This window comes from Melospiza melodia, chromosome 18, assembly GCF_035770615.1.
Source record: "Melospiza melodia melodia isolate bMelMel2 chromosome 18, bMelMel2.pri, whole genome shotgun sequence".
In the NCBI taxonomy this organism is placed as follows: domain Eukaryota; kingdom Metazoa; phylum Chordata; class Aves; order Passeriformes; family Passerellidae; genus Melospiza; species Melospiza melodia.
In genome coordinates, this window is record NC_086211.1 from 6,865,806 (window position 1) to 7,069,864 (window position 204,059).

General features: G+C 40.7%; 10 protein-coding genes and 1 long non-coding RNA gene across 17 annotated transcripts; 7 read left to right on the forward strand and 4 right to left on the reverse strand.

Moving 5' to 3' along the window:
- Positions 1-29,538: 29,538 nt before the first annotated feature.
- LOC134426655 (parvalbumin, thymic-like) lies at positions 29,539-34,597 on the forward strand. Its single transcript, XM_063171854.1, is given in 7 exon segments — positions 29,539-29,582; positions 29,584-29,629; positions 29,631-29,665; positions 31,345-31,412; positions 32,193-32,325; positions 32,547-32,656; positions 33,927-34,597. Coding segments are annotated over 7 exon segments (447 nt in total). The 5' UTR covers positions 29,539-29,553; the 3' UTR covers positions 33,953-34,597.
- Positions 34,598-39,895: 5,298 nt separating this feature from the next.
- LOC134426405 (parvalbumin beta-like) lies at positions 39,896-43,712 on the forward strand. The gene is made up of 5 exons (XM_063171418.1): positions 39,896-39,941; positions 40,277-40,347; positions 40,960-41,092; positions 41,825-41,934; positions 42,415-43,712. Exons 2-5 carry the CDS (start codon positions 40,287-40,289, stop codon positions 42,438-42,440), a joined length of 330 nt encoding a protein of 109 aa, XP_063027488.1. The 5' UTR covers positions 39,896-39,941; positions 40,277-40,286; the 3' UTR covers positions 42,441-43,712.
- Positions 43,713-50,246: 6,534 nt separating this feature from the next.
- LOC134426406 (parvalbumin, thymic CPV3) lies at positions 50,247-52,826 on the forward strand. The gene is made up of 4 exons (XM_063171419.1): positions 50,247-50,307; positions 50,675-50,807; positions 51,205-51,314; positions 52,801-52,826. The coding sequence occupies exons 1-4, from the start codon at positions 50,247-50,249 to the stop codon at positions 52,824-52,826; spliced, it is 330 nt and encodes a 109-aa protein (XP_063027489.1).
- A 5,925-nt stretch (positions 52,827-58,751) lies between these two features.
- CCZ1 (CCZ1 homolog, vacuolar protein trafficking and biogenesis associated) lies at positions 58,752-70,669 on the forward strand. The gene is made up of 15 exons (XM_063171859.1): positions 58,752-58,907; positions 60,495-60,592; positions 60,716-60,809; positions 60,907-60,981; positions 61,998-62,045; positions 62,310-62,393; positions 63,964-64,139; positions 64,366-64,447; positions 64,602-64,663; positions 65,166-65,277; positions 65,862-65,895; positions 66,250-66,367; positions 67,878-68,036; positions 69,089-69,216; positions 70,321-70,669. Exons 1-15 carry the CDS (start codon positions 58,809-58,811, stop codon positions 70,374-70,376), a joined length of 1,425 nt encoding a protein of 474 aa, XP_063027929.1. The 5' UTR covers positions 58,752-58,808; the 3' UTR covers positions 70,377-70,669.
- LOC134426656 (radial spoke head 10 homolog B-like) lies at positions 70,663-84,921 on the reverse strand. Of its 3 annotated transcripts, none has more exons than XM_063171857.1 (20): positions 84,838-84,921; positions 83,556-83,854; positions 82,755-82,830; positions 82,467-82,535; positions 82,089-82,262; positions 81,480-81,565; positions 80,776-80,890; positions 79,912-80,088; positions 79,101-79,242; positions 78,523-78,644; positions 77,871-78,057; positions 77,068-77,176; positions 76,904-76,983; positions 76,659-76,807; positions 75,762-75,869; positions 74,690-74,863; positions 73,437-73,488; positions 72,824-72,931; positions 71,570-71,765; positions 70,663-71,144 (listed from the first exon to the last, which is right to left on the reverse strand). In XM_063171857.1, exons 2-20 carry the CDS (start codon positions 83,822-83,824, stop codon positions 70,898-70,900), a joined length of 2,640 nt encoding a protein of 879 aa, XP_063027927.1. In that variant the 5' UTR covers positions 83,825-83,854; positions 84,838-84,921; the 3' UTR covers positions 70,663-70,897. The 3 variants fall into 3 exon arrangements, with proteins under 3 accessions (XP_063027927.1, XP_063027926.1, XP_063027928.1); XM_063171856.1 differs by having other exon boundaries at positions 80,776-80,896; XM_063171858.1 differs by lacking the exons at positions 82,755-82,830; positions 84,838-84,921 and having other exon boundaries at positions 80,776-80,896; positions 83,556-83,672.
- A 782-nt stretch (positions 84,922-85,703) lies between these two features.
- PMS2 (PMS1 homolog 2, mismatch repair system component) lies at positions 85,704-97,325 on the reverse strand. Its single transcript, XM_063171860.1, has 15 exons — positions 97,259-97,325; positions 96,895-97,034; positions 96,208-96,294; positions 95,059-95,161; positions 94,216-94,399; positions 93,575-93,742; positions 92,190-92,287; positions 91,189-91,288; positions 90,850-90,934; positions 90,303-90,455; positions 88,409-89,303; positions 87,447-87,614; positions 86,885-86,985; positions 86,520-86,689; positions 85,704-86,134 (listed from the first exon to the last, which is right to left on the reverse strand). The coding sequence occupies exons 1-15, from the start codon at positions 97,276-97,278 to the stop codon at positions 85,991-85,993; spliced, it is 2,616 nt and encodes an 871-aa protein (XP_063027930.1). The 5' UTR covers positions 97,279-97,325; the 3' UTR covers positions 85,704-85,990.
- A 229-nt stretch (positions 97,326-97,554) lies between these two features.
- Positions 97,555-100,981, forward strand: AIMP2 (aminoacyl tRNA synthetase complex interacting multifunctional protein 2). Its single transcript, XM_063171862.1, has 4 exons — positions 97,555-97,709; positions 99,220-99,426; positions 99,745-99,976; positions 100,460-100,981. The coding sequence occupies exons 1-4, from the start codon at positions 97,587-97,589 to the stop codon at positions 100,843-100,845; spliced, it is 948 nt and encodes a 315-aa protein (XP_063027932.1). The 5' UTR covers positions 97,555-97,586; the 3' UTR covers positions 100,846-100,981.
- A 171-nt stretch (positions 100,982-101,152) lies between these two features.
- Positions 101,153-114,430, reverse strand: EIF2AK1 (eukaryotic translation initiation factor 2 alpha kinase 1). Its single transcript, XM_063171861.1, is given in 17 exon segments — positions 101,153-101,352; positions 101,826-102,059; positions 102,435-102,514; positions 102,629-102,749; positions 104,419-104,525; positions 105,978-106,089; positions 107,162-107,549; positions 107,834-107,884; positions 109,506-109,606; positions 109,973-110,053; positions 110,715-110,814; positions 111,276-111,307; positions 111,941-112,077; positions 113,291-113,449; positions 113,880-113,964; positions 113,967-114,376; positions 114,379-114,430. Coding segments are annotated over 17 exon segments (2,373 nt in total). The 3' UTR covers positions 101,153-101,229.
- Positions 114,431-114,465: 35 nt separating this feature from the next.
- USP42 (ubiquitin specific peptidase 42) lies at positions 114,466-133,148 on the forward strand. 3 transcript variants are annotated; one of them, XM_063171865.1, is made up of 17 exons: positions 114,466-114,532; positions 118,099-118,336; positions 119,103-119,303; positions 120,384-120,494; positions 120,659-120,761; positions 120,927-120,994; positions 121,158-121,228; positions 121,771-121,853; positions 123,147-123,258; positions 123,638-123,778; positions 123,986-124,086; positions 124,506-124,644; positions 125,284-126,012; positions 126,381-126,466; positions 127,099-128,595; positions 129,070-129,362; positions 131,575-133,148. In XM_063171865.1, exons 2-17 carry the CDS (start codon positions 118,108-118,110, stop codon positions 131,613-131,615), a joined length of 4,005 nt encoding a protein of 1,334 aa, XP_063027935.1. In that variant the 5' UTR covers positions 114,466-114,532; positions 118,099-118,107; the 3' UTR covers positions 131,616-133,148. The 3 variants fall into 3 exon arrangements, with proteins under 3 accessions (XP_063027935.1, XP_063027936.1, XP_063027934.1); XM_063171866.1 differs by lacking the exon at positions 114,466-114,532 and adding an exon at positions 115,222-115,259; XM_063171864.1 differs by lacking the exon at positions 114,466-114,532 and adding an exon at positions 115,879-116,876.
- Positions 133,149-133,718: 570 nt separating this feature from the next.
- On the reverse strand, positions 133,719-182,397 carry CYTH3 (cytohesin 3). 2 transcript variants are annotated; one of them, XM_063171868.1, is made up of 13 exons: positions 182,167-182,397; positions 157,550-157,632; positions 156,918-156,982; positions 156,439-156,505; positions 152,257-152,375; positions 149,646-149,726; positions 147,483-147,595; positions 146,276-146,424; positions 145,397-145,508; positions 138,235-138,311; positions 138,082-138,153; positions 137,794-137,948; positions 133,719-137,166 (listed from the first exon to the last, which is right to left on the reverse strand). In XM_063171868.1, the coding sequence occupies exons 1-13, from the start codon at positions 182,195-182,197 to the stop codon at positions 137,094-137,096; spliced, it is 1,197 nt and encodes a 398-aa protein (XP_063027938.1). In that variant the 5' UTR covers positions 182,198-182,397; the 3' UTR covers positions 133,719-137,093. The 2 variants fall into 2 exon arrangements, with proteins under 2 accessions (XP_063027938.1, XP_063027937.1); XM_063171867.1 differs by lacking the exon at positions 182,167-182,397 and having other exon boundaries at positions 157,550-157,666.
- Positions 182,398-182,657: 260 nt separating this feature from the next.
- LOC134426664 (uncharacterized) lies at positions 182,658-203,038 on the forward strand. Of its 2 annotated transcripts, none has more exons than XR_010030019.1 (3): positions 182,658-182,899; positions 183,132-183,233; positions 201,660-203,038. It is a non-coding gene; the product is annotated as an uncharacterized LOC134426664 (long non-coding RNA). The 2 variants fall into 2 exon arrangements; XR_010030018.1 differs by having other exon boundaries at positions 182,658-182,855.
- Positions 203,039-204,059: the final 1,021 nt, after the last annotated feature.

Genomic DNA, 204,059 nt, shown 5'->3' on the forward strand with positions numbered 1-204,059 from the left:
GTAAAACTTTCTCAGCTACATTAGAAATTCCTTCCACCCTCTCCTATTTATTTTTAGCAAATATTAAACTCTGTGGACTATTACATTTTGCTCCAGATGCAGCAAAGCAGGACTGAATAGAGTGAGAAACCATTTAACCAAATGAATGCCTAATGCAGTCCTGATCTAAATATACATTGTATGTGTGTCAAGGGAAAAAAAAGCAAAGCAGAAAGAATATTCTCACAAACAGCCCAAGTAAGAAGCAGGAGATCAAACAAGGAGGTTGCAGTTCAGCATCTCCTCATGCAATCCTTCCATGAAGGCAAGAGCTGGGGAAGGTGCTCAGCAGCTCTCAGGAACTTGTCCTGTCTGAGCTGGCTCAGAAAAGCAAATGTCACCTCGTGGGGCTCGGGGTGTTCTTACACTGGAGGTGTAGGTGACAACAACAGCACTTCTGCAAAGGAACAGCTCAGCAGCACTTCTGCCTCAGTGTAAGGGTTTAGTAAAGCTGCCCACAAGGTACAGAAGCAGGCAGTGCCTCTGAGGAGCAAACCATCCCCAGGCTGCAGTGCTCCTGTAATTAGCCATGTTCAACTAAGTATTTGCTGATGTAAACTCTGCTTACAAAATGCCAAAAAAGCATTGTCTGCTTCTAGACCTCTTGAACAGCAGGAATCTCTTAATCACAAATCCTTTCAATGAAGGAAGACAAACTTTTGAGTGCAAGATAAAACATGATTTGCATGTCTGTCTAAATAGGAATTCTCCTACTAAATTTTGATCAGTGTTATATGTCACCACTTGAATGTGTCACCTACTGAAAGCCAAGAATTGTTTGGAGTCCTACCAAACAGGGAATTCTTGATCAGCCTGTCTATTAAGGTAGTCTTTTCCATTTCCATACCACTTTGTACCTAACTATAGAAAACAATCAAGAAAAAGTCTCATACAAGTACTAGTTCTCATTAACATTGAGCAAGCTGAAATTCACTGAAGATTAAAGGACTTTTTTTACATATGCAGGACTCACTTTTCATTTTCAATAGCCTTAATAACTCAATCCTATGCAAGTGCTCTAAAATTAAAACAGAAATTACCTTAGAGCACTTGCATTTCATTTCAACAGTCTCTCACTGGCTTCCACACTCAGTTTTAGTGAAAGCACAAGCAAAGAGTTCAGGCTGAGGACCCCCTGTGGATGGGGGGGAAGCTCATCCCAGTTCGAAAATCATTTGTAATACTGACAAAAGGAATTTTTAACAGAAGCACTTGGATGTGGAGGGCAGATCCAGAAAAGGATAAAAGAACAGAGCAAGGAAGCTGCTAACAGAGACAACTCTCAATGCCTTCAGCTGGAGTGCTCACCTGCAAGAAAAGCACAAGGATCCAGGATTTAAAGGAAGGTGCAGCTCATTGCTGCACTGCAAGGGAAGGATGTACCTTGTACTGAAATTTTATGCTTTCTTATGTATTTTTCTTATATTAATGAATGTTGTCTTCCACAGCACTGACATTTCAACATGAACAATTACACAGAGAATTGAGTGAATCAAGACAACTTAAACAGGATCAGGAAGAATCTTGTAAATTGAGGAAGGAGCACAAATCAATGATCCTGCACATGTAAACTGGAAAACAAAATTTTCAATATTTTCATTATTTTTAATAATTATTGGTTCAAAAGATCACATTCAGAACAAGAACCATTTACAGAAGGTAACAATTGTTTATAAATGTCTGTGCTATTTGTTAATCAGAAGAAAAAGAGGTATAAAATACTTCAGTGCAAATTTATTAGAGAAAGCAATAAAAGCTAACAAGCAAAGCTTATGCCACCAACAAGGAACAACTCACTAAAATCAAATATCAGATGCATTTTAAAAAAACCTTGGCCATTTTAAGAACAGCACCTTAGTTTAAAAGTTGACTTATTAACTGGTTACTTACAAAAACAAACCTGAAATATTTAGCTCATTTTCCTTATCCTTGCAGTCTGAGAGTCCAAAGATCATCCAAGAACCAAAGCCCTTCTATCTTCCACAATCCCTTTATCTTTTTAATAAAGCTAATTCAACAGAAACAGGTTTACAAAATTATTTACATTTTGTAGTCTTACAGATGAAGTTGCTTTTCAAAGCTTTGACCAAAGTGAAAAGGTCTAATCTTATTCATTAAATGTCAATTTAACAATTTTGCTCTCTGGTCCCAGAAAAGAAAAATTGGTCCAGATAAAAAAGTGCATTTATCTTCACAGGGAGCTGGGGTTTCCCTTTGATATCAAAGCAATGTAAAAACCAACAAATATACCTTAGTGGGGTGTTTGTGGTGTGCCAGAAAATACGGAATCTAAATGACTTCTGAAGAGTAGAAAGGGGTTTGATGACAATTTGCTGACAATATATGAATCTCTAATATACACTCTATATACACTGAGTAATCAGCAATCAATGGTAGCTGGAAAATGCATTTTATTCTTCATATATTCAAATGTAAATTCTTGAACATGAAGGAAATTCAATCTAAAGGTCTAAAGCTAATCAAAGCCCAGGGGCTGTAGAATGTTCAGCAGGAGGATCTCTTTCATATCTGTACACAATACAAAAGGGATGTGGAGTTTTGGTGCTGTGAACTCCAGAGGGTACAGTGACTACCACTGAAAATTGAGAAAAAATATTGTAAGAGATTAAACTACATATGAAAACAGTTATCAGCACCTTTGCCAAAGGTTTAATTCCTCTGCAAGTGTGTGCTACCATGGCTAAGCAATTTTGACCACACAAATATTTTAGAACATGGGAGGTGACATACCTGCTCCAAGATGTTAGGAATGCTCATGACACATCTGCTTGGAACTTCCTTTAATGCCAAAGCAGACTGGGAATTTTAAAGATAACAAAACCCCCACAACTTTATGTCATGATGTACCATATAAACATGAGGAATTATTTCCTCTTGGATTATGGGCATGTGCCATCAGCACACTGCTGGAAAACTGCCTAACAAGCTGACAGCTTCTGAATTCCCCTTGTGTGAGCACAGCTCAGGTTATCTATTTATAAAGTCCTACCACAGGTGTTGCCTACGGTGGCACATTACAATAAGCAGCAGTTAAAGAGCTTTTCTCATTTTGATGTGACCCAGGTGCTCGGTTGTGTCCTGTCGTTCTTTCTAGTCAGTGCTCTCAATTAGAAATTTGGAGAGCCTGGCATCTGGCACAGGAACACAACAGAAATGAACATTACCATTTCCCAGGGGTCATGGATTAAACATGGCTTGCACCTGCTCTGCTTACTGCTGAGCTGGTAAAAGCAAGATTATCACTTTTATCCTTTCATTGGTTAAATTTTACAGCTTAACTACCCACCAAAGTATAGACCACTTTTTATTTGACCCAAATATAATCTTCATTCCATGCAAACCACTAGATATATTTATTTTTCTTAAAGACATGTCTCAAAAAGCTGATTCTCTGAACGTAGGTATAGAAAATATTATTTCTATCCAGCAAATTAACACAAGTCATAATAAATTCCTACACATTAAATACTCCTGTTGTACTAGAAAATATTGCAATGCTCTCTGTGCATAAACAGTAACATCAGTGTGTGATATCTGATTTTTCCTCTGCCTGGATTTGCTTATATTTGTTGGGGATCAGGACAGTTACAAGAGCTTTGCTTCTCACTGGCTGGTCCCACCACTGGCAAAGGGCTTGGACACACATCCCTGCTGCATTGTGCTTTTCTCCAGCTGGCAAACACGAGCCTGGCAGCCATCTGTTAACATTCTCCATGCTGATCTAGATTCCCTGCCTGGGCAGACCCACTGCAGAGGAAATCCACTCTGGGATTCCTGGTCTCATGTACTGTGAGCCTTATCCTGCAGACAAGGTGCTAATGGGAGAGAAAGGGGAGAAGTGTGCTGGTTTGGCTGGGATAGAGTTAATTTTCATCACAGTAGCTGGTCTGGGGCTGTGTTTTGTGTTTGTTCTGGAAACAGTCTTGATAGCACGAGATGTTTTTGTTACTGCAGAGCAGAGCTCACACAGAGTCAGTGCCTTTGCTGCTCCTCTCCCCACACACCTGCCAGGAGAATGGGGGTGCATGAGGAGCTGGGAGGGGACACGGCCAGGACAGGTGACCCCACTGACCCAAGGGATGTCCCAGCCCACAAGGCTCCGTGTTCCATGTCTAAAGCTGGTGGAAGAATAGACAAGGGGGAACTTTCAGAGTGGTGTCATTTGCTTTCCCAAGTCACTGTTACATGAGATGGAGCTCTGCTTTCCTGGGGTGGCTGAACCTGACTGCCCATGGGAAGTGGTGAATGAATTCCTTGTTCTGCTTTGCTTGTGTGTGTGAATTTTCTTTACCCATTAAACTGCCTTTATATCAACTCATGAGTTTCCTCAATTTCACCCTTTCAATTCTCTCCCCATCCCACCAGGCAGACACCAGTGAGTAGCTGCATGGGGCTGAGTTTCCATCTGGGGTCAAACCACAATGAGAAGGAAGGTCTGTAGAACATCAAGCTGATCACTGCAAGGCAGCAGATCCTGAATGTGCCCCACCATCACCTGCCAATGACTCCCAGAGAGATCTGGACAGCACCAGCTCCAGCCTGAGCCCAGGCTCACCTCTGCTCTGGTGCTGTGACACTCATGCAGGTGGCTCAATTCTTGCACACAGCTCTCCTTAGAGAGCAAACTCTGAGTGAGAAACACTCAGGAGCTCTGCCACAGGTTGGTTTAATGTCCAAAGAGCTCACCAAGGAATATTGTTTCCCATATGTGCTCTAAATTCTTTTCTGCTCTGTCTTTCCTGTCCTTGTCTGGAATGCACTTTGTCCACTACTGAGAAATTCAGTGCTCTCCAGATGGCTCTGGCCATTTTCTTCCCTTAAGCAGAGTTTTGTGCTGCTGTATAGAACTGCATGACATTACAGAATATGAGGGAAAGTGTGTTTAGTGCTGTGCAATGAAAACACAATGCTCCCAGTTAGAGGCAAAAATCTAAATAAGACATAGATACAAAAGTCACCATTTGGAAGACAGCTTGTAGATAATAACTTACAGATTTTCTGATTATATGATGAAGGAATCTTGCATTTAATGATTTTTAGACATATATAGATCATTCACATAGAGAAAGAATATTCATTGGTTCAGAGGACCAATAAATCAGTTGTTATACACTGAAAATGGCTTGACAGCAAGCACTAACCCAGTTATGTTTTATTTTATTGCTACTGCACAACAAGCAATTAGCATAAGCACTTGTGATAATTACAAATTAAAATATGCAATTGGTCATGCATTTTGTGTATGTAATTTTGAGTCTAATTCATCATCTGGCCTGGGAACAGCTATCATATATAGCCACATTTATTTACAGAAAGAGACTCTTACACTGCAACTGATTGTTTTGTGCAGTAATTTCAGCATAAAGGAGACACAGTCAAATGTCAAATGGATGTGAAATAGAACAGTCATTCCTGTGTTCTCTGTCTACTGCATTATTATTGATATGCTTTTGCTTTTGCTTCACAGAACTATATTTGGCAGAAGAACTCAGACTGCTGCCTGATCTTAAAAAAAAATTAAAATTCCTGAGGAAGGATGGCACAGATAGATTTGCACAGGATAGACATACACGTGTAAGAATGCATTCAAAATCCCAATGAAGCAATGTCTACATTAGTGCTACAAGTTCTGTAAGCCTTTAAGCTGCCAGAAGAATCCCTCGTTGATTGTGCCCTTTGTTTAGTGCTGCAGACTCCACAGCAGTTCTGGCCATTCACACAGGGAAGGGTCAGCCCTGAGACTGATAAGATGCTGCAGAGATTACTGAAAGGAAGAAATACACCCACTTAAAAGAACATGGAAGAAAACAGTGCCTTTCAAATGGAACTACAAGGAGCAGGAATCAGAATCTCTGGCTATGTTTAGAAGCACAATATGATCCTATTTATGCAAGGGCCTCAACCCAAATAAGTTGAGGAAATTCCCATTCCCAAAATTAGGAAAAGAAAATGTAACTTGCATTCACTTAAGACTCCTTTCAGATTTGCTCATCTTTCCTCATACAGTTTTGTAGATAATTAGCTCCTAACTGAGAAATTAAAGATGAAGCACACTAAGAGTGAAATAAACACAGTATGGGAATGAGATGAGAACCTAAGGAAAATTTCATATCACGTTTCCTGAAAGTGAGCTTCTGTCAGAAAGATGATCATGACTGCATTAACAAGCCCCCTAGTTATTCCCAGCAACATGACTTTCAACAGCCTTTGATACACATAATGACAGCTTTGCAGCATTAAAGCTTAATTTGGGGTGAATAGAATTCCTCCTTGATTTTTCTCTCCACAAAATCTGATGCAAATAATTCCTCTGACACTGCTGCTATTAAAACCAGGTAGGTCAAATTAAAGCAGTTAATAACAAATATATGTGGACCAGAAGGTTTTTTTCCCCCTGACTGCAGTATCCTGTACATAATTTTACATAGAATCAATTGACTCTTGTTAAAAATACTACATGGTTCATGTATTAAGAGGTTGGAACTCTTGATTCTACATAAATATACATTAACAGCCTTAAGAAGAAAATTGCTGTGGAAAAAAAGTCAGAACTTATGTATCTTTCAGACATGAGAACTGGATCTAGGTCAAAACTGAAGCTTTAAATAAATACCATAAATAAATAGAAGTCTAGACTGTCTAGTTCTGTAAACAGGAAAGATTATTCTGTATTTTCTGTGACATGTAGTTCACATTACAATACAGTTTGGAACAAAGAAGTGTGTGATCACTCATAAAGCATTTTCCCTAAATGCTAATGAACCTGTGGTGAGCTAAAAAACAGGCAAAGATGCTGGGACCTTCCTTTCTGCTTAATCCTCAAGCAATCATCCCCTGGAAACTCACATTGTGCATCTTCAGGTTACAGAATGAGATGTGAGATATTGAATAAGGCTTCTCTCTCCTACAAGCCAAATAAGTCTTTGCACTTTGATTCTGCAGGCAGGACTTGAACCCAATGCTGACTCATGTGCATCTCACAGGGTCACAGCCCTGATTTGCTAATACTGCCTGGCAGTCAGAACAAGAGTTTCCATTGCAAAGTTCATTTTATCAAAAAAAACAATGTGAATATAATGCCTTGAAAAGAGCTGGATTGATGCTGCAGACTACAAGCTGAAGTAGTAATTGCCTTGACTGTAGAGGCACCAAAACAACATGCTTTTCTAAACCAATCAGTCACCCTGAATTGGACCTGGGACATATATTGGCAGTTAGGTACTATTAAAATACTGCTGGTATTAATTACAGTGTCATTAATACTGTTGTATCCTTGCCATCTCTATTAAGCTGTCACACATACTGCTGCATGTGCAAAACTCCCCCTGAGCTGGAGCTGAAGGATGATCAGAAACAGAGCACACATTTGCCCAATTTTCAGTTCTGGTAGTATTTGCAGTGACACTCTGCCTAGGAGCTGAAATCATGGACAAAATTCTCTCTACCCAATGGGGGTTCCAGTCTAGGTAGCATTATACAGACTGCACAGAATTCCTGCATGGAATTGCTGCTATGAATCCCACAAGCTGGACTGTTTGACCAGCTTTAGGTAAGACTCCTGCTCACTTTCCATCCTAAAACTGCAGACACAAGATCAAGTGTTTATTTCAGCAGCCACTTCCCACGTGCAATTCTTCCTCCAGGTGAAACAACTTCCCATCTCAGCCACCTTTCCACACAGGCAAGCAAAAAGAACTCTTAGAGATGCGGGTGCCTTGCCAAGACAAGAAATTTCAGATAGTTTCCTGACATTCTGCTGATGGGAAGAATGCCTGTACACTTTGTTACCAGTAGGCCAAAAATTCTTTGCCAACCATTCTATCTTAGAAACTACTGCACTGGTGGTGTGACTTTAAACCATATTGTCCTTTTGCAGTAATCAATCCCCAAACTCCTCTAAAGAAGTGCCTCTGACCAAATATCTCTTTAAAAAATATTCTGAGCATCAAACAGCCCACAGAAATACCAATGGGACATTTCAAAACAGAAATTGCTGTTCCTATCCTCTCTATTGAGAAATTACCCCTCTAATACCCTCTGAGAACTACTAATTAAGAGCTACTAAATTCTTTTGCAGATACAATATGCCAGGTAAATGCCAATCCTTTCTGTAACATACTACAATGGAATGGCATGATAACAGCAATAAGGAAACATAGTCAGAAAATGTTACCAGACAACAGGAGAGCTATTGTATCTGAATTAATAATGTTGCAGTTAAAGAACTGTTCTTGCTACATGGAGAAAGGCAGAAGTTCTGACCAGAGCTGCTCAGCTGTGAACACTGTGGAGCTGCTGGCACTTTGAAGAGACCCGGGCTACTTTTGCTCTGATGGAATGATTTGAAGATGAATCCGATACAAACTTATTACTCTTCCTCCAATTCACCGAACCTTTTACTGCTTTCCTCCTGTCTAATTTAATTTTACATCTCTGAAAAATTAGGCATGATGCATTGCAGCCACTGGTAATGGCTGAAAGGGAGAGCATTCCTTGAGCTGCACAGCTCAAGTCTCATCCTCCCGTAGGAGACAAGAATTGCTCTTCACTTGCTGCTATGCTTTGCCTCCAGGCTCCAGCCACAAGGCGTGCTGCCCTTAGCTATTATCTAATCTAGAAATGCACAATATTTACTTTCTGAAAACAGTTGCTCCTGAGCCTATCATGGCAATTCTTCATTGTGCAAACATTTGGAAAATGCTTTGCATCACCCAGCTCTGTCTGGAGGCACTCCCAGCCACAGCAGCTGGGTGTGTGCAGACACAAGTGACTGGGCCAAAAGAACTCCAGCAATGGCATTTCTCAACAAGTCCTTTATTTTTTGTTTGATCTTGCAGTCAGTGCCAAGAAGCAAATCTCTGATGGATTCAGGAGATCAAGTATGTAGGAGCATATTTGTCCCCTGGCTCTGCTGAAATTTATAACCTCAGTGAATGGCTTTGTGACGGCTCCTCTCTCCATAGGAGGTGCTCTGACTATTCTCATTGGCTGTGAATGCCAGAAAAATACTGGAAATATGACATCCACAGGGGAACAAATCTATAAGCAGAAAAATCAGTGTGTCTGTACTCTTTCCTCATATTAATACTTCTCTATGACAATCCTGAGGGTGTAGTCAGGGCCTGAGGGCCTGTGGAGTCAGGGGGTTCACACAGGCAGCTAAGCTATCAAATGTCTATTTTCAGGTCATCTTTGGTTGTGAAAAGGGTTTGGTTATCATCTGGGCATGGCAGGGCACAGCCTCCCCCTGGGCCTCCCACAGGACATGCCCTGTCTCCCTTGGAAGTTGTCTTGCGAGACAGAATGGCAATGCCAAAGGCAAGGTGAGGTATCAGGAGCTCATCAGTAACTCTGCTGGAGCATGGAGAGGTCTTCTACATTTCTGCTGAGAACAAAAAATTCCCACTAATGCAGTATGTAGAGAGTTTATTAAGGAAGACAGAAATGAGAGGAGAGGGAGGCTGTCACTGAATGTTGAGGAAATGACAGAGTATTAAAGAAATCTGTGATCACACTGACCAAACAAATTCTGTTTGGTGGAAATAACTCAGACTAGGGATGACAAAAACTGCCCCAGCAGGACTGTGCTGGGGATCTTTTACAGCCTCTTTATTCAAACTTGAATATAAATTATAAGAGAGGTAAAATTACAGGAAAGTAAGAACTGCAACTCCTTGTTTAAGGAACACTTTCACTTCCCAGACCTAAAGCAGAAAATTAATGCCACCAGTGATAGCAGAGCTCCATCAAAGACACAGAGATGGTATAAAGTGGTTTTCTTAAATAATAAATCAGCAAACAAGAGATGGTGTTTCTTGAGAATAAGCAATGATCCTTTGCTTTGACATTAGGCTAATAACAGATGGGATTGACATATAAAGGAAGCAGTAGTCTAACAGAAATTACAAGTCTTAGGAAAAATAGAGTATATTTCTTCATGCAAAAAGCTATTGAGGAATACATACAATCTCCTCCCTAGCATACTGAAATGACTGGTATATGAATTTACAAGTAAAAGCAACCAGTGTTTAATGAATTTCAATGAAAGCTTGCCTAGGACTTCAGCATAGCAAATGCAATGTTTATATTTCTGAAGTGTATTTTTAGAAAGTATACATATTCTAAAATGTATTTTAAAAATTCAGTATAATGCCAAGTCTTAGAACAAATTAATTGTAGGGAGGCAAACAGAATGTGAGAAAACATACATGGTTTACCAGAGCAGAGGATATCAGACTGAGCTGCTGTATCATGAGTAAGATAATTGTCTCTCTGGAATGAAATAATGCAGTGAACTCAGTCTATTGAAGTTCAAACAGATCATTTGATACAGTGCTCTGCAGGAATTCATTACTGAAAGTGGAGGTGATAGGGATTAATATAAAAACAATGTGAAGAAGGAGCAACAGGTTATAATGAAAAAGGAGTTACAAGAATGGAGCAAATTACCCAACAGATTCGTTAGGGATCACTCTTTGGAGCAATACCATACAATCCACATTTCCATGAACTAGGAACATCATCAGGCCCAGCCTCAAAAACTGCCACGTGATAAAAAGCTGGAGGGTATTGCCAGTCCTGAGGAGGACCAGATCACCACACTGGAATTAGATGACCTTCTTGCCTGCAGTGATAGAAATTTAATAATGTGAACTGCAAAGTCATGTTCTTGGGATTCATCAGCTGGAAGCGACAGAGAAGGAAAAAGATCTGAGTGTTCTGATAGACTGACAGTGTGCCAAATCTGCCAGCACAACACAGCTGTGGAAACAAATAATGTAGTGTTCAGATGGGTTAGGTGAGATTTTTAGCAGAGAAGGAAATATTGGCACTTTTAGACGAGGCACTGGTAAGATTTTGTGTGAAATATTTATACAGTTCCTGTCAACAGTGTTGAAAAAGATTAGCTTGAACTGGAATCAGTGCAGACTGGCTATTTAAGCAATTACAGAATTGGCAGTCTTAGGGAGAGATAAAAAGAACATGAACTTCTTCAGTGTGACAGTGGAGGAACAATATGCAAGTCTTTTATAAATAGATCTTATGATAAATAGAGTGGGAAAAGAACTAAGTTAAAGGTTAACATGACTGTGAGATAAAATTGTTATAATCTGATCAACAAAATGTTTAGACTGAAAACTACAGAAAACTCCTTTAGCTATTGAAGGAGAGCACACTCTTGCATGGTGTTTCAAAGACAGAATAAGGGCAAAGAACCTAAGCAATCTTAATATGGAACTTGGTAATCTGACAGAAGAGTTTCATGACTAAGAAAATGAGTCTGTGGGCAATCAATGTTTGGGAAATACCAACAGAGGCTTGAAACAAGGCTTGATCTCTCTTGTTCTGTATTTCTTGCGTGTGGATCCCATGCTTCATCACAGAGTTTTCTGATTCCCAAAGTGTTTCACCAGCAGGGGACCAGCAGGCTCCTCCCAGCACATCCTCATTGCTGCACAAGTTAGTTTCTGGGATTTTTTCACATACTGGGCCTTTGCCAGTTATTCAACTTCACCTCCAAAAAATTACATCTGCCTGGGAAGTGCAGAGTACATTGGATGACACATAGCCAAATGATGCATTTCTCCTCCCAGGCAGCTGGGATTTGCACCTGGCTGCACTGATGTGCAGAAGGATTTGGGTGGGTGTGTAGATAGACCAACTCCTCCTCTCCAGACCCCTTCTGCAGCACTGGAGCACCTGCTAGTGCAGTGTGGCTCTCCCTTTTCCAGCATAATGCACTCTGTTCCATGGCCCAAACTAATCATTGGATGACATTTTATTCTGTACAATCTTATTGCTGAATTTTCATTTCTCAGGTGTCTGTTTTTTGCATTCTCGCTTATATTGGTATAAATCTGGAGTAACTTTCCTGTAGGCTGGCCCCTGCTAACTGAAATTAAACACAGGATTAAATACTCTTTACCTCCTAAGACTTCTATTCAGCATCAGCTGCCCAGTCCCCATTCCCTGAGTTATTGATTCTGCTCTTTTATCACAGTATGGAATGTGATAAAGCTGTGATGCTGCGGAAGTTCAAGGACACATTTCTGCACCTGCCAAGGGTGATTCCCTAAAATACTGCAGGGTGTATGTCTGCATTTTTCCTTTCTCTACAGTTATCATCTTCCCCACCCTGTGTTATGAGGAAAGCCAGAGTAGTTACATAACGTTCTCAAGAGGAAGCCAAATAATTGCTAATGCGTGTTTGTTTTATTTGTTTCCATGTCAAACTGAAAAAAAGCTCATATCCCACTGTGAGCTACCTGGCCAAATGTAATTCTTTCTTTTATGTCTGAGAAATACTACAACATCTCAAACATTTGGGGAAAGAGTATTAGTAACAGCAGCAACAACACGTGCCATGGTTTGATCTCACTCTGTTATGTTGCTTTTCAGCCCTTTCCCAATGATATCATAATCTGAATCTGGGGCTCTCACACAGTCTGCCTGGGTTTTCCACCACATTAAATAATTTCTTATTTTTCTGGAGTTTTGAACATGAAATTGGTATGAATAATTCTGATTTAATCACAAAATCCTGTGTAAGTTGTAGCCTGTCAGGGTAAGGGGATTTTTTTCTCTTAGAATAAGCATAATTCCAATAAGCCCTGCCTGTGCACTTAGACACTCCTGTGTCCCAGTGGATATGACACTGCAGGATATTTCAAATCCCCAAGAACTGCTTTGTTTGAAATTGGGTTCTTCATTCATTTGAGGATCCAATGTTTGTCTACATAATAGAAGGCATCTACATAAGGTTTAGCATGGGTGATATGAGTCAGGTACTGATGCCAATGGCAGCTTTTCACAGCTTGATGAGAGAACCAGGACCTTAGGGAAAAATCTTTCTGGAAAGCTGAACCTCCACTGCAGAGGAATGCACCAGAAAAGATCACAGTGGGATGGAGGATCATGTACAAGACACTCTGGCAGGATGGAGAGGGTCTGGGTTATGTCACAGCAGCTCTGTGCTCACCTGAGGGAGCCAGAGGAGTCACAGACAGAGGGGACACAAAACAGCACAGCAGCTGGAAGGGCAGCCCTAGAAGCTTCCTTGACCTTGCTGCTGATATTTTGTCCCTCGTTTTTTGCGCTGCAGAGCAGCATTTAGTGTCCTACCAATAAATCCTCATATCCATCCTCCTGGCTGACTCAGCAGTGTAAGAGGGGCAGCTTTTTCCATAAAATATTTTCAAATAATTTTAGAAGCTCAATTTTTTTTACCTGATTACGACCTCAGCTGCTCTGTGCCGCTCGCACGCAGAGCCCGGCGGCTGCCGAGAGTTCTGCGGGAAGGCAGAGCCCAGCACCTGATCCCGCTGCCTGATCCCGCTGCTTCCCGGCCCCGAGGGACCCCCCGGCCACCCTCCCTTCCCAAAATCCCCGCGGCCACGGCCCCGGCACGGCAGGCACGAGGTGGCGCTCAGCAGCCTCCCTGCGCAGGGAGCGGGGCACTCCGACTGCGGGAACGCTGTGTTCCCGGCCGCGGGATGGGAGCTGGGCATTCCCAAAGGCGGGATGGGAGCTGGGCATTCCCAATGGCGGGATGGGAGCTGGGCATTCCCAATGGCGGGATGGGAGCTGGGCATTCCCAAAGGCGGGATGGGAGCTGGGCATTCCCAGCATCAGGATGGGAGCTGGGCATTCCCAGCACCGGGATGGGAGCTGGGAATTCACAGCACCGGGATGGGAGATGGGCATTCCCAAAGGCGGGATGGGAGCTGGGCATTCACAGCACCGGGATGGGAGCTGGGCATTCCAACACCGGGATGGGAGATGGGCATTCACAGCACCGGGATGGGAGCTGGGCATTCCAACACCGGGATGGGAGATGGGCATTCCCAAAGGCGGGATGGGAGCTGGGCATTCCCAATGGCGGGATGGGAGATGGGCATTCCCAGCATCAGGATGGGAGATGGGCATTCCCAGCACCGGGATGGGAGATGGGCATTCCCAATGGCAGGATGGGAGCTGGGCATTCACAGCACCGGGATGGGAGATGGGCATTCCCAACACCGGGATGGGAGCTGGGAATTCCCAATGGCAGGATGGGAGCTGGGAATTCACAGCACCGGGATGGGAGCTCGGCATTCCCAACGGTGGGATGGGAGTTGAGCATTCCCAGCACTGGGATGTGGAACTGGGCATTCCCAATGGCAGGATGGGAGCTGAGCATTCCCAGCACTGGGATGTGGAACTGGGCATTCCCAATGGCAGGATGGGAGCTGAGCATTCCCAGCACTGGGATGTGGAACTGGGCATTCCCAATGGCAGGATGGGAGCTGAGCATTCCCAGCACTGGGATGTGGAACTGGGCATTCCCAATGGCAGGATGCAGGGCTGGCCATTCCAAAGCGATGCAGAACTAGGCTGGGGACAGGCCAGAGGCCAGGAGCCAAGCTGGGTAAGCCCTTGAACAAGTGTTTCCTACATCAATGCAAATCCTCCACGACTAAAGGCTTTAGGTTTTAAAAAGTTTTGTGAAGTGTAGCAAACATATTAAGGAAACACAGTAAGAGAAGGAAAATTGAAGCAGGCAAGAGACATCTTAACACACTGATGTCAATCCTGCCAGAGCCTGTAAGTCAGTGTTTGCAGGCTACCAGCCTTGTCCTGTTCTTCCTGCCAGCCTCAGACAACAGCAGCTGAAAGGAGAAAGACAAAATCACCTCCAATATGTACTACAGGACAACACCTTTTCACTCTCATTATTTTTCTGTCTTTTGGTCATTCTCCGCTCCCTGCCTATTTATTTCTCTTCAGTCTCCCTTCTCTGCTTTGGCTGTTTTGTCTCTGAGAAAGCACAAGGAAAGAGGACTCAACAAGCCAAGCCCTGACTGACAAGTCCAATACTTTCATCTCCCCATCTTTGCAGCAGAGCCCACTTCTGACTGCAGTTCATGGGTCACCTGTCCTTCCCTGCCTGAAAGCCTGAAAAGCAGCCTTTTTTTGAAGGAGCCTGATCACAGTGAAACATTCTCCCAGAACAGTTCTTTATTATGATCACCCCTCTGTTACTTCTCTTTGTCCTGTACAAGCAGGTCAGGCCATGTGTGTTTCAGTCACACACTCATGTCCACATGCATCACATGCAACACGTGCTACCTGTGCTGGTACCAGCTGGGCAAGATGAGGTATCTGTATTTATTTAAATTGTACTTCATCTTTGAACAGGTGGTCTCTCTGATTTCTTGGCATCACCAGCATGTGTGAGGCCCATTCTTTCATGCACTGACGTTTATGGCTGCTATAGATGTATGACTTATCCCTGGGTAATGCCAACTAAATCAAAATTATGTTTATGCATAAGAACTGCTTTATTTTTTCAGGCATCCAGCTTTAGTGCAAGCAGTTCAAAAATGCTTTCCCATCTTTTCTCCTTAATACCTTGTCAAAATTTGATTAGTGCATTATCCCTTCTATTCTAGCAGGACCAGCCTTTAAGCAACAGAATTCACTCTTCTTATCCATCCTATTCTTATGAAATTTCCTCTTAGGCAAATCTTGCCTGCTCCAAAAAAAATAATCTAATCTGCAAGGACTGCCTGTCAAGTAGGTGCAGAATTCAATGAGTTTACACACAGTTAGCACAGATGAGTTCCATGCTTGTTGACTGCTGCATACTGAGAATGTGTTATGGAGTGCAAGGTGCTTATTTGGGATTAATAATAATGCACTGCTCTGCATCACCCTCCAGGAGCACCACAGCAGCACCAAAGCCATTACAAAGCCTTGGATGGCACTGTGCCCCTCAGCCTTGATGACAAGTTTTAGCCACTGCTCAATAGCTCAGCTGAGCTGGAGGAGACAGTGTGTACCCTTCTGCTTTGGTTTTAGTTAGAGCAATTGCCCAGCTTGATCCCTCTACTGCTCCATCAATGACTTCCAACATACAGCACTCCTTGGACCATTGTAAGAGCAGAATACTCCACAGCTGACTGCTCCAAGAGCCCAGTTTAAGTTACACCTCATTCAAAAGTGAAATACTATGCATCTAAAAATCAAAAAAAAAAAAAGCTGGAAGACCTCAGCTCCCACCCTGCTGCTTCAGTCACTTGGGAATAAATCATGAACCTTCAAACACCATTCAGAGATCACAGACATGAACTCCCACATTCATGATGACTTACCATCTTTTGAGTTGTCCTTCTGTCAATCCAAACAATCCAAGTGATTAATAAATCCCAGCAGTTTCACAAAGGCCTGCTGAACTCTCAAAGGTCAGAGCTGTCTCTCACAGTGGGGAAGATGTGCTCGCTCTGCCACTGCTAATTCAGCCTTGGGAGGTGTGTAAGCCAGCCACAAACAGCTACTGCTAATTACAATTAAGCTCCAGATCTTCACCTACCACAGATAAATCTGCAATGTGTTTGTATGTTTGTGTCTTATTTAAAAGAGTCACAGTGTGAAAAACCAAAGTGCAGAGTTGCTGACTGGCTGATTAGCAACAAATCTGCATGATCTTTACCCACATTTTTACACCAGCTTAGTCTGCAACATTAGTTAAAGCATTCCCCACTCCTGGCACTAATCTGACTTATTTACATACTTATTCTTGCACTGCCTCAAATCCTGCTACAAGATCTACCTCCCAGAAACTGGATGTGGATTTGGAAAAAACAATATAAACCCAAAACCAAACAGGAGTTTCATTCTAGAATTGAACCTCCCCCTCCACCTTTCACACAAATATTATTATTCTATGCCATATAAAAGTAGCTGTTGAGGTGCTGTGTGAAAACCAGGACGCTTTAAATTTCTTACTTGTCTTTAAAAAGGCAAAACAGAGAAATTATTCTTTGATTACTCTGTCTGATGCTTGATAGTTATTTTGAAGGTAATTTATTTATTAAAAAATGTCATTTCCTTTAAACACTACAGGCTTTTTTTAATGAGTCTTTCCTGTTACATAGTTCACAGAAAGTCACATATCAGGTTTTTCTGGTGAAACAGGCTGAAAGAACAAAATCAATACCACAGGTAGAGATTTTAAAAATAATTGTTGATCCTGTAACAACCAATATATTTGATTAGCAGCAGAAAAGCAATGACTGGCCTTTTCTTTAAAAAGGCAGCACCTTGTCCCATCTCCTGTACAGAAGGTGGCTGGCCAGGATGTTGGGTTTTGCAGCCAGACCACCCCAGGCAGTCACACAGTGAAGTTCCAGGGGAGAGGATCTGGTGTGCAGGGCTGTGACAAGAGGGTAGCAGAGTTCAGACCTAACCCTGGCTCTAACCCTGGCTCCAGTAAGGATTTGTGAGCTGGAATTTTGAGCTGTATCCCCACCCAAGAAGCCTCTCCCCCAGCCTTGCCCACAGTTTCCCTGTGCCCTGCTGGGGTCACACCAGTGCAGGCACAGGATGGAGGGTTAATGAAGCCCAGTGTCAGCACCAGGATCTGGTGTCTGCACCCAAGAATGAGTCATTTTAAAAGAATGTAGGTATCAAAATGCAGGCACTTCTCCAGCTACATACAAGTTAGACTATCTGTTTCTTGCTGATACAAATTTTCACACACTAGGGGGGAAAAGTGCTGGTTTCATGCATCACTTTGCACTGGATTGTGTCCAGTTGCTTTACTTATCATTATGCAACTGAACCCAGGGCAATTCAACACCCAAGACAAAATTAGAAATACATAAACATATTTTCTGCTCTTTGCTCTTCATAACAATATTTGTTTCTCTCCCCAGCCCAAGATGAACTGCACAGAACAAAATGAAGTAGAGAAAAATTTATTTTATTTTTCTGAATTGAGTACTTTGCCATTTATTACTGGCTTGCAGAGCAGATCAGATGGAACTATTTCAGTTTAAAATAAAATACCATCTTGATAGCTGGGAAAATTCATGCATGGACCAAATCTACCATAAGGCAGCCCTTAATCAGGCAGAAGCTGAAACTTTATCAATATAGGGATAAGCAAAGACTCATGACCAATGTAACTCAAATTCCATTTCTACTAAACTAAAGAACTTAGAGAAAAGCTAAAAGATAAACCAAACCAAACCAACCCCACCCTGACAACAAAACCAACTAACCTGTATTCCAGTACAATTTTTAATTTCCAGAAATCATTGACAGTAACTGTGGAGTTCACACAAATCTTTCAGCCATTAAAGATATTAGCCAAGTTTTGCTTATGGGGAAACATCATCTTTGTGATGCATTTACACTGAGTAGGATCTGATTCCTGGAATCATCTGTCTTGCAATTGAGCAGTTTGTAGCATAAGAATCTGTTCAACATACACTGAGATAGTATCAACAATTTTCCCTTTCAGCTTTGACCTCTTCCTTTGACCCTTTTTTAAAGACAAAGCCTGTCACTTAAATGCCTGTGGCAAACTGGCACAAAGCACACAATAAATATCAGCTGTCCAGGGCCACAGGGAAGCTCAACATCCACCTCAGAATTAGAATTCAGATAGTGCATCCAGGGTTTTGCATTTCTCTCTCTGAAAAGCATAAACAATTTCCATACACAGGCAGGTGATCCCTGGAGGCAGAACTGCAGAGGTGCAGGAGTGGGGCCCAGTCCTGCTGGTCCTGCCAGGGCAGGTCCTTGCTCCTGAACTCAGCCATGAGAACAACTCAGCCAAATGCCTGCTGCCATTCCTGGGCATCCTGCAGCCATTGCTGCCTGAGGAGGGGCTGGTTCCTCCTTCTACTGACAATTACCATCTTTCTTTGAAATGTTGAAATGTTCCTCTTTTGACTGGGAAGTAAATTTAGGAATATGGCTGAAAATGACCACATCACCTTAAGAGAAACTTCTATGTGTTTTGACAATGGTCACAAAGTATACTAAAATGGCTTTAACCATGATGAGGTACAGGATGAAAAAATTACAGATCTTGGTAAAAACAAGGACACTACTTAATTTTCAGTAGCTGAGAAACAAATCTCTCAATTTCAATTCATTCTAATGGCCCACTTCTTCTGTAGCTATCACATCCACCTTGTGAAGCAATTTCCAAATGTTAATTATAACATAATTTTGATGGGAACATGGCTTATTGTGGTCCAGATCATGTTGGCACTCAAATAAATGGGAATTTTTCCATTGACCTCAATGGAAACAGGAAGTCTCATACAGTAGGCATTTATAAATTTCAGATATTTGTCCCTATAATTTATAAATTATGATGTTGCTTTCAAGAATAAATCTTACTCCAGTCCCAGTAGAAACCCATGGAATTTCTTTCTTTTGGACTCAGGAACACTGTGTTTTCTGTGTATTGTATTTATTTCTGTCAGGGAACGTTAATTTCATTCTGCAATCTGTTCTCCAGACAGCAGAGGAATGGCAGCTGCAGCCTCTGAGAGAGCTGTGTCCACCCTCACCAGCCGCAGGGACTGTGACTGTGCTGGGTGAGGAGAAGGACACAGGGACAGGGCTGGGCCCACACAGACTGTGGGGCTACCCAGGGTCACATGTGCTGAGATTTCTACTTGATTCATTTTCCCAGAAAATCTCCTTATCAGAGAGACTCCTCAATGCAGAATAAAACCACCAGAGCAATTCTCTGAGTATCCTCTTCTTATAAAGCTATAAATACAAAAATCATAAAGTAAAGTCTGACATGACACACACACACAGAGCCTGTCTTCCCATGCACAGGGAAAAAATTATCTTTATTTGCTTTTCATTCTTATAAAACCTTTGAGTTTCTCAGCATTGGGATTGTGGCCTCTTAACTTTTTATTTGTATTTAAATCCTCCCAGCTGAAGAACTTAGAGAGAAACAATCTTTTGTATTTGAAAGGTTTTATAAGAATGAAAAGCAAAAGAAAGTAATATAAATAGGAGCACATAATAAATTTCAGTGTTGTCATATTTAGTGGTGCAATAAAAACCCCTATTATACATGCACTTTACCCTAATCAAAACACATTGAGAGATTGATTCCACAATCTGTATTCATTAAATTCCCAATCACTCCCTACCAGAGCTTTATTTAGGTATTTGCCAAGACTCGTTTCCTACAACTTCACAGGTGTAAAATTTACAATCCAATTCACCACTAAGAAAATGTTGCCTGCAGAAATGTCAGATAATACAAAATATCTCAGAAAGATCAGGAAAGTGCTCTGTGCTCCCCAGAACAAAAATAGCCTTTACCACCAAGGAAAGATTCCTGTCACGTATGATTCAAAGAAATGGACTTTATAATATTAATTGCAAATATTTAGAAGTCAATAAAATACAGGCAGTATATTTGTGTGGGGAGGGAAGCTAATTATCAGTGTTAAGAAGAGTCATTTTGCCCAGGTTTCCCACTGTACCAGGAGTTCTACTATGATATTTACAGACAGATTTGTAAAACTCAGCATTTGGTCTGCAGCTCCTTCCTAACTCCAGAGGTCTGATGTTATCAGCTGTGAGATAAAGGCAGAAATAGCTCTGTGCACAGATGTGCTCTAGGCAACATCAGAAAATATGTCCCTTCTCTCAAGCTTGTCAAGACTGCACGTTTTCCCTTGCATGAAAAGGAAATCCAAGGCTGCATTTTTAGCAGCACTATAGAGAAATGACACTAAGTCCTTGAGAGTTAAAAATTGGATGCATTTTAAAAACCCATCTTCCATGTATTTACCTCAAAAACATATCTCTTTCCCTAAACAAGCACAATCTGATAAAATTTGAAACCAGTGTGTGGGATGTGATCAACAGAAGCTAGAGAGAATTTGGATTCTGGGGACTCTTTTGAGTATGGAGGCTGAGTGTATTCCCCAAACACAGAACTCAGTGTTTTTGTTAAATATAGCCCTAAACTCTCACTGTGCTTGAAAATATGTGTCAGCTTTATCTGCATTGACCAGGCTGTAATTTTACACCCTGTCAGTGATCTGAAAAAACAGTCTTAACACAAACTAGGCTGAGAGCCTGTGCTTTTAGAAAACCCTGGGGCTAGAGTAAAATTCGTGGTCTTTTTCAATTTTGTACTGTTGCTTTTGTGCCAAGATCACACCACGAGGCTTGTGAGCAGCAGCACAAGCACAAGTTCTTGCTGCAGGATTATTCAGCTTTGCTCAGTTATGAGCACAGTGGGAGGAACAGACATGAACCTTAGAAACTAGAATTTAGGGGGAAAAAAGCATTTAAGGGTCATATTACATATACTTCATGATTTTGGTGGACTTTCCCACCAAGAATGAACTATTAAGCTTCTTTTTTCTTTTGTTTTCTACTGAATAGTTATTAATGAATTGCACTACTAGCAGCAAAAACAAAGAATATTCAATACATCATCCTTTACTTCTGAGTTTTCTAATACTGATGCCGATATCCTTTAATCTAACTGCTCTGCCATATTCAGGTAATCAAGTCTCTTATTCACTAAGTCTGCAAGGTTCTCTTAAGAATGGTGCTAAAACCGTCATGGGGATCTTGGGTCACCTGAGACACAGGATATCTGATCTAGCAGCTCCTTAGTTGGAATTTTCTTAGTAGCTGAAACAGTAGAGGACAAGCTGAATTATCAGATTCATCAGACAACTTAAAATGTTCTAAATTAAATGATGGTTAAACACATTGATTTTCCTTTGCTAGGCTGGAGTGAATAGAAACAAAGATCATTTTGAAAAGTATTGTTTGAGTTGAATTAATTTGATTGTGAATGCAATTAACAATAACTTTTGTATGTCAAGCCTTTTTCACCTAAACACCCTTCAAAATAATCAGGAAAGAGACTACAGAGAAACCTCATGTTTGTTGCTTTAATTGTTAACATTTCTCATCTATAATTCTATGGTTTTTTAATCTCTTCCATCTGCTCCGCATGTGCTCAGCATTCCCTGGACACAAACAATTTAGTAACTATATCAGCTCCATTCTGTATTTCTCACATCAGGCCATGTCATGCCAAGCAAGCATGGGATACTCAGCCCTGCTCCTGCTGCTTGTGGCAGGGTTGTAAATCTGTTGTAGGAACAGACCCACGGGCACTGCTCACACTTGGGACGATGTCAGATCCCCTCAGGGGAACAAATGGCTGCTCTATTGCAGTGGGGCTCACCCAGATTACTTTAAATAAGCCAGGAAAATCTTGAGCTTTGTCCAGTCATGAGACAGTGCCTCCAGACAGGTTATGCTCTCTTGGGAAATCTGAATTTCAGGCTGTTTTCCTCCCCAGAGGCTCAGCTGAGTGTGCTGTGCAGTGCTGGCTGCTCACTGCCCAGGGACAGCTGAGACCTCCCTGAGCCATGGCCTGAACTGGGCTTCCTGGAGAACCTGAGCTAACAAGAACCAAAGCACCATGGCCTCATTCCCAGGTCTGTCCTCTCAAATCCCACCTCTCTGGCAATATCCCTACACAGGTGATACCCCACAGACTGCAGTCTCCAGGAGGTTTATAGATATTTTTTAACCTCTAAAGATTGCACCTTTATTTTCCATTTTACTAATTGTGTTTGTTTCTCTAAGAGCAGCCTTGCTATTTTTGCCATTGTTGTTGTTTATGCAGTTTTCCTTGAAAAACTCTAGGGGGTTGCTACAGAACTGGCAGAATGAGGACACCAAGATACAAGTGCTGCCTGATTATCAGATTGTGTTTTTTATGCTTCTAGTTTTAAAACTGGGTGAAATCCAATTCCACTCAATCAAAGGAAATCCTCCTCTTGGAAGATGACCTGCTGGCCATTTCAGCAGAAAAGAAGTTTACATGTTTTCCTTTTGTTAATAACACTGAGCTTGGGGTTTTCCTTTTGTTAATAACACTGTCCATATGCTTGGGGTCTAAATAGAAATGTACTCTGCAAATAAATATAATTCAGATTATAGAAGATGTCCCAGCAAACGTCCCAGAGGAATGGGTCACACTGAGTCACTGCCCTCAGACCCAGCAGAGTCACTGCCCAGAAACTCCCAGGACTGCTTCCATCAAAATGGAATAAATTGACAAAGACCAGGCTGGTCATTTCAGTTGTTTGTATCCATAAAGGCTTTTAGAGATTTTATAGAGAACTGCTTATAGAGATTTTAAGAGTGGTGGCCTTATGCATCAATTTCAACAAGAACAACTTTCAAACCTTATCCAATGGATGCTTCTCTATCCATTTTGTAATACCTACATCTTTAATAGAAAAATCTGCTTGTTCACCAAATATTCATGAATGTTAAACCATGCCTAACTTTGTACTTTTCTCCAAAGCATGACTTGAATTCTTCTACCAGTTCTAATAATGCATACTCTTTAATTCCTATGCCAAAAAAATCCATCATTCATAACCAGAAGCATTCATAATTTAAATGACTGTCTCTGCTGTTGATGGCACCATCAATTACAGGCTTAGGTGATGGGGAAGATCTGCACTGATTAACATGCATTTTTCAACATCACTGCTCAGGAAGGTTTTATATAGCTGCAACTTTCAGGAAGTAGCTGGGATCTGGTATTCTGAAATTACCTTGCCATGGTATTCTGAGATAACAGCTTTGGAGCATTTCTTAGTAAAGGCTTCACATTTCATTTAAGAATAAAATTTCAGTAACATCACATTGGCCATAGAAGTAATTAACTTTCCAGAAAAAATTCTACGTGACAAATTTTGCCCAGAACTACAGCTTGTACAGCCCAGCTCAGCATAGTGTAGGACACAGAATACATTTGCAAAATGTTCTTACTTCTCAAATTCAGCAAAGTTCTTAGGCATTTATTGTCCTTATCAGCTTCTTTCATCCACCCCTACTCAGAAAAGGACAAGCCAAGATGGAGAATTTGGGAATCAGCAAGACACCTTCTGCTCTCACCATCTGGATTTTTAAATATGGATGTTGCTGTATGGTATACCAAATGCAAAAGTCAAATAAAATAATAAGTGAAATCCTTCAAAAATTGTGAGTTCTCTCAGAGAATCAATAGTGCATCAAGCACCTCCCCATTTACCTCCTCCTGTTGAGCAGGAGCTCAAGCTCAATTCCTCTGCAGTTCAAGGGCATTTTCTGCTGTAACAATGAACCAGGCACAGCCAGGCTGAATTCCTGTTCCAAGGGAGACAGGCCTCCTGCTCTAGAGATTCACCTGGCCTTTTCTAGCCTTTTTCTCATTAAGCTTCCTGTTTAGTCAAATTCCTTTTTAAATGTATCCTTTTTAGCAAGGTGCAGTCATTACTATAATTCAGCCCAGATGAAAGCCATTACAATTCAAGGAAAGACTGTTAAGTGAATTTATAACTTGAATACAATAAATTTAATTTTTCATTCAGAGCAAGACACTTGAAGTAATTTACTTTACACCTGACTGCAGCAATTTGCCAATGAAATCCACAGTGAATATAATGTGGTTTGTTCATAAATGGAAACGAAGAACTTACATTTTCTGTATGGGTAGTCCTATGCTATACAATAACGCTTGAATTCACTGGATTATCTGGACACTGATATCACTCAGGAGCTACAGCACAAATGCAGCACTGTATGGGAAGAACAATGCCTGCTTCTGTCTTTTCATCCCACTGATCCTTCAAATATTTGAACAGTGGAATCACTTCACTGATGCACCATTTGATTAAACCAGGCTTAGCTCTCAAATGCTCAATGGATTCTTGTTTGTAAAGACTTGATGCTTTCATATCCAATGCTGTTATGTCTCTAGTACCCATTTCCATGTTCATTCAGCTTACTTCTCTATAGTCCTCATTCTAATTATTGTCAGTGTTGTTGGCAACGTCTAATGAGGGATGAAGGAATGTTTCTGAGCTCCTAGGTCCGGGTGTTGTGCCCTGGAGACATGAACTCCACATTTGGACAACACCCAAACACACACCAGCCCCTTATCATGCTCTAGTTTGCATAGAAAAGCAGCCCAGCACCCCAGACAAGTCCTGACCATTTCCCAATCTCAGCAAATGGAGGAGAAGGGAATTAAGTCACACCTCGTTGGGCACCTTTAAGTCAGATTGGAGCTCAGCTTTATGCACAGAGAAAACATCTCTGAGTCAGCATCTGGGACTTTTGAAACCTGTGTGTCCTTGGAATATATATATATACACACCTCCTTGAAAAGCAATTCTGCCAAAAGAATCAAAGGCCCTGCTTTATTCAGCACTATGGATACCAGATCAGCAAAGCACAGATAGTGACCCAGTTTGACTCAGTTTTTACTTGGTGCTCCTGCAGTTACACAAGCCAAGGAGCTGTTTCTGTTTATAGTGGGACCTGTTGTTTACACACTGGGATAAGGACTCTACAAGAACATACAGACAGGCTGAAAAACATCTGAGTTCATTTCAAACACATCTATATTTGAGAGCTTGCTGCAACTGAGGATTATTTATAGTGCTTATAAACCACAGTCATGGAGCAGGACTGCACCAGGCTACGTAGTGTAAACACACAGAGTAAAGTTACAACTCCTGTAACAAGGATGGGGAGGGATTTTACCACACGGGATTTGAAGAACACAGCTCACAACAGAATATGGTAGATGAAATATTGAATAGAAGTTCTGTTTTCAGCATATGTCTTTGCTTCCAGCTTAGCTAGAGAAGATTGCCTTGGCAGAATTGATTTTATTTTCCACACAAAAACCATTATATTCCTACACACACCTTGTTATTGCCATTTCTGTTTGGACACTTTCAAAAATAATAAGCTTTTTGCTTCAGAATTAAGGCAAGAATATTTATTCTATTTTTTTTACACTTACTGCAGGTAATTTAAACCTAGGAATGGAGTCATCTGGAGGTTCAAGTGTCTTGTCTGTTTATGAATGATTGTATCAGATTTAACAGACCCAAAACTCTACCATTTCAGAAATCAGACTATGAGAATTTCTTACTTTAAAAAAAGGCCTTTTTCTTTCTGTACCACTGAATGAACATTTTTAGAAAGAAACAGAAATGGAAGTGAACTGGAAAGGTTAAATTCAGGAATAAAAGTTTTGAACTACAGCTTCAGAAATCACATAGAATTTACATCTGGCCCATATTCCTTTCAAATGTTGGAATCAGGATTGAAATTCCCATTTCAGACATGGAGGACCACAAATTGTCTGATTTATGTAAACAATCTACTTGGCTTAAAAATTATGTTTTCTGCACGTAGGAAAAATATGACTGAAAAAGTTTTGTACATTAACATCTTACAGGGCACCAGGAATTGAAAAGCTGCATTGTAAATTTTTAGCACCTCTGAAAATCTACCTCAGAGGTTGAACCCATATGACATTAGAATGATAGCTGGTGAAAAATAAATTACTTAAAGTTTGTGATTCATTCAAGTTTGCAAGAATAAACCAGATGTTATTTGGTGTATTTCCCACATACAGCCTCCTCCCCTCATAGCAATCCTTCCAGCATTTTTCTTTATTCAGTATTTTACTGGGGGGGGGAGTAGTTATGAGGCGTCTATCGACAGTAGGTTAAGTAGTAAAACCTAAAACCCCTCACAGATATTCCCAGATCTCTCCAGGACTTACATTCCTCAAATGACTGGAGCATGATGCATTAATATAATTACACTAAATTACATCTACACAGCTTCTTTCATCTCATAGATTCCCAAAGCAAATTACAAGCTGAATGAATATTCCACTCTCACTGCTCACAAGCCATTTAACAATAGGTTACACACATTTTGTCAGGTGATTCCTGTTCCCTGACTCGTGACCATGGATACCCCTATCAGAGGCATTCATCTCATCCATCTGAAAATGATCTCAGGCATGTAAGAGGCACTAAATCACACTTATTTAAATTAAAGCAGGCACTCACACAACTCTTGTTGCTCTCTTGCACGTAATTCATATTAGCACTCAAAGTAGAATGACAGGAATAGATTATAGAGCAATCACAGAACTTAGGAAGACCTAAAATACAGCTTTTCAACCTGGGAAGGTAGCTTCAGCTTCAGATGCTAAAAGAATTAAGGTTAAAAATGGGAAGAATAAAACAACTCCATGCTTCCAGAAAGAAGAGCCTTGAGCAAAGAGAAATGCTCAAGCCCAAGGGTTTAAAACTGCTTTTAGTGGCAGCCTGACAGGCTGAAAGGAATATCTTTTCCTTACTTTTTCATAATTCCTCAGATCTTCCCCTGTGAAGTTGGATGGCAGCTGCAAAGTTCCTAACAGTATTTGATTTAGACAGATGTTTATGCAATCTCTAATGTAGGGCTTGAAAAGAAAATGGTTGTTGGACACTGGTTGTAAATAGTTACATGATCCCCGTGCATTTCATCAGTGCACATGTTCTGGGTCTCTAGTGCCTCCAATCTTACTGCAAAAGTGACTCCAAAACTTGCTGGAGTCTGAATACAGCTGAACAGACCAGAACCATAAATCATTTGACTGCATGCTTTACCCTTAAAATCGTAGGGCACAAAAGAAATTACCTTGTCAAAACCTCTTAGAAAACAGAGCACACTTTTAAAGACTGCATCCTTATGTGCTTCACATAAAGTTCAAACTAATGGCAACAGCCCACAGGCATTAAGAGAAATAACAGCAATCAATGCTATTTTTAAAGGGAAGAGTGGGGGCGAGGGGTTAACATATGTGGAATTAGCTCTGGGCAAAATGAGAAGCCATTGCATCTAAAATCAAATGCATTCTCTGAAATAGACACCAGGGACCAAATTCCCATGCAGACTCCTGCAGTCCAAGAGTTTCAGCAGAATTTGGCCTTCCTCTTAACTTAGCTTCATTAGGTCATTTCATGCCATCAGTTTTTATGTTGGACACCCTACGTACTGCACATCAGTTGTTGGCACTATGTAAACAATTTTCCAAATTGGAGGGGGAGGAAAGGGTGGTGTGTGTAAAAGGGAGAGGAATTTTTGCCCATTTAGAATAAAAGTAATTTCTCATAAGAGTTTCAGGGGGAAAGTGGTATTTGTACCCCTTCTACCAGATGTCACCACTGACAACAAGAGCCAGTATTAAATATCTCTCCATCAAATTCTTCTTGAAATTTTTCAGCGCCAGCTGGTCAAGAACCCATTCAAAAAAATAGGGAAAGCTGAAATCTTCATCAGCCATTCCTAGCCAACAAAAGAATTATCTTCTCTGCAAAACAATTATCTGTGGAGGACAGACTTGCAGAATTTTTAATAAGAAAAAAAAAAACTTGTAGCCGTAATTTTTCTTACATTTATATACTGCAAATGAAATAGCACCTCCTCCACAGAGAGGATCTTTTCCAATGGTCTTTTGTTGCCTTTTGATCAGCTGCTGCCATTGCTGGATGCACTAAGGTTCAGTAGGTACTCTCCATTTGTCACTTTTCTGTCTGGCACCCTGATTTATTAGTGACTGGCTTCAGTGACTGATTGAGTTTGTCTTCCATCTTAGAGGGAAATGCTTTGGAAAAAAGATGCCTTGATGCTCTCTCTGACATTAGGACAGTCTCTGCACCATCACCTCTTACTGTGCCACCACCTCAAGCTGTGATGCCCCTTGCACTGTCATCCCTTGCCACCCCTTAATCCTGGCCATAATGACACCTTGTGCTGTCATCCATGTGACTTGTCTTTCACTGTCCTGCTACCTCAAGGCACAAGTGAGATCCAAGCTGACAGGCTCCTCACCCAGCGAGGCTACAACGTTCATGGAAGAAAATTGAGATGATCAGATAATATCCATGAAAAAAGTAACTAGCACCAAGGAACACTGGGCAACAGCACTGGCCAAACAACTCTAGAAAATAATCACTCTGCTGAAAGGGATTCTAGACAGGCTGAAAAGGGAAAAGACACTCTTCAGAAATTGCTACAGCCATGATGTTGCTATTGAAATTTTCCTCTCTATTCTGAAAGCAAAGATCCATCTTTCATGTAGGGCTCAGGGGCTTTTGTCTCAGAGACAGCTGGGCAGATCACAACCCCTTTGCTTCATACATACCCAACTAAACAGGTTGTCAGAATCTTGCAGAATTGTAAGATTTTCTCTGGAAACAGAGCAGATGAAATACCCTCCCCCAACCAACTGTTCTGATGGATTGACATAATATTATTTTACCTCCTATAGCAACAAATTCACTGTGTGGTTTTTTTTTCCAAACAACAACAGATCAGATATTCTGGAGATAACATGGCTATTATTTTCCCTGATTGGTTTGCTATGCAAACAATACCTGAACAGTTAAAAGGATACTTTTAATTTTTTTTTCTTTTTGTTTAGTGCTCCAATGATGAAATTCTATCACGGAGAGTGTCTACAGGTAAGATAACAAGTTATTGCTTTTAAACAGTCATTAAAGACACTTCTTCAGAAGTTATTGTGCTTCATTTCATCTGACTCTTCAGATCAAGCATATCAGATAGTGGGGACTTTTGTCTTGCCCTACATCACATGAAGAAGCTGGTGTTTTCTGCTTAAATCAGAGGAAATTTGGCATGACTCTGTTCTTTTTGCCTATCTGGCCACTTATCTTGTTTCGTTTGCAAATATCATATGTATTCTCTTGAGATAAAAATAGTGCAAGATGATTAGTTAGGCAAGTTCACTTGACACCATTCCCCCTTCGTGACGCTGAAATCTAAAATCTGTATATGGTATACAACTTAAAGTATATATATGCAAGCTCAGCTCTGCTGGAGACACACTGCAAGTACCTTCCTCCCAACCTGACTGCTTCCTTACCCAGTCAAGAAGACCACAAAGGTAAGCTGATTGCATCTTCTGCTTTCAAAGAAACACAAAAGCAAAATTAAAGTATCTATTCTTATCTCAGCTTCCAGGATGCTGTATTTTTACAAGCTAACATAGAATAGAATCAGAATTTGGATTAGAGGATGGAACAGACAGGAATGATGTCCCTTGTCAAAAATGCTGTGATTTTTAGGTTTTCCTTCAATTCTTCCCCTTTTTAATCCTGTCAGCAGTGAGAATTAGGTGAACGGATGAGCTCAAAGTTACACTGCCTAATGCTGAGAGGGGGAAGTATTTTGCACAAGAACCCACTGGGACAAAATAATTCAGCAGTAAAAGAAAAGTAACCCAGCTGCCTGAGCTGGGGAAGGATCCATTGCCATCAGTGGGAACGTGTGCCATCGCTTTCTTAACCATTTCAGAGATATTCAGAAAGGAACTAAAATGATTGACAATTTCTTCTGCTGCAAACCAACAGGTACAGAGACAGCCATTTCATATTTTAGAGAAAGTTTAAACCTGTGTTTAGGTCTCAAACCAGTGCACAGACTATAAATGGGTATCACTAGTTGATTCCTTCTCAGTCTGTGCTTAGACAGGAAGAATGATGTTGCTGAAGACCAGTTAGGGATTAATGAAAATATATTTCTATTCTCTTCTGGCTTTCAAGAATAACTTTTCTATGCCTTAGTCCCCTTCCTTCACTAACATGAATTAAGAGTAACGTTGCAAGTTTTAAACTGTAACCTGTCTGCACTGGTGTGTACAGTTAACCAAACTGTAACTGCATCAATTCACTAAAAATTGATTAGAAATTCAAGCATTATAGCATTTTGTTACGTGATACACATTGCACTGGCAAACTATTGCAGCTGTTGGTGGCTGAATGGGACAGAGTATTTTTCTCACATGAAAAGCCGCTGTGTCAGAAAAAAACACCTCCTCCACTTTACTAAGAATGAATATTAAGTCATGATACTTCTGTTCTAAAGACAACAATCTACTGAAATGCCAAAATCTGGGCAAAAATGAGGTTTATTATAACTTATATGGAATGCAAAAAGAAAAAGACCTCAGTAAATACTGACAAAAACATTTTTACAAAGCTCTCATGAAATGTAATATTTCACTGGTGCAGTAGCCCAGCAAGACACATTTACCATTGTAACTAAACAGGAGAGGAACTTACTCTCCAAATTTACATGAGTAAAATTACTATTACTAATTCTACACTAATATTTTCATTCTTTGTGAAGATCACTACATCTATTGATAATAACACTAGATTTTTCACATTCCATTTACTCCAGGTACAGGTCTAGGGGACACACCAGCCCTATCTCTCATGTGTGCTGTAAATACACTCTGGGTTTTACTGAGTAATAATCCACCTCCAGGAAAACCCACACAGAAGCCATGAAGTTGTGTGGTGCTGGACACCCTGGATGTGCTCTCCCAGTGCAGCAGATCCTCCGAAGCCCCACGCTCCCGCGTGCAGAATTCCTCCCTCATTCCCAGCTTTCAGTGGAGGCACCTGCTCCAGACATCTGTTACAGCCTGCTCCACTTGCCATCAGATGAATAATGTCTCCCCTATCACACACTGTCACTGCTGAACTTCAAATAGAGCCATGAAAGTAGGAGAGAAGTCATTTTAATGACTAAGTAGCTCACATTTAATTTATTTTACAGTTCAACAATGGCCATCACTGACATCCTCTCTGCTAAAGATATTGAATCTGCTCTCTCCAGCTGCCAGGGTAAGGAATGGTTGCTCTGCAGACAGAAGATGCATATCATTTTTATGTCTTAAGATGACATGCCTATCATTTTCCCCTCAGATTCCTTCCCTGTGAGATCTCTTTCTAAGCTGCATTACAGTATAGTCCCTTAAATTCAAAAGGTCTCACAAGTGGTGAACAGCAATTAAATGACCACCATTTTAGTTAGGGCTGCCTTCACACTAAGCTGTCAGTGTCTAAACCTGTTAAAGACTTAAATTTAAAGTTGGCCTTGTCCTTCAAAATTTCAGAGAAAGCCTCAGCTCGCAGAATGAGAGTGTAATTTGTGAAGCAATTATCAGTCTCACTTCTCTTAAGAACTGTTCAGTAAGACCAAGCCAATTTTCCAAATACTCAAAGATCTGCTTTGCCTGTGAATTATTTACTCTTCTATCAAATTCTTCACCTAAGTAAGAACTCTGTGAAAATTAATGAAGAATTACAGGAGTTGTTTGTAAGTCACAGCAGCACCTTCTCAATATTTATTATTAATTGCATGTGACACGTTGCATAAATCCTGATTTAGCGGAATGTGCATTGTAGCAGAAAACTTCAAACTGGCTGAAAGGAAACATGACCACAGGCACAGAGTGATTAAAAAGGGAAATTATTATCCACTGTATCTTCTCTTTTGCTACACCAGGGAACAAGAGAAAGAGAGCAGGCTGATGCTTTAAAAAAGACATACATATTCACAAGGAATACACACAGTAGTAGCAACTTCAAAGGAGAATATTTAACAACTTCTGTTTCTTCCAGCTGATGATTCCTTCAACTACAAGTCTTTCTTCTCCATGGTTGGTTTATCCAGCAAAACTCCTGATCAGATAAAGAAAGTTTTTGGAATCCTTGATCAGGACAAGAGTGGTTTCATTGAAGAGGAGGAGCTGCAGTAAGTACTGTTCAGCTGCTCTATTTCTTTAAACAACAAACAAAAACCTTAGAACTTGTTTGGTGTCCTTGAAGAAACTCTTGATGTTATTTTAAAAATAAAACACAAATTCTGGTAGTTTCTTGAATCTGTGTGGATTCCCTCAGATAATAAGAGCATACATTACCTTATGGGACCTGTCAGAGAGGAAAACTCAAGCACAGCACCCTGTTATATTTCAGGCTGTTCCTGAAGAATTTCTCCTCAAACGCCAGAGCCCTCACCTCGGCAGAGACCAAGGCTTTCCTGGCTGCAGGGGACACCGATGGTGATGGCAAAATTGGAGTTGAAGGTAAGACTGGAAAATTGAAAAATTTTGTGGTTTAAAATGCACACATTTCAGGCTGCATTTAAACTGGGGCATGAAGAATACACACGAGTACTTTGGCCTGATACTTTCTGCCACAATTTTTGTATGAGCAAATATTCTTTTATTTTCACAGCTTTATTCTTTTTGAGATCAAACAGATTTAAGCCCAGTGTAAAGTCTGGTCTTCCAATCAATGATAACAGCTTTAGGGTTAATTCTGCAGTGTTTCTGACCCATAGACTCAACGTGTCAGATTCTTAAAAGATTCAGAACACCTGAAAGTCTCAGATTTTCTATTACAGCAGTAGATGTTCTGCACTTCTGGCCATACAACAGTTCCATTTTTAAACACATGTCTGACTAAACAAACTTATTTCTTTGTCTCCTATCAAACACTGGCCACTATTACTGGGTGCTTAATGCACTAATGTAAAATATGACTGGTATTGTTTCTCAAGGCTGCAACTGCAGCAGTGCAACTGCAGCAGGATTTTCTGCTGGAAAATTATCTGATATGTTAACATGTCACTGGACAGTTTCCTCTGAGAAACTCAATCAAATTCCTGAAGAAAACCTCAAAGGGATGATGTGAACTAGTCAGGATATTTCTTTTAGAAACTGCAGCACAGAAAAATAGGACATTATGCATCATGTATTAGAGATGAAGTCACTGAAAACAGGGCTGTCTCAGCTGAACTAGGACAGGTGGCAATAACTCCAACAGACACACGTGCTAATCTTAGCCAGATTTGGGAGGAGAGAGAGATACACTGTTGGAGGAATTTGCTTTAGCAGCAGCTTTAGCAGCTTCTGTTTATGAGCCCCAAATAGGGCATTGTATTTTGCAGATCTTGGCCCTTAACCATTGAATCTCCCATTCTGGAATTACTTCACTACAGATATTTTCTATTTGGAATAACAAAAACTCTCACTGAGAGCTACAGGCTCCTCTTCCTTGGCTATTATCAGAGTCTGTAATGGGGTAAAGATAGTTTACCTTTAAGTCAGGATTTCCCACAAATACAAATTTACAGACACACTCCTCCTCCCTGCACTTACTCTTTTTAAGGAGTGAAAAATCTGTTACGCCCCCAGAATCTCAGTTTAGCAGTAGCTTGTGCAGTGTTATAATAACTTTGGGAGCCCTCCATGCCTAGGAGTTTTAGTCATTTTTATCTATCTTTTTAAAGATGTCAAAGAACTACTTTCAACAAGTTTTATTCCCTGCTTTTTTCACTTTCTTCCTTGACAGAATTCCAGTCTCTGGTGAAGGCATAAACAGCATTAGACCAAAGGCAACCTTGGACTGACTCTGCCAATTACCTCGTCCAGCAAGCACTTCGCACTCAGCATGTGTTTGTACATTTTTATATTGTTCCAGGCATTAACAGTTCCCCACACATGAAGTTCACACACCTGATTGCTGAGAAACCTTGCAATGTTTTGGTCACATGGCATTGTTACATTTCCATTGTAAAGAAGGCACTTTGTGATTTTCCACCACTGATAATGTTGAAATTGTGGCTGGGAGAGGGGAGAAGACAATTAAAAAATCAACTAAACAAAAAGACCTTCGGGAGAAAAAGCTGCTTTTAAAAATTTTATTTAGGTTCTCCATCCTCACACTTGAGCATGCTGACTCACCAGACAAAGTTTTGATGATCTTAAATCCTATCATATCTTCTCAGGCTTAATTGTACTGATTTAATTGAGGTTTTATTCTGATTAATTCTCTGAAACTTGAGGAAAAGCAATGCTGAAAAGATAGCTAAAAATAATTCATATTAAGTCCCAACCCTGAGAATACAAGAAAAAATTGAGACGTTTCAGAGGAGTTCACACCTAGCTCAAAGCACAGAATAAGTTTGTGGGTAATTTTCCAAAATAAAGTAGTAGACCACAGCGTAATCGTATCACCAGAAAGTGTTTATGGCCTAAAATGTGTCTCTCCCTTAAGAAGATTTATCTTTCATGAAATCTAAGGCAGCTGTGAGATAGAGGAGAAGGGTCTAATCCTACTCTGACACTGTCACAAGTCATGGTCCCCTGACAATCTGGGCCACAGGCCTGGAGGTTTTTCCATGAATCATGACCCTGTTGCTTATTGTCTCTTAACATGTACAAAACAATAATATTTGCCTCATCTGTGAATTTCTGCATTTCCTGTGGATGAAACTACAGCCAATCTTGCTGTTTGGTTATCCTAAAGCTCTTACATTGTTAAATAATGGCCATTTCTCAAGTCTTTCATTTATTATATGAATTATTATCTATATGTTCCATAATATCAGCAGTTTTCTTCAGTCTGAAAACTAAGGACTAGTCTTCCCTTTGAGAAGTGTCTTACAGGATTTAGAGTTGATTATAGCATTGTCTTCATCAATGGACAAAGAAAATAATGTTCTAAATGCAGACATCAGCAGGCTGAGTAGATGTGCATGTCTGGCTGAGTGGGTCAGAAATTTCCCCACCCTGATTTAGCTGTTTCCTTCCCCATGTCCCATGCTGTGGCTCCAGCTCACAAGCAGACTGTAGTTTTATTGCTCTTCACTAAAACTGAATGATAATTATGATTTGGCAGCTGTTTTGAAGAAGAGCAGAAACAAAGTCTTTGGAACTTTTATGTAACAGCCAGTGTTGGCATTTCCATGAATTGCAAGATGATTATGTGAGGCAAGCACAGCTCCCTCATTCCCAGGCATGTAAGAGAGTCGGTCGACCGATTTAAGATGGTAAATGCAAAAGAGGAATTCTAGCAATCAGACTCACTGAAGCCTTGGCAGAATTATAATGAATATAAATCCTAATTCTATCCCCACTGCCTTTGATGTTAAATCTGGGCTTAAATTATAGCTGCTGTTAATTGCAGCACTGAAATATTTTGCATAATGATGAGACTGGCTCCTTTTACCTTAATTATTTCCCTGTTGAAGAAAAAACCTGGGGCAACCTAGATGTGCAGCAATACCCAGATGTAATATATACATTGGCTCTCCACACTGCTGATCACTAAACTATCCTTCACTGTATGAGCAGATGGCACACACAGTAGCAGAAGTGACAGACCTGACACTGCATTCCTTGCACCTCTGAGACTCTCATGTGGAATGCAAGAAATGCAAGACTGCTCAGTGGCCCATCCTGTATTTCAGAGATGCTGAACAACTGCACATCACTGCCTGGTGCTGCCACAGGGGAATGAAACACTCTCAAGGAAATCCTTGTGTGTGCTGCAACTTCACCTATGCTTATAAGAAAATCCAATCTTTTTAAATAGTGGCAAGAAGATGTGTTTTAAATCTTATTAAAATTATCCAGCCATTTCATTTGAAGGAATTATAATAAAAATCCAAGAAGTCCCCAATTAAAAAAAAAAAACCTGTAGGCTTCAGCAAAAATACCACCTACTCTCTATTAAGGTTTCTTTTGGCATTAGGATCCACATTTTAGATCTACATTTTAACCAAATTAGAAAAGAGCATTTTTCAACTAAAGGAAACAAATTCAAAAAATGTGATGTTTTCTGGCAAGGCTCATTTTAATTAACTTAAGTCAGTGGCAGCTTTCAGTTTTTTATGGAACATCATGGAGTGTTCTGTGAATTTGACAATGCAATCATGCTAGAGAAAAACTTCAATTGCAGGATGTCTATGTGAATGCCAACTGAAGTACCAAAGAGAGACATGGTTGGTATCACAGCATTACCATAATTAAGGTACAGAACCAGAGAGTAATTCCTGATGGAAAGGTCTGGAGGTCTCTGGTCCAGTCACTCCCTCAGAAGGGAGGGATGGAAGGACTAAGATGAGTTTGAGTATCATCAGGGATACAGGTTCTATAACCTCCCTGGTCAATCTGATAAATAAGGATTAAATCCTCTGCATCAAGCTGCTATGAATGAATTAAATAAATAAAATACTGCTGAGTACACAGTTAAAAACTAAAATTCTGTTAGAAATGGTTTATGCTACATCAAATCAGAAAGAATCTAGCAACCCCTGTTATTTTCACATTGATCACCTGCTCTCATGTTCAGAGTAGGACCATCCTACTCACTATAACAATACTCAGTATAAAACTGCTTCACAGTTCCCAGCATAAAGGAAACGTGGTTTGTGTGTTTTACCTTCACTTAAGGCAATTAAAGAGCAACCCAAATTGTGAGTGGTAGATCTGAACTCCACTAGGACTGTGAGTTCTCAGACATTTCTGTCCCTTGCTCATCCTGTGGGAAGACTTTAATCTCTAATCCTCCCTATACTTCTTCTGAAATAAAGATGTGCCATGATCCCTTTAAGCAGGAGCAAAGCACAAAGAAATCTACAGTCCTACATGAGCTCCTGGAAAAAGGATACAGAGGGCCAGGGTCACGATCCCAAACCCACCCTAGTGCTCCAGCCACTGAATTCACCATCTCTCTTAAACCAAAATTTTGGGTTGCCCTGAAAGAGGAGCAGAACCATGCATGAGATAAAACCTCCTGGTGTTTAGTGGAAGCTGGCTGCCCCCTAACTTCATGTTCCTTTGGAAATCCCAATCCAAAAGCCATTTGTAAACCTGAGATTCAATTTCAGCTCTCCAACTGCTTGAAATTTCAGTCATCTTCTAACAAGTAGAGAGCACAGAAAGGGCAAGGGGATGTCAGAACATTCATTGCACACATAGGCTGGTACAGTTTCTTCTTTGAGTTAGCAGCCAGCCCATGTGGAAAATCTTTGATGCAGCATCATCAGAGGTGCCTGGAACTCTTCACACAAACAGTGTGGGCAGAGGGGGCCAAGGCTGGATTAATTTCCAGGAATGAGTTACTGAAATAGACACATCTTGATTAAATCCCTGAACAGACACATACCTAAAATTTTCATGCTCAATTTTTCACATATTATAAAACATTTTAATAAGTGGATACTGGGGAGCATGACCTAAAGTGTTCACATTTTATGAAACCAAATTTCCCCATTAGTTTTGATCATAAGCACAGAAAGATACCATTATATTGGTCTGGCCTTTGTGGTAAACTTTCTGCAGCAAAGATCTGAAGAGCACATCAGCAGCTGAGATATGGCTATTCCAGAACTTTTGTTTGTCAGCATGGCAACAACTCGTGAAAACAAGAAAATCAGTCTTATTTATCAAGATTCAGATGAGAAAAACAGATCACCATTCCAGTTACAATAGAAAAAGAAGATACCCTTGGAAAATGCCTTTCCCTGCAGTTACAAATTATTGACCCTAAATTCAAAGGGAACTTCTGTCCAAGTAGAATATACAAATATTTGACTCAACAGGAATCACATCAGTTCCATCACAATGATGCATTGATCAGCTGTATTTCCTAGACACTTACTTCCTGCTTTAACTGCCAAGCTTCCAGAACAAATTTATTTTATATTTGTAATGATATCCATAATGGACAGTAAAATTTAGCCAACATAAAAATAAACAGTAAACCCTGATTTTGTTAGGCAGATGAAGTAACACATTCTTCTAAATCATCATGAAGGGAGAATCCTCAGGAATTATTTCGGATTTATCAGTCTAGTCTGTTTATATTCCTGTTCTTTCAAGTGATTTCCTAGGCTAGATTTTTTTCTTATAAATACCTGTTCCCTCTTCTCTCTCCCTCTGATGAACACTCTCCTGTTACCCTGTTCTCATCCTGGTCCTCGGTTTTTCCTCACCCTCAGTTCCATAGAGCTGTCAGGGCTGGACTTGCCTGTCTTTGGTGCCACCTTCGGGCAAGTGCTGGTTTGCCACAGAAATACTCCAAAACTCTTCATAATAAATGCTTTGTAATCTCAGTATGGGCTCCTCAAAAGGATTACTCATTAATTAATTCCCATACAATTATCAGATTTTCTCTGATCCCTGGCCATGCTCTTGATTATTTCCTAGGTACCCAACCCAAAGGCACAGCTAGATTCCCAATGGGAAAATTGAATTATTTAATTTATATTTCCACCCGTTCAGGATAAAATGCCTTTAAAAGTAACTTGTTCAGTTGATCTTATATCAAAAAGTTAGTTTTCACAATTTTCAATTTACCACACTGCATGAGTTTGGAATTAACATGGTCAATGTTTCTCTTAAAAATTCCTCTCTGGAAGAAATCAAGGGGAACTGAGGTAGATGAGGTTTTGTATTTATTTTCATGTACTTAATTTTTGAAAGACAGCAGCTTTATGTTATAGTGATTAGAGAACAGGCTTTGTTTTAAATTTTCTTGTCACTCAAATGTTATTTAAACCTAAGCAATACTCCAGCCATGCTTATGTATGTGTGAGTGTGAAATGTTCTCTCAATGGCTTTTTACACCCCTGGTCTATTTTAATTATTCTCAAGGCCGTTAAGTCCCAATAAATTCCATGAGTTAACTGACTGGGAGTTCCAATTCATATCCAGAAAGAGAAAAGCTGCAGTTTGAGCTTAGTTGCTGTTTGAGACCTTACAGAAGTTTGTCTTTTCAATGCAGCAAAGAAGAAGCAAATATTGATTTCACTGCTCTGCTTCCCTCCTGGCCATAACTGATCCACTCTCCTGTGTCCTGCAGAGCAGCTGACAACCTTCATTTTGTAAATGGTCACAGTTACTAGGATGATTTTAAATGTGCACCATGCAATTAATTACTGCTGAGCAAATGCTGTCAAGATGAGACTTTTATAGCTAACTAAAGCTTATATAACAACTTATTAAAAGTAATTTGGGTTGAAGAAGTTCTGTCTTTGAGCTTGTACTTGTATATCAGATATATCCATTACAAATGTATCAGTAATAGTATGTTTTGAAGACTACTAGGGCAACTGCAGGGTAGTGTTTCATAGATAATTCATATCAGGATTGGGCCCTGAAAAGTCAAAGTCTACTTTGAAGATGTCAATTTCTAGCTATCGTTAAACAATTAAAAATATATTTATTTTTTCATTTATACAATAAAAAATTCATTTCACTAAAATATGATCAAGCTGAGAGGATTTAATTAGTATGGCACTAAACCTTCCATATTGTCTAAAGCACCATGCACATTCCTTTGGGATATAAATATCAATCTGATTAGCTAGCAGGTCTTGTCAGCCACAGTAACTTATCCCCTGGGGTATCTGAGCCATCACGTGCCTCCAGGACTTCTCTAAAAGGTCAAGAGGACTTAACTAAGTTCTATATAAGTCCTTCTCTATGTCATTTGAAAAAGAATTAAGTCAACAGGACTCTGCTGAGTTTTTACCTGACAATATTTTCTGTTCTTGGTTGGGGAAAACTAAGTGGCCAGGTGAGTTCAATGTTTCCTCTGGAACTTAAGAAGACATCACAATAATTCACACAAAAAATGCATGGAAATAACCGAAGATGCCCAAATGCCAGGAAGTTCTATAAATACATTTGGCTCTGTCCTCAGCTTGTACACCTGAAGATTTAACTGGAAATACCAGTGACTCAGATGCACAATGTGTGTCTGAAATGAGGATGGAGCAGCTGGCACCTGCAGGGCAGCTCATCTGCTCTGCCCTGGGACCTGGGCTCACCTCAGGGCACCTGCACAGCTCAGAGACCCAGAGCAGTGGCAATTCTACCCAATTCTACCCAACAGTATTTTTCATTTTGCAGTATCCTTGGCATGGCTCTTTCCAGTATCCTGACAGAAGCTGAAATTGCTGCTGGTCTGCAGAGCTGTCAAGGTAATATCTATGTTTTAAGTTTAGCTATCAAATTCCTTTGTCCTTGCTACCCCAAAGTCCCAATCCCAATAGAAACAGAAAATTCTCTCTTACTAAAACCAAAAAAAGGACTCAAGGTAATGAAACAGATGCAAGCTTTAATCTTGGCCAAGCAAGCTACAGATACCCACAATCATTTGTGCATTGCAGCAATTTTAAGGATGAAAAAATCCAAAGGCTGAATTCTGCATCAGAAATCCTGTTTTTTTCAAATAATAATAATAAAACTACTGCTGATTTCAATACAAGCCCAATATTTATTACCAAGTTCTACAAACATGTCTTTCAATGAAGTATCTATTTACAAGGGTATGTTACAAGGGTCTTCTCTTGCATGCTGAAGACCACAGTCATTATTTCATTACCTTCCTAGTTGTGAGACATCGTTGATGGAAAAATCCCATTTATCTGATATAAACTCAGGAAAATCAAAGACTGTTACTTGGTATTTGTAATTACCCTCACTGTACTGCAGAATAGTTTGCTGCTTTTTGATCAAAAAGCTATTTTTTTTTGTTCCAGATTTCTGACTACTTTTTTTCATCTCTCCTTGTTTCCATCTGCTTATTTCAGCTGCTGATTCATTTGATTACAAAACCTTTTTTGTCAAAGTGGGTCTCAACTCCAAGTCCAAAGACGAAGTTGCCAAAGTCTTTGGAATTCTTGACCAGGACAGGAGTGGCTTTATTGAGGAAGAGGAACTGAAGTAAGTAAATAAAAAAGTTACCAACAGGGTTGTGGTTTATCACTAAAAATGCATGATAAAATCAGAAATATTCCCTTTCCTCCTTCCCCTTTGGATGGAAGACAATCATGTGTTTGTGCACCCGTGTGTGAGTGCTGGTGCTGGAGGAGCTGCAAGGCAAATAACAAAGGCAAGGCTGGATCACAATGGAGAAACTCTGACAGCACTGAAAATTCTTGTTTCATGTAGCAATAACTGACAGGCTGTGAAGATAAAAATAGTAGTTCTGCTATAGCTGCTTTTTATTATTGTAAGATTTTTTTACCAGACTGAATTCAAAGGGCCATTTTTCTCTCATCTTTCTTCTGTCACATGAATTCTACCTTCCAGATCACATTCATCAGACTTTGAAGTTAAAAGTAAGCTTAGAGAAACTCCTGCTAAGACTCTGCATCTTAGGAGAAAGAAGGAAGATAACAAGGGAGGGAAGATGAATCCTGCCACTACAGACATTTATTTAATTTTGTCTTTTTAATTCAATTCAACCAAGATGTCATCAAGGATTTTTTTTAGGCTGTGAAGCAGCATCCTCTTACTTCCTTACCCTCACTCTCAACGAAGTTAGAGGAAGTTTTACCATTGAAATAGTTCTCAAGAACTGAATCATGCTTGAAATTTTGCAGCTATTACCAACCCAAACCCTGAACACTTTCAATACAATGTCTCTCTCATTTGCTCTCTCACTTTTACCAGACTTTTCCTGAAGAATTTCTCAGCCAGTGCCAGAGCTTTGACTGATGCTGAGACCAGGGCATTCCTGGCAGCAGGGGACAGTGATGGAGATGGTAAAATTGGAGTGGATGGTAAGAGTGCCCTTGTCAAAATGATAATAACTGCCTCTGAGACTTCCTAAAGGCAGCTCCAGGCACCTGCCCTGCTCCATGTACTGCGTGTTGTGGATCTGATGCTGAGGGGCTCAGATCTGCTGTGCTACAGAGAGGATCTGACATAGAAACAGCTCTCTACTCTGCCCCTGGCTAAAGTGCTCAGTCCCTTTTCTCATCTATGGAGATTTTTTCAGGAATGGAAGTAAATTCAGTTTATAATTTCACTGCTTTTTGCTAGTGAACTGTGATACAATGGGACACTTAAATGCAACACTTCCTTTGCCTTAAATATCTATCTGTGTCAGGAATACCCAATGTGCTGCCTTTAAGGAATTTTTATCAGGGGAAGCAGTGTTAGTTTCCCATTTGAACTCCAAAAATTAGGAGAGAAAATTTTGGGCTGTGTGATTACAAACAGAGGTCCCACTGTATTACTCTTTTTTTCTTCTTTTACAGAGTTTCAAGCACTGGTCAAATCATAGTCAACAGTCAAGTAAAGACCAAGACCTATGTGCCATAAACAATCTTCCCTATTGCAAACCTACCATTTATTTACACATTTTGTACCCTGAAAGGTCATGAACAATTGTTGGCAAGTGGTTTCATATTGCTGGAAAACATCTGAAGTGGTAAAAGCACTACTTAAGCCACACTGCCAGGTGTTTTAAGCAGGTGTATGCCACTGAGGGACTGAACTGGAATCCACTCTTCACATCTGAATTTAGGGCATTAAAGCTATAAGCATAAATATTAAGAGAAGAAATAGAAAACATCTCTGTGGGCCATTGAATTTTCAATATTTGCATAAATAGCTAGCATATGTTGTAATAAAAACCAGAAATAATAACATGTCCAGGTGTAAAACCTGTTTCTGGTAACCAGTAGCAGTGGTATTCAATCAAGAGGTATTTTAATATTCCATATGTTTTTCTGTGATTCTTTATGCACGTGATTGTGTTTCAGAGACTAAGTATATTGCAGAAGCTTGCACTAATTAAGTCATCAATTTAAGATCAACTGGATCCAGGATTAATTTAGATTTCTGAAACAGCAGTACATTCAAAATTCCCCAAGGAATCCCTCACCTTCATGCCCACCCGATGGCACTATTGTTCCACTGCTGAGAAGCTAAAACAGTGCTCTGTGTGCTCGAATGAATTCCACAACACTCCCGTGTCCCACCTGCCACTTCTGCAAAAAGCACTTGAAAAACACCAGTCCCAGTGCTCCATAAGAGCAAATGGGGGAATGTTGCCTAAATAATCAACATTCTGCTGCTTTTCTTCTCAGCACTGAGAATAACACAATGCCCACATCTCACAGGGGTATAAAATGCATCAATGTTTGTAAGGAAAGTATCATAAAAGGAAAAGTGCCGTAAAAAATTGCTATAAAAATTGCTAAGAAAATAATAATTCTTTTCTTTACAGACAGATTGAAATAGCTAAACAGACATAAGGAATGGGGAGAATGAAAAATTCTGAGTAGTTTCTCACTAACTGAAGTTCATTTTGTGCCCTAGGTTAGGGTTCTGGTTGAAAAGTGCGGGTGTGATGATGTCACCACAACTTTGTCATAGTATAAACACACAGAGCAATCAAACTGGGCTACAAAAATGAACTCATTGCTAATAGTGTCTAATGAAACACCACAGTGTATCAGGGTTTTGTCTTAGACATGTGACCAAAATAAACACATAGCCAAACAGCCTTTTTAAAAATCTAGATGGCTTTAACCATCCCAAACATTAGACTTCCAACACTACAGTTGCTCCTACATACTCATGGAAAAAAATTTGGAGCTCTTGAAAAGTCATTCTTGGATAATAAACTTGCAAAAACTGACATGACTGTCTCACAATGCATTTGTTGGAGGTATTCAAGAAGATATTTCAATATCTGCAAATCAAAAACCTTAATTTCAAAATTGCCTGCTGGTGTTATTGTGGTTCTGATGCACAACATATTTATGATGAGACATTATGGAAAAGGAAGGAAATATCAATACAATATTGGGGAAATCATCATATTACACAAAGTTAAAGCAGTCTACCAGACTTTAATGAATACTCAATAATGTGTTCATGCTCCATACATTAGCCAAAAATATATTTCCATTAAGTCTAATGAATGAATCAGGTCCTAATATTGTAGAATTTTCTGTAAGAGTGAAAAAAGAATCATCCATCAAGCAAATTGACATTCATTATTTCAATGTCATCTCAGAAGAGCAATTAAAAAAGGGAATTTTGCAGAATTAATAACTGCAGCCTGACTGCAGGGCTAAAAGCTCTCATTATTGTCAGAAAATGCTTTGTTTCTCAGCAGATATCATGTTTTATGTTTCCATTGTGCAATATGGGTCACCCAGACTTTTTCAAGCATTGTACCAACATTAATTGCTAAATAAGAGAGAAGGGCACAGACAGCTCAGATAACTTCTGAGATAGCAGGCAGCTCCTTTATTTAACCACACTTACTTCCACCCTGATTAGCCTGCTAGGCCTACAAATCTAAGACAATTTCACCACTTACCATTCCATTAAGAACAGTAAAAAATTCATGACAAGGTAAGTCTGGTATCAGCTTCAGTGATCACTCCAGAAAGTTAAGAAGAGCTTGTGACTAGAGAGGTTTTTAGACCTCTCCTTCTTCCAGCATTGCCACTAACAGATCAGAGGAGAAAAATGCTGCTTTCTCTGCACAAGAATATACTCACTCAATTTCTTTTCCTCTCTTCCTCACGTGGGCTGTCAGGTACTGTGAAATTTCTGTTACTACTTACCATGGGATTTAACAAAGCTCTTCAAATTGTGCCTCAGCTGGAAATAATGCTGCCTGGTCACAAGCACAGAGTCCCAAACAGCTCCCTTAGAGGGAACAACTCTGCTGGAGTCAGACATTTGGAGGTCTGAGACCTTAAATATGGGACTGCCTCTTGTCAATGGAATTTTGTCACATGCTTGGTGCATGTGTTTTAACAGTTTGTCTGAACCTCCTTTCTTTAGCCCATTTCTGCTAAACAAATTACTTTTGATGATTATTTACAATAAAGTTAGCTCTAATTACAGGGTAATTTTACTTCAGGCCTCACTAAGGGTTACACATCCTCCTACTGCTGAAATGAATGGCTGAAATCCACCTGAAATCAATGAGAACAGGCAGTGAATACAGAAGAGGTTGGAATTGGGTTTATTTCACCATGGTTCCTCACACTGTGGGGCACAGTGAAATGCAGCCATGTGCAAAGAGCCTTTGGTAACAGTAGAGTAGAACTGTACTTATCTTTTTATCTTTTACATGGCACAATAGCAGCATCCAGATTTTTTAACAGCCTTCAACATTAAGGCACAGTTATTACTAAAATGGAAAGAAACCCTGAACAATGTAGATTTTTAAAGGTGCCTCCATCTGACACTGTCTATAATGCTGACAGCAGACAGAAACATGTTAGACAATTACCTTTAGGGTCAGAGACAGAAAATTGCATTACTGAGTCTCAGAAGAACTTCCAAATGCTTTTAAAGACAAACACAAATCAAATGCTGTCAGAGATCTTCCAGGACAGCTTTTTAAGTGAAAAAATATGTTTATCAGACCAGACTCTTTGAACTAGTGACACTATTACTCAGCTATGTTAGTCTACTCTGCCGTCATTTTAAAACAGAAATTAAATTCACTCCCACAGACTGATAAGAACATAATTTGAACTGAGGAAAGTTCACATGGGATTCCCCTAACGTGAGAGAAGTACCTGTTTTCCTTTAGCTCCAGACCCACTGTGCTGCAGAATCTATCTTGAATCTTGGGTTCTCTAGTCCAGATCTCTGCTCAGTGCTCTGGGTAATGTCCTGTACCTGCTGCAGGGAAAGAAAGCTTTGTCACTGGGGCCTGGTCTTCCTCCTTCATTGTAGCAAAAAAAGTCAAATACTACAGCACGTGCTCAGACCTCTCTGTTAGAAATGGCCAAGCAGCAACTCAAATTAAATGCTGTAATGATTTCTTTATTTCTCTAGGACTAAAGCATCTGCCCTAAGAGACAGCTTGAAGTGGCAGGATTTAATTAATTTTGTTGTCAAGGTCCTTTTCAATGATTATGGCTGGGAACACACTAAGATTCTCTGCTGTCACCACTGAGACATCAACACTACTATCAACCACAGGGGTTACTGAGTATCTATTTTAGTTACTTCCAAACTCATTACAAAGGCAGAATCTGTTATCCAGGATCATGATACCATTGGCCCTGACACAAGCAGGGCTGAAAGATGGACTTGTGTGGGTTTGAGAATAGCTGCTGCAGCATCTCTTTACACTCTTGTAGCTGGTCTCAGGTTAACACCTCTCCTCTGATCTCACCTGAGACAACTGCTGATGTTTCTTCTGCATCTGCCACAGCTTTGCTTGATTGCCACTGCTCATTAACTCTGTACTTTATGCAAACCAGAACACAGAGGGTACAAGACCAGTCCACAACCTGTCAATGCTTTACCAAAACACAGCTTTCCTCTACACTTAGAGAAGTAAATAGCACTTGATTTGAAGACAATTGTCTCATATGTTTAGATTCCTAAAGAACCTAGAACCTTAGCAAGAACTTATCAATATGAATATTCTGTATTTTTCAGAGTAACACCGTCAGGTTTAATTTTGGTAGTCTGACAAAAAAGAGGCTTTAATACTATTTAATAAAGACACCTCAGGTGAAAACAACACTAGGTAAGCAAGTACATAAATATTCAGATGATCAACCCAACAGAACTTTTAGATGTCTCCCGTAGAGCAAAATTAAAAAAAAAAACCCAAAGCAACCAAACAAAAACTAATTTTTTTTCTTTAATTTCATAGGAATGAGTGTTAAACATTCTTGAAAACTGTGCAATACTAAGATTCTGTGTCAGATTTTGAGCTATTGTTAACTGCTCATTACTTAGCAGCTGTTGTTCTGGTTGATTTATTGAGGATTTTCATTATAGTGTCACATTGTTTGCATAGCATCTTTAAAAAAAACCACTTCCATAGATCTCTAGTTTTTGAATGCATAAAGTAATTACAACCACCTAAGTTAACACATAACCAAGAAAGAAGTAAAACAGGCAGATAATTTACATGTAAAATAAATTATCTCATTAAAATATCCCTTAATATACTAACCCCTGATTATTGCATTCTAATTGTAGTGGAGGGAAACCTGTACTTCAGATGAGGTGTCATTAATAAATAAATAAAACCCAGTAACCCTAGATTCCCACCTGTATCAATGTACAGTGACATCAACTTGATTCTGAAATTCAGCTCTTTTAGGCTTTTGTAGACCATCTTTCAGCCAGGATTAGCATCACTTTTGTTGCCAGCATTGAATTTCAAACATTAAAAGATCTCTTCAAAAGCAATCATAGCAAATATCTCCCTTTTATTTGAGATCATATTTTAATATAATACTAATTCTGGCTATTCTACCACTGTTGAATACACATAAAACCAGCTCAGCACTCTGCTATGCCAGAGTCATTCTTTGAACATTTGGTGTTTATATTTTTTAACAATGTCCAAATTGCAGATCTATTTTGAGCTTGAGCATTATGTGCTCACCTTGATCTTGTCATTTTTCTCCATTTCAGTTCCCTTGTTCTCATTAACTGTCAATAATCAGTGTTGCATGGCAAGTCAAACACTTAGACAAAGAGAGCAATTCCATGAGTACTGTGTAGGAGCCAGCAGAAACAAAGGAAGTTTCCTGTAAAGGAACATCCATGGCACTGTCCCAGAGGGCTGAAAACACCTTTTTCTCTAGAAACATTGTGGCAGTAAGAAAAGAACCCTTCTGCTCAAACTCATATTAACTTGAGATGACCATAAAGGAGAAAATACAACAGAGTGTAAAAAGGTACCTAAGAGAATGAAAATTATTTCAGGATAGTTCTGGAGAAAGCACAGAAAGAACTTCATCCCTACAGCCACTGCCATGGAAATCTCAGGCAGAAAGCAAAATGAATATATGGCACTGAATGCAAAACATAAATGGAAAGGACACCTAAAGATCTGTGATCAGAGCTTCAGCTTGTACAAGTCAGCACTGTTTAATTTGTTTTAATCACAAAATGCTAATTTACAGCAGTCCAGGGTTCTTAGGTTCACCAGTAAAGTGTTCTTCCACGTCACTATAACAAATTTTCCTACTGGAAGCAATAGAACAAGTGCCTGGTTGTTCCTGGCCAGCTGCATTTGGGACCAAAGGTAAGTCTGAATATTTGTGATTTATGCCATTTTCCTTCACATACAAAATAGGTAACAAGAAAGTTAAAAGTATCATTAAATTATGTCTGCATTTTGTGTTTCCTATACCTTGCATTTCTCTATCCCAATTCAAACAGAGCTATGGAACATTTGCTATGATTTACACTTTTCTCACTGTCATGAAACCAAGCAGGGTAAACCCACTGTAGTCCATTAATTTACATCAAGGCTCAGTTATATTTATTACTCTGCTCCACAGTATAATTAGTAACTGTTGCTACTAGAAAAATATTACATCTTTGGCATCCATGCTATTTCCATTTGTTTAAAAATGAAACAATGTTCATGGAGTAAGAGAACATCAGTTTAGATGCCACAATTGACTACTACAGAATAAATACTAACCAAAATACATGTGAGTTTTATTGGTCTCCATCCTAGAATTTTGCCCATTTAAACCCCCTTAAAGATGGAAAGAGATTTTTGTCTGAGAAGGAAAACTTCCCATCTGCTGTTATCAATTTTCTTAAGGTTTTTTGTTCCAAAAGTAGTACTCCTGAAATATATAATAAACTCTCATTTATTTATGCCTAGAATTAAAATTTTGTTATTAATGAAATAGATTGTGCAAGTGTATTATAAAATGTATATACAACTATTTCCACACTAATAAAATCTGATTTCTACAACCTGTACAACTTGCTACAACTAGTAAGCCTATTATTGATTTCATGTAATTCAAAACATTCAAAATGGATTAATAAGCAGGCCAACTGATTATATACAATCTTCCAAGGAATACTGATGACAAGATCAGTTTATTCAGCATTATCTAGCTCATAGTTTTCTCTCACTGAATACACTGGTTTCTGTTTCTGTAATTCAGAAAATGGTCAGGAAATACAAAATGAACCTTACTGCAGAAAGATCATCCAAATTAGAAATGCTTTCCCCGACCCTGGTGACAAGTTATCTTTGTCAGAATGACACATTGGCACCTCTGATCTGTCATCTCCAACCTCCTTCATACATTCCAAAGGATCAACAGAGCCAGGGAACAAACAAATTCATTTCTTTTCACGAGGATTTGACTGCTGGAGTCATCTTCCAAAGAGTGACTCTCAGGTGCAGAGGTTACCTGTGAACATACTTGGAGCTGAAAGGCTGCTTTGATGGCAGAGTTGTACTTAATTAAGCACTAGTGGATTTATTTTTTAAAAACTGTTCTTTAATATCCATATTATCTTAGGATATAAATAGAAAGAAAAGTTTAATTAGTTAAGGAAGAAATTTGAGCCAAGTCTCAATTCAAACATTTGATCCATGGAAGTGTAACCCAAGCAGTGGTTATTGTCACCTTTTGAATCCTTTATAAGACAGAGTGGCAAGCCAGAGCCAACATTACTATTTTGCCTGGTATCTCCTCAGCTATTTTTCCTTTACCTAGCTGAGAAAACTCTAAAGGTGAGCAGCGACTTGAGATTAATTAAATAAAATTACTGTGCAGAGCTGCATCATTAGTAAGTACAACAACCATTGTTCTAAGGTTTTTATTTTAATTGCTGGAATTACATATGGATGGGCTTTACATAGATAAGTATCAGTTTTCTTTTTATTCTTCAGAGCTGTTGGGGGAGAAAATAGAAGTAAACTTTCTTACCTTTTGTTTTTCAACTGCATGTATTGTTATTTGTGTTGCCAGATTCTGTGCATTCCAGTAGACTATTTGTTAGATGAATGGTTACATAGAGTTTAAATATGTGCTGTATTTATACAGGTTGCAGGTAAATGATAAAATATTGATCATCAGCTCACAACATGGCTAATGTAATCCATCTCATCAACAACTATTATTTCTGAACTGCCATTTTTAAGGATGTACTAAAACTTGTAATTCGTTAAGGAATACCAGAGATGTCACTGATCAACGAGATTCATCTACTCTTGTTGACCTTATAGTAATCTTCAAAACACAGAAAAACCCAATTTGTTGTAAGATGCATTTGTATTTCAAAACTCTGTTTGCAATATTCTATTTTGCACAGGTTTAAAATGAGCCTTACAGACATTCTAAGCCCTTCTGACATCGCTGCTGCTCTGCGGGACTGCCAAGGTGAGAAAACAATTCAAAATCTCAAAGTCTCTTATTTTGTGTAACCTGGGGCAAGTTTCACTCAGTCCCAAAGGAATACTGAACAAGTGCATACTTTAAACAGATTTCTGTAATCTCTTTACTCAGCTGTCACAGTATGTTTGTTCATTACTGGTTTATATAGTCAATTTGGAGCTCATTCTCACATGATTTTGTTGGATGTTTAGTAGGGTATGGGGCAGTATTGCAAATTCATTCATTCTTTGACAGGCTTCACCTACTGATCATGTTTAGAACAATGAAATTGTAACAAAGTATCATCCTCAGACCGTTTAGGAACACTGAATGCAGTGGTCTGGGGTTAATTTCTTTATTAATTTATTTTCAGCTCCAGATTCCTTTAGTCCCAAAAAATTCTTTCAGATCAGTGGGATGTCTAAAAAGACAAGCAGCCAGCTCAAGGAGATCTTCCGGATTCTCGACAACGACCAAAGCGGCTTTATTGAGGAAGATGAGCTCAAGTAAGGATTTTGTTAACTACTTGGAGGATATTATAAAAATAAACACTTTTGCCATTCCAGAGCTTTCAGTAAATGTGAACACAATTTATGCTAAAGATATATTTAAATAGATCATTCAGAAAATAGCAGGTTAGTAATACCTGCCTTTTATGCTCAGTATAGAACAAAAGAGCACCCTGGGGCTGGATTTTCATAGTGGACAGAATCAATTCAACCAGGGTTGCACTTATAAAGCAGAAATACAAACAAATAAGATTTAGCTTGTCAAAAAAAAAGCAGTGTTTTAAGGACTTGGCTATTGTGGTAAATTATTTGGAGGTGGTTATCTCTTTGATTGTACAACAACCATAAAAATACTGTGGTGTGAAAATCTGAATCCAAGTTGTTTCCTCCCAAGGTATTTCCTTCAGAGGTTTGAGTGTGGAGCCAGAGTGTTAACTGCCTCAGAAACCAAGACCTTCCTGGCAGCTGCAGACCATGATGGGGATGGTAAAATCGGGGCTGAAGGTATTGACTGCTTTAAGTACAGAATGAGGAGTGATGTGGGATTCTCTTTTATGTTGATGGTACATTAATGTACTCCCAGGGATTTTACTGAAAGCCTGTTTAAGGGTGGAAATGGTCCCTGATCTTACGGGTTCATCTCTGCAACTCCTTTTCCTGAGCAAGTAAAAAACCTTAAGGAACTTTCCTGATGCCACTGACTCCCATATTTCAAGGTATTCTGAAAGGAACTGCCCCTTATTTCTCCTCCCACTCGCTCTAATGTAAGGCAGCACTGGCATCACTTGGAACACACAAATGTAAAATCAAGGACAAATGAACCAGCTGTACAGGAGAACAAACAGCTCATAATCAGCTCATTTCCAGCAGCTCCTGCCCCACAGAAATGCCACTGGGCACTGAAATCATTCTCAACATGAAGCATGGAGCTCTGTATTTGCTCTGCATGTAAGGATAACAGAATGATCGAGTGCCACAACCCCAGTAAGAGATGCCAGAGCAGGATCTGTGCAGGGATGGCTGCTCTTTATCTCCAGGGGCAGGTTAAGATCCAGATAGGAAGGAGCAGCTGTTTAAGGAAGGAGCAAACTGCACTCACCATGTGCAAACACTGGTGTGATTTAATGGCTGCACGGTGCAGAAACCTCCTGATCTCCTAATTCCATATTTCTGTGCCCTGTTTTGGAGACAAAGCACACACACAAAGGCCTGCAGCTAATGGCAGCCTGCCCCATGAGAGCAGCATGAAAGGGGCTCAGGGAATAGCATGCAGGGAATGTGCCAGCGTGCAGATTCCCCAGCTCACTGCACCAGCAGGACAGAACCCCTCTGTTTCTTTCTTTGGAAGGAATGAAATCCAGTTCCTTAGGAACTATGCCAGAATAAACACACGTGATTTATGAAGCAATCTGTATATTAATACAGATACATAATCACTCAGGGGTGGGACTGATCAGATACTCTAATTCATGGAAGCCAAACATTTAAAAGATCTTTAAAATAACAGTATCTTATTGCACAACTCCACAGGATCATACCACATGGAACTGCACAGTGTTTTTAGCTGAGGCTGTGCTTGAAATCAACACTTCTCAATGTCTGAAGCATTACAAACAGCTAGTATAACACATGGACTTGCTTTTCATATTTTTACTTGAGCTCTTAACTACTTCTTACTTAAATTCCATGTAAGCCATTCCATTATTTTTGCCTAAGATCAGTATTATGCAGAGAGAAGAACAAAACTACCCTGAAGATTTAATTATGCCCTGTAAGTCAGCAAAACAAACTGCCTGTCCATGTGTTGTTTAGAAGGAGATGTCTAGGCAATGCCTCTTGTCCACACATTTCTTCCCTGGTCATCATCATCAGTTAGAAAACATTTTATGTTCATTCCTATTCTAAATCTCTTGATAAGCTACTAATTCTTTACTCCTAATCCTTTCATGTTAATATTTCTTTCATTTAAATTTTCTCTCCTCTTTCACAGAATTCCAGGAAATGGTGCAGGCTTAGAGGTTCAAAAGGACCAAACCAGAGAGAATTGGGATGAATCTGCAGGAGACACTCCCAGACCTTGAAAATCAGGAGTCCCTTATTTATCTTGACAGTGTCTGATATTTTTTCACTGCCTTAGCAACATAATGAAACACTGATTACTGATTTTTTCATTGTGTGGACTATTTACCATGTTTTAACCTCTACTTTAGCAGACACTTCCCTTAAAAATATCCAATAAAAATTAATCATATACTGTAGTCTGTGTCTATTTTTTTGACTCCTTTATTGAGAATTCTTAAACCAAAACTGTTAATCCCTCCAAGATCTTAAATTTATCAGATCTTCATATATGGAATATCTTTTGCAATTTTTGGGAGTTCTGTTTACAATAGCCCTTCTGGATTAAGCTCAAGTTCTCAGAACACTCAGATCTTCATTGAAGACTAGGAGCTCTGATACAATAATTTGACATACAAGTTGTTTGTAAGCTGGCAGACTCAGTACATTTAATATGATCATCACAATTTTTCCTCTTATTGTACAAAAATAATATAAACTGATAAAAAATAAATATTGGATTTTGATACTACTTCTTAACATTATGAAACATCCTCTAGAATATAAATCTCTAGAGCATCAGTGACTTAAACAGAGCTCTTCAGATTTACCCAAGCTGAGGGTCTGACCCATGAACTGAGCATGGCCATTCTCAGAACACAAGATGGATGTCACAGGACAGTCACAAGAAATAAAGTGTGTCCTTGGCAGTGAAACCACTCTGATGACAGAAGGGTCTTTGAGTAGTTCACATGTAAGTAACAAACAAACTGCTCTCCATTTCACTGACAATTAAGTGTCCTGACCTTGACTAATCATGTTACATCAGGCAGGCAAATGTCTGTAAAATAAAGAATTTTCCAGGTGCTGCTGCACTCTGCTCCTTTCAAAGTCTCAGCCTTTGCACTGTGGACCTCAACAAAGAAACCCAGAGGCCAAGTACAAATTCTGTTATTCTCCACCAAGATGCAAGCAGGATGCTGGAGCAGGTCACCAAACAGAGAAATACACTTGCCCTACTCAAGATATTCTGAGATCTCTCAAACATCCAAGGCATTGCAGTTAAAGAATCTTTCCATGCTTTCCATCAGGAAAAAGTGTCTTAAAAACCCATCAGAACAGCACCCACCCCAGCAGATTCAAGTAAGGGAAAACTTGTTGACTTGTAGCAAGAAACATTTAAAATTAAAACATCTTATCACTTCCCCAGGATCCTTGAAACATTAAATCATACTTTTGAATGCTCTTATAAAACATGTGATGGTAATAACTCAAACTGAATTTATTCACTGACAAAGATACTGGTCTGCTCCCTAGCCTAAAACAAAACATCACCAGTAAAGCTCCTAGAGACATGGTATGTAGAATTCCCACTGCTTCAGGCAGGCCCCTGTCATTGAGAAAACTCCTGGGCAGGATTTTACTGACTGACAAGGCAGGAAAAACTAAATATACTGACCATTGTTAACCCCCATTTAACACATGGGTATGGGTGCTCACTGTAAGTATATATTTAACAAACAGGATGGAAACAATAATCAATCTGCATTCACCACAATTTGACATGAAAGCAGCAGTCAGAAATCAGCCATCACTGGCAGTCATGCTTACAGATTGCAATAGAAGTTGCACCTGGTTTTCAGAATTGCCAGTTGTACATTGCACACAATGGACACAACTACTATAAAAATACATTTTTAGAAAGCACTAGAATACTTATGATTCCCTTAAAATACAGGTCTCAAGAGTGCTATTACATGTTCACATTAAGTACACACCTTGTGCCAGTGTACTGTATTTGTGAACAGTTAAAATTAAGATATAAAAACTCATTAGCTTTATTCAACCTCTAAGCAGAAAAATGCCATGCCTTAAATGTGTCAAACTGTGACATCATTCTTAATATAATTCTCATTTTTTGCAGTGCTCAGAATGGAAATAATTAACTTATTAATACAATCCATCCTCAGAGCTGAAATCCTTTTAACTGCCTAGCCCCTTCCTCATCTTCTCTTCCCAGCTTTTCTTCAGGTGCAAGCTAGTAACATTAAACAAGCAAAACAATTTCAATATCTCAAGTTTTCCCTGAAAGCAGTTCCTCAATAATTGCTACTCAGTAACTTTGTATCCTTAATCATAACCCAAGCCAGTGTGAAGTCACTGCCTTCCTTTATGAATCTGTGGTCCTGCAAAGCAAATGCATCCATTATTAAACCATTACTCACCAGGACAGCCCCAGTGCTGCTCACACTCCCTGACATCACCCAGAGGAAGCCTGGGGGATGTGAGGGCTGTCTCAGCAGGAGCCCAGCTCCAGCTGCACTCCTGTGTTTTCCCACACAGCTCCACTGGCCTGTTGCAGTGCTAACAAAGCCTGCAGCCCAGGGATACACAGGCATTGTGCTTTTTGCTGGGTCACAGCATTATTTTGTAATTTATTTGCTAAACTAATCCCAAAGTGCTGAGTCCACACATTTGTTAACACATTTAGACCACATACTGTCAATGGAGCAGCTATTTGAGCTGTCAGCTGTATTTATTTAAAGCTGTCAGCTCTAACACCCAGAGTGATTTATAGCACACCTTTTTGTGAAGTCTGCTACTACACAGCTGATGGAAGTGCTCAAAATAGTATCCAGAAATAGGCTCCACAAACCAAAACATATGTCTACACAGTACTATTTCTTACTTCTATGTACTTTTAAAAACAAATTGGAAAGCACTCATAAAGCTGTTAATTGTTTGTCCCTTGATGCAGGGGTTGTCCTGCAAATTCCCAATGTACTTATGCAGCAGTTTAATTTTACATAATCATGGGCTGGGAATCACATTTCAAACTCGGGGTGATCTGATGCCACTTTGCAAATGTCAAGGTGTGGTGTTACTGCACATACAATTAAGAAGATGGGATGAAATTGGAACCACAATTGAAGTTTCTTCATGCCCTGTTAATGTGCACATTAGAAATGTAATAATTTAATTGAATTTGTTATCACTTGCTCATTGTAGATTCTCAAAAGTACTTCCACCAAAAGCAATGTCAGGTTGCAGATGAGGTTGCACTGAGCAGAATTATATGTTAGCAATCACTACACATACATGAATTCCCTTCCCAGGGAAAGCTGGACATGCAAACACCTTCCTCAGCAATCCCCCTTTACAGTCAGTACCCAATGGAGCTCCATGTACCCCCAGTATCTCCCTGCAGCAGTGTTGGTATTGCAGCAGCAAACAGGCACAGCCCAGGGTGTTCATCCTGCCAAATCCTGAACAAACACAGCTAAACATTTCAACCAGCACAAGCAAAAATCTACAGTCACTGCTGGTTTTTAGTTTCTTTGGTGAGAAATTATTAAACTTGATAATCAATACCACCAATTTTCATAATTTCTTTTTTATGCAGAGTAGTATAACAAATTAACTTCCCCTCTGGCCTGATCAACACCTCATCCCTGCCTGCAGAGGAACACAAGCAAGGAGGGGAATTTGGCTCCTTTTGTTTGATGCATTCAACCCTGACTGGATGTTCCCAGAAATTGTCTCAAGTGTGCTGCACCCTTCAAATGGACAGACCTCAATGAAAGAGCCATTCTGCACACACTGCTGAATTTTAACTCAGAGCTGTAGGGGAGGAAATGAGATCTACTGAATGTGGATATCTCATCCTGACACACTTGGCCTGATCCTTCCTCAGACCCTGCTCAGGGAAATGCTGGGGAGCTCAGCACAGCAGGGTCTTCCTGGCAAGGAAAAGGAGTTATCCTCTGCTGTGACCTTTCTGAAAACACCACAAAACGATCATGCAGATTCCCTCTGCAGCTTTGAAAACATTTCCTACAGCTCTTCTGCGCTGGACTATCTGGAAATGCTCTGCCTGTCCTGTCCTGTCACTCCTGCCTGTCCAGGAGGAGCTGCTCACTCTTGAGCAGTTTGGGTTAAAATTACCTGTGCAGGCAGGAAAGGTGGTGGGGATCTCTGCACCCAGGGAAAGGAGCCTGAACTCACACCCAGGAACCCACATATCCAAACTGCAAGCTGAGCCATGGCACAAGGCAGGAGGGAAGGGACGGAGCTGACTCCAGAGGGATTTGCTGCCATGGCACAAAGAAGTAGGGATGGGATGAGATGGAGCTGACTGCAGCAGCCCTGGGGGAAACAGTGGTCATCCCTCTCCGGCTAACACCGTTCACTTTTTGAGTGCACACATTAAATATTAAATTGCTGCAGTCTTAGAGCATCTCTATTCCACACAGTGCTCCTACTGCACTGGGTTGGAATCTCAAGGAATACACCAGCTGCTGAGGCTGAGGAAGACTACATAGATGATACTACTGGCAATGAAAGTAAATATAAACTAAGAGTGATGATAGGAACTGAAACAATAACAGAAGGGAAAAAAATTACAAATTCAAGAAATACTGCCTTGTTTCAGATTTAATTTGGCACAACTTTAAGAGTTTACTAGTACATTTTTCTAAATGACTTGGTGGAATAAGATATTCAATTTTATCTTTTATACCTTACCCACGTGTTTATTGAAGCAACTATGTAACCTTAGTTTACTCAGATTCCTAAATTTCACACTCCTGCGGAGAAGAAAATGATACATCTCACCATGTAGCCATTTTTACTTCTAGTTTAGCTCACACTGAATTTTATTATAACAGGAATTGAAAAGTAATAGAAAAGCTTATTTTATTAGTTAAATTCCACTATCTTAAATGCACCAGACAGAAAATGGAAAAATAATCAGAATAGACATAATATTTCTACTTATGGCAAAAGGATTACCTGAACTAAGTGATGCTGCATGCCAATTCCTTCAATTTGTTCAAACTTGATTTCATCTTTCAAATCTCGGATTCTACCTCTAAAAACAAAGCACTTCTACATTTTGCAGCTGCCGGGCAGCTCCGAACGAGCCTGAGGAGTGAACCGCTCGTGGTTTCGTGCTTCGAACAGGGCGCAATGGCCGGGGCACCGCGGAACCCCCGTGCCCACCGGCCGGAGCCCTCTGCCTGCGAGCGGCTGCCGGGCGGGGCTGAGCGGGACCCCAGCGGGAATCGCGGTCCTGACCGGGCACAGCCCCCGGCTGAGCGAACACGGGGCACGGCCCCGGGCTGAGGGAACAGCGGGCACAGACAGGCTCCGGCTGAGGGAACGCCGGGCACGGCCTCTACCTGAGGGAAGGCCAAGCACAGGCTCCGGCTGAGGGAATGCCGGGCACAGGCAGGCTCCGGCTGAGGGAACGCCGGGCACAGGCAGGCTCCGGCTGAGGGAACGCCGGGCACAGGCAGGCTCTGGCTGAGGGAACGCCGGGCACGGCCTCTACCTGAGGGAACGCCGGGCACAGGCTCCGGCTGAGGGACGCCGGGCACAGGCAGGCTCCGGCTGAGGGAACGCCGGGCACAGGCTCCGGCTGAGGGAACGCCGGGCACAGGCAGGCTCCGGCTGAGGGAACGCCGGGCACAGGCTCCGGCTGAGGGACGCCGGGCACAGGCTCCGGCTGAGGGAACGCCGGGCACAGGCAGGCTCCGGCTGAGGGAACGCCGGGCACAGGCTCCGGCTGAGGGAACGCCGGGCACAGGCTCCGGCTGAGGGAACGCCGGGCACAGGCTCCGGCTGAGGGAACGCCGGGCACAGGCTCCGGCTGAGGGAACGCCGGGTACAGGCTCCGGCTGAGGGAACGCCGGGCACAGGCAGGCTCCTGCTGAGGGAACGCCGGGCACGAGCTCCCTCTCCCGCCGTTCCCGCGGCCGCCGTTGGGGGCGCTGCGGGGCTCCCGGGCCGGGCGCGCTTCCCGGCCGCCGCTGCGCTTCCGGGGCGCGGAGGCGGAACCGCGGCCGGGCCGGGGCCGCTGGAAGCGCGGCGGGGCCGGTGCCGCGGCGGCCTCGGGCCGATCCCCGATGGTGTCTGGCGGCTGCTGGCCCCAGGCTCAGGATGGCGGCGGCGGGGGCGGCCGGCCAGGAGAAGCAGCTCGCTCCGACCCTTCTCAGTTTCTTCATCTACAACCCCAAGCTGGGGCCCAAAGAGGGAGAGGTACCCGGGGGATGTTGCGCCCGGGGATGCGGGGAAGGCGCGGCGGTCCCTCCGTGCCCGAGGCCGGGCCGCAGCGTGTGCGGGCTCGGCGCTGTCCCTGCGGAGCGGCCCCGCACAAAGGCGGTCGCAGCTGCGGCTTTCCCGGCCCGCGGCCGCCGCATCCGTACCGGGCATTTGGGTACCCGCGGGGCTGGGTACGACTGCCGCCCCCATTGGGGTCTGGCACTGCCTCACACCGAAAAGAAACAGTAACCAGAGGTGTTGTCAGCAGCCCGGCGTATGTTGTAAATGGGGAGCTGGACAGTCAGCAACTGTTTTGCTGATGCTTTAACTTTGTCTAAAAATCTTTCTCGACGTAGCTACAATATGGTAGAAAGGTTACTGTTTAACTTAGTTACAGTGAAGTTACTGCTAGTGTTTATTCGCCAGTGTGTCCCTTAGTAAGGAGAGTCAGGAAGCTCTGGTCTCTCGCTTTAGGTGACAGCGTGTTGTGTGGTTCAGCTTTAATAGTTCCTGAACAGAGCAGTACTTACGCAGAGCAGTGACAGGCTGAGGAGGCTGAGCCTGCCCCCAGCACTCTCCGGGTGACTCCGGCCCGGGGGAAGCTGTTTGTTCCGCTGGAGGATGAGGCGCTGTCCCGAGGGAGCCCAGCGAGCTGGGGACGGGGCCGGCAGGAACCTCTGGAGCTCAGCACAGCCCCGTGTGTGGGGTGGAATGATCTGGCTCACCGAGGCAGGTCGGGTGGACTGGCTGGGAGCAGCTCTGCAAAACAGGATCAGTCTGTGAACAACAGGTCCTACGTGAATCAGCAGTGAGCGCTTGTGGCTGTGGGAGGGAGGGAGGGTGGCTCAGCAGGTCCAGCCAAGCCAATGCTTCCCCTCTGGCCAGCACAGTGGCTGCTGTGCTCTTCCAGGGATTCCCAGAGTAGGAAAAATACTGGCAAACTGAAATAGCCTAGTGGAGAAGCCCTGAGTGAGTGAGTCAGTCAGGGGGTGCAGTCTGTGGGGTACCAGAGGAGCCTTTGATAACTGCATTTGTGCATTCTGGAGGAGAGACAGTGTGGAAAGGGGGCAGAGGGCAGTCTCTGCCTCAAGGAAAGCAGTAGATGATGGAGTTTGGTTCTTGAAGTGAAAGAATGAGGATGGATGGAGGGAAATTCTGATGAGATAGAAAAAAAAATTCTTCAAGGTGAAGTTGAGAGCAGAGCTGGAAAGTTGTGGGATTCCCATCTCTGGAGGTATTGAACACATGACTGGACAAGGCCTGGGGCAATCTGAGCTCCCTTTGAAGCTTGTCATGCTTTGAGCTGGCTTTGAAGCTTGCCTTGCTTTGAACAGGCCCAGAAGTAACTGGGGCCTGTGATATCAATAGCCTTCAATTTACAAAGCCCTTTGACATATCATGGGATGTTTGACTGCTTAAGTGTGCTTAATATATCTTTTATCCATTATTACAGAAATCCATTTTGGTACAAAATAAAATTCTGCCTATGTTATTAAGGGATTAAAAAAACAAACAAACCATGAACTCAATATTCTTTGATTTTGTTAAAATGCATTTGCTTGGCTTCTTTTTTTCAAATTTTAGGAAGAAAAGAAGATTCTCTTCTATCATCCAAATGAAGTAGAAAAGAATGAAAAAATTAGAAATGTGGGGCTGTGTGAAGCTATAGTACAGTTCACAAGGTAGGAAGTCTGATGGCATGGGTGATTGTTTTGGCACAAGCACTGTATTTTAAATATCTCAGTTATATGTCTTCTTGTGAGTGTGTATAAATATCTATATCTACTTATATGTTTTCTTTCCAGGACCTTTAGCCCAACAAAACCTGCAAAATCCCTACATACCCAGAAGAACAGACAGTTTTTCCATGAACCTGAAGAAAACTTCTGGATGGTCATGGTACTTATGCACGTGATATGCATATTCCTAAAGCACCATCCTGCAAGGTTCTCAAGGCATTCTGCATTGTCTCATACCAGCCTGTTCCACTTCCTAGGTTGTACGGAATCCCATCATAGAGAAACACAAAGATGGAAAGCCAGTCTATGAATATCAGGAAGAAGAATTGCTGGTAATAATGAATTTTCCTTTTTTTTAATGAGTTATGTTGTATTTTTGAGAGTACTTCCATCCAGAAATATCTTAGTTTAATTCTTCTTGAACTGCTGTTAAATTGATTTTTATATATCTATATCTATCTTCATAAATGGAAAAAGGGCAAAGTACTTTTCAGTGAAGTTTAAAGAAGAGGACAAAATAGAGAATTATCCAGAGAACAGTTCAAGATCATTCAATAAACACTGGTGAAATATTCAGCTGAGACTTTTAGCTTGAAATAGGTGAATATTTCTTAGGATCTGTTTGTTTAATTAAGTTCTTAAATCTCTGTATTTTTATTAGGTGCCAGTATACATGTCATTACTTTCTTAAGACTGCTAGTAATATTTACTAGTCTGGAAAACCAAAAAAGCTCATAACTGTGATGGGATTTCTTGTCCAAGCTGCAGAATCATTATGTCTGTTGAATTGTATACAGGAAGGGTATTTGGCAGGGTGGGATAATAATTAAAAAGCTGGTTGGTCATCCTGCCCCTGTTCATTACAGTGTGCATTACTTTTGTTCCTCTCTGTGTCCTAAGAAAAGGATTGGAGTCCTAGGGACTCTATTTTGCCAGATAAAATGATCTCTTTTTGTTCTGGGTTAAGATCTCAGCCCCATAAAACCTGCTGTAGTGTCCCACATTCTTCAGCCTTTGATTTGGATGAAGAGGATCATCAGAAAGAGGATCATTTTCACTGACCACTGGCCTCAGGGAAGGGCACTGTTTGTAATCCTTGGCATGAGTTCTGAAGGTGCTTTTGGTACTAAATGTGATGGAGGAAGGGACTCCCTTTATTGAAATCATACTTTATAAATACAGAGACATTTCTAGATGCTGAGTGACAATGCCATTTAGCTTTTCAGAGCTTGATTTCTCTGATTTGTGTCTTTGCTGGCTCTTTGCAAACACGTGTTATGTGTAGCTCAGCCAAAATACTTGTAATTCTGCCTCTGCTCCTACTGATGTGCTGCTCTCTTTCCTGCAGGACAAGGTTTATAGTTCAGTCCTCCAGCAGTGCTACAGCATGTACAAGGTAGGGCTAACTCTGGGGGCTCAAGGCCTTTTACAGACAAGAGCATGAGATACTTCAATCACACAAAAATTCTTGCTTCTGCTGCCATTAATACCTGGACTCTGCAAATCTAAGTGTTTTTTCAGTAAAGAAGGGATACATTTGAATTGATTTGGAGTATGTTAAGGAATGGGAGTTATGTTGTAATCCATATTCATAACCAAGTTAAAAGAAATTTCTATGAACGATTACCCAATTAACTGATTATTTTCTCTTTAAACTTAGCTTTTCAATGGCACATTCCTGAGAGCCATGGAAGATGGGGGTGTGAAAGTGCTAAAGGAGAGACTAGAGAAATTCTTCCATCGGGTAAGACCTCATTTTTCAGGCACATACTGTGATTCTGCACTGGAAATAAAACCCAAAAAAAGAAAAAGTGGCAGCAATGTGACTATAAAACACAGGCAGTGGAAAAGATGTAGAGTCAACACAAAGTGTGTGGTTACTCACTTTGTCAAATACTTCCTGCTTTTTCTGACAGAGTGGGGTTCTTTCAGTGGAGTTGAACCACAAGCGTGGTTATGACTTGATGGAACAACTTAACTGTTGGATCTTTTTTTCTGATGGAATTGTGTTCCTTCTTTCAAAGTTCTGCTTTAATGTTTGAATTGGTTACTGTGATAACAGTTTGTACAGACCTATTTGAGTGACTGTTGAAGATTCATTGAGCTTAGAAGGAATTTGGGGAGGTCATCCAGTTCAGCCTCCTACTCAAGGGTAACACTGAATTTAAACTCTCCTGCCCAGTGCTTTGGGTGGTTGAGACCTGAAAACATCCAGGGGTGGAGATTCCACAACCTGCATGCTTAAAGTCCTTTCATACTGTGAAATAGTAAATAGATGAATTTTTTAACTCCTCCACTCTACTCCACCCACTATGTGGAATTAGTAGCCAATCCTAAGAAGGCTTCAGGAAATATTGCATGCATTGTAAGTAGTCTTCAGAATGTTATTTAATAGCTGATGTTTTAGTGAAAGGATAAAAGGCAAAACCTATTTTTCACATAAAGTAACTGACTGAGTAGTCTCATCTGGCACAATTTTGAGTTCCTACATGAGAAGTTTCATCACACTTGAAAAGTGCCTGCTCCCATTTTTCTTGTTTGCAAGACACCCTGTTGGTCTGTATTTCTTGTGGGCATTCAATAATGTGAAGTGACTGTAGAGGGAGCCATTGGATAAAGCATCTTCCACAGACCACTTGACAGAGCATTTGAAATCTCTTGCTAAAGATTACAGTCTATCAAGAAAGTGAATAATGGAAATTATTTATTCCATTACACATTGAAAGCATCTGTGCCTATTTCTACAACTGGATCTGAAATTAAATATCAGTAAGATAGGCTTTGCTTGCTTATACTCTCAAAAGATCTTGAACTTTCCTTAAAAGCTGTTCTCATAATGATTAAATAAAAGCAAAGTGATGCCTGGAATCCCATTCATGCACTCACACATGGAATCACAGAGTGGTGTGGGTTGGAAGGTACCCCTAAAGGTCATCTAGGCCAGCCCCCTGCTATGAGCAGACATCTTCAACCAGATCAGGTTACTCAGAGCTTTGTCCAGCCTGGCTGTGAATGTTTCCAGGGATGGGGCAGTCACCACCTCTCTGGGCAAGCTGTGCCAGTGTGTGAGCACCCTCATTGTAAAACACTTTCTCATGTCTAACCTAAATTGAGCTTCCTTCAGTCCAAATACAAACCTTTATAAAAAGTCTGTCCCGACATGAACGAGTGTGTCAGACAAATAGCACTGGAAGGAGTGGATTTTTCTTTGATTTTTAGTCCAGATTGTTGGGGATTAGACTCAAATTTGTCCTTTAAATCTACACCTTGGCAGTTTTCTGAATTCTAAAAGCCAACTGTCGTTGTTCTCTCAGTACTTGCAGACACTGCACTTACAGTCTTGTGATCTGCTGGATGTGTTTTGTGGAATCAGCTTCTTTCCACTGGATAAAATGACTTACTTGAAAATCCAGTCATTTATAAACAGGATGGAAGAAAGCCTGAATATAGTCAAGTACACTGCATTTCTCTACAATGACCAGCTTATCTGGTAGGTACTTCAGTTATTCTTTTGTGTTTCTTCAATTTCTAGTCCTATGAGTAAGTGCCATTATAGGGAAGCTTTTAAATTAGTGACAGAGTTGATGAAAATGAGAAAACATGAGTCAGGCTGCCATTCAGTAAGAATGGCATTGGTCTGAGCTAGTTAGAGGAAAATGTGTGATCTGAACTGCAGCACAAACATAATTTGCTTCTTTTTCCCCACCATGTTCTAGGAGTGGACTGGAGCAAGATGACATGAGAATTTTGTACAAATATCTCACGACATCTCTGTTTCCAAGGCACATGGAGCCTGAGGTAGCTGGGCTGGGGGTTTTGAGGGGCAAGGTAGTTGGGTGGTTTTGGTATTTTGTTCCTGTTTATCTGGTACTAAAGGCTAAAATACCGAAGAGAAATCTCTCTTCTCTCTGTCTCTAAGCTGTTTTTCCCTGTATGTTCTTTTCCCCCTCAGTTAGCAGGAAGAGATTCTCCAATACGTGCTGAAATGCCAGGGAATCTCCAACACTATGGAAGGTAGGTCTTGTTTTACTGCCACCATCTACTGCTTCTTCCCCCCAGGCAAAGCATTTGGGAGGAGTGTGTGTGTTTTGAGTATATATTCCACACACAGTTCATTCCTGAGGGTGACACAATTGTTGCTGCAATGTAAAACTTCACCCTTGGAAAAAAGAGAAAATGCTTCATTAACAGTACTGCAGATTTATTTTTCTTCCCATTGTTCTTAATGCACTGTGTGACAAATTTGGGAATTGTTCCAGTAATTTCTTTTCAGTCAAGCTCTCCAGCCAAAGGTGTAGTTTAATCTAGGATTTATCTATTTGTTCTTCTTCTGCACTCTGCATGTCAGTGAGGAATTCTGTACTTAACCAAGTGGGCAACATTATTTTGCATAATTGTGGGTTTGGACATCCTTAATCATGAGAACTCCTAATTGCAAGTTTGGAGAACATCTGTTAAATTCAAAAATCTGAAATACAAGTATTCATCACATCTGACCTGTTGAATTATTTTCTAGGTTTCTTACTGGACCTTTAAATCTGAATGATCCAGAAACAAAATGCCGTTTCCCCAAAATATTTGTTAACACTGATGACACCTACGAAGAGCTTCACTTAATTGTTTATAAGGTATTACAATTTCCTCTGCAATTACTCCTCAGAATTAGGAATCATTGTGCAGTGAAGGTGACAATGATGTGAAATATTTAGGAATTGTATAGAAAGGTGTACTATAAGAGACAGAAAACTGGCATTTCTAGCAACAAGCTTTAAAGCTTGAATCCTCTTCTCCCCTCTCCTGTACCCTGTACAAAACAAACAATTATTTTGTTTTATTCAAACAAAATACCAGCCTTTAGTTGCTTTAGGTGATTTCATGCCTTGCTTTATATGGGATTAATCAATAAAACAAAAAATTTTTTGTTCTTACCTTAAATGGGAGATTCTTGCAGGTATCTTTGTATAAAGTGCATTTTTACCAAGTTTTATCTTTCCCCTACAACTTAAGCAGTTAATTGAATTTTAAAATCATAGCTGAATTTTAAAATCATAGCTAACCTGTGTTGTGCAGGACTGCAAAAAGGTTATCCTATTGAAGTGTTACCTTTAAAAAGGATTTTAAAATCTCTTCTCACCTGTGTGCGACCTCTCTGAAGTATTGTCATTTATTTGACTCTGTTGTAAATGGCTTTTTTGCTTTTGTTTTGTTCCAGGCAATGAGTGCTGCTGTCTGCTTTATGATTGATGGCAAGTACCTATTAGCATCAATTATTTGCCAAGACTTTTCTATGTAAAATACTTTGACATGCAGCTTGTTTTACTCTTAAAAAATACACATATTAATTTGTTATTTGAGTCCCTTTTTTGTGAGTGCTTTTATCAGTCTTTTATCTTTGTTCCAGTGGTTCAAGTAACTCATTTTACACAATAAAATGACTAAACACTGCTTCACTTAGCCATATTCAAATTCACCTCTGAGGTTTGAATTGTGGGAGAAATTTGTCCTTGGACTCTCACTGATGTTTTAAGAAAACAACTGCAGAAAGTGTACCTTCAGCTGTGGGAAGAGAATCTCACCTCTGCCTTTTCTCTGCCTGGCAGCTTCAATTCCACCCACACTGGAGTTCTGCAGAAAACTGGACAGCATTGTTGGGCCTCAGCTCACGGTGTTGGCATCAGACATATGTGAACAATACAACATCAACAAGAGAATATCAGGGTTTGTACCACACTTCTTTTCCTCATTAGTTGGTGAAATTTAGATTAAATGAACCCCTTAAATAATGAGCCCAAATTTTGAAAGCGTTAATGGTGTACTTAAAGCAATGCTTGTCTACTTTTCTGCATCTTAAGTGTTTATAAATGCATGTTATTGCATATCTGGGTCTCCCTGAAGTAACAATAGGTGTTACTAATTTAGGAACAAATGTTTATTGTCTGGCTGAAATGGCAATTTTAGTGAGTAAGTTATTGGGTTGCAGTGGAAGCTTTACTGTTGAGGACTTTTCCAGAATTACTGCTTCTTGAAGTGTTGCCATGTATAGTAGGTGAGGAAGAAAGGTCTTTTATTTTCCTATTTTGCAGGACTAAGGTAATTACTTGAGGGGCAAAAAACAGTCAAAAGAAAAAGGATGCTAACGCTTTAGAAAATATCCTTCACTTAGAACTAGAGCTGACTTGCAATAAAATTGCATTTATTTTTTGATAGATTTATTAGTTAGGAAGCAAGAGCAGTATCCCATATGGCAATATAAAAGGATTCAGCCAAAGATAGGTGTGTGAGTGAACTCAGTCAGTGGTACCATCCCAAATCAGCAAAACTGCACAGGATAGAATAGGGTGTGCTTGAAATTGTGCCAATCTACTAAATCATTAAACTTGGGGTTTTTAGATGTCATCTGGGACTGGCTTTGGCAGCTTTAACTCTTTAAAAGTTTAATGCCACGGTGTCCTGGAAACATGATACAGTTCCTTGACACTAATGCATGTGGGTGACAGAGAGCAGGGGTATCTGGTTGTTTGCTAAGGTGAGCAGTGTCATCACAGTATCTTCTGCTTCTAAATAATGCATTGCCTCAAGTACCAGTTGCTGCAGCCAGTTTTTGGTCAGTCTGAATGTGTTGTGACTTCTACAAAAAATTACAGCTCTAGGTTTTTAATATTAACTTCATAAAAGAGGAAATGGAGGGAGACTGCCAAGGCAGGAGTTTGAAAATAGTCTCTTGCTTGGCCCACACAAATGATGTGGGGGTAAATCTAATTGCCTGGATCAAGAAAGAGTTTGTTCTCTTGGTTGTAATAAGTAACAAAAACATGAATAGAAGATGACTTACTGCTCAAATTAAAGACCCAGGATCCATTCAAATCAGCTTTGACTGGCATAAGGGAGAGCAGCAGGAACAAAATGGGGCCAGGAAAAAACAGCTCATTAGAAAAATGCAAATTAATTACTATTCTGAAGTGGGGCAAGGCCTTCAGACTCCCCTGTGTGTGTTTGCTGGCAGCCTGAGTGGCAGAAGGGGAAATACTGGCTGGTTCTGCAGGCTTGGTTGTCTTCTGTTTTTTTAAACTGTGTTAAAATGAACTTCAATCCCACAAGTCTCTTCAGTGTGAAGAGAAGTCCAGGCTGTGTAAGTTCTGCACTGGCTCACTACCCATTCTCTGGGAAGCCTGTGCTTAAAGAGCATCTTGGTATTCACAAATCACTTTTTCTTTTTAAATCTTCCTAGGGCTGAGAAGGAACCTCAGTTTAAGTTTATCTATTTCAATCACATGAACCTGGCAGAGAAAAGCACCATTCACATGAGGAAAACCCCCAGTGTATCACTTGCATCTGTTCACCCTGACCTCATGAAGATTCTGGGTGACATCAACAGTGACTTCTCCAGGTAATGCCTGACTGTTAAATAGTCTGAAACTCCTCCTGTCAAGCAGATTTTTTTTCTTTGCAAAGGAGTGGCCCTTTCCAGTCTTTTTGTTGATGGCTGGCTATTCATGTTTGGTATTTTGTGCTGCTTAGAAGTAGTCCATGTTAAAAAAAAATAACAAACTTCTAGTGTCCTTTTAAACAAAAAATTAAAAAAGGGCCAGGGCCTCTATCAAAGAAAGTATCTCATCTATTGGAGGCTTCAGAGTAGTCATAGAAAATGGGATGGGAAGCACAAGAGTCTGTCTAATCTGGGAAAGCAGTGTAAAGGACAGGGACACCTGCTTCTGCATGTGTCACCTGCCCTGACACAGCTGGTGGCTTCTAGGGGTGAGACAAAGGATGAAATGCAAACCTTGCAGTTACTGCAGCCCTGCTGACAGAGAAGATAATGCCTTTAGTCAGTGGGTGTCATGCTGCAAGGTAGGAGAGACCCTCTGTCAGTACAAAAGTTAAAGAACATGACAGTGCTGAATGATTGGGATGCCCCTAACTCCAATTAGAACAAGCTGTTTCCCCACTATGCTTAAGGACAAGGTTTCCATTTTTCTATAAATGAAGAAAGTGTGTTTTATGATATTATGGAAGTACTGGGTTGTGACAGCTTTATAGCAGATATCCAGTTGTTGAGCACAGTTTAGGTCTAGGTGTAACAGTTCTGGGAAAGCTTAGTATCACCAACCATCTCCAGCTTTCAGTGTTTGGTCCCTGTGCAGCAAATCCTCATTCTGTGAAGTGTGTCCTTACCAGAAGGGAGGGGAGGTGCTTTCTTCAGTGTTTTCACTGCAGTGCTTGGCTAATGAAAAAAATTACTGATTGACACATTTGGGCACGTCCTGAGCAGCCATTTCTGAAGCCTTCAACCTGGACTGAATGATGGCCAAGGTAGAACTGGTGTTTTCTTTGATACTGCACAACCACAATTTCTGACATTGAGCTGTCCTAACAATTGCAGATAAAGTTGTTGAAGATGATCTTGCTGCCACCTTCTTTACTTTTTACAAATTCTTTCAGAGTTGATGAAGACGAGGAAATTATTGTGAAGGCAATGAGTGATTACTGGGTAGTTGGGAAAAAGTCTGACCAGCGAGAACTCTATGTTATTTTGAATCAAAAAAATGTAAATCTGATTGAAGTTAATGGTAAGGATTGTTTCTTATTACCTTTAAATACAGTTACTCCTAAAATGTGTCCCTAGAGAAGTAATACAGCCCATCTCATGAGGAGTCTAGAGAGGGACTGATCTTTGATGGAGCTGCTGAGTTTGCCTAAGGTTTTAGTCTGCCTACTCCCAGCTGTGAAAGGACAGCATAAATATTCAGCAGGCATTTTTAATTATTAATCAGTCATTCTTCCTCCTTCAAATAATAGAGAGCAGCACTGTGAGCTTAGTTTAGGCATAATTTTAAAAGTGTATTACAGCTGAGAGATGAATTTATTTACATCTGTTTGTCAGTGATGCAGGGTTAGTTACTCACACATCGTGGCTGTCCTGTCAGTGATCCCCATCCATCACTCTCTTGTTTCTAACGTGGTTTTGAGAATGATTTACTGGGACTAAGAGGGAGAATTAACATTAAGATGCAATAGGCATTTACATTGCTATTTCTGTAAAAATCTGTTTGAATCTTGCAGCAATGCTAGGGCTCTCCATTCTAACAGGAGGCAATGTGCTCCTGTTAGCACATCCTTCCCTTAGACAATGGGAAAGAATTCCTACCTTGCAGGACCAAAGCCCAGCAGCATTTTAAAAAGAGGAATGAGCTGTGTAACTTGGCAATCTCTCTGTAACTGTATTTCAGCATCAAACCTACCACAGAGAAACAGTGAGTGAGTGTTTCTGTGCCTGATAAACCTAGGAAGTTTATCAGTCTACCAAATAACACAAAGCAAAAGTTTTGCAGACTTGATTTACTGTAACAGAATATCCTAATTCCTCCTTTCTCTGAAAAAGGGGTTATCATATACTTCCCTTAACTTCATGTTAAGCCAAGTCTGCTGCTGTTGCAGTGTTTGATGAGAGGCCCAGCATTTACACTTAAACCACTTTCAGCCAGTGGGAGACATCAGACTTGACTTTCTCCTACTGAAGAGAGAGTAATATTAAGTGTGTTTCTAAATTAGAAACTTCCAGGACTTTTTCTGTTTGAGTTTTATATTCTCCATGACAATCCCCAGGGCTTTTCTTGAGGAGGTTTCTGTAAAATACAAGACTGATGGGGCTTTTTTTGGTTTTTTTTTAACAGAAGAAGTGAAGAAACTTTGTGCAACACAGTTTAATAATATTTTCTTCTTGGATTGATCTGCAAAGGGCTGATTTATTGAAGATGTCAATGTCAGGCACTTGTTCAACATGAGAAGTTATTAGTCATATTATTGACTGGAATAATGACAATAGTAAAGCAATACTTGCTTTGTAAGAATCAAAATTTCTACTAAAATCTGTAAACTCTGACCATAAAATTTTTAAATTTTAAAAATGTTTATGTCCAAACTAATTAAAAACCAGTCTGAACTCATCTGTACCATTCCATTCTGATATGTTATGTGAATATTTTGCTGAAAAATAAAACTAATAATTGTTACACTTTAGAAGCATCTGTGTTCATTTGCATTGTGTAATTTCCTGCTAGTTTACCCAAAACTGGTGTAAAAGGCTGCTCCTCTGAAAGCAGCAAGTCTTGTGCACACAGTTGAGCCATTCTTACAGCTTCCTACAACTGTGGGTCTTCTGGGGCTGTTTTGGTTTGGTTTTGTTTTTTTTTTTTTTTTCCTTATTGGAAGAGGACTTGCTTGAAGCTTCAGCAGTTCCCAGCAGAGGATTTATTTCTTTTTCTTTCTGTCAGCAGTTGCCTTGGTAGCTGTGGGTGCTGCCTTAGCCTCACTGCCTCGTGAGCTTTTTGTTGGTGAGGGTTCTCTCTTGGAGACCTCTTTTTTCAGCTGGAGATTTCTCCAGTAGAGCAGTGTCTCCCAAGATGATGAGGCTTCTTCACTGAGCCTGACACTCTCCTGTAAAGCAATTGCTTCTTGCTTTCTTGCCTCTTCTTCTTCTTCTTTTTCAGCAATAAGTCTGCATGAACAAAATTTGAATTTAAGGTACTGTAAGAGAAGGGACAAAGGTTTCCACTGGCTAAACAACTGCAGCTCTAGTCAGAGTATGAGCAGCATAAACTGCCACAGTGTAGAGAAGCAGAAAGTCTCTAATAACCCCCTCAAGTCCAAATATGTCTTAACTGCCTTTGCACAGAGCAAGAACCAAGTGCCAGGAAATACCAGAGCTAAGTTTGTAACTTGAAAGCAGCCTGGATTTGTTACCCCAGCCAGGGGCAGAAAGCACATGAGTTACATTCTGTATGTTACCAATGAAACCTGTGTGAGTCTGTTTGCCAGCTACAGTAAGCTATATTACTTTCTTGAACACACTTCTCATTTTCAATTATTTTGCTAGTGGAAAAGAAAGGATAACAGTACTGCCAGACAAGATTCAACACTCACCTTTTCAGCTCCTCAGCCTGGATCTTTCTCAGCTCAGCTAATTCAGCATCTTGGGGTTTTTTTTCTTTTATTTTATCTCTCAGCACTATTTCACGCTCAAAAGCAGGGAACAACTTAGTTGTGAAAAAGATTTCCACCTGACACATCCAGAAACTGCACAGCTCCTTTTGTTCATCTTTATCTTCTTTTGGTTCATCTGCAAGATGTAAATTAAACATGTTTATTTAGCAGGGCACTTCTATTTCAAATGTGTTTTGGACTACAATATTTCAGCTCTGACACTGCAAAGGGAAGGTCTGGCCTCTGCATGGCACAGAGGATGAAAGGTGTGAGACACTTGGAACTGAATGGGGGGGGCTTCAGTGACCTGGCCCTGGGAATGGCACAAAAAGACAATGAACTCTCCCCTTTAATCCTGTGCTAAGAGTCTGCTGCAGTAACCTGATGACAGTTCAGTATCTGTGCCTCCTGTGCACGGGGGAAGGGATGGACAAACATGAGCAGCTGAAAGAACAGAGGGTGTGCCAGTGTCCCTTGTCATGTCAGGGAACAGGCCAGGCCCAGCTGATGGGCCCTGAACAGAACTCAGCCGTGTAACATTTCACCAATCAGATTTCAGCTAAAGAGCTGATGACTGCACAAAGATCCTTGTCTACCTCTGTCCTTGGATTTGAGTTCTGTAGCAGCAGAAAACATTAAACAAATACAAAAACCAACCCAGATGAGATCTGCTAATGAGCTGGAAGGAAGATGGTACAGAAAACTACAACCCTCAACGTTTCAAAGTGCTCTTACTGAACATCTCTCCTGCCTGAACGTTGGCCTGTCCTAACATAAGGCATCTTATCCCAGCTAGTGGTGGTGCACCATTAATAATTCTTATTTTAAGTAGAAGCAGCAGGACATGGCAGTAATACATTTTATTTGTCCAAGACACTCCACAGACAGGCTTGCATCTTGAGCTTCTCATAGAGTAAATACAAATTACAGCTTATAGATGTCCTGCAAATAAAATGTAGCATTTTGAAACTGGGGAAACTTTGTGAGCCAGTACTTAAATATCTTATTTAATTTTGAAGTTTTATTTTATTTTTTAAAATATTTTAAATATTTTTAAAATCTTCCTCCAGAATTAATGCTCATTTACTGCCCTCTTGTGACAAGCTGAAATCTGCCTATACAAATAAAACTTCACAATTCAAGAGCTACAAGAGATTTATGTGTCTAAGTCCTAAAACAGTAGGATTGTTTTACCTATCAATTCCTTTTCTGGATAGGAATCTTCTTCTTTTACATCCTTGTTTGGCATTGACCCATCATCTTTGCTTTCTCCAGGAGTTACAGGAAATGAAAGAAGAGTTTCTGATATTGCAAAGAAAGAAAATTAAAATTTCTCAACCTTTAATCCTGTGCATGAAATTCCAAGTTTGATCTTCAGCACAAACAAATACAGGTTGTCATCTGCCCTGAAAGTCAGACCTGTGGTTAAAATACTTCTGAAATTATGAAAAGTTTGTCTCTAATGAAGGCACAATGCAGAGTTCAAGTTCCTGTTTCCATGCCCACATGAGTGGACAGAACAGGATAAATTAAAAAAAAGTATTTTTAATGAAAAAATGATAGCTTCTAATTAAAAAGCATAGAAAATTTAGAGATTCCAACTTAGCCAGCCATCTGTGTACAGCAGGCATGGAAGGCTAAACTTAAACTTTGTCATAATTGCCAAACTGAATGGAGCTGCCCTCTGTGACTGCAATACATCACCTGTTTCCATGAGCAGCTCCTGGTTAATTTTTTGAAAGTTGCAGAAAAAGTGAATCTCCTCAAGCCACTTTATGGTTTTATAGTCACTTTATACAGTACTCACCCAGCAGAGAAGGTTGAGGAGCAGGCTCTGTGTCTTCACCAGGTCTCTGTGGCTGGCAAGAAGTTTTAAACTCAGTTACTGAATGTCTGGGCCTTTGTTCAAATCCCAAAGTGAAATCCCAAGTCCCTTTGAGTTGTGCAAATTCCCATCTCCAAAGCATTCTGCCAGCCAAATGCATCCTGCCATCATGCTTATCTCAAGATATTTCTATTGCAGGAGTGTTTCACCTTTTCAAGTATTTCCAGGTAACACTTTCCCTTCCATACCAGCCAGGCCAGCAGGATTATCCTATTTCAGAGCTCGGGAAAGACAGCACTAGAGAAAATGAAAGCTCCTGTTCTTTGAGCTGTTCTCTGTTCTTACATGTTGCTCTACATATTGTTCATCTATTGTTCATCTGCTCCTGAGTGCAGAGCTCAGCTGCCTGGGAAATGTCATCATTTATGTCTGTACCAATTATACTTCTGCTGCACCAATGAAATGTAACACAAGAAACATTTTAGCCTCAGAACATTTAAATTAAGGTTTTCTTTTTCTTTTTTTTTTTACTATTTTAAGTGGACCACTTCACTGTGCAACTGTGCCACTGCTTGCAGTGATGCTGCAAGGGAATGGGTGCACAGGGTGGGAACAACTGGCTAAAGAATGGGAAGTGGTGGTGTACAGTGGCACAGAGGCTGTGAAATTATGTTTGTGAATACTCCTTGAATTAATAAAAATACTTTCATCTTGTGCATAATTCCAAATAATAACAATTCTAATTCATGTCTTCAACTACTCTGTATACACAAATTACACCAGTGTCACAGGCAGCATCTCACAACCTACAAAATCCTTATTCTGAAGTTTAGCAAAAAGAAAAAGAGGACAGCTCAACTGTGGGCAAACAGCAAGGCTTGCTACACACAACAGCTGGCATAAAAATGCCATTTTTACAGGACAATTTTAGACATTCAGCTTAATGCAGAAGAGACAAATCTTTCACCAGCCAACCAATCTGTCAGTTCTCCTTCAGAAGTACTCTATGTGTATTTTCAGTTATCTAGGAAAATGTGCAAATGTGTTAAAACTGTCTACACTGATGTTAAAATTTAAGGTACCAACAAAGAGAAAAAGCAGAAAGACCCAATCAAGAATTCATTTATGCAAAAAGGGAGAGTGGTTTCCATGGTCAGGAAACAGAACATTTTCAGGGCCTGACTTCACTCTCTCAGTGGACACAACAACATTGAACAGGTCTGCATCTGCTTTACCTGGGGTGGAGCCTGTTCTGTGAGAGACACAGCTGAGGTTTCATTGGGGACCTCCTTGATTTCAAAGCTACTTCTTTTCTTATTATCTTCAGCTTCTTTCTTCAGGACCATATCCTCAGTAACATACACCAATGCACATTCAAGAAGAGATTCAAAAAATTCCAGAAAAACCATCTAGAGTAAAACAAAGGCAGTGGTAAATTAGTTAATTTTTACAAAATCTCTTCATTAACAGGCCTATGTACCTGAGCAAGCAAAGAACTCAGAAGTGGCAGTGAAGTCCCCCTGGCTTCATTCATCTAGTCAAACATCCCTTTGTCTGAAGAAAAACTGAAAACAGACAAAGCTTATAATATTCAGGAGAGGATATGATGTGTTACACTTTATACAAGTCATATTGAGCTGAAGCACTGCACTGATTTTTGTTCTATCTGGAGCTATGAGAAATTTCTCTAACAAGTAACTCACAACTACAGCTGTTACCTAACACATCATATTTTAATTGCATGGGATGCTGCTAGAAACCTTGAGTGGGTTTATAATGGATTCCTTAGTAAGACTTCCACTGTGTGTTCAGTTTATCAGATCCTGTTTAAAACAAATTCAGTTATGCTATTTACAAGAGGCTGTTGCTAAGTAAGAGTTAATTCTTTAAGGGTGAAAACTCTCTGTACTAGGCCAGTTCTCAGGTAGCACAAGTCTTCTTCAGTCACTGAGGTGGCAGCACCTCACATGTCACTAATCAGGTTTCTTGCATCACCAGATTTTCAGGATCAGTGGGTTCACATCTTAATTACTGATCCACCTTGCCAGCCCCAGTGCAGTGACCAATCCCTCTGTGATCACTGCATATCCACAGTGTCAGGCACTCCCCAAGGACAGAACTGTCACTACCAGCACTCCACTGCAAAGGGGATTTCCCTGCATGGATTATGGCACTTCTAAGACCTTTCTGAGTGGTCAAGTATGCTGAGACTGGGCTAACATGAGAAAAACTGCATCTGCAGCAGTTCTTAAAAGCAATTTTAACTGTTCCTGTAGCAATGAACTATGTTTTAATTTCCATACACACCTCCAGCTCCAGGTTGACACCATAGATGTCAGGTACAGAGGCACCAACTTTGACAAGTATTTCCAGAACTATTGGAGCAGTTAATTGTTCACTGAGAAGTTTAAAATCCTGGGTAAGAATAAATATCACACGTTAACAGCACTTAAGGCATGCCCCACATGGACCTAATCTACCTCCCTTTCAAGCCTTTGCCAAAATTTCTAGTGGCTTCAAATGATACTTCCACTTTTGTAATTAACAGCAGAAATTCTAGTCCTATTGAAGCCAATGGGAATTTTCCCTAGACTGCAAAAGCAGTGTTACAAAAGAACTTGAGAAAGTTCATACACAAAAATACAAAAAAATTACAGTTTTGCCATCCAATTTTTTCTTCATGAAAAAATTGCTCAGATTTATAAAGTGAAGCACCCCAACCCTAGGCATAGCAGGGGGAATTGTTCTCTACCTTCATAGTAATCTTGATCTGTCCCCAAATTACTGAATTTTAGTAAAGAATCTCATGCTCCTCTTGTAGTAAATACATTATTGAAATGGTTTATGGTGTTATTTCAATAGCTGTCAGTCTTTGACTTCTAACAATAGGACATGCTCATATACACATTTTATGGATGGGGCAGAGGGAGACACAGTGAGGATCAGAAAAATATTTATATTCCCTTAAACACATCTGTCTAGGATTTGATAAGAGTAAAAAATTACAATTCAAATCTTTAAAAAGTGCATAAATAACAGTAGAACAACTGTTCCTTTACAGCTCCTTGGACAGTTTGCACAAATAACTTCACTCCCAACTTTTCAACTAAGCAGAAGCCACAGGGACTATTTTAAAAGGTTCATATAAACTGAACAAAGAAAGCACATCTAATCACACAAAACAGAACAAAATGAGATTATTACATCCAACATCCAGAGGAATTGCCTCAGCTTCACTGTGGAGTCAAATGGAGGTGTGGGACATTGTCTACAAAAATCTCCATATATTTCCCAGCATTTCTCAAGGTAGTTCATGGCAAAAGCTGAGAATTCTCCACCAGAATATAAGATACCTAAAATGAATTGGGAAAAAAAGACATTAACAATAAAACTGCAATGCATATGATACTAATTAATGAATTCTGCAGAGAAGAAATAGCATTGCTTACCTTGGACACAACAGGCAGAGGGCAGAACATTCCTGGACATCATTTCTAAGAAACACTTCTGCAGATGAGGAACTTCATCTCTACAGTTGAAACAAAAACTCTCTTGTCTGGGAAGATTCAAACTGATTACATTGAAATAAATTTCACTAAAAGATGAAACTTACTTGCACTTTTCATGATAGATATGAAATGCCAGGTGAACAAGGTAGCATACAAATGTTCTGAACAGTACTATATCACTTGGATCATGGATGTCCTTAGGCGATTGATCACCTGGAAAAATTTTAGAAAAACAAATTACTACTGTTTATACTGTACTGTATATTAAAATGCTTATAGGCATATTGATTTGTCAGCCCTTCTTATCCTCTCCATCTGCACCCCTCACAGTGTAACAACACTCCCAGAAATCTCACACCAGATAATGCAGCACTTCCAAACAAGTTTCAAGGGAGAACTGTCCACCTATAGCTGCATCTTGGACAATTCTCTTTCTAGAAATGCATCCACTCAGCATATACAGAAATAAAAGGGGATTCAAAGTTGGAGTTAAACCCTTCACATACTAAGGACAGTGCAGGTCCAAAGGGATTTGATTGATGAACTGGCTCTATGGAAGACCAAAAAATACTACATGCAAACCAAAGTTAAGAACACTGAAAAAAAAAAAAAATTTTCTCCTACTTCTCTCTCAAAATTCTCTCACTCTCTCTTAAACAGTAATGGCAGGACCAGGGGTGAATACATATTTTGAACAGATGGATCTTCAGTGCAATTTTTTGTGTCGTATTTTATTTTGTATTTTCTCGCCTAAGGACCAGAAGTGCCCAGGGAAGTGTAAATTGATCCACTGAGAACTCACAGGCACAGAGGAACTGACTCAGGACCACAACTCCCAGAGCTGAGCTGCCAGGAGAACTCGCCCTCCAACCCTGCACAGCTTACCCTGCTCACCAGGAGTACAAACCTCTCAACACTCGATCTATTTCAGCCAGAGTCACGGAGCAGAGATGAAAATTGCAGTCCTTCAGAAACCTCCAAAACTGCAGCATAGTCATGTTGCAAGTGTTGTCACAAGAAGTACAGCCCAAGGTACAGTAGAAGTAGTAGGCTCTTCTCAATTTTGAAATATGCCTCAACACAGCCAGTTCTACCTAAATAAAGCAGGAGATGTTTTCAGCATCATCTCAAAGCAAGAAGAGACCAGTTTGTATTGATTCTGTAACTGGGCAGATAATTATTTGACCTTGTAACTTTGCATATCCCTGGCCAAGAGTTCACAAAAGCATTACTCAAAAGTAATGCTTCAACTCAGAGGGTTTTGGTGACTGATACAAACCAATCATCCTCTATCAGCAGACAAACCTCAGAGTAGCTAAGGCTGGTTGCTCCATTCCCTTCCAGCTATGTTAGCCTATTTTTAATTGGCCTTTTTTAGTGGAAGCTCAGAAGAGGCAATATTGTCTATTCATTCTTTTTGCTTTTCTGTTTTCATGGCTTTCAGATTTTCAAATAATTGTTTAATGGAAATCATTACTTTAACACCAATAAATCAGAAATAAAATAGTATGGAAAACAATACAGAGGAAAACTGAAAGTATCAAACAGTAGACTTATACTTTTTGTGATTCATTCTCTCTGTCTTCCCTTGGGAAGAAGGCAAGCAGTGATGATACATCCAAATCAAGATCTGATCCCAGAACAGAAATCTTTCCCAAGGCATTAACGACTGCGGTCCTTTCTATCAAACAAATAAAGTAATTAGAACAAACTAAAACAAAGCTCAATATACACACACAGAAAAACAAAGTGTGTATTATTCCTTCTTATATTACTGACTTGGAACAATAGATTCCTTCACAGTAAGAAGTAGAGATTTCACAACCAACAGCAGAACAACTGAAGAGCAATTCTGTCAAATGAACTCCCTAACCAAAAGAAAATGCAGACATTAAAAAAGCTGTGAAACTTTCACACAACAGTTCCACTCATTACAAGATGTGGTGTGGATGTGCCACTTCACTCCATGTCACTCACAGAAACACAGCAAGGAAGCAAAAGCCATGACTCCCATTTCTATCTAAATTCTTTGAGGAAATATGTCTGGTCTTTGAGTATGTACAAACAATCTCCTATTGTACTAAAATGGAACAACAAAATGTGAAGTAAGTAAAATTTGTTTTGTTAAGCTGCTCACTAGTGCCAAAATTCTTTCTTGGGCTGGTGGCTCTCCGGTTCTTGGCCTTCACAGCAGAGCCTTGACGAGGAGGCCTTTCCACAGCACGATCATTCTCAAACTCTCCTTCCAAACAAACACCACTCTTGAAGACAAAGATGCCCTACAGATAGATTAATTATAATATAAATGTAAAATAAGGATTTATAAAAGCCCCAAACTGCTAATTCTCTCAGTCAAATTTCCTTTTCAGAATCTTGGCTAAAATGCAATATATGAAATAAAATACAACAAAATAATTTTTCCTACTGTCTTTTATAATGCATTTTGTCATCTATTAAATAGGTACACTGTTGGGATAAAGGACTGACTATATATCTGTTTGATTTTGAAAAGTATTTTTCCCCCATACAGAAAGACTTGTTTGTACTCCTTAGATGCATATATGGCACTCCACTCAGAGCTTTTTCAAAAGTCTGTTTTATGAGAGGTTTTAAGAACTTCTTTGTGCAAGGACAGCTTGAAATCCATTAGCTCACAGTGGAAGTGTGAAATTCTGACCAACCACTGCAAAACTCAAGATGCACCTATTGAACTGAACATCTCCACAGTGAAATATATGTCTTTGTATACCCAAAATATATCTAATCACAGAGTCAGCCTGTGTCCTTGGAAGGACTCCAGCTGCTTTCAGTGGAGTCTCTGCCCTTTGTATGAGGATTCCATCCACACTGCAAACTGAATGTAGTTTGCTGTACAGAAATCTAGAGATCCACTCATCCAGAGCAGGACAGTTTGCTCTGCTGCTATCTGTAGTTCTGCCAATACTCACCTTGCCATGCTTCTTGTTATGTGCCCATTCTCCACTGTACATTGTTCCATCAGAATAAAGAAATGTCCCATGGCCATGGCGCTCCCCTCTCACAAAATTCCCCGCATATTCATTCCACAGAGAATACTTAGACAAGTCCATTCTCTTAAAAAACCATGTGTGCATGCCAGAACCGTGCTGGAAAAAAAAATGTGTGCTTAAAAAATAGATCCAGACTTTGGCAGACTCTGAAATAAAATCCCCCAGCTGATGGCTGCAGCGCCTCAAAGCAGGGACAGAAGGAGATCCTACAACGGTGCATGGGAGAAGCACCCAGAGGATGCACTGCATCAACACATACTTGAGCAAGCTCTACCAGGGACTCCTAAATTTTAAGCAGAGTGAAAAGACAGAGCAAGTAACCCACCTTCTTTTTGAAACAGAATAATAAATGGAAGGAACTGAAAATGCCACAAAATTGTCTCCCATCATAAAACTTTTCCAAGAGGGAACAGTGTGGTCTAGTATTTTACAGGTGACACAGAAATAAATGCCACATATACCTACTGCTGAAGTCATAGCTCAAGCTAAGTCACAAACACTTCTTTAACGTTTTTTTTTAATTGAAAAAAGTTTCTATTTTCCACTAGGGAATGAAATTTTGATTTTATAAGACTAAATCAAAATCCCTTAACAATTTGAATATTGCTAACATAAGAATCAATTTACAATAAAGAACATGGTTTTTTATCTCAACTAGCAAACTCAACTGGCAAAAATCATACAAAGCTCCTTTGATATTGCACAAAACTCCCTATTTAGCTTTCCAATAGAGTAGTGGACAGATGCTGAACTAAAGAAGGGTTTCTGGGGAAGAAGTTATACCTGCAGGCCACACTCCCACTCTCCTTCATACTCTTGGTTATCTGCCAGCCATATCATTTTTCCATGTCCATGTCGTAGATTTTGCTTCCACTGACCAAAATATGTATTTCCAGATCTGTAGCTGCAAAAAAACAATAAAAGTTAATTCATACTAAATTCTGTGCTGATGTTATGGAAGATTTATGTGAAACCTCAATGCTAATAAATTTATAATTTATTAAGGTTAAATATAAATATTAAATTGAAAATTAACTCACTATGACATGGACAGAGGTTTTATTGTAGCCACTTTATACCTCCTATTCTTAATTTTCAAATCACTCAAAGTATTAACCAGCCCTTTTTCCCAAAAATTCTTTGCCATAGCTATTAACAATATTTGTTTATATATAATACTACAGATAAGTCATTTATTCATAAGGCAGCCTTATCTGCTCAAATCAATCAAGTGTGTTTGTTTATCAGTGCTGAATTGTGGTTTACCAAAGCTGATTTGGGACTTTGTCTTAAGCTATTTTTTTGTGTAAATGGTCAGTAGAAATAAAAATAAACTTCCAAAGGTCTGTCTTGTTATCATAAAGCACTTTGTACATTTTTTTATTCAACTGCAGAAAGTACATACTACTATGAAATGACAGCATTTGTATCCACTTTAAATAAAAACAAAAACTGTTGAGGGTAAGAAGAAGTGCTATCATATTTACCGTCTGAATCCCCATCCTTCTCTGACATTGTTTACCCAATCACCTGCATACCAGGAGGTCTGTTCCTGATCATAATAAATTTTACCCTGAAACAAAGAGCACAGTCACTTTAAACACCTAAATATTCATCTACCTGAATAAAACACCACATACAAATTATATGACACTTGTAATCACATTCTAATACTTAGGGTCACTTTGACTCACTGTACTGAAAGCAGATGAAGGGATAGAATTAAATAAAGAAAGCAAGCTCTTTTGATTAACATTAGGTGAGACCTTAGAAAGCACCAAATGTTCAAAAGAAAAATCCTATTACATTACATCAAAGTCTACCATTTTTTCAAACCTCTTGGAAATACTTTAAGAGAGCTAACCCTGGCATCTTAACTACAGTACTCAGTCTGAGGTAGATAAGTTTTCTGACCCATTCAGTCTTTTCCTTCCAACAGTATGGCTACAGTATTAACTGTATTCACAACCTCACAAAAGCTCCCTAGGAAAAACAAACCTCTACACAGCATAACACCATGCAACAGAGCAAAACCTTTGCACAGTAACACTTGCTGTTCCTGAAGGAGCCCATGCTCTCATTTAGTTCTTACTGACCTTTCCATGTCTTTTGCCATTGCACCAAAAACCAGCGTAAAAAATGGGATGAGTACCACTCCTGAAAACTCCATATCCATGCCTAAGTCCATCTTGGATTGATCCTTCATAAACAGTGCCATCACTCCAGGTATAACGGCCACAATGCGTGGGCACATTCTTAACAAATGTTCCCTGAAAGATTAAATGACAACATTCAAATCTAAGACTCTGTTTCCCAACCTTCTGGGACAAGTCAGGCTTGTAACTGAAATCACTGCCGCAGCTCTGCATTTTCCACTTCCACTTTACCAATTACTGCAACTTATCTACTTTCCTTCAATTTGCACATCTAACTGCGTGGAACTGTGCTCAGTTATAACTTAAATTGTACTTTACCTCATACTTCACTCCATCAGCCCATGTGTAAGTCCCTTCTCCATTCATACGCCCTTTGGAAAACAGACCCTTCAAAATGAAGAGAATAGCATCACTTGCAGATTTATTTACTCTTACCCCAGCTGAAGCCTACAGTGACTGTAAGATTTTAAAAGAATTAACTCCCCTCCAACTACTAGTTTCAAATCAAGAGTTTTAATGCCAGAAACTAAACAGAGCTTTCAATGCTTCTCAGTGCTCCTGAGAGAGAACTTACTCTGCTAATTCTTAATAAACTTATACACTTACCTTGTATGTATTTCCTCCCTCAAAACATATAAATCCTTCGCCCTCATAGAATTCATTAACTTGTTCACCTTCATAGCTACAAAGAAACCAAACTAAAGATGAAGATTTCAAGTCACTGTCAATAGATCTAAATCACATAAACAACCATACAATCACATAAATGATCATAAATGACCTTTGATTTACCATGGTCTACACACAGGTCAGCTGATGCACCTTGTGTAGAACAATGAACAACAAGAAAATTTTCAATTTTTTGAAACTTCCTTGTAACATTCCACATCATTGTTGTGTTGCCTCAGACCCATAATTCCTTCAATTAAGAAAAAACCTCACATTGGTAGTATTCTCTACCTTACAGTCAGGCATGCTGGTATATGACACATTAGATATAAACATCATATTGAAATACAAAAGGATTTTGTTAACATTGCCATTCACCTGCTTCCTCAGTTTAGGACATTCTGAAGAGATATGAGCAGCTTTAAGCATTAAAAGGCAGCAACAACTAACATTACATGACATATTTTCCTTCATCAGTTATCTGTATACTTTAACAAAACTTCACTTAAGGTGAACAAGCTAAAAGAATGAGGGTTTTGGCAGGCAGAGAGCACCAGCAGCACTCTAGGATGCAGGAAGGCAGCAGAATTGCACATGTACATCTCCTAAGGTGCCACTGCTACTAGGTCTGCATAACCTGATTCTCTGCCACAAATCAGTGTTTGTATGACACTGGCTACAGCAGAGATACTTAAATGAGAGTTCTTGACTTCACTGCTGTATGTGTAACAAGTGTACCTTTCAACAATCACTTGAGCAAGAAGAGGCTCTTCGTGGAACAGGGGAACAGGCGGGACTGGTGGCTCCTCTGCCACTGGCTCTTCATCTGGTGCCTCTGGAATTGCTGGAGTTTCTTCACCCAATGAGTCACTTGGCAAATCTCCCAGAGTTGTTAAGCTGCTATCAGTTGGGGTACCTAGAGATTCTTCTGACTTCTCAGCAGCTGACTTCTTACCATCTTTCTTAGCATCTTTCTTCTTGCCATCTTTCTTCTTGCCTTTTATCATAGCTACTGAATTGTCTCAGTGTGTACTTCCCTTATGAAAAAAGAAAATTTATTTCTGTCTAATGTACATGTTTTTAACCTATAAACTAGTTAAATAACCTAAAACACAGATGACTACCAAAAAAAAACAAACCACCAACCAACTCAAAAACCCCCAAAACGCCCGTATTTCTGTGATTAATATAAATGCATGTATTAAAGCAATCTCTGTAACAGCAATTCCTCAAGCCAGTGGTGTCAGCTTGTGGCAGGCAGGCCACAAGGTTAACAGGGAGCAATGTCTGTGAATTACCTCCAAGTCTTCCATCAAAACCACTGTAATGGAAGTGTTATCAGTAGACCTGCTTTTGCCACATGGAGATCTCCATCTTTACCCAATTTTTAGCTATTAATTACATTGAAAAGTTGAAAGCCGTTTCTCAAACATATGCATTCGGCAAGTTCTGGGAAGTTACACCTGCACTACTATTATTGATTTAATTTGCTTTCAAGTTATGAGTTGCAGACTGAACGACAGCACAGCATAACCACCACATCTTGCAGTTATTTTGCCAGTTGAGAGCTACCTGAAGGTTACAGGACTGCCTGCACAGCTGCAATGTTCACAGCCGGGTGTCACCGCTTGGTAGTGCAAGAACCCAACCTGCGAGTGCCGCAGCGGCGAGGCCGGGCAGGAACTGCCCCAACCGGCACCGGCACCCGAGAGGGGAACGGCGAGGCCGGGCCGGGCCTGAGCCCTTACCGAGCCCGGTCTGAGGGGCAGCGGGGCCGAGCCGGGGTCGAGCCCTTACCGAGCCCTGTCTGAGGGGCAGGGGGATCAGGCCGGTACCGAGCCCTGTCTGAGGGGCAGCGGGACCGGGCCGGTACCGAGCCCTGTCTGAGGGGCAGCGGGACCGGGCCGGTACCGAGCTCTTACCGAGCCCTGTGTGAGGGGCAGCAGGGCCGGGCCGGCGCCGAGCCCTTACCGAGCCCTGTCTGAGGGGCAGCGGGACCGGGCCGGTACCGAGCCCTTACCGAGCCCTGTGTGAGGGACACCGGTACGGAGCCGGTGCCGGGCCCCTCTCTCCCGCGCAGGCGCAGTGCGAGGCGCTGCCGTAGCCATAACAACGCGGTCGCCGCGGGCCCGGGCCCGGCCGCGCTGGCTCCCGCACGGAACCGGGGCTCCGCACGGACACGGACACGGACACGGACACGGACACGGACACTCTGCTGAAGGTTCTCGGCCACAGCCGTGCCGGGTATCGGGCATGGCTCTGCCACGTTGCTCGGAGAAGCGGCGCGGACTGGAGGAACAGCAGCAGCATCATGGCCACAGCTCCATAGTGGCAAATGGAGCATGAAGGGAACACGATACATAAACACAGATTTCTTGGGTTAAATCTTGGTCCTACAGAACTGATAGAGCGTAGCTACCCGTTTTAATGGATTCTGATTCAAACAGATAATTTTCTGCCTGTTTTGATTTTACTGAGATAGAATTTGGACTGACCTAACTGGCAGTGCCAGCTTTTTTCCCCATTCATTATGAGAAGAAGAATCCCTGTTCTTGAAAAACAGGTTCGGAATTTGGAAGGGAACAATGCTAATAAAAAGTAATTATGCCAGACTAATAATTCTATTCAAGCCTTAAACACAGATAACAGGAAATTAATCATTAAATGCAATATTAAAGCTCTAAGTCATTATCTAACAAAACCCAGCTTTGGTATAAGAAAAAAAAATTAAACTGATGTATAATTTTAATTTTCTCTAAAATTATCATATATGTGATGTATAAACATTGAAAACTAATACTTGGTTTATGGCATTGCCAGGGACTTGAATTCACATTTCACTTCACTTTCAGAATCAGTGTATTTCTATGAATGAAGTTCAGCTACTTCTTATCTTTATATATAAATGTATTTATTTTATAAAAGTTTTGACTGCTGCTCAAAGAAGTACAACACACAGTAAACTGCAATAAGAGAAGTTATTTACATGAATTCCAGGATGTTGGTATTGATGACAGGCATAACAAGGAAACCCTGCTGAATGCCTCCAAGTGCTCTTGTTTCCAACTTGAAGACTGCCTAAAATTATTTTTACTCCAAATAAGAGAATCATGATAAAAGCTCAAAATATTGCCAAGATTTAAAATTTAAAATGTCAATAAACAGACACTGACTTATTGTGGTGAAATCAAGTCCAAACTGACTATGTGTCTCATAGTAGGCCTTCCATGGGGGCAGTTCCAGGGATGCTCAATCTCACCCATGTGGGTGATCAGTTTTCTCATTTCCTGCACATTCAGTGCAGTTCCAATCATCACCTGCAAGCAAAGAAAAAAAAATGAATTCTTTCATTTTTCCATTTGCTAGCTGACACAGACCAGAGCAGTACTTCAGCTACCATAGCAAATTCTGTACAAGGCATTAAAAATAAAAAACACCTTCAATCAGACAACCAGAAGACAAAACACAGCTCACAGTGGCTTCACGAGTGCATTAGTTTGGAACAAAATAAAAAAACTAGCAGAAATATTTCCCAAGGTACATTAGATGAAAACATGAGGAACAGAAGGAAGGATATTAGCTGTTAACACTCAGCAGTAAATAAACTTGCCCTGCAATGCACATGCAGATACAGCCACCTGCACTACATCAGGAAATGGATTTATTTATTTATTTGAACACAAAAATCAATGCAGTACTTACAGACTTCCTGCAAGCTCGAGAAGCAAACATCTGCCTGACCCTGGAGGGCCTGCACATCACTCCAGGGCAGTCACTCAACATGAAAATCAGCTCATCTATGTCTTGTGGCCCAAAAGTCCAGTTTTTGCTGGTTGGCAATGATACCAATTTAACTCTTTGAGTTACAGGAGCTGGAAGGTTTGCAACGACAATAAAGAGAAGTACAAGAAATTACTTTTTTCTTGAGAGAAAAGCTGAGAAACTACTTTAAAATGTTATTATGATGTGATGTGCATATATACTAATGTTTAATCTTTTGATAGATGTAACTAACTAACCAAAGTGGTAACTATGGCAGATGTCCTTTTAACATCATCCAAACTCACCATTTTCATTTATGACAAAATCAAAGCCATTTTTTCTGAATATTTCCAGGTTTTCAATCAATACAGTTTCATTTACTGCTGTTAAATTGAGATTTTGAGGCCTGAAAGAGAGAAAAAAAGATGGAGCTGCATAGATACACAGTGCAGAGCATTAAAGACAGATTTCAGAAACAACCTAGAAATACTTAAAACAGAGCTCTGTAGTAAAACTTTTCACTCTGCTGTGTGAAAAAAATAAATCTCACTAGGTAACAGTTGCTTCCAAGTGTTACTCAGCAGATGAAGTCAGTTGGGCAGCATTCCTTGCTGCAGGAACAGTTTCCAATATCCTGTCACTGTGGGAAATCTGTTTGACCACTGACTTTCTGCACAGCTACAACTGCACCCATGGAATTGATGTTTCACCTAAGGATTGACTCTTGGAAACACAGAACATAAAAACCACTTGAGTCTCAAGTGTTCTGAATGTGTGAAATGCTACATAAATATAAATCATAGATATCCTTCTGAAACATTGAATTCAACTTAACACATGTTATTGTTAAACACTGAGAATACTTACACTATCAGCTTCTGACCTTGGAGAACAGTGTGCTGTTGCAACATCTCAAAGTTGTATTTCTCATCAGTAGCATGCTGGTCAATTATGAAAAGATCAGAATTCAGCTTTGCTATTATAAACCCTAAATTGAACTGGCCAATGATTTCCATTTTTGCAAACATTTCTTTACTGTATACAAAAAAAATATAAAGAGATTATAAATTACACCCTTATCAGTTATCATGTAAAACTTAAAAACTTCTGTTTCTCCCCTGCAGAACACACTTTATATTAAAAAAAAAAAAAACTAATTTAAGCAGGATATAAATGTTGAAAATCTGCCAATGACCTATGAGGTCCTTTCTGGCAGAACAAAATCCATCATTAAGACAGGTTCCCCCCATTGGTGATAACAAAATTAGAAGCAGGCAATATGGCAATAGCCCAGCTAAGTAACACTGAAGATGGCAGGGTAGTTTTGAAGGCAGCTGACATATTTGCCTTCTTTTCACAATTAAAGACTTTCCTAACACATTTTTTGAACCCAAACATTAACAAATCACAGACACTGACTGTCCCCTGACCACCAGAATGTAACTTTATTTTTCCAGGGATGTCTCATCAAATTTCATTCACACAAGGGAGGAATATGAGCTATGCAGTCTTTTCAGTGTGCTATCTGTCAGGAAATTTGGTGTTCTCTGACTGAGCTGCAATTTACAAGGCTGATCTAAGCCAAATCCATGAAGTTTGTGGCTTTTTAGTGTGGCCTCACATTCTGTTTGCACTTAGTTCAAGTAGCTGCTCTGTCAGTAAAATAACTCATCAAATAGTTTTTTTTGTGACATTAAATAAAAAATAGACCCAAATCTAGCAGGTACATGCAAGCCTCTTGCCACCCTCAAGACAAGTCTTATATTTTTGCTTAACTAATTTAACGAACTGAGGAGTAGAATACATTAAACAACTGAAAGCAGAAATACCTGATCTCTTTTCTTAATTCATCTTCTGCAACTTTATTGTCCCCAGGACTAATTTTTGCTTTAAATCTTCTGTAATTTTCAGTTTCTGTATTTTTCTGTTGTTGCTGTATTACCTTTTTTACTTTCTCTGCCAAAACCTTCATAGAGAATTCAAGAGGCACAATTTTCTTTTTAACTTCCACCAGTACATCAACACTAGCATTCTTTTCTTCAGGATATTTGTCTGCCTTGGAATCATCTGCTTCACTTTTAAAGTTTCTGCTTTTAAAACGTTTTACTCTTGGGGAACAACCATTTGCTTCTTGAGAAAGCTTGTTTTGATCAGTCCAGTCATTCACTTGACCTAGCTCAGGTTCAGTGCCCAAGACCTGAACATCACAGTCCAGTGATTTCTTACTGCACCCAGCAGTTTGAAGACATTCCTTCTGCACCTGTTCTTCTGTGCTACAGAATTCTTCCTCAGAATTAATTGAACTTTCATTATTGATGCAGCTTCCAGCCTCTGGTGTACTACATCCAGCATCTGACTCAGAAATACTACAGAATCCAGAATCTGAAGCATCTTCTAATTTTCCCAAGTGTCTCCTTAGAATTGACACCTTTGAGTCCAACTTCTGGCAACTTTCAGCCTTCTTAGTCAAGACAGACCTTTGAATCTTTACAGTGCCCCCAGTGGGATCGAGTAACCTTTGTCTAGGGGAACTGTGCTGCTGTTTTACCTTTTTAGAGCTTTGAAAATTACTTTCTGTTGCTTGATGGAGAGAGAATGACTCCCTTAATCTGGCAAGAGTCATTATTCTTTTGCCTTCACCACGTGGACTCTCAGTCTCAGAGTCAGACAGCATGTCTGCCTGAGGCTTTTCTGCCTCTTCAGGAAGTGTCTTCTTCAAGTTACCTAATGAAATCACAATACAGAGTATTTCAAGATTCTAAGTTAGCTGGAAACATGAATTAAATTATGTACTTTAGGAAAAGGAATGAAAAGAGGTGGAAAAACAGCCAACAGCTCAAAGGAGCCCTGAAGCTTCAGGCAGTGAATACAGGGCTGAAATGCATTAATATCAAACACAGAAACAGTTACATCTTGAGGACATTTAATGACACTACTAATAATGATTTTGTAGTCTCTTTTTAAACTGGAACAGTAATCAGTCCAATCAGCACATTTATTTATATTATCAAAAGAGTTTAATGACAGAGTGACAATGAGAAGTGAATTGCTCTTACACTTTAATGGTCACTATAAAATTCCACTGGCAAAGTGTTAAGGAGCTGGCAGAACAGGCACTTAGAGTATATGGGATTTGCTGGTCATTAGAGAACTTCAACCCCATCAACTGCCAGTCCAACAAGGATTTTACTGAAGGTCAATTTAAAATAACAGTGGGAATCAGGCTACAACTGATTCTGTAGGTTAGCAAAAAGGAAAATTAGAAGGGGCTCTGTTGAATGAAAGGAAGAGAATGAGATGATCTTGAAAGACTGCACAGTCACAAGAGAATCATCAATTTCTGCAGGTAACATAAAAGAATCAAAGTTTAAAACCCAAAAAACTCATATTTAATTTTCATATTTTATTTATGACCCCTTAACCATTTTTTCTCAAAGACATTTTCATAAAAAAACCATATGTCCCTTTTAGTATCTAGGGAGAAATCTTTTGCAAGCATTATCGATTAATTCTGTGTGAATTTTTTCCTCACAAAGTTGACTGTCAATCCTGCTGTGCTGGCATGTGTCATTTCCATAACAATCACTTAATAAGTTTGGGTCCTTCTTTATTTTTGGTTTTATTTTTTTTTAAATTTCTTCTTTGGGTTTTTAAAAACACATTTTCCCATCTTTAATTCTCTGCCATATATCATACTCAAAACTTTCACATTTTGTGTCCTACCTGCAATGTCCAGAAGTTTCTGATTGACATTCAGTTTGTTAACATCACTACCAAACATCTCCATCAGAGAAGTCTTTAGAATTGCTAATAAAAACTTTTCCTCCTGAAGTAAAATTTGCCTTTTGTCAGGAGTTACATTGATGTCAACACACTCTGGAAAAAAAAAGAAAAAAAGAACTTCTTAACAAATAAAATGCAATGTTATTGCACAGAATTAGTTCTGGTTTGTTTGCCATTTTATTGGCAAATCAGATTTAACTGTCTCAACATCCCAGCAAACAAACACACGATACAAGTTTTCTTGTAGTTAAGATGACCTTTTCCTCATCACTTAAGAAGATATTTTTGAGTATAGAAAAGGTGGAGGGGAAAAATAGTGGAACCACAGTTAGAATCTATTTCTCCCTCACCAACATGGCCTTAAAAAGTCCCCAGAGTGCAAGAAGTCATACAGATGAAAATGAAAATATTCTCTAAATACAAACATCATTGAAGAATAAACTGTAATAGCCATTACTGAAGTTACTAAAAATTATTCAGAACGTACCAGAATCTACCCCAATGTTAAGGACAACAAATGGATACTGGTGTTTATTGTGTAAGTGATAAACTTCATTCACAATCTTGACCACCTGCAAAAAAGGTGAAAAAAACCCAATAAATTTCAAAAATATTATCTTCTATTTTGCACCAGTGTATATTAATTAATGTACTAAAACATATATTGTATGATTAAGATCTTGTTCACTCAAAGACACAACTAAGATAGGAACTTGAGACAGAGGAACTTCTACTGCCAAGAAACAAACATACACATGAGAGCTAATGCTGAGGTTTCCAGAGAATATTGAGTTAATGGGGCTGATGACAAAAACAGCCCCCTCACCTTGGCAGGATCACAGGGCCGTTGGTTGATGAAGAAGAACTGTCTGTCTGTCGTGCTCCTTCCCACACTGTGGTCACAGCGGGAAATGAAACCACCAATGCTGTTGGGTAAACAGTGTGAGAGGAAGGGAAAGGGATGAGAGGAGCAAGTTTGGGGGGAATGTGCTTTATAAGGGGCTTAAGGAAACACTATTATACAGCACCAGTGAATATGTAAATACACATTTCCTCTCCTGTTGCGGTGTCTTAAGCTTCCGGGTCCCTTCCCCAGGTGTGCCAATACCCCCCTCTCCCTTCCCCCTCGCCCCTTGCTGAGTGAGTCCTGTCAATCAGGCTTAACATTCCAGCAAGATGTCGTGTGGTTGGTCAAGTTCAAAGGATGCCCCTCAGGCCTGGGGGTCATTGGCCTGTCTAGGTGTCCCTCGTCCCTTGAGACCCTGCCCCTTCCACCTGGTTGGTCCTCACCTGTCCCCTCCCCTTCCCCTGTCCCTGAGCTTAAAAGGTGAATCGAGCCATGCGGTCAGGATTCTGTTGGAGCAGTTGCTCACGTTCAGACCTCTGTAACCATGGAATAAACCTCTGGATATAACCCTCCAGCAGAATCCATCTCCTTTTCTCTTCACCATCACCTGAAGCTTCCCTCCTGAGGTAAACGGGGTTCCTAACAAGCCTGGACTTGTTCAGTGCCCAGCTGCAACCTCCAGCAAGCCGAGGTATCTCTGGGGTGACACACCACAGCTGCCGCCTTTGGCCCAGCAGCGAGGGTCGGACTGGCCCAGGCACAATCTAACTGGTAATATTGGGATTCATATTCCAATACTCTCCCAGTTCCTTGTCCGACAAAGGCTACTACAAAACTGCATCCCAGTATCTACTATGCTGTTCTTGGCTCTTTTTAATACTATAAATCACAGCTTTTTTTTTTTTTTTCACTTTATTATTTTAAATTTTGGTTTATGGTAAAGTGCCACAGGCAGCAGTGATTTGTACTTTCCTAATTACCTATAAAGATTTGGTGGCATGTCAGCAGGGTTGAGTCCATATTCTTCACAAACAGCTTCACTAGGAGGAAGCTGAACAAAAGGAATAAGGCTCTGCAACTGAAAAAAGAAAAAAAAAAGGGAAAGAAGTGAAACATCAAACCTATAGAGATTTTTCCCTTCTATTTTTTTGTCATTTATTAGCCTTAAAATTTACTTGAGAAAAATAGTGGGTTTGGCTGACCAAGAACTGACCAACACAAACACTTAAAATATCCAAACCTACTAGAAGATAATAGCACTTACTGAGAAACAGAGATATTCCTCTAAGAAATGCCTGTTTGCATCCTTTGATATCACAACCTGTGCTTAAGTTATTTCACAGACCCTTACATTAAATGTACACAGGCAGAACAACAAAATGATTCACAGTTTGACATATATATGACCTAAACAAGTTTTATGCTAAAATAAAAGACAAAAAGAGTAATAGAAGTTTCTTTTAAAAGGACAATAAAACTATTAAAAATGTGTTATTTGAATCACAAGCTCCCTAAGAACAGTTACATTTACCAGAAACATGTTCCCAGTCATGCCACTATTATTTTTCTGCCATTAGAGCAGCTCCTATCAATTTAAGTATTAAACATTAAAATTCAGACTATAAGCTAAACATTCTATTCAGATAACACTCAATTTTCAACTATGCTTGGTGCCACAGGCAAGACAAAGTGACATCTTCCCTCCCATCTTTCAGCCACAGCATGAACAGGCTGTGAGATCTCTGGATGGGCACTGTGGAGGGAAAAATTGTTTATCAACAGCCAGCAGCTATCAACCACTCAATATTTCTGATGACTGCAGGAAGGATGTTTTTGAGCTTTTTATCATCTCTGCTCTTATCTAGAGGATAACAATTATTTTTATAGCTTACCTTAGAAAGCATCACAGTCTACAGCTTTACAGGGGCTGACTGCAATCCCATTTAAAGGGGATTGCAGAATAAAGAATTTAAAGGGGATTCCAGAATAAAGTTAGTTAGTTTCATAGGAAGAGCTTGCCAATGTGGATACACCTCAGTTTTCTGTTCTTCAGTTAAGACTTTCACATCACACCATTTTAAGGATTTTTTAAAATTACTTGTTCTTGTGACACACAGTCCATTTGCTGACACAACAGCTCTTAAAACTGGCTTCAGAGAGATATTAAGCCATAACCCCAGGTTGTAAATAATTTCTAAAACATCTCCGAGCAGATCCAGGACTTTCAGAGTCCGTGGAGGCCGGGGTGTCTCTCCTCTGTCGGCCTCTGGGGTGCGCTGCAGACCAACACTCCATCCTCTCACAAAATACTGAAATTCCCTCTACACAGCTACATCCTCTCTCTTTTCAGTAATAAAAGCAATACCTGTTTTTGTCCAAATACTGCTCCAATGTTCTCCTTTAAACTGGGACTTCCAGCAGTGGATATCACACAGCTTTTTTTCCCCTGGCCAATTTGATTAGTGCAATTAATCCTCACTCCTTTGGAAATAATACAGTAGGCCTGCAACAGCTGGACCATTTTTGCATATTCCTATTAAAGGAAAAAGAAAGTTCAAATTCATATGAAATGTCTCTTTTTAAAACACAAGTGCATAAACAAAACATTCAATATCTGCAGGTAACAAAGGGGGAGTTTTATCCTTAAAATCTTTATGAACTAAATTTAAAAAAAAATATATATATATGAAAAAATAGTACTTTAAAAACAAACAGGATGTTTACAAGACATATTTAGCCACTACACAGCAGTCCCTGGTTTTAAAATACAGATAAGTGATCATGGTATGGATTCTTTTCAAAATCTGAAAATCTGAGAATGTACCTTTAAATCCCAATATTGCAAAGTAGAAGAGAAAAGCATACAAGAAGACTTTTGTTATTTGATAAAGATGTAAGACAGGCATGAAATAGTCTGTAATCAGTACATTCTACAGAGAAGTGAATTTCATTCAGCAGTGAATGAATTCTGGGGGACAATACTGCTTTGAATTGAGAATTTCTGACCTTTTTGATGTTTCTTTGGAACTCTTTGTGCCTCACTGGTAAGGTGTAAAACAACTGCTGGATGCTGACAGTGGTGCCCTGCTGCCGAGGGAAAGGAGTCCTCTGGGTAACTCTGCCATTGTGATCAAACACCAAACGGGTGCCAACCTTTGCTGACTTGTGACAGGTGAAAATGGTGACATCACTGGGAGGAGAGGCAACAGAATTATCCACTGAGCATCATATTATCTTATCTATTCCTCATGACAAGCAGCATAGAAACTACAGCAATACTGTTAATTTCATCAAAACAACTCTTCCCCATACACAACCAAGAACCTGCTCTTTGGAGTAGTGTAACATTTCCCGAGCTACACATTCTTATTTGTATCCCTTTCATCCCCCTCTTATAAAACTCAGTGTTAAAATCTAGTTTTGCTAAACACTACATTCACTAATAGATACCAGCAGCACTGTCTACAAAGGCTGATTTAAAATCTACAGTTGGTCTGAAAGAAATTTAAGTACAACCTTAATGAGTTACAACCTAACAACCAGCACTTAAATATTACAGTGCTTTACATCAAATACTCATGCAAATACACAATCCCACCCTGTAAAGATCTGCATCCTTAAGTAACACCAAATTTTGTACATGAAATGACCAATTAGGTCCTTAGAAACACAGAATAATTTTGGTTGGAAATCACTCAGGATGTCATGCAACCTAATGTTCAAAACTGACCTGACAGTCAGGAACTGGAAGTTTCCAAAGCCCCACTTTGTCAGTAATGGTAAACTGAAAGGGTGCAGTGCTTTTGTGCATATACTAACTTCCTACTACTAATAAATAATATTAATTACCTTAATGCACACAGTGAACTCAAAGCTTCACCTCGAAACCCAAATGTTTCAACATGTATTAGATCAGAAAAATCTTGTATCTTTGATGTGTAATGTTTCAGAGCTGGAAAAAGATATTTCAAATTTATATTTCACTTCAAAGTGCCACTGGTCTATGCAAGTACATTTTGTATGCATATCAAGAAGCAAAACACCTTCTGTATAATTCACTGCATTTCACACAACGATTAAAGACAAAATACTGCTTGCTTTCCCTTTCTCCTATAAACAAGAGCTCTTTAAAATCCTCAGATGCACCTGCCATTTCACACTTACTCACAGATTTATTCAGCATTATTGCTATAAGCTCTGCAAGGTGCCTCAGAGCAGGACACAGTACCTGCCTGTGCGCTGCTGGACCTGTCACAGATTTTGTCCTGCCAGAAGCAGCAGCAGCCTGTGCTGTGCATGGGGCACAGGGGACAAGCCCAGCCACCACCACAGCTGAGGAGGACTCAGTGCACACCATCAGTGCAGCACCAGTCACCAGGTGACAAACTGACCCAGCAGCAGCACCCCTGAACTCTCACTGTGCTGGAACAGCAGCACACTGAGTTTCTGATGAACCACAATTGCTCAGTGAACACCAAAGTTACTGAGGAATAACCTGTGGGGAAAAGATTGCGAGGTGTTTTATCAAAAAAGAAATGACAGTATTTCTGCTGCAGTGGTTAGTTAGATTCATCAGACAGTGTTGTTTCTGCTCCCATTTTGTGCAATTCCAGACTAGCAAATGGGAAGTTTGACAGGCAGGGCAATGTCAGTTCCACTTCAGCAAATACTTGAGTTTATAATTCACCTTCCCAAAGCAGCCCCTTCCACACAGCTCAACTCCAACAATGACCAATGATTAAACATGAATTAATCCACATGGATTTTTAAGATTTTCTCCTCTGTGGTTATTTCTATTGCTTGTGCCACTTAAATAAGCAAAGTAACCAAAGACTATTTCTGAGGCACAAGAACTATAACCACAAGAGCACCACAGAAGATCAGTCTAGTGTTGCTCAAGTCTTGCAGGTAACACACACATTATGTAAAAGCCAAGTGTCCATTAAATATGATTAAACTAAATGCCCACATCTAAATTACAAAAAAATTTCAACTTACTCAAGCCTTCAAAGTTTTCCTCTTCCACTCCAACTCCATTATCTGAAACTTCTATCAGTTCTGCCCCATGATCTTTAAGTTTTATATCTACAAAATTGAGTCATAAAGTATTTTAATTCTTTATGTTCACACACGGTGTTTGGTATCAATTTTGCACTTGAAGTCAATTTTTCAAATAATAACTTTCCATGTCAAAATTAAATAATAACAGGGGAAAAAAAACAAACAAAAAAACACCCTAACCCCTGACAGCTATCAAAAGTTAGATGAATCTAATGCAAACCAGTCTGTAGTTTCAGGTAATTCAGCTTCACTGAACCTGTGTCTGAACAGAAGTTTTCCCAATTACCCCATCCTGGATGCTCTGCAAGCCAGCCCTGCCTTTACCCTGTGCTAGCCCAAGGCCAGCGGCTGGCACAGCCTGATCACCACTGCTGCATGGAACAGCCACTTTTTTAGTGGCCAAAGGGTCACTAGAAATTAAGTAACACAATCTCACATGCTGCTAGGAATGCAGCTGGAGTCTGGCAATCAGAATGTTTTATTAACCTGAGGTGTAAAATCACTGCAAAGATGCTTGGCCCAAACAGAAAGTATTTGCCCAGGTTTGTTTACATGCACTCGTTTTGAGGGAAAAGACGTGCTTTAGAAGCCTATGGAAAGTTCCAAAATTCGAGGAAGAGTTACCGATGTTGGTAGCTCCGGCATCCAGGCTGTTCTCCAGCAGCTCTTTCACGGCAGTGCCGAGGTTCAGCACGACCTGCCCCGAGCAGATGCGATGCACAGAGCGGCGGTCGATGGGCCGGATGGCCCCGGCGGGCTGCGGGCTGGGGACAGAGGGACAGCAAAGGACGGGCAGCGGTGAGAGAGGGCAGAAACCCCTCAGGCTTCCCCAGGCGAGCCGGGAGGGGAGGCAGGAACCAGGGGAAGCCGGAACCGCGGGGTACGGCCCGTGCGAGGAGCGCGGCTCCCGTGAGGGGAGCAAAGCGGCCTGGGCAGGGGGTGCTAGCGCGGGGACCAGGGCCGGTGCCGGGTCGGTGCACACACTCACCAGGGCGCAGCCGCCTCCATCGGGGCCCCGGCGGGGCGGGACGCGCCGTGCTCTCCTCAGGCTCCCGCCCCGCTCGCTCAGCGCCGGGAGCGGCCGGAGCGCGCTCGCCCCACAAGGACGGCGCTCCCGGCCCGGCGGCGCAACCCCGCCCACCATCCTGTGGGGACGCGCTCCGCAGCTCAGCGCCGGCCAATAGCAGGAGGCCGTAAGGGCGAACCCGTATTCCATTGGGTGTCACGCGTGTCAATCACGAGCCGCTCCACCAATGGGCGCGGGGGCGGGCGGGCCGGCGGCGGCGGAGCGGGCGTGCGGCGGGCCGGGAGCCGCCATGCCCGCGATGTACAAGGTGCGGCCGCTGCACAGCGCGGCGGTGCTGGCGGAGCACCTGCCCAGCTGCATGTACCCCCTGCCCAACCTGCACCGCGCCCCCGGCACCGCCGCGCCGCCGCAGGTACGAGCGAGGGGTGGGCGGAAGGACCTGCTTGGGCTGGGGCCCGCGGTGCTCGCTCTGGCCAGGTCAGGCATGCCGCCGCTGGGCCGGTGTTCCCTCTGGTGAGAGCCCCAGCTCCGGTATGAACCGGGAGGAGCCTGCGGTGCCGGACAGCTCCCGGGACCGAGTCCCACTGCCTCAGCCCCCAGAAGGGGCCCTGGCTCCGGCTCGCCGTAAAGCGGCGGGTCCGAGGGTTAAATAAAATCAGCGTTTTCAATAATTTCTCTGTAGTGTCTTTAAATCCTTCCGCAGTTCTCATTTTAACTTTCCTGGGCTCTCGCGTGTGTCTCTGTGGCGGTTTTTGTGTTTGAATGGCCGTGCTGAGCACCCTGCCGGCCCGGAGAGCGCCCAGCAGGCCTCGCTCCGTCCTGCTGCATCATCGCCCTGCTGCCTCAGCTCGGGTTCCAGCCAGATGCACTCCCTCAGCCTCAGCTTCTAGTTTCAGTTTCTTTCGCCTTAAATAAGGCAAAAACGCCAAATACTGTGTTACATAGGTTTAACTGAGCAGCGTCTCTCCAGTGCCAGGAGTGCTTGGCATTCTCACAGGCCACTTGTGGCCATCCTGGATTTGCCGTGCCCTCACCCAGCTCGATGGTGGAGACACTGAGGAGGAGAAACTTTGGGGCAGAACTTAACAGAAATGCTAATGAAATGCCTTCCCATTGCTAAGGATAGAATTGTGTACAACTAAATAATGGCCACTTAAGAGGTCTTCCCTTGTCTTTGAGAATATTATGTTAAATGGATATAAAGATTTTACTTGGATACCTTGTTTAGCTCTTCATCCATGATAATTTGGGTTTGTTTAATCCTTATTCAGGATGCTTAGAAATAGGTTATTTGAAAATTTTTCTTTAATATTATTTTAAGCTAGTAGACTTAAAACCTGCCACAGGAATATATTTTTCATCCTCTCTTAAAAGAGATCGTAAGATGAGATGCTTGTGAGGTAATACAGATTAAAAGCTGCATTGGTATTAACATGTAAAGCCCAAGGTCTTTTTTGTCCACTGTAATTTATATTCTCTGAAACAAAGACTGAATCCATCCATCTAAACTTGCAGGGCTTTTTACTTTCATTAACTACCTGATTTGTCAAAAAGTTTCCTTGTTTGGCCACTGTACCACAGACTTACCAACTTTGCTCTTCTGGGCTGAGAACCTGACAAGCTGTCTTTGATTTTTCAGTCATCGTTCAGCACTTCACTGCCAACTCTTTGTCTGATTTTGACTGTGTTACAGAATTTGCTGTAATGGTTTAGAAGCATCTATTAAGCAGGAAGATCTCAGAAATTTATTAAATATGCCATTTCACCGTACTCATACAGACAAGAGACTACTGATAGACATAAACCCATGGTCTGGCTGGTTGTAGGTGTTTAGTCTTTCAAAACTTAACCTTAAGTGAGCTGTAGACTATTCACTGAGTTGAGTGAATGTCTACATGGCCTTGCTTTTTCCTCTCCTGTAGGAGGAGGTTGACCCATCACTTCAAGCACTTGAATCCCGCCAGGAAGAGATTCTGAAGCGCTTGTATGAACTCAAGAGTGCTGTGGATGGACTCTCCAAGATGATACAAACCCCAGATGCTGACTTCGATGTAACAAATATCATTCAAACTGATCAATCTTCTCCTTTGTCAACAAATGGAGCAGATTTAGATCTGATGCTTGGAAAGGTGAGTTTAGTTGAGCAGCTACATTGGCGCTTTCTCAACATTCCATTTTCAGGGCTGGAAGGGGGCATTAAAACCTGGGACATTCAGAACTCAGTACACAACCTACAATTACCATTTAATTACATGTTAAGGAAGGAGGATGTTTAAAGGTTTAAACAAGTTTTAAATGTCCAAGCTTGAATTTATTTACTTTAATATCATTAGAATTTCAGGTATACACGTGCATGATTTTGTACATTTTGGTGTCAAATGAAAGCAGTAGTTATGAGTATGACCTGGAATGTGTCTTACCTGCTGAATGTTTTACTTTCCATTCAGGATTATGGAGCCCTGAAAGATGTTGTCATCAATGCAAATCCTTCTCTACCTCCACTGTCACTGTTAGTGATCCACAGTCTGCTTTGTGAACGGTACAAAATATTATCAGCTGTTCACACACATTCATCAGTGAAAAGTGTGCCAGAAAACCTCTTGAAATGCTTTGGAGAGCAGACTAAGAAGCAGCCACGTCATGAGTATCAGTTGGGCTTTACTCTGATTTGGAAAGATGGTAAGAAGGAAATTTGTAGATCAATATTTTACAATAGAAGAGAACATGAAAGTTGTGCTATAAACCCTCGCACAGAGATGCCTCGTTGTCCCTGTGCTGGCATATGGTGGATATGAAGAAGCAGGAAACATTTTTGTTCTCTTTTCATAGCTCTGAACCATGCTGGGCCAGAAGAGAAAGATTCTTGTTCATAGTAACTGCTGTTAAAATACACATGGCATTGACAGGGTTGTTTGTACCCTCAGGTTTGGGGGGGCTTTTTCATGTTTTTTAGTTTCTACAAATAAGGTAACTAGAAATTATGGGGGAGATTTGGCTGAATTTTTAAAAAAGAGATCTCTTTATCCCACAGGACTGAGAACTGTTCATCAGGTTAATATTAAAAGTTGTGCTGGCATCACAAATGTTCATCATGGAATTACTGTTCTAGTTAATTTCTTTATCATGTTGGATTCACTTTTTTTTCCCTTCTGTTAATTTCAGTTCCCAAACCCCAGATGAAGTTCAGCATTCAAACCATGTGCCCCATAGAAGGAGAGGGGAACATCGCTCGATTCCTCTTTTCCCTGTTTGGGCAGAAGTACAACGCAGTTACCTCGACTCTGATCGACAGCTGGGTGGACACAGCCATGTTCCAGCTGCAAGAAGGCAGCAGCAAGGAGAGGGGAGCAGTGCTGCGCTCCATGAACGCCGCCCTGGGCAAGAGCCCCTGGCTGGTGGGCACTGAACTGACGCTGGCCGACGTGGTGGCGTGGAGCGCGCTGCAGCAGACGGGCACTGCCAGCAGCGCCCCGGCCAACGTGCAGAAGTGGATCAAGTCCTGTGAGAATCTGGCACCTTTCAGCTCTGTGATGAAGCTACTCAAGTGAGCCCCTACCCTTCACAATCATGTTGTTTTAATCTTACTCCACCTGGTGTCTGCTGTAATGTTTGAGTCCTTTCTGAGATGTATTTTAGTTATTACAGTTGGACAGAATCCTAAAATAATAAAAGCATTACAGCTGCCTTTTGGGTGTGACCTTCCTTTTTTGTAACTCTTGTGTAACACGTTTGTTCAATGTCTACGGTATACAGCCTGTGCTCTTGGTTTTTCCACTGCAAGTGATTCTTTTCTCAGGAGCCTTTGGGCGAGGCAAAAGGATAAATACCTTTTAAGAACAGACAGCCAAATGAAAATGCATTCAAGTATTTTATGTAAAAAAAGAAACATTTTATATAACTTAACACACAATCAAGGATAGTTCTTCCTGTACTTAAACAGGAGAGCCTTGTCTTGTTTGTTCATCTTGCTCTTCAGAAAGCTGTCTTATTGTCTCCCTCAGCTTCTCTATTTCTTCTTCTTGCTGTCTCACCTTCTGCTGGAGGTTAGAAATAACCTGAAAATGAGAGTCAGTTTACTTCATTTATAGCTAAACAAGGATATAAAGCCTTATTGCCCTACTTGAATTGTGCTTGCAATCCACTACAGACACTGTGCAGCAGCACTCAGCTATTCTACATTCAAGTGACTATAACTTAAATCCATAAAGCAGTGGGGCATGGAAAAGGAAAAATTATTAGAAGAATCTGCAGATGTGATGAAAAGCTTTGAAAGCTTTTCTGACCTATAAAAATGCCTCTCAACTGTACAGTCTTCAGAAAGTTGCCTAAAGTTAATGACCAGCTATCTCATTGCAAAGACACCAGAAATAATACAGTGGCCTAAATACTGTAATCAGAAAAAGAGTCTTAAGAGGAACGTGTGATTAAGTTCAAAGCCAAACACATGTAATGCAGGCAGGGATACAAAGGGCATTTTCTTTTTCTGTTGCTTTAGGCTGGAGGGGTTGGGGTTGCTGGCACACATTACCTGGTCTGTGGTGTGGAAGAGTTCACTGTCCCGAAGCTGAGCCGCCGTCGGGCGTTCTGTAGCTCTTGGACTGGTGAGGAGTTTCACATACTTGGCCTGAGTGGGCCATTTCTTGTAGAAAGTGTGAGGAATTTGGCAAGTCCTTAAATGTGTAAGGACTTCTGTTCTTTCCATTTCTGTTCCAAATGGTTGGAAGAGTTCTAGCAGGACAACACCCAAGCTGTACATGTCTGACTGTTAACGGGGGGAAGAGAAAGTTCTGGGATAACTGCAGTTTTAACTTAGTGGGCTTCTTTTTCTTATAAAATCATTTTATGAAAAAGTTTCACAACAGTGAAGTTTCATGATTATATGAAGAGCATCATGACACTTCTAAACACAAATTCAAATCTGTATATTATTATATTATTTACTATGTTATCAGCATAGCAAAAAAAAAGTTTTGCTTTAACTGCAAACAAGAACGGAAGTTGAAATCCATGTTTCAAGAAAAACACTAGGAGTGACAGTAGGAGGAATGTTTATGTATTTGCCAATTGAAAGGTTTGATTTATTTCTATTATCTAGCATGTTAATAGAGAAAAGAAGAAACAAAACAAAGTTCTCTACCTTGAAATCATAGTGAGATCCCTGCAGCTGTTCTGGTGAGGCATAGAGGCACGTCCCCACTCCTGACGTATGTGTCAGTCCTTTGAAAGGCAATTGAGACTTAGCAAGTGTTGTTACCCTTGCAAGTAAGAGTTTAATGATTTTAATACCATAGAAACTTAAACACTGAAAGCCGTGACACTTTCTTCTCTTACCATTTATCCGTTCTGTCTGAAACTCCTGGTCTGCATCATCCCAAAGAAGGTCTTTGCAGGCTAATCCAAAGTCACCTATTTTTACCTGATGATCTGATCCATGTAGAAAGATATTTCTAGGCTGCAAATGAAGACAGAATACAATTTAGAAACATGTCTATATAAAGAATTACAAAATTTCAGCTGTTTCAAAGTCTGTAAATCCAGCGTTTCACAGGTATAAGATGACTACCATTTTTGAGTAGTGGGAGAGAAAAAATAGTTATTGCTGATACCAAATCATGTGTTAGCAACCCCGTTTGGGCCAAAAAGCCACATATCTGGAACAAGGAAAAAAAGGAGGAAAAGCAAAGCAGAAAAAAACCAAGATTTAGTGAAAATATTAAGTACATTTTTTTCCCCAACAGAAATTGGGAAATTTGCAGAACAGGAACAGGCAGAGTGGACAGTAAATTTGACCAACTGATGTAGCAGGAAGGATGACTAAATATCATTGGGCTAGACATAATACAACCCAAAATACACTTTTCTGTATGATAAGCAGCTGCAATATGCTACTTGGTTCTGAGAAGCTGCTAGGAAAAAAAAAAAGCCAAATTATGACAGACTTGAGAGCTCTGACTCAGAAAACTGAAACAGTTTTTATCCATATATTTTGGTTTTAAGATCACGAAGAAGGAGAAATGCAAGCTTTATGTACCTAGAAAAATTCCCCAACTTGTTCAGGTGGCACAAAGGAAATACTTGGTCTTTTATTAGTGTATAAAGGAGATGTGAATAGTTTAACAAGAGATGGGCAATCTCCACTCTTTTCCTTTATTCAGTGCAGATCAAACTTAAAAGATGCAGCACTGTGGAATAAGTTGCTAGGCTTCTCATATCCACTGAAGTAAAAACATATCCAAGACACCCACCCACTGGGCTTCTGTTCTCAGAAATTCACACACTGGAAGACTTTCTTAAAATATTATCCCAGAAATTACAGTCTCTGCTAGGTGTCTGCAAAATCACCATTAGAAGAACATATGAGAACTGGCTCAAACCAGGTCTGCAGTAACTGTATGGAATTGTGGAATTCTTTATGTAACTACCAGACTTTGGACAATAAGGCCAGCAGGATACTAAATGGGGAGGCAAAATGAAAAATTGTTCACCCTGGACCAGTTGACAGAAAAATGAAAATTAATCCAGAGTGAAGACTCTGTGATTTCAAGTAGTTCCAAGCTTCCACATGTGAAGTTTTAATAATCATGATTTCTTCATACAGCTCCTGTATCAGATGCAGAAAACCTGAGTAGGAGGCAAAGTAGGAAAACACACATTCACTTCCTTGCTATTCAGGTCTATCAGTAAGCAAGCAACTAGAAGATATTCTCAAAAGCTAACTGTATGCAGTTAGCAAACTGAAGTGTAGTCAAGGGATTTTGTTAATTTTTGTAATTACCTAAAATATTCTTTTTTTAGGTAATTAAGTTCCTATCCTGATTAAGGAAAGACTGATACAAAAGAAAACCAATCTGACCATGCTTCTTTCTGAAGGAAAATGGCTTCAAAGGAGAAAACACCTCCAGAGCTAAAAATCCACTTGTAAGTCAGTGTAACAGTACTATGCTGATAGTAAGGAAAGCATGGCACTGCTGTAGAGGAGATGATGTATTTTCTCATATGTAACAACTAAATTCTTAAGAGCCCAGGTCATCTCTAATGCAACTGTGAAGCTGCTTTCAATCTCCCATAATGTAAATTGTCTTTGTTTTCTTCAACCTCAAGTAATAATTTGATGAACTTACTTTAATGTCTCGATGCATCACTCCCATGCTGTGGATATAGCAAACTCCTTCCACTACCTCCTGGAAAATCTTCATTGTCCAGGGAACATCCACAAGATGGTATGGACCTTAAAACAAATTATTTCACCTAGTTTTACTGAGTTATGTAAGATTATGGTGGTATTATGGTTGAATTATGTTTATTATGCTGTGGAATCCATTTTTAAGAGAATGAGTGTATTTAAATATGGATTTTGATATGCTTTTCTCAAGATATTATTTTTGAATCAGCCAAAAGTCACTAACATCAAAATTCCATAAAGGGAAGGTCAGGGAACATGAACATATATCCTTCTGAAAAGATTCTTCCAAACCCCATCAGACAGTTATTTGATTATGAATTTAGGAAACTTTTTACTTTCATGAAAGTCCTGACCGAGCATGAAAAATACAGTTCCAGATAAAATCATAATAATTTATGTAGTGACATGCTGTCTGTATTGCTTTACACATTTCTTGTTTTACTCCTAATCCTTCTGCTGCTGTGCTACCCTCTGAAATTCCTCAATCTCCTCTGGCTGTAGCTGTCCTAAATAAACTTAGCACCTCCTTGTTTTGACCATTTTCCACATTACTGTTTTATTAAACTACATTGTCTCCCTGCTCTAATGAGCCATATTTAACATGTCTTTTTGAACACTCACCATTTACTCACATTTGGATTTCTATCTCTTTGTGTCTAACCTATGATAATATTCACCTTTTCCATGAAAAGGTGTGAAAACAGCATTTTGCAAGCTCAAATGCCGTCATAATTCTGTCATTTCCTGGAATATCATCATTTAACTCATGAAAGCTAAAATATTATGATTACAGGAGAGATTAGTGGAAGTCAGCTGACAGTTTACTGGTAAACCTGTCCCTATCAATGAAAACAACAGATTTACCTTAATAGTGATTAAAACCAAGATAAAACATTAATCACACATTTTGTTTTACAACCTGATGTGCATAAACTGCTTTTGTACAACCACCCCAGAGGATGGAACAAGTCTCTACTGCTTTAAGAGCATTGGATTTGTTCTTCCAAATGTCAACACTTGCTGATGACTGCTTGGTAGGAGGGCATGAGAACCCCTGGTCACTCAGAAAAAGTCAATGTTACATTCTTTAACCTATTACAAATTAACCTGTCTGGATCAAATGATATAATTGTATTTTCTGCAGCAGATAAATTAGCCTTTAACCAGCTTTCTGAGAAGCCCCAGATTCTGTCAATAAAAAACTCTGTTCCAAATAAGGAGCATTGCCCAGACACTGATCTCCCCTGGTAAAAACTATGCCTCAGGCATTCAGTCATTCTTTTTTGAAGAGCTGTCTAAAACTCAGGAATTTCAATTCTTTTACCAACATCTATCATGCACAAATTCAATACAAGCTGCTATTCGATTAAGTGAATAAAGAATTTAATAAAGATCTGTATTATAAGCTGCTGAAGTAAAATAAAATTAGATAACTGCACTTCAAATTACAAAAAAAAATTATATGTTTACAATGAATTAGACAGAGATGAATCTTACTAGAAGTGTCCTCTGATCTCTTGTTACATCTTTTATTACGGTCAGCAATCCAGTCCCACAAGGATATTTCACACAACTGCATTTGTATATGAAGCATCAAGTGATACTCCACCTAACAGAAAAATAGTTGTACATAATTTTGCCATTGTAACATGAACAGTATCTCCTCAGTTATTTTCTTTAAAGTAAATAAACCCAAAATTTATTAAATAAAAACAGGTACCATAAGGACATCAAGTATAGTATTAGTAATCTACTGCACTCAAGAAGCAGATGCAACAATGCTATCTAGTTTTGGAGAGTTTTTTTGCTTGTTTCTCAAATTTAACAATTGTTATATGATAAATGCTAACAAAACTGCCAGATGTATCGTTGATATTCAAATTAGAGTTTGAAACCTTCTAGAAATACTAAACAGAGGTTATTCCAGCTTAATCCATATAAAATAGCAGGAAAAAAATCAACTTCTTCATACAGAATTTTATGGAATGACAGAATTGTTTAGGTTGGAAAAGGCCTTTGAGTCCGACTGTTTGATTTATTACCATAAATATACAGCTCAATTTCTGATAATGGACCAGTTCATCTGATAACCTGGACAACTCAAGCAGACACCTTTAAAACTGGGTTTCCTGCAAGAGGGAACTCCAAGTGATAGCAAAAGCTTGAAGCACTCCAGAGCCGGCTTGTTATACAAAACACATCAGTGGTGTGGTATAAATGTCAACAAGGTTTTAGAAGCACAAGTGACTCCCTGCTCAAATCTGCTTTTATCTCCTTCCCATGTACTCCTACACTGCAGGGGCACACATGACATATCAACACACTTTCACCATTAATAGCTGCTTTACCTTTCATTACTAAAAGCTAAAGATTTTCAATTTTGATGAGGCTGTTTAAGTACTACTTTTTATTCATGCAGGTACTTTGAAAGGACTCAAGAGGGCCTAGCACATGGGAAGTTCCTCATAGATGCTGAGCTTTGCCAGCTCCTCTGGTCAGCTTCCTTGCAACGATGTTACCCACATAATAAAATTTGTTTGAACTCTTGGCTCTACTTGCAGTCATTCCATTCTTCTAAATTTATTGTTATAAATAATTCATTTTCTCTGTCTACTGAACTGCTTTAAAAACATCACCAAATTAGACAGCAGATAAGGACACTTAAAGAGAACTGTATTTACCTCAAAGTCTCCACAGAGCGCTACCTCATTTTTGGAGCATCCTTCAGAGCAGGACTTGCTTTCAGAGCTGGACTCACTTTCAGTGCTAGCACCTTGATCCAGACTGGAATGAGGTCCCCATGTTGAATGACTGTCCACATCACTTGATAAACTGTTATCACTATTTACAAAGCCTCCTCGTAGTTCTGTGGATAATTCACCTTTATTTGGTTTCACACACTCTTTGCTATTGCTGTTTGTAAAGTCATTCCTCACATCCATATTCTGCACTGATTCTCTATGCACATTTTTAAGACTGGTACTGTGACAGGACTTCTTTTCTTCTGAGGTAAGGTCAGCAAAGATAATTGAACTATCACTTTCCACACTCTGGATGTGACAGTGATCACTGAAAACAACAAAGGCAGAGAAATTCAAATAAGTACACAGTTTCATACCATCTGTGATACACCATACTGATTTTTTTCCCCAACTGCAAACAGCATTCCCAAGTAAGAGCTCAGCTGCTTCCTCACATAAAACTCCAGGATTACATAACTTCAGTGCAGGCTCCAGCTGATTTAATCCTTTCTACCAGCAGGTATTATGGACAGCTGTCCCAGACAGCAATGGCTCAGACACACAGCTGAAGTTAAAGCTGAATTTGTTACCACTGAGATTAGTAATACTCACTTGCTATTCTTTTGCTCCAAAACCAGTGGCTGCAACTCCATTATTGTTTTACCTGTTGGATGCAAAGATAAATATGGTATTTCATAAAACAAAGAATGTATCCACATATTTACTAAAAATTACCATTTAAGCTAGAGCACCTCACTTAATTTAACGTTGTTACCTGTGGATAGCTCTAGATTATCTCTACTTCTGCTGCTGCAAAAGGGACTTGTTAAGTCTACTAAGAAGCTACCCTAACATGTAATTATTTAATCTTTAAATTAAAAGAAAATATACATTGTACAAAGTCAATAAAAGGGTTGTACTGGGCTTTCATAAATATCTACTTAGACTTGATCTTTCAGAAGTCAGCCTGTTCAAAGCAAGGGTTTACAATGTATAGAATAACACACAGTTAAAGAAGCAGCTCCACAAGGCATCACCCTTCACATCACACTGCTGCTGTTTTGAAGACACTTGATATCTTGGAAATAATTGTCATTAAAATTGTATTTTTACATGAAAAAGCTGTTTCAGGACACAGAAGCAAATACAAAACATCAATCTTGTAAGACAAGAGAAACCATAAAGTACCACAGAAGCTACCTGCAGATTTCATTATGCAATTCCATTACCACCATTAAATACTTATTAAGGACCCCCAGCATTAAACAATTGCTTCCCTTGATTCTCTGGATCATTGGTTAAAAAGTTTTGCCTGTTTTACTCTACTGTCAACTTCCTATGCACTTATGCCTTTTCTTTTGTGCTTATGGCTGGCTGGGCAATAAGTCAGTGACTTAGAAAGCAATAAAGTTATACAGAGCATAACCAAACCTCCCACTAAGAGAGGATCAAAAGATTTAATTGCTAAAGGCATTCCAGGAAAGGACTAGAAAGGGACCAATGGATTAGGGTTACAAAGGGACCAAAGGACAGAGTGTGCAAAGAGCTGAGAACAAAGAACCTGAAGAGAAAAACCAAGAAGAAGGTGTAAAATAACACAAAAGTAGATAAATTCTCAACAGTTACAGACAGTAGCTGATACACAAAAAAATCCAATTGATTTGTCAGTGCAGGACTATGAAACACAATTAATCAAATTTTAAAAGTCTAACTTGGAAAGCAAAATAAAGAGTTTTTGGTGGGGGGGTTATCATTAAGAGTATGTATTTCCAGGTTCTTTCAGTTTTTCTTAGATCTTTTCCAGATCAGAAGAGAAGCATACTGGGTTGCTTATTCCTAGTGTTGTTACATCTCTGAGACTTCACAACACAGTTGCAAATTTGTGGGGTTTTTGTCCTATTCATCACTTTCTCCCCACTATGTGAGGCAGCTCATTCCTCAGCCTTCATCCTTCTCCTCATCAACTCACCACTTCTTGCATTAAAAGGTTTTCACTGATTTCACTGACCTTCACACAACTTTAAATTCCTCCTCATATATTACCACAGGTAAAGCAGATATTTCCACAGTTCCCAATTAATCACTAAGTAACAGATAAATTATTTGGTAAGGAGGGATTGAATGCACAGAAGGACCTGGTGATCACCTGCAATTTCCCTTTCTTTTAGTTCTTTTAAGGAGGGGGAAAAAAATAGTAATTTTATCAGAGAAGTAATGGTCTCCTGAAAATAGCAGTACAGAGGTTGTAAGATGCAAGCAAGAATTACACAATGAGCTGTACTTTCCTTTTGGATGTACTGTTTGAACTTGCTCCATCCAAGCAGTGTGATAGCCTACAATATTGGGATGCTGCAGCCCAGCCAGTACTTTGACTTCTCGGAGCACCTAAAAAGACCAAAAACCCCAGTGTGACACTCCTTTATTTTGTGTGCTTAGTGAAGACAAAAGGTAACAAAAAGTAAGTTTCTTAGAGAGAAAGAGCAGATGAAATTGTTACAGTAACAGAAAAAAAGTGAAAGTTTTAAAACAAATTGATTTTCATCATTGCAGAGATTACCAAATTCAAGTAATTAAACAGTTCTTTTAATGGACTTCAATGTGTCTCATTTAGTTTTTTCTACTAGGTACTGATAGGCTCAAACCCTTGGAAATTCAGAATGCATAAAAACTTGTATTAGCTACATTAATAAACTGGAACAGAATAAGCTACAGAGGAGTTAAAACAGGGACAAAACACAGGAAGAAGAATACCTTCATGCAATCTCTTCTTGTAGCCTTCTTAATTTTGATTTTTTTAATAGCATAGAACTGACCATCTAACTTGTTTCTGACCTGAAAACAATTGCAATAGGAGAAAATTAGATGTTAATGTGCTTAGATTAATTCAATCCTTTTGAACCCACTATTTTCTAAAATTTTACTTCTGCACCCCACTCCTATGGAATATCACCTGTATCAGGGAATTAAACTGGGATTAGGCCCCTGCTGCCATACAGGTCCTGATAATGGCTTAACAAGTCCTCAATAAATATGTGAGACCCCATTTGTCATTTCCACATGGCACATATCTCATAGGGAACCTTGGGCTGCCCATAAACTACAAGTACTTAGTACAATTCAACATTGGCTTGGACAGCTTATGCTCATTTTTTAAAAGCAGCCACAACTGAAGCATTGGGGAGTGCAGACCAATCACTTCTGATGCTGTGTAGAGTCAATATATCATAATAATTCACATGTCAAATAAGGAGCTTTCATTCACTTTAAAAGGGTCAAAATACACAAAGTAAAACATCTGATATATCCTGCTTCTGGCAAACAAAACTCATTGCAACTGAGCAGCTTTTGAAATGAAACACCAACTTTCTTTTAAGGTACAGATTTGCACCTCTTCTATTCAAAAACATTTGGCAGTACAGCTAGAAGAGTAACTCCAAATTCCAACAAAAAACAGATATAAACAGGGTAGTTTTATATGGGAGGTAAAGAATACCTTGTATACTTTGCCATATCCTCCACTTCCTAGCCTTGCAACCTCCTCAAATTCATTCAAGTATCGTGAAGTCTGTGCTTCAAACAGAACTTCTTTTTCCCTAATTGAGAAAAGTTAGGCTGCATTAAACTAAATTACAACTTACAAGTAAGATACAGCTGTACACATGCTAAAAATATTATTCATGTTATGGAAAGAAGAGGAAAGTACTTTCACATTACCATACTGAACCAGCCTGAGTTTCAGTAAATACTGAAACCAGCAGACTGAAGAGCATGCACATGTGCTACAAATCCACACTCTGTTTGAACAGAAGTGTTCAGATTATTTCTTTTACATTGATGCCTGATAAATCTTGTTTTCCTAAACTGTGGCACTGACTGCAAGATTTGTTTTGAAGAACGAATTATCACCACATCATTTTGAGAATTTGGAAAAACCTTTACCATTTTTTCTGTTTCACAGCCAAATATGAAATGTAGTATTATTTAAATTCAGAGTGGAGCAAAGAACTTTAAGGAAGGAGTCAATTTAGTATTTCTACATGCTTTGAATACATACCCAATTGCAAGAGGCTCTCCGTTATCAAGTTCCTATGAAACAACAAAATCCAACATAAAAACATGCCATATAAAAAGAATAACAGGTCTGCTGTGCCAGGGGCATGGACAGCTTCATCAGAACAGAAACTGCAACCTCCTTGGAAGAAAATGAGGTTCTGACAGACATTCACATGCTGCAGAGAGCTTCAACAAATTAAAGTACTATTATCCCACTGGTCATCTGTTAACATATCTCTGCTGGAGAGATTACTGCCCTTTTAGAGTTGTGCTGGCAAACAGGATCAAATATGGGCTCTAAAATGTGCTTAAAACAAAATTAACTAGCTTAGTTCAAGCAGCAAGATAAGCAAACAGGTCTGATTCAGCCTGAAGTACAAGCACACAAACTACACCCTCCACTAATATAAACATGAGAGTGTTAGCAACACCTTGCCTTTGTTTATAAACATTTTAAATTATTACTCTTTAACAAGGTACAAAATATTGATGGCTTCAAAAACTGGTTTGCACCTACAGAACCAGAGCATGCCATTCCAAAGAGCTAAGGAATTATAAAATAATTATAATGTATAATTATAAAAAAGACCCAATCCAATATGAAAAGAATCCCTAAACAAAAGCTCCTTACTGCAGAGGTTGCCAAAGCCATGTAACAAAGCTTACCCCTTTAAGCACTTGTTGATTAGCTGCTTTCATCAGTTCAGTAATGGCTCTGTTGTGCTGCAGTCTTATAGTACTAAATTCATCACAAAAGACAAAAGGAGAGAGTAACCCTGTTCTTGTGAAAGTCTGACGAAGAACTGCACAAAGGAACAGAGAAAAGGACAGAAAAATATTAAATAAAGCCATCCAATAAGACCATGAAAGTTTTAAAACATGAAATCTTATTTGGAATATAACATGACTGAAAAACTGAATAATCCTTCCTACTCTAGTGCTGTTCCTGTACCCTTAGCAATTTAAACTAATTCAAACCAAACTAGAGCTGCTCAATGGGAATCCCTTCACAAAATACAATTATTTGTTGTGTTCCAAGGTCACAACTGCATCTCCCTCTGCCTCCTCGCCTCAGCAGATGAGTTAAACAAACACTTTCATTTTCACTTTCACCCATTCACTTACATTTCACTTTTGGACTGATTTTGATCAGTGAAAAAAGTCAAAGCAGGTTCACAATTATTAGGATGGATTTATAATCAGAAGTGGTAATGTCAAGATTTTCTAATTTCCCTCCAAACTTGTGCACATACTCATAATAGAGAATGAAGTCACTCCCTTACAACACTTCATCTTTTTCATATGGAGTAAAACAACTCTGGCAAACAAACCCTCATAAATCCTGGAGATGGGTGCAACTGTGATGCTATAAATGGCATAAGTTTAACTATGAAAAACACATTACATTTTATTTTCTACAGTCATGTAAAGTAAGGACAAAACCCTTGGATATGCTTTCTTAAATGTACTAAGTGCACGCCTAAATGAACAAAATAGCCATGGTAAGTCATATACCAAGAAGGTATTTTAAAAAATGTGAATTCCTTGAATGATATCAAGAGACTTTATGGCAAAATAAAGAACTTGTAAAGGTATTGACCCAGATTTTTACAGAATATAATTTTGAAATATTTAGTGAAGACTCTACTGCAACTACTTCTTGTAAAATATTTTATTAAATTCCTCTTCTACCAGCATTTTTAGATTACATATAACAGTAACATAATTTACCCTGCTACCCTTCTCATGATGCAACTCACACGATCTAGCTGAAACAGAACTGTCTGATCCTTACATCTACAGCAATATTCTGTTACTGTTTTCAAAAATAAGACACGGTGTCATTGCCAATTTAGTTGATTTAAGCTATTCATCCTCTTCACAGAATCATTCTTGTCTCAGCGGGATGAAACCTACAGCTTTGTATTGGTATTACACTGTAACTCTACTCAGAAGGGTCTGGTACACAGCGCAGTGAGGCAGTTTGAGAGACACGAATGAACTCTTCTTACTGACTTCGGAACAAACCCCTGGAGTGAACGGGGTTGTGTGTGTACATGTGGCAGAGATGCTCCAGCAGTGACACAAGCAGCAGCTGGTTTTGGATGGTCGAAGTGAACTTCACAAATTTTTGCGACCCGTTTGCAACTCGTAGCTCCGCCGGCACATCCGAATCTGGAAGAGGACAGTCAGGCGAATGAACTTTGGCCTCAGTACACACCCATTTACCTAAACATGAAAACAATGTACAGCCACACAGCTTCATCACAACCCCGGCCCACAGAGGCAGCACCCAAGCTGCCAACTGAGCGAGTAGCTTTAAGAGGCCAATTAGGAACATAATTAATTTTTTTAAGTGTGCTCGGAAAGCAGCTACCCGGGGAGGCCGAGGCGCCCCAGCCCGAGGCAGGGGGAGCTCGCACGGCGGCCTCAGGGCAGGGCGCTGCTGAGGGCCTGCCCGCTCTTGCATCACCCCCGCGCCTCAGAGCGCTGGGGAAGGACGGGAAGAGGAAGGCGACGGTTCCATCCTCCTACCCTCCCTGCCAGCCGGGGGAAAGGCGTGATTTCCCCGCTCACCCACAGGGCTGCCGCCGGCCCCGCTTACCGTCAAAGCGCGGCTCCGGGCTCTCCTCAGGGAACTCGATGGCGGGCACCGGCGCCCGCATGGCCGCAGCCCTCCCGCCCCTCATCACATGCCGGACACCGGGATCCCATCCGCCGCGGCCGGCGGGGCCCGCCCGGCCCGCCGTGGGCGGCTCCGGGGGCCGGGCCAGCGTTTATGGCCGCTCTTTGAGCGCGGAGAGATAAAACATGGACTGGAGGGATAGACCCGAGAGGGGAACCTTCGGTCCGAGAGGCGGGGACGGGCGGGCAGGAGCTCGTACCGAAGGTCTGCGGCGGGGAGCGGAGCGTCCCCTCCCCTCCGCACGGGGACCGGCACCGCCCGCAGCCCGCGTGAGCCCCGCGCCCGGACCGGGGGTCGCCGAGCCCCCTCTAGCGGCTCCCGGCCGCGGCACAGGGGCGGTGCCGGTCCCCGTGTGACCCGGAGGCGCTCGCTGCTCCCCCCGCCGCCGCCGCCGCCTCCTCTCCTCCCCCCGCCCGCCTGCCCGGCCGGCGCCGGGCCCCGGATGCAAGAGGCCGGCGGAGGGACGTCATTGTTCCCCGACGGACTGTAACAGTAGGCGGAGCGGGCCGGGCTGAGGCGGGGGCTGCGGCGAGGGGGACCCGGCAGCGCCGAGTCAAGCGGGGCCGAGCCAGGTAATGGGGCTGGGGGGCAGCGCCGGGCCCGGCGGCGGCCCCGGCACAGCCCGGCGGCACCGCGTGCGCCTCCCGCCTGGAAATCAATGGGCCGGGGGGAGGGGCCGGCCCGGGAAAGGGAAGGGAAAGCGACCGGCGGGAGCAGCCGGCTCAGCCCAGCCCAGCCCACCGCGCCGGGGCGCGGGCCGGGCGCTCGGCCGCTGCCCTCCTGGCTGGCGGGCAGCCGGAGGGGGTGGGACCCCCGGGCGGGGCGGGGCGCCGTCCCCAGCACGCGGCGGAGGGACCCAGCCCCGCCGCCGCCGCCGCCACCCCCTGGGCCGGCGGGACCGGCCCCCTCCCGGCGCGGCGGTGCTTCCTCGCCCGCCCGCCCTCTCCGTTACGCGCCGGGGTCCCGCCGTCCCCGCATCTCCTTCCTTCTACTCCTGCCGCTGTCGGCGTGGGGGACTCGGCGTGGGTCCCCCGCGTCCCGGCGCAGGCGGGAGGGCGGCCGGGACGCCCCGGCCCCGCGTCCCGCCGCGGGAGCGGCGCTGTGCCCCGCCTGCCCCCGCGTTGTTCCCGCTCGGCGCGGCGGTGGCGGCGGCTCCCGCGGCCCCTCCGCCCCGTGCCCGGGGGGCTCCGCGCTCGCTTCGCCGCCCCCCCACGCGCGTTGCCATGGGCACGGAGCCGCCGTTGGGCGCCGCCGCCGCGGTCCTGCCCCCGGGCCGGGATGGGACGCGGGCCCGGACAGGTCAGCACGGGGCCGGGCGGCGGAGGCGGCATGGCCCGGGCGGGGAGCCGCGGGGCTGGGGGGCCGGGCGGTGTGAGGTGTAGAGGAACAAGGGCGAGGCGGGAGCTCCTTCAGGGCCGGTTCCCGGCCGCCCTCGCCTGCGTGTCGGGCTGGGTTTTGTTTTGTGTGTGTTTGGGCTCTTGCCGCGCTGAGCGCGGACATGTTGCGTGCGGTGCCCGTCCCTGCCCCTGCCAGCGGCCTTTTACTGCCGGTGTCAGCACGTTGTCTGGAAGCGGGACCCCGCAGAAGGGCAGAGCGAGGGAAAGCGGGTCGGTGCTGCGGGCTTGGCGCTGGCGGGGCGGGCGGTTCGGTTGTGAGCGGGCTCCGGGGCTCGGGGCCGCCCGGAGCGAGGCGCTCGCGGGCGCTCGCGGCGCCGGGCTCGGTCCCGCCACACGCAACGGCCCCGGGACACGGAGCTCGGAGCTGCCCCGCGCCGAGCGCTCCCCGCCGCCTGCGCCGCCAGGGTAAACGCATTAATCGCTTTCGCCTCTGCTGCCTTTAATTTTGTAACGAAAGTAAAACCAGCGCGGGGCGTGTGTTTGTGTTTGTGTTTGCGCTGCCCCGGGTTGTTTTTGGGGCCGGCGGCGTGTGCGGTGCGGTCGGTGATGTAGCGGGGTGATTCTGCCTGGGCTGCTGCCGGAGTAGTTTCCTCCCGCTCCTTGTTTGTGCCTCGCTGTTGCCGTGTGCCGCTCTTGTTTTTTGACACTCGCTGCTGGAAGTGTTTGGTTTGTACTGAGATAAAGACACGTACTCCCCGGCTGAACGCGGTTCTGTGAACGGGATCTTGTATAAAGCCCTCCTGAGCTGTGATTTATTGTATGCAAAGCGGAGACCAAACATAAATATTTAGATCCGAGTATTAACTGATGCGTGTTGTGATGAGACTGCGAAAAAAGAATCTAAACAACGCTGATGCATCACTCCAAATGGGAGGAAAGCAACTGTTTGTGCTGTTTTGCTCGTCAGTATCACACTGTGAGAAGTCTGTTATGGGAATAGCAGAGGGAAAAAGAGCTCAATACACATGGCAATGGGAATTTATGTTCAGCTGTGGTACAGGAGCAGAACCTGTATTTACAGTGAACAGTGGGGAAATATCCGTGTAATGTTTGTGCTACTTCATCAAAAGATGCTCTATCCAAATTAATTATATTGATAGATTTTGAAAAAGTGGTGGATTTGAGTTATTTTTGACATCCGTTGATATTTGCAGGTGTCTAGCATTTGATATCTGATAATCAGTTGTCAAAACTAAATTAGCAGCACCAATCAGTGCTACTCAGTTGTCAAAAATAAATTTAAAAATACGTGAGGCTTCCCTCATTGGTCAGTGTAAAGCCAAAGCTTTTTTGTGATAATATTCTTCTGTTTGCCTTTCACTGCAGTCTTGATTCTGATTTTTGTCCTGCAAATAAGTTCATTATGTTGTTGAAACCCCTTCCCTTTCCATCAGGAAAAGTAGATGTCACCAGTATCTGCAATTTGGAGTCTGGATCTCTCCTGAAAATCACTAAGCCCAAGAATTGTCATCTTAGTCTTTGAAATGGACAAGGATGTCCTCATTTTTCAGTTACATAGGTGAATTTCCCATTTTTTGTGTATTATCGTCTCTAAAATGGAAAGTGTGTACAGGGTAGCTTTTAAATTGAAAATTTAGAGAGGAAAAAAATCTAATTAAAGGTTCCACACATGATTTGTCTTTTGTGGGAATAGAAGTTCTGCGATTTACTGTGCTTTGTTTAATCTACCTGAAGTTTCATTGTTAGCAATCAAGTTGTGCCATGAATCTGAAACTGCTTCATGCTTTGTTCTCTCAGTTATTTTAGTGTTACAAAGCAGGTTATACTTTAAACCCTCAGTTAAGTTTATAGTTTCCCTAAACTTGAACAGGCCTTACATGATAGAGTACGATAGTAGTAAAAATTTACATATAGGAGTTGATAATTGATCATGTAATTGTTCAGCAGCTTACTATGCACACAACATTACATGTATTTAAAGAGGTACCATCTTGAAACGTAATCAGCATTTTATAAATGACTTGGTATCAGTTGTTGCCTTTATTCTTGAAGGCTGAGGATTAGGATTTGTTTTGCTTTCTGTTGCAGTCATCATTTTCTTTTTATAGTTTACATTCCTCTTTTGTTTTTCCCTGGCAAAACAACTTTACATAAGTAGAACTGAAAAAGATGCTTTTGAATTCAACTTCTTGGTTTATAAGTAAGCATTGTAAATGATGGGTACAAAATACCACAAGGAATACTGCCAAAATTGTATCCAAACAAATACTTCTTGGAAGGGTAGAAGAAACCCAGGTGGAAATAAATTTGCAAGTGTTTTCTAGCTCTTTTTCCCAAGATTTCTCAGAGCTGTTTCCCATGCTCTGTGTCATCACGGGTGTGTGGTTCCCAGGAGCTGGAAGATGTTGGCCAGACAATTCCTCCTGGATCTCACCAGGCCAGCACTTGATTGTGCCACTGCTCACAGCTTCTTTTAAGAAAAAGATCTTGGTAACTATAGTGGTTTAAAATCTCAAGAAATGCTATCAGTCATTAATTCAGCAGAAGTTAAAAAAAATATTGATGCCATTTGGATGGAAAAAATCTACTTTGTGCATTCAGTTGTGCACTGGGTGGAGTTTTTTGGTGTGTTTTGGGGTTTTGTTCCCTTGTTTGTAATCATTCTTAGCTGTTTAGTTCTTCAGGTTCTTTGAAACTAAGGGGCAGGATTTATCTTGGTCTTTCCTTTCTGGAATACTTTGGACATTCTTATACCAAACAGAACTTTTGCCTTGTTGCAGATATGAACAATGACCATAGTTAACAAGCCAAAATCTTCAAAGTCTAAAAAATCTTCCTCAAGACGCTCTGACAAATCTATGAAACCCCGTACTAAAAAAATGACGTCTCGCACTGCAAGTTTGGGCCGGGTACCTCCTACAGAAGATCCAAACAAAGTCTCTGTGGACAAAGGTCCTGGGGGGCATATTTATTGTAGATCATCTCAAAAATCAAAGCCTTTTGCCCAAAGAGATCTAGGTAAGTGTCTTCTGTCCTCCCTCCTTTTTGTTGAAAACAAAACCAAAGTAGAAGCAGATTTTAGTTGTTGCATTGCTGTAAAATGGGACTACAGCAAATCAAGAGTTCAGCCACAGACTTCAATTTTGTGCATCCCCTGAGGCAGCTGCAGGGAGAGGTGTTGCAGAACTTGGGTTTATCTATTTACAATTGATTTGTAAAGTATTTTTTATTTATGTAAAATCAAACAAGGGGAGCTTTTCATAATGCATGGATGTACCTAGGTCTCTTCTGTTCTGAAGAGAAAAGTACATTTTACCATGTCTATTCATGGCTTCCATTATTCACAAGTCTTTGAATAATAACACTGCCCAGGAAGAGATCTGATATCTGTGGGGTTACTTTTTGTGCTGCTTACTTGTTTGTCTGTCTGATTTTTCTTACTGCATAACCACAAGTGTAAGTTTGTGGTTTAAGTTACGATAAGGAAAAAAACAATAATTTAATTAAGAGATTAAAGGACATAGAGATAAAGAAATCGGGTGCTAAAATCAGAGTGGGAGTTTGTGTCTTTTATTAGAAGAATTAAAACAGATGAATAAACTATTGTCCAAAGGAGAGTGTTGACTAGCAAATTCACGTGGCAGTGTTAAAGCTGTGCGTCATGTGTTGCTGTGTTTTGGAGTGGAGCTGGTTCTTCAGGCTGCTCCTGCAGAATCCTACTTTTTAAATACCCTCTTTAAAACAAAACCAGTACAACTCTTTTCAAAACACAAATTTCTTGCAGTTGTTAATGATGGGATTGCTCCGCCACAAAGAATTCTTTTTCCACCTGAGAAAATCTGTATGGATTGGCAGCAAACACAAAGTGTTGGAGTTGGGCTGCAGAACCTCGGCAACACTTGTTTCCTTAATTCTACTCTCCAGTGTTTGACCTACACGCCTCCTCTTGCCAATTACATGCTTTCACTTGAGCACACCAAGTCATGTGAGTACTTCTAACACTATAAATCTGTTGGACAGCTCCAAAGGGGAAAGAAAAACAGGGTTCTATGAAGAAAATTCTTAGTTGTTCTATTTTGCCTGTAGAAGCAGTTTTTGAATGAGATCTTCAAGGTCTTTTCCAGCCTAAATGGTTCTATGATTTTGCTAACAGGAAGCTCAGAATTATAGGAGGCATATAAAGTGAATTTGTTAATTTAATGTGCCACATAAAACTTAAAGAAAAGATAATTTCTTGCTTCATGTGAATAATGAAGTGCATTGTAAAGTGAGGCATTTGATGAACATTTGGCATTTGGGTTTCCTGCTGGTAGAAAGGTGATAAAGTTTAGGATGTTGGCATTGAAGATTCTTAGTCTTCACAGCTGAGATACTGCAGTGCACTAATACAGTGATAAATTACATGTTCAGTGTTGACCCATTAAAAAACCCAAACATTCTAGAAAGCACTATAAGCTAATCTTTTATGAACTCAAATACAAATTTGGGGGAGACTGTACTGAAGTTTAGGCTAATTTTATTCTAAATAATTAAGTTTGTATATTTTAAAGCCTGGAATTTATGTTCTTGAATTTTGATTTTATACTTGACTTTATTAAGCCTAGGGGAGTTTCTTTTTATATCCATAAATATGGAGCTGTTTCCTAAGGCAGCTGTATGCTTTCTAGTTCGGTATCTTAATATATATTCCTAGAAGTTTGATTGTGTTTTATTCTCATATATAAAAATTATTTCAGTTAAGAATCACAGAATTATTGGAAGGAACCTTCAAAATTATTTAGTTCCAATCCTCTGCCATGGGGAGGGCTCCTTCCAGTGGGAATATTCCAGGCCAGGGTGGATGGGGTTCTGAGCAGCCTGGTCTGTGATTTAAGGAGTTTTATTCTGTACAATTCTCCATAATAAAATGCCACAAAACTGTTGGGATATTGACACCGTAGGAGAAGGGAATGTGCCACAGAGAGTGGACATTGCCCCCACTACTTAGATTATTATTATTTTGGTGAGGGTTTTCCTTTTAGCAATGTGTATTTGACTAGAATGGGATGCTTTCTTCTTTCCCTAGGTCATGTAGAAGGATTCTGTATGATGTGCACAATGGAAAGTCACATCAACCAGGTCCTGTGTTGCTCCAATAATGCTATCAAACCCACATCTGTTATCAATGGCCTTAAAAGTAAGTAGTTTCATACAGGTTTATTTTAATTTTTTTTTAATTTTACAGTGAGTTATTTGATGCATGTAAATAATTTTGCTACTTTAAAGAAGAGGTATTTTAGAAATGTGTGTTTTATTTCATTCTATAAGAAATAATTATATGATAACCTTCTTATTTATTAGGAATAGGAAAACATTTCCATTTTGGCAGTCAAGAGGATGCACATGAATTCTTATGCTTCACTGTTGATGCTTTACAGAAAGCTTGCTTGAATGGAAGCACCAAGTAAGCATAAAATAATTACACTTCAATCTTTCCTAACCCCTCTTACTACTTTATTTACTATCATGAATTAAAATCTATGTCCTTGGTTTTCATAAAACCAAAAATTGTTTGAGGAATTAACTCTGTGCTTCAGCCTTCTGAGGTCTGACTCTAATTTCTTTCCAGATTAGACAGATCTTCTCAAGCCACCACACTTATTTATCAAATATTTGGAGGATATCTCAGATCTCGAGGTACTTTTTAAAACAAATTACTGTCTTTTGAACTGATCTGTGTCTTTTTGTCTGTCTGTAGCAAAGGAGTTTGTAGCTTGACTTAAGTAATGTGTATTAATAATTTAAATTCATGCAGTTAGTCTCATTGAAGTGATGTTAAGCATTTGTGTTTTGGTTCCAGTAAAGTGCTTGAACTGCAAAGCAGTGTCGGACACGTACGAGCCATTTCTCGATGTTACTTTGGATATAAAGGTAAGAATGTGTGTGAGCATGGCCTGGGTTATGTAAATGCTTGTAGAGCTTGTAAAATAAAGTCATTTTGCTTAGAAACTTTTCTTGTTAAAGCAAAAGAGCTTGGGAGTGGATGGTGGTGGATTGGACTGTGTTGTTCTGTGGAAGCCATGGAAATGCTCTCCATGTTTGGATTGGATTTAAGCTGGAAAAATAATAATTATGGCTACACAAACAATGATATAATCATACTTCTCAATTATTCTACTTCAATATACATCTATTGTTAGACTGATGGGTTTGATTGTTCTCATTATTAGTCCCAAGGCATACCACAGATACTGTCTGGCACTGCAAAATTTATTTATTTTGAAGTGGGATCATTTTGAAATGAGGTAAATACTCAGAGAACTCCATTTCTGGCTCCTCCTTCACAGTGTTTGCTGGTTCACAGTAGGCCACTTGAGTATAAACTAGCAAGGTTCTCTTGTAAAGTGCTTGTAAGTGCTGGAAATTTTGCAGTTCTTGTGACTTAGTGTTCTACTTTCTCTCTACTCATGCAGGCAGTTACATCTGTCACCAGAGCTCTAGAACAATTTGTGAAACCAGAACAGCTGGATGGTGAAAACAGCTATAAATGTAGCAAGTAAGATTATTATTAATTACACCTTGATACAAGTTACATATTCATGCAGTGCATGACTTGGAGGATGAGTTATCTCTTGACTTTGTTTAGCAGTGAGACAGAGATGACTTGCTGTTTCATTGTTTTGTTTACATAACTAATATACTGAAATCGTTCAAAGCTTGGGAAATAATGCACTTGTTTCTAAATGAGTAATTTTTATATTTCTGTTTGGATATTTGGAAATACATTATAAGAATTGTATTGCTCACATTAGACTTCTCTTCCTGATACTGTCTGTGCTGGGCCTTGTCAGCCTCCCTGAGTGTGAAGTTGCACACTAAATACTCATGGCCAGAAGTTAAAAGGCATGGCTGAGGAATGTGAGCTGGAGCACAGGGATATGGACAAGGATTTGGGGTGGGAGGCAACACAGCTCAGTCACACACAAACCCACAAGTTTAGTCTTTTTGTGAGTTTGAAAAGAAGGGTTTGGGGTATGTACAATGTCATTTCCATTGCTGGCAAACTATTATATTAGTTTTCAGTTTCCTTTTTTTTTCTACCATTATTTTTTCTAATAAAGATTACTACTGCCTGAAACCTTCATCTCTAAATACAAGTTTCAGAATTTTACAAACCACTTCTTTTTTTTTTCCTTATTCTGGGTGGCTCTCTTATTTTCTTCACTGGCTTTCTCCATTAGTTTGGACTTCTGTGCCTTGTATTTTGACATCAAGTTTTAAAAGAAGCAGTCAAATCCTTTCTGTTTGTTACTCAGCAGTATTTTTCTTGACAATGTGAAGTGACATGTTTCAGTCTTTGTGCTGATGGTTGCATTTCAGGACTAAGTCTGTACCTCCTTTGAGTGTGCAGTGAAACAAATGAAATTAACAATTTTGTTTTGAAGGACTGCAGAGGGTTTCAGTCTTTCCAGGCAACCTCAGTACAAGAAAACTCAATATTGTCCAATATTGTCTGCCTCTTGCAGAATGGCTGTTTCCTTCCAGTGATTTCTTTACATATTTTTACTGCCTTACCTTTTTGACATAAAGATACATCTTCAGGCATTTACTTGGCTGTCCAGAGATAATGTCCTAAATCCTATGTTCCATGGAGCTGTCTCTAATATCCTGCTACATTCTCTCTATTAACAAAGCTGAAATGCAGTTTATGGATTTAAGAAAAGATCTAACATATTATACAAGCAAAATATCATTCAAATATCATAAGCACATGTGAGAGATGGAAACTTTTTTCACTTCTGAGTGAGAAAAGAATATAATGTTAAAAATGTCTGTGCTTGTTTTAAAGGTGTAAAAAGATGGTTCCAGCATCAAAGAGATACACGATACATCGCTCTTCCAATGTTCTCACAATATCACTGAAAAGATTTGCAAATTTTACAGGTGGAAAGATCAACAAGGTAGGTTTGCAGCTGGAGTGCTCCTTTATCTTCTTGGAATGGGCATTTCTCAAAGATGAATACTCATTTTAAAGTTGTTCACATTTCAGTAACTACAGTGTAAGAGAAGTTGATATAACAACTTAGCAACCATGGCTGTTACTTTCCTTTTTAATACTGATAGAGTTCCTATGTGACCATAAGAACATACCTTCCCCTTAAAGAGCTAATTCTGTGGAAAACAGCTCCCTGCAGCTTAAGTTATTAAATGTTGTTTCTGAGAACAGGCATTTTCAAGTTAATTGAAAAATATATTTATACAGTCCTAATCTGTGTCTTTTTCAAGCTGTTCCATGAAGCATTTCAGGATAACTTTTGAATCGTCTTTGTCTTTGTTTAGGATGTAAAATACCCTGAATATTTGGATCTTCGAGCATATATGTCCCAATCTATTGGAGAACCCCTCATCTATGCTTTGTATGCAGTTCTTGTACATAGTGGCTTCAACTGTAATGCTGGACACTATCTCTGCTTCATAAAGGTAGAGATCAGCTCAGCTTCTAACAGGATAAAATTTGTGCTGGCAAAGAAATTAAAATGTTATTGATAACCACTGGTTTTAGGGGAAAACATTGCATCATGTGCTTTGTTTGCTTTGTTTTGGTATGCTTTGTTCTGCAGTGCTCTATCTGTGATGTCCTTTGGAACACGTGCAATTCATCTGAAGATATTCTGTCTTTGTTTGCAGGCTGGTAATGGACTTTGGTACCGAATGAATGATGCCTCAGTAGAGCTTTCTGATATCAAAACAGTTCTCAATCAGCAAGCTTACGTACTTTTCTATATCAGGTAATAACACCAGATGTCCTCAGAACATTTTTATTCTCAAGTTGCTAATGCATTTCTTGTTTTGAAGGCTTTTTCTTTTCACTGTAGGAGAGTATTACTATTTGTGTTTTTCTGTCTAAGTGGAAATTCCCTGTGTCATTTATTACCTTTCATTGCTCGACCTTAAACTTCTACGCTTGGGTACACTGCTTTCCATCTGCTCACTGTAGCTGGCTGGTTTAGAAAAGAGGAGAAATCGTGGCTATAGATGGTGTGAGGATGAACCATTGCTCTGGAAAGGACAGTCATTGTGGGAAAACCATTATCTAATCTTCAGTTTGTAGTCCTGCCTAAATCTTCCAGATGTGTCTTTTGTGTCATATTCACTGTTGCTGAGATTATGGGATGGGTTTAATCCAGAATTGTCCCTCTGTCCCCAGGCGCTATGACCTGACGCTGGGCGAGCGAGCGTTCTACCTGCCCGCGCCCTCCTACCCGCGCTCCTTCCTGGGCCAGCGCGGCGCCGGCAGCAAGCAGCCCGCCTTCATGGGCCCACGGCTGCCTCCTCACATGATCAAGGTACCTCCAGGGGGATAACAGCACCAGGTTTTGGTGTAGGGTGGGGTTTTTTGAGTTTGTTTCCCTTCCACACTGCAGGTTTCTTCGCAGCCCTCATGCTAGAGCCAGAGTTGCTCAAACAGTGGCTAATCCTTAACTGTGCAGCCATGCCACTTCGTTACTTTACCCTTCCAGCTCAACTTCCTAAAGCTTGGGAGCTGTGCTCTTGAGACAATTTGTCTATTAATGCCTAAATAACTTAAATTTTAAAAGATGCCTAAGTCATTTAAATTTAAAAAGTAAATATCTGCCCTGTCCCTATCAGTGTTACTTTAGTTGAGACAGTGATAGACTACAAATTGTCTTGTTCCTGAGTATTAGCAGGAATATTCCAGTGTTGTCGGGGAGGAAAATGACTATTTTTTAATAGCTCTAGTCAATGTTAAATTGTTTGGGTGGGTGTGAAACTGATGCTCATTTGGTACCAAAGGCAGGATTTACACACACCCATTGGATGTGCGTGTGTATTGGGAGGAAGATGTGGTTTCTTCTTGGGTATTGAGGCAGTCTGTAGTACAATTTAGCATGAGGATTTAATGTTGTAAAACTTCCAGTGCTGTGTGTTTGAAGATGTCCATCTTACAATCTCTTCAAATCCAGAGTTCAAGTCGTTTAAATGGAAATGGACCCTTGAAAGAAGATCCCAGTACTGTTGGTGTTGCTGTGAAAAGGCCGTCTTCAGCTCCACCAACAGCTTGTGTTCAGAACTGGGCCATTTCCAGGCCGTCAATGGCAGACCCTTCCAAGGCCCAGAAGATCACCATCAGTATTCACAACAAGCTGCCCCCGCGGCAGGCGGCGCCGCAGGCCGAGTGCCCCAGCAGCGCTGTGGAGGAGGAGGATCTGAAGCCCCTTCCTTCAGCCACAATTACAAACTCTTCTGCAGCAGAGCCTACCTCAAACCTCTCCACAGTGTCAGTTGCTAGTAATGTCTCCAAGCAGGAGGCTCCTGATGAAATCTTTGTTGAGCCAGCAGTGAATGGAAACCCCAAGCTCTGTTCTGACAGCATGGTCCCTTACGGTGCAGAGCCTTCAGGAAAACCCGAGGAGTCAAAGGGCTTGTTCAAAAGGCATTGCAATGTCATCTCTTCCAATGGGATTCTGATTGGGAAGGTGGTCCGTACATTGCATAATTCCCATTCATCCTGTCAGAATGCTGAAGAAAGATCCCAGCATGAGCTGCCAAAAATTGATTCCCTAAATGGTGCTATTAGTTTAGATAATGAATATAAAGAAAATGGACTGAAACTTGATGATTCCACTTGCCAAGTCCAACCCGTTAAACCTTCTGAGATTTTCTTCTCTAAGGCAAACGGAGTGCTTGAAGCGGTGAGTTACATTTGTTCATCTGCACTTTCTCAGCTATGATATGTTCAATATTCACAGGCACTGCAATGTGGAATACCAAGAAAACACAGCACAGATTTTATTCTAACCCTTTGTGTTATTATCCCACTGAATTTGCAGAACTGAGCTAACATATGAAATATGTCAACATAAGAGAAGTTCAGGGAGATAATACTTCATAAGTTTCATAAAATACATTTTTGGGAGGAGGGGGCTGACATGTCAAGTGGGAAGAGTGCAGGTATCTCTGTGATCTTGTGTAACATGTAATGTTGGAAGTTTGTCAGCAGTGGTTTTCTACTAAAAATAGCATTTTTTTCTCTTTGTTAACTTCTGTGTTTTAATTGTAGATGCCTAAAGATTTGTCACCAGATCCTCAAGGTATCTTAGAATCTCTTACGTACAGCCAGTTGAACAGCCTGTCAGAGGAAAAGAGGTAAAGTGACTGCACTGATTAAAACAAGATTTCATACAAGTTTATTACTATTTTATCCATCTTTAATAATACTTAAAAATATTTACATCAGTACAGGGAATTCCACACTGTACATCTGGTATTGCAAACATCAGCACTGGGCACACATTATCCTGATACTAAATACAGGCAGATGCCTCCTGTAAAACTTTCACAGGATGTTTTTACATTTTTCTTTCATTGTCTGGAATACTTTTTCTATTCCTCTTTCCCTTTTTTGCATCCTAGGATGAGTGAATGTAAATTCCCACAATCTGCTCTCCCACCTGGGAGAATAGGAAATCTTTTTTGTGTGTTTACCTTTTTTCTCAGTGGGGAAAGAGCAAATACAGTTGTTCTGGCTATTGATGAGATTCAGAGCTGCAAGTGAAGGAGTTGGATGTGTTGGGGATGGGTTTTTTAAGGCAAGACCAGCAGAACTGAGAGAAGAAAAACTTTCCATGGGAACTGAGGGGGGTGTAAGAATGGTTTTCTAAAGTCAATGTCTTTCAGAATTTTGCATTAGCAACTTTTTTTTTTTTTAGGAGATTTTACTCCTAACATCTTTAGATGGATTTTTTTCAAGTTAAAAATATGTTTTTATTTTTGTGCAGTGTCTCTGGACCTCAGAAGTCTTCTGACAATGATGGAGTTACAGATACTGTAGTGATGGAAGCACTATTTGCCTATGAAGAATCCAGGAAGGTTCCTTCCAACTTTAGCTGTGAGGTTGAGAAACTTTTTACTCAATCAGATTCTGAAACCATTTTTACCAAAGAAGAAGTTGCTGAAAGTATTATAACAAAAGCTGATAATGCACATCTCAATATCAATGGTCAGCACAAGGTTAGGAAAAAATCCTTGGATACTGAAGGTGAATTCCTTGGGCAGTGTGAGTCTGAAGACATCAGAGATAAAGACAAACTAAGAAGATCAAAAGAACCTGAACTCATTTCAAAAGAAAGTCCTTTGTACATCAAAGGATCTCCTGAGAGCAAAGAGAAATTAGGGCAAATTTCCTTTATAAAGCCTGACATTGAATGTAGTTCTAAAAAACTTGCATCTCTAGATATTCCAGATAAATGCCAAGATACAAAGGACATTTCTAATAACTATGTAGAGGTACCACCTGTTAATGACTCTTCTATTACAAAGCTGGATAAAGTATTGGAAAGTCAATTTTCTAGAGCAGATGAGGGACTGAGTAATAAAACATGTGAAGATGATGATAAACATATGAGAAAAAATAAGAAAAAAATCCATGACCCTAAAAGAACTGACAAAGAGCACTACCGGAGGAAGAGAGAAAGCTCGGACACTGAGGAGAAGGAGAGGCAAACCAGAAACAAACCAGATGATCATTCCCACAGGAGGAGGAGCTCTCACAGCATGGAAACAAACAAGCAAAGCCGTCACAAGCAGGAGTATTGCAGTGAGAGCAAGTACAGATCCTCCCACAACGAAAGGAACAGTCCCAGTAACGGCAGGAGCTCAGGAAAATACTCTCGCTACAGATCCCGAAGCAGAGAAAGGACAGACCCAGACAGGAGTAGGTATTATTATTCCAAAGGAGACAGACCCTGGATTAGAGAAAGATACTATCAAGATGAATCACGGAGATGGGACAAATGCAGGTACTACAATGATTATTATTCCTCCCATGGAACAAGGGATGGTAGGGAGAGGAGGTCCTCTCATTGTGATAAAGACTATGACAAACTGAGCCAAGCTTACAGCAGGTCACACAAGGATTATCACTGCAAAAGCAGATGGGCTCACAGCACACTCTCCCGAGAGGAGGATGTGCATCACTTCAGCAGCCACAGAGCAAACTTCCACCACTGTTCAGTACCTCAGCAGCACTCGGAAAAATACTCCCGTGAGAGGCACGCGCTTCCAGCAGGCTCAGCTCACTCCAGCTTCGAGGACTCTTCCCGGGAAAATGAAAAAGAAAAGCTAAGAAATGGCAAAAGAAAATACTCCCACCAAGAAGAAAGTGGAAGTGATGTAGAAAAGAAATGCCGAAAGACAGATGACCAAAGAATCAAAAAGTATAAGAAGGTCAAGAAGAAAAAGAAGTCCAAAGATAAACATCGAGAGAAGGATTACAAGTAAGCAAGGATTCCAGCATAATCAGCAATTTTTTCCTAATTATTTTCTGGGTATTTCTCATGTCTGCCTTTTTTTCATTGTTTCTAAGTAACTTATCTGTCATAATGTGACGGGATCATGTTGTTAGGTTGGCCAAGAGAAGATAGGAAAGATGTTGCTGAATTGTGTTAGAACACTAGAGCTGGACAATGTAGACAGAATAACATCTGCACACCGTTCTTGATTAGGTTACAATTTTAATTTTTTTTTTAATTCCCCATATGCCTGTTAACAATTTGTGTACAAACCACGACCTCTTGTCCTTCATTCTGAGGGCTTAAGATTGCTGCATCTAAATTAACTTAGATATGCAGAAAGTACCACAAAGTAGCAGACACTCTGCAAGTCGTCACCTGTGGTAAATAAATAACATTTCATATATACATCAAGTGCCACATCTGTTTTTCCATTTTTAACTTGCATGTTTCCTTCAGACTTTATGATTTGGATTGCTCTGTGCTCCACTTTGACAATGACAATCGCAAACATAAGAAAAAGAAGAAAAAGAAGAAGCATGACAGGAAACTGAAAGACTTATTGGAATATTTAGATCCTCGTTTCCAGAAGAAAACATGGGAGAAGAAGGAAGAATCCCGTCCTCCAGATGACCATTTATGTGAGCAATACAGAAACCAGGGCAGTAAACAACCCTACAAGGAAGAGAAGCCTTCTGGTGCAGGTGACAGCAAGAAATACAGCTCCATGGCATCCACTGAGTATGTCAGAGGTAAGGCAGGACTCCTGGCTGTTATAAACATCTTTAAATGCTTGGCTGATGAAATCCCTGGGTTTTAGCACAGCTTCCAAACAGCATCGTGGCAGGGGGTTGGAAGTAGATGATCTTTAAGATCCCGTTTCAACCCAAACCATTCTATAATTTGAATAAAATACTACATTCAGGTGTTCATAGCATAGAAACAGTGGAGGATGCTCACTCAGAATAACAGGAGTTGGTGATAATACTGAAATATTGTTGGTCCAGGTGTAGCTCTGCATTCTAAGCACAGCTGTCAAACCTCCAGAGGACACTTCACAATTTAACACCTGGAGAGTGTTAAATTCCTGCTATTGTTTTATTCAGTTGTGGGATTTTTCTGTTAGTATAGGCTTAACAATACATAGAAGTGGGCTGAGGAAACAGCTCTTTCTCCATTTTTGGTATTTGAAAAAGTCTGTCTGGTGCTTCTTACAAAAAACCCAAATATGAATTTGTGTGCCTGACTAAATTTACACTGAGCTCTCAGCTGTTGCTTGTCATAATCTCAACTTGGGCTCGCAGTAGATAAATTAATTAGTTTAAATTAATTAGCTCTAAAATTACGCAATGAAGAGGATTGCACACTGCAACAAATTCAACATCTAAAATCAAACTTGACAACATTTCCCATGAAATTTTTGCTGAACAGAAGTGTTTATTATAGAAATAAAACCTTATTAAATGCCTGTTATCTGACATAAACCAGTTCCAGTTACTGATCTATTTTAATAGAAAAGCAAAACAATCCCCTAACTATTTTACTCAAAGATAAGTGAAGAAGACAGCTCACTATCCAAAAGCAAGTTTAATTGTTAAATTGTCTACATTTTATACCTATAGTTTAAAAATTGGGTTAATGGTCAGTGACAGTCCTGTTCATTTCTAGTCATGTTGAAACTGTCAATTTAGCACACAAAAAAACTGGAGAAGTTTGATCTTGAAATTCTGGAAAATTAAAATCCCTTTCACGGGGTTTCCACACTTAGGCAGATTGCCACAATTAGTGCACTGAATTCTTGCACTGAAAAGTTTGCTCACAGCAAAGGAGAAGTGCATTTGTGGAAAACTGATTGTATTTTAAGACACAGATAACCAAAAGTTCTATCCTAAAATTAGAGTGGAGGGAAAGCTGATTGTTCACCCATTATTCTTTATTGAGAAAAAATTAAGAACTGAATTGAGGTCTTTCAGATCCTAATGCTGTAAAAGGAGGCTTCTTTTTTAATACTCATGTCCAAAATAACCCTTATTGCACTGAGAGGGTCTCTTCTAGCTGCCAAATCAGGAACTAAACAGAATAAAATGCTCGTGCTCTGCCGTGGTTTGGCCTTGGTGATTCTGTGGCCAGCAGGTGGCAAACTCGGGTTTTCCAAAGCAGCTTTGGTGAGGAATTCATTGATCTGAGTCTCCTTGCTCAGGGCAGGGCACTGAGGCTGCAGGAAGGAGAAGGAGCTGAACAACACCAGGGGGAGACCAGGGCTGCCAAAAGCAGTTTAAGTGTTGGGATTTTTAGTATTTCCTCAAGTCCATGGATGTTAATTAGCTCCATCTTCTGGAGTGTCAGGGGTTTTTTCTTTTTTCTTTTTTTTTTTAAGTGGGTCTCAAGTAGTATTCTCTGTTGGATGGCATCTGCTTTGTGTTTTTAGAACACTGAATGTCTCAAGGCAGGGACAGGCAAGGAGCCACTGAGGAATTGTGAGGTTGTGCCTTTTCACCCAACTCCTGTTATTTTGAATAAATAAAGGATGAAAACAGCTAGTGAGAAGTTGTTTTTTCAGCCAAGTTTATACAGGAGAGGGGGAGGAGCAGCTTTGAAGCAGTTCTTTTCTACATTCCTACATGTTCTCTCCAGCAAGTTTCTGCAGGCTCTGCCCTTGTGGGTTCAATTTGGTCAGCCTGACCACAAGATTGTTACTAAAACAATGCTGCTTTCTAGGCAGAACTTCAATTACATTTGATCCAGCCAAGGTCCAGCACTTGCTGTTAGAGCAGGTGGCTCTGTCCTAAGGCTCTGTATGGCTCTGCAGCCTTAGCCCAGAACTGAGGTGCAGCTGGATCGTGTCCTGAGGGAGCAGATGGAGCTGGGGCAGCTTTGAGCTTTGTCTTTTAGAAATCAAACCCCTGAGACAGTTTAATGTTAAATGTCACAGCAGGACTGACCTGGTTTCCTTTTGCCTTTCAGATGTGGAGCTGAGTGATGAAAGCCTTCAATACTCAGACTGAACCCACCACCAACCCCAAGGACTTCTGACCACCACCCCCACCAATCCTTCACCTTCAAAACCAACAACTTCTCACCATCACAACCAACGACTTCTTACCTTCAACGACTTCTTACCTTCAAACCTGACATTACCAATAGTGACCATCAAAATTTAAGATTTATTATCAATTACCATCAAGACAAAATCCAGTCATAAGTGGTGCTTAACATTTCTGTACAGAATTTTACCATATAAGAACTTTTTTTTAGTTTTTAACTTGAGACTTTCTTTTTTAAAATATACTTCTAATCCAAAAGGGTGAAAACTTTTTACAACTGCTGAACATTGTAAATTACCACATAAATATCTCACTGAGCTGAGATAATGCCCTGGAATAGACCATCTCAAATGCTGCTTAATTACAGACTCAGGTTGACTTTATGTTATTCATGTAATGTTACTCCAAGTTAAGACATCTGGTGCAAGAGCGACCAGGAATTATAAAAGTTGCAACTGACAGTCTGTATATTTAATTTAAAGACTTATTTAAAACTTCACAAGTTTTGCAAGAGCTTCATTTTTTTTTCTGTGGTCTGACACTAGAAACTAATTTACTTCACATTTGAGTTATATTCAAGATCTGAAGAAAATCTTCTGGTTTTCGACATTGTGAAACAACAAATATGCAGTTCTGAATGTATCTCTCAAGACTATTTGTATATTGTTCCATATGTTTTTATTACATTTTCTTAATATACTGTCATTTGTCTTAAGTCTCAGTTGTCTGTTTTGTCTCTCTAAAGTGTCTAGTTACAGACAAATTCATACTGTGATTTTTATTTTTATTATTAAATGCTATCAAACTGTGATGCACTTATTATTCACTGGTCCTGCATCAGGAGATGAGTGGGGAACCTGTATTAAATACAGTTCATCTGAATAATCTGTCTGGTTTATACAAGCTGTGTTGTTCAGAGATGTCTAAAGTTTGATCTTTGTTTTTTTAAAGATAAAAAGCACTTGCCCCACTGTAAATATATAGCATGTAAAATTTATATAGTATATAAATACAGCAAAGTTAAAATGGATTTTTACTTGAGTTTTACTTGAGTTATTTAACATGCACTGTGTCATGGGAGCTGACAGCTGTCAGAGTGTGTTTGACACTGGAGAAGTCACAACTTCCTCTCAGTGTAGGGAAGAAGATGCTGTTGGTGGGAGCCAGAGAAGAAAATCAGTAACTGGGACTGCAGCTGCCTGGACAAGGATGCTGAAGGCTTCTCCTCTGAACTTAAAGCTGCCCCAGCCAGGCACCAGGCTGGGAGCTCAGCAGGAGCTTGGTATTGTGTATGACAATAAACAGAATAACCCACAAAACCAAAACTAACAGGAAAAAAAGCAAAAAAGAGCAAGGTTAACATCTCACTAAATACTTAAAAGTAATCTTTTGGTACATGGAGAACACCATCAAGCCAAAGCATAATGTACCTGCATAATGTTCCTATGGCAACAGTTATGTGACTTACATAAAGTGACATGGCAAAGTAACCAACATTCCTGTCCTGTATCTGGCTTTTTTGTCCTCTCTTGTCCCCTGGCTCCAAGGTTTGGTGTCCTGTCCTTTGTGTGACGAGTGACTCCAGCAGAAGTGTCTGGAAGGAGTTTGTGTGGCTGCTGTGCCTCCCTTCAGAGCCCCCCAGGCACAGCTCTGGGGCAGGGAGGGCACTGGGTGTCACTGCCCCAGAGCTGTGAGAGCAGCACCTGTTTCTAATTGCTAATTGAGGAAACTAATCAATCACTCCAGGAGCAGAGATCCGCTTCCCCCTCGCATCTGACTAACTCCTGGCAGGGAACTGACAAAATAAAATACCTCAATTTAGGGTGGCTCTCAAGGGAAACCTCCTTTTACTGGAGTCACACTCATGTGGTAACACACTTCACTGAAACATTTTGCAGTTGAAGGATTTTTCTCTGAAAAAAATGAAACCTGATAATTTCAATTACTGTGCCTAAGGGTAGGGAAAAGAAGCCTTTTACTTACAAGAGCAGTTGTAAAATTAAACCTTAACCTCTTAAGAGTCAGCTATTGCCTCCCATGTATTGCTGGTAAATGACGAGACAGTACAGTTTCACACTTTATTTTTGAGAAAATTGACAGATTTAAGCAACAGGTCTTAATGATAAATGAAAACATTAATATTGCAGTGGCTTTACATAGGAACATCACCGTTATAACAATGATTGATACAGAATATTTGTCATGCAAATCACTTGTATACACGATGTAATACTCATATCAATACATACCTGTACAGTATTTACATTTTATATTTAAACTCTAGCTAGAAACATTTTCCAAGAAAATATAGAAATGAAACTGGTAAGCCACAAGTCTTAATTTGTAGTATCTGGTCTACAACAGACCTAGCTTTTCCAGCAAGCATATCTACATAGATATGTAATAAATCTTAAAAATATGCAGTTATTTTTATATATGAAGCATTATAAATGCTGCTCACTTTATAAAGGTTCCGTTTTGTACCAGTTTAAAATGGTTCAAAATGCTAAGTGATGCAGAGCTTATTTTGTCAGAATATTGTAAAATTTAAGTCAGTCCAGCTGAGCTTAAGTTTTGTGTACAGTTCCCTCCCAGCTGCACTGGCACCTTGGCTCTCCCTGCCCTGCAGTTGTAGAGGGCAGGGCCAAAAGCAAAGAGCTCAAGAATTCCTCAAGTTTCAGTGCCACAGGAAGGGAGAATCTGTTGTCCCCAGAGGACTTTTCCTCAGCATGGCCAAACTGTAACAGATCCTGCTTTATGCCACCAAGCAGCCACTTTCAGTAGCCACCCCTGGACTTGAAGCCCAATAAAAAAGGGAAAGGTTGAGAGATTTTTCTTCACTCTCGTGGATAGTACCTGATATGGCCAAAATTTTCACAAGCCACTTTGTTTTACTGGCCCCGTGGCCAGTGGAAATTTTGGGCCAGTTTCACTCCCTGTTAATACTGTTACAAAGAACATTTGAAATCAAATATTAACACACACAAAAATGCTATTCCATTAGCTTTGGTAAATTAAATAGATACACTGAGCACCACAAGTAGCCGTTTAAGATGTTGCATTTCAATGCTAAGAAATAAAATATTTCCTGCTATAATATCCTCAGTTACATGTTACTCTAAATAATTATTTCTGCTGGATATAAGAACTTCAAACTAAATACAGCAAATGAACTGTCAAGGCCTTTCCTTCATGCTTATAGACAGACATCCTCACCTGGTTAAATAAATAGATTTCCTCAAAGGTGGTATTTCAGAAAATAAAAATTGATACAAAAGTGCTTCATGGCTTATTAATGCTTTTGTAATCTCACATTTCTCCAGAAATACTGAATTTGCTGCCTTTCACCTCTATGCTCACTAGTACCACTGATTTGGCTTGTCACTATTTGCATTACAAATCTACTTGTCCAAAGCTAAGACTTGATGCAGGCAGTGCTTGAAAACAAAATGTCACTGCGGAACAGAAGACTCAAAACAAGTGCTGGCAGCAGCTCCATCATTGTGCTGCTTTGCAAACACAGGACACACAATTAATTTCTATGAAGAGTTTAAATGTGTTCCATTAAGAAAAGATATCCCCACACTGACACTTACTCAAGGATTCTACCTCCTCTGGTTGAGTTTTACTCCTTTGGAAGCACTAAGATTTAAACATTCAGCCCAGCAATTCCACACACCCTGGGGAAAATCTAAAATGTAGGAAAATTTACTTTGTTCTTTTCCTCTCAGTCTCTTTTGCAAACATGCAATAAAGTAAAACACTCACAAGGCTGACACTCCATGCAAAACAAGGCAAATCAGTAAGACAGAACAGTGAAACAGACTCTCCCTTAAGTTCAAAGGAGATTTCAGACAGATCACCTTGGTAAGTCTGTGGGTTTGCCAGTGCAGCACATCTCCCCACAACAGAGCCAAAGGTGCTCCTGTGACCAACAAGCAAAGCTGCTGGAACATTTTGGGTCTCCAACACATCCACTGGCACAATAGGCAGGGCTCAGGTTCAACAAGTTTGGGAAAAACTGAGTAGTAACAGAAGCAGTAGAGTCAAAAGCTCCCACTTTTTGCCCTGTTGTGGAATTAGGAGTTTTACCTTAAGAACAATATGTGTGCTATCAACAGAAAAGCACTGGAGTAAAATCTGCTGCACCAGTTGTGTTCCTGAAAGACCCAGCAGTAGGACCTTCACAGGTTTCAAAACCAGAGACACATGCCTGTGGGGAAGTCTAGCTGCACCAGGCAATCAATACTTTATTTTTAGTAAAAATGTCTAATTTTTTCAATTCCAACTGCTGTAGCACAAGTCTGAAAATCACCTTTAAGAATGCAATAAAAATACTGAACTTGTATAAACTTGCACAAACTCTCTATGACCAAAGTTTGTTATCAAGCAAAGGAATGAATCCTGCTTGCTTCACTCTCTAGGGCTGCATTTTACAGGGACAGTTCACCTTCCTGGCTTTTCCCTTTAAAAACATTGAATGCATGTGAAATTATCTGGGGGTGTTTTCACATGCAAGGCCTGAAGTCACACAGGCTCTGTCATCTCACTCCTTTAGTAGCAACTTAGTGTTAATTAATCAAACTACAGCATCTCAAACATAAGAAGGAAGTTACTATAGAAAAAGCAGATTAAACGAGTCATTAGACCTTAGTGTTTGCTGTGAGTGTATGAGCAGACAGGAATGAGCTTTAGCCAGCTGGCAAACACCAGACCACATCTGGTACTTCATGGCATGGCCACAGCCTCAAACCTCTGCTGCTGGGCCCTGCCTGTATTTGCATTTCAGTGCTCACTGACAAACCCTCTGGCACCACGAGGTGCCCACTGAGCTGCCAGTCACTGTGTTTCTAAGGAAAGCTATTTCCATGAAGGTAGGAGAGGAATCCTGAATGAAAGCTGCACTCAGCTGTTCCTGTGAAACACACACGACTGAAAACTGCCACTGGGACTGTGAGGTTTCTGCTTACAGGAAAATACAGGGAAAATGCAGTGCCAGGTCATGCTGTGCTCCACTGCTGGTGCTGCACTCAAGTGAGAACTCAAAGTAATTATAAAACTCCTTCTTTTATGGGAAATGTGCTCAGGTAGCAGGTAAGGACATTTTAGTGTTAGGCCTGCACTCCTTCTCTCCCAACCCAAGTAAACTGGAGTTGTCACTAATCTAAGTGAAAACAAGGCTTCCATGTGTTCAGCTGAATTAAGTTCCAATATAATAATTCTCTGGGAATTGAAGCTTACTTCAAATTATATACCAGTAACTATTTACCCTGAAAAGTTCTGCCAAGTTTTTATGCCACAGTAAAATGTGTATATATATATATGTATATATATATATAAAATTTACAGTTGTCTTCATTTAGTTTGTCCAATTTCTTCTATCACTCCACAGTTTGTTCAGTTATAGGTTGATGCAGGTCACAAGTTGCTGTTCATGTTCTATTTCTTATTTGCAATTCTTCTTTTCCTTGTTGCCAGCATATCATAAAAGGGATCCCTGCTGATACTTGCTCTAGAAGAGAAAAAAGGAATCATCAGTTTGGTTAATTATGATGAAATACCCATTAACTATTTCAATAGCTGTGAAAACTAAAACTTTTGTTCTCTCTTCCTTGTGGATGACTCCACACTCTTAAGATGGATGGCTGACTGCTAAGCACCACAACTATTTCTTCAGCACAAGGGTCTATTCCACTGTGTTCAGAGCTCACACCTTCACATCCTGACTATTATTTATTTAAAGTGTGGATCTGCTTAGAAACCTTCCAACATAAAGTCAAGCTGTGGAAGTTTAAAGCTGCTTGTGAACATGCTTAAGATACATGTCACTAAAGTTAATTATTAGGTGAAGCAAGAATCCAATAGAATTAGGTCTAAAGACAATTCACACAATATTTTACACTTGCATAGAACAACAAATCCATATTCTCCTCATCTGAGTTAGCAGCAGAATTTCCTTAGGACCACACAGTAACAGATTTGAATCTTGATCCACCAACCCCAGAGAGCTCACTGTTAGTCCTCGAGGACATTGCCACATCAGAGTTCTTCCAACAAGTTACAACAGATTCTCTTCATATCACGCTCTGAAAAGAGCTTACACTTCATTTCTGAAAGACATTTCAGACTTCAAACTCACTTGATAGATTTAATCCACTCCTCCTTCTCCTCTGGGGTGGGAGCAGATATTCTGTACACGACATGGTTGCCCTCCACCACTCTGCCGTCAGCTTCGGTTTTGCACGCCTTGATTACCTGACCTTTGTGACTGGGGTTGTAGAGCTCAAAGCAGTTCTGGAGGGTAGAAATTAAGTAATAAATTTAAAAGAACAAAACAAAACTGACAAATAAATTCATTTAACAGTACAATTAAGTTCCATATGGTTTACTCATCTTCATTTAAAAAATAAATTTGAAACTGTCTTACTGGTTTTCTAGGGTCTTCCACTTCTCTTATGCTAAGATTTTCTAATGGAATAATTCCTCTAGGTTCTTTGTCCTAAAAAATCAGGAAAATATCACATTGTTAGCTACTCATAAATCTTGATTATAAAGAAAATTCACCATGATATATACTCACTGTTGTGTATTCAAAGTAATACAGGCAATTATCAGTCAGAATAAACCATCTCCGTTTCCATGTTTTTACTCTTCCTCCTACAAACAAAAGGGATTCCAGAATTAAACATGTGCTGCTGCCAGGGCTTCAACAACGGGCAAGGAAATAATTAAGTTCTTATTTTTCAAAGTGTGGTTTAATTGCTTAATGGTAAATGGATCAGGCACAGATGAGTGAGGTTAAAGGAAGTTACTGCAACTTGTCCTGAGGCAGCATCAACTATGGAGGTGCCATCAGCCACGAGAGCCACGGGCAGCAGTGAGTGGCCAGACCTGCTCCCTCTGTCCAGGCCCTCACATGTGCTCATTGCACCAAAAATTCCAGTTCTGCACAGGGCAGGACCCTGCCTTGCTGCTGGGGGTGAGTGAGGCCAGCCTGGGCTGCTCTGACACCCACAGCAGCACCGGCTGCAGAACCAGCAACTGCACCCCTGCAACAGGAGAAACCCCCCAACAGCTTGTCCTGGGCAAGGAAAGGGTCCCATCAATAAAATTAAAGGGCTTTTTATATCTTCCTGTCACTCCACTCATCAGCAAAGATGTGGTTAAGAACCTGTCTCTACTTTCAGATTTAATATCAAGTGCGTTAGGTGCTCAGAAACATTAACAGAACAAATGTGATGAGAAGCAAATCCTATGCCAAAATATACCATATTTACTAATATGTAATCTTTCAGTATTTTAAAAACATTTTCTTTTCATGGGTTAATATATCATTGAGTACACGTGACAGAAGAAATAGCTACTGCTCCAAAAATGCCAATTTTTCCTTCATGGACAGTTTAGACAACAGCAACCACAGAGTTCCTCTTCCTTACACCTGCTAATGTCACCCTGCGGGGAACAGTTTCTTTTTAGAAACAACAGCATTGTTCTGGCCCTCTCAGTTGTGTTTCTGCCAAGGGCTGCTTCAGAACACACTTGGCTTCCCACATTACGTTGTTTTAAAATTCACTTCCAAGAAAGCCAATTGTAGATAGAGCAAGCATATGTTATTAAAGGTTTTGATCCACCATAGTTATGTGACTTCAGGATTATGTCACCACCTGTGCATCATCCATTCAGCAGTGATTTAATTTCATTAAGCCAACATTTCAAAAGAGTTGATCTTGCTACTGAACACCTGTGCCTAAAAGAGCACCATCAATACACACAAGATACCCAGTTTAATCCAAGTCATATAATCAAATTTAAGATATAAGCATATTTTTTATCTTTTTGTTGTGCTTAAGATAGCTGGGTTTTTGTTTAATATAGAAATCCAACCCAAATTAAAGAACAATTCTAGGGATATCATGACATTTCTTGATACCAATCCACTGCATATTTGCACTGCAGACCAAGTGTGTTGTACGTTGCACCTTCCTTTTGCTGCTTTTCACAACCTCCACAATAACCCAGCGCTAAAATAACACACTGCAACATTAAGTGTACTCAATAAACTTGTTTCCACCAGATGCACTCATATCTTAAGAAAAATTTAATCTACAAGCAGGTGTGGTGAAATAAGTGAAGGCAAAAAAGTGCAAGATGCAGAAGCCGTGACACAATGAATGGTTGAGTGAACTGGAGACAGTGAGGGAAGAATTGAATTTTAGTACAACCACTGTGACAGATCCTTAAACAAACACTGCAGAGATGTTCAAACTGGCACGTGAGTCACCAGAAAAATCCCCAGCGCCTTGCCCGAGAGCTGGCTCAGGTATCAGGAAGTGTTTGGGCCTGGTTTGATGAACTCCAGCCCAATGGAATCCCAGGGAGCAGGGCACTCCCTGCAGCTCCCAACGTGACTCGCTCTCACACAGCCCAGCACCCCTGCCAGCGCTCCCGGTCACCTTCTGCTCTCCAAGGTTAGCAGATTAACATCACTTAACGTTTTTATGACCCTAAAACACCCTGTTTTTTCAGGCTAACAGGTAATATCAGCTATCAGAGGTCATGGCTTGCCCAGTGCTAGCAGGAAAATAATTCAGGAGGAGAGAGAATGAATCCGACAGGGAAAGAGGTTACTAGCACAGAGCAGACTGAAGTGAACAAAGGCATTTCTCATTAACTGTTAAATGAAGTCAAAACACAATAAAAAATTAGTAATAACCATATATTTAAAAGAAGACCTGTTTATAATTTAAGAAAGAAACAACAGACCTAAAACATACACTCCCAGAACAACATGAATTGCCAAGCAGTAAACACCAGTTGAGTTTGCTGAATGTTTTCCTGACAACATCCACTCTCTCTGGAAAAGCCAGACTTTCAAACCTGAAACCTTCTGTAATCATGCTGCAGTTTTGAGGAAGCTTTTGTCATGAAACATTGCCCAGTTCCAGGGAAACCTCAAAGATGATTATGTATTTCCATCAACATCCCTCTTACTGCTCCCTTCTCCTAAAACAGCCAGTAGCTCACTGGGTTACAGCACTCATGGGAGTCATAGAAATAGACCTTAAGCCCCTGCTCCACCAAGCTATCAGTTACTCTTCCAAAGAGAAAAAAAAAAAAGGTAAAAAGAAAAAAAAAAGAAAGCAGTTAGGCAGGATTTTTTGGTGGGATAAGGAACTACTTTCACATATAAGTCTCTGTCATCCCATTACTGAGTTTCAGCTGTCAACAGCACAGAAACTCTAATAAAGCTCAAAATCTAATCTGTACTAATCAAATTTTGCAGGGGTCACCACATCACATGCGTTTAACATGCCTTTACAATGGGCTGCAGCTCAAGCAGGTGGCTGATAAGGCACTGTGGCCTCTAAACTGCACATGAGATTAATAGGTAAAAACACGTGATAACAAAACATTCTTGTCCTTGGCTGAGATTGCTGTAGGCTCACAAAGCAACAACAGAGGGTTTAGTGCCATACTTCATCTGTTATTCCAGCTCCCAGCCTTTTAAAGATTAAGACTGGAAGGAATTAAGTTAGCAGAAGAGGATCAAGAAAACCAGAGTATGAATCCATAAACATTTCAGAAATGGAGAGATAAGTGACATACTTCTGAAAGATCATGCTGATTACAAAAATGCACAGACATCTCAAATAATGAAATATAGAAGCAAAGTATCTTCCATAGTAGGTGGAAATGTAAGTAAGCTACAAGAAAAGGCTACAAGGGAAAATGTACAGAAACGGGAACAGAAATCCTCTTCACCTTTGTAACTCAACAGAGGATTTTTTTTTTAAACTCTGGGGAAAGAATAAACTAGGCAACAAGGCAAAATAAATCATCTATAATAAAGGGAAAAATAACTGGCAAGGACTTAATGAAACATTAATCTCCAAAGTAAAAAAGGCCTTAAGGCTAAAGGCAGCAAGGTATCTAAAGTTACAAAGTTCTACTCAAATCTTCAGGTCATTTATATTAAAAGCTTTAGAGCTGAGAGATGCACACACCAAAAATGTTTTTTTATTCTCCTGAGTTCATTTAGATAGCACCAGACAGAACAGACTCAGCAACCACACAGTTGGTTGGATCAAAGCTTGGCTTTCCTTTAAGAAGCATTTTCCCTTGAGCACAGCAGTGATTCCTGACCCTGGAAGAGCCTCAGTCCCCACAAGGGGCAGGCAGGTACAGGAAGGCCCCGAGTTCCTGATGAACAGCCCTGCTCTCCCAGCCAGATCAGGGAGGAGGAACAACATCCTCCCAAGGCCAGATGTGCTGGAACAAGCACCGCTGGCGGGACAGGCCCGGATGTGAAGCTCCTGGACCCTCTCCAAGCACTCCGTAACCGCCTGACTGGCAGAAAAAATTAACACACTCATGTGTCTGGCTGAAATCATTTCCTCTACAGTTTGGGGGAATAATGTCAAAGTTTCCCTCTAACTAACTAGAAGAAAATATTACACAAACCAAGCAACTGGCCAAGAGAAGCTGTTTAAGGTAAGGAAACACCTTCCTGGCACAACAGTTCTAACTTGGGCATTAGCAAAGAGAGCATAGGCAACAATTTCAAAATACTTTAGAGTGGATGGTAGAAAATTTCATGTTATCTACACCATTCATTATGTAGAAAAGTCTGAAGGCTCACAGTGTGTCAAAGCTGCTCCAAGGAGGACTCACTAGCACTCAGCAGCTTTCAGTTTTTAACTTGCTGCATTCATTTTCATTACACCATGCTTCAAACGATGCAGAACTGAATGATAATTTAGGCCTACCAAGATAAAGATGTCTATTTAAAGGCACTGGCTAAGTCTAGATAGATAAAACCAGAATTGCTGTGTGGCTGCCAGGTTTGGCACTCGGACTTAACACAGTCACCTCTGAACAACTCAGAGCAGCAAACTCTCCAAAAGCCTTCTGTACCCTCCCAGCCTTCTAAAACCCAGATTAGTGTCTCTTGGACAGATGAATTCTACAATATATTAAAGTTGCACAATATCTATCTTCTGCCCAGAGAAAAATCAATACAGTAAGGGATGGAATACTAAAAAAAGAGGCACAACTACATAAATGGGAAGATCTGACTATGAGAAATACCAGATACAAAATACTGTCTTGATATACTCAGAGTCTGCAAGTAGTCTTAGTCATGTTTATAGTTTTATATAAAAATTTTTTATTTCATCTTCTATGTTTTATCACAACTGAGCACTTAAACCCTCATACAGGAGTTTGTCTCCTAAGCATTTCAACAATATACAAGTTTTTAGTATCAGAAGCCTCTAGAACTGAAGGAAACCACACCCATTTCACAAGAAGTGCTTCCCAAGAGAAAGGACTGTAAAAATGCAAATGATGTGGATTGAGACAGCACTCTGAACATACAGTTTAAGACTCCTAGCAAATAGGAAACTTGAAGGAGAGGAAAGAAATAAAAGGGAAAAAAATTAAGAAAAAAATGTCAGGTTTATTTCTGGTCATTGCATCTAAACTAGCAGTGTATTAGTCTGTACCAGTCTGTGTCTGTGGAAAAAATGCAGTCTTTCACAGAAGGCAGCTCCAGGCATTCCCAGGCTGATTCACCGGAGGCTTCTGGACACGTTTCATTTCTTTATTCAAATAACCCTCATACCGTGGGAGTGTTACGTGTAACACCCTTCTGCTTCACACACCCTTTTACTACTGGGTTTCTGTGCACTGTGCCTCATCTGCATCCTACACACTGCACACTCAGACAGAGTTTTCAGTCCTGACCTGTGGTTTATTGACTGCACCACAGACAGACTGTGCAGAAGTTCCTGGCAGCTCTCACTTACTTTCAGTCATCACTTCCTCAATTTCTTTGTTCCTCTATTTTTTATTAGATCTCTTTTATGGGCAGTTTCTTCCACAGAGGATGTTGTCACTCCTCTAGACACACTCACACTTGCCTGCACTCCCATTATGTGTAAGTTCATGAGGGAGCACTGGCAACAGCAACAGGCACAGCCTGGCCTTACACTCGACCTCTCCTCCAAAAGCACATTCCACCTACAGCAGCTTGAAAGGCCTTTCTGTTAACCATCATCTCATGCTACTAAATAGAGAAAAGCTGCAAGGTCATGTTTGACATTGTGCTAGCTAAGCCAATACAGGTCAAAAAAGCAACACTTTGCTTCTTTGTAGTTAGAAAAGGAGCTCCACAGCATCTGTAGCACAGAGGTCAGAATTCAACACTGGGGAGCATGTGAATGAATTCCAAATGCTTCCTTTTCACATCCATTTCCTTCCAGCACAAGCATGACCACCAAGTTCCAGGTGCAATCAGCACTGTGGCCTATGGCTCTATCCAGGCTTGACCTTCACCATCCTTCCCATGTGCACCCCAGCACACATCAATTTCCACACTTCAGTCACCATTCTCCAAGTGCAAAGTTCCTTCCACTTCAACACATTAAAGTGGCCAACAGCTGTCTCTAGCTAGGCAAGCGTGTGCTGGTGTTTAAATTTAAAAAATTTATTGTCTTGAAAACAACTCCTAAAACAAAGTGTCAGTCTCCTTTATATAGGAAAAAAATCCGTAAGGCCAAGCAAAAAAGTGAATCCCATCAACTTTACAAGTCTGTAAAAACAAAGGCATCTTACAGTGCCAGGAGACTGAACTACCTGAGGTTTCTGCAACCCTAAATCTGAAGCTCATTTAAGACTCTGTTAAATAAGCTAAATGTTTAGATAAGCTAAATATTTTAAAAGGAAAACAAGCAGGAAAAAGAACAGCTTTTATAAATATGTAGTTCAAGTGTAATCAATCTTTCAATAACCTATTATCATTGATTAACAAGTAACAAAAACACTCTGAAACTTCATGACAGAGTAAGACATGTTGTTTACTCTCAGCAGAGATTATTCTTTCCTTGTTATGATCTTCCATGAATGATAAAAGTGTGCTGAAGTCATCCTTATTTTTCTGCTTTGCATGTAAATGCTTTCTTCTTTTGCAGAACACACCTGCATGTGAGTCAGACACTGACATGCCAGTCCCTCAGAGCACCACTGATGACACTGTTAGTGACACTGAGTGAAAAAGCAAAATGCTACAACGAATCTGATTAAAAAAAAAAGAAAAGAAAAAAAGAAAAATCCTTGAGGAAGGAGGAAGAAAATAAAAGAATGAGCAACTGAAGAAGAGGGGACTGGAAAGCAATCAGATACGTACCTCCTAATGCAGAATAAGCAGAGACAGCCAGTCACAGAACAGAAAGGTGATAGGTCATAGGCCATAAGGAAAACAAGAAGGCACATTTAAACCACTCATTAAAAAATCATAGCCAAAACCAAACCAAGAGAAACTCACAAATAATATGGAAAAATAAAGACATACAAAAATAACTATTTGAAGAGAAATCCTTTTTTTGTACACAGAAAACTGTGTTGAAACATCACACACAGTTTTCTGAAATGACCTTATGGAGACTCAGTTGTTATTTATCAGTCACAGCATGTGGTAAATACCATGTGGTGTTTCCTTTTTGTCCACGAGTTTTTATTTCTCAGATCTCAGAAATAAAACTCCGACGTTTGAACCTGATTGCTAATTTGGGTATGCAAAATAAGAAGCAACAGCCTTCAGACGTAAAGGAGCTACTTATTTTGGTTCATACATTTTTAAATACAAAGTGAAACCTGTTACCTTCACAAGAAAGCAGGAAGACAGCAGCAAACATGCTAACAATGAACAAACACACAGCAGCAGAACTGCCCTTGTGACTAACCTAATTTCAGCAGCCAACCTTCTCTATCTGGATTAAAAAATGTATGCGTTAGATCATTTCCATCATCCTCTGGAATTTTAAATGGCTCATTCTTAATACTTTCATATAAATTCTAGAAAAATAAAAGAGGAAAAAGACCTCATTAATAAATGTCTTAAGAAAATGCAACCAGGATATCTTACTGCTTCTCAGACTATTAGTATAAAAAGCACAGGAAATATTGTCCGTAAAATTCTGGACCACCCCCGTCTGTCTTTGTTTACTACTTTGATAAAATTTGGTTCTAAACTACTTCATGTGTACACAAGTCTCTCTTCAGTACAAATTTCTTAAGCACTCCTAGCAATGACATTTTTATTTTAACTTCAGCATTTGGTATTTTGAAGGTTTCAAGATCAGCTTCATTTAGAACAAGTTTTGGCAAATGAATCTGGGTTTTCATAAAATGGTGTAGCCCATAACACTGTCTTACAGCAGTTATTTCTACTGATTTCTCAAGGAGGGAGCTTCATAAAATGTGGGGAAAATGAGAGGCAATAAAGAAAAAATTATTTTTACGATTTTTTTTAATAGAAATGCTACTTTTTTCATAAGCAGCCAATTCCACAAGAATTTTGTCATAAGCAAACTACTGAGAGATACACAGAGCGTTTTCTCTGAAACAGCCTGTTCTCAACAAAAGGTTGGATATAGGCAGAACTAGCTCAAAGTAGCTGTGAATAACAAAAAATGCTTCTTTCAGCTACTCAAATGGTTACACATGCCAGAAAATGTTCTTTTGCCCTCCCTTGACAAATCTGCCTGAGAACTGTTGTGCACACTTTTAAGTCTGCTATTAAAAACACAAAGCCAGGCTTTGTCCTAGCCAGCCCAACTTACCCTCAGCAATTCCTCTGGAAGGTCTCCACCTTCATTAATTCCACGATTCATGGAGATAAACCTCTCCACCGTGGGTTTATCTCGCACGTTGTGGTTGTGCAGGCTGGTGTTCAACATAATAATGGCAAATGAAAGCACATAACATGTATCTGAAATCAGATTTGAAAAAGGGTTTATCTTCCCATGTGTTGTGTGTACAAACCTGTAAAATTAGTATACAGCTCATCCTGACTGATAAAGGAAAAGAAACAGTCAAAAATTCCTGAACATTGTACATAAAAGTATAAAATCCTTAAGCTCTTGAAATCAGCCCAAGAAGAAAAAAAAAATGTAACAATTCAAACAAAAAACAAGAAAATCTGTATGGGAATCCAAAAAATTTAAACTCTTATGCTTATTGCTATCACCTTAAATTAACATTTCACTTGAAACGCTTAAGAGTTGGGAAAAATGTTCTCTGCACAGATTTTGCCTAAATCATAGTGGTGGATGCTATAATAAACCTGGTCCATCAGCCTCCTCCTACTCAAAGTACTTCCAAAGATCTCTCCAAAGAGAAAGAATGGTCTCTTCAAAGTAATATTCTGACTGCATTTAACAAGACTGAAAATGACATTGATTCAATTCCCTGGCATACAGGAGGCAGCTACACTACTGGATAATATCAGAAGATGACAAAGGAAATCTTATCATGCCTCTTGACATGGTTATGATTATAGTAAATTCTCCCAGAATTCAAGTACAAGATTTTGTGTAAGAAAAAGCAGGATGACAACCTGCTACAGAGAGGGAAAATGTGCCTGCATCTTCAGCAGTTTGTTATCAGTAGCTATTTTCCTCTCTAGCTGTTACAGACCTGCTTTACACCAACCTCTTCCCATCCTATCTGTTCCTTAAATTAAGTGATCAAGAGCAATCTATTTGTGTATAGAGCCAAACAGAACAGCAATGCCAGAGCATTCTGTGCAGTTCTGTGATGTTTTATAAATAAAAATGCATTCTGACCATAGGCTTGCACCTCCTGGATTAGTCAGTCACATTTTCTCATTTCTCAGGTATTTCTCATTTCACACATTATTTTATCCCTAACTTCCATCTTTGCATCAGATGCAGAAGAACACACATACACACACAAATATATATATAAAAAAAATTATATTTGGATCACACAAGTACTTAGGAACTCCTGTGGTTTCCTGTGACTGACCTGTAGACTGGAAGACTCCTGGGTTACAAAGGCAATAGCGTGAAGCAAAAGCTTCCATCATACGGTCAATTTTTTGAGCCTCTCCTGGGAGTCTGAAGCTCCACAGAAACTGCCTAAAAAAGGGAAGAATAGTTATTAGACTCATTCCAGTATTTATATATCAGGTTTTTATTACAAATAATCCGAAACAAACAGAGAAAGAAAAAAAAAATCAGCATTGTCTATATAGAATGTCCTAGAAATATGTTCTCAATCTCTCAACACACAAGTCAGGAGCTATTATAAAGCAACATGCACAGATGGCTAGCCCAGTAACTCAGCCAGCAACACTGCATGCTATCAGGCAAGATAATATGGCAGTTCATATTCTGAGGCTCTCTCTCTTTTCCAGACTAGTAAACAATTTTCTGTATGCATCCCATTTTTGCCATGAGAATGCTATGGGGGGAAAAAATGAGTTCAATCCTCCCTGGGTTTCCTGGCTACAAAAAGCAATGAACAGTCAGCTAGACTTTATTCACAATGTAAAAAGACACATCATACAAAATACTTCTGGTGTAAGGAGAGAGAAACAAGGAATATAGAAAGACTTAACATATTTACTTAAATTCATACAAAACCTTCTAAAAATAGTAACAACAAGAGGAAAACCCCACTGCTTAGAGAGGTGCTGCCTGTCTACTGTAAGCTCACCCTAAAGAATCAGACCTAGGCCTTAAAAAGAACAACTTGTGTCATCATTTCAGTAATTCTGGAATATATGCAGCAGATCTTGCTGCTGCTTAGCAGCATAAACTGAAATACAGAGTTTACTTTTGTAACTTATTATTTCTACATAGAGGTACACTGGAATGCATACAGGACAGAAGTCTTCACAAATTTATTTTGGCACACTGAGGCACTAAAATGTTCCAATGAATTTCATAATTTATTCTTTTATCTCTTAGCAAAAGATTTATCTGAACTAAACCAGGATCTAAACCAGCAAAGTTACATGCTCTGCCATGCAAAACAAGTTCTCACTATTCCCTGTACATTGGATGCCAATATAACAACCATTTATTCCTGTCTTCATTGGTTTTCATTTTAGGACATTATATTCAAGTGTCACAGGCCATCTTTAGCTTGTCAGCTCTATGTACTGTCTTTTACTCACCTCGTGCAAGGTTCCAACCCAGATCACCAATTTTGTAAGCTACCAAAATACAAACATTTAATAGTAGCAGCTGCTAAGGAAGAATAAAGTCAAACCTAACATCAAACTGGGTAAAAAGAGACAGGAATACGAAGCTTCCCAGACAAGCTTCAGCAGCCACAGAAAAGCTTCTTTGGCCCAAGCCTCAGGCAGCTCAAGTTATCATCACCACATCACTCAACCATAGCAAAGCTGTTCTGACTCCACATCACAAGGCACTGCACCAGAAACAAAGATCACACGGACATTTCCATTTATCTGGTGTCAGGAGGGAGTCACTTGGGGCAAAAAAACAGGCAGAACTGTCTAAGTCAACCTAATTTGATCAATCTGTTACAGATTTTCAACAAGATGAGAAGGGATCTCACAAGGTCACTGTACGCAAGCATCCCAGATAAATCAAGGGAATTGTTCATGTAGCAAGGGAAGAAAACAAACTAAGATATCACACTCTCTTTCACATGACAAGTAGGAAACTGAGGCAAGCAGAAGGAAATCACTTGTTTCAAAGTTTACCTCTCTGTGATTGAACATGATCAGTGAGAGCATGGATCAGTGGATTTCTCCCCCTCCCTGCCCAGAAGGACAAGTTGAGGTGGAGTAAAAGGAGGAAGAAAATTACTTAAGTAAAGAGTTTATTTCTTTTTTAGCCTATCTCTGTGCTAAGATATAAAACAGGTCTTCAAATGTCCACATATGGGCAGGCACACGGAGGATTAACAGCTGTTTCAGTTGTTTTTATTTGAAAATAACCTGAAATAACCAGGAGTTTTCACCCTCAAGGGCAACACACACACAAGCAGTCAGAAGGGTTAAACAGAGCTGTCTCTGCTCACTTGCACAGTAATTTGTACAGTTGTGCTGAGCTGTAGAGCAGCTTGCTGATGGATAAATCAACACAGTGACTCATATAAACATGCAATTTGATAGAGGAAGCTCAAGTCAAAAAACAGAAAGAATTTACTCACCTTAAGGCTTGTACAAGATTGAGATCAGCGAACTCATGGAGTTCAACAAAAGCCTGAAGAACTTTAATATTAAATTCATCTCTATGAAAGAAAAACAGAAACAGACAATTACAATTCTGACCTTTAAAGACTTGTTAGTCATCTCGATTTGCTTCTGAAAACAAATAAGGAAATAAACACTCACACTGATCAAATAAAGCCATCAGAAATAATCTACACTTTTTTTGAAAGGTATTTTCATGTTTAACACTAGTACTTTGCCCATTTTTGCTGGTAGGTTAGCAAAAGCCAGTACATTTGAACGTATTTTAGAACTGCTTATTTAAATGACCTAAAAATAGCCTTGCCTTCTTTGCTTCACATTTATTATTACTGTACTTCAGACTTATTATTACTCTATCTCCTTGACATAGGAGGATACCTGAGAAATTCAATCAGTAAAAAGCCTTTTGCAGAAATTGTCATGAATTCTTAAAACAATGGCTAATGTAAGACTAATTTCTCTAGCCATACAACATACAATTAACTATCTTTTTTCCACTCTAAGAACAGAAAATATTGAAGCAGTATCTTAATTGATATACAAAGATAAGAAACAAAAATGCTTCTATGGATTGCATCCAAGAAAAAGAACAGCTTTTGAAAAGAGCTGCTTAGCATGTACTGTACTCTTACTCCATTCCCAAGAACTGGTAGAACAAAGTTAACTAAAATCAGAAGAGGTTCTGAAAGGGCTTCCTCTCACCATCTCTTACAGTGGTATGCAAATCATGAGCCAAATCATGCTTTGTTTGGTACAAGGATGTTTAAATTCAAAACTAACATTTAAAGATGTCATGAACACAAAACGATGTGAATGGACAGAGCTTGGCCCACACCATCAGTGAGTTCCTGTGCCAGAAGAATAAAGGTTTATAATCCTCAGGGTGTGCTTTAAATACCTCACCAAGACAGAATGTTGTGTATCAGCCTCACCCAAAAATAGAAAGGTGTGCACCCACCAGGAATGATCTGCTGCTCTGCTGACTAACTGCACAGTCAGACTAACCTGCAACTCAGGAGTAAATACCCTAAAACCAACTGTTCATTCATTGGCATGCTCCTACATTGTTTACAGAAAAACACACCAGTTCTCTCAGCAAATCCAAGCAATTCTCATCAAATTTAGCAATGCACAATTCAACTGGGCACCTGCTTTCCAATGAAGTGGCATGAGAGTGTAATAAAAGAGAGCACTCCAGAGGGGTTGTTTTTACTTAAAGCAAATTTTATTTTGTTTATAGGCATGCAGTACTTGTGCTGGGTACACCTCCAAAGACACAAGACAAATAATAAAGTGCTCCAGGAAGCCACTTTAAAAAAGAAGTGAAGATTTACCCACACAGAAAGAAACCTTAAGTCTTTTTTTAGGATGCAATTCATCCCTTTTTTATTATAATTTTTGCTACATTTTTAAGTGTTACCTTATTCCATTACACCATTCATTTTTCTCAGCTTGCTGAGTGCTTTAAGACTATAAAAGTCAGTAATATAGATTCTATCTCTTTATGGCAGAATGTTATATAAATATTTCAGTCTGTTGACTAACCTGGTCTTGTCCTCAGCTATATTTAGCAAGAATACAGAAGTAATTTATGATGGGCCCCTGAGAGGGGATGGCAAAGCAGGAGAGAATCTCCTCAGACATAATTCTGTTGTGTAAAAACTGTTGACATGTCTAAATATTCTGCATAGAGACTTCATAACAAAGATCTATTTTCAAAATGCTCATATTATAGTAAAAACTTTGACTGAACCTATGAAAGCCAAGAGGAAACTGCTCAGCAAAAACCACACAGCTGCTGCTGGAACCAGCCTGAGGAGTGTCTCAGAAGGGACCTGCACAAGCCAGCAGCACAGGAGCACATCCCAAATGAGTCACCTCTGAGAGCTCCCGAGGTGGCACCGACCATGTGCCAGCACGTCCATGCACACACTCCAACCCTCTGCACTCCTGCCTCCCTCAGCTGCCTTTTAAAATCAATTCCTGGGTTGCACAGCAATGGAAGGCATTTGCATTCTGACTGGGTTTTGCAACTGTGTGCATAAATATTCACACTGCATGTAGATTGTAGCAGGGCTGATAAGGACAGGGTGCAGCTGCCCTTGGAGACACCTGCTGAGCAATGGGACGTGTGTGTGCAGGGAAATGACAACACCAAAACCTGCTGGAGCTACTGTCCCAGGAAATACCTGTTTGAATAAGTAATTTCTTTACAGTCCTATTATTACTGACTGTAAATCACTCAGGACACAGTACTAAGAGTTACCAGGAGTGTTGCAACACAACTCTCAGACATTCCAAAAGCTCATGGTATTGAATTCTGTGCTACAGACAAATGTTTTGGTTTATTCAAAATACTAAATTATAGTTAATTATCATTGCATGATGTACCCATTTAGAAATAACAAGCTAACACAATACTGTAGCAGTTTTACATCCCCACTGTAGCTTTTATGGATCTCAGAGAACTTGAGCAGCTCTCTCCTGCAGCCTGTGAAGAGAAACTACCCAAAACCTGTGAAGGTGCTTTGTAAGCTCAAGAGCAAAGTTTCAATATTTTTACTTTACCTTTCACCAAGGTAATCTCCAATTACCGTTTTATTTAATCCTTCTCCTTTATAAAGGAACTGTGCAATGTCTTCTGCAGTGTTGTGCAGGAGGTCATTTTCTATCAGAAACTGTATTCCCTAGGAGAGCAATTCCAGAGGAAAAGGGATGTTATGTCTTCTTCCATAAGCATTTAAGTAAATATCACTCATAACATTTGGTATTAATATACTGACACAGACATACACATAGCACATTAAGAGTTACATTACCTACAGATTTTTATTTCTTTTAATAAAATGGTAAACAATGTTTTTCAGTTAGATGAGCAATATTTAGTACTGGTTTTAAGATGAAAATGAAAACACATTTTTAAGGCTAGAAGTACTAGGTGGCAGTTTGAATCCCTCAACCTTCAATATTTGATTTGAAAGATCAAATTTTAATTGAATAATGACTGCACATTGCTCTTTGGAGCTAATGTGTGAGCTGGCCTGTTCCCAACATTGCATCAATGTCTGCAGAGCCGTAATCTGCAAAATCATGTAATGAAGAGGTACACAGAAACTACTTAATTACCACCATGACACAAAATCAAGCATCTGGTATAGTCTACAAACTGCAACCCAATACATCAAGCCACTACTTGCAGCAGGAAGTCACAGCTGAAGATACTGAAACCAGTTTAAAAGAGTTGATGCTGACATTGGGATTATCAGTGAATTCTGGTTGTGCTGGAACTAAACTATTCACAAAGGACTGAGCTACACTACTCACAAAGGGCTGCTCAGTAAGCTGCTACCAAAGGCAGGTGGAGAGTCTTACCCTGTCCCTCAGAGGGTACTTGGACTCCTACTCCTCCATAAATTACTGCCCTACAACTGGCACAAACCAGGGAAACCCAGAGACTTCTCTGGAAAGTGGCAAAGAAAGGAGACTGAGTTACACAGAGATTATGGAAAGGATGGGAGGGATCTGACACTGAGCAGCTCATGCAGAGAGAACCATCCTCTGTTCAGCCCACAGACCCCAGCACAGATGCTGCTACTCCTGCTGATTTCTTCCAATCCTAACAACAGCCTGTTGTTAAAGTAGAAATGGAAACTTTAAGTAGCCTTAATGCCTTGGATTCCAAATACGTACAAAAGAGGTTAATAAATTATCACTAATATCCTCTACTAGACTATTTCAGACTTTCAAGAATTCTAGTTTTTCAATTTCTGCAAGTGGAGTATTATTTATTTCATGACAACTGAAAAAAATCTCATTTTTTTAATAAAGCATAGATGGCCCTCTAGTAACAGTCAAAAGCATTATTATCCTTCTGTTCGATTAATTCAAGTTTTTAATAATGAAATTATTACCTGCTTGACAAAAAAAGGTCAGTTTTCTAACCCAATTTAACAGGGAAAGTAAACTGTGATGTTATAAAGCTTGAAGCTTTTTTTTAGAAAGTCTGGTATGTAATTCTCTCAGAACAATTTCATCATCATCTGAAAAATTTCGATGCCAGGCTGGTACTCTGACAACTTAATATTTTGATAAGTCATTTCACAACAGACATGATTTCTTTGCAAAGAATATATCCATTATATCTTGAACCAGAAATTGCTGAGCTTGCCTCAGAACTGATCCCTTCAAAGCTTGCTTGTACAATATTTGACAACAAAACATAGTGCTTTCTCCCATCCCAAGTTATTCAAAAAGCTTTCATCTCTGAAAATCAAAAGAGAATCTCTCCTCTGATATCAGAAACAGCAGATTCCCTTGGTTCAACACCTGGACCATATTATTCATGCTTGGTATAAACAGACTGATCTGAATAGGTTTTTTGGAATTGTACAAGTTACTGATAATGGACAGGACTTGAAGTATTGAAAACAAATTTCTGTGCACAGAAGCAGACATTTTCCCATATTGAAAAAATCAATTTAATTTTCCTTTTCCTGAATTTTTTTAAATTATTCCTAAGATGTTAAAAGAACCAGAAGACAAACAGACAGGAAAAGTAATTTGTCTGGGACAACAACTTCAGTGTCTGGAATAAATGGCAAAATAGGCCAAGCAAACCCCCACCTCCTACACTACCTTTTGTCTTGATGCAAATTTTCTTTCTGGAGACTGACAGGAGACAGATGACAGCTGTACTAGTTTAACTTACCCACACAAAACTCATTGCCACAGACATTTTCAATATTCACTACAAATATTGCATGGATTTATTTTTTATTTTACATCACTGCAATGAAATCTGCTTTGAATTTCATCTCTTGTCCAGTAACTCAATTATAAATTTTGCAGTTATTTAAGCCCTGCCTTTGTCACAGAGAATTCATTTCCCGGGCCCAACACAGGCAGTACCAACTTCAGCATGGTGAATTTCCAGCACAACTTTGTCTCTGCACAGGCATTTTTGAAGTGTTTTACAAACTTCACCATTACAGCCCTTCCCACAGGAGCTTACCAAAGCCAAATTCCCAGGTACACATCCTGGAAGTGCATCACACACACTTATTTTCAGAGGCAGCAAGGGAGAATTGCTCTACACACACTCATGAATGTGTAATGGTGTCTTCAAATAGAAATGATAAAAGAAAATTACCTCACTGTGCTCCTGCTAATATGAAAATATCAGACCTTTGTTACCTGGTTTTAAAGGAAGAAACTTGGTGGGTTCAACCCAAGTATTATTACCCCAGTTCTCTGACATTCTTAAATCCAGACAGCATCTTCCCTCCTGTTTCTGAATGAAAAATATCCTTTTCCCAGTGAACCCCAGGTAGTTTTTCCCAGCACCACAAGGATGTTTACACACTTCAGCTGTCTGGAACTTAATGCAGCAGCTGCAAGCAACACCACAGCTTTAGAGCAGACAGCTACTGCAGCACCACTGAGCACAGGCATTATTGAGAAATTACTGCTCTGAGTCTGTTCACCACATTTAAATTATGTTACAGTAGCAATGTGGCCACAGCATCTATTTATAGAAATAATTTCATCCAGTAAGAACCATAACAAAAAATAGTTAATGCTGGAATGAAAGCATCTGACATCATCCTGTGACTTTGCCACAAACTTCTAGGACTTGAAAGAGCTGGAGGACCACAGGAAACTACCAGGATATTTGGGGGTTTCTGCCCTCAATAGAACAGAAGTTAAGTAGTCACCAAAATGGAAAATAAAAGACATGGCCAGCATTTTAGAAAGGCTTCTTGTACTTGAGAATTTCTGGCAAACTGGAAACTGTCTGAAGAACAGAAGCCACACTGTACTTGGAACATTTCAGAAAAGCCACCAAAATGTAACTGAATTCAATACAGCTGGAAAGAAAACATGTCAAGATCACAGAAAAACAAACGCGAAATAATTTCCAAGAAGACCTTAAAGAATACTCTTCACAAATTCAAAATGGAATCTCAATGACAAACAATAGAGGACAATAAAACAAAGCAAGGAAGATGAAATATGAAAAGCAAAGGCAAAAGGTCAAATATGTCAAAGAAGCTCTTTTAAACATTGCAGGGGAAGTCTGGAAGAGAATGTGCAGGTCCCCAGATCTTCCAGAAAATTAACATCTATTTAAGAAACACAGAGGCACTCCAGAAAGAACTGCATTACTTCCTGGCTACATGCAGAGCAGACTCCTTGAAACTGGTAACCAAGGTTGTACAAGTCAGATAGGTACACATCTGTATCTATAGATGTGTGTACAAAAATACAGATGTTCACACATGCCCTTTTTCAGAAACAGGCTTTAGATATCCAAATATAAAAGTCTGCATGAAAACAAAAAATATGGCAAAGTATTTTGAAAGATAAAATAGGAGAGCATTAAAGAAAAAGAAGCATGGCCTCACTAACAACAACACATGAAAAACAAATTTAATTATATTTAACATATCAACATAGAATACTTCTGTCAGGTACAAAGCAGCCAGGTCAATCAATACCTGGCATATTTGGTTGTTGATAAGTAACCTCCATTATCAAGGGTTTGTTTAAGTGAAAGAAGCGCACAGCTGGCACCTGACCTGATGGCTGCTTCCAATTTAACCCTCTGCTCAGTGTGTTCCACGACATGCAAGCAAAGCCTATGAGCTTACATTATCAGAAATATTTCTTTAAAAAGCCATAGAAGTGTTTGTCATTGGTCACACTACAAGCAGAGACTTGATTTCTGACAAGTGAAAAAAAAATCTTTACCTTCTTCGGGTCCATGTTGAATTTCTTCCTTCCCATGGCTATTTGCTTATTTCTTTGTGTAGTTTTGCTACATATGGAGACAATGAAGAAACAACAAGCACTTACCAGTCACTCCTTTACAAAAAGATTCTAGATGAGCTTTTAATTTGTTGTGGCTACTTTGTATTTTCTACTACAAAATTAAGACATTCACTTTTCATAATGGAGAAAATTATGATACAATTTTCAACTCCTTTAAGGAATTGCAGCTTCAGAGACCCATATCCTTATCCACAGGACAGTAAATATTACACTCTATCCAACATATTCTCTAGCCAAACAAATGACACACCTGCATGGGATAAAGTCGGGCTTTATAACAGATTAAATAAAGGTAATCCATCATTTGTTTAGCATGGGAAAGGTATTTTTACTTGCTGTTCCTGGAAGACCTGTTCCAAGGTCTTACTGAATCATGTCCATATGTTGGCATTACTTACCTTTCTTCTACACTAGTCAGATTATCAATTTCAGTCATAACCTCAGCAATTTCAAATTTTAATCTCTGTAAAAGAAAGAAGGACAATACATTAACCTACATTAGAACATCTTTTGAAATCATCTATCATATAATAATATTATCTATTAGGTTTTATTGTCTAATATTTGTTATTTGCCTGAAGAGAAGTGAACAATCTTAGGGCTTCCTTAGGTATTAAAAGATTTTATCACAACTGAATGACTTAAACACATGAACCTGCACTCTCTGTGTGTGCTTATCCCAGAGCACCAAGACCAAGCTGCCATTATCAATTAATAAGATTTCTTTACCCACATTTCCCACTCACTCCTATCCTGGATGCAAATCTGCTGTTTAATGAGTTTTTGATTACACAAAAAAAATGTGGACATCTGCACATATTGCATTACGTAAATTCAGAAGTTAATCTTTTTTAAAGCACACACATGATGCATAAATCCTGCTCACTATTAGAAGTATTTGTTTAAGTCTTTTATATACTTTTAAAACCATTACCTGAAATCCTGAAATTCATATTTAAGTCTGCAGCTTAGGTCTGTAACTTAATCTACTGAAGGAGTCTTCTAAGGATCTTTACAGTAAATCAATTACCTCAATATCATCAATCAATTCTTTTTTCCTGCGACGAATATTTAAAAGCTCTTCTCTTTCTTCCAAGGAGAGATCATCAGGCACTGGAATGGAGCAAAATGTACAATTTTTTAGCATTTGATACCTCATCATTACACATAAAACTCATTAAACTGATTGGGAAAAATAACCTCATATGAAACATCAGGACATTTCTTTTACATCATTTTCAGGAAAAAAAACCAAAAACAAATCAAAATAAACAACATAAATGAAATCTAAATCTAATATATTTGTAATCTGCTTTATAAAAATCCTAAGTAAGGTAATTGAATGAATGACTATGGACAGAATCTATCTTTCAAAAGAAAAACAGACAATTAAAGGATTCTTCTTATCATATGATGTGGCAAGATTTGGTTCTACAGCTTAATTGCCAAATTCAAGCTGGATATAATTATATTACATAAGTAACATACCAAAATTCTACATGTAAATTAATTATCTTCCAGGGAAAAAAGCCAAAGAACAGCCAATGCTCTACACAAGATGTGTATTCTGGTGCTGAATTCAGACATCCCCTAATGCCAGCAGAGCCCCTTCATTTGGCTGCTTTGGAGACAGAGATGCAGGCAGGCACAACCCAAACACCAAATACCTCCCAGCAGTAGGACACACAAGTACAGCAGCAAAATCAGTTATCTAACAGAAACATGGGCTTTGTATAACATCTTTTAGGTGAGTCTGTAGTATTTAATTCAATTTTAGGTCTCTTATTGGCCATGCTAAATGAAATATATGACCCTGCTGATAAAAATCAGTCACTACTGAGGGTGCAAATGTGTGTCTGTCACTCATCCTACCCTCACCCTGTGTCTCTGTCTAACAACAGCAAAGACCAAAAATCATCAGCATAAAACCACTGCTTTTCTTGAACATCAGATGTTCCCCAGCAAGAAACTTCTTTGGACAGAGATTACTTCTGCTCATTTGTACAGCATTAGACACCAACTACAAATATTCACCTCCTGTGCAGCAATCCTGTAATAACAGCTCTAATGCTACCCACTTTCTTGGGAATAGCTCCTTAATTATAGAACAGCTTTTCCTTCCAGCTCAGTAAAATGGAACACCAAAAGTAATTAATAAGATCTGTAAGAGCAACACACAACAAATGTACTCATTTGGGAAGGTCAAGGCCACTCTTTTATGTCCTATACACACATAACAGACTGTAGCAACAGGATTACAAAGAAAAGTTCAGCTTGAGAGGAGAGTTTTAAACACACATTTGGAACAGAGCTTCTGTTTGAATCCTAATAATGAAATATATTGATTATTTCAACATGCACTGGTTAAGCTCCTTTCCTTTTAGGATCCGAATCATAACAAACTCCAAATGGCGACAGACCTTGTTAGACAAGAAGTAATTATGGCAAATGATTTCATTTAACTACTCCAGATACAAACATGATTAAATTACTTTCAGTTTAGGAAATGACAGTCTTCTGTTGAACAAATACCAGACTTCAGTATGTTTACCTGCTTACTCTCCTCATCAGAAAGCCACCCACTCCTAAAAATCTCTTGCATGTGAACAGTGGCAGGATTCTTTTTGCATTAAACCTTATAAATACAAGATCCTATACCGCAGAGAATTAATGTACACAGTGTACATAAATACACCACAAATATTCCAACTAGTTGACTGACAAAAAAAAATTAATACTGCTACCCAATATTGATTATAAAAAGGCAAACCATATATAATCACTCTCTTAGTTAGGAAGCACACTCTGAGATCCTTAAACCATTTCTGCAGTATTGTAGATGAAATTACACTGCAGCTTTACAGTAGCAGTACAAGTAAGAGATGCTAAATTTTTAACTGTGTGCTGAAGCAAGACAATTTGGTAACTGTCACCTTCATTGGCAACTGGAAATACTAATCAAACCTCAAAGAGAAAATGATCTTGAAGCAATAAATATTTAGAACTCATAGATGGTGTTGCTTTTTCTTCAAGCTGAGTAACAAAGCCTCTGGATTAGCCACTACCATGAGCCCTTCCCAAATCTGCACACCAGTGAGTGGTACTGCAGGTTCCTCTCCCTTACTCCACCATGCAGGGAAGGCTCCTTGGGACAGGTCTGGAATATCTGCAACGACTGAAATGGCTTTTTTGGAATCAACACGAATTGTAACCGTTTTCTGTGCTCAAACAACCAACAAAAAAAAGAGAAATCAAACACCTCAGTGTTTTCCTACAGCACCCAAATACTGTCTGCTGTATTTTCCTTTCCTCTGATCACAGCCACAGTAGAGACAAGCCTCACAGTATAATTAATGATGCTGTTAGACAGAAAGGAAAAAAGCTAAATGGAGTCAGATGACATTTTGCATTAGGGAATAACATCAAGTATTTATCTGCCACATACAAGACAAGCAGTCTGCTGGAAAAGAAGATTCTGCACTTGGAGAAGACTTATATAAAACTAGACATTAATGCAACATCTTTAAACAATGGTATTTAAATATCAGAGCCAAAATATTTCAGTATCTTTTGACAAGAGTAAAAGAGTCAGGATATAACTGAGTGGGAGTTACAGTACTGCTCAACTTCTAGAAACTCTGGGCATAGACAGGATTTTTCTTCCCCTCACTCTACCAGCACAGAGGGATGTGTGACTCACCAGGATCACTCCCAAGGGCACAGTCCTGTACTCACATGAACTGGCCTCTGTGTGATACTGAAGATGTTTGCTCATTACAATCCTTCTACTGGTTTCTATCACTGCCTCCCTCCTCCAGTGCTGCTCTTTATGCTGTAGAAAATGTATCAATGGGAAACTCAATGCACCCAGAAAAAGTTTCTGAAGAGATTTCATGTGGCATTACAGCCTGGAAGGTGCCTGCTCCAGGAGACCCTGGGACTTCATGGCTGTTGAGCCTGCTGTTTCAACTCTGTGTCTTTAAACAAAGGCTAACACTATTTCTGTATTTCCATTAAGGCTTTTGAAATATTAACATAGGAGGGTAACACCATGGTGGTTTAAATTTCTTCACAGTCCCAAGCAAACACTGCAGGTACATGGTAAGAGATTATCTGCTCTGGCAAGACCCCTCCCAAGGCCACCCTTCTGCCTCCAGCTAACACTTCTCTTTCAACCCTGTGTTCACATAATCCTCCACACAAAATAACTCAGGGAGCAATGTATGATGTATTTGTTCTGTAAAACAAATTTTCTAGCTGTCCTCTCTGAGTCAGTTCTGGGTGGTTTTTTTTCTTTCACCAATCTAAACACAAAGCAGACAGGATGGGAGGAGTTAGCATGAACATTTAAATACTAAAAAAGAACAAAAGCATTTCAGTACAGTGAACAAGCTACAGCTGCAGCATTCTTTCATGCTATCTTCTAATCTTTAAATAAAGACAATGTTCTAATGTAAGTCATTTCTGTGAAATCTTTTAGCTTACAGAGAGAGCATCCCCTTTTTCTACAACTTCAGACCTTCAGGTACTACTAAATAGAAAGTCAATATACTACAGATATTTTATTCATGATGAATACAGTTGTGTAAAATACAAATTAAATTCTTGGACAAACAGAAAGAAAAACACAACACCATATATGTTGCAATACTACTCCTACTACCAACAGAAAAAAAACCAGAAAAATATTTAATATATTCCAACTTGGCCGATAAAATTCAAGTCCTGTAAGTGAACTATATGTAATTAAATGAACATCTGTAATGCAAAACTTAATGGAACACACTTTTAATACAGTTCTGTTTACTACACCATGCTGGGGAAAACAAAAAAACTGCATCTCACCACAGAAATCAGTGTATTGTGCATCAGTTGTGATGTCACTTGGTTAAGTATTCTCCACTATGGACAACCCAAGTACAAAAGAAAAGCATTATCCCACAACTCTCAACATGAATCATGTTTGAGCTAGCAAGTACCAAAAAACTCAAAACTTTTAGAGATTGAGAAAGAACTGCAACAGATCATCTTGCAGAGAAATTTCCCACAGGTTAGGTAGTGAAAACCAGGAGCAAATCCCATAATATGAAACAGAAACCCAGTACTTTCCAAGTCCATAATCATGATATCATCCTCCTTCTCAGTAGTAAAATTTAAATCTTTTCTACCTCTCTAGCAATAAGCAAAACTCCTTTGTTTAAATTCACTCACTAGCCTTTAATTGCCAGTCACCAGCCAAAGTCTAAAGCAAACCCATTTGACTCCTCAACTGACTTAAGTCTCTCGAGAGGACACAGTAAAAATATCCACAACCAGCAGAAAGCAAACATCTAACAATATCTAACACAGGCTAAACACTAATTCTGTAACCCCACTTACAAAGCAATACAACACCCTGACTCTCATTGCTCAGCTAACTTCTTGGTTTCATAAAGATAAACATTTTCCTTCTTCTGTGTCAGTCCCAAATTAGAGGTCTTCAATATTTGCATTCCAAGCAAAAAACAATTAGATGGAATTTAATTTTGCTGCAGTTGAAACATCTTGCAAGTGTAAAGATATTTACACAATGCAAGGCTTTAAACTAAACAAACCTTTCCTTACTCATACACAAAATGAGTAGACATGTTTCTTCTGGCCTTTAAAATAATATACATTCATCTCTGAGAACAAATCTGATTGTCTCAGAACATTTGCCTCAACGGATATTCTCAGGCTGTTCTCTCTTCCTTTCCCCCTACATGTTCCCTTTTTTAAAACTCGATTAGAGGAACATTTTCCAGCTTTCAGACAAGATGTATAAACAATGCTCCAACCACTTCTGGCTATTAAAAATTCCATAGAAGTTTTCGTAGGAGGACATCCTTCTGAATAGATTCACTTCAGAGTGCAGAAACAAACTGAATCTACACTAAATTCCAGCAGTAAAACCAGCTGGATTTGGCTGCTCCCTTCACTACCTTACTGTGGGAATCTGCTGTTTAGTCACTGCTGAGCACGTTCCAGCATAGGAGCAATGGCACTGCCATTAAGGGGGGAAATAATCCTGTACACAATATCCTTTCACTCACAAAAAAATCACCAGTTGGTGGTATGAGGAATCTAGGACAGAATCCATGGCTGGCAGAGTTATTTTGAGTTTTCAATCACAAGGGACTCTGTGGCCAGAAATCACATTAGTGGCCAAACCCAGAAGAGAACCTCCAACGCACATCCATCATTCTCATTGTTCAGCTGCTGGAAATCACACACCACTACAAGATGTTCCTGAAAACATTTTTTTTTCTTTAGGATAAGTGCATACTTTGCAGGAAAGTTACAATAAAGATATTATCATTTTGTGCTTCTAATAATAGGAGAGGGGAAACCCTGAAAATATGAACATTATTACCACATAAAAATACATTTTCAGGATTTTAGAGGAAATAGTTTCCCTCTGACCTGCTACACCTTCAAGATTTTTTCCTTTTACTTCTGCTGCAAAGCAGGTTTATTATATCAGTGGTACATATTTGTGTAGGTTTCTGTAAAACAGACAAAAGCATAAAAATTGGAAATATGAAATACATTTTTTGTTCTATATAGAAAAGGTCCAGCAGGGTGACAGTACCATCAAGCGTGAAATCATCTCTTGTAAAAAACAAACAGTATTTCTTATAGTCCATAAGAATTACTTCAAATAATGCAAGACTGTTTTTGTTCTGGCCAGAAATAGCCTTATATAATTTGTTAATGTGTTAGTCTCTAGTCAAGCAGAAAGCAGGCAGCTGCAAAATTGTGCAAAATCAAGGTCCAGTTAACACTGATTTGGAGGGAGGGAAAATTTTACCTGCCTCCCAAAAACCAGCTTAGTTCAGATATCACAAGTGATGTGCCCTGCCATGGTACCTGCAGCTGTTTCTGTCTATGGAGCACAAAAGGCAGAGGAGGCAGCAGCCAGAGCAGATGTGTTTTACACACTGTGAGCAGGGAACAGAGCACCAACAGCTGTGCAGGGGAACGGCACTGGAGAGGCTTCCAGAGCTCTGCATGAGCTGCTAATCCTGCCCTGGAGCCACGGGCTGCCCTTGTTAACAGCACCAAAGCAGAGAGGAGCCCACAGCAACTTCCCATCCTCACTTTCCTGCACAGATATACCCACTGAGACAGACAGACACAGATACCCTCCACAGAAACTGCACAGCCACCTCCCGTGCTTTTCAGCTCCTAATTAGGCCTCTGACACAGATAGTGGCCATTAGAAAGCAGGGTGTGTTTAAGTAATGAGTATTTTTTGGTTTTTACTGCCCATGCTCTTTATTTTCATGAGCAGGCAGTGTTGAAGGTCATGATTATATTATACTGACCTCCTTTAATTCAATAGTGTGTCTTATTTCAATGTTTTTATGTATTTCCATTAGGAAACTAAATGTTTTGTAGCAACTAAATGAAAGAACCACTTCCAATCACATAAAGGAGCATCACTTGGGGAGAAAGAAGAAAACACACAGGGACAAGATGTGAGCAAGATTTCACAGGTAGTGAGTTGGCTCCTCTGTGTTCCTGCACTGCTCTGCCATTCAGTGCCTGGACCCTGTTGTTTCTGAGTTGTTCCTTTCCCCAATTCAGCAGGACAAATGGTTTCACCAAGGGACCTCAGAATTGCCCAAAACAAAACAGGCACAGCACAAATGTACAGGGGACAGCAACCCCCTTGAGGTCAGCCAGCCCTAAAACCAGCTTAGCTCAGCCCCAAAACCCCACCCTTACAGGCTGTATTCTCTAAATACTAAAAGTAGTTCAACCTGACATTAATAATAGATAAGCATGGATTTCCTTTCAGAAGCATTTTTCTTTTGAAGTCACTCCACTCTTGCTTCAAGATCAGAAGATGCTTCTAGGCCAACTTTTCTTTCAAAAATATGTAAATACAAATTACTGAATATGAAAAGAAAGCTGAGTTTAACTTAACATTTTAAGTCTCTTACCCAAATACATTAATACTTGCATTAATAATATAAAGTGTTAAAATATGCATATCCATGCATATTTAAGAAGTGCAGAAAAATTTTATGCCAGCTAATGTGGAAATTAAAAAAGGAGATGTTGGCCACACTGTGTGTGTTTCAGAGAGGGCTATGAACAGATTAGCACAGATACAGGAAATACTATCCAACATAACATGTGCCTCCACCAGCATCAGTTACCAATTACTATTCAGGAATCCTGGTGAATCACCATTCTGATTTCAGTGTTACAGCTACACACTGTCACATTATCACATCTAAACACCCTTCCAACGTGGAAAACAGTAACACTGAAGTAATTGTGGGACAAATGCAATGCTGTGCAGTGCCAAGCACTGTAAGTAAAATTGCACAGTCTTGTGTTGTCCTGCTGCCTTAGGGACAGTGGGGCATCTATACTGCCTTAAAATTCTCTTACTCTGCTTTCAGCTTTTTAACAAAATGATTGCCTCTGATTTCTTTTCTGCACAGCAAATAATGAGGAAGGGTGATCTGAATCAGCCTTGTGTAGTAATACCACCAATATAAATACAGATATCAATCCTCCAAAATGAAGTGGCCTCAAGCTTTTTCTTTACACTGCATCAAACCAACAAAATACCGTCAAACAGAAATAAAATTTTCCCCCTCCTCATTATGTATGCTGCAAGGCAGAATCTCAAATAAATAATTTCGGGAAAGCTCAGTAATCATTTTCTCTCTGTGGAGCATTTGTATGTGCAAAACTGGAGAAACAAATGGGGAACTTAGGTAGTGCCATAGCTGAAATCAAACAAATTATCTCTGATGTTTGCATTTGAAAGCCTTTGCTTATAGTACATTTTATTTATAGTATGCATTAACACAAATTTAGTCTTTACAGAGTGGAAGTCTGCAAATTCTGAATTTCTTTAGTACACTTTCATGGCAAGATTCAGGTCACAAAAAATTTTAGCACCCCCTGAGGAAAAGGATGATGCAGCAATAACACGTGGGGAGATCATGGATAGCAGCTGATAGCACATTATGTATCCACTGGCAATGCAGAACAACAGCCACTTTTCAAGTGGGAGTCTTGGGAAGGAAATCAGGGCTCCCCCTCAACACTATATAGGAGGTGAAAGGAACAGATCACCATGCCAACTATGCACAGCACAGCTATGTGTCACATTAGAGATATCATGTCTTTAGCTGAAACCCCTCATTCACTACAGAGCAAAGAAAGGGCAGCAAAAGAGCAGTGGATTTTGCTTGCCTGCAGCAAAAACAGAAAATTCTGAATTTAAAACGTGTAGATGCAATAGCTTTCCACAAGTAAGACCTTTTAAGCTACACAACAGAAGCAAGATGTGCCTTTTAACTTGGGGCATTTATGGTTTTGTCCAATGCAACTGCAGTGCATTACTAGACAGAATTATACAAAGAACTGGGTGGAAAGGGACTGGATGGTCCCATGACTAATTTCTGTGACAGCACAGCTCACTTCTGACTGAGCCAAGCATACAGACAACACTGACAGGAATTTAAAAATACTTTATCTTTAAGCAAGTCTTCAGATGACCAGCACAGGAGAGAGACCTGCTCAGACTGCAGATGGAAAATGGGAGGAACAAGTGGGAGCCCATTCAGACTGGGAAGCTGGACAGACTGAAGTACTGCAGCACTGCTCAGGATTTGGTTCTGTTGTCACTTCAGCACGTTTGGGATGACTCCCGGCAGCTCTGCAGAGTGTGAGACAAAGCTTAAACTACTGACAGGGAAAGAGCAAATACTCCTCTGTCAAATTCTTTTCCTTGTCAGTCAGGAGAGGACTTTTTCTCCCAGCCATCCCAAGGAGTATGTGTGGATGAAAAGGAGAGGAGGAACCCTTCATCTCCCACTGGTACATGACTCCCAGAAGTCCCTGTGAACAACTGGACTAACCAGACATGTCCTGTCGCCAACCTGGACTCCTTTCAGCTCCAGGATCCAAGCAACTCAGACAAAGAATGGGGCAATTCCTCCTGAAAGCAGAGGTCATTTCATCACATTTTTCGTGAGGAACAGGCAAACAAAAACACTGATTCCTTTGGCTTTTGCAATGGCATGAGAAGGAAAAAAGAATAAGACTGTAACGTGTTTCAGCTTTACCCTCACAGAAGGGCTGTGTTTCCCCTCCTGAGGAAGGGGAAGTGGCTGGCTGGCAGGTACCTACATTTTTTCCTAGGATAGATCTTGGAAAATAGACTTGCAAAGCAAATACACCAGAGTAGTAGCAGACATTCCTGTCAGATCCATTTCGAGGAGCAGCCTGGAAAATTGACAGGAATGTCGCTGAGCAGCTGCAGGGGGGTCCTGGAGCCCAGAGCCTGTGGTCAGCTGCCAGCAATACCCCCAAATCCTGCTCAATATTCAGGCACAGCTCATCAGACCTACGGTGTTCCCAGCAAAACAGCTGGGCTCAGACAGTCTTTCTGTCACAAATTTCCAGTAACATCTACCCTTGGCAATGAGGGATCTGCTCACAGCACTGCACTCATTAGTGAGGAGCATTAGCCGTTACTTAGGATTGCCGGCTGTTTCTAAAGCACACAATCCAATTTTCAGAAAAAGCAAGGCAAAGTTGATTTTTCCCCTTCCCCCATCCCTGCCTGACACAGTTCTGGAGTTAGATTTCAGAACAGTATTTATTGCAGAAGCTTTCTATTTATTCATTTTCCAAGATCGGTTGCACAGTGAAGGAGGTGGAGCCGGATTTGAAAGCAATCTTCCTTCCCTGAGGAATGTCTCCAAAGACAGCTATGGAGAGCCACACAGGACTGCTCATCTATCAAGTAACTGCTTGAGCAGCACTCATATTCACCCAAAACAAGACAGATTCCAGGATGCACAACTCTGCACAATGTGGTGTCTGATGTTGTGTAAGCCTCTGAAATTCCTGCAGTCTCCTCTAAAAAAAGTAACCGTGGTACCTGCTATGGAAACCACTGAGCTGCAGTACTGGGAGAGAAATGCACTACAGCTAATACAGTACCTTGCTGCTTGGCTGTCTTAGGCTTGAAATGCTCCAGTTTCATATTATTACATCAACAGGCCCATTGGTCACATTGCCTGAAGTCTGAGAGGCCACAGAGAGAGTCAGGAATTTACTCATGGATTTGTTGGTGAGGGAATAGCAAAGCTTCGTTTAAGACTGTGAAACATTTTCAGATTCCTCAGAAAAGAATACACATAGCTTTTGTGAATTGTTGCTTGCCATCACACCATGAAACAATTAGCTTGACAGGTCACTAATTCAGATACAAAAGAGCTTTTTATCTGGCCCACTGATAACAAGTCTGTTGGATGGATCCACTTACCGTAAGGTCAAACCCCTGGTCTCTCATTTTTTGCTTGGCAAAAGCCCATCAGCAGTCACACCAAATCTGCCTCACCATGCTTCCAAAATAGAGCACACTCAACGTCTGCCGAAATTCTTCTAAGTACAGACATAAGCTCTATGTTACAAAAAGAAAGGTTTTTCATACTCCAGGCAGACCTCCTGGCATTCTGATCAAAAAACTCATTTGAATAAATACATTCTTCCTATTTAAACTTCCCCCAACTGTTTCAACTAAATCTGCTGAAATATTACATTGCCCTTTCTAAGCTGTTTTCTCTGCCCCTTACTGGCAAAATCACTGCATTCCTTCCAGAGATCAGTGAAAAATAATCTGAACACATAATCTTTTGTACTTTATTTTCAAGTAACTTAGTCATTTTTTCTCAGCTAAGTACCTAACAAGAAAAAAAAAATCACATCCATACAAAGATCTAAGCAATTTAGTTTTATTATTCTCAGTGTCTCTGAGTTTCAGCATTTTCCCTGAAAACATAAGGAACTAACTGGGATTTAACCCTCAATCTTGTTTTTAAGTCCACCAGTTCCCACTGCTCCTAATAACAAACATTTTTTCTAAGATTTCCACTTCATCCCATCATGCTCGAACACTAAGTATTTTTGTTGATTAGGAAACAATTAAGTAGGACTACGTGTTTTAGTTCTGTAACCCTTCAACATGACACAAAAGGTAACAATAAAAGATATCACTTCCTAAATGGGTAAAACCGAGAGCAAATCCTGATTTTTCACCTGCACATACCAGTTCCATTGACAGCGTGGTCAGAAGTAGCCTCTGATAAACACCCTTCCAAAGAGGCAGAGCCTTCAGAGCAGGGCTCTACCTGGCACAAGCTTTCATTATACAAAGACAAACTTTGTGTAAGACTGAAAAAATCTGACTCACATTAACATACTTGCAATTATCCTAAACTTGCCTTAGGGCAGCCAGAAATACCAAGCTGTAACTTCTGTTCAGCAGTCTGCAGCACCAGTGTTTGCAGCTCCACCACAGCTGACACAGTGAACAGTGGGAAAACTTCTAGTGCAGTTCAGAAATTCTTCTGTGTATCACAGACATGGACAATGCAGCAGTGAGTACAAACCACCTGGAGAACACCATCCACAGGTAAACTCTTCATTGTTTTAATGATTTCCTGAACACTGAAAGAAGTGGTTAGTAATAAAAGAAGTGGCACTATTAAGCCTAGGTTTTGTCTCCAATAATTCTGACTTACATCTGCACAGGCAGCAGTCTACACTTCACTTGAAAATCATACAGAAACTATTTCTAAAAGATTCTTCAATCATAGCATCTATTCTACATTTTTACATGTCTTAATAAAGTGGATCTTGAAATTTTGTTGAAGCATTTGAAGCTCAAGCAGAACACCTAAGTGCCATACTTAACTGATCCTGCAGATGGTTAACCAGGATCTCCAAATGACCAGAAGCTGCTTCTGAAGAACTACATTGTTGTCCTTTAAAGAAAAAAGGTCAACAAAATAAATTATAACAGTTTTTAATCAAGCTATTAAATTCCACTAGATCTGATTGCAAATGTTTTGTCATGAAGTTCACAGCTTCTGTGACAACTGGAAGCATCTAGTTTTTCTTTTTTTGAATTCTTCCACATTCTTTGTACCTCAAAGCAATGTCTTGACATACACTGAAGAACCTCAAAGCATAATTAATTATGAACTAACTTTGAAAGTCCAGCCATCCTGTGTTATCCTAGCTAAGAACTTACAAAAATAAAACCTTACCATAAATTTTCCATTTTACATGCCAAACTGGTCACTAATGAAATCTAGAAATACTTTACAGTGATTTAATGATGATGTACATGCTTCCACTAAACCCTGCAGCATGCAACTTTGCACAGTACACATAATATGCTCGTACTAAATAGATGACATATTTTCCATTAGAAACAGCAGCAATGGAAAATGACAACTTATACAGACCCACAGAACATAATCACAACATTGTTCACCAATGCCTGTTAACTCTACCCCAGAAAGTCTCCAGAGGAAGCTAGATATAGTACCAGAAGCTGATGAACTTCCAGCTGTAAGGGGGTGGGAGAGAAAGGAAGCAGACTGATTAGTTGAATAGATTTATTGTATGCACATATTCTATGCTAAAACTCTCTATCTACTTCAACATACACTTTTTGGAATCATTGGACTGTTCACAATTCAAATACAGGAAAATGCTATCAGACTAACATGTGTTTGTTCAGCAGGAAACCCTTTATTCAAAATGTAAAACGAGGTAGTGAAAAGCCAAAACTTGGCTAGAATTGTTGTACTATTATTTCTCCAATGTGAGAAGGACCTTTTGATGTTCTCCCATCACATTAGAAAATCAGATCTCCTAAGTCCACATGAGCTCCAGAGAAAAGCACAATACAGTAGGAGTTGCAGTGCAGTGTTCTCTCCCTCTCCAAGATGCAAGACATTTTCATACTACTTCCTTCAACTTAGCTGGCAGATTTTATTCTCAAGCCACAAATATTTTCTTGATTTTCCTTATAGTGTGTCATGAATACAGCCAAAATATCCTAAAGCAAATCTGTAAGCCAAGTTTCTCATTCTAGTTGCTGTATTTTAATGGTCTTTGACATTGGCAGAGTCTACATAAAACCAATTTTGCAAAATGCACTGGAAGTTGACCTACACTTCAAGAAAACCATTAACTGAGAGATTTCTTTAGGCTCTACACAATTCACATAAAGAACATAGCCTTTAAAAATTGGGAGAAAAGAACTCTGACTACCATTCTTACTAAACAAGAATTAATGTAATAACCATGTAATACTGGTTATTTAATCCCTGCAAATGTCCAAAAAAAAAGGGTAAAGCAAATTATTTGCATGGTATTAATTTATTGTATGCAAAAGAAGGACATCACAGATGTTTTTGCATAGCAGTTGGTTTGTGTTAGAAGTGTTCTGCCTTCTAAGCACAGTTTGTCCACATTTCACTTCCATTCTGAAGGCAGAGATCAGCTCCTACTTGCTCAGGAAGGAAAATAAGTTGTTGTTGCTGTTCTGTTCTAGCACTGAGGGGCAAAATGCCAGGCTATCCCAGAGCCAACAGACCCACTACAAATCTTCATCCATTATTTTTTCTTTTTCCTCAAAAAATTAATATCAACAGTCAATTAAGGCACATGGAAAGAAATGCAGAATCCAGGTTATGTTTGAGACAGTAATTATGTTTTAAAATTCATGTCACTGTCAGTATTGATGGATATAATTTACAGTATTTGAAGTATCTTTCAGTCAATCAGAACTTATAATTTGTATACTATTGTTATTAAACTTCTTAAATTAGAGAAGTGTAATTACAAACTGATTGAGTAATGACAGTCAAAATTAAAGGCTTGGAGTAACAGTAAAAGAACTCTGAAATTCAGGCAGCTATTTGAGGGACTTCCTCAGCAAGTTAAGTTCAGAATGAAGATTTGGAAAGGAAGTAGATACTGAAACTACAGAGTTGGAAGCACCAAATATACCAAAGGCAAACCAATTCTATAGAAATATATTAGGCTTCTCCCCTTCTTACATCCTTAGGATCTGTAAAACAAAAACTAGCGAAACACAGCATAAGTGAAATTCATAAAACCAAACCTGTTGATCTACTCCACATTGTAGCATTATATACTGCACCAATACTGTAAAGAGAGTAAAGAAACTAAAAACCTTGTACTGTGGATGAGAAAACAGCATCTTCTTCCATTAAATAATTTGAAAGAACAGGCACCTTCCCATTCCAAGCAATTCACTTCATTTCTGTTTAAAAAATTAACCAAAAACTCTTAAATGACTTCAAGTCTACAGCAAAATCTGAAGGCGTTTAAGTATTTCAGGATGGGATTTATGGCAGAGCTCTGAAATGGATACTCCTAGTTCCTGTTGCTTTTACTAGAATACTTTTATGGAGAGTCACTTTTTTCCCACCCTACCCTTTTCCTTTACTGAATTTCCACACAATAACTTAGATCTGACCATCACCGGACATCTGAACAACAATAAAAAAGTTACAGCTGGGTCCTGTATTAGTCCCAGCTGCACTGGATCTTTGGCTGCCTTCAGAAAACAAGACAGCCAATAGGAAAACAGTAGGAGAATTTCTTTTAGCAGCTTACCTTCAAATAAACTGGTTTTTTGTATGCTGTTACAGCAAAGTACTTTACTACTCAATGTGAAAGGTGCTATTCTTCCTATTTTTACCTCATTTCTAAAAAAAAAAAATTAAATTAAAAGAAATTAAAACTTCCTTCTTCAAAAACTTTTACTACGAAATGCCAGAAAATAATCATCTCCATATGCTCTTTCAAGTCTAACATACCACAACGGATTGATCTGCCAAGTCCACCCACCCACAGGCTCTATAAACTTGAGAGTATTATTTGTATTTAATTTGGATTACCAATTTCACCCAACCTTTCCCCTTCATAACATGTTACTTTTCTAAGCTTACTTACTCAGGTAGAAGACACAAAAGGAAAATAAATAAGTTTTTAGACAAATAGAAACAATACCATAATGCATATTCTCTTTACTGTGAGTATCAGTGAATTCACAGCGGAAAGACTTGAACCAGTCTTTTTTTTATGCTTGCTCTTATAAAATATCACCTAATCTTTTAAAACATTCATGTGATACTATGTCATTTATTGGTACAAGACCAAGACTGAAAACACTGCAGTCTTTCCAGCTTACATTGCACAAAATGAGAGTGAAGAAAGTTACATGTATTCTTCAAAAAAAAAAAAATCACTGGGAGTGGGGAAGTTTCCGCTCAGATATTTAAAAAAAGAAAGTTACTATATTTAATGCACAAAAATCCTCTTCCTATAGCCAAAAAAATAATCAAGTCCATATGCTCCATTCATCTATGCTTGCTAAAACATGTACAGCAAACTGAAATGTCAGCTGCCTGGAAAGGCTGATCACACACAATACACAGAACACAGGCTTCAGACTCAGCCGGAGATTCCCACAATTCTGAGATTACCAAATTAATCAGCAACATCTACACAAAGAATAAACTACTCCCATATACCTGGAACTTTTTAATCTCTCCCTTCTATGACTGCAAATGTGTTCCTAGACATAGGAGCCAATTCCCTAAACTTTGACTAGCCTTGGCTACCAGTATCAACTTCCACTTACAAAATGGTTCATCTGCAAACTGCAAATCAGGGATGACAGCAGCACCACTGATAAGAGATGGTGGGAACACGAGCACGAGATACTCTCCCTGTCCCCAGATGAAAGTTGGATGCTGCTTTAAAATGCTGCTACTACATGATATGATAATTTTAATGACTAAAAGGGTATAGCAGGTCAAAACAGAATAGCAGAAGAGGAAGTAAAATAAAAAGTCTGTAAAGTAACACAGTTGCTTTTGAGTCTGTGAGCATATACTTCCATAATAAGGACCACTCATTTATGTATTTACATGACAGATACCAAATGTAAAGTGAGTTTTCCCCAATTAGTATATACCGGGTTTACAAAATATAAGATTATAGGAAGGATTATTTCAACCCAATAAAGGCTCTTGAAGGCAAACAAAGTGCTTGTTTTGGGTGGGTACCAAGCAAAACCCTTTCAGTTAAAAGAAAAAACATTTTAAAACAGAACCAAAAATATGAAAAATGTAAAGGGGGAACCACAAAGCACTGTGAGACTTCATAGAGTGAAGCCCAGAGGTCTATTCACAGATGTGCTACAATGGCCCACCAGCAGGCAGGGTTTGCACACAGGAGCACTGCACTCACAAAGAGAGGGCCCAGCTCCTCCTGGTCTCTCCAGAAACACTGAGAATGGTCCTGGGCAGGACCCAGCCCTGTACTGTACACACGAGGAGTTCATGGTCACAGAATGAATGTATAGAACTTGCAAAGTTCTTCCCCAGGAATGGAGTTTCTGCTTAACAGAGCCACCATCTCCTCTTACAGCCACTGTGGTTTAACCTCAACTTCCTGGGAAAACAACGTTCCTCCACATCCCCTGGCTGGGCAGCTACAATAGCAGAACAAAAATATGCAGCAGCTTTACAAATTCAGAAATTTCATTTGCAAGTGGTCGAAGCTGTACTCAGAGTACAGGGCCTGGTGGGAAAATTCCTCCTTGGTGCAACAGAATGACTGGGCAGGAAGTTCATTAGGACAAACTTACTTGAGTAAGAAACACAAAAAAGAAAAAAACTTACTTGGAATCTGACTGCTGAATACAAGAAACACTGCCTCAAGCAACCATAATTCCTTATATTTTAGTAACTAATGCAACTACAAATACCCCTTTTGAGAATTCCCCCTCCCTTGTAAGCGAGGCAATGGGATTTGTTTATGTCAGAATTTGACTCTACAGACAACACTGATTGAGAGCTAAACAAGGACCTTATTAAGGAACATGATATCTACAGTACATGAAAGCAAAAATGTAACAGCAAATAGACTCTTGAATACTTGGAATTCAACAAGAAAACAGCATCAATAGTATTTTGCAATATGAATCAGATATTAAAACAAAAAAAAATTAAAATCTGCATTCTAGAAGTTACACTAATGAGGCAGTTGTATAAAAACCTTAGAGGTGACTCATTAAGAGATTACATCTCACAGTTCTTCTTAAAGAAAACAGTGTGAGGCAGCTCCCTTACTTGCATATGCTAATTTTTTCAGTCTTTTTTTGTGCATGCATGTGTGTGAGAACAAGAGTGAGCACAAGAGACATTGGCCACATTTGTTTTCCTACCCATCAGCTCCTTCTGCCAAAGTACACCTTGCACAGCACTCAATTTCCATCTCATTTGCCTAAGCAGAAGATGTTCCTACAAGCTGTGTGAGAACTAGCAGCTGGATAGAAGAGCCACCAAAACTAATTCCCACAGTAACTGTCAGCTTCTTCCGTACCCTGAGATCACCAGACTCACACTTCAGAATTTTCACACAGCTTTTTTGTTTCCTTAAGACACTCAACATATTTCATTTAAAAAATCAACACTGGTTTCTCCTTTTTTATTAAGAACTTACATTAAAAAATCCAACCAACCCCTTGGGCATGACAGCAAAAGCTAGATCTGAATTCAGATTCAACTTTCACAAATGGACCAATCTTAGATTCTTGTTGAAGAATTTTCTTATGAAATTGAGAAGAATTGTTAGTAAAATCAACAAAAGATATCCTCACTGGGACAATTTCCATTATGCTGCTAAGTAACAGAATCAGTTTCAGTTCTTCTGTACAACTGGTATAAGACAACTTTTCTATAATAAACACCTGAAAATGAGGCTAATCACTAAAACCACACTAAGAATGCCAAGCTGTTGAAAAATTAAATCAAAACACCTTCAAATCCTAGATGAGATTATGATTTAGATTTATTTCCCAAGGTTCCAGCATGCAACATTTCCTGTTAACTCCGTGGGATCCTACTGAATTTGTCAAACACATTTTTTCCCCTAAGAAATACTAGATAACATTAGTGTTTGCCTTTCAACATGTCAACTTTGACTGGAAAACCTACCCACTTATACCTATGTAAAAGCACGTATCAGAAATTGAATGAAATTGTGGAGCAGCTATGTATCACTTTATTTTCCTTAAATAAACCTTTGTATTAGCAAATAATGTGCTTAAAGAACCTCAGAAAGTAATGAAATAAATGTGACACAGATGTTCACCAAAAAAAAAAAAAAAAGGAAGAGAGAGAGAACAAGAATGTTTTTACTTCATAGCAACCAAATAGGTCAAGCCACTTCCTTCTTCAGGCAAATCTCAGAGGACCACAGAACACATGGTTTTCTACCAGATTTTGTACGTCTATCCCACTAAGAGGAAACACTGCTGTCCAAAAAAATTTGCAATACTAAGTTTTCCCATGAAGTTGTTGAAATTAAAAGAAGGAAGTAACACGCAATTAAAACCCATTTGCTAGATGTTAAAATTATACAAATAGCATAAATAAATAGACCCTTACTAGCTCATTTATACACCTTTCCTGTACAATATGTTGCTCTAAAAGAACACACAGTGAAGAAGTCAGAAATGCCAACAGCACATCTGGTCACACAACTCCTCTTTTGCTTTTATAAAACAAAGTAAAACACCACGTGTTCTTCACTTCCCTGGGATCCCTGCCTCACAGTTCTATACTCTGACAGGTTTTCCTAACAATCCAGCTGCTAGGGATTTATTTTTATCCTCTGTGAATGAAGCACATGGTCATTAGGTCCAAGCTCCTCACTAAAATTAGTGCAATTCTTTCGTACATGCTTAAGTACTCGTGAACTGCAGGGAGACAAAGTGAACAAGAAATCATTAAATATCACATTACTTTAAAAAGAAGGAAACTGCCACAGAATGCTAACCTGTGTGCTGGCTGGTCCCATGTAGAAGTCTACAGAAACTGTGATCCCATAACCAGATTAAATCTATTTGTGCATTCAAACGAAAAAATTAACATTGCATAGGAGAACATATCTTGTTTTGTAATTATGTCAATATTCTTCCATTGCCCTTTCACTGCCATTTTTACCACATCTTCTCTACAGACTATTTTTTACGAAGCAATAAATGACAACATCTCACTATTTACTCGTCAATAACCACTGGGGATGCCAGCATGTGTCCAAAGACATCAAAAAGAGGAAGTGGGTGGAAACAACATTAAGAGCTGTTTCAGACTCATTAAGCTTAAGATGACAATTACGCAATGTTAAGATGTCAAACAAGCCAACATTTTAGCTGGGACAGATGGTACTGGATCCAGAGCACACAGAGCATGTGCTGTGAGTCACCAGTTTAAATACTATAGTTCCACTCTTATTTGCAAATTTGGTTATCCAGAAACAAGATGTAGAGAGGAAGAGTGATAAAGCAAGCACAGGGTCCTGCAAATCTTCACCAAAAAGGATGGAAGTAGAAAGATTACCTTCCAAATAAAAAAGCAAGTAAGACAGCAGGAGGAGGAGATAACTTCTTCAAAGAAGTGGAGAAAAAAAAAAAACAAACCAAGATTTCAAAAAGAAAAATATAGTAAACAGTACTAGAAGCAGCTGGCAGTACAAAGAGGAGGAAGGGAATGTACTGAGTACAAGGGGTCAGGACAAGTGTGGAAAGGACCTAGGATAAACCCCTAGGAGATAGTCTGAATTCAGAGTGACTGCAAACAGCTCATTCAATGACTTCCAACAAGGAAAAGATATGAGTGATAGTTCAAATGTTGGCCTTGGAGTCAAAGATGGGGAGTCTAAACAATCAGAATAAACCATTTTTGCATTGGGAGGGAAAAGAACGGGGCAAAAGACTGCAGCAGGTAGGATGGAGCTACAGTTTAAGTGAAACATTTTAAAGCTTTTCAAACCTTTATTGGACTAGGAAAAGAGACTTATAGGACAAAAAGATGGCAAGCAGAATCACAGAATGGTTTGGGTTGAAAGGGACCTCAAAGCTCTTTTCATTCTACTCCCCTGCCATGGCCAGGGACACCTTCCATGATCCCAGGTTACTCCAAACCCTGCCCAACCTGGCCTTGGACACTGCCAGGGATGGGACAGCCTCAGCTTCTCTAGGAAATCTGTGCCAGTGTCTCACCACACTCATAATGAAGAATCTCTTCTTAAAATTTAATCTAAATCCACCTTCTTTCAGTTTAAAGCCATCACCCCTCGTCCTATCACCACACACCCTTGTACAAGGAAGAAAATGGAGGAAAGCATTTTTTTTTTCATTTTCCCTTGAAAAAGCATTCAAAATCCTAAAAATAAAGAAGGCGAAGCAATAAATATGATGGGATTGAAAAAATTGATGTGAACTGCAGGATATATCCTGAAAAATCACTGTGCTGTCTCACCTTCTGCATCCCTTCAATTGGTGAAAGGTCTTGGAACTCCAGTGATATTAAAAGATTGCAAGATCCATTTGGTAACAGTGCCCATGGGGAGCCCACTTTCATGTGGCTGTTACTGTGATTCCCAGCCCTTGTTCTGCAAAACACACTCAGCTCCTCCTGTAAATCCTCCAGCCTTCCTTCCCAGCTGCAGCAGCACAGACAGATGCTGCTACAGGCACACTGCTCCCCTAAATCCAAGGCATGCTTACATTGCTGAGCATGTCACCAAATACTGTTATATAACAATGCATCAAGTTTGGCAACCAACCACCTCTGGGAACTCTATCAGCAAAAATTTCACATTTTCTTCCAAGTCACAGCTAAAAATATCAAACATCAGGCTAAGAAAAAATTAACAAGTTACTGCAATTAACAAGCACATTTTCTGCTACCACCAAAAATAAATAATGTGTACAACATAATTGAAAATACTTTATTGTGACATTTTTTACTGCAGTGATAACAGATTAAATGGTTTTGGGCAAAAATTAAGATCCTACTGAGCTGACAGGTAATCCTAAGAAATATGAGATTAGTTTAGCATGAACAAATATCTATTTAGCAAACAAGAGACTTAGCATGCAGCTCTGCTGGCTGGCAAAAGAACACAAAAAATTAAATTATATAAACAGACTATCTCTGTATCTGCTCTTTTTCACTCCCTAGAACCAAGGTGAGTGGTCAATTCAATACTCAGGTGCATTTTTATAATCTTAGGATTTCCCCAAAGTGCTATCTAAAAGGACAAGCCCTCCTCTGAAGGACTTTTGGGACAACTCTTATTTAAAACTACTGGTACAAGTTATCCACTTTGACGAGTAGGGAGTGAAACATACTTAACGTTCTTCTGCACTAAACCCCATTTGTTTATAATGAAAGAAACTCATAAGAAAACATGCAGAATTAGTCTTAAATGCAAAGCAAATGTCTATAACCCTGAGGAGGCCTCATGGCTTGTGGTATCTTTAAGGTTTACCTATGAAAGGGATTACAATGTGGAAAGAAGAGATGACACTGCTCATATGAATATATCTTTTTAATCAATTTTAATACTTTTTTCTAAGAAAAATCTGGGTCATTTGTTACATTTAACAGCTTTTGCCTATAAGTAGGTAACTGTTTTGCCTTGCAGAAGAACAGAAGTCATCCAATAGGTCTGGTTTGGCAGCAAATCCACTCTCCCGAGTCCCCTGTGCGACGATCTGGCCTCTTGGTGCCTCTCCTAACGAAGGACTGTCTGCATTCTGTGCTCATCACAGACCCAACGTGCTACCTGGCACCACTGCTGGCAAACACAGCCAGCAGCTAACAGAGCTTGGCAACCCAACTGCTCCATCCCAGAAGAGCTCCGACATTCAGAAACAAAGCACAGAGTTTGGGGAACAGTAGGGAAACCTCAATGCCGTAATTAGTGCTACAATTTGGTTTATTTGTCAAGTAGAAGCAGGACTTCAACCTTCTGGCATGTGTGTTTAGGGCTCTTTGTAGAGACAGTGTAAAACAAACACACAGAAGCTGGTAAATACCCAACCTTGCAGCCTTTTTCCAGGGGAACGGCACAGAATTGAACTGGGGGCACTGAAGAGCTGCTCGCTGACTAGAGTCAAATTCAGAAAACAAACAGGAGCTGTATGCTGTGCCTGCAGCACTGACTGTTTATCCACTTTGACCTTTCCCAGAGGATCACTCGCTCACTGTGTGACCACACCAAGAGCACCATTGAAGGCGAGGGTCCGGCACTGGCACCGCCACCACCTGACTGGGAGCCTGTGAGAAAAGCCACTCAAAGCACACAAAATGCAGTTTCAAACCAAGTGGGGAGAGGGAGGAGGAGAACTTTCCTTCACTAAGCAAACCACAGAGATATTTTAATCAGGACACAAAAGCTAGTTGAGCCAAACACCAACTGACTCGGATCATATCGCATCAATAATCCATGCACAGAGGCTCTGCTGAAATCAATGGGAGGCTTGTGTGGAAGTGGATTGTATAACGTAAATGCACGGCCCTGTTCAGGGCTCCACATACAAAAGAAAAGGAGGTACTGAGAACAATCCCCTTAATTAGCATTTCTCTTCCATCGAGTGCTTCTAAAATAATAAATTCTGACTTTACACAGCTCTGTTTTCATTCACAGTTTTTATCAGAGGTGGTAGAACAACTGACCCCATTTGACAAATAAGAGAACTGAAGCATAGGATGCAAATCAAACTGATGAGCAGCGCAGCAGGCAGAGCTGAACTGGGAATAGCAGCTTACCTTCTGAATCACACTTTAATGTCCTAGATATTTACATGCTTATCTAGTTCAAGTCTCTAATTAGGGTGACTCTGCGCAGCCCTTAAATAATTTTGCATACTTCCTAAAGTACCTGTGCAGAGTGATAAGCTTAGCTGTAAAGAGTTTCCCATTCAATAATGTCAATTTTATGAGGATTTAGAATATCCTGCAGAAGTTCAAAACACTGGGCTGCCCTGGTCAGGCTCCAAAGGGAGTCTCATTGCTCAGGTATCACAAGTCTCATTACTCAACAGCAATAAAGAGTTTTAAAACAGGCTGTCAAATCCACACACCTCCTGTCATTAAAGAAAAAAAAAAAATGGGAAAAAACCCCAAACAAAATAACAACTTGCCAATTCACTAGCTAGAAGCGACCTAACTCATCCTGGTGTCCCAAACTGACAGCAATCCCTAAGAAAAAGCGAGACTGGGTCTCTATTCAAGAAGTCAGAGTAAAATGTCACATACACCAATTGCAAAACAAAATTCCAATCAACTTGGCGGTGATTGTTTTACAACAATACACTATACTGTAGTTTGCCCCAAAAAAACATGTTTATTAAAGTGATATTAGCTTCACTTGCATGCTAAAGGTACAAATCAGGCTTCACATATAGAATCAGCATTTAGCTAAATGCAGACTGTGTCATCCCCAGGTCCTGAGTATTTGCCCTCCTATGCAAATCCAACTTTGAAATGCTTAACATCTTATGGAAGATTAATTCAGCAATATGTCCACTTTCTAGTTTACGATTTGTACGTTATTAAGTACTATATTACACAGGCTTAGTGCAAATAACAAGCATGTTCATTTCCCTTAACTACAGATGCAAGTCCATAATACTGTGAAAATAACATATTTTGAGTTAAATGAGCTTTCTGCTCTTTACAATTACAGTCTTCAACTGCTTTGAATAATAACTTTTCAGGACTGTCTTGCTTTGTCTTTCCTTTTTCAGATTTTTTTTTTAAGAGTTAAGTCTATCGCTGTCAAAAAAAGCAGAAATGCCTGCTGAGAAATGGCCACATTTCCAACCCACTGCTTGAAGAATTATTTTTCTGATTCATCACAGCATTATTTTTTCAAGTTGTCAAAACAAACACCACACCCTCTTGATTTCCGAGTTCTGGGTAATTATATTTAGAATTAGCAAGTAGCACACAACTATTAATCATACAATGCTTAGCCCTTACTTTACCTATTTAGAGATCAGCAATGCATTCAAAGGCCGCCTGTTTAGCATCTGGTTTAAGATAAACCCTCATCGCACCACCACGGCACAGACGGGCACAGACACACTGAATACAGGGCAGGCCATGCACAGGCGATCCCTCTGCCCCAGGGCAGGATCAGCTCCTGCTCAGCCACCATTATCGCTGATGATACACAAGAACTGGTTATTTCAGGCAGCAGCTTTACACACGCACTCACAAAACACATTATAAATTAAAGGAGGGAAGCGTGTGGCACGTCTGCAGTGCCTTAAACTGGGGCAGCACTCAAGCCGGTCGCCGAAAGATAAAAAAATACAAATAAAAGCTTCCCCAACATGCGAGTCCGGATTTTCTAAAAGTAGTATCTAGCAAGGTTAACGCCGCTGCCTTTGGAAACAGTTCACCTTGTTTAAACTGGCTGAACCACCCCGTGATTATCACCGAGCCTCCATTAAGATGACACACACAAACAGAGCCCTCGCAGAGCTCAATTAGTCTTTTCTCCACTCCTACACCACCAGACGCGGACTTTTTCATATTTCGCCCCTTCCCCTCTCTCAGCAGAGGAGCAGCTGCAGCAGCGAGCGCGGGGCTGTCACGGCGGCGGGGCCGGGACCCGCCTGCCCTGCCCTGCCGCCCCCGGACCCGCCGCGCCCCCGCCAGACCCTGCCCGGCCGCGGGACACAGAGCCCCCATTGTGGCCCGACCCCCGTCCGCCCGCCCGGGCACTGCTCGGCAGCGCCGACACAGCGGCTCGGCTCGGGGGCGCCGGGCGGGACGGGGCAGCACCGGCGGCAGGGGCCGCGGCCGCAGCAGCTCCCAGAGGCTCCTGCCGTCCTGCCGCCCGCAGCGCCGCTGAGGGGCCGCGCTCCCCCGGCACGAGCCCCGCACTCACCGCCGCCACCTCCGCCACCCTCTTCGTCCATGTTGGGACCGCGGGCAGAGCGCTCCGCGGCGGCCGCGGCTCAGAGAGGCCCGGGGCTCGTTCCACTCGCTCGGCGCCTCGCAGCCGCTCCTGCCCCTTCTCTTTCTCCTTCTTCTCCTCTTCTTCCTTCTCCGCCGCTACTACCGCCGCCGCTCTCTGCTGCTGCGCTCCGCAGCCCAGTCCCTCCCCGCCCAACCCAACCTCAGCCCCGGCAGCCACCACCGCCTCGGCCCAGCCGCCCGCCCCTCTCATGTGACCCGCCGAGGGGAGGCGGCCCCGCCCGGCCCCTCCGCCGCCACCCCCGCGCCGCAGGGTCGCGGCCAGCGCCGCGCTGCTCATCCCCGTCAGCGCCCCGGCCGACCTGTGCTGCGGAGCGGGGTCTCCCGGCTGCCCTTTGCGGTGTTCCCTCCCTGGCAGGTCCCGTACGGCGCGGCCCCCCAGCGCCCAGGCCCCTCAAGCGACTTGCCCGGGGACTGTCGGGGGTCGCCCGGGCGGTTGGGAACGAGAGGAGCCTGGGCCGGGTCACTGGGCTCGTGCCGGCCGAGGTCGTGTTTTGGGGTCTGCAAGAGCCAGAAAATGTCTGCAGAGCCCCTGACTCTTTTGTGGAGGTCTAAAGACTCTTTTGGGAATTCTAAAGGGGAGCGGGAGGAGACTGGAAGGTGAGGGCAGAGTGGCCTGAAGCCCTGTAGTGAAGGGGGACGAGGTGGGTTGAAGTCTCTGGAAAAGAGCCCGAGACATCTGATGTTTCTGCATATATTCTGCTGGTTTCTTGCTCCTTGTTCTTCTATCCGATGCTGGGTGCTCCCCTTGCCACAGAGGTCATGGAGAGCCTGGTGTAGAAATGGGATTGTGCCCCTTGGGCCGTGCAGGGGTTTTGTGTTGGTGAGCATTGTCTGTGTGGGTAACAGAAAGGACTCTCCTGCTTACTGCCCTAGGAGCCAGAGCATCTGTGGCATTTCTTTAGTCTTCAGTAAAGATCTTCAGTGAGTTACCAACCATGGGAGTCAGGATATGAGCAGCCTCCAAAGTCTGTAAAGGTAAGCTGAAGTGTACTGGCACACATCAGTCTTCCTTCCTTCCTTCCTTCCTTGGCACTGCCCCTTATTATTTTTTAAAAACCGTTTGTGTCAAAATTTTATTCAGAAAGGAAGCTGTGGGAGGAAAAGGTCAGCCAACAGGAAAATATCGGGTTTTTCATTTTCCTTTTGTAGGCTGGCATGGGACAGAGCACCGTCTAGGAAGCTGTGTCAGGAGCACTCACCTCTTGACACGGCTGCTAATAGCTGGTTATTACAGCCCATTTTGCTGAGAGCTGAGGTTTGCTTCTGACAGCTGCTCTGGTAATAAAGTGTTTTACCTCATCTAAAAATCATAAACCTTTAAAATACTCCTCATTGTCATTCGTATTTGAAATTAAATATTGTTACAAGTTTAGTAAGTTAGTTATAAAAAAGGATATGATTACATAAAACAGAGGCATCACCTTGGTGAAGATTTATTTTGAAATTATGTCTATAAAGTGCCATTAAATGATGGTTTAAAATAAGTCAGTGCAGATGAACTGACAGTGGGCTCTGAATATTTTTGCATACTGAGCAAACTGTTCATTTACATTAGTGGGGAATCTGGTTCATGAGAAAAAGTCTAATTTTATAATCAATCACAGATTGTTTGCTGTCATTTAATTTATGCTGTTTTACACCTTTATATAAGGTATACATTTTTATGCCTTCCTTCCTTCCTTTCCTTCCTTTCCTTCCTTCCTTTCCTTCCTTCTCCAAAATACAAAAGGCTTATCACTCATTCTATTAGCAGGGGAGAGTGAAGTGTGGAGAACAGTCCTCCTCCCACCCATTCAGTGCAAAATTCCTGTTGACTGCATGACAGCAAAACTAGTTTTAAAACTCTCCAAATTTAATAGCAAAGTGAAAAATTGTTTTGTGATGGAAGGAAGATATGAGAAATGTCTGTCCTAGTTACAAGTGACCAGTTGCAATATTTAATAGAAATTTCTTGGTGAAATCCAATTCCAAACTCATGAGGTATGGAAAATGCTCTTTATTCTACCTTCATTAGTAACTTGAATAGGGAAATTTTCAGTGTTTTGCTGAATATATAGCTTACTGTGTTGGCACTCTGGAATATATGTCATTTAATACCTTCTCAGGAAGAATCTCTTCTTTTCAGTCCTGCTTTAGTAGGATGACTTATTAATGATACGATGACATAGTACAAAAGAGTAGTGAAATTATAGTGTTCTCTCCAAGGCCTTTGTGTGTTTGAAAGAATGGCAGATATTCCTTAAAATATTTCCATTCATGCTGTGTGTATCATAAATACACTTACTTTCCACGTGCCTGATCCTACAAGTGTTCTAAACATAAAACTTAAATCTGTGTACAAGGTGCTTTGGTGGACAAAGCTGTTCAATGTGTAGCTGAGAGGTGCCACAGAAACTTTTAAGATCAAACCTTTCACCCTGTTGCCTCATTTTCCTGTGTGTAAAGTAAAGCTCATGTCTGGCTGTAAACCTAACTAGGTCAGGAGTAGATTTTTTTGAAAATGTGTAAAATCAAGTAAAGAATTACAGTCACAGTTCCAAGTTGTAGCTATAGCAGTTCTACCATAGCAGAACTCCTCCCTGGTTTTTGGCAATCCAACAGCAACACCACTATCATTAAATATGGGGTAGTTCCTTACCAACAAAGATGCCAGGAGCAATACAGGTTACAATCTCAGCAAATTCCAGTACAAACTCCAATAAATTATTTCCTGCTCATGTGAATAACTTTTTTTGCATCTACTTTATTTTATGGAATTTTGATCATTGTTCTGTTTTGAAGTATATATCAATTTTAATTCTTTTCTTCATATGATTGAGACTTTAAATCAACAGTTTTCTCAGGATTGCTTGAGTTTTTTCCTTCTTGTAGCATCTTCAATAGTCTTAGGTCTATTTTTACCACCAGTATGTTTTGTCAGTTTCCTATCCACAAGACTAACCTTCAGTGTTGGAAGAACTTTGTAGTCTGTCATTCATATAAATAATAGTCTGATAGAAAGTCTTTAGTGGAAAATTGGGCTTTCTCCAAAACCTGCTGTTGGCAGGGTTGATTCCTCAATGATAAATGTGGTTACTTGCTGATTTTTCAGGTAATATACTTTGTCTATTTTTTATTCTGTCTCTTTTTGGATAGTTCAGCTACTGTTCTGATTCAGTTTCCACTAAGAAGTAATTTGTCATGTCATTTTTCATTTTAAGAGTTGAGGAGCACATCTGTTATGGCATTTGTCCCTATACAGAGAGTCAGTGAAGACAACTGAAACCCTTACACGACATTTTTGTGGTCTATAAAGCTCATTAAATATGAAGCCATTCCTGTGGGCTTCAGTTAGAGCCAGATTCCAAGAGCAGTGAATGAAAATAAAAATTTTACGATTATAGATTTCATAAAGTTTTTATTTCTAATCAAAAGCATGAGCTATGAGGATGTTCGTAGTAGCATTCTAGTCAAGTGTAAAAAATCAAATTTTGAATTTTCTCAGTGCAGAAAGAAATACAGTAACTGTTGGGCCATCAGAGTGGATGTCAGTGTCAGCCACAGGGAGATGGAATAATGCTCCTCACTGTTGGAAGGAAGACTCACCTCCGTGCAGGTATTCCTGTTTCTTGTGCAGGCAAGACATCACTCATTTGCAAGTGTGGCTGAGTGTGATTTCTGTTAGATCTGGTGAGATGGATAGTTACCCTGGAGGAAAACAGTTCATCTTAGAGACATGAACATCTGTACAGTCTCAACAATACATTCTTAGAGAATATAGATCTATACCAAAAATATAGATACATCTTCAACAATGCAGGTGTTGTGCAGTGTTTTATAATATAGAATTGATTGGTTGATTTTGCAGCTTGCTCACGTAGATGTCTCGTGTTTAGGAAAATGGTGCAAGCATTTCATTTCCTAAAACAACATCTTGTTGATAGCATCACTGTCATTGATACCCAGCCATTGTATTAAATAATACTTTTGTTTGAAATATAGACAATCTAACAGTTTTTATTTTTTAAGAAACATTGCTTAATAGTTTCTATGCAGGAAAGTCTTAGACCATCAGCTTGTCCTTTTTTCCCCTATTTATTTTGTCTTTTTTTTTTTTTAATTTATCAGTACTTGAATAATCTGGTATTCTTAAACCCCTCAGGCAAACTCTTTGACTTCCTCTGCCTGGCAGATGGGTTTTAGCCATGTATTGTTTCTTAAAATGTTTATGTTGTCACACTGATCATATTTTTTTCAGCTGGAAAAACATTTTTGTAGAAAATCCTGTTTGCTGGTTGTCTCAAAGGTTTTAAAAGTGCTTGTACCTTTCATTTAGGCCAAAAAAATTTTACATGCAGGTATTTTATATTGCTTTGGGGAACATCAAAGCTAAAGCTTAGCAAGTCAAACATCTTTTATGAATGGTGCTTTTTTGTATGGATAGGAAGCTAGTTCCATTAAAATAGTCAAAACCCCCAAGAATAAAGATATGTCTCTTCTAAAAATTTGGCAGAGGTTTCTCTCAGATTAACTTTGAAATCATATCCTGAATTTTATTTGCAGTTCAATTCGTATTCTTGACACATTTGAGGGTTTGTGGGTTTTTTAAGATTTCTAAATGAGCTTTATCTACCCCTAGCATCAAATATTACTGGTTTTGGAAGGCAGTGGTTGTTTCCATTGTGTAACACTGATGGGGCCCCTTATGAGTCATTGAGGAAAAAACAACAGAATGTCCCAGTGAGGAAAACAAAATGCATCAAAAATTGCAAAAGTCCATCACCTCTGTAGTTCTTCTGATCTGAAATACACTTTGCATGAGAACTTGTTCTACCTGTATTAATTATGCACAGTACTAGACACAAGCAGGATGCTTTCTAGCATGAAAGCTGGGCCTAAAATAACAGAAAAAGAGGACTTGGATTCAAAGAACATGGGCTGAAACAGATCATGAATGGAATTTTGCATGAAGCTGGAGAAGGTTTTTCTATCTCAGGAAAGTGAAAGAACTTGATGTAAATTAACTCTCAAAGGAGAGTGTGCTGATTAAGGCCAGACTGTTCCCACCCTGAGAAGTAGCCACAGTCTGAATTCCCCTCTGCTGGCTGACTCCAGCTTGGCATGGTTAGATGGATTCTCACACACCACTCTCCAGTCTCAGCAAGGCCTGGGAATTGCAAATTCCTGATTCATCCTACAGTGGGAGCCTCAGCTGGGCTGCAGACCATGCATGAATCCTGCTCTGGCTGCATGCACATGGATGGGAGCCCCACAGTTCCTTCTCCTGCCTGAAGAAGCCTCCTCAGCCAAGTCCCAGTGCACCAGGGCTGGTGTCCCCTGGCACAGGTGGCAGCCAAGTGACAAGCTGAGCTTGCTCATGACATGCTGTGTTAGAGGGGTCACACCAGGTGCTCGTGTTGATTCACCAGTGAGTGAAATGCAATGGCATATCTCCACGTGAGCTGGCTCAAATCTTGCTGCTGGCTAGTCAGCAGAGCACAAATCTGGGTTTAATAAATATGGAACCATAAATTCAGACAGGAGCAGGAACTGGCAACTAATGATTTTGACTTATTGTGGCCTCTGAGCTGTTTGTGCAGCTGTTTGTGAAGCCATGCTGTAAATCAAATCACTCAATCCAGATTTTTAAAGTTCTGTCTAATCCAACCATTTTTAACCAGAATTGTTCCATTGATTAAATTCATGCTCTGGACCCACAAACAGTTGCATTGGCACAACTGCAGCCCTGGTAGACTGTGACACACAGATGGTGTGGAAAGAAGGAAGGGAGGCTGCTGGATGGTAAGTTTGTCTGTGGGGACAATATCCCTGTGTAATTATAACCTTACCCTGAACCACAGACTCTCCATTAATTTCACTTTCTGATCCCTCATGCTCAGCCCTTCTCAAACTGAGCCTATACTCAGGTTTACATGCTAGTTACATCTCATCTGTGCAATCCCAGATCATCTAATGGAAATAAATTGATCAAGATTAAATGTGAACATGCATTTGCATTTCTTTCAAGTTAGTGAGCTATGAGTTTAGACCAAGCTTTATCCTGGCTTTTTACTGGCAGCAGGAAGACAGATGATAGCAACTCTAACATAAAACCATTGGGAGGAAAACCACTCACCAGTCCTTGTTTTTGAGGGTTTTGGGTTTTAAATAACTTTGTACTGCCAAGTTGAATTTCTACAAAGAATTTCATGCCACATTGCCATCCAAAAATTAAATTTATTGCATCATGAAATTGCAGTTATATACTCTTGAGAGTAGGCTTTCAGCTTCTCTCATAGGTTATTTTTGAATATACCTGTTGAGTCTAGGGAAAGGGGATGATTCTTTGTTAAAAGGTGATGTGTAATATTTTAAATTCTTTTGGTCTCTAGCCAAGAAAGGTTCCTGTTTATTACAGCTGTTGCAGTTAGAAATAAACAAATGGGTCTTAGGCAGAAAAACATTACTGAAATCCTTGCCCTCTCATGGTTATATGTACTGCTTTATACCTTTCATATCCTCACAGATGTAAGAATAATCCCATACACATCTATTCCAAATAAAAAGGTTTTGGCATTTTCTTACCATAACTGAAGTGTAATTTAAAAAGCAGATCCTCACCTTAATTGTCTTTCCCCTGCTGTATTTCTCTTTATACTCTTAAAGAAAGCAAAACTTTTCTCTAGGCACAAGAAGATGTTAAGCAAGGGAGAGCTGAAGTGAAAACTTGGCAAGAGCTAAAACAAAGAATTTTTCTAAGGAAATGGAGGAGACAGGTCAAATTAATTCCTTATGTAACTCCATTTACCTCAGTACAGTTACAGGAAGGATGAATTTGGTACCTTATACCTCTGTGGTCAGAAAAAGATTTCTGTGATCTCAATCAGCACAGTATAAAATAATAATGCCTAAGAAACAGAATTGTAATTTAAGTCTGGTAGAACTGCCCTTGTTATTTTTAGTCTGTTAATATGATTGTAAAAGAACAATACGTCTGCAGAACAACAAAAAAAGTCTTCATAAAAAGATTAGTCCATGATGATTTGTAGCTTACATCCTTGGTAACATTTTTTGTGGAAAAAAGGAATTCATGACAGACTGCTAAAATGGGCAGGGACAGCAGAGACAGATTCTCTTTCTTTTATGTTCCAGAAGCTTTTCTCCAGTTTGCTGCATTGCAACTTCAACTTTTTCCCTCCAACCTCATCCTTCTCCTCTGACCACTCCTAATTCAAATTCTCCTTTCCCTCAAGACTGACTGGGTTCCACTGTGTGTGCAGGGGCCTTTGTGGCCTCTCTTTACTGATGAGTTTTTTTAGGTTTTTCTCCTCAGGCAGAAATATTCAGCCCCTTGGGACAGATAAAGGAGAGATGTTTAACCTCCACCATAATTTCTTTTCAGATTTTAAATTTCAATATGTTTAAATTTGAGGTGCTTTAAAATAATGCAAATTCACTGTGAGAACCCAGCCTTCATATGCCAATCTGTAGTACTAAAGTGTAGCTGTACCCAGAGATTATTTCCATTTTAAAACCTTATTATGAAACATCATGCTTGCCTCTCCTCCCCCCTGCCAAATTCAGGAAATACTTTAATTATCAATGTTAAGATCTTTTAATACAGTAACATTAAAGCATTCATATAATGTATTAGTGCAGTGAAATTTAAGTCAACAGTCTGTCTTTTTTATCCTTACCAACTTGCAACTATCAGTTTTAATGCAGAGGAAAGTGTCTGTGTATACAAGCAAATAAAAGATGTGAAAATACAAAGGCATTTATTGAAAACAGACAAAACCAGGAAGATGATAAAATAGCAGAAGGAAGTGGCCTCACATATAAAAACTTTTGCTTTGTATAGCAGAATTTATCACTAAAAGCCCTGGCTGGCAGATTGCCATGATTTGGACTAAACAAGGAATGTAACATAAAAAAAATTTGACCTAGTGTACAAAACCCAATAGAATCAACAATGTCCTACAAAGTGATTAAATTAAACATTTTTTGTTTCCTTTTAATGTGGATCGTTAAAAGTTTTGTTATATTTTCAAATAGCAGAAATCTTATTTGCACAGATGCAAGCTCCCCTCTTAAGGATGTCTGCATTGATCAGGTGAGCCATTCAGCAGGATATCTGAAATTCCCAAACATCCAAGTTAATCAATGATAGTGGAGCTATGTTTTGAAAGCAAATAATTTTATTTCAAAATAGTGGAACCATTAAAGCATATTTTATAAAAAGTTACATTACTTCAGTTTTAATGCACAAAGCTGCTTAAGAAAATGTGTACTCCTCAATGTTTTCACACTGGCTAAAGAATATGTTTTTTAAATAGACTGTGTTCTCCATTTCTTTTTGTGTTTGTGTGGAAAAAAATGAAAACATTAGAGAATAACAGTACAGTTATGCCTGAAAGACTTTCACATAGCAGTCTTTGAAATCTGCTGGTGATGGAGAACACTTCAAGAGCATGAGGATCTGGGCACTTAGTTCAGTTACTGTACCAGCTGAGAACAAATGAATTATTTTGTGCTGGGATGTTCTTCCCCCTGCCTGCATTCTGCTGTTCCTGCTGTGTTGCCTTCTATGCTAAGGCAGGCGACCTGGTTCTGAGGTACAGCTCGACAGCCCTCTCTCTAGGGCCGTTCGGGCCAATGACATACGCAGACACCAATGTGGTGGACGGTCAAAAGGCGTTTATTACTTCTTCTCATGGGGTCTTATAGTCTTAGGGGTCTCTACGTCAAAAAAGGGGTTTGTCCTTCTTACCTAGGGTTAGTAGGGAATGGAAAAGTACTGGGTAAGGGATGGAAAGTTACTGGCTTCAGTGGGGCAACATTCCTATTGTTAGTGGGACCACATTCCTATGTTAATTTCTTATCTATGAGTACCTGAGGGTCTTATCTATGGGGAACCGAAGGTCCTAGCTTCCCGTGACATCGCGAAATCTTCCGCAGCGCCTCTTCCCTAGCTACCACATCTCCCCCTCCCTTTTCACAAATGAATGAGGTAGTCGTGTACATAGATACTGAACTGAGGTATAAAGTTGTGACTTGACAAGGGAAAGGGATTTTGGGAAACCTGAGTAAGCTTTTGCCAGACAAGTTTGGAAAATCTTGTGACTGGCAGTGTTCTTTGGTTGAATTCCCTGGTTGAATTCACAGCAACTGTCGTCGCCCTATGAACAGGATGTTGGTCCGTTCCAGGCGGCTCTGAACGAACGAGACCAGCTTGTTCAGCAGGCATGGTCCGAAGGTGACTGTTAGAAACAGCATCGCCAATGGACCTATCAGGGCAGAAATCAAAGTGGTTAGCCATGGTGATTGATTGAACCAGGACTCGTACCAGCCCTGTTGGGCTTCCCTGTCTTTCTGCCTCTGGGCCAGTCGGTTCCGGAGTTCCGTCATGGAGTCTCTCACGACTCCCGTGTGGTCTGCATAGAAACAGCACTCTTCTTTCAAGGCGGCACACAGGCCCCCTTGCTGCATGAACAGGAGGTCCAGGCCCCGCCTGTTCTGCAAGACCACTTCTGAGAGTGAGGAGACTGACTTCTCTAGATAGGAGATGGATTTCTCAATCCTCTGCAGGTCTTCGTCAATCGTTGCCTGCAGTTGTGACAGTCCTTGGTGCTGTGTCGCTAGGGCTGAGACACCCGTGGCCGTTCCTGCTGCTCCCAGGCCGAGCAGCATTGCGATAGTTATACCTGTTATTATTTCTCTTTTGTGGATCCGGCTGGGTCCCTCAAGAAGATGGTACATCTCTTCGTCTGAGTGGTACAAGACCCTAGGAACAATCAGAACTTGGACACAGAAGTCGTTAGAGTCATTGAACTTGGGAAGGAACACACAAGGACTCACTCCGGATCGCTGGCAAACCCACATCCCCGATGCGGATGGGACTGCCCACTTATTGTTTTTTCTGTTCAGCCTGCTAATTTTGGTGCAGATGTTACCTCCCCGCTTAGCTAGGGTTGAATTGCCAAAGCATCTGCCTCGGCCTGTGACTTGACTCAGGGTGATTCCTTTGCGAGGGGTATCCCATCTGCACTGGTGAGGGGCGTCGGCTGTGGAATAACTGAAGGGAGTGTCTAAAGCGACTCCTTCGTAAAAGGGAGGTTTGACGTCGTAACAAAGCCAGCAGGATTCGGTTAGGTTAGGGTTGGATTCATTCAGGGATACAAAGGTAGCCTCTAACATACGAAGGATTGGGTCTGCGTCTGACCCGGTTAAGCGACTCATCTGAAAGGTTTCCGCTAGACCGGTCGGGACATTGCTGACCCCTGTGGGTAAGGTTTTGGGGTAGGTTATGTTTCTCCCTTTCGGCACGCTTTTAATCACTTTGTTGGGTCCGACTGCTCGGGGTGCTGACGGCTGGAGCCTGATAATTTGCACGTTCACCCTCTCTTTTGACCCTTGAAGGACCACTGTCCATGTTCTGCCTGTGGCCCAGCTAGGGTGGTCTGGCTGCAGGACCGTCATGTTGTAATCAGTGCATGCCCGAAAGTTAGGGATTTTAATTTGGTTTCGATGGGGGTTTTCACGAAAGAAGAAGGGTATTTTGCAACCGATGGGTGCCCAGGTGAACTGTAAGAATTTGTCTGGCTCTTGTGGATCCCACCCAGGCCCCGACGGTCTGGCATCTGTAACTATGGTTTCACAGCCCCAGTGCCCACAATATCCCCACCCTGGGTGATTGCAGTAGCTTTTCCCAGGGTTTGAAGCTGGGCACCAGTAGGATAGGTATGAGTGTTTGGCGTGTAGGGAATAGGGGTTTGCCCTTGGCTGTCCTGGAAACAGGTCGGTGATGCGGAGCACGAAAGATGGAGTGTTCGGTGTGGTGATTTCTCTGAGTGCTTTGCCACTACCAAGGTGTCGCATGACCCACCTGAAGGGCTGATGGGAGTAGTGGACTGGGCTGGCTTGCCCTCTAGCGACAAGCCCCAACAGCAAAATCACACAGAAGCACCCTTGGTGTTTGGGTCTCACCCGTGCGGGTCTCTCGGGTGCTGCCTGACGGCTTGGTGGTCTGTCACTTTCGTCTGGAACCGGGATGTACGCGTCACGAGGGCGTCCCACGAGCAGGTCCTGTAAACAAAGACTCGCAATTCTCGTCAGTCTCATTCTGCTCGCTATGAAGGTCCGGTTTAATCGACTTAAGTGGACACCACCTGATTTTGCCGTCCTTTTTGACAGCTGCATACCCTCTCCCCGTGAGCATCAGCCTCCAACCCCGTTCCCACTCGCCTAGTTCGTTTCTGATCACTACCTGTGGGCCCTCTTCTAGTGCTCGAGTGGCCCAGTGTTTTTGGACGGGACTGTTTGTTTCGTCTCCCCTAGGGAATTGATTCAGTGCCAGCAAAGCGGTTGCCAGCATGCGTGCCTGATCTCCTGGGGGAATGGCATTGGCAAAGCCCTCTGCTTTTGCCAATACTTCTATCTTGGTTTTCAGGGTCTGGTTTGCTCTCTCAACTATGGCCTGCCCGGTACTGTTGTGTGGGATGCCTTGCACTAACGTGATGCCCCATTTTGCAGCGAATTCCTGTACTTGTTTAGAGATGAAATTGGAGCCATTGTCCGTTTTGATCTGCTTGGGGATACCAAGCCAAGCCATGGCTGTCAGCCAGTGCTGAATTGTGTTTTTGGAGTTGGTTTTGGGGTGCTGTGTAGCTATGATCGTCCCGCTATAAGTGTCTACTGTCACTGCAAGCCATGCTCGGGGCTTCATCAGTTCGCACCAGGTGAAGTCCGACTGCCAGATTTCTGAGGGCTTGAGACCTCTCGGGTTGACTCCGTAGGTCCAAAGGGGTGACTTCTGGCAGTAAGGGCAGGTGGCTACCACATGTTTCGCGTCCGCTGTCGGGATTCCGCATCTCTTCGCCAGTGCTTTGACTCCGATGTGGAGCGACTCGTGCAGCTGACGAGCTCTTTGCAGGGTCCAAACGCCTTTTGCTGCGGCGTCCGCTTTATCGTTGCCGGTCTGGAAGTAGCCTTTGACTGGGTCATGGCTGTTGATGTGGATGACTGACACGGTGCCCTGTCGCGAGGAAAGTGCTTCTTCCAGCATTAGGGCTGCTGCTGATGTCGACACTCCTGGTCCTGCCATGGACAGGCAGAGCCTTGCCACGAATATAGAGTCCGTTACGATGTTGAGGTGTTCGTCTTGGAAGAGTCCGCACGCCAAAACCACTGCTGCTGCCTCCAGCTGTTGCACCGACAGTGTGGGGTCACACGCTTTGACGCAGTGCCATTGCTCTCCTGCCTGCCACACTGCTGCTGCGGTTGAAGTCGTGGAGGAAGCGTCTGTGAAGACCGTTGGTCCTGGCTGCGGTCTGTCCTTGACCTTCGGTGGCACGTCCACGTCGACTACGGTCAGCAGCTTCGTCCAGGGTGGCTTGGAGGAGTAGGAGATTTCTCCTCCGAAGCCGGAGAGAGCAAGGGCCAGGTACTCCGATATTGTGGCTGACTCCGAGGTCGGCTGCTTGCGAAACGGAAGGTGGATGCTTGTCGGCTCTGTCCCTAGGTGTTTCAAGGCGAGTCTCCTGCCTTTCATGATGAGACTGGCGATGCATTCGATTCCTGGGGAAAATGCACGAGCGGGTCTTCCGAGGACCACCCATTGGATCGGTCGGGCCTTTTCAGCGAGTCCTTGAGCCAGTGCTCCCACTCCCCCCTTCGGTGTAAAGTGGACGTACAAGTCCAGTGGCATGGCTGGGTTCCACCTGGCAAGCGTGCCAGTGGACATCTGGTTTTCGATGAAGTCGAGGGAGCTCGTTGCTTGCGGTGTCAGCTCCTTGGGATCCCAGGGGTTCTTCCCCTTCAGGAGTTCGTACAGAGGGTCCATGACTTCGGGAGGTATCAGGACAACGTTGCGAAGCCACTGCAGCGATCCCACCAGGCGTTGCACGTCGTGGAGCGTCTTGATGTCTCGGTTGACCTTCATCTCGGGGGGTGTCACGTAGGAGCTTGTGATTCCTACTCCCAGGAAGGTCACGCAGGGTCCTCTCTTGATCTTTGCGCTCGCGATCTCGAAGCCGTTGGCCTGAAGGGTCTCTGTGATTGTGGTCACCAGGTCATCTACTTGGCTTGTTGATGGTGCTGCAACCAGGATGTCGTCCATGTACTGGATGATGGTTGCGGTGGGATTGGAGTGTCGGACTGGCATCAGTGCTTTGTCCACGGTGATCTGGCATATGGTCGGGCTGTCGACTAGGCCTTGTGGAAGCACTCTCCATTGGAAGCGAAGGTTGGGCCGCTCGCCGTTCCGAAACGCCACGGAAAAGGCAAATCGTTCTCTGTCCTCAGGGTGCAGGGGTATTGAAAAGAAACAGTCCTTGATGTCCAGTACTGCGCACGGCTGCCCTTCGGGGATGGCTGAATTCGCGGGTAGCAGTGTCTGGACTGGACCCAGGGGTCGGATCGTCTTGTTCACCTCTCTCAGGTCGTGGACGAGACGATAGCCTTGTCCGGACCTCTTGGGGATCACGAATACAGGGGTGTTCCATGGGCTGGTGGAGGGTTCTATGTGACCCTTTTGCAGTTCGCGGTCGACCAGTTCCAGCAAGGCTGCCATTCGAGGCTCTGTCAGGGGCCACTGCTCAACCCATACAGGGTCTGATGATTTCCAAGTCAATTTGATTGGCAGCGCGGGGTGCACGGCAGTGGCCCTCAGGATAAATTTGTAATCCGAAATCCTAGCAAGGAAAGAACATCCCTTCCCAACAGGGGTGGAGAATTTTGCAAAATGTAGGGGTAAATTGCTACTGTCTGTTCTGGTCCCTTCTTCGTGTGAAGTGTTATAGCCACCAGCTGGGTGCTTTTCCATGCCCGGGACTGCCCCCCCACTCCATTCACTGGAGGGACTTCTTTGATTTGCCAATGTCCGGGCCAGTGTGCTTGGGGAATAATCGTGCAGTCTGATCCCGTGTCCGCCCAGAACTGGAACCCTATGACGTGTGGATCTTGACTACCATAAAGGCGGCATGTCCCCCACACCATCAGGGGTTCCTTCCCTATTTTCATGACCAAGGCCACCCAGGGATCCCGCTCTGGGACGTCCCCTGCTGTTCCTGTGACTCCGGCGCGGCTTGTGGCGGTGGGGGGTGCGAGGGTATTGAGGGCGGTGCCGCGCAACTCTGCCATTGTATTGTTGGAGGGGATGCAAAGTTGACTGCTCCCTGTGGGGCCATAGGGTATGAGGGTCCCCTGCCCCACTGGGGGTTGCTGTAGCTGGGCCGCTGCATATTCCAGGTGGGAGGGGGCTGGATACGGCCTGGCTGCCCCCTCCCTCTCCCGTTTCCCTGAAACCTGGATCTGCATTCCTTAGCTAAATGCCCCTTCCTTCCGCACACCCAGCACGGCCCCCTACCTCCCCCTTGGCGTGGTGGAGCATCTGCTGATAGGCGCCTTGGCTGTGGGCAGTTTACTGCCAAGTGGCCTGCCTGGCCGCACTTAAGACACGCCATCACACTGGTTATTGCGGTGTGAACTGCTGCTTGAATGGGAACTAGATGTTCCTCCTTTGCAACGTGTCTGATCATGGCAGCTACATTGGACCCCTGTGGCAGTGACCTTAAAATGTCTTTGGTGGCTGAGTTACATTGCTGGCGTAGGCAGTCTGCCAGCACGGGACCCTTCGCCTCTGGGGGTAACGCAGAGGAATCTAATGCAGCCTGAAGTTTGTCCACAAACTGAGTGAAACTTTCACTCTCACCCTGTTTTATGAGAGACCACGGGGATGGTTTAGCTACCACTTTCGAAGTGTCACGGATGGCTTCTCGGGCAGCACGGGTGGTTGTCATAACCTCATGGGCACGCAAACCCTCAGCCTGTTGCTGAGGGGTGATCATAGTGGGGTCTGTGCCCATTAGCCTCTGTATGCTGGAGCCGTGCAGTGGGTGGTCTGCCCCCGTTACCAAGGCTAGCTGTTTGAGGCAATTATCCTCCCATTCTTGTTTAAAAACGATCATTCCCGCACCATCAAATATCATTCTACACGTCTGCTTAATATCAAAGGGAAGCATATCGTCTCCACCAAAAAGGCCGTCAATGAGAGTGCGAACCATGGCAGAATTAATTCCCTTATCCGCAATCGCTTTAACAATTGCCTGCACATCTTTTGGATTAACCGGTGAATAAATCCTTTGGTTTCCGCCTGCCCCCCCCACACGAACCGGGAACACCAGAGTGGCAGACGGAGCCCATTCCGCGCAAGCCATTTTTATTTTCCGCCAGTTTGTAAGCGGGGTTCGGTTTTTCTCTGGCAACCCCTTCACCCATGCAGGAGCGCTGTGGCTAGTGACCTTACATGCCGCTGCTCTCTCTCTGTTAGAGCTAGAATCTGAGTCGGAATCCTCCGACCCTGTCTCGGGCTCCGAGCTCGCGTCTGAGTCCGAGCCGGAAGTCGAGTAAAGAGACGCTTCCGGGCTGCTCTGCCTTTTCCTCGGGCTCCGACCCCGCCCCTTCTTGCGGGGGTCGGGCCGTTCCCTCCCCCTGGGGTCCCCCCGCCTCCTGCTGGGGGAGGTCCTTGCCCTACAAGGACTTAATTTGAATAAAGCGCTCTGATTGGTCTTACGCGCCTCCGCGGGGGCCGCCCCGTCCCCCCGCTCGCCCGCACATGCGTTGTTCAGCGGGCTGACTGCGTTTCCGCCCCCCGCCTCCTCCTTTCCGCCCTGACCATGCGGTCCGGCGCCATTTTCAAACGCATATGGTGGGGGGGCGTTTCTATCGGTCCCTATGGGGTCCGACATTCTGGCCGCGTTCCGCGCCTCTTCCGCGAGCCCCCGCCAGAACACCCGCGTGTGCTCCCCCCCCTCCGATGGTGAGTCCGCTCCCTGAGGGGGATCCGGCGTTCGCGCCTCCGCGCGCCCGCCCGGGTCAAGCACCTCCGCGGTTTGTGTCGCCGCGCCCACCCCCAACTGCGGCACGGCTAATAAACAAGCTTGCGCAGCTTTCCAGGTTTCTTGCTCTTGTCGAGCTTTTTTCAGAGCCTGGACAACTCTGCCCCACGATTTTAGGGCTTTCCCTGAGCCCAAGGACATAGCGTCCTCCGCCAGGGCTTTTGTACAGTTATCCCACACGTCCGAATGTAGGACGTCCACGGGGCTTTCAATAGCCCCAAGATTAATCAATCTCGTCAATGCGAGAGTTAAATCCTTAAGTTTACATTCTATACCCCATTGCGCATGCATCTCTGTTACGACCTTCGCTATGGCTTCCATCGTCCAAGCTGGTCCGGGAGCGTCCCCCCCGCTGCGATTCAGTCCCGCTGTCGCAGCCGCCGTCCTCGTTCCAGGAGTGTTCCCGTTTCCCGGGCGCAAGCCGCTGTCCCGGGTTCCGGCACCAGATGTTGCCTTCTATGCTAAGGCAGGCGACCTGGTTCTGAGGTACAGCTCGACAGCCCTCTCTCTAGGGCCGTTCGGGCCAATGACATACGCAGACACCAATGTGGTGGACGGTCAAAAGGCGTTTATTACTTCTTCTCATGGGGTCTTATAGTCTTAGGGGTCTCTACGTCAAAAAAGGGGTTTGTCCTTCTTACCTAGGGTTAGTAGGGAATGGAAAAGTACTGGGTAAGGGATGGAAAGTTACTGGCTTCAGTGGGGCAACATTCCTATTGTTAGTGGGACCACATTCCTATGTTAATTTCTTATCTATGAGTACCTGAGGGTCTTATCTATGGGGAACCGAAGGTCCTAGCTTCCCGTGACATCGCGAAATCTTCCGCAGCGCCTCTTCCCTAGCTACCACACTGCTGGAAGTGCTATCCAGCAGGACATGGGTAATGAGCACAGCTGAGTTCTCATGACTAACAAAACCCTGCCCCTTTACTCTGAAAGGCTTTTCCAGAGCTTGGCAGTTAAGGAGGACTCCAAACCTGAAAAACAAGGTGGCAGATAACTACAATTAAAACAAACTGATAATTTTTTCAACGTCTTAATCACATTTGCAAGATAAATACACTGCCAAGTACTAGTTATGTTCTTAAATATTGTCTCATTCACAGTTAAAACCTTTTCATCCTGTGGACAGGAGTGGTTATCTCCTCCATACATTAAATTAATCCATGAAGTATTTCTATGTGTTTCTTATATTTGAATCTCCAGTATCCTGATTGTTTCTGTGGAATTTCCATCTTTATACAAAGTACACTTGCCTGGCAGTTCTTTTTCTAACTGCTGCTTTTTCCTGAAATGGTTTGGACTTGCATAATTTGTACAAAGCGTTCTCTTCTATAAATGTAATTTTAATTTTGTTTTAGTAAAGTTGGGATATTCTGATACCAGTTAAAAAGAGATAAATTCTTCATATTCTTCAGCTAAAATAATGAAATGCTGCCTTGAACCTATAAGAAATGAAGTAGTATTCTTTTTATTAGATCATGAAACTACATATAATGACAGATAGATGCAGATAAATCAGTATTCTTAGAAATCTAAACTGCTAATCAATAACAGATGTTACTCCAGAATACTGACCATAGGCAGCAGCAATGAGTTCAGCAATATCTTTACCACAATGGGATTTTGGAAGGTCTGTACTAATTCCAGAGAAACACAACAGCAAAGAAAGGTGTGCTTTTATATGCTTAATGCAGCACCTACAGCTGCACACTTGGGGTGTGTTTCCATTCTTTCTACTGCACTTTTAATCATTTATGGAAAGCACTTAAGCAGGAATATATCCTTGATCTAAACAAGCAGATACTAGTCCGTGTATATGTTTATATTTAAGTGTTTATATATAGTTACTGCATGCAGTCAGGAAAAGTACAATTTCATATTTTATGTTAACAAAATGGTCTTTTAGCTCTAGATCACAATATTGGAGGTGTGCTGGGAGCATGATGAGCAAAAGACTCCCTGAATGCTGCTGCAAAGCTGGTTGGACATCCTACCTTGGTTTCAGTCCAGTTTTGAGCAGAGCCTTGTCCACTCACATTCACTTGGATAACAGGAACTCTTTAATTTCCTTACAGGGCCCTTTAGTAAAAGTTTAGACACAAGCTCCACCTTTGAGTTTGGAGTCTGCCTCCATTGTTAAAACAATGTCTCCTCCCCTTCTGCTAACAATCAACAATTGTTTAACACTTCTGTAGTACTTCTTTGCCATGATAACAACAGCAACTTTTTGAGATGTCATTTAACATTTATCCCTGAATAATTGATCAATAGTAGTAGATAAAAATATTAAAATTATGTTTAACTGCATCTCCAACAGCAAGCAAAGTAATACAAGACCCAGCATATCACAAATGAACATTGTGTAGCTGAGAAGGAAAAACTAGAATTTAGTACTCCAGGAAATAAAAAACTTATACTTCCTTATCATAAAAAGCTTTAATAACCTTGTTCACAATTACTTTGAGCAGTTCATGTGAGAATGTCTAAGATTAAAAAGCAGTAGTGAGCTTAAAGCTATGTAAAAAGTCTTATCAAAAGCTGTTACCAATTTAATCACTCAAACAAAGTAGCAAATGTTACCATTATATAAACTGGAATTCCCAGGAGATTTCTCTAAGAGGACCATCCATATGCTATAACTTTTGACATGATGTATTTTATTATTACAATTGTCAGATGGTAAATTCTGTCTCTTTTTTTCAAGATAGTACACTGAAAGATGGCTGTTCTGTGAAGAGTACAGTATTTGGAATGTATGCAATAAATTTCAAGGCCCTTCAGGAACATGATATTGTCTCAATTGGGATGGCTGGGAAGATTCACATTGACTCTGCTGTGCACAGGGCTGCACTTTTAACCCAGGCTAAATTGAATGATATTCCCATAAATCACCAAGTCCAGGCATTGCAGCTCGGCTCCCACAGGCAGATCCTCAGCTCCAGAGCTCTGATTAAGTCAACAGGGCTAGACATCAGTACTGATCTTGTGTGATTGGATTACAGGATTGGAGCTGTGATTTGTCCTACTGAAACCACTCTAAGGTACTTAAACAGATAAATCCTACTATCAGATTTCTTTTCTTATTGATTACACTTTCTGAAATGCAAGAATAAATAAAATAAAACAAAACAACAACAACAAAAACCCCCCAACCTTGCTTTCTCCATGTAGCATTATGATAAGGTACATGAAGGGCTGGAAGGACAACAGAAATACCTCTATTGGAATAATAGTAAGAGTGTGATTTTCCTTTTCCACAAAAATGTTGTAAAATACTTGTGCTTTTTTAATTTCCTCTGAGCCCATTTCAGTCTTTACTTAACCCTACCCTCCCTGTGTGATGTGGACTACTTGACAATTTCTATTATAAAGGAAAATCGTGTCTAGGTTGCTTCCTGTCTCAAGTTTTAATTCATCCTTTCTCATCCCATGTTTCTGGCAAAATAACCTATAGAATTAAACCACTAATTTTTCAAAACACTTTTTTTTAATTGGTTGGTCTTTCTGGTTTTTTTTCTCTCAGATTTGTGTGTGAGGTTGAGAGGAGTCACCTTGTGTATCTCATTATCTTACCCTGGCTGGAATATCTGCTAGGAGGCAGAAGAGCCCTCCCAGGCACATCACCTGCTGAATTTAACAAACACATGTGAATAACAAAGATGGACCAGAAATATTGTCACTTCTAAAAGCATTCTTTTATACTAACTATAGTAAAAATAGCCATATATAAAAGGGAATCTTTGGACAGTGCTGTTTCAATAGAGGCCTTCAAAAAAAACCCATTCCTATGTGATGGAAGAGAAATGCTCAAAAATCCCTTCAGGAATACCTACAATTCCTTATGGATACCTAATGAAAATATATTAGAATTGAGCAAGTAGCAAAAAAAGCTTGATGAACTGACTGTAACAAAATATCCAGTGATGAAAAGTTCTGCAGACTTTTCTTACCAGCTCTGGCAAGTAAGTAGTTTTGCTAAATAGAAGGAAAGCAGAAGATACAGCTATCAACTGCAAACGAATGATTATAAACCAGAAAGAAAATGTGAGGAAGAGCTCTGAAAATTATGATTGACAGTGACAACACAGACCAGACAGCTTTTATTTTAAGCAACAGATTGTTGGGAACATACACCGTATATCAAAGTGAAGGACTTGAAACCTGCTGTAGTCTGTACAGATGTTCTCACTCAGAAAGCAGCTAGAGGGAACAGAAGATAAAAGAAGGCTGTACAACTTCAAAAAAGGTTTGAATTTTCATTCTGTTTTGACAAGTTTTTATGCTACTCTCTGATTTTCAGTGTGGTAGAAAATTCAGCATCTACAAACCTGACCTAAAGTGAGAAACACCTGAAGGGGTACGAGCAAACCCTTAAGAAGGTGCTATACAACATCATGAAATAGTTTTTGTTGTTTTACTCTTAAATGCTTTTATACAAAAATTGGAAATGCTGTAATTGTTGTAGCTCTGGAGCAGGTCATACATGCTTGCAGTCAGCAGTACCTGGAATGCAAGGCTGAGATCTAAGAGGCCATTTAGGAATCCCTGCTGCAGAAAATACTTTTTTATGATACAAAGCAAGGCAGGATTACTGAGCTCAGAGGGGTTATTTGTGAATAACTTCCAGCTAAAGTGATTAAGGGCTTCAGCCACTAGCCCCAGAAAAAGCCAACAAAGAGCATCAAAAACATCCTGCATGTCATTGCTGCTGGCTTTTTGTTCAATGAGCAAGAGGTCTGTGTTGGTTTTGGTCCTTTGCCCTTGGGGGCACTTTTAACAAAACATAATACTTGAAAGAATTCCAAAATGTGTTTGTTTTTTTGTTTTTTTTTTTTTTCTTATTTTCTTTGAACTAGAAGGTTAAAGATAAATAAAGGAGTATTTTGATATGTCTGACAAATACTTGTGATAACAAATAGACAAAGCACTTCCTAACGTTCAAGACTTAAAAGTGCACTTTACAAACATGCCACAGTTCTTGATAGCAAAAACCCCATCCAATACCTTTTCTTTTTTTTTTTTTTTTTTAATGTAAGGTGAAGCACTCCATCCTGTTTTTAAAAATCATCTCTCTAAGAAACGTGAATATCTTCAGCAGAATCTTTGATACTTGTGTTTGGTTTAAGGTTTTGGGGTTTTTAAATTTTAAGCTGCTATAATATCTGCCAGAAAAAGCAAGAGCCAAGACACATACTGAAGAGATAAATGTTGTGATGAGTGCATTTGGTAAGAAGTTCCTCTGGCAATCTCAGATTTGCAGAGAGGAAATTTGGGCTCCTGTACAGATGAGTTCCTCTTACAGAATTTTACAGTATGAGATGAACAAAGAGACTACCACAAAGTCATAGGCCACCACCTTAAATCCCACTTCAAAGCATCTCAGATCCTAATAGGAAGAGATTTGGATATGCAGAGTAGCCTGTCTGAGTTTATTTGCAAAAGTATTCTGAGTTCCTTAACATTCTCCATTGCAGGAATCATGCCCAATTATATAAATATATGTAAAACTATTGATAAACCATCTGAAAGTGATGACAACATGAGTAATTAAGGCTGTGTCACACCACTGTCACAGTGGGTGGCTGGAACATCTTGGGCAAAGGTTACAATTTCCTATTTCAGGATCTGCCATACAAATTCAAAAGCCATGAGGAACCCCCAGTGATGTGCAGGGAGCACTGATAGCACTTCCTTAGCCATGGAGGTCACATGCAAAACTTTACAGAACTTTATTATATTCAGTTTTTTCCTCTTTTTTTTCTGTTTAAATGCTTGTTTTGAGGGGAAATATGATCTCAGCATTCATTATGAAGATAAAAGTGCACATTAATTTTGTACTCAGAGTATCAGCCTGTTCTTCAGGGCTGCTAATACCAGCTCTTTTCAGAACACAGCTCATAACAATAACATTCTTCCTCAAAAC

What these genes read in the sequence shown, in the direction of transcription:
- LOC134426405 (XM_063171418.1), top strand. Translation starts at nt 40,287, where the DNA reads ATGGCTCTTTCCAGTATCCTGACAGAAGCTGAAATTGCTGCTGGTCTG. An exon ending in TGGTCTGCAGAGCTGTCAAG is followed by an intron (nt 40,348 to 40,959) that starts GTAATATCTATG and finishes TGCTTATTTCAG; the next exon opens with CTGCTGATTCATTTGATTAC. An exon ending in TGGTAAAATTGGAGTGGATG is followed by an intron (nt 41,935 to 42,414) that starts GTAAGAGTGCCC and finishes CTTCTTTTACAG; the next exon opens with AGTTTCAAGCACTGGTCAAA.
- LOC134426406 (XM_063171419.1), top strand. Translation starts at nt 50,247, where the DNA reads ATGAGCCTTACAGACATTCTAAGCCCTTCTGACATCGCTGCTGCTCTG. An exon ending in TGCTCTGCGGGACTGCCAAG is followed by an intron (nt 50,308 to 50,674) that starts GTGAGAAAACAA and finishes ATTTATTTTCAG; the next exon opens with CTCCAGATTCCTTTAGTCCC. An exon ending in ATTGAGGAAGATGAGCTCAA is followed by an intron (nt 50,808 to 51,204) that starts GTAAGGATTTTG and finishes TTTCCTCCCAAG; the next exon opens with GTATTTCCTTCAGAGGTTTG.
- CCZ1 (XM_063171859.1), top strand. Translation starts at nt 58,809, where the DNA reads ATGGCGGCGGCGGGGGCGGCCGGCCAGGAGAAGCAGCTCGCTCCGACC. An exon ending in AGTGCTACAGCATGTACAAG is followed by an intron (nt 62,046 to 62,309) that starts GTAGGGCTAACT and finishes CTTTAAACTTAG; the next exon opens with CTTTTCAATGGCACATTCCT. An exon ending in TAGAGAAATTCTTCCATCGG is followed by an intron (nt 62,394 to 63,963) that starts GTAAGACCTCAT and finishes TTGTTCTCTCAG; the next exon opens with TACTTGCAGACACTGCACTT.
- LOC134426656 (XM_063171856.1), bottom strand. Translation starts at nt 83,824, where the DNA reads ATGATAAAAGGCAAGAAGAAAGATGGCAAGAAGAAAGATGCTAAGAAA. An exon ending in AATTCCTCTGGATGTTGGAT is followed by an intron (nt 75,870 to 76,658) that starts GTAATAATCTCA and finishes ATTCTTACCCAG; the next exon opens with GATTTTAAACTTCTCAGTGA. An exon ending in CAGGCTGAGGAGCTGAAAAG is followed by an intron (nt 71,145 to 71,569) that starts GTGAGTGTTGAA and finishes TTGTTCATGCAG; the next exon opens with ACTTATTGCTGAAAAAGAAG.
- PMS2 (XM_063171860.1), bottom strand. Translation starts at nt 97,278, where the DNA reads ATGGAGGCGGCTGCGCCCTG. An exon ending in TGCCGGAGCTACCAACATCG is followed by an intron (nt 96,295 to 96,894) that starts GTAACTCTTCCT and finishes TCAATTTTGTAG; the next exon opens with ATATAAAACTTAAAGATCAT. An exon ending in GGCCCTGTGATCCTGCCAAG is followed by an intron (nt 90,935 to 91,188) that starts GTGAGGGGGCTG and finishes CCTTTTTTGCAG; the next exon opens with GTGGTCAAGATTGTGAATGA.
- AIMP2 (XM_063171862.1), top strand. Translation starts at nt 97,587, where the DNA reads ATGCCCGCGATGTACAAGGTGCGGCCGCTGCACAGCGCGGCGGTGCTG. An exon ending in TAGATCTGATGCTTGGAAAG is followed by an intron (nt 99,427 to 99,744) that starts GTGAGTTTAGTT and finishes CTTTCCATTCAG; the next exon opens with GATTATGGAGCCCTGAAAGA. An exon ending in TACTCTGATTTGGAAAGATG is followed by an intron (nt 99,977 to 100,459) that starts GTAAGAAGGAAA and finishes TGTTAATTTCAG; the next exon opens with TTCCCAAACCCCAGATGAAG.
- USP42 (XM_063171865.1), top strand. Translation starts at nt 118,108, where the DNA reads ATGACCATAGTTAACAAGCCAAAATCTTCAAAGTCTAAAAAATCTTCC. An exon ending in CAGGTGGAAAGATCAACAAG is followed by an intron (nt 123,259 to 123,637) that starts GTAGGTTTGCAG and finishes GTCTTTGTTTAG; the next exon opens with GATGTAAAATACCCTGAATA. An exon ending in ACTATCTCTGCTTCATAAAG is followed by an intron (nt 123,779 to 123,985) that starts GTAGAGATCAGC and finishes CTTTGTTTGCAG; the next exon opens with GCTGGTAATGGACTTTGGTA.
- CYTH3 (XM_063171867.1), bottom strand. Translation starts at nt 157,666, where the DNA reads ATGCTAAAAAATTGTACATTTTGCTCCATTCCAGTGCCTGATGATCTC. An exon ending in TCAACATGGACCCGAAGAAG is followed by an intron (nt 152,376 to 156,438) that starts GTAAAGATTTTT and finishes TTGCTCTCCTAG; the next exon opens with GGAATACAGTTTCTGATAGA. An exon ending in TGGAAGACCCTAGAAAACCA is followed by an intron (nt 137,949 to 138,081) that starts GTAAGACAGTTT and finishes TCTACCCTCCAG; the next exon opens with AACTGCTTTGAGCTCTACAA.